The following is a 288,358-nucleotide window of genomic DNA, read 5'->3' on the forward strand; positions in this document are numbered from 1 at the left end:
AAGTGCTAAGCCTTGGTGCTTCCATTCTAAGGTCATGAAGGAGCTTGCAACTGAGGTTGTGGACCTTCTAACAAAACATGTAACTCAGTGTTTCTCAACCTTGGCAACTTTAGGATATGTGGACTTCAACTCCCAGAATTCTGGGAGTTGAAGTCCACATATCCTAAAGTTGCCAAGGTTGAGAAACACTGAGTTATGTAACCTCTCTCTACAATCAGCTTCTGCAGCTGAGGACTGGCCAAATAACTCCTATTTTTAAGAAGGGCTCCTGGGGAAATTCAGGAAATTAAAGATTCGTGGATGTCCTGGGAATCGATGGCTCTTTGCTTCAATGGCTTTGGTGGGACTGCCTCTGAAGGCCATCTGCTGGGAGACTGGTGGGCTTCCTTGGGCAGATGGTTGCCACTGTAAGAACAGACTTCTGGACTAGATGGACCAGGGGTCCGATCCAGCAGGGTGTGGCTTATGTTAAATCTCTCCTGTTGATGCCACTCAATCCCTTGCAGCATTTGTCTTACCCTGTCCTCTTCTATAATGGGCTGTGAGAATCATCTTGAGGAACAGGAGGAAGAGCCGCAGCCAAAGCAATGGTCAGATAAGAGAAATCAGAGTCCAAAGCAGGAACGTAATATGAGAAAGCGTCTCAGACGTGACCTTCCCTCATTCTCTTTACTCATAAAGGCAGGAAGGGGAGAGGCACATTCAGAGTACAAGATTCTGTTACTGTAACCCTGTAATAAAAGTAGTTTTAGTATTCATAATGTTGGCGTTCAAGTCTGTTCTACCTTGAAGGGCTGACATCTTCCATGGATTATGAAGGAGGAAGATGGCCACTTCTTCAACGGTGGAGAGAGAAAGGAAATCCAAGTGCCAATAAAAAGGGTGCAAAACCAAATGGGTGCAAAAAATAATTTACAGCCCTGACTAGGTTTCCTATCCATTATAGCTGACCAGGATTGCTGGGTTAGCTTGTTTGTTTTAGGGACATTTTATTTTAAGGAGCTTCTCTCAGTATCATGAAGGAGTGTTTAAGCTTCTCCAAGTTCAGTAACACTAGCAATTACGGAATCAAGAGCTGTTGTACCAGGATGGGAAAAATCAACCTTTGAGTCCCAGATGTGGACAGGTGGCAAAAGCTGCTAGATAATTGCCATTCTGTATATTCTCAGAGGCACTCAAATTCCTGCACAGCTTTGAAAATTGCATCATGCAGATGGGAAAGAAAGTTGAATTGCACGGCTTGAGAAGAAGATCTAGTACCGAGGTGGTTCCACAACAGCATTTACTCCCAGGAGAAACGCCCTTGGAAAAGGAACATGTTTCCCAAAACATGTTGGACTAAACAAACTTTTTTTTTTTTTTTTTTACTATTACCTGGGATTCTTCCATCTCCCCTTTGTTCTCTTCCATGGACTGGAAGGATGGAGGCCTTCTTATGTCCCCAATCTCCAGAGCTTCCTTCCTAGATCTTTACTTCCACGGTGACATCTATGCACCTGATTTATGTGATATAATTTATAGACTTTGAAGAAGCAGGATAGAAAGTGTATGAATGCTGTTGAACGTTGGTGCCAGAGAAGAGTTTTAAGGATACGGAGGACAGCCAGGAAAACAAACAAATGGATCATGGAACAAATCAAGCCAGAATTCTCACTCAAAGCGCTAATGACTAGGTTCAAGCTATCATATTTTGGACTCTTTAGGTGAAGACCCAACTACAAGATGTCCACAATACTGGGAAGAGTGGAAAGAAAGAGAAGAAGAGGACAACCAGCAGCAAGATGGATGGTCTCAATTACAGTGGTGTTGGGGCACCCATTGGAAGATCAGAAAGACCAGGTTGGGGACGGATCATCATGGAGAAAATCTATCTATGTCAGGGTTCCTCAACCTCAGCAACTTTAAGATGGGTGGACTTCAGCTCCCAGAATTCCCCAGCCAGCCATGGTGGCTGGGGAATTCTGGGAGTCGAAGTCCACCCATCTTAAAGTTGCTAAGGTTGAGGAACCCTGATCTATGTGGTAGATAAGAGCTGACACCAACTTGATGGCAGGAAGGAATAACTAATAACAGTGGATTTGATGAGTCTTGGATGTTCCTGGACCTTTCTGTAGATAGACAGTAAGTACATTTCCTAAGATGATGGGTCCAGTTGGCACACAGTTGCTTTGATTCCCTACAGTAGTGAGACACCAACTTCTCTGAATCTTCTCTTTGTCTTCTTGCAAGATGCAACTGTATCCCTTCTTCTTTTCATCCATTATCCTGTTTCATGTTTTGCCCAGGGCCATCTATAGATTGGGTCAAAAAATCAAGAGAGGGGCTGAGACTCCTAGCTGGACTTCAATTGTGCAGTCTCACCCCCCCAACTTGACTTTTTGGACCCAGCTTGCAGATGCCCCTGGTTCTGCCGGGTCTTTCTCTCTTCCCCTGAAAGCATCTCAGATCCTGTTTCTTCTGCAAAGGTCCAAAAACAGTTTCTGAATTGAGCAAAAGGCTCTCTCAGACAGAGTTCCACATCTGCTTCTTCAGAGGGTGCAGCACAGCTGTGGAATTTGAAAGCTTCTGGACAAACAGTAACCCTCTTTTGATAGCTTTGCATTATATATGAGCCCTCCCAAATGTAGTGTATGAAATGAACTATGGTTTAATAAAGCATGGCTTACCAAATGCAAAGTAGGTCGTATATTGTTGATTCCTATGCTGAACATGAGAGATATTTAGCCTCTCCCCACCGAATCTCCGTCGAATGTTTATTCAAGGAAGTCTTTTCCCTACAAGAACCATCTTGTTAGATTCAAGTCTTTAAATCTATGTAATCCCAAGGCATGGTTCACACATACTTTTTTTTCTGAAGAGGGCAGCAAAGTGCCTTTTTTCTCGTTTGAATCAGTCAAAAGCGCTTGTTTCTCCTGAGAAAAGGAAGCAGAGGCTGAGTTTACATAAATCTGAAGTTCTGGGCAGTTTCAGAATGAATGCTTTCGGTGGAAGATTTACATGACAGGATTTTAAAATATGGCAATCTCTCATTCCCACTCTAAATTTCATTTCTGCTCTCTTTTATTATTAGAATATCTACTTTATATTGATAAATGGCTTTTAATCCCACGCTACTGGGATGGGAGGGGGCCAAAGCCAGGTGGAAGTGTTCCTCTTTCCAAATTATGGAACAGTTTCCCCCCTGCAGGAAATTAGATTTGTCTCAATTCTATTAGCACTCTGGAAGCTTTTCCAAGCTGTTAGATAACACCACTGGAATGTTGTCTATAACTCTCCATTTTAGTTTAAATTGGTTGAATTGTTTTTAGTAAAAGGCGAACGATTTAGACGATCTGAAGAGAATCCATTGTTTTCGGATCATTTTATGCAATGTATTTTACCTAGCAGAATGGTGTGTACAGTCTGCCTTCCTTTAAGATTACAGATCATCCTCGTTTAGTGACTGCCTCTTTTAGCGACCGTTCGCAGTTACGACAGTGATGAAAAAGTAACTTTGCAACCCATCTTTGCATTTACAGCCTCTGCAGGTCTGTAAAGCAAAGGGAAGCTGAAGTCAGACCATAAGCACAGTTGCAGGTTCACTTAGCAACCACTTTGCTTAGTGCCTGAGTTGCCGTTCCTAATTGTGGTCACTAAATGAGGACTGCCTGTATACCATTCTTAAACGCTATATATCCCTTGCAGGAACACCACTGAGCGCCATGCTTAAGTAGCTTCTAAAGCTGTTGGATTGAATATAGTTATCTAAAATGCAATGACTGGTTATGTGCTATCAAGTCAGCGTCAACTCATAGCCACCACATAGATTTTCTCCAGGAAAAAATGCAGTGGTCCATGAATTGAATTCCCGGTAGAAGGTCTGAACCCTATAGAACAGTGTTTCTTAACCTTGGCAACTTTAAAGTTTGTGGACTTCAACTCCCAGAATTCCCCAGCCAGCATGCTGGCTAGGGAATTCTGGGAGTTGAAGTCCACAAACCTTAAAGTTGCTGAGGTTGAGAAACACTGCTATAGAATAAGATCTGGTTGTGTATGTCTGATTAACCCCAGCAAGGAAGAAATCAGTCCCATGCTACTATACCTCCTAGTGATTTGTGTTTGTGATTTGTGATTGTGTATGTTACCATGGATGTTTTGTGCTCACCTCCAGGAGTCATATGTTTGCAACAATATCCACATCTAATCCATCTGTCAATCCAACTCGTGGGATAAAGCTTCAGAAAGTTAGACAGTATTACACTGGAGGCTGCTTTAGAGCAAGTCAACCAAAGGCCATGCGGGTTGGGTGTTGAAGGCAGATTGGGGAGACTGATTTAAGCCATATGAATTAGCGGGCCTGATTAGCTTATTGGCCTGATGTCCTTGAGAAGATTTTGCAGGGCAAACATTTAGGATGAGGGCTCTATTTTGCTCTGCCTTGGTTAGGTTGGCTTGGACTAGAAGAGAACTAGGCTGCGAGGATTCGTGGTCTGCTATGGCATGTTTCACAATTCAGGAGATAAAATAATTCATTTGTTTCAGCACAGCATGTGAACACGGCCATTTTGTTGACCCAGGTTTAAGATTCAGCCTTTGAGATGAGCACCGTAATACTATTGTTTCTTTAATTTTTTTAAAAAATTAGAGTGCTGTTTTTACACTCTCCCTTCACTAACATTCCCAACACACAGTTTCACATTGCACACCTGCCACTTTGGATGTCTTCTCCAGGCCCCCGCGTTTCACCTTTTCACTCCCAAAGTACCTAGAGATACTTTCTTTTCTATTTCTGAAGCATCCACCCACTTTGTTTCATTTCTTTTTAATGAATGTTAGTCACTTAAAAGCTCTCACTCAGTGCCCTTTACCTCCAACCCACATCTTCAACACTACACATTTAGGACAATTTGATCTATCCTGGTTCCACCCCCTCGGTCTCCATAACAAGTGAATTTGAAAAATGTGCTGTGCCTCTCTTGTGGATATACTTATTGTATCTGAGATACCTTTTGCGTTCATTTATGGGGGAGAGGAAAGAGGGGTACAGTTAGTAAATGGCATCTGATGAAGGGTCCAGCAGACAGCTGGTTCAGGATTATGACTAAGAGACTGATCTATTAATCATGAAGGCCTAGATTGAATGTCACGTCCCCCATGAACTTGCTAAATGGCTTTAGCTGAGCTACTCTCTCAGCCTCGTTCTATTGACGATACTGTAGGTGGTGGGTCCCTTATTTGCAATGACAGCTCAATCACGAAAGCAAATATAAACCTAATCAAATGCTATACTTAAAATTAAGCATAGAAGTAACCCATCCAACATATCTCCATCCTTTGCCCTTCAAAATAAACAATTCAATATAATAAAATAGTTGTCTTAGTGCAACTATTGCACTAACATATGCAAAAATAACATATGATAACCTCATATTACAGTTAAAGCTAGAGTTCTGAAGAATGATACTTAACCGTTAGCTATGAGCTACCCTAAATTGTGCCCCACACATGTCTAGGAGATTGTCTTTGATGGCTTGGGAATGGATCCCTTCTGATGTAAAGTTTGATGTACGCACACGTGACAGTACTGCTAATCGTGGCACTTGTTTGAAATTGCTAGAAATGGTTTAATAATTAGGCCTCTGGACCCAAAATACCTTTGGGGCACCTTCAAATTATGGACCTCGTTGATTAGTGCAAGACTTTTGAGTGAGTAGATCCTGCCAGAAAGTGAAATACATCAAGGCTAATGGGTGTGCCAGAATATCTTCTTCTTCTTCTGAAGATTCATTACAAAGAACAAGAAGCAAGTGTAAGGACTGCGAGAAACCAAGTGGTTTGGTATAGAGGAGGGAGTGAGACAAGAATGCAGATTGTCCCATATCTGTTTAACTGACACAGCAAACATATTAGAAAGATGGCAAGACTGGAGGAGATGGAATCAAAATTGGAGGTTGAAATGGTAACTGTTTGAAAATTGCAGACCAGATCATTATCACTCAAAAGAAGGCTTCAAGAAGCTGATTCGCAAAGTCAAAATGAAAAAGGATAAAGTGGGATAATGTTAAATACTAAGGAGGCAAAGACAATGTTTAAGCTAGGTGCTTAGAAAGCAAAGAACAGAAGATGCAATATTTTGTTATCCTGGTCTCCAGAAGGCATTCAAGATGGATGATAAAAATTAATTCTAGGGAGGAGGCAATGAAATACTTAGATGAGATCATGAAGGCTAAAGTCTCTTCAGTAACAAAGATCAGCATAGTTCAAGCAACAGTCTGTTTGATAACGTTCAGTTGAGAAAGGTGGACCCAGAAATGGTGAGAGAAGGAAGACAGACACCTCTGAATTACAGCTTTGGAAACCTTGGGGAATCTACTAGTGTGGATTGCAGAAGAAAGAAACCAATTGTCCAAGACCAAATCAAGTCCAGTTGCTCCCTAGATTGATTAACAAGCAAAAACTCACCTATTTGGGGCATAAGATGCAAAAGGAGATGAACTAAAACAATGTTTCTCAACCTTGGCAACGTGAAGATGGGTGGACCAACTCATGGCTGGCTGGGGAATTCTGGGAGTTGAAGTCCACCCATCTTCACATTGCCAAGGTTGAGAAACACTGGACTAGAGAAAAGGATTGTGCTTGTGAGGTTGGTGGAACTAGAAGAAGGAGAAGACAATGCATTGGGTGGGTGCACAGGATCAAAGAGATCACAGGGTGGTCCCTGGAAGGGTTGTGTGTTATTACTAAGGACAGATCAAGATGGCATGTGTTTGTCCTTACAGTGACTAGAGGTCAAGCTTCAGTCAACAGCACTCAACTAAAAGACCAGTGAACCATGCACCTTCATATGCAGTTTGATGACTGTGATGTGAAGGGACTGTATTTGTGTGTGTGGGGGGTGTGTGTGTCAATATTTTTTTAATACAGCTCTATAATTCCTAGTAGAGAGTTTAGCATCCCACCTTTTGTATAGGAATTCAAAGTGAGATACATACTGCTCCTTTCTCCTATTTTTCCTCACAACAGCAATCCTGTGATGTAGGTTGGGTTGAGAAGGAGAGGCTGGCCCAGAAGGGAGCTTCCATGACTGAGGGGGATTAGAACCTGTGTCTCCCCAGCATCTTTACCATTGGACCACCCTGGCTCTTGGGTTGAGAGGAAGGGACTGGGCCAACGTCCCCTAAGGGATGAGAACCTGGGTTTAGAATGTTGCATAATCCCTACCAAATGAGTTGTTAAGAGAAGGCTCTGCTTGAGGTGGGTCTGGAACAGCCCTGGGCCAGAAGTGGGGGGATGTGGTTCACAAACTGAAAGAGATAGTCTAGGTATTATCTCTAGGAGAATGAGCTCTCATGAGCTCTTGCACATGAACACAAGATCAGAATGAGAAGCTCCCCATTACATGAAGTACTCTTGAAGTTTCCTGAATCAATATATGGTTGGGTGGCTATCAGTGATGATATTGAAAAGGTTGGTTGCAAGAAAATGCATCAAGGGAGGTTATAAAGGTGATAGGAAAGGGGGTAAGGATTTCTCCTTGCCCTTTACTTACAAATCCAGTAATCTCCAAAGGCTGCTTTGCAGGAATGAAGGAGCATCTTCAATAAGTTGTGTGGGTAACAGGCTCTTGAGGGCATCTTGAAAGCCAGCTGGGGGGCATTCTGTCCCTTGTTTTCCTAGATTATTCCTCCTCCTCTTCCCCCCCTCCTCTTCCCTCCCCAACCTGTTGCCCGTTCTGGATTGTTTCCACCTTCTCTTCATGATCCAAACTACCCATTACACATCCACTCCACCTGTATTTCTTTGAAGCCTTTCTCATTCAGTTAAACTATTTTTAAAATAGTTCCCTAAATCTTTTATGTTGGGGTGTGGGTAGATTTGAAAATGATACATCTCTGTGGGAAATGCATCTGAAAACTCAAGGAATTTGTAGGTAGGCAGGGTAAATTCAGAGGGAACGTATCAATAATATGGTGAAGCCCAAGGCACAAGGCATCTGAATAGCAATGGCTTTGCACCACAGTGCTCTTGGCCCAGAATAATGAACAAGACTACGGAGCTCTGAGAACTAATGCAAAAATAAATTTCTACAAAGTCGTCAAACTCCTTGCTTCCCTTGATCAGCAAGATCTTCCTGTCAAGAAATAGCTTGTAATTGTCCAGGGCATTCACTCCCCCGAATTTCAGCAATCAGAATTAAGTATGTGTCATCGCTCCTGTCTTTGGGATCAAAATATAAGGGGGGAAATTGATTTCTCCCTCTCTTCTCCTGCTTGCTCTGATCCTCCACTTAATAAAACATTATATTTTCACATGCCAGGAGTAAACACAATGCTTGGGGCTACCTGTCAGACAGGCCAAGATAGCTGAGATTCATCTTCATAGGAAATCAATTGCTTAGGGCCGCAAGAATGAGCAAGCCCCAATTAAAAGTCTTTTGCAATCTCTGACCTCATCATTCATGTCAACTCAAGTTAGAGGACAGCCCTGCAGGGTGCTAGATAAGCCCCAGAGAGAAGGTCATAGGTGGACTTACCCTCAAAGCATCCATAGCTTTTTTGCTTGTTTTGGGGAGAGGAACAATATAATGTGGTTGGGAGGGTGTCTTCTTCTCCGGAGCCCTGGCCACAGAACACTGAGGAAGCCAAGAAAGTGAAAATAGGACACTGCAGTCTTTTTGATGGATGAGGGGGAAGCTGGAGAAGGTTCTCTACAGATATGTAGGTTCGCCTCCTATCACAGGTTGTCCTTGAACCTCTATGGCCCTCCAAGCTGATGCTTTTGGATGGACCCAGCACCTTGGAAGACCAACAGGTGTGAATATGTAAGCTCATTGTGAGTCATGAACTTAAATATTGTCTAGTGATGTTTGCACACCTGCTGCTCCTTTGCTACAACTTGCCCTCAAGATGTTGTTTCTTGAAACTGCTTTCTTCAGGCCAAATAGAGCTGGACCAGCCCAGGATCCTCCTCCCATGACTTATCCTTCAAAACAGAAGGGCAGAGTTGAACAAGCTTCTTATGAAATGTGGTTAATAGGTGGACATTGGGTAAGATGGGGGGGGGGTGCTGTGCCCGGCTGAGTCCTCTAATCCACTTTTGCAGGCTCTGGAGCCTCTCCATTAAATGCTAAACTTCAGGTGCTGCTATTTTAAGACGAAGAGCACATGGAAATACAGAAGTGGTACACTTAGAGTGCATTTTCCATGGCTGAGTGGAAATTCTCTCCACCCATCCTTGAGTTCACAGAAAACTAGACCGGCATGAATTGTGCATCCCGGCTGCTGATCTCTCTCCCTGGGGAGGACAACCAGATTTGATCTACCTGGAGGCTGCCCTTGGCCGTGTCAATTCCAGGGGAAAAGGCTACCTTCGCGCAGGTACAGCCAAGAACATCTTAAGCCTGTCCCGCTCAAGGGCTGAGGATACGATGAAGGCAATGTAATGGGGACACAGCCAAAGAAAGATGTTGCCAGGACAAGTTTGTGGCATAGTTAGGGGCCAATGGGGGAAGACTCTTAATGCAGCTGAGAAAAATGGAGCGCCTCCCTCCCAACCCCCTCCCCCCGGGGAAAAATGAAAACCCAGAAAATAGGAAGCCTACCTATGTGCCCAACAGGGTTTATCTACTTTGCATCACCATCCTGACTTTCCTTCCCTCCCTCCTCAAACTAGCAGTTTGTCCTGGAGCACTTTTGATGTAATGTGTAGTTTGGCTTACTTCTAGGGGCAGTGGAAATGGATGAAATGTGACACAGGTTGGCATGAAGGAAAAACTGAAGGAGTGTTGGTGAGTACCTGTCCTTTAAAAGGCCGGCATTTTATAAAATGTGCAACCACTTTAATATATAATGCACTACAGCTCCTCCCAGTTCAGGCTCCACAATTCTTCCCTCCTTCTCCTTCTCCTTCTCCTTCCAAGCATTTATTAACAACTTGAAATGCTCATTTGTATAAACCCCAGAATATTCTGCTTTGGTAAGAGTAGGCAATATGGCAAACTTTAAAGTTGAATAAAACTGAGATCTATGATTCTCTCTTTCTTATTCAATTCCCTCTCTGACTAGCTTTAACTTAGAATTAAGTATAGATGAAATATTCTGGACTTTAAGGATCCAAAATTTAATATTTAGTGGTTTTTTGATCTTCTCATGGAGAGCCTACTTTTTTTCTTTTCGCTGTGCTATTTTTGCTGAGCGTAAATTTTCTTTGATTAACTTCATTTTTTAAAAGTCTGCTAAGATGGTAATGGAGAGAAAGACACTTATTTAGTTGATTTAAGACAGAATCCATACAATATTATGTAAACAGCAATATCTTATGCCATGTTTCAAAACAGGATTAAACAATGGAACTAAGACTTTACATAAAAATGGATTAAACCATCTTCTCAGCAGCCTTGAGAGAACTTAAGGTGTCCAGATGTATTGATTATGTGCCAACAAGTTGGTGTCGACTCTTAGGAACCTTATAGATAGATTTTCTCCAAGACAGATTCTCCAAGACAATCTGTCTTCCTTTAGGTCTTCCAATGGTGCCACTGGAACTGAGTCCATCCCCCTTGCTGCTGGTCTTCCTCTTCTTCTCTTTCCTTCCCCCTTTCCCAGCATCAGAGCCTTCTCCAGAGAGCTGGGCTTTCATATCCAAGCAGGATAATTCATTTGTGCCTGGAGTGAGAACTCTGGGTTGATTTGTTTGATGATCCATTGGTTTGTTTTCCTGGCTGTCCACGGTGTTCTCAGGAGTCTTCTCCAACCTCAAAATTCAAAGGTGTCAACACTCTTCAAAGTCCAACTTTGGTTTCCATAGAGCGTCAAAGGGAATACCATGGTTCGCACGATTCTGATCTTTGTAGGTGCAGACACATCACAGCATCTGTAGTCCAAAATGATTTACACAGATTACAAAGAGGTGTACCCAAGTTTATAACACTGCAAATGACATTCTAGTTAGGACTCCAAAACAGGCTTCTTCAAGAGGATGTTCAGATAGAATGGCCTTGAACATTCATACTCCTTCTGGTTCACCATGTAGGAAAGCCAGTGAGGTGGGAATGGTGAATTAGGAGAGAGATTGGGCAACATTGTGATAGCAAGAGCACTGGTTAATTTTTTTTGAGAAGCTGTGGGCCCTAATGGATGGATTGATGATTGAAATGAGACAGAGACTTCAGTGTATTTTAATGATTTGAGGCATTTCCTTTGTTTTTTAATAAGTAGTTTAAGCAATGTTTTAGGATTTAAATTGCAGTCTTAACATGTCAAGAAGCCATGGCACAGATTTTGGAAACTCTGGTGGTGGGGAGGAGGGCTGGAGAACTGATGAAAAAGTGGCTCAGGCTGGGGTGACTGCAGGAGGGTCAAAAAAGTCAAAATGGCAGCCACATTGATGCAGTAGAAGTCACAGTGATACAGTATAAACAAGGGTGGGGCTTTGATCACAAGGTGGTAGCCACCATCTTGACTTCTTGACCCCTCCCTGCAGACTTCCCTGGTCAGGCAGGGGCTTCTGCAGAGAGGGTCAGAAAAGTCAAGACAGTGGCCACTGCCATGTGATTGAAACCTTGCCCCTTTTTACCCACGCTGCGCATTAAAAGAGGCAGGGCTTCCGTTACCCCATCATGGCCCCATCTTGAGCCCCCCTGCTGACACTCCTGGGTTTAGGGCCCACATCTGGGGCCCTGAATGCCCACCCTATTCTAGCGGAAAGCAGTTCCACGGGGCTGCTTCTGAGCGTGGAAGGGGCATCCAGGCGGGGTGGGCCGTTATGCCCAGTACCCCTTTCTGGGTCTGTGCACAAGAAGGGTACGAAGGCTATTTCCCCCCCGCTTTCTTAAGCCCAAAGTCCCGAGCAGCATTAGATGTTCCTGAAGCAAATGAACCTCTCCAGATCAATATCTGAAGTTCGAGGCTGGAGAAAAAGGCTTTTGCTTCTCGCCGGGGAATCAGGTTTTAATGGTCTCATTTGCTGTGGGCTGGAGAACCCTCCGTTGCAGAGGCTTCATTCTCGGCCCGTGAGAGAGGCGAAAGCCTTGAATCCCGGACTTTGAAAAGAGCTCGGCGAAGGAGCGTCTTTCTCCAGCATCTTCACCTTTAGCAACCCGAGACAGGCTCAGCTGGGCTCTTGGGTTGGCCCAACTGGATGCCCTTTCAGCCAAGCCACGGCCCCTCCCATCTCCGTCTCTGACCAGGGCGGGTGTAAAACAGGGATAGACCTAGAAAAGTCACCGAAGTCTTTATAGCTTACTGTCGGTTTGTGAAAACATGGTTCAGGTCATAGCCAGCTCCCCTAGGCTATGCTAGGGGACAAAACTCAGCAACTTCAGGTGTTTTTTTCCCAGACACAGGGAATGGAAAGGATGGAATTCTTTGCTGATAAATATGAATCTATCTTTTCTTTTTCCTTTTTTTTTTTTTAGAGAAGGAACAGGATTAAGGGAGGACAAGATGATCAACAGCTATGGCAACTAAATGGAGCTTCTGTGTGCCAGCGCAGCCTATCTTAAAGAACAGTCTCCAGGGGGCAAGACTAAAAAATAATTAATAGATTAAAAATGATGATGATGATGATGATAAACTTTAAAAAACTTTAAAAAACACACAGGGCAACGAGAAAACAGCAGATGTTACTAACTATGGAGCCACCTCAGTGGTCACCTCTTCCCAGCATTAATATCTAAAGAAGGTCAAGATTTGACCTTGCCAAAAAATGACCACCCGATATCATTACTGAGTAATGATTATAAGTTATTTACGCTGATTTTCGCTGAGAGAACGAAGATGGTTTTACAGGACTTTATTCATGAAGATCAGTGTGGGTTTTTACCTAAAAGACAGCCGAGGGACAATATTAGAAACATACAGGATATTTTGGAATATTGGGACAACATCATGAAAAACAAGCAGTGTTGATTTTTCTTGATGCGCAAAAGGCCTTTGACAATTTGGACTTTTTTGTTTAAAATTCTGGAGGATGTGGACTTGGGTGAGAATTTTATCAAATGGATAAAATCAATTTACACTTCACAGAAGGCACAATTCCCCATTGTGAACGGGGAACTCACAAAACAGAAAGATCCAGAAAGGGACCAGACTACAGAAAGGGGGATTCTGGGAGTCGAAGTCCACACCTCTTCAAGCTGCCAAGGTTGAGAAACACGGCTCTGGAGTGGCTGAACTTTGCATCAGACTGGTTTGTAGCAAAATGGAGGCAATGTCCAGTCTGGTTCCTAATATACGGTCCATCTCAGGTGGGGCTTGCTTGCCCTGGGTGGATGTTTTCTCAGCACGTTAAGAGTTTGGGTTATTGGTGCTGGCTTGTTGTATTGTCTGCATCTTGATTATGGAGGCTCAGCGTATGTCCGTCAGAGTTGGATACCGCTTATCCATCCGAATAATACATAGAAGGATTCTTGAAAGCAAAAGGTTGAGCAGCCACACCACATGAAGAACTTACTCTACTTCCTAGCACACCACTGGGGACCGCATGTTCCTGAAAGCAAAGCAGCAGCCACAGTGTGTAACAAGGGGCAGGGCGGGCTAGTGGGAAGATGCTGGACGTGGAGCAAGGGGACTTGAGTTCTAGCCTGTCCTGAGTGACTTTGGGCCAGCCGTTCTCTCTCAGCCCAGCCCACCACGTTGAGTCATTATATTCCCTTCAAGGCCGTCTCCATGGCTTTGGGCAAGGCTCTTGAGTGTGGGGGCCGAGGGGGGTTCCCGGGTATTATGTTAATGGAAGGTTGGCATGAGGTGGCTGCGAGTGAGGAAGGGGAAGGCTTGCAGAGATGCGTCCAAGGTGGAAAGTTTGTGCTCACGGGCTTAAGCAGCACGCAGGCAACTGTCATGGTCTGTGGGGATGACCTTGGGAGACAGGAGGAAGAGCTGCAGACGGGACCACTGGCATGTAAAGGATGTCTCAGCCCACAGAAGGAAAAGGGGTGTGGGAAGCATTTCAGAAGGAGCGCTCCCTGGTTTTCCAGAGAGTAACAGGGAGGAGGGGAGAAATGCTTTCAGACTTGCAAGGCTCTGTCGGTGTAACTCAGGGGGGTGCTCCTTGTCCAGACTGCCCCTGGAGGGATAGCAGCAGTTTGGGAACCCTCTTGCCTGCAATGCTGCAGAGTCCTCCTGTGCTCCCTTGGGATTGTGGGCGGCGCCATCTGACCTCTCAGAAGGGCACCAGGGTCAGGAAAGCTGCAGGGCACCAATCTCAGGTTTAAAAGATTTCAGCAGCGCTGGGAGGGATGCTCTGCCCAAGCTAGGAGAGGTGAGATGGTAGACAAGGACTCTCAGGAGCAGTGGTAGAAAATGTCACCTCCTCTTTTCTCCTTCTCCTTCTCCCCCCCATCCTCTTCCTCCTCCTCCTCCTTCTCCCCCTCCTTGGTTTGGACCATGCTTTTCTGGAAAACATCACAGGAGCTGTTTTCAAACCCCGAAACTGCGCAGATACCCCTTGCTTTGCTTGCAGATTGCAGTTCATTTTATTTATTATTTATTTATCTATTGGATTTCTCCCCGCCCATCTCCCCCACAATAGGGGACTCTGGGTGGCTTAATTGCATGCTCACCAGGTTTAATTGCACGCTCACCAGGAGGAGCACAAGACTTGATTCATACCCAGGTTAGACTGCAAATTCTGACTGGGGAATTCTGGGAGTTGAAGTCCAAACATCTTAAAGTTGCCAAGTTTGAAAAACACTGACTTATTGGATATTATATCCTGCCTTTCATTAGGAGCTCAGGGAGGTGTGCATATGACTTCCTCCTCCCATTAACGACAGCCTTGGGAGGTAGGCTGGGCTAAGAGGAAAAAGTGGCTGGGGGGGACTAGAACCCAGGTCTTCCCACTCCTCACCCAGCAGTGTCCCCACAAGACCACCCTTCCTTTCCCTGGAACTTAGTCTTCCATACAGAGATTTATATTTAGGGTGGTTCTTGCAACACTCTTTCCTTAGACTTTCCTTACAACTCAGTGAAGTCAGTTGCCGAAAACAGCTGATAAAAGAAATGGTGAAGTAAATGAATCAATAAATGATCAACCTTAAATAAATATTTGATGATTTATTTTGTCCAGTTTGTGGGTTGCCATAATCTGACAGTGAAGTCCTGCATAGTTATTTATTAGATTTAGATCCCACCTTTTCAGCGAGGAGTTTAAGGCAATGTACATCGTGCTCCCTCCTTCCATTTTATCCCCACAACAACCCTGTGAGGTAGGCTGGGCTGAAAGAGAGTGACTGGCCCAAGGCCATCCCATGACCTTCGAAGACTCCTGATTGAACACCTCCAATGCTACTCCACCCTGGTTCTTATTGCTGGATTACAATTTCCATCACAGAATCATAGAATGGGAAGGGACCTCAGAGGTCATCAAGTCCAACCTCCTCCACGCTGCAGGATTCACTACACCATCCCCAATAGAGGACTGTCCAGCCACTGGAAACCTCCCGTGAAAGGGAAGAAACCACTCCGTGGGGTAACTTATTCCACTGATTGACAGCTCCATCATCCCCATCTTTATCGTTTGCTTATTTCTCTCTCTCCTCTCTCTCTCTGTGTCTTGTTCTGATTTGGGGGTGGGGGGGAGAAGAGCGTCCATTTTTCAATCACAGGCTGTAGCTGCAATTTTGACAAGAGCTTGGTCAGCACCCCTGGCCTGCACTGGGTACTGATCAAGCCATTGTTCAAAGAAATGCAACGAATACGTTGAAAGTTGGGCGCAAACCATCGAAACATGGGTGTTTCCCGATTGCAGAATGTGAGTCACCAGATGAAAGCGAAGGGATTATAAAATTGCTTATTTTAAGAGGTACACCCTGAGCGGCAGCCTGTGGATGACAGGAGGGCACATTTAACACGTAGGGCAGGTAAAGGCTGCAGCGATGGAAGGCATTTCCACAGATAGGCAAGGCCAGAATCATTTGGTTGGAATTGCTGGGGGAGACATCAGCAACCTGAGATATACTGATGGGACCATTTTGATGGCTGGAAGCAAGGAAGACAACTTAAGGAGCCTCTTAAGAAGAGAGCACGAGTTATTCTGCTGGTCAATATTAAAACATAGTTTATAGTCATAGTTCATGTCAGAAAGGCAACGGTAACCCAATGCGAGAGACAGAGAAGAAGCTAAAGTGATAATACACTTCCTAAGATGGTGATGATGATGATAACGATGATGACTTGTTACATTTATACGCCACCTGACTGCCAGTGATTCTGGGCATTTTACAAATGATTTAAAATGTGAAAAAGACGACAATAGAAACAACAACAACAAAGTTCACGCTGGCAACAGATGTGCACATTGCCACGGGTATCATTTTCCCAGTTGTCACGTTTGGCTGTGAAAACTGCACTATCAGAAAGCCTGAACAACGACAACAAGAAAGGGAACCTTTGAACTGTGGTGCTGGAGAAGGTGGTGGACAACCCGTTGGACCAGGAGGATCGTTCAGTATCGATGAAGTCAAACCAGATGACTCACTAGCAGCATTAATAATGAAACTAAGACATAAGCATTTTGGACAGATGTGGGAAGAGAAGAGTCATTGCAGAAGATGCTGATGTTGGGAAAATTGAAGGTAATCAGAAAAGGGGCTGGTATAAGTATTGAAAGAAGCAAAGCAGATGTTTGCATGAAGTGGAGCTTGGAAGAGACACTATGAGAAGCTCCAGTTCATGTCTGTAAGTGGGAGGCATGTGACATCGCATGGGTGTCATTGCACTGATTATGCAAGTACAAAATTTACATGGTTTGTGCAGCGACATAACGCAAGTGAGAGCACTGTAGTATCTACCAAATGCCTAGACTCAAAATCCCTGCTGTTGTCCATCAGGTGGACCAGCAAGGTGTGTGAACCAGGCCATCATGTTAAACCATAATCCCCCAACCCAGCATGTGTTGCCTGTCAACTGGCTTTATGCTGTTGTAATACAAGCTCTGCCCCTTTTTGTGTGTGTCCGTTGTCCCACCATCCATACAAAAGGGATGGGTCTTGCACCGTGACAGTGTGACCCTGCTTCTGTCATTTGCCTTTCCTAGACTTGTGCTGAGATTGTAGGGGTTGAAAATCCAAAACATCTGAAGAACATACTGGGAAAGTCTAGTCTGGACTCAAGGCTTTGATGATCCCAACTGGAGAACCAGAGCAGTTGAACTTGTAAAAACAGCCCTATTCCCAAATGCTCTGTCCTCGTTTTGGTGGAGTGGGATGGAGGAAACATGCATAAAGCCAGATAGCAGCTAGAGGGCCTTTTGAGATGGCTTGCAGAATAATTGTGGTTAATGATCTATAAGGTATTTAGAGAAACTGAGATTCACATTCAAGCAGGTGGCTACAAAACAACGAAGGTGATGGTGTGAATGATAATTTTCATTCAAGTCTTCCAACTCTGGAAAGAGAAATTGACTTGATTTCTAGAGATAAACTAGAAAAATGCAAAGCTGTCGACATTGCCAAAGTGAAGGAACAGGATATAGCATTTCAGAAACCTTTTCTGCCAGGGCTGACACCATCTGAAGAGTCTTTCTGTCTTAAGACTCTGCTGACCTGGTATTTCTTCCTTGGCTCCATCTTGAGTTTTAAGATTAACGTCTGCTTTTTCTTTAGTACCTCCTTGTTTGATGCATCTGGATTTGGTGAAGATATGGAAGGCTACAGTGCCATATTGCTGTGGCAAACATCTCTGAGAATTGCTAGTTGCTTTGAACCAGCTCATAATGGGTTTGGTTTGGAAACTGCACTAAGCGAAAAAGTTGGATGAACGAGGATATGAGAATGCTGCCATTTTTCCTCTTCACAAATTGGCTCTTCAACCATAATTTAGGCTTAATTTTTGCATGCTTTAGAGTGACCACTCTTGGGGGCTTAGGGGACCCAAAATTTAATCCCGACATCCCTTATGGTTATAGATCCCTGGGGCTTCGTAAACCCTACTTGGTGACTGCTCCAGGGTCTGGATGCAGGATAACCCCATGACTGTTAAAGAAGAGTGTGCAAAAACAGTAGCACGTGCTTGTGAACTAGACTTTTTGGCTTAGATGGTGGGATCAACAGTATCGCAGTCCAGCTTGAACTGACAAAAGCTTAACTGATGGCCGAGTCCTGAACCTGTCACTTGTCCACATCCAGAAAAAGCTGATGTCAGCTTGACTTTTCAGCTCACCACCGGCTGAACACAACGGCCAGACATTCCCACAGCCTCCAAAGGCTGAGGAAGGTTCTAGGATGGTGTGTGGACTTCAGTTCCCAAAATCCCTTGGCCAGCTTTGCAGTTGCAGAAGATCCTGGCCTTTGAAAACCACCCATCTGGGGGGCATCAAGTATGAGGGAGGCTGATCAATCTTTTGTTGTTGTTGTTGTTTAGTCGTTAAGTCATGTCCGACTCTTCGTGACCCCATGAACCATATTGTGCCAGGCCTTCCTGTCCTTCACTGCCTCCCTGAGTTTGCTCAGTTTCATGCTCATTGCTTCAGTGATGCTATCTAACCATCTCATCCTCTGCCGTCCTCTTCTCCTTTTGCCTTCAATCTTTCCCAGCATCAGGGTCTTCTCCAAAGAGATCTCTCTTCGCATTTGGTGGCCAAAGTATCTGAGCTCAAGCTTCATTATCAATCCTTCCAATGAGCAATCAGGGTTGATTTCCTTTAAGATTGACTGGTTTGACCTCCTAGCAGTCCAGGGGACTCTCAAGAGACTTCTCCAGCACCACAGTTCAAAGGCATCAATTCTTCGGCACTCAGCCTTCTTTATGGTCCAGCTCTCACAGCCATACATTTTCACAGCCATACATTACTACTGGAGATCAATCTTTAGGGGAAGGAGAAAGTGAAGTCCCACCATGCTTTCTTGGAAAACTCTCTCACTGGGCTATACAAACCTCATTCAAGGCCAGTCAGATGGAAGGGATCCATTTTAGAGTATTGTCAGAGGACATTATGAGGCACAATACGAGTGCGCTCTGTTTCCAAGAGCTGGAGGCTGTTTTGCTTTGCCCTTTGTGTGGCCTGACTCTCTTGCTTGTGCATTGGGTACCGATGAATGCCAGAGGGCCTGGCTGCAAAGCCTGATCAAAACAAATCAAGGGTTCAGCTTTGACAGATTACATAACTCGGTGGCGTTATGCAATTGCTGGCGAGAGCATTACGGTCCCCCCTTAGAGGCATTGTGCTTCTTGACCAAAATAGCAGGGTACAGGCTGTTTAGCTGGACATCTGCAAATCCGACAATCCTGATTAACTAGGACTTTTTGCAAATCCCTGAAAAGCAATCTCAGGATGGCCGCTGCAGCAGGCATGAGCAAGCTGTCTAAGCGCATTTGGGATACTGACACATCATCTAATCAAAATGTGCAAAACCTGTGACAGATTCTGGCAGGAAGCAGTGCGGCCAACTTGATTATGAACTATGTCCTGGTTCAGCTCACTTTCCCCTGGTTTTTCAGGATCTTCTGTGCCTAATCTGGAGCCAGGCGTTTCTGTGGCCTATGACATTTCACTAGAGAGATGGGCATCTGGACTGCCTGCAGACTGATACCTAGAAACATGGCCCCATTTCTTTACGTAGCGCCATCCCAAAATCCAGAAAGATGGCCCGTCTGCTTTGTCAATAATGAAATACATTTGTTGCTCAGCACAGAAAAACATTCTGCATTTTGTTCCTGCAGAAATACCTCTGGATTTCTTCTGAGCAGCCTTTACCATTCCCTGGGTGTGCCCCTTCTTGTCTGGTGAATATACCCTCTGGCGGGCGCTCCCTGGCTATGTCCTTACAATTCATGTAGACTTATGGAAAACCTAGCAAATACATTTCAAATGTTGTGAAACACATTTGCAAAAGTTAATCTTGGTTAGTTTTGTAGCTCAGCATATGCAAACCCTGCAGGATAAGCTTACCAAAGTGCAAAACCAGGAAGCAGATTAATTCAGTAACCAAGTTTAGCTTAATGTGTGAACGCAGCCATTGTGTCCTGTTAAAGGCAGCTAATGGCCAGCATTCTGCTGAACTAGGAATCATATTGCTAAAAGCAGCACCAGAAAGCAAGGTGATATCTTATTAGCTACTTCACACATGCTAGACTAGGTAAAAATGGGACTGGATAGTTTGGTGGTTCAGTATGTTGTGTGAACCAGGCCATCATGTTAAACCATAAACCCTCAGCCCAGCATAAAACAAGGGAGCAATGAGGAAGATGCCCCTTAACTGGCTGAAATTGATGGGAGATTTTCTGTTGCTTTTTAAAGACAGAGCCAGAAATAAGTTGACAAAAGTTAAGACTTGCCCACCCACAAGCTTGGGAAGGGTTGGGAGGTGATTCTAGCTGCAATCCAGGATGGCATCACAGCTGGTACCTTCAGTAAAGAGACAAGCAAAACTGCACGGACAAGGACAATCAAAAGCAGCTAGGAAGACGCCAGTCTTGCTCCTCTGGCTTAAAAGGGGCAGGTCCTCTGTGGGACAACCATGAACATTCAACTGCAGACTGGGGCTAATTCATTCTTCCTGCAGAAGAAAGCCTCATTGAGGGCCAAGGTCTCTATTTTTAAGCCCCAACTTAAAATAAACAAAAATTAGCGAAGCTTCCTTTCTGCAAGAACACTGTAAATAGGACTTTGGTGGCAGGGAGAAGATGAAGAAAGGTTTATATGAGTCCTGTTACTTTAATTCTATGGCATTTAAAGCCTTATTAAACGCTCACTGTAATTCCATTTTTAAAAATGTGCAGCACTTGTTTGAGATGTCCCCTCCAACTTTTACTCTGACACTTGCTCCGTATCTTGGGGAACCATTGTATTCGGGCCTGAGCTTTTGGGAGTCCTAAGAAGTCTTTTTATTACTGGAAATTCGTCATCACACCCAAGACCCACTCCTCAATGTCTGACCATCAAGGAAAAAAGGACAGACAATACTCCAGCTCGTCACTGCATTCCCTCCCCAAAACACAGTCCGAAAAGGAGGTATAAACACAGAGGCAAAGACATTTCATTTCAAAACTGGGAATGGCTTTTCAATCCCACCCACTAGCTTTATTCACACAAACGTTTAATTTACAAAGCTGCTGTCATTCATACACAATCAGGATTTCCACAGTGTTCCAAGAATTTAAATACAATGTCGCACACCAACCCAAGTAAACCAAAAAGTTAAAACAATAAAATAGATTTATTCACACACAGGTCCTAGATTTACCAGCTTCTGTGCAAAGAAAGGGGAACAGACTTCTCTAAGACCAGCACTGGAAACTGCACCTTGAAGTCTGGGATTTAAGATGTTCCCTCTGGACACTCCAATTTTTTTCCCGGGATTTTACGTCCATATCTGCAGTGGGCCCTGTTTGCACCTGGACCCTGTGGAAAAGACAGGTGGGCTTTGCCGCCCCCCAGGGGCATCTGTGGGAGAAGGGATTAAAAAAAAAAAACCAAGATGGCAGCCATAACCACATGGTTGCCATATGGACTATTTTGACCTTCCATAATTGCCCTTCAATGCCTGCTCTTCCGGACCAAGCTTCACCCAGATTCCTCAACCGAATGGACCTCCAGGTGTGCTGGAACTATAATTTCCAGATATTCCTACCAGCTTGGAGGAATCCAGAAATTACAGTCCCATCCTTTCTGGAGGCCTCTCAGGTCAGGGAAGGCTGTGGTCCATGGAAAAGCAGCAGAAGAAATGAAAGAGGATGACTGTTGGGCAGAGATCTTGAAGCTGATTTTTCCCATGTGGAAGAAATTCTGTAAGAGGAAGACCCACAGTCTTCAACTCAACATAAGCCGAATGTGGCAGAAAGGACTGATCTTTGATGCCTCCTGTACAGTGTCCCTTCAACATGGGGGCCACACAATCCTGGAAGCAAACACACCGAGACAGGCACACAGCATCTATTCAACCGCAAGGGGTGAGGTAGCTTTTCCATCATGCTTATCAAAGACAGGTGTTCCAGGAATTAATGTCTGATTAGAAAAAAAAAAGAATCCAGACATCAACTTCAGACAGCTCTTTGCAACAGTCATTTAATTCCATGCAGGTTGAGAGCTGCTGCTTGCATCAGGACGCCCCAAAGATTTCACCCTGAGGGATTGAGCAACGCTCCTGGGAGAAACGGTGCCACACCCTCAAAAGGCTGGCTCTCAGAGGTCTGTCCGAGTCATCCTCTCTCATTTAGGGACCTTGGGTTCACGGTGCTAAAACGTATAGTGACAGATGCCACAAGGGAGAGGATCTAGCAGCTGTTCACCAACCAGCCCCAAGAAAAACAGGGGCTGGTTAGAAGTCTACCTTTGAAGGAGAAATCCCAGCCCACAACGCTACAAATGGCCGCCCTTCAGCCGCTTGGTCGGAGGAAAAACAGATCCGCCCCCTTTCTGACAGCAGATTTGATTCCACCACTTCCTTGGCTTAGTAAGCGCCACCAGGCAATTTAGCAGACTTAAATCCAGACTACAGCACTGCATACGGCCAGATGGTGTAATATGTTGAAAGAGGACAGTGACACGAGGTTCAAATTGTGATCTCTCTCTCACACACAACAAAGGTTATTGCTCTATAAAAGGACTCTGGCAGTGTTTTGAGACATCTCAGAGGCACAGGGTGGGACCCTGAGGGAGCAAAAGCATTAGGGGAAGAAAGGAAGACAGTGAGGCTCTTCAGCACAACAGGAGGAGGAGGGAGGGGGAATCCCAAGGACTGAATCCCAACCCCTTCTGTATGGCTCAGGGATACTGAAGGTGCCGCCTAGGAAGAGACCATCTTGCAGAGAGATGGGGTGGGGTGCCTGGACACCCCAGGCAATTTCTTCTGCCCTCCTGCTGGTGATCTCCAGGTCCTGGCTATGCTTCCAGTTCCTAATGGCAATTCAACCATTGTGATTCTTTTCTAGTTGACTTGGACACACTTGATCTTGGCCAACCGCAACGATGGTTGATGGCCAGTCTCCCCTCCACTACAGGTCTAAGGCTACTGTCACCCCTCTGGAATGACATCCATTGGTACCAAGCTATCCAGCTGCCCCTATGCTGGTGGGAAGGAATGGACCTACAGCCAGAAATTTCATGCGTTGGGTCTGTCGAGAATATTATCCTGATACTGATACACAACCGTACCAAGAAGTTAAGCCTGGAGCTCTTTTGCCTTCTGGCCTAGAGTCTGCCTCAAAGCCAAATGTAAGTTCAAACTTGGTTTCTCAATGATACAGAACTACACATGTGTAGACTCCTCCTTTTTCTTCTTTTGCCAAATTCAGAATCAAATGAACTGTTTGCAACATGTAGAAGGAAATAGGAAGATATTGCTGGATGTACAAAGAGGGGGAAAAGGTTGATGGAACGTGGGGTATGCTTAGAGAAGCTAGCAAGCTGCCAGCTTTGTTGCTAGGTTCTCCCATCCTTGCGATGAAAACTAGGGATCAAGTCGTGGGGAAAGGAGATGGGGAGAAAAGGCTCTGAATGGGCTGGAGCCAAGCACAAATCTCACTTAGTCCTTTCACTCATAAAGACCCACACCACCAACTGTAAACAGCAAACTTAGATGTAAACAGCTTAATATAAAGGCATAGCCAATACTCAAGAAAAACACCAATCAACCCCAAAATAACTTATTTTATGTCAGTGAGATTTGATATTTCTCAATAATAAATTAGCAATGTCCATTCAAAATGCATTTAACTAGTGACTGGGGAGACTTCTGCGGGAAGACATTCCCATATGAACTCCAGCCATCGTATCTGAAATCCAGCAGGCACCAGAAGCCTCAGACCGAACACGTTCCTATTGCTTGTAGCACGATACATTCACATCCATAACTTAAAGAAAGACAACACCCAAACATAGGGACTGCTGGTCAGGCAGAGAATCTCCTCCTTAGGCATGAGTGTAAAGGTTCCCTGAAGGACACACTACACTGCTTTCCTGCTCAGATGCAGCTACCCTCTAAAAATGTGTTGGCAACTGATACAGCCAACTCAAAAAGTATTTATAACGTTTCTAAAGAGCTTCTGTGGGCAACCAAGAAAACTAATGCAGACAAGAGTCTGCAAAGTGGAAACTACCCTTGGAACTACACTGAAGCACAACTCCCTCAAAGAGCTCTTTCCTTAGCTTAATGTACTTCTCGCAAGAGTCCTTCAAATCCTTCAGTAAGGCACTATGGTCTAAGCCAGTGTTTCTCAACCTTGGCAACTTTAAGACATGTGGACTTCAACTCCCAGAATTCTCCAGCCAGCACGCTGGCTGGAGAATTCTGGGAGTTGAAGTCCATATGTCTTAAAGTTGCCAAGGTTGAGAAACACTGGTCTAAGCTATCACCACAAAAGCATTAACTTCAGCCCCAACAACTGGAAAAGAAATCACACAATAACCGGGATGAGTTCAGCTGCAAAGGGCTGTTTACTTGAACAGTCTTCCAGAGGGATAAAGCCTTGGCATTTCATGAGGCTTCCTCCACACACACAAACATCCCTCAAAGTGCAGAAGTGAAATGCAAGGGCTCCTTTGTTTGAGCAATGTTTTACACAAATGCTCATACTCTTTGACACGTAATATAACATGGCTTGTGCCCTAGGACCTGCATGGCTGAATTTACCAACTGGTCTGAGGATAATCTATATATGCGAATTTAGTCCCCAAATCTTAAGGGCAACAGTTCAAAAAATGGCTGGTGCCTCAAAAACCCAAATTTGGATCAAACTCTTTTCCTCCAGACTGGATAGTTCAGATGGCTAAAGTCAAGTTTAGGATGAAACTTCTCTGGGAAAATAGTTCTAGCTTATCTTGGATTCCAAACTCAAAAGGGACTCTTCTGAGCTTCTTGAAAGAATGTCTTTCTCATCAGTCATAAATATGGCTGCGTAGAAGAGCTTACGGAAGGACTTGCAAATGAAAAGCTTTGTAAGCTTTTCACATATCATCCACCATGAGACTGATATTCATGGTCTAATTCTGGCTGCATATAACTAAGGAATGCCCATGTTTTATGGAGCAAATGCATTCCAATAGCTATAGCAAAGCACTCCTTCAGAATCTTATGGATAACCTCTGTAGCAATTTAAATTACAGAGTTCATCTTACCAGGGGAGGAGGACAAAGCGTTGATTCAGTTTTAATGCGCTGATCCAACCGTGTCTTCACTGCTGCTGAACGAACAGTGGTAATTGCAAAGACCAACCTAAGACCGATTTAAGGAAGCGCTAGGACAGAATATTCAGAATATTCCCCTGTTGGGAAGCTTAGTGTCACGACTTCCACTCAGAGACATGACACCAAGCTTGCCAACAGCTTTGAATGAATATAACTGCTTTGAATAAAGCTAAATCTTTAAGAACAATGGAATGATAAGGAGCGTTTTAGGGGAGAGCTACTTAGGACATTGTTTCAAATCAGGACTAATCTTGGTGTATGCATAAATATACACAAGTGATGGCTATAGTGGTGGGAAAGATACTGCTCACACTGAAAAACCCGTAGATGCAAGAAAGGGACTGTGCCTTTGTAGGCCTCTACAGCAAGGGAAGAACCTTCAAATAGACTGAATGCTTAAATGATCTAAACTAGGAAAAGATTGAGCCGGATGTTAAGATATCCACTTGATCTCAGGCTGGCTGAATCTTGGCCAGCCAAAGACCAACCAAGCAAGCTACTAACCCCAGCAGATACAGGCTTTTGATAGCATTTTCTACATAAAGATAATTTCTGTGGACGCCTGCCATCATTTCTAAACACCACACCCCCTTTCTTGACCTGTGAAATTTGGCACACAGAAACACAGGGTCCTATGATGGTCAGAACTGAGTTTCTAACTCAGGGGCCACCTTCAACGTGGGGGGTCTGCCTTAATGTCCCTATCAGATATCACACATTTAGGTCCCCTGATGCAGGACATTTTTAAAAAGGGGAGCAGGAGAAAGATTTATTCAGTCATGTTTCTAGCTTTAAGGGCTAAGCAGCAGCAACCAGAGACCAAAAAAACAAAAAAAGTACTTTGCCACAGCCCTCAATACTCTCAACTCAATATCACCCTGCTCAACAACATGAAGAGAAAACACATTTTGGCCCAGAGTTCTGGTACTTAGCAGTAGCAGCAACAGAAAATTATTTGCAGATTTTTTTTTCTTCTTCAGTATTTTGTTTAGGTTAAAGAGGAATTCCAAATGTACTGCACAGATCAAGTGAACAGGCGAAGCTGAACTGGCAGGAGAGAAAGAAAGGGGGAAATGTAAAAAAGGATGAACTTTAATAGTCTCATAATGAAATAGGTTACAGTAGCTCCTGTCTTCCTTGTATCTCATGGGGCTTCAAGACGAGTCTCAAAGCTTCACGGTACCAGAGTCCAGGACAGACCCTTCTCAGCTTGCTCTATGCATGTACGTCATGGAGACTGTAGGTCCCTGTAAGAAATCCTGTAAGAAAAGAAAAGAAAAGCATTCACGAAACATGTATTATTGGGTCCTTGTACTCATATTTATTAATTTAAAATAATTATGCTAAAGATCAGCAAAAACCGATTATGGAGAAGCTGTATGGCGAAGGGTCTAAACTTTGCTGATTCCTAAATGCCACCGAAGAAACAAACTTAGTTTTCTGAAATTCCTTAATAAATTTGGGCTCCCTGAGAACAACTCCTCCTCCCCTTTCATGGAATCAGAGTTCTCCTTTCATGTTTTCCTTGACAGAGAAGAGACATTCAGTATGACCCAATTCTGACCATTACCCTTCTCAAAGGAGGAAGGTCATCCAGTTATCTGCCAGTAGAAATTGTGGGTTATTGGAAGCAAGCCAAAGATATACTCATCCGTGTCTAATGAGAAAATAGGCCCTTGGTTTCTGCTACCAGACCTTTACTCAGAAATAGCACCCTTCTTTTTAAAAGGTGAAACTTGCTGTGCAACTGTAACACTTACCTTTATAGATTTTGGCCAAGCTTCCTTTCCTGTTCTCTACATAGCAAAGCCTACTTGTTATACCAGAGAGAAAGGGATATTTGAGAAGGGAACCAGCTGAATGGGGGGAAAACACTTTTACACCTAAATGGTGGGATACAACTGGACAGTTACATGTGGTCACCCACACATCCAGTACTGCATTCTCTATAAACCTCCATAGTACACTCCAGGCCCAGCCAAGCTTACTCTCACTCTATAAATTATAGCCAATATTCAGAGAAATGAAAAAATAAGTGGGAACGTATGTCCTAAAGAAAGCGTTCAGCCATCACAATTCACATACTAGCCCCGCGTGAAGAGCTGCTGCAGAGCTGCTGCAAGTCTTAGGGCAGGAGTGACTGGACATGAGGTGGTGCCTTGCCTTGAAAAAAAACACAGACGCTGAAGCCGGCCTCATGGCTGGAAGCGCCTTCTGCAGTTGGGTGGAAGGCTGCCAAAAACTCCTTGCAGCAATCACTCTGATGCAGCTCGTGCTGAAGGGGTGCTCAATCAAAGTGGTGCCCCTGTTAGCCTCATGTAATCCAAGGCCACAGAGCTGTCCACACAGCATCTGTACAACACCTAACATCTTGTTGAGATCCAAGACGTGCTAGGTGCCGGTCAAGCATCCTTACCCCCAAAATTGAACTATTTATCTCACATATGTGACTCTGGGTGGCTATACAACGAACCCACAAACATGGGGGTCATCCCAAGCCTCCCATGAAAGCATGACATGCTGCCCTAATCCTCTGTTTAGGTGGAAGATATCGATCTTCACTGTGAAAACCTGATGTGCTTAGAAAAGAAGTGTACACTGTACAATATTATTTGGGCCACCCCAGAATATACATTCAAGCCTTCTCTGAGTGCTAGACCAATATGTCTGGCCCAGCTCTTTGTTTGGCCACAGGACAACATCATATATAAGGGTTCAGACCCACTGAATGTGACATTTATTGCTGGAAGAGGCACAATTGTCAGCTTGAAATCTCTAGAACTGACAGCATATTTATGACAACAGCAGAGACCCCCGTGCAGATCGTGTTAAATTGGGCTTAGGACAAAAAAGGCCAAATTCAGTGCCAAGCCAAGCTGAAGAAAAGCTCTATGAACAGATAGACTTTAAATGTATGCAAGTGCTATCATTTCAGTTTTAATTTCATGGCTTTGACAACGTGAGGGAATCTTCTCAGGAAGAATTTAATTTGAATTAAATTCTTGAATTTCTCCTTTTCCTGAAAGAGCAAGGGCAATGAACAACAAACAATCTTTTTCAAAAACTGCCTTTTGCATTGCTTAGCAATGTGTCATAAGGAACCTCTTGCAGAGTTCGTAAGAGATGTACCAAGATTTCATATCACACTGTGAACATGTAACATAATTTGCGTTCTTGGTACATGTTCCTTCAATATAAATTTGTCACCTAATGGTTTGAGACCACTTCATTAAAAAGTATATTAATATATGAGAAAAAAGAACAAATGGGAAATGACTCCAGCTTTATTCACAAGATGTGTTCAGTTTGGTGTGTCTTGCTTTGCAGATTACGTTGGAACACGATCACTGTAGCACCAGTTTGTATCTTCTAATTATATTGTTTCAGCACTGTCGCATCGCAGAGAAAGCAGCCACCATCTCTCGAGAGGCTCACTTCGCTGACAAGGGCCAAAGCAATTATTTAATCATCTTGCAGCCAAACACTCACTTTTCAATACTGCAGATGTTGTTCATGGGGAAAAAGCAGCCAACACCCAGATAAACAGAAAACAGCATCAGATAAACAATCAGGGAAGAAACCATACCCTAATCAAGGACTTTGAAGAAGCAGGATAGGAACAGCATTGACACTTTTGAACTTTGGTGCTGGAGAAGACTCCTGAAAATACCGTGGATAGCTAAGAAAACAAACAAATGGGTCACTGAACAAATCCAACCCAGCGTTCTCACTCAAGGTACAAATGACCAGGCCCAAGTTATCTTACTTTGGGCACATTGTGCAAAGACCCAGCTCTCTGGAGAAGCTCTAATGCTGGGGAAGGTGGAAGGAAAGAGAAGAGGAGGACGACCAGCAGCGAGGTGGATGGACTCAGTTACAGTGGCAATGCAGGCACCCCTGGAAGAGCTGAAGGACCAAGTAAGGGACAGATCATCATGGAGAAACTCTTTCCGTGTGGTCATTAAGAGTTGACACTGACTTGATGGCACATAATCAAGGAATATCAAGAAAGATTGTAACCGCACCCCAACCAAGACTGGCAGGGCAAACTACTCTATATAAACCACCAGCAAATTCCACCCTGTGCTGCACTAATGTTGTTACCTAGCCTGGTCATGAAATGTCTTCAGGAAAACAACCAAGCTCAGAGAGAACCAAGAAGCCAACAGGGGGGAAAAATGACTAAATGATGCAGCATATTCAGCTTGGTCCAAAGGATAGTCTGCAGGAGCAAAACTGTTTATTGAATGCAGAACAAGTTGCACAGGAGTCCACACAGGTCTCTCACATGAGGCTGGCATCCTCATTTTTAAATTTCCCAACCCAGCATTGTTACTGACAACAAAGTCACCCAACTACTGTAAAGCACCTTACACATACAAGTAAAAAAGAAGATCCACCCAGCTGTTAATCTGGATCTCTTTCAACCCATAGCACGCTTCTGTCTGTGCTTCATCGGTTCAAGAACCTTCCATTCTTGCTGGGCTTTGATCTTTTCTTTCCTATGAATTTTATTTATTTTTTGTTTCCTTTTTAAAGATATAACATCATTTGGGAGGATTGTAATTTATTTTTGTACAGTCATTGGGAATAAATGAATGAAAAGAAGGTGGTGCAAATGAAGCGAGGAGTACAGGGAGGTGTCTCAGGTGTCTAAAATCAACAAAGCACAAAGTTTAAAATCAGGAAAACCGTATGACAAATTCAGTACTAAATGGGTGGTGTTAAATATGTGAAGAATAGCAGCATTAAGTTTCCATTGCACTTTTAATAGCTTTAGAAATGTACAATGCTTCCAAGTTAATACATGCAAAAAGCTCTTTACTAAACTGACAAAATAAAACCAGCTGCACCAGGACTGCTGACATCTCACTACCTTGATAGCCAGGCCAGGAACATAAACAGGCATCCAAGCCAATTGCATAATTGGTAAGTCACACATTTTGCCTCCCAAGTCACTTGAGTCACGAGGGAAACCAAGGTTGGACTGGCACTTGCTTCTGCATCCAAACTCAGTAGCCAAGTTTCTTGGGACAATCCTCCCCCACCACCCCCAGTGGAAAGCCCAATTAGTCGCAGGAAGTCTTATGAAGAAAACAATGGTTAAAAGTATGCAATAATTAGAAATGGGTTTTCTCATGCTTTAATTTTCTTGCTGGATTTGGCAAGAGTGTTTCTGAAACTGGAGCCAGAGTGTCAAAATTGGTCCCTTAGGAGAGGAGAATTCAGCTGAGGCTGCTGTAATTAGCATAACATCAAGCAAAGCAGGACCAGCTATTTTACAGGATCAGCTAAAGCAGAAAAGCAGATAAACTTCTGATAAAAATGCTGGAAGGCAAAGAATGTGCTGCTGGACAGTTCTGGAAGGTCTGATTTGGCAAAATCCTTCCAATGCGCAGGACCATAAATACAAGATAACTCCAATTTTTACCAATCAAGTCAAATATTTAAAGGCTTATAGATGCGAGGCAGCATTCAGGTTTTCTCAACAATGTTCCTATCTTCTGTCATGACAGCTCTTGTCCAGATATTCTAAAACCTTGCAAAACTCCCAAAACCGAAATAAGATTTATGCAAAATTGATTACCTATTATACTAAGTTGGGAGAACCGGGTTCTTTATTGAGAGGCAACTCTATATAACCATACTTGGTCAAGATCACAAAGACCAGTCAATGTGAGTTTCAAGTAATTAACTGAGGAAGAGTGTGTGGGTACCCAGTTCTGTCACGGCAATACATATTACACCAGCTTTTGCAAGAGTTAAGGATGCTGGTTGTGCCAATGGAAGCAAAGATTTATTCCCAGCCCTGCCAGGTAAAACAAAAGGCTGGTACATCAGAATTAACTGACCAGGCTAAGAGTAGGAAACACGTGCTCCTGAATCTCGGGTGCAGAGCAACAGACTGCATGCACAGACTTGTCAGAGTAGGCAGTCAACCCTGCTGGGTTCAACTGAAACATCCATCAAAGGAGAAGGGGCCAGAGTAGCCCTGAGCCAGGGAAGAGAATTCCTTTTGCAAGGACTGGCACAGACATCTCTGAACCCAGCTTCCTCCTGCCAGCAACAAGGGGATAGAATACTTATTCAGTCTTTTTCTTGTCTTGAGTTCCAAAGTTATGTCTAGTGATGTGTGAAAAATGGAGCTTATTTCAGCAACTTATTTTCCTGTTCTTTTTTTTTTTTTGATCTACTAGGTTAACAAGAAACATAGAGCACGTCTCTCCTTTTCCCCTTCTCCTACCTAAGGTCGTCCACAGTTCATTGTGGATCTCTAGGGAGCCAAACACCCATGTAGTTGTTTACATGATTGCTTATCCTAGAAGAGGTCTATGCCAAGCCAAGAATCCTCAAGTGTGCTGAGACAACTTTCAGCTCACATCAACTCCTGAATGCAGACAAATCTTGTGGAGCCCACAGCTCCAAGACCTGGCATGAGGAATTGAAAGACACTCAGCAAGTAGAAGGTAATGAGGACGGTCACCCGAGCCTTGCAAGGCTTTGTAGTGGGTTCAAGCCTTAGTAATGTGGCTCAATATAACAAAATTTAGACTTACAAGCCAGCTGTAATAAATAACTGAACCAGAGTGCAAACGTGACCGCTCACACAAGTCTGGCTGCAAGACAGTCCTTAAAGGCAGGGTTCCTCAACCCTGGCAACTTTAAGACAGGTGGACTTCAACTCCCAGAATTCCCCAGCCAGCAAGGAATTCTGGAAGTTGAAGTCCACCCGTCTTAAAATTGCCAGAGTTGAGGAACCCTGCTTAAAGGGATTCTGTCATGGTAAGAAATCACCTTCCCAGGAGACCAAAAGACAGACTGCTCCATCTGACAGAACAGCAACCAAGTCTGTGTACACAAGGCAGTCCTTTCACTTGGAAGCACGCAAAGGGTCAGCCAGGGTGTCTCCTCCTTTTCTGTTATGTAAGGGGCAGCTCTCTTTCACTGCGGTTGTGCTTCAGCGAAGACTCATTCCTGGCTCAGCTCACGGCAAGGAGGCTAGACCAGACAGCAAGGCCTCTGAACAAACAGCCAAGGGGCAGATCTGTCCCTTTTTGTGTTTATTGGACTTACATTTCCCATTCTGAAGAGAAATACAGGAAGGATTTCCCCTGAGGGTACAGCCTGGTTATGCAACCCTGCATCATGATGTTATTGGCACATGAATGATCACAAATGGCATATGCAGACTATTCAAAAAGGGGGCTGGTGGACCAGCCAAATAGGGAAAAGGAAACAGAGATACTGAAGGCAACATCATCGCTCCTAAAGTGCCCAAGAGGAAGAAAAGCATTCCTTCGTGACTTTGATGTTCTAATAAACAGTCTGGAGATACAGCAATCATTACGTAATCCAGAGAATCATCTGTGTTCCTCAGCGGAGAAGCAGACAGGTGCAAAAAGGAAGAAAAGCTTTGGGCCAGGATAGATACTCTTAAAAGGTATAGCCACGTCCTGGGGATGAAAACTTCACTCTTTTTACTGGTATTAGTCTCAAAGCATGTGGCATTTCTAGAAGAGATACGGAATGAGAATGGAAACACTAGTTGCATTTGGATTGCAGCAGGGCCAAAGAATGGCAAACAGGTTTAAAGGTTCCCCCTCTGCTCCCTGCAAAAGTTGAAGGTCTAAATGAGACAGTTCAGCTGACAAAAAGTAGCACTCCTTGGATACTCGCTATTTTGATACCGAGCTTGGTCAATATTATCCTTATTTATTATTTTAAACAATACCGTGCCCATAGATTGAAATAGCAGTGGGTATCCATGTTAAATTATAAACAACTAAAAACAACAAAAATCAATTCCTGCAAAATACCACATCCAAGCTTCATTTCAGAACAGCTATTCAGTAAAGGGCTTCAGATGCTCAGGTTTTAATCCAAATTGCATTCTCAACTGATGTACGACCAATGCATCCCTTTTTAACATGCTTTCTGGAACGCATGCTTGAGGGCAAAGTGGTCGCAACAGCAGGAGCTGGGAGGCAAGACAGGGAGGATCTTTTTCACGCAGTCTTTCTAGGGAGGACTGGATGGGGCTTTCCTTCTGCCACCGAGTGGGACGGGTCATGCAACATGTGACCCACCAGCACAAATGCTGCCCAGGAACCTTGTGCGTTGGCCAGGTTCCAGTCAGGCAATGGAAGTGCTCTACTGAGCCTGTGGCAGACGCCCCACTGTGCTTTCAGTTCAAGGAAGTTATGAAGGTTTCCTCTCAGTGGGCATCTCTTCCTAGCCTTCTTCATCTTAAAAATGCCCACATTCGCATTACATAGCATCAGCTATCACATTCCTGCTAAGAATCAAACTGACTTGCTTTCTGGATTCTGCCACTTCATCCCGGCACAGGGGTGGATTGCCTAGGGGTGACACCCCCCCTCCTTGAGTGAATAAAATCCTCCAGACCGCTCTGTAGAAAGACAGCCACTTTCATACTCTTTTCTTCACATTTGGGGGCAAAAACTGCAAGGCACTTTTTAAAGGCACCCAACCGTTCCCTCAAAATTGAGACAAATTCAGCTGTCTGTTAATCTCCCCAACAAAGGGTTGTTCTGAAAATTTCAGCCCTCCCTAATCCAAAGACATTTACAATACCATTGACTATATCCCATGTGGTCCTCACATGCCTCCCACCCCCAAGGTTGAAAAGTGGCTCGCTTCTATTCCAGCAGAACAAAGAACCAAAGTCCTGATTACACAAGAATTAGCATTTTCCTTGCCATAGCTTTCACACACTGAAGCAGCATTTGGAAACATCTTGTTAAAAATAACAACTTTTTCCAATAACCCAGGCTGAGTTTTTTGGCTCTACATAAAGTTGGCAACCATTTAAGTGTCCTCCCATGATCAGCACGCAGTGCCTGGAATGGAAACGAGTCTAATTCAGATTTAGAGAAGCCAGCTTCCTCACTAAGCCATGATGATCTGTCACAGGGACAAAGTTTCTATCAAATTAACCCCTTCGGTCTTGGAGGATTCTCCCTCCTTGCCAAGGTAGTGCAGAGAGGCACAGATGGCCACTGTAGGCAGACATGGGAGGAAAGGAGAGAGAGTGTAGAACGGGACCTCTTTAGCCATGGGAATGGGAAACAAACAAGACCAACTATACTGAGGACCAACCACTTAGGAAGCCAAGTTACAGTGAAGAAACATCAGGTGAGGAATACCCCAGAAAGAAACCCCTTCAACAATCTGTTGCACAGCTTGCACTATGGGTAAGCTGCCCCAAGAGAGGAGTGGGAATAGATGCACCAAGAGAACGGAAGACTCACCCCTCAATTTGGCATTCAAGGTGCCCAATCAGTGTCTACATTTGAAATATAAATAAATAAATATATAAACAAGTGCAACAGTCCAAGTGCTGCTAATGGACTGTTGCCTTAATGAAGAAAATGTGTACTGTAACTCTTTGTGTAACACACCTAGGTTTTTATTTCTTTCAGAAATTACTATCTCCTCTGGAATCAGACAAGGACAGTGCAACTCAGTTTATGGGGCAAGCACAAGGATCATCCTTTCTGGGAAGAGCTGAATGCCTTAAGAATCCTACAGCATTAGTTCAATGGCCTGTTGGCTTTCATGTTCCATTTCTCCACAATGAATGAGACGCTTTTGGAAAAACTGAAAGCAGCAGGCAGAAGACAGGAAGATTTCTCAAACTGTTGTTTCATAAGTCAGTTTGCAGCAGTACACGCCCCTCAAACAGAAGAATTCCCCTTAGCCATCATGGCTCAATCCAGTTAGCAGAACACAGAGGTTGCATGGCCGCAGCCGGGCAATTATTTAAAATTGCAGACCATCATTAGGCTCCCCCGCTGCCTTCTGCGGTGATCCACAAATACAGCTGCCAGGCCAAGAAACATGCCAACAGCAAGCTGACGAGTGCAGCGTGAGGGAGTATCTGCTGTGCTACTTCAGAGCCTGCAAAAGCAGGGGAATGTTCCTGACACAGTGATGTTTGGAAAGCATTTTGCTATGTCTGGAATGTCTCTAGAGGCAGGCATCAGCATGTCTCCCTGTTGTTCACTGGCCTTGCTTGGAGCCAACAGAAAAAGCAGACCTCTCCTGCTTAGGTTCTTTGACTTGTGAGCAACGGGCGATGTCAACCACAGCCAGCCTCACTCCCCTGCTGGCCAGCCTTGGTCTGCAGAATATAGTGTGTCTCTTTTCCGCATACAGCTTAAGAGCAAGCCCACCTTTCACTTAAAAAGAGAAGAAAAGTTCCATCAATTTCTTCAGCCAGACCCAGACCCTAAATTCACAGCAGTGGTAGGAAAGACCGAATCTGCCTTCTAAACAGTAGGTCACTCTTCTGTGGCAATGTGTTCCTTTAGGGCCACAGTATTAAAGGCAATTTAATCACACAATTTAAAACCTTCTTAATCAACTAAGATATCCCAAGTCACTGTGATTTTGAAAACTTTTTTTACTACCAGTTCCTACAAAATTGCAATTGGAAAACATCTTAGAAAGAACTGCCTACAGGTAAGTACTATATATACTTGTGTAGAAGCTCATCCATGGATAAGCTGACCCTCAAATTTTTAACCAAAATACCACGAAAAATTACCCTTCCATGGATAAGCCAATTGTAAAAATTAAGACATGAAAATTTTGAGGGTTGGCTTATCCACCAGTGGTGCATTTTTTTACAGCATTTTGGTTAAAAATTCAAGGGTCAGCTTATCTGTGGATGGGCTTATACGCAAGTATATACAGTAAACAGATGGTTTGCTTCATTCATACCTTATCTGCCAATGTCATCAATTAAAATATATTAAAATTGGGGCATAGCTCTAGTTGCCTCTATATACAGTTCACCGTATCCCCAGAACAAAGATCTACTTCACAGCAATTCAGCCTGCTGCTACCACCAAGAGCAGAAATAGCCTCAAGCACTTGAATTAATGGGAACATCATTTTAACATGCAGTGTAACCAAGGCACAAAAGTGGAAGCACCCTTACCCTGTTTTCAGAGCCCACCAACACTTTGACCTGAGTTTAAGCAGCACAAGTAACCTGGTCCATCCGGGATTCAAGCTCAAAGGCATCGGGTCGGTCTTGCGGGTTAGCAGCCAACATGTCTTTCAAGAGCTGCTTGATTCCCTCAGACATGGAAGTCCTGCGTTTCTGGGGAATGTGCAACTCCATCTTTGGGTTTTCTAGCAGAGCTTCCCCGACAGGTACAATCTCTGTCCCCTGCTTGATGTAAGTCCCCAAGAGTTCCTTCTTGGTCTCGGCATCGATGAACGTTATCCTTTCAATCATTGCCCAAATAATGATGCCCAGGGCAAAGATGTCTGCTTTGGCAGTGTAGTGTCCCTCCCACACCTCAGGAGCCATGTAGAAGTCTGAACCGCAAGCAGAGGACAACCAGTACTTGTTCACATTCACATTTTTGTTATCGTTCCCCCCCTCCTTGCCTCGAGCGGTCAAGCCAGCACACACTTTGCTGAGCCCAAAGTCTGCTACTTTGAGAACAGGAGCCCCTGACTGCTCCGTGATCAGGATATTGTCAGGCTTCAGGTCCCTGTGCACAATGTGGTTCTTGTGAAGGAAGGCGATGGCACTGGTCAGCTGGAGCATAAAACTCTTGTTGGTGGCGGGATCTGGTCTGCGAGAAAGAATGTACTGATTCAGGTCTCCCCCTTCACAGTACTCCATGACGAACCACAGGTAACAAGGCTCTTCGGCATAGCCCAGGATTCTCTCGCCTTGGGGAGGGAGAAAAGAGCAGGAGAAATAGTTACTGCGTTAGGCAAAATGGAGTGACTCGGAATCAGTTAGAACGGCTTGTAAGAATTCATTTGAGCAGTTCTGTTGCACAAAAGACTAAGACCATAGAACCTTAACTAAAAGTGTGATGGCCAGAACTGGATACGGGATTCAAGGTGGCATCTGACCAAAGCAGAATAAAGCAAAACAATTACTTCCTGGAAGTCGAAAACTATCCTAAAACCTAATTTGTCTTTTTTTGTAGCCACATCATGCTGCTGGGTGTATGCAAAATAACAGTAAGGTTTTAGAAACCATCCCTATTACTGGCATTGAGAAATCATCATACCGGTTAAGGCAGTGTTGGCTGGGGAATTCTGGGAGTTGAAGTCCATTCATCTTAAAGTGGCCAAGTTTGGACAACACTGGGTTAAGGAATGAGTTTACTTTTTCTTCTTAAAGCCTTCATGTAACTGAAACTGAAACACACTGCCATTCTACCTTATATGAGTTAAAGAGTTTTAGAGTCAAACCCTGGGAAGCTTACGAGATAATATAACTAATCTTCCAACAGAATAAGCCACGGATAACTAAATGTTGCTGACACAAAGAACTATCCAGGTTTTTGATAACAGCTTCTGCAATTAAGGATAGTGAAAAATGCTAGTTATTTGCATAAACATGTCTGTCACCATGACTATTACTATGGTAATTGAAGGTCCTATCAAAATTTGGCTGTGCTTCCTTGTCAACAATGAGGAAAGAAAGCTTGTTGAAAAGAAAAACATAATCATAATGGGTGTGAACTATAACCCCCAAGAATCAAAGGACTTGATTTCACAAAAAGAGAAGGCAGTGCTTCTTCACATCACTACTTTCGGATTTCATCCCTAATCTCTGCCGGTAAACAAAAATAGAGAGGAAAGGCAGTAGCAAAGCTATGAAGAGTCTATTGCTGCATTCAAAACTGAAAGGTCTTTGGCAGTCAGAATTTACAAGTCACAGTGACTGTCATTCATTAAATCCTCCAGATTAGATAATTAAGAAATAAGGTTGTTCTACTGTAGTAACCCTGCTTCTTCATTCACCATGAGGATGCTGGAGTGAAGAGGGCTTTGAGATTTAGACTTTCAGACCATGAGGTAAATACTCAGAAAATATTCCCATAAGGAACTGTCTCTCCAAAAGACCTAGTCCACCCCACCCTGACTTCAGAAAGAAATCAGTAGCTAAGCCAGTGTTTTCCCAGCTGCAGCAAGGCCCTGGCAAGGACAGATTCACAGCAGATGGCACTTTGGCATATGGAACTCAGGCTGCAGGTAACTATAAGAGATGACGTTAGAGGGCAGATGTTTCACTGCTGTTAGCCACTTACTCTTTCTTCTTTCTTTAATTCTATATCAACTGTGGTTAAACAGGTTTTGCTGGTTTGAACCTTCATGAAGTAAGAGTTTGGGCAAATTTGCCAGATGTTTAACTGGCACTACCATATGAGGCTTGCCATGTGCAAATAGCCTGAAGAGAACAATGACAGCTTCTAACCATACTAAACCTTACTCAGATGGCCTTTTACAGTAGATGAAACTGACGTGACTTGGCTGAGTACATGGACTATAAATACAATTAATAAATAAATCCAGCTTTTTTCATGCAACAAGAACTGATTGGGCATTATTTTCTTCTTGATAAATCCTGTGATAATTTAATCATTTTATCTATGTATCTTGGTTACTTAGCAAGCTTTCCAAGTACAATTTGTATGAGTAAGCCTGGAGTAGCTGGGTTCCATCTCTTTCTGCCCAATTGCCCTGTAAAGCTAAAATAAAGAAAACTGACTAGCTCTTATTATACATCTCACTATTTATTTCCAGGGAGTTTTATCAGATTCCCATCCAAATGCCATTTTGCTGACTTACAATTAAAATTTAAAATGCCCAGCTTTAGATTAAGAGTAGTTTTCTGAATAATTTTTTCATCCTATTTGGATGCCACATCTCAAACACAGCTACAGGTAAGCAAAATTATAGCCAGAAGCATGACATAATAATAATAAAAAAGTTTAAGCAGTTTTTTTTTCAACCTGGGGCCTTTGAAATGTGCTGTGGTACAACTCCCAGAATCTATAGCCAGTAGGGAAAATGGTGTGTGCTGTGAAAATTCTGGCAATTGTAGCTCAACATACCTAGATGGAGGGCCCCTCATTGGAGGGGGCTAGTTTATACACTGGAATACCTATCCTATATAAACAGGATACCATATACACTTTGGAATCTTATTACACAAAAGTAACCTTTCTGGAATACAATGGGAATACTTCCAAGTAAATGTGCCTAGAACTATGGATTTCACTTATGCCATAGGCTTTAACCCACAGCTTATCATCACCTTAGAAATGTTTGACAATCCATCAATTAGTTTAATAACAGATGGATCAGTACCCCCTTTTCTAGATCACCTGGAATATGTAGTATTATTACATTCAGTGACCACCTCATTTCATTCTGTGTTGACTTGCCATATTATGCCCAAGAGATAACGGCGAGCAATTAGCCACATGACTGATGATATAACTAGAAGCACAAAGACTGCTGATGCCCAACAAATGAATGTTGCACAATGTTCAGTGCCCATCTGGCCACTCTGTGTGTTCTTTCATGTCCCCTAGCTGAATTACCTCTGCAGCAGGCTGGCTGACACGTGAAAGAGTCTGGCTTATCTATAATAAGCCACTTCTGTTCAGAGAGACAGTGCATGCCCAATGACGTGCATGAAGGCAAGCCCAAGCATGGTTATGCAGTGACCGTGCACACCGCTCTGCCATGTGGCTCCCTCCCCACTCTTTCCTCCACTGTTCTGTCCTCAATTAAACGCTAAGGTTCACTTGAGTCTACAGGATGCCCTTTCAAAACCGGATTTATACTAAATATAGAGAAATAAAACACTGGTAGCCACAATCTGAAGAACTGCCCGTAGGAAGCCCAAGTTAGCATTTGGCTTTCCTTGTTATTTGGCAAATTCATATTTAAAGAGGACCATCCAAGTTTCAGATAAAACTGCAGAGCCTTGAAACAATGAAAAGAATGACCTTGATCTAAAGCCCTTCCATTGTCTTTCCAAGAAAAGAAAAGAAGGATCTTCTTTTCTATTTGGTGCCACCAATGACTCTTTAAAACAGTTTGCCCCCCACTTTGTATAAATACTAAAGATTTAGTATTTATACAAGGTATAAATGTAGATGAAGACTACAGGCTGAAAAACAACAAATCCACATTGCCTTCCAGATAATTTTGTATAATAGCTCCCATAGGGAAGTTAATATACAGTATTACTGTAGAATGTCCTATTTTAATTCAGTTTTCCTGAAATTGTGTTAAACTACTCATATTCCAATACTGCACATGGTAGAAGTATAGAAAACTACCTCTGGTGGGAGAGCTGTAGAGGCCAATATCTCCATACAACCCTAATCTCATTCCAATACTGCCAGAAGACCTGGATACAACAGTTTGGTCAATCAGATTCCTACATGGGCCTGCATGACTGATTTGCCCCCTCCGCACAAGCAATCCTACACAGTGCGTGTAAAAGGTTCTTCTGACTTGAAAAAGCTCTAACTCAAGAGTAGAGGATTCACATGGATTGTATTGCAACTTCAATGTTCGTGGTAAACTCCCAGCATTTTTACAGTGGTCTAGGAAAGGTTCTTGGGTCAACATCTGCTCTCATATTCTAGAATACACAACACAAAATAATGGATTTAAGTTACAGGAAGGCAGTTCCAACTGAATGTTAAAATTAGTGTGCACAATGCCTTTCAGGTACACAATTACCTAACATGCCCCAGTTTGAGTCTACTGGTTTGAGTGTGAGATGGACTTTCTTGAGAATTATGGTAGTATTTCAAACATTCAAAATGGCCTATTTTGCACTAGGAACAGCAGTGCTGCAGTCAAGGATGAGATGCTTTGGAGAAATTTCACACCACCTTTTGTATACCTCTAGGGAAAAAAAAATATTATTGGCAACTTGAGAATGGAATGAATTAACAGAGGGGTGGCCAGCCCCCCTTCACTGAATGCCCTCAGGGAGAGGCTAGGTTTCCATTTGTCAATGATGCTCTAGATTCTGGGACAGAGCAGAGGATGGCCCTTCCTAACTCTAAAGTTCTAGCTCCAAACCTTAGAAAGTTGCTATCACCATCATAGACCACTCTTCCCCAACAGAGAACCTTCAGCCAGTGTCCTAAAACTGCCATCAGCTTCAGGTGATATAGATAGTGGTCAGGATTTATTGAATGTCTAAGCTACCCAACTCCAAAGTCACTCTGGACAGCTTATTATTGTATCTAAAATGCAGAGCATCTCATTACGAAAAGGGCTGGGGTACATTCTAAGGCTCTAATGCTGGGAAAGGTGGAAGGAAAGAGGACCAGCAGCAAGGTGGATGGTCTTGGTTACAGTGGTGATGGGCACCTTCAGAAGACCTGAAAGGCCAGGTTAGGGACAGATCATCATAGAAAAAATCTATCTATGTGGTCGCTAGGAGTCGAAAACAACTTGATAACACATAATCAATCAATCAATAAACATTATACTGAGCCAACCAATGGTGGGATTTGATAGCTTTCCTTTCTTCATCTAGAAGAGCCATTATCCATGGGGGGCATGACTAACAGTGATGGGTAGCAGGCTGCTTAAGGTGCCTTTTGGCTTAGCCTGCAGGACTAGCTCAACATCCAAAGACTTATTCTTCAGGTATTACTTATGGGTGTGTTTAGCTTCCCAGTAAGCTCTGAGCCATTACACTTTGAGGGCCACTAAATTCTGGGCCAACAAGAACCAGGGCATGCGTGTACCCCATGCACAAAAGATACTATTGCGAAGAGGCCCTCTGTTCTTGAAGATGCTCCCCAAACAGAGAGCCAGTTTGGTGTAGCGGTTCAGGGGGCAGCCTAGAAACCGGGAGGCTGTGAGTTCTAGTCCTATTCCGCACAAAGCCAGCTGGGTGACCTTGGGCCAGTCCCTCTCCCTCAGCCCACCCCACCCCATGGGGTTGTTGTAGGGAAAATAGGAGGCAGGTGCATTAGGCATGCTGGCTGCAGGATGATGATAGTAGTACTACGGCTCTCTCCCCAGTGAGCCCTGGCTAAGGACCTACCCGCTTCTTCCAAGCCCCTCTGCATCATGCCCCTTGCACGCACCCCACCTTTCTGCAGGGCAGGGCAGGGCAGGGCAGGGCAGGGCAGGGCAGGGCAGGGGCCCTTCTCCACGTGTCAGCTGCCCCCCCACCCCGCCACGGGCTTACCCCTTCACCTTGGCCAGGCTTCCGGGGCCCTGGCCGTCCCCTTTACCGCCGGCCCCAGGACTACAAAACCGAGCGCGCAGACCCCCCACCCCGCTCGCGGCGGCGCGGGGCGAGGGCCCGGCTCACCTTTGAGGGAGGTCTCGACCAGGCGGAGGTAGAGCGCGCTCTGCTTGTTCCCGTGGCTCATGCGCTGCCCCAGGCCGTCGCGCTGCAGGACGCACTCCTCGAAGCGCACCACGTTGGGGTGGTGGCGGCGCAGGCTGGTCAGGGCCCAGAACTCGGCCAGCGCCAGCTCCACGTTCTCGGGCGCGTCGCAGCGCAGGCGCTTCACGGCCAGGCGGGCGCCGCTGCGGCCCGAGACCGCCTCGTAGACCACGCCGTAGGCGCCGCGCCCGATCTCCGCCACTAAGCGGTAGCGCGGGGGGGAAGCCGCCGCCGCCACCGCCGCGGCCTGGCTCGGCCGGCCGCCGCCGCTCCTGCCGTCCATGGCGGCAGCGGCGCCCCTCAGAAGCAGCGGCGGCGGGACCCGTTCGCGCTCGGCGCGCCTCAGGCGCCGCTCCGGCACCCTTTCTGTCCCTCTGCGGCCGCCGTCGCCGCTCGTTTCCATGGCAGCGCCGCGGCGGGGCCTAGCCGCGGCTGCCCCCGCCGCCACCTTCGCCGTCGTTGTCGCCGCGGGCGGGGAGTCCCCCTCTTCATCCCGCCCGCCCCGCCGACCCGGGGCTCGACGAATGCTCACGTTCGCCGCCTTTCCGGCTCCCGTAGCTGCGGGCGGCCGAGGACTGCAACCCCCCGAACAGCAGCTGCTGAGGCGGAAAGGGAGCGAGGGGAAGGGAAGGTCGGAGGGAAGAAAAAGCGCGCCTTGCCTTCCCCTTTAAAATGCGCCCAGCCAATCGGCGCTCCCGCCCACGAGGTTGGAATGGGTTGAACTATTTTCCAAATGGAAAGGGGGGGAAGGAACAGAAAGAAATATGAAATCCTCTCCCCTCTAGTCGAAGGGGCCTCGCTGCTTCCGACGCGCGGCCCGCACCTCTTCCTTTTCTTTTTTTAAAAAGAACAACGACCCTGAGTATCTCCGTACGATGAGCCATAAATTTGCAGCTGTTGTGAAAAACGACCCCCCCCTTTAGAATAGCTTGCTCCCTTCCTTTCGCGGTAAATATTTCATTCATAGCTTCTGGAAGGCGGAATAGTCCATTCCGTCTAAGGGAGGGGGGACTTGAGAGCAAGCCGAAGAGAATTCGGGGGGCCCTTGCCTTTTTTCTCTACCCCACTCCTTGGTCTCCATCCACAGAGGTCAGTCTCCCTCCAGAAGATCCAGATGTGGGGCAACCGTCGGATTAATGGAAGTCCCCCCCATCTGGAGTCTGTAGTGACCCCCTCCCCCTGCGTGCTTTGGAGATGCCGGTGCCCGGTCTCATGAATGGGGAATGGGAAGATGCTTCGCGTCTTTGAAAAGATACAGGCGCGAAGCTGCTGCTGACCTCGGGGCGAGAGCGGGGGCGGGGGGGGGGTTGCATAAGGGCCTTATGTAAGAGTTCCTGTCTGTCTCCGGAGGAGAGAAGGGGGGGGGCGGGCAGGCACCTGCTAAGGGGGGAGGAGATCCGCCTGGCGGCCCAAGAGGGGCATACGCCTGGCCCCCAGATTTTGGAAATCCACTTTGCAAGCGTGGCTGCGGGGACGTGGGCGGGCTGGTTACCCCCCTCTAAATCTTTTCCATTTTTGGTTGGAGTGGGACGCGGTTCCTCTAAGTCACGGTTTGTCCAACTGGGCAACTTGGTGGTCTTCAACTCCCAGGATTCCCCAGCCAGCACGGTGAGTGTCTTAGAGGTGGAGCAGCAAAGGCTGGACAGTCTTCTGTCCAGCGTCCTCTAGTTCGGATTCGGGGGTGGGAGGTGGACTTACCCCTATGGGCCCTTCCAACTGAAGGGTTCTCTGTTGGAGAGCATTGCCTCTTCTAAAGCACCGTTATCCTCTGCGTTCCACCACCGAACTGCTTTTGACGTTTATTCACTATTTATTTTCCCAATATGCATGGCCCACCCCAATCCTGATGGATTTTGGGAGGGGTGCAACATCCAAAAGGATGGATATATATATCAATAACAGAAATCAATAAAAATCTAGAGCAGTGTTTCTCACCCTCAGCAACTCTAAGATGTGTGGGCTTCAACTCCCAGAATTCCCCATGCTGGCATTGCAAAAGGTTAACCCAGTCATAAATAAACCCAGCACATAATTAAAATAGTAGAGAAAGAGTAAAGCACAGGTAATGAGAATATTTGCCGAACAAGAATTTTTACCAGCTGGAGATGCTGGGAAATACAGCTAGAGATTCTGGGAACTGCAGCTGAGGATTCTGGGAAAGGTAGTTCCAATGTTTCTGGAGGAGGGCTAGGTTGGAGCAGGTGGGCAATGCAGTTTCCGAACAAGATATGGAACCAGCGTCTCTCAGTTTCACCAACTTTAAGATATGTGGACTTCAACTTCCAGAATTCCCCAGCCAGCCATGCTGGCTGGGGAATTCTGGGAGTTGAAGTCCACACATCTTAAAGTTGCTGAGGTTGAGAAACACTGCTGTAGAGCATCAAAGACACCACTCACTTAAACTAGGAGCCAGATGCCCATTGCAAAAGTACTACTTTGGCCTTTGTAGAATAGAGGCCTTCACCAATGGGGGGCCAACACCAAGAAGGCCTGTAGTCTGGCCCAAGAGGTGGGACCTATGTCTGGACTGGATGGGCAGATTTGATGTGATTGCCTCATATATCCTGGTGCTGTGTGGAAAAGGCTTTAAATGCGATAACCAATACTTTGAACTGGGCATGGAAGCCTACTGGTGGCCAGTGCAATGACTCAGACTCACTTGATGGAGTTGCTGTTAAGGTTGTGTCCCTTGATGTTTTCTCAGAATTTGCTTTCATGCCATTTCCATCTTAATGTTAGAACTTCACTGGGGATGAAGTGATTCAAAGTATATTGCGATTTATCAGTAGAAATCTGGGTGAGGAATCTATTGGGTCAACGGCTCTACACATCAAAGGAGACAGGGATCAAGTCAGTGCTGCAAGCATCAGTCCTTGCTTTTCCATTCTTCGGTATATTTGTTAATTTATTAATTTATTTATTACTCAAATTTATATGGCCGCCCATCTCACCAGAAGTGACTCTGGGTGGTGTACGATAATTAAATAAAACAACACATATATAAAAACAATCCTATAAAAATCAGGATTAAAAATTAAAATATACAGTCGTGTGAAAAAGAAAGTACACCCTTTTTGAGTTCTATGGTTTTCTGTATCAGGACATAATAAAAGTCATCTGGTCCTTAGCAGTTCTCAAAAGTAGGTAAATACAACCTCAGATGAACAACAACACATGACATATTACACTGTGTCATCGTTTATTTTACAAAAAGAAAGCCAAAATGGAGAAGCCATGTGTGAAAAAGTAAGTACACCCGTATTGCTTCCATAGGTCTGAAGAGGCTAAGTGGCAGCCAGGCGCTGCTGATCAAATGCCCTTGATCAATTGATCATCAGCAAGCATACCTATAAAAGCCAAAGTTTTAGGAGTTTGCTGGTCTTGAGTGTTGAGGTGTGTGTTAACACAATGCCAAAGAGTCAAGACATCAGCAGTGATCTTAGAGAAGCGATTGTTACTGCCCATCAATCTGGGAAGGGTTATAAGGCCATTTCCAAACCATTTAAAGTCCATCATTCTACAGTGAGGAAGATGATTCACAAGTGGAAAACATTCAAGTTGCTTTCTTTTTCACACAACGGTATAAATCCCAGGCTTAATGATCTGGAAGTACAGGCAGAGGAGTGGTTAACAGATTTTTAAATGGTACAAAATTGTGTGGGATAACTAACACTTTGGAAGGCAGAAATAAAATTCAAAATGATCTAGACTGGATAGAGAAATGGGCTGAACCGAAAAGTAACAAAATTAATCTTAACAAGAGACAAGTACTGTACAAAGTCCTTCACTTTAACAAATGTGAAATCTATAGGTGCAGGATGGGGGAGATCTGGTTTGGTAAAAGTACTTGTGAAAAAAATCTTGGAGTAGTAGCCGGAAAAATGTTTCCTTCTCTTCAGGCCTTTTTCTTCAGTGCCCCATCTTTTACTGTGTTTTTTAAAATTGGTTTTCTGCAGTTCTGGGATTCCTTTTCGCTGAATGTAAATGTTAATATAGTAAGTTTCCCTCTGCGGGAGCTAAGATAGGTCAAGAAGGTATGTGATAATTGGAAGAAGTAATTCCTCTGGACTGCTACCTGTGGGGACAGCTAATGTGAGTACAGGAGATGAACAGCAGCGTAAAGTGAGAGAATGTGCATTTTTTACGCAAACATCCTTGACATCTCCAAATAGGAAAGACTGAATCTCTGGAGACTTTGCTAACAGAGTTAAATTGACCAAGGATTTAACAGATCTGGCCGTTTCTCAATGTCCTCAGCGACGGTCTGTGGAAAGAGGCATGGACTGAATTTAGCGGAGTCCAAAAATGCAAGAGATGCAAACTTTTATTCTGAACAGCAGTGCCGAACATCTGTGGTGGGCCACAGCAGGATTTGCAGGTTGTACTGAGGGACACATGGCAAAACCCTGGATTCTTTCAACGTGGTTTGGGAGTGGGTGGGAGGCTCTTAAGGGTGCAGTGTGTTCCTTCAACTTGTACAAGGCTTAAGGTTCTAATTTGGGACATTAAAACCCTCCCCAGACTTTCAGAAAACAGAAGAAAGGAGTCAAATTTGGAGGGCTGGCCCCTCTTGGGCCCCAGAAGGAGTGTGGATGGGCTGAGAAAAGATAATGGGTATATGTTGGCAAAGTTCTCTCTCTCTTTTTTTTCCTGAGTACCGGACATGGAATAATAGTCTTAAGTAACAAGACGACAAATTCCAGTTGAAGGTTATGTATAAGATCAATTTGACAGTGGGACCCTTTGAATGAGGGAGATGGTGGCCTCTCCTTTGTTGGGCAACCGTTGTTCAGGGATGCTATAATTTGGATTTCCATACCGAGGAGGGGATGGGACTCTATGTTGTTGTTGTTTAGTCGTTAAGTCGTGTCCGACTCTTCGTGACCCCATGAACCATATTGCGCCAGGCCTTCCTGTCCTTCACATCCTCCCTGAGTTTGCTCAGTTTCATGCTCATTGCTTCAGGGATGCTATCTAACCATCTCATCCTCTGCCGTCCTCTTCTCCTTTTGCCTTCAATCTTTCCCAGCATCAGGGTCTTCTCCAAAGAGATCTCTCTTTGCATTAGGTGACCAAAGTATCTGAGCTTGAGCTTCATTATCGATCCTTCCAATGAGCAATCAGGGTTGATTTCCTTTAAGATTGACTGGTTTGACCTCCTAGCAGTCCAGGGGACTCTCAAGAGTCTTCTCCAGCACCACAGTTCAAAGGCATCAATTCTTCGGCACTCGGCCTTTTTTATGGTCCAGCTCTCACAGCCATGCATTACTACTGGAAAAACCATATCTTTGTCGGCAAGGTGATGTCTGTGCTTTTTAATATGCTATCTAGGCTTGCCATAGCTTTCCTCCCAAGGAGCAAGCGTCTTTTAATTTCATGGCTGCAGTCTCCGTCTGCGGTGATCTTGGAGCCCAGATAAATGAAGTCTGTTACTGCTTCCATTTCTACCCCTTCTATTTGCCAGGATGGGACTCTATGGTGTTTGCCAACTCAAGGACTCTTCCCCCACCTTCTTCAGCTCCCACTGCTCATTTCTGTTTGCTTCTGAGCCTAGTTTGAGGTATTGGATTTTATCTTTAAGACCCTCTGTGGACTTTGGGGGTTGACATTTCCCACGGCTGGGCAGATCCCCGCTCCATTCACACCATGCTGTGTAATGCCAGAAGAGACGCCCATTCCTTAATAAGGTCTAGTATTTGGAAAAGTACAGCAAGACGTGGTATCTGTAGGGAATGTGCAGATACTGTTTTGGAAGGCAAAAGAAATGGGTTTAACTTGCAAAGGAACAGATTTCTGCTGGACATCAGGAAGGATTTCCTCAGAATAAGAGTTCAAGAACGGAACCATATGGCTCGAGAGGGGGTGGACGGTTGTTCTAGAGACGCTTTCTGAAGGTTGGGTGGGCACCTGCTTCAAATGCTGTCATAGCGGACTCCTGAATTGGGCAGGGGGTGAACTGGATGATCTTTAAGGTCCCCTTCACACCTTACATTCTATGCTATGTCAGGGAAGCTAATGAGAGCAATACAACGAAGACAAGACACGTATCGTTGCTCTCACGAGGAATTTGCAATTATATATCTGGAGTGCTCGCTATTCCTTGTAAGTCCGGTTGTCGGGGAGCCAACCTCACAGCGTTCGTTTGTGATATTTCACTGCATGCTTTCATACATTTTCTGCCAAGCAATTTGGTAATTCTGCCACTGCTGGATATTTTAACATTTTAATTAAAACACTGCTGAAACATTTGGAAGTGTGTTACACCGTTTTAGATCCAGGGGAAAAAAACGGAATTTCAAGAAACTCAAATATTTCTTTAATCATAGGCTTGGATTTGTGAATCTGCAACTTGATAGGGCAATATTTTGAATCTTTTGTGGAGTTTTGACACCAGCATCAATTCTTCAAGCTTTTGTTTCTTAGTGTCATCAAGGGGCACAGACTTTATATGGGTAGCAAACAAAAACGAGATTCCTACCCCGAGATTTTCTGGTGGTCTCCCATCCAAACATTAGCCAAAGCAAAACAGCTGAGTTTTTCCCTGGCTGGGGTCAAATCCAAGCTTCATTCTGTTGCAAAGTATGGTGGAAGGATGAGAACAGAAGCCAGGAAAGTAGGAAGTCAGTTATGCAAGAGCTAAACCAGATTATTGTCAAGCCAGACTCCCCAGATATATATATGGCTTGAATTTTTAGACGAGTAGATGAGATCAGGAACAGCCAATGGATCTTCACTCTCAGCATCGCTCGATTGGTCCAGCTGTTTCAAAGTATGGTGAGATCTGTCAAGTTCATGAGACAATATTTGATCCCCCAGGTCTAACGGGCACCAGGCATTCCTTATTTGATTTATCTCTCACCTCCCTCCACCACCCGTCCAGAGCGGCTTACCATAATTAAAGTAGAAAACAGCCAACTCAATAAAACATTACAGGACATAAATCCAGAATAAGGCTAGGATCCAATTAACACCCGGCTGTTCAGAGAGATCCATCTTGGCTGTTGAGTCTCAGCTGATGACTCTCGGTCGACTGGTTCTCCTGATGTGACCAAACCCAGCTCTTGCAGGAATATTTCTTTATGAAACATACTCCTGGACCACCGCAATCAAAGCGACACAGAAAAGCAAATCCCGGTGTAAAAGAAGTCCCGTGCAAAAATAACACAACAACGGTACAGGAATACAAAGAAAAGAAAAAGAGGGCAGTGTCAAATCCAGTCCTATCAGGGGTGAGCTTTCTGAAACATCTCGGTCTTTTAAGAACTTTTGAGAGATTAGCAAAGAGGGGACCCACCTGATCTCTAAAAGGAGATGCTTCCGCAACGTTGGCAGTGCCCCAAAGAAGCAGTGCCTACTTGGTTCAGGTGCTAGAAATGCCCAGAACTTTGGGCTTTGCAGTAGTTTTCCCATGGTAGATCTAATTCAGTGTTTTTCAAACTTGGCAACTCTAAGAGGACTGGACTTCAACTCCCAGAATTCCCCAGCCAGCATGGCTGGCTGGGGAATTCTGGGAGTTGAAGTCCAGACCTCTTAGAGTTGCTAAGTTGATAAACACTGCTTTAGATGACTCTATAAAGAGCATTAGCTGTAGGAGTTTGAAAAACGCTAATCTCTGTTGGGCTAAAGCTGCTGGAGAAGGTGATGCTGGAGGTATATGGGTGCCAAGCCACAAAGGGCATTATAGATCAAAACCAGTATCTTAAGCTGGGCCTGAAAACTAACTGGCAATCAATGCAGGGTCTGCCAAACCAGGATTATGTGATTCCAGCATGGGCAGGCTGCTGCATTTTGATCCAAGTGCAGTTTCCAAATATTCTTAACTACAACCCCAAGGAGAGCTCATTACAGTAGTCTAGCCCAGTGTTTCTCAACCTTGGTGACTTTACGATGTGTGGACTTCAACTCCCAGAATTCCCCAGCCAGCATGGGGAATTCTGGGAGTTGAAGTCCACACATCTTGAATATGTTTATGAAGATTCTCAGTCATCCAGGTGGAATTGTCTGGAGGTTGAGTCATGGCAACTGGACTTCTTTTCTTTTTGGTTAGAAACATCAGACACAACTTGTCTCCCATTTTCCAGGCTGCCCTTTCAACAGTCCCCAGGAAGATTAAGAACATTTCAAAAGTTCACTAGGAAGGCAACACTTAACATCCCCCTGGGATGAGTGAGGGATTAGGATCATCTACATCATCTACATCTCAAAGACTCTACTAATCACATCTCCCATTGTCCCTTCAAGGAGCCTATCATGCTAGTAAGAAACACGGCCATCCTGGATGACTTTTATGGGGTCCTTCTAACCAACTTTTTCAGACTGAAGAAGCTGCTTGGACAAGTAGCGAAAGGTCTCTAACCAAAAAGAAAAGAAGTCCAGTTGCCATGACTCAACCTCCAGACACACATCTTGAAGTTGCCAAGGTTGAGAAACTCTGGGCTAGACTATTTGCTCCAGCCTAGGGACAAACCAGATGTCTCACTGCTGCCTAGAGGGGCATCTTCTGAAGTTCTTGCTTGCAGATCACTTTCCTGGGGATTTGGGCACTATCCCGCTTTCCTCCTGTCCATCTGTTCCCTGTTAATGGATCTGAGTGAGAGAAGGACAAGGCTTTTCCCCTCTTGAGGAACAGATAGGATGGTCTTTCTTCCCTGCAGGGATGGGAAGCTTCTGATCTGGTTATTTAGAGAGGACCTATTGCAGGTCCCCACTTGGCCAGTGGACAGCCTTCTCTGTGATGGCCCCCATCTTACAGAACACAATGGCTGTGTTCATCTAGCAGGCAGTGCCCAAACCAAGACACCACATCATGGCTTAATGTGATGGCCCAGTTCATAGAGACAAGAGCTGGCTTCCCACAACACATGGTGTTATGGAGTTTTGCCAGAGCAAGGAGTGCAACACTGAAGAGAAGAACCACCTTGATGACAAGGGTGGTTGGGGGCCTGCTTTCCAAGAAAGAGGGGCCCCGAACCATGGGAAATCAGAGATTCTTACAGAAGTTGAGGGCTGCCAGGCAGGAAATCCTAGGGATGTGATTGGCTGGCCAGTTTGGGGAAATTGTCAGGTCCTTATCAGTGTACCTGGGGTGAGTTCTATGTTAGGCAAAGCGGGCCTTTCAGAAGTTCATTGTTAAGGAGGTGGAATGTTGAGCTCATCTGTTGATCAGAGGAGAAAAGGTTGGGGTTTCTCTAGGTTGCAACTGCCTTGTTAGGGCTGCCCTCGGGCTGTGCTGTCGGCTGGGGGGTGAGGAGGCTTCTACTCTTTGGTCTAGATGGGATTGCAGGAGGGCTTGGCCTGGGGGCAGGAAGGGTCAGTGTGGCTCTGATAGGATTAGGCAAAGAGAGGAGCTGGGTTCAATCGTGGTCATGTCCAAAAGACGGGGGAGGGGGAGGGAGAAGGGGTGCAGCCTGCATTTGCTTCGTTAGGCTTATTTTTTCCTGAGCTTCAGACTCCCCAACCCCACTTTAACTTAGTTTAACCCAGTGTTTCTCAACCTTGGCAGCTTGAAGTTGGGTGGACTTCAACTCCCAGAATTCCCCAGCCAGCCATGCTGGCTGGGGAATTCTGAGAGTTGACGTCCACCCATCTTCAAGCTGCCAAGGTTGAGAAACACTGGTTTAGTATATTGTGTGAAGGTTGCCAGTATATTCCATATCTTTTCCCTCTCCTTATTTGTCCCTTCCCCTCCTCCCGGCCCACATTTAGGAACAACGTGCTGATTAATGCTCTTTTGTGCCAGGGATAAGAACATCCTCCACTCTGGACCTCAGTAATTGTGCTATTCATACAGTTGTGGAAGAGGCTAAATGAGGTGTTTCAAGGACAATAACAGCCAGGGCAGATTTCCAGCAAGAATCTGAAACAAGAACATAATTACAATGCAAGATGAGCCTTGATGCCACCCCTGATTGTAGCACATTCCACATTTGCTATCTGAGATGCGTCAAGAAATTCTTTTATTGGTCTCAGATCTCCCCACATTGCATCTTGGTGGGAGATCTTGATTCCCAACACGGGGGAAGAAGGAGAAGATCTCTGTCCACGTTTTTCACACCATGCCTGATTTTATATGTCTCTTTCATGTTTTCCCATTAACTATCTAGACTCTAGAAGCAAATAAACGTAGCTCAGGGTGGAACTGTGGAGTCCCTGGGGTTCTCTGAGCTTGGCTGTTTTCTTGCAAACGTTTCGTTACCTGACTAGGTAACACCTTCGGTGCTAGAAGGGAATGGGGTTTGCTCTCTGCTTATATACAGTGGCATGTCCTGTCATGTTGGTGGGGGTGGGGGTTCATATTCAGCAGTAAACAATACCCTAATCAAGGAACTACCAGAGGGAAAAAATAAAACAAAACAAAACCCCCACCCCACCAACACTGGCAAGGCATGCCACTGTGTATAAACAGAGAGCAAACCCCATCCCATTCTAGCACTGAAGATGTTACCTAGCCAGGTAACAAAACGTTTGCAAGAAAACAGCCCAGCTGAGAGTATTTAGACTCTAAGGCAGTGTTTCTCAACCTTGGAAATGTTAAGAGGTGTGGACTTCAGTTCCCAGAATTCCCCAGCCAGCATGACAAAGAACAGCACACAGCCATCTGTTTCAGAAAGAACCCCCAGCCTGCATATTTTATAGCTGTTTTCCCCCCTGGGGAAAATCCTCATCCTGGTGAATTCACAGCAGGAGTGAGATTTCAACTTGAGACATTCTGATTTGTAATTTGCTTTTTGAGGCACAACACCAGAGTGGTTTTCAGAGGCTTTCTGGCCTTGAGAACTAACATATCGCTGTTTTGATTCCTTGTCATCTCTCTACCCCCCAGATTTCTTGCTCTGTCCTATTGGCTTGGAGATGTTGGAAGGGGAAACTTTTGCAGCCTCTTCAGAAGGTGGTTTCTTCTGAAGGCCAGTAGATGGAGTCCGAGAGACCCCTTTCTCCTTGTTTACAAGCGTTTGTAACTGGTTTTATAACTTGCTCCTTGTAAATGCATGCAAATGGCCGAAAAGTGAAAGTCTTTTGGATGATTTTGTGGGAAATTAGATCATTGCATGGCTCCTGGGTTAAAAGCAATTGTCAGTTCAATGTCATGGATACAAATTTTGCAGAAAAGATGAAGAGAGCACACACCAGTGGTTTACCAGATGCACAAACTTTCCTCTTCTCTGTTATTTGTAATGGTCTGCAAATAATTCTGGGGACTTTTGTTTGGTATTCCTTTTGAATGTTGTTTTTCTTTTCTACTACAGCACACCTGTGTGTATACATAGACCCAAATAATTATTGCAATAGAAGAATATAATATCGTAGCAAGTAAATATTCCTTTGAGTCAAAGAGTTAATTGCTAGTGCAATTCTCTTGGCAACAGTATAGAAATGGATTGGCATTCCCTTTTTCTGGAGTCACCTTTGCTGCTTAGCCTAGAACAGTGTTTCTCAACCTCGGCAACTTTAACATTGCTGGCTGGGGAATTCTGGGAGTTGAAGTCCACGTGTCTTAAAGTTGCCGAGGTTGAGAAACATGGACCTAGAATCTTGGGATTTTATGATGGTGGATGGCTTCTGCCTTTTAGGATCAACCATCAACAATCAAGGAACAAGGAGTCAAGAAATACGCCACAGACAAGCACTTGATAGAGCAGCCATGAAGGCCTTAGAAAAGATATTCAAATGCCAGGATGGGTCTATACCTACCAAAATCAGAATTGTGCCAGCCATGGTCTTCCCTGTGACACTCCATGGAAGCAAAAGTTGGACTTTGAAGAAGCAACACAGGAAGAGTATTGAAATCTTTGAACTTTGGTGTTGGAGAAGATTCCTGAGAAGACCATGGACTGCCCAGATAACAAACAAATGGATCATCAAAAAAGTCAACCCAGAGTTCTCACTCGAGGCACAAATGACCAGGTTCAAGTTATCCTACTTCAGTTACATTATGCGAAGACCCAGCTCTCTGGAGAAGGTTCTAGTGCTGGGAAAGGTGGAAGGAAAGAGAAGAAGAGGACGACCAGAGCAAGGTGGATGGACTCAGTTACAGGGGTGATGAGTGCACCCTTGTGTGTGTGTGTGTGTGTGTGTGTGTGTGTGCCTTTGATTCAGGGTTTTTTGTTTGCTTGCTTGCTTTTTACTCCCGGAGACTGCCTGGACTATTCCCTGCAGTTTTCTTGGCAAGGTTTTTTGGAAGTGGTTTGCCCTGGCCTTCTTCTTCCTAGGGCTGAGAGAAAATCTGGCCCAAGGTCACCCAACTGTCTTTGCGCCCAAGGCAGAACAAGAACTCAGTCTCCCGATTTCTAGTGTGGTGCCTTTAGCCACTACACCAAACTGGCTCTTGAGGGCACCCTTGGGAGTCCTGAAAGAACAGGTTAGGGATAGATCGTCATGGAGAAAATCTATTTATGGGGTCGCTAGGAGTTGAAAATGACTGGATGGCATATCATCAATAAAAAAAAAAAATCCTGTAAAAGTACTAAGAACAACCATGTTTAACTTTTCAAGATCAGCCAAGGTGGGCTAGGCGCTTCCACTTACTTTGACCATATAATTACATAGACCTATACGCTGTAATATACTTAGACAATACAATTACATACGTAATTACATGCATATGTATGTAACCATCTAGCTAACCCCGTTCGGGGTAAGTGACGAAGGGTGCCCGCCCTTTGGAACCTCACCTGACCCTACCTGCCTTTCAGGAGGCTCTGAAGACGTGGCTTGTCATCACACCTGGGGATCCGGTGATGAGACGGAGCCTGCTTGACAGTTGTATTGACTGACTCGTGAGTTGCGCTTTCCCACTGATGATGTTTTATGGTTTTAATTTTATGGTTTTAATAATGGCTTATTGTTTTACTGTCATCCGTGTTTTGTTTATGGCTCTTTGTGGTTGTTTTAATTATGCGAGCCACCCAGAGTCACGAATATGAGATGGGTGGCTAGATCAATTGAATAGATAGATGTAGATATATGGATAGACAGGTAAGTAACATTATGCGAAGCATAGAAAAGAGTATGAAAGAGTAAGCCAGAGGAATTACAGATTAAGTTAAGCAGAAGAAAAGGAAATATACGTAGCTAAAGCTGGTTTACACCAATGCCTTCACAGTACTTCTCCAGATCTTTCTAGTTATTCAACCTGTCTGTGTTTCCCCCACGTCCATATTCCACCCTTCCTTTCCAGGGAATATAGTCTTCCATGTAGAAAGATGTCAGGTAAGATTTTGTAGGATTTCTGGCAAGAAAAACTACATCTCATAAAGTTTCAGGGGAAAATTATGGGATCGCTTCTAAACGTGTTTTTCAAACTTGGCATCTTTTAGGATGTATGGACTTCAACTCTGGCTGGGGAATTCTGGGAACTGAAGTGCACCCATCTTAGAGTTGCCAAGGTTGAAAAACACTGGCTTAAACAAACCACAGAGGGGGACGCGGTGGCGCAACGGCTTAATGACACTGAAAGTTGCCGGCCAGAAATGGTCAACACTTCAGCGGTTCGAGCCCAGCTCCACGCAGCAGAGCGAGCTCTTGCTTCCTCTCCAGCTCCTGTCAGCCCAGCAGCTCAATAACCTATGTGAGTAGATAAATGGGTACTCTCACTCCGGTGGGAGGAAAAATGCTGGCGGCGCTTGCGCGGGAGACGGGAGCAGTTGCCGGTAACGCAGAAGCCGTGCACGCCCGAAAAAGGTGCGAAGCAACAGAAACCCTGCCTCCTGCGCTCGCCAGCTGGGCTCTGCTCTAGGAAGGAGCCCCTGGCAAGTCACTTCTGAAAAACCTTGCCAAGAAAACTACAGGGACCAGTCCAGGTAGTCGCCAGGAGTCAAAAAGTGCACACACACACACACAAACACATACCCCTGATCTATGCTGCCAATTGCCAATGAAGCTTGGGGTGGCTGTGACCTCATTATCTTTGCTAGTACCAATTCCCAAGAATGGTGAAATCATTTCAATTAGGGTCTAGAGCAGTGTTTCTCAACCTTGGTGACTCTAAGATGGGTGGACTTCAACTCCCAGAATTCCCCAGCCAGCATGGCTGGCTGGGGAATTCTGGGAGTTGAAATCCACCCATCTTAGAGTTGCCAAGGTTGAGAAACACTGGTATAGAGGAATGTAGCGCTGGCCTTGAGAAGAGGGTGGAAGAGATGAAAGGGATGCTCAGCCCTGAGAAGGTAGGACGTGGGGGGAAAGAGACTCAGAACAGCCCACCTTAACCTTGTTGTCCTTGTGGCATTGAAGGTTTTGGATGGGATGTCAAGATTCTGTTAATATACTCTGCAGCAGTAAACCAGCATTCCTGGAATCCTTGCAATGTTTGTTTCTTGATCTGGCCTACCTTAAAGGTCTAACAAAGCGATACTTACATCTTCATTTTTAATAGTCCTCAAATCAAGCAGCCGAGTGAATTGACAATGAAGGTCCATCAAAGTACTTTGTTAATTTTCCAATCCGTTTGAAAGATTGGTAAGCAAATTACAATATCCAGCTTCACGGCTCATTTAGAAACTCTTTCTCTAATGAACTTCCGAGAAGATTTATTTCCAAATTTAATGATGCCCCTCTCCAGCCCACTCTGAAATTGAATTTCTGTTGAGATGGAAACTTGAGACGTCTTCACTCCAAGACTCTAAACCACATTACAAAAACAGTGCATGGCTTACGCGAGGGGTCACAGAGGCAAGCCATTTTTCACCTCCCAGGAGGTGACACGATTCACCGACATCCTTTTCTGAAAAAAACTAAACATTAAGGAAGGTACATAAACAAACGTTAACAGAAAACAAGGAGGAGGAATAAAAAGCAAAATACAAAGGAATAAATACAGGAATTTTGAAATGCCCTGGAGGTTATAATTTTCCTATATAGACACCCATAGCTTTAAAAGCAAGGAATCAGAGAAATTGCTTCCGTGTTCCAGCCAAAACACCTTTCTTGTTTTGCAGTAAATAAATCTGTACTTTTGTAGAACTGGTTATCTAATGCATGGCTGTTTGATCATTGCAACTGGGACAAATTATAGCCAGGGCTTATTAACCATTTTTCATTTCCCCCTCCCCCACCTTTGGGACTGCTTTTCAGAAGGCAGTTAGCACAGTGGTCATTAGGGGTCCTCCAGGCCAATTCCAAGCCTCTTGCACACAGGTTGTCTGAAGCCTCTCTCCTGAGCCTAACAGTGCCCAAGGAGAAAGTGGTGTCAGCTTGTCCAGGGTCCAAGCCCGCCCCCTCCGCTGGCACCAACCAGCTTATGTTAGAATTCTGCCTTTGCACCATGGAGGGTACCTCAATGGTGATCTGGTCAAAGATTAGGCAGGACATCCACAAACTGGCACAGAAGTGCTCATCTTCCCAAAAGGTCCTGCATTGCATCCATGGAAGGCACCGATGGCAGGATCTTGCATCGAGGTGGGCAGGTCAGTGGCCTCCAAAACCTGCAGACACATGAATGGCAGAAGGTGAAGAACCAAGGAGGGAGGATCTATGACAAGGGGGCCCAGAGGCATTCCTGCTCCCCGGGACTCCAAAGTCATGTCCCAGGTCAGCCTTCATGGAGAAGGTTGTGGAGATGGCCCTGCAACACATCAGCTGAGCCAACTTCTCATTGCATGTTTTTAATTATTCATTTGTATATCAAATTAGTCACCGCCCATCTCATTGAAATGACTTTCAGGGAAGTAGTTTTCCAAATCACCCTTAGGATTTCCAGGATCCTTTTGCATGCCATCATCTTCTGGCGTGAGAAAGACAGAGAAGAGAGCATAGAAAAGAGACAGAGAGAGGTGGCTGCAAGACCAAACGCTTTGGGAACCCAAGGGGTGTGGCTGTGTTCCCATGACACATTTACCCCTTTTCGCCTTGAATCTGTTAACTATGTGGTGGGAACAAGGCCTCATTCAGGTAATAAGGCTGTCCTAAGAAAAGAGGATTCAACACTTCTTACGAGAATTTGATAACTGCTCTGCTAGATCCCCCAAATTTTGCATTCCCTTTCCAAGAACGATCAGGTAGATATTTCTGAGAAGCTCACAAGCTGAGTGAACAAGGAATGACCTGCTGGTCATTGATCCACCTGGGAAGCTTTCAACTGCCAGGGATGGTGGAAATTGCAGTCTGACGGGATGGCTGTCTCATTTTAATTCTCAAAAATTAATTGCCTCTTATCCTGATCAAGAAGCTTGGAATGCAATCTTTCCAATCCTGGTTCTCTTGAAACAGGTTGGGTCACATTCTCAGAACTTCCAGCCAGTCTGCTGTTGAACTTCTTGACTGCAACCCATCTTGCTTGGGGTTACTCTTTTTGAGATGAAGGGACTGGGTGTATGCACAGTCCTCTCCATGTGGCTTTGCTGATGCTGGAAACCTCTTTACTGTAAAACAATAGTATGGTAGTAACAAATAGTAGTAACAAAAGTAACTGTGTTACTTTCTATTCCTTAAAGTCTTTCAGTGAGTCCTTTGCCCTGACCCACTCCTACAGCCCGGAGTTCTTTTTCCAGACAAAAATGGAGAAATCCCCTTTGCTTGGCAGAGATGTTGGGTCTACTGATCGGTTCCCCGCTGAGATAAGAGTGATTTTTTTTATCTTCTGAAGATAGGGAGTAGTAATCACTGCCTGGAAAGGGAGGCTTCCACTGTCTCAGCAGCTCTTTGACTGGTTAATTTTACAAGAAGAAGTAGTTCACTGCTGAGAGATTGCTTGGCGGCTTGGCAGCCTCATAAATATGGCTTTGATTAAAGAGGTGGTGACACTGTCTTGGTAAAAGTGGGCAGAGCTAGCTTCTCGGTTTCTTTTTATTGGTAGATTAAGCCAGCCTGTCTGTCATTTGGGTTGTGAGCTTGGAGAAAGAGCAAAAGAAACGGGCAAGATGGTGCGAGATGGAGAGCTGGATGAACCGTTTAAGACCCAGCTAGGAATGTTTAGAGGTCCTCACAATCTGGTGACCTCCAAAAGGGCTGGATCAGAACCCCCATAGTTCCCAACCACATGACCCAGTTTGGGGGGAGTCTGTGTACAGCAAAAATGCATGAGTGTTATTAGACTAAAGGTCATACTTGACTTGGGGTGTTGCAAGAGTGGGGGAGTGGGCAGGACAAGCCAAGCAGATGGGCCCAAGAGAAACTCAGCAATCCTTACAACTGTGATGGAATGGAATTATGAAGGTCAGACTCAGGGAGGAAAACATTTTCTTTCGTCTCCTGAGGCGAGAGGGAGAGAGAGGAGGATGAGGCTGGCACCCCCCTGAGGAATTCACAGTGTTGTGGCTGGCATTACTTGGGAGCTGGGGTTTGAGCCTGGGAAGATTCTTGCTAGAGGTGGTAGCTAATAAACATTGCTGGACTGAATTTACATGGTCTCTTGGAGTTCCTTGGGCTAGGCCTGACACAACTGCCCGATTCAAACCAGGGGGGTCTGCAGGGTATGGTCAAAAAAGTCAAGATGGTGCTCATGGTGGTGCGATTGAAACTCTGCCTGTTTTTATGTGCGTTCCACGTGTGACGTACATAATACAAGTGGAACATCGTGACTTTCTTGACCGCACTTTGTGGACACCCCTGATTCAAGCAAAATCCCATTGAAATTGTTGATTTGGTTTGGAAATCAACCCATTTCAATTCAGTGATTGAAAACAGTCCAGAAAACCAACCTGACCTGGAGAAGACCCCTTTTATCTTAATAACAACAAATGCTTGTTTTTGTTCGCTCTTCATAAGTTTCAGATGCTCAACAACAATCTTTTTGTGTTCACTGAAAACCTGAGATGCATTTCTCTTGTTGCTTCCTTCATCGGATACAAATAAATCTGCTTTCTTTTGGTGCCATTAGCAAAAACATTTCCACCCTGGATGTGTGGTTAAGTTACTTTTTCTGTATGGCATTAATTAATAAAAGCCTCCATCTTTTGTCCTTGAAACCAAAGCCTGAAATTTCTCAAGAGAATTGGAGTCGAGATAATGCTATAATTATTCTCGGTGCATCAGACAGTGTTTTTAAATATGTTTATTATGATCAATTTGATATATGTTGCTTGCTTGCACACGCTTCCTCTTGTTTTAGATGTAACTGAAGGGTTTGAGATAAAATCTTCATCTGATTTTGATATAACTGGCAGTTCCTTCCAGTATGCTGAACCCATGTTAATTAAGCTGTCAGAACCAATGAATTTTCAGACTTAAAACAAACTCCCTATAAAATATATCTGAGCTGGCCAGGGAGACCCACCATTTGAATTTTCTCTTCTCTCACCCATCAAGATGTGGAAAACAAAGAGGATGAACCTTAAAAATGAACATCTCTTCAAGACTGATATACGTACAGAGAGGTGTCCCCATGTTACTACCTGTGGAATATTTTAAACAGATTAAAAAGATCATGAGAAAATGTTTATGAGAAGGATAAATACCCCCAAGTTCTTTTTATCTGTACTGTAATTTTCATATGAGGATGTTCAGTGTTCCTGATTTTCACCTTTATCACTGGAGTCTACATGACTTGCCTCAAAAGCTCAAGATTTCTGTGAAGGATCTGAGAGTCTAAAGTTCCAAATCCAGTCAGAACTATCTGATAAATTGGGTATAAGTAGCAATCACAATCATGTCATCATCAGGAAGTGTTCTAGATGGTTCTAAACGTATAGTTCTTTTTCTAAAGAGTATTACTAAGATAGATACTGGTCATGTGCAAGAACTCTGGAGCAATTGGAACAGCCTATATTGCAGTGTTTCTCAACCTTGGCAGCTTGAAGCATGGCTGGCTGGGGAATTCTGGGAGTTGAAGTCCATCCATCTTCAAGTTGCCAAGGTTGAGAAACACTGCTATATTGACACTCAATAGAATAGAACTTTAAAAAAGCATAAACTATATTTCCTATGATCTCAGCATGAGATTTAACAGAAGATTCTTTTATATAGTTATTTAACTCTTCCGAAGAGGTACAGAAAGAACTGGTTGTCTGTTACTGTGCTGGGAGCATGATAGAGACTTTGACTCATATGATTTGGGCATGTCCTACTACCCAAGTTTTCATTTACCCTTTCTAAGCTTGTTAATACATCAAGTAATGTTTAAAGTGATATTGAACTGTGTCCTCGCACTTTGGGATGTGTTGATTCATGAAGAATTAGAGTTGCCTTTGTGACTGAGGTGGCCAACAAGCCAATTCCATATGCACATAGAGAAATACTTTGAATTATCTTGCTTGAGTTGCAGCCAAAAAGATTGTTTTGCAATGTTGGAAAGATCTTGCCAGACTGGGTTTAAAAATTTGGATTGAGAATATGCGCTCACTATCCAGCAGCATTTGCGAGGGGAATGATGACAACGGTGTGACAACCTCCTCCTCTTTTCTATGTGTGATGTGACGCTGCTTCGTTGTCTCTCCTTCAGGTGGTGTGCAATAAGCATGTATCTTCAGTCCAAAATTCTGATGAAAGTAGCAAGTTTCCACAGATATCCAAATAATTATCTGTTTGTGAACTGAGCAAAATGGTTCAGTGTGGTCAAAGTCTAATCCAGTACAGTGGTACCTCGGGTTACGAACGCCTCTGTTAACGAACTTTTCGGGTTACGACCAGCTCCGGCCGCAAAAATGTACCTTGGTTTGCAAACTCCGCCTCGGGGTACGAACAGGATACGCGACCATTTTCCCTCCTGTGATACAGTCCGCGGCCATTTTCCGCCCCTGACACATGGTCCACGGCCATTTTCCGCCCCTGACACGTGGTCCGCGGCCATTTTTCCTCCCCTGACACATGGCCCATGACCATTTTCTGCCCCTGACATGTGGTCCACAGCCATTTTCCGCCCCTGACACGTGGTCCGTGGCCATTTTCCGCCCCTGACATGTGGTCGCAGGGAGGGGGACTCTCCCTCCAAGCAATAGGCGCCTCCCTGTCCTCCACGCCAGAACGGATTAACAGTAATTACATTGAACCTTATGGGGAAATTTGCTTCGGGTTGTGACCAATTCGGGGTGCGACCAGAGTCATGGAACGAATTAAGTTCATAAACCGAGGTTCCACTGCATTTCTCCCCCTTGGCAACTTTAAGATGTGTGGACTTCAGCTCCCAGAATTCCTCAGCCAGCATTGCTGGCTGAGGAATTCTAGGAGCTGAAGTCCACACAACTTAAAGTTGCCAAGGTTGAGAAACATTGGTCTAATCTGTCATTGAAAAACAGACTTTTTTCTTTATATGAGCTGCATGGCATAATTAAAAGCATCCATTTTTAAAAACAATCCTTTTTTGTAGCTTGTGAAAGCTCCTCTTTCATTTCTGGCTAAAATAATAAGAATGATATTTTAAAAAGACAAACAGAGTCAATCAAAGTCAGAGGAAGGGGGACGAATAAAGTCTTCCAGGGAAATAAATTTGTTCTAATGTTAATGTAATTTTTCTAAAAAAATGTTCTGTTTCTTTATATCAGGTACAGCACAAAGAGTCATCTGGAGCCGGCCATTTTTAAAGCTATGTAAATAAATAAATAAAATGATTAAATTTTCAGTTTGGTCAAAGGCAGTTTAGTGTGATAGCTCCCTGTGTATTAAAGCATTTTTCTTTTCTATTATATTAACAACTACAATTTGACATTAATGTTTAGAGTGGCCTTAGGGCCACATGCAAAGTTTTAGGGGTCTATAGACACCGGTCTTAAACATAAAAGCCCATCAGGATTCTGGGTCAGGAAAACCCAAATCTTCTGTCAGAACGAGGCAAGGGATTCTGCAGGGAGTGGGTCAAGAAAGTCAAGATGGTGGGCACGACCATGCAATTGAAGCCCTGTGATGTACGTAGAAGAGGGCGGGGCTTCGGTCTCATGGTTGTGTCCACCATCTTGACTTTTTTGAACCTCCCGCCCTTGCAGACACCCCTGGAAAGAGGTGAACTTTGTGGGCTGTATACAAACTTAGGAATTACACATGCATTCCTAACTTTGCATTCATAATTCTGTAGTTATATTTTATGGAAGGCCAAGAGATTGGTTGAAGCACTAAACCAACAGATATAGTAACCAACTCATTACCAGCTTCAGAACCAGAATTATAATTATACAGAGATTCCTGGAAACCGTGCTTGTTCCCTGGTCTTTCAGTGTACATGACATCTTAAATACCTCCCAAAACAGATTTTTTAATTTTCTGAGCTTATATGCCGTTCCAATCCTAACCAACTCTGAGTGTGTTAAATATCTTATTTCCATAAATAAGATTTCAAAACTCCATCAGCAACAATACCTTCACTACATAAACAACACCCTTCCCATATCATGCCTGGGGTCAACACAATGACTGTATTTTAGAGAAACCCCATATGACAAGAGGGGACAATTTACAAGGTATCTGTCGCCGAGGCCTGCTGAAAAAGCCAGATTTTAATGCCTTTTCTAAAGCCGAACCAGGATGCTGTGATGTCCACCAAACCCAAAAGTTGATCTGGGAGGGAGGCTCAACGTTTGGGAGCAAATACTGAGAATTCCTCATGGCTTTCTGCCTGTTTCTGAGAGCACGTTGGCTTGGAGAAGATGAACAACTCAGTTTGTGGGAGAGTTTCCTGGCACACACGCCTGCAAATTCATTTTGCCTCTTATCATACATAATTCGTCTTTGTGGAATCCCTCTGTGATTCACTTCTCTTTGGAGCTGAGCGGCAGAATGTCTTTTCTCTCGACCTGGTGAAAGGGGTCGTGACGCCACTGGCACGTTGGCGGGGAGAAATGTTACCCTTGTTAAGGAAGGCAGTCGGATGGCCAATCCTCAGTTACGGCCGTTGCACAGAGTACCCGAGTTTAAGCAGAACAAAGAAGAATTCAAAGCAAAGCTGTCACAGTTATACGTAGGATACCCCCATCGTTAAGTCCCGTTAATTTACTTGCTGGCAAAATCCTCCTTTTTCTCTCAGGTGCACTTATCAGGGCGAGGTGGGATTAGATGCTGAATTAAATGCGGAGATCAGCAAGATCTACCCACTGCAGGCCCCGAAAGCTAGACAAATCCGTTACAGCATGGCTCGATCTATGAACCTCATTAGCAAAGAAGTTGAGTTCTTATGCCGCTGGAAGTCCCGGTTTGTTTTAACCCGAGTTTCTTTTAAAGAAATTGCAGCTGCTTGGTTCAGATAGCTCTCGCAGTTACTCATGCCCTTGTCATCTCCCGGATGGACTACTGTAACGTGCTGTACATGGGGCTGCCCTTGAAGAGTATCCAGCAGCTTCGGTGGATGCAAAATGCAGCTGCGTGGGCAGTTATGGGTGTTCCTAGAAAATGCACGTTATGCCTCTGCTCTGGGGGCTGCGTTGGTTGCCGGTTTGCTTCCGGGTGCAATTCAAGGTGCTGGTTTTGGTCTTTAAAGCCCTACGTAACATGGGCCAGGTTATCTGAGGGACCGCCTCTCCCCAGTTCCTTCTACCTAACCCATCAGGTCCAGCAGGAGAGGCATGTTGCAGGTCCCGTCTGATGGGACCCTCGAGACAAGCTTTTCTGCTGTGGTGCCCGTCCTCTGAAACCTCGCCCCCCCCCAGGTGAGATTAGCCCCAACCCTTATGAACTTTGAGAAAGCCCTCAAACTGTGGTTTTCTTCACCAGGCCTGGGGATCCTCTGGCAACAGAGAACCCACACATCGGTTGCACCACGTATGACATCTTAATTAACCCTCTCGCAATCCTGGTTTTACTGGATTATTTCATGGTTTTAACTGGTTTTTATATTTGATTTGTGGTTGGCTTTGTTGTAGGCCACCCAGAATCACCTTGTGTGAGGTGGGCAGCCATATAAGTCTGATAAACCAAACAAATAAATAAATATCCCAAATATCCTCTAATTCCGAACAGGTACCCTGTTCCTTTGCAAGGAATGCCGGAAGGAAAGAATTGCATTTGAGCATGCAGACCATGCGGACAGACTTTTTTTCTTCCATGGCTGAGTTCAGACAATAACTTATCTCCTGAACTGATCCATGTTCTGCATGTTCAGAATTCACTGGTCTTGCCAACATTCTAACAAAAGGAGGATAACTTTGCTTTCTCCACATTTTCCACATGATGCATTATTTTTTATAACCCTCTTCTGTTACTTCCTTTCACACTACGCTGAAAGGCCGCTTTAAGGGTGTTGCTCTAAACATCCGATCCTTTTAATTGCTCTTTTCTGCATCCGCTCTACCTCTCCAATTGCCTTTTTTGAGGTGTAGGGACCAGAATGGTGCACAGTCATTCCGGTGTGTTTACACTGTAAATTCATTTGAGGGCATAATTCTATCGGCAGCTCTATTGTCAGTTCCTTTCAAAGGATTCCAAGCTCGACATTTGCTTTTATTAAATACCAGCTTATTTTCATAACGCTCCCTGCCACGACACGGAAAATCAGTTCGGATTAGCTCAGCCTCCGTTAATACTTATGTAAAATGTGAGTGCGTTTGCCCAGCTTCACCATTTCTTGATAAAAAACAGTCCCCCCCCTTCTCCTTTTTTTGAAAGAGCTCCTGATGCTCTCTCACAAAAGGAATGGCTACCATAATGTAAAATGCTTAATATATTTGTATTTTTATGATGCTTTAACTCTGTACATTGCCTTGCATCAGTGGCCTTATAAATCCATTAGTATCAGTATCAGTATTACGGTGTATTCATACCATACACAGTGTGAAATTTCAGCTGACCAATGAGCTGGGTTGATACAGCACATTAAAGTACACGTGCACATTAACCAGGTTAATGCTAACCAGGATTAGCCTGGTGTGCAAAAGCAACTGTTTGGTCTTTCAGTGACTTGGTTAAGGATGTTGTGTGAACCCAACCAGGATGTTTTTTGTGAGATTGACAAAGTGTTTGCATGCAACTTGATGGAAAGTGTTCTTAAATGTTGTCAGCAGACTGAGATTAACAGAGCTCACTAAAGGGTATAGAACTTGATGGAAAATATTTTTCCCCTCCTGGATAAGCAAAACCAAGAGAGTATAAATAAATAAATGAGCAAGGTAAGATGGAGTGATTGTATAATAAATATCGTTACAATGCAGCCAGCAAGGTTTTGAATCACTGGACCCCTTTTAACAAGATTCTGAAACAAAAACCCATAACCCAAATTCAAATTGACATTAAAGACATTTATGGCTCATGGACTAAAGGACTGGAACACCTGATAATGAGACTGCAGTGGTCACCGGTCTTAATGCTAAATTGGTTTTAGTGGATTTAAGATTAAAATTGATTTATCAGAAGATTTTATTTCAAGTCTGCTGCATTCCTCAAAGAATGTATTTGGAAGGATCGATGTCAGAATGTATTTGTTTTTTAAAAAATGGAGGGGCCATTGACCCTATTTTTGTGATACATGCACCTCTTTCTAAGCAAAGAAACACTCAGTGGCTGCATTCACACAAGGCTGTTAAACTGGTTATTAAACAAATCAATTTTCTGGTTTTCCACAACACCTTGAACCAGAGACTAACTCAGTGGGCTTTCTTTGCACTGCACACTAAGCCAAACTAAACCTAACCATGGTTAATACTAACCAGACTTACCATGTTGCATGAACACATCTCCTAAGTCTTCATCTTTCCTGTTGCACCTTAGAATATAGTTGTGCTCTGCTTGTTCCGTGCAATGAAATATTGTGCAGGGCTTATCTAAGGGGTGTTTCTGTCCTCACGGGCACTTGGGTCATGGCAGAAGTGTGCACAGAGTGAGTCAAGATGGTGGCCACGGTGGTGCAATTGAAGCTCTGCCTATTTTTTAACCACACGTGACACCCATAAAAATGGGCAGAGCTTCAACTGCACCAGCATGGCCACCATCTTGACTTTTTAACCAAACCCTGAAGACAGCCCTGGATTATGGCACTCTTAGGAGGAAGGAAGAAGGAAGGGGAAGGATAACTCTCTTTTCAGATAGGTCCTAGGCTGGCTATCTAATCTATTCATGCTCCCTTTGCCTAGCTGGTTGGAGGCTACCTGAATTGTCCTCCCAACACACGGAATCACTCAAGAAGCCATCTGTTAACAGCCACCAGGAAACCTCCAAAGAAAATGAACTCATTTCCTCCTGGATGCTTTAACTCTTTCCTGACTAACTGCTCTTCTTAAATCAGGTAAGAATAAATACAGGTGGGTGGATTGTGTAAGAATTCAATCTGGAGAGGATACAGGTGATTCAGTCAAACCTCCTAACCAAAGCAACTTTCCAAATCAGACTGCTGGTTTAATTGATTCATTGAATCAAAGCAGAGTCCTGATGATAAACTTGATGGAATTTTGCCCTTGCTGTTCCTCGGGTGAATGAACTTTTTCAGTCAGATCAACTGGATGTGGCAATCTGAAGAGCTCAGGTCAGATTCTCCATTCAGGTCAGGTCTCTTTGAAAAGATTAGGACTGAATCTGACCTGATCTTACATGCTTAATAGGTGGGACCTCTATTGTTAGAGAATCAGGAAACCCACAAAAAGGACAATATTCTTCTACTACTCTCCAGCAAGTGGTATGAAGACATCTGAAGGCATCTCTGAAGGTATCTAGTGGACTATTGTAGGATGCCTTGGGCCCTGGCATCCAGTACCAGCCACAATGACATCATGTGTATCATTGCACCCTGCATAAAATGATATGCATTATGTATGTTGCATAATGACATCATGATGCACGTGATATCACTTGCTCTTCAGTTGATTCTCCCGTGGACACACATGGCCTTTGAACTCAGATAACGTGGCCTCTTCTTGCAAATCCAGGCTCCGCTGTTAAAATGGGACAGCTCAAAATTCCCTCTCCTTCCCCAGAAAGGGTCGGGGGGCTTTCCAGTCTTTTGCAAAGAACAGGAAGGAGAAAGCAGCACTAAAATTTGGTGCCTTCAGTTGACTATGTCGGTCTCTCATTGGGAGAGAAACTACTCCTGGAATTTCTAAGCAATGGCTGTAAATCTTTCTGCTAATAAATAACACTCATCAGCGCTCTCCGGTTGGTGTTTATTGCTTTAACTCATTTTAGGGTGGGAGTATAACATTTCTCCAGCCAGTGGTGGGTTTTTATTTAAGTGACTATGGCACGGCCTTTATTTTTTAAAAAGCGTACGCTTCCCTGAGATTCTATAGAGTGTCTTTAAAGAGTCATAAAAAGGAAACAGAAAAACAATCCCCACGCCCCACCTCTTATTCAGTTAAATCCCCAAAGGGGTGGTAGTAGTATGCAAGGATTTCTCAGCACCTGGTATTAACCTGTTTGCAAGCCCTCTACAATTATTGGATTAGCCAATTTCGGGGGAAAATTGGCATCTCCAAGGCTCCTTTTGTATCAAGAGATGAGGATCCTTGTGTATGCAATTTAGAAACAATGGCACATTTTGACTGGCACTGAGCAGAGGCTTCAATTCCCATGCCAGAGGTGCGGATATCACTTCAGAGTCTAAGCATCTTTCCCGGTTTAGCTACCCACAATTTTACAGAGGTTTCCTATTGCAGAAGTAATAGAATTCTTATCAGTTAGCTGGCTCCCCCTGCTGTTTTCGTTTCTACTCTACAATGGATCATCTCCCCCTCATTTTTTTCCCCCAACAAGCTGTTCCATCTACAGTGATTAGGTGATTAAAACCCTAAATGCATAATTGCTGTATGGAAGTTTAACATGCACAACCTTTGAGGCACAGAACAGAGAAACCCTAGAGCAGCATTCACGCTTTGCAATTTGCGCGCTCCCTGGAGAGGAAATCCGAAAAGCAGTCATAAAGGCCCTATAGTTTCTTGGCTTACGAATCATTGGATTTGAACCTTAGTCATTCTTCCCTCTTAGAAATGCACCCCTGGCAAATTCTCAGCCCTCCCATCATGGTCCATTTCATATCTGTTTGTACCTGTGTCCTTGAATAAGCAGCAATTGTCCCTGAGTTCTTACTATGATTTCATAAACTACTCCAGGAAGGGGTGGGATCTCCAGCAGACAGCCGTTGCTCAAGAATACGGTAGCTCCATCCTGCACTGCAATTCTGGTAGTAATCCTTATTTAAGTTTAGAACTTCCATATCTGAGATACCCTGTATGTTTTTTTGAAGTTTTCTTCTATTTCTTTCTTAATAACTTTGCTTACTAGTTATTTTTATTTGTTTTTTTTTAAAAATACAATTAATAAAAAGAAATAAAGGGGGGGGGCTGCAAAAATTTGAATGCCCACTAGATGGCTGCTAAGATACAGAAAATTCTAATCTTTGCTGCCATCTAGTGTTTGTTCAGGCGTTTGCATCCCAGATCTGGTAGCTATAGTTAAACAAGACAGATTCTCCCGTTCCCTTCCAAGCCTCTAATTCTGTTTCTCTCACAATGAGCAGGTACAGACTGAAATAGACTAATTTTATATTCAGTTAATGTCATCAAGCCCCCCTACTTCTCACTGGCTGCATTACCCAAGATGTTTAACCTAGAGTGGGTGAATTAACCTTGGTCTGCTACAATATGCTCAGTCATAAATTAACAAAGTGAGCTGGGTTCACGCAAGATGCGAAGGCTAAAAAAAATGAATCAAGAGTAAAAGTTTGCCAAGCTTAATATATCATGCTAATAAAGTTATTAGATCTTTAAATGATCTGGTTAAATGCTTTGTGTGATACAGTCATCTAAAGCTATGGTTTTATTAATGGGCATTATATGGGCAAATCTCTGTAAGCCATTTCTCCTCTGAAGCTTCCTACATATTTTTTTCCCTTACGCTTTGACCCAGCTGTTGTCGTGGCTATTAGCCATTTGCCTGTCGGATCTTTCCAAGTATTTTCTTTTTGATCCTGTAGCATGCAGATGTTATTATGTCATGCTGTTAGTTCTGGAGGGCCATGTTAGCAAGCAAACCTCAAAAGAAAAGCTCTCCAACCCCATCACAAAATCAAGCTTCCTTTCCTCATAATTATACAAATGATATAATGGTAGAGAAATAACAGCTTTCACCCTTAATTTTGATCTTTCTCCTTTGGCCCGAGTTTACTCTGCAGATGGAGCTCCGCTGCAAATTCTTGGAAGGTTTATTACATCTTTGGGACAACTGGTTTCCACTGATTCAAAAGAGCTTGACTCCATAACAGCCTTTGTTTTTCATGGCAGGCCAATTCGTCTTTTTTAAAAAAGCCTTGGAACTCCAAAGTGTTAAACACAGTGATTGGGTTCACACGCTGTGGCTAAGCTATGCTTTATTCAATAAACCACAGTTGATTGGGTTTCCACAATACGCTCAGGCATAAACTATAATTGACAAAGCACACTGGCTGGGTTCACGGAGAGCATGATGGCGGAATCAAGCAAACCATGTCCATATTTCTCTGAAACAGACCCTAGGACCACACCGCTATCCATGGTGCTGAAATGGGAACGCATGCGTTCTTGTTCTTCATCTTGCGAGACCAGTGAAATTGGGAATGTGTGAGATAATAAAAAAAAACCCATACAAAATTACATGAATGTTAAGATTCTAAGATAACCTCCCCTGACTTGGTGATCCTCAGATGATGGGAGTTGTATTCCAACACATTTAGAAAGGATCAGGTTATGGGAAGGTGGTCCGAAAAGAACCCATAGGGACCTTAACCGAGTATGTCTAGCTAGTGCAACATAGCTGTGTTCACACAACATGGTTCTTTATCAGTAGTTTATACAATGATAAAAGTTTATTTCCCTTACTGCGTTTTTAAAATTATCTATTGCATTTGTTTTTGCACTGGAGGCTGCCCAGAATCCAGTCTGAAGTTGGGTGCTGCCAAAATAGAATTAAACAAACAAATAAAAAGTTTAATAGGTTAATTCCTTTTCCCATGTGTAAATATATGCTGATAATTAACCTTTAAAGGGTTAATTAATGGGTGGGCATAGGGTTGTACATCTCCTTCTGCACAGGCCTTCAGCGTATGTGGATATCTTCATGGCGCAGGACTAGGTTAACTGAGGAGTGGTCTCACCCCCATTATGTCAGCCTGCCCCAGTCGGTCTGGGAGAGGGGGCACGTTGTGGACCCCACCAGTCAAGGAGGTTTGAGTGGTGGGGTCTAGGAGGAGGGCCTTTTCTGCCGTGGCCCCTGCCCCGTGGAACAGCTTGCCACCTGAGGTGCGGTTTGCCCCCACTCTCCTGGCCCTCCAGAAAAGTGTGAAGACATGGCTATGCCAGATGGCCTGGGGGCCTGAGGGGGGCCCACATTGTTGGAATTGGCTGGTGCAATGATCGATATTGCTCCCCCCATCCTCTTGAATTGTATAGTCTTTTTATATAGAATTATTTTTAGCTCATTTTAATATGGATATTTATAGTTTTTACTGTTTTGGATTTTAATTATGAGCCACCCAGAGTTGCCCTCTGGGGGAGATGATGGGCAGCATATTAAATAAATAAATAAATAAATAAATAAATAAATAAATATCTCAAATCTCCCAAATATACAACGGATTCACACCACACACTCACCTCTTAACCTAAGTAGCTATATAATATATGTCACTAAGCAAATTAAATAGTGTCCAAGTTAAGCTCAAGTCCTGGTGTCGTCATGAAGATTTCTTACCTACGATAGTGGTTTTTCATCCAAGTAGGATGAAAAAGGCCCAGTTCTGCTTATTTTTCTTGAAATCAGCCAAGGTGATTTCTGGTGATCACATGGATAGATCTGTGTAGTTTTCTTGATGACTCTGTGGAGTCATTAGCTCATACCTGCTCCTCCCAGAGCATTTCGTTTTAAACTCCGAGGTCTAGCCTGTGACCCTGTGATTCTCTGGTGATACCCTGCCCGTATATTAAGCAGCCACAATACTGCTAAGATTTTCAGCCCAGGTAAAGTCAGCCAAGTGATGCCGCCAGCTGAGAAATGCCCAAGTAAACCATATCATGGCTTAACATGATGGCCCAGTTCATACAACATGCTGAGAGAAGGGTTGGAAGTTTGGAATTCAGATTTAACAGTCATCACCAGACACATAGAGATAAACGCATCTATACACCATTTAAAAGATAGAAGCAAAAGTCAAGGAAGGGAAGAAACAGACCAGAGTGGGTCCTTCCCAGCAGCTGGCACCCAGATAAGCAGGAATCTGCACCAGATAAACCATCAGGGAAGGAACCATACCCTTATCAAGGAATATCAAGAAACCACACCCCAACCAAGATTGGTAGGACAAGCTACTCTATATAAACAACCAGCAAACTCCACCCTGTGCTGCACTGATGATGTTACCTAGCCTGGTCATGAAATGTCTTCAGGAAAACAAGCAATCAAAGAACACCAAGAACCCAGCAATGCTTGAAGTTACATAACACCCTGAGCTGCAAACCGCCCCACTTTAGTCTGTTTTATGAACCCAGCCATAAAGGTGGATCTTGTGGATCTTAAGAGTTGTCTTGATAAACACAACTACTCTGGATTCAGACTTTTCCCTAAAGCATGATTGACTTTATCCATGGTTGCTGTGTAAGCTTCAGTGGCTGGATTCACACAGCCCAGTAAAGCATATGCTGTAGTTTTCGCACACCTCAATGGCAGGGCAGACATCTAAAGCACAGGACCACCATATGACTTAGCCTGCTGTATCAAAAACCATTCTAAGTATGAAAACTTACTGGCCAAGCAAGTCCTTTCTCCTTCTTCTGGTTCCTATGTTCTTTTATATACAGGAATGATATTTCAACAGTGTTTTTATGTGGAAGCTCCCATCTTGAAGCCCTCAGCTTAAACACTGGCTTAGTCCTGCCCAAACTTACTTCACTTGATTCTTTCCATTTAACCCAAATATTTTTGTTATGGGTAAATTGGCAAGATTTGGCCTCTCCTCCACTTATTTAGTGTCCTTGGTGTTTAGCAAAGCCAAGGAGTCGATAAAACTACTTACTCTGGATGAAGACAGACAAGATGCTATGGAGCCAACCAGAGTCCCGGTCTCAGAAACCTGGTGTGATGGAATGTATCTACGCAGAGGAGGGTGATGTGGTGGGTAGCAACAAAGATCAAGGCTATCAGGAAGGAGGGGGTGCATTCCAGGAAGGGCAAGGAGACAAAAGACAACACAGTCCGGAGCAGGAGCGTGGGAAGCATAAGCGGTTCAGGATAGCCACTCCCTAGAATCTCCCAGGGTACGTCCACTAGTTGCAGTAGTATAGATTTAGTCTGGCAAGATTCTGGCTTATGGCATAAGCAAATAAAGGAACTTAACTCAACTGGACTGTTTCACCGTTGGGCTGGGCCTGACATCAATCTGTCTTTTGTCTCCTTTCCCTTCCTGGAATGCACCCCCTCCTTCTTGATAGCCTTGCTCTCTGTTGCTATCCACCACACCTGGACTTTACAGGGTTCCACATTCTTGTATTTACTCGATGGAGTCCCAGAAGCAAAAAACAGTTCAGGGTTCTCATTGCCAGGTCGCATTGAGTTGCCACCAGCAATGATGGAAGGACATCTTTGGAAAATACCAATGAAAGATTGAAGCTATTCTTAGGAGTCTGAGCAGGTAGCATCTTTCTCTACTGCTGTAGTTTGACTCAAATATACCTGTTTCCCAAACTCCCAGGCATAGTGATGGCTTTTAGGTGTTTTTTCCATCAGCAGGTAAAAATGAGTCAATGCGTTTTGCACTCCCGTTCGTTACCTTCAAAGGCTGATGAGTATTCAATGTCGGATGCAGTCCGTGGGTGTCAGTGAGGAAGGAGGCAAAGGGGACAATGACACCGCCTGTGCCATGACGTCATCATGCAAATGATGCCATTTGCATCATTGGCTCAGTGACGTGATGGGTGTGACGTCCTTGTGGCGGCCTCTGAATGCCGATGATAGAGTCACTTCCTGTTCCTCTACTTTTGAATCAATTTTTCAAAGTTATTCCTGCTTTCTTTCTTTCCTTTTAAGAACTGGTTGTGACTCCTTTGGTCTCGTGTCCATCATAATAAAAGGAATAAAAGAACGGATGTACTAAAACAATAAGCAATCTAGAAAGTATGAAAACTTCCTGGGAGCTCTGAAAACTTCCAGAAACATACCGTCTTTTGCCATTTGACGCTGGCAAAATGGAGCAGGATTAAAAAGAAAAAAGACGAGAGTTACAATGTGACATAAAGCTAAATTAACGCCCACCTTCCTTCTTACTAGCCCAGGATGTATGCTAATGTTTCAACCATCCTTGCCCCTCCCCAAGCTATTAACGACTGTATGATCAAGTTCGAAACTTAACTTTGCCATTACAAATATTCCTCTTTTTTTCCCTCGGTGCTTAATTGTCTTTGTCCCAGCAAAATGTCAGAGTGAATCACAGACCGTCTTCCATTAGGATGAATATTAATTAAACACACAATTGAGTGTGTGTAAGATTTTCCCTTCTCCCACTTCACTTTTCTGCTTGAATTTTTACCATTGCCTGTTGCGGGAACTCTGAACCGCAGATACCTTCATCTCCCTTCCCTTCAACATCCTCTGGCTTTAACATAGTACAAGTTGGTAGCTCTCATGAGGCTTTTTTTAAAAAAGTGGACGGGGATTGGGGTATCGAAGGCTAAGGGGAAGTTTTGAGTCTCCCACAGGGCATTCTTCCCTTATATTGCCACAGGAATTGTGATGCTGAGAAAAATGCGATGGAGTCCGAGGGAGGGAGGAAGGTGAACATGTGATATTTGTTCTAAATACTTCTGTTGCCTTCACTCATTATTATTGTGAGATTCAATCACCCCTGCTGTTCGTATTCTTTTGAAGCTTATTCCTGTCGCATGGGAATTGACATCTGAACAAAGAAAGTGGAATTTCTATATCTTACTTAGGCTAAAAGGCTATTGTTCAGCGCTGGAAAGACAAATACGTAGCTCCAATTGTTCAGTGGTCTGCAGAATGGATGTTACCTACCAGCAATTTATGGATCAATTACTTATCAATATAGATTGGCTCGGGGTGGTAACAACCTGTGGTTTCCATTCGTTGAAATGTTTTCTGTACAACTTTATATACGTAAGTATGTCTGTGAATATATGCCCTGCATATCTTTCTTTCTTTCTTTTCTTTAGCTTCCCCCACACTTCCTTTATAATTGTGTGTGGTCTTTTTCTTTGTTTTTTTTTTTGTATTTCATTCATAAAGGAATGGGAATGAAGTGTGTATACACACACCCACACACCCACACACCCACACCACACAGACACACACACAGAGAGTGGCAACTGGATGGGGGAATCAGACTGACAAAAGCCACGTTGTGATGCAGGCCCCGCCCTTTTCTATAGGCGTTGTGATGTTGCGTGCATCCTTGCACAACCCCCTCACAACGCTGCTTTCATTGTCTTGAGAAAAGTGGCGAGATCCTGTAGATGCTGCTGAACATGCATCTTTTACGGGGGGGGGTTCATTGCCAAATCAAATTCAGTTGGGTAGGACATTATCTGCCTATCAAGATGGTGGCTGCAACCCTATGATTGGGGCTTCCATGATTTCTTTGCGTTCACTTCCCTGGGCTCTAAACGAAGTCCAAGAAGTATACAAAAAGAAAAAAACAGACAGCCTCTGAGCTTACGTGGAGTGCATTTTTATAGCAGCTTCCTTCAGTCCTGTGTCCAAGAAAACAGCATGGATGCCACCCACAAATCTCAACTTGAGGAAGGTGCGGGTTCTCCTGGTAATGTATTTATTTATGTATTAATCGAATTTGTGTAGTCACCCATCTCACAGAAAAGCGACCGTGGGCGGCTTACAACAGTCCAATAAAAGCAACACGTGCATAAACAGTCAGTATAAAAAACTATAAAAAACAATATTAAAGATACATATGATAAAAAAAAGCCCAATATACAAACCCAAGGCAAGAGAGAATAAGGATAGCCAACTCAGCAATGGAGCCATCGAAGCATGTCTCCTGTTCCCTGGGAGCCCCAGGCCTGGTGACATAACCAAGTCTTGAGGGACTTCCAGAAGGTCAAATTTGGATCTTTGGGGACTTATTTGAGAAATTTAAGGACGGGGGCCTTCTCCTCCTTAGCAAAGACTGGGGGATTGGTGGCTAGGGGAGGCAGTTAACATCTGCAGAAGTGCACGAGTCTCTTCTTACTCCCTCCCTCTCCATCATGGAGGGAGTCAGTTGCATCTTCTGTAGAGAAGGTGGAATTCTGTTTTCTCCCAAGGTTAATCATTACTGGCAAGGAAGAAATTTACTTGAGTGAAAGGAAATGATTGAACTGGAAGATGGCATGCAAGAAGTGGTGGGGGGAGGGGAGGGAATGACCCACCTTGGAAACATGCCCATTTTCTGAGATTAAGGCAATCTAATTTAAATAACTGGAGGGCTTGGGCAGAAGGATGGAAGGACTGTCCTACGTGCTTCTTTAAAAAGTCAAGTGAAGGAGACATCAACCCCTCTCCACACAGAAGAAGTTGTTAAGCAGCAAGAGACATAGCAAAGGAGGTGACACCTTCCTTCCTTCCTTTGTGCCTTTATAACTTCTGCAAAACAGAGGCAAATCAAGCAGCAACATTTCTCTGCCCATCCAGTAAGATCTGATAGGATTGGCTCTCTGGGTTATTTTTTAGGCCAGTGTTTCTCAACCTTGGCAACTTTACGCTGTGTGGACTTCAACTCCCAGAAGTCCCCAGCCAGCATCAGAAACACTGTTTTAGGCCATGGAGATGAGCTTTCTCAATTGCAACTCCTCTTTAGAACGAGATGCTCCCCCCAATTAGACTGTCCCCCATCCTGTTGGCTTTTAGGAAGACCATTAAAATGTGGCTTTTCCAGAGAGTCTTGGGGCAAAAAGGCTACAAGTGACCCCTCTTGTATGGTGTTACACAGGAATCCAAGGAGACAGCATTTTCTCTTACTATCAGGTTGAAGGCCTGTACCTCACCTATGTAGGAAGGTAGCTGACAGTCTCCAGAGAGCACCACAAGATACTGAGATTGAGCATCCATGAAGATTTATCGATTTCAAACTTTGGGGAAAAAATTCAGACACTCATTCACTCCCTCCTGCCAACTTACTTCCCATGGAACTCATAGCTTGAGTTGGCCAGGCTCAGCTGGGTTGTTAGGAAAGAGAGTTATGTAGAACAGATGTACGGTCTGGACCATGAGGACTTCAACAGGAACCTTTACAGCTTGTTATTTTATCGTTTGCAACCAGTGTTGATCACACATTCCTCCCCATGTCATCTCAGCCTTTTGTTCATCTGTTAGGGTTGCTGTGCATGACAGCCAACTGTTCATGTTTATATTTCCTCTGATCTCTGATCTTGCATCCGATGCTGATGAACTGCTTCCCAGTTCCATGTATCAGGGCACAACCTTGGCATGTACCCAGATGCAGACCTCATTATTCTATTCCAGGTAGCAGGGGGTTCCACTGAGTATAGTCCAAAAAGTTAACATGGCAGCCATGCCTGGGCAATCTGACTACTGAATTAAATCACACTGTCACAACCACCATCTTGATTTTTGGACCACAGCCTGCAGACAACCCTGCCAGGGAGTGATAAAGTTGTTTTTTCTCTTCACCTTCCACTTACCTGTTGAACTAACACTGGTGTCAGGTTGCTGGCTGTCACCCCAAATTCCAGAAAAGGTAAAATGAAGTTGCTTCAGTCAGATTCACAACAAAGGCCTTTTCTTTTCCGCTTGTAGTTCTGAGTGTTCCTTGAGTACCAGGCTTATTGTATTTGTGATTTAGTTATATGATGCTGTTTTATTTGTTTTTAATCTTCTTACTGTAAGAGGTTCTATAACCCATCTCAGGACCCTTTGGAATCGAAGCAATATGCATTTTTTACTTGGTCACTAACATTTATAGCATGTGTTGCAATTCCATCCTTGGATACATCGCTATCGCTCCCAAGCAGATATTCCTCGTAGCATTCCCTCACTTGACTTCACGGATAATTTTGTTTTTAATTCCATTTACTTATTTGGGAACTCCTTGTAGCCCATTTCACCCGCTTCTAAGACAATTTATTTCCCTCACACCCTGCATTTCCTCTGCCGCTTTTAATCTTAACCTTTCTTTGCTTTCTTTGATTGCAGCTCTCTTCTGTATAAATACATTATAATATCTTTCTCTCCTTATTTTTGCAGAAATCATTATCTTTTTTCCTCTCATCCACAGCCTCTTTCGCTTCATCATTCCACCAAGCATCTTTTTTCATATTTCCCCTCAGTGAAACTCCTTATACTTCTGTGGCATTTTAACACATAATTCTTTTTAATCTGCCCCAAAGCACTTCTGTATCCTTTTCCCATTCATTCTGTTAGGAAAACCATCTATCTTCGGATTCCTTTTCATACAGGACCCTTTCTTTTCATTCTTGCCTTCATTCTACTTTCACTTCTTCCTTTTTCTTCCATCTCTACTTTCTCCCCAAGATCCACTCTTGGTACTACTTACAAAAAAATGGTCTTTCCCACATTCAGAACTTCTCATCACTCTGGCATTCCTCACTAATGATCTTAACCTTTCATCATGAACCGTCAAATCCATCAGGTTTTTTAGACACGTCTATGCTCTATGCTTAAACATTATATTTGAAACAAACAGGCCTTTTTCTAAGAGTCACCATTCTCATTTCCTTTTGATCTTTGAATGGCCCAGTTATTTTGTCTGTACTTTCCTAACAGCTTCCCATGTCAACTAACAATACTTTTCCACTTGGATTCCATTCATTCATTCAGAATGTTGCGCAATTCCCCCCAAACTCATCCATGGTTCTTCCAATACCACCGTTCACCAGGACGTAACACATAACTACCTCTAACTTATGGATTTGTACTTGGGAATACACCCACAATGATCTAGATGACACCGATCCTTACTTTCTGACATTCATTGTAGGTTTTTTTAAATTCATAATTCAACCTACACCTTCATTTCACTCCACATATCCATCAACTCTGTTGTACAGTTAATTGCAGATTGTTTAAAAAACCATGATCCGGCACAGTTTTTGAACCACATCACTGTGTGCAACTTCGGGCTCTTCTCACACATCTGTCCAGTGCTTGATGCAACAGGTGGATTTAAAAATGGACCTACTTTTGCCTCTTTGAATAGAAGTTATGCATATTTGAAAAATGAAGGACTGGGTTTTTGCTGCATGCGATCTAGTTATCTCTTTATTTTATAGGCATTTCCTGCATTTTCATTGTTAAGAACAATCCCAAAGCGCATGGCCTTACTTTTATTGCCTATAAATTAGTAAATAAAGTGTGAAAAACACTTTTTACTCATGTTTCCTAAACATCTTCCAAAACTGGAATTTGGTTGGTCAGATCTGCTGAATTGGATACAGGTCCCCCGCCTTCCAGACAGGAAGGCTGTAACCTGTGAAGCTTGCTGAGAAATCAAATCAGGCACCGAAAAAACCTTCCGAAACACTTGGGTCTGGCTAGTGCTTGGTGCTGCAAACATGTGAAATAGAGATGTACATCTTTGCACACCCAAAGAAGAGTGCACATGCTTTGCATACCAGCAGTCCCTGGATTCAGTTTTTATGCAACTCGTGCAAAAAAGGGGCAGGTCTTCAACTGCATGGTCACAGCCACCATCTTGACTTTTTGACCCCTTTCACCCCACCCCACCCAATCCCAGGGATGGCTCTGGAATGCAATAGGGGTCTATGTAGAGCAATGCTCCAATTCAAAATAAGGTAGGGATTTTTTGATCACCGATCTACTCCTTGGTGCATAGCCCAGTGGGGCTCCCTGGTTCTGGGATAACACATTTCTGCTTCACCTCCAGGAACATTTCCCTATTCCGAAGCAACAAAACCGGGCTTGCGTAGCATGAACGTGTAACAGGCAGCCAAAAGACATGGGTGCCACGATTATAGGTGGTGCAAAGGTGTTGCTGTTGCAGTTTTGTCTCCAGGGGCTACTTAAATGCCTTTGCAGTAGTTGTTCAATTTTAAGAAACTGAACGTGGGAAGGCATTCTGGTTTTAACAGATACTAGAAGAGATGTGTTCCCTCTGAGATTTATAGATCTGGGCAAGCAAACATCTTTCTTTCTTTCTTTCTTTCTTTCTTTCTTTCTTTCTTTCTTTCTTTCTTCCTTCCTTCCTTCCTTCCTTCCTTCCTTCCTTCCTTCCTTCCTTCCTTCCTTCCTTCCTTCCTTCCTTCCTTCCTTCCTTCCTTTCTTTCTTTCTTTCTTTCTTTCTTTCTTTCTTTCTTTCTTTCTTTCTTTCTTTCTTTCTTTCTTTCTTTCTTTCCCTGCTGTTATATGCCTTGCACGCTCTGTTTTCCTCTCCTGGGTTAGAAAGTCCTTCTTCCCAAGATCTGCCCAATGCTGGTGTCAGTTTCCCCCTCTCCCCTTCTCTGGCACGGAGAGCGATGCTTCTCAGGATTCGGCGCTTCCCTCTTTCCCTATTGGCTCAGCGTAGGCTGAGCTGGGGCTTAATGACGGGAGGAAGCTGAGTGTCGATAAAAAGAGGGGGAGCCAGAAATCCGTTCCAAAGGGTGAAAAAATCTGAACTGCCCAGCACGAGGGGGACAACCTTACCAGCCCCTCTCTCAGAAATGGAGTGCTGAAGGAGGCGCAGTCCGAATACAGGGGCAGCCTGCAACTTCTGGGGACGGTCTGCAGGAACCACGCCGGCCAACACCTGGACTTTCCATCTGCCTCGGCAAGTTCTCTGCCCGGTAACTTCTGCAGTCTTTTTTAGGGGCAATTGTCTCTTTGGTGGTTAAGTAGTTACCCTGTGCTCTTTCTCCTGTGGTGTATGATTTCCCCCCCTCTATTCATTCTATCCAAGTGTGTTTGTTTCAACTTCCATCCCAAATCTGTCACTAGCAACCAATTCTGTTCGTTCAGTTGCACTTGGGTATTTCGCTCTGAGAAGCAGGTTGAAAATAGAATTCGAGAAAGGGGAAATGGAAATAGTTGCACCATTACATTGCTATGCTGTGCTGTGCTATGCTATGCTATGCTATTTGCTCACACATATATCTGTTTATCCTTTCTCCCCTTTCTTGCAACAGATGTCCCTTTTTATTTAAAGTTACATGTATGTGCGAGTGCATGTATCTGTCTATTATCTATGTACTGGAGTACAGAGTAAGCATCAGTTCTGGGAGAACTGATGAGCTAAGAGAGTCCTGCCAAAACAGGAAAAAAAAAAAGATTCTTACTGTGGTGCCTTTCTAACTTTTAGATCATAAAGGAGGTTGTGTAATCCATGTTTAGAAAAAGTTCTTGTCCTTTTAAAAATATTTTTTTTTCCTGATCCTCAAGTGCTCTCGACCTCTTTTGTTCATTTCCCCCCCTTCTAAACGGTGGATATACGACTGTACAGTATACTGAACATTTCCTTCTGCTCTGAGAAACTGTGTGAAGGCAGTAAAAATCGTCTCTTGCGTTTGTAATCACTTATTTTCTGCATTCAGTAGGAGAAATAAGGGAGTTGATCCATTTCAAATCAAATCCTTTGGAATGCTGTGGATTTCCAATACATGCTTATTGAAATCAATGGGACTTCACGGTTATAACCTTCCTTGCTAGGGAGTTGGTGGGTCTTGCTTCTGCGTAGACTTGGATAGGAAGATATGGGAACTGTGGTTGTACTGTGGTGACTTTCTAGTTCTGCTGGAAAATTGCTCTCAGGTCAGCTGAACCCATTTGCAAAGACTGAGTTCACAAGAAGCGTTTAAAAGAATAGGACCAAAAAGGGATTCCCTTAAATGCAATCTTTCTAAAGTCCAGTAAAATGAATGATTCTAGCTCATTTCAACAGGTCTTGAGCAGGAGAACTTCCCAATAGGTTATGCTCTTTAGGGTGGCCTCATGTGAAAGGAATAAGGGAAGATGAAAATAAAAGACAGAGAAAAAAAGGGTGTTTTCTATCAGAAATGGTATGCACCTTCTGAATAATTGGAGGCATCTTTCACCTGGCCCCAAACAAAAGAGATTAGACACACTATGTGGTATTAAAACAATAGCTGGCTTGCATGTTTATTTAAAAAAATACAGTTAGGTGAATTGCAGGGGACAAGGAGGGGCGTGAGCTGAAACTCAGATTTTCCCAATATTTCCACAGCTCCTCATTGACACTCATAAAACCTTTGGGGCAAAATCCACGAGTAACTTCTCCTTCGCAAAATATACATTGGAAAAGCAGCCGATGGTCCACTATTTCCTGCTGGAGAACTGAATATCTCCTTGAAAGGTTAAAGAAGAAAACCCTCCCTGTCTTCTCGTGCGCACATTCATTTCTGAACGGATCCTTTCCTCATCACACTTCAATTCTTGCCCTCCACTTTGCTGACTAACCATGTTAGTGGTGGGGATCAGCACCTGAATCTATTGCCCGGTGTTAGATTTGTTACACCACAGCAAATATAGAAATTAAAAACATAACAAAACTTCGACGACATAGCCCTGTACGTTTTGCTGCTACAACCCCAGGCTTACAACAAGTGTAGAAAACTCATAAGCTAGTGAGCTTTCTGCTCATCCTGTACATCCGGTCCTTTGTATCTTCTCAACTGCTCCAATTACAATTTAATCCCAAGAAATACGACTCATAACAAGGAAGGGGTGATGTGTATTCCTTACAATACACAGACGCTAACGCTTTCATCCTAGACTGGATCTTGGCAAATAGAATTTTTCAGCCCAAAAAATTCACAGTAGTGTTATTCACCATCTGCGCAGTCACAAATTCATACTATCCCTAAGCATTGGGCAAAGCTGGCTAACAGAACCTCCGGGTTCAAAAGCAGGCTATCTGCATGGGTTTCCAACAATGGGAAGGCCAACACTGGGTGAGGTAGAATGCTGTCTTCTCGGTCTGGTCTGATCCAGTAGGACTCCTCTCTTCTGGAAAATGCAGGGTGGTCCCACCAGAGAAGAAACGTAGAAATCAAGGCACTCCTATTGCACAACTTTTTGATCGTGGTAACAATATATTTCCTGCACTTTAACTTTACCAAATCTATCAATCCGTAAAAAGTCTATTGTCTGGTCACAAGTCACGATAGCAACCAGAAATCACATCCAGATGGCTGGACAAGGATATTTCCATCAAATGCAGACATTTCTCTCCCCCACCTTACGCCACTGTAACAACGCGAAGGCAAAGAACTGGAGCATTTTTTTCACCTCATTTGCTTGCAAAGCTTAATTGCAAAGCTACGTTTGACCCATCAGAGTTTACTGTTCTACCATCATCCACCCATATAATATTATTTGTATTAAAAATGGTTCACAACCTGGGTAGGATGCGGGATTTCATGTTTTCCTGCCCGCAGCTAGAGGCTACGGGTTTCCAGGAAGCCATAGCATTTAAATTTTAAAAAATTAAAAAATTCAAACCGAGCAGTAACAGTATACCTTATCGTATCATTGGTAAGTGTTTTTACTAATACACGAAAGAGAGGAAAAAAATCAGACCATAAAATGTTGTGTCTCCTATCATAAGTGCTCTCCAGTATATTAGATACTTTTCGGTATAGTTTTTTTTTTTTTTTAAAGAAAAAGGTGTGTATTTAAGGTTTGTAGTTTATTTATTTAATTTCTTTAAAACATTTGTATAGCCCCCATCTGAAAGCCAAACTCTGGTGGGATCTTTTAGCTACATTCCCTGGTCATTGTTGCTCTTATCCATTCTTATTAATTTGATCTACCTCTCAGAAGGATGATCAAGGTAGTTATCAACACAATAATGCACGAACAGAAAATGATGAACAGTGCAGTTAAGACGCATTTGAAAATCCCGTTGTCTTTATAAATTCTTCCTAATGCTTTACAACATTCCAAAGGCTTGGTTGAAAAGTTTGCTTCAACTGTTATCCTAAAGGGTCCGAGAGAGTGATCTCAGTGCTATTCTGCAGAAAGAGTTTCTATAAGTTGGACCCTTTCTTAAGTACAAAACAAACAGGTCTTCCTGGACATAGTCTCATTTCCATATTTTAATGACCTGACAGATTCATCATGAGAGAGGCAAGGTCTTAGAAGTTCATTTGGGGTGTTAAAGGTTGGAACCAATATTTAAATCAGTGTTTCTCAACCTGGGCAACTTGAAGATGTGTGGACTTCAACTCCCAGAATTCCCGAGTCAGCATGCTGGGAGTTGAAGTCCACACATCTTCAAGTTGCCAAGGCTGAGAAACACTGATTTAAACTATGCCCAGCGATCACATGGGAACTAATGCAAGTTTTCAACCTAGACATTGTATCAGTGTTTCTCAACCTTGGCAACTTGAAGATGTGTGGACTTCAACTCCCAGAATACCCCAGCCAGCTATGCTGGCTGGGGTATTCTGGGAGTTGAAGTCCACACATCTTCAAGTTGTCAAGGTTGGAAACATTGCATTATAGGAACCCAGTTAGAGGTTCCAATAACTGTTATCCTAAAGGTTAGAGTTAGGGGAAGCATCTACTGAACTTCCAAGCACTCCCCAAGGGGAACCCCACAATCAGCACTTTATAGTTACTTCTTAGGCAACCCAAAATGGAATGGTTATCACTCTAGCTGGTCCCTTAGATGTAATTCTGCCAACATGCTCCATCTTTCTGCTCTCATTTGGAGGTCGTGGGACAACCAAGGTTCAAGGAACACCTCCTGGCTGAGGACGTGATCTTTCTGTGAAGCATCATCTCATCTGTGACCATCTGAACCCTGATCCTGGTTTCCTGCAATCTCTATCAGTCCTTCCAGATTCTGTTATTACACCCCTTAGCGATAGAGTTCCAACGGTTCTTGTGGAGTTTGCCTCCTGACCTGCTAACCCTGAAGGCTAACCTCCTGCTCTTCAAAATTACTTGGTGGAATTCGTATCCTCTGGTTGGAAAGGACTGGACCCAAGTAGAATCAAGTCAGAGTTTTCTTTGTTACCTGTCAGCCTTTTGGCATCTGTTGGATGATGTCCCCTAGTTTGGTAATGAAACATCTGCAGGAAGAGAAGCCATATCAGGGAACTCAACAATCCAACTCTGGGCTACAGATGTTCTCCACTATAGAGTAGCTGATATATCAGCATCCTGTTTTGCTTCTCCTCCTTTTATATTGCATGTCTATGGAGAAGGTCTTCCTGTTCCTTTCCCTTTTTGCTAACCTCAGCTCCTTCTCAGTGTTCACTTTTGTGACCCCATCTCTGCTGATCAGAAAAACATCTGTGCAGTTGTCCTTGAGGATTTGTCTCACATTCTGTCACCAATACCTATCACTTCTGATTTCCAGGAAGAGTTTTTGCAGCCATTTTGATATCTTCTCTCATTCATTGCTGGGATGATATCCTAAGTGGATCAACCAAGAAGCACCTTTATCACACTCACACACACACACACACACACACACACACACACACACAAAACATGATGGTCATTGGGCACTTCTTCAGAGGAAAAAGGCACTTGGGTAAAAACGAGACCAGAATATATAAGTTTTCAGTATACATATTCATGTAACTAATATTCCTATACTTAATTCTGAATAGCAAGGCAGATTCCATTATGCACGTTGCTCTTCTAGAAGATTCACAATCCCTGCATTCTGCATACACAGACTATTTGTAGCTAAGGACCAGCTCTCATCAACTTACAGACTAAGACGGTCATGCCAACTCATAAGTAAACTAAGATTTTCTTCAGGGTATTTCTTTAAGGCTATCTTGTTCCTGCTTCTGTCTGCAGAATCGTCTTTTTCCTTATATTTCCCTTTATTAACCAAGCTCCCTCCATGCAATTCCCCTGACCCTGAGATTTTTTGCCACTAACATTGGATAGCTTATTTTTATAGAACACCAAGCTGCATTTCCCCTCATTTAGCTTCTGTGGCCATAGAATCCCACTTATAATTATCGTGAGTCTATTAAAATCAGTTTTCTTGATTTTACACCTATCCCAGAATACAAATTTTAGGCTTATGCATAAATGCCTGGGAATTAATATAATTTGCAGGCAGTGGGGTGGGTTTCTAAATGAGCATCCACAGGATTGAACTTTCAGGTTTCTTAAAAAGTAAAATAAAATAAAGCCTCTAAAATTTTAACCTTAAGGTGGGGAGAAGGTATCTAAGCATTGTTAACTCCATCCTCATGACTTTTAATGTTCTATTGTTTGTACAGTCTAATGTCAGAAAATTAAAATTATCATTATGCATTAATGAATTTAGAGGTCCTATGAACCTGCTCGACAACGAAAGAAAGAAAGAAAGAAAGAAAGAAAGAAAGAAAGAAAGAAAGAAAGAAAGAAAGAGAAAGGAAGAAAGAAAGAAAGAAAGAAAGAAAGAAAGAAAGAAAGAAAGAAAGAAAGGAAGGAAGGAAGGAAGGAAGGAAGGAAGGAAGGAAGGAAGGAAGGAAGGAAAAATAGCCCTATAGTTGCAATAATAGTATATTTTAAAAATAAAATCTGTGGACATTTGCATCACCATAAACACTCATTCTGTACATCTACAAGCCAATCTACAAGTCATTTTAATTGCCCTTGTTTTCTTCTCATCAAAAGTGGCTAGGTTGTGTGTGTCTGTGTGTTACATTTCCTTAGGCTAAAACACCTTCTGCCTATGCGGGCTCATCTCCTCTGACTCCTCATATGGGCCTACAAGGCCATACATGACAGAGTTCTTTCAATCTGTGACATATTATTATCATATATTTAGAATATGAAACTTTTCCTGGAGTTTAGAACATTTGCACAATAAGACTCTATTTATATCATTGTTTCTGTACATGAAGTGACCCTTGGAAAATTCTTAGCAACGCCTCTGTTCTCTGCAGCTTGACAGCAGGAAAGTTAATGCACTACCCTCTGCTTTTATAAGAAGATTTAAATCACTCAGATTGAAATCAATAAATCGGCTCATTCCAGCAACCGACATGGGTGATATAGGGAGCTATCAGTTCCCATCCCTCACTGCTGGAAATTTACAGTATTAGTGGGCTAGGGAATCTGAGAAATGTTCTGGACCATTAGGGAGAAATAATGTTTTGGCCAGGGAATTAGGGATATTAAAAGTGGCACGTTTGGACAATCTGGCGTTACTTGCTGTCTTTTGATCTCCGCAGGAGAAACGTTCTTTAAATCAGAGCATTTCAGGGTGTGACCAGAATCCCAAACCCAACTTTTTTTTCTTTTTTTTCTGAGGGATATGGAGAACGCAAGGCTTCTTAGGCTGAATTTTGGTTGTTCTGCAAAGTGGGATAAAGGTGTTGGAAAAGCAAGCCACGTGTAATTCATTTCAGACTTCTGGTCTTTAATAAGGGATTAGTGAGCTCTAGTTTGCCCCAGAGGTGGGTATGAATCACTACCAGCTAATCTCCCCGGATATTTGATTACGGATCACAAGGTGGCTGTTTTGGAACAATGAAACTACGCCAGCGCTATAGAGCGAGAGCCCGTGGAATGGCATTACATCAGAAGGTTTCAGGCTATCTCAGAAGGTCTCAACTAACACAATGGGTTTTTAACACAATGCAATGTCTAATGAATGAGGTACTTGTAATCTATCTCACATGTAACCTGCATTTGCATTACCACCCTTTCTCTCTCCCCCTCTCTCTGCCTTCCTTCCTCCCAATTTAAACTCCACATCCAAGCATCTGAGGACATGTATCACAGTTCATGGAAGCTTATGCCTTGTAGTAAAATGTGTGAGTCTGAAAAGGTGCCACAGCCTCCTGATATTTGGCTACCAGCTAATAGATCTGTGGCATTATGGTTTGGTATGGCTGATCATTTATTTACTTATTTTTATTATTATATTGTGCTCTGCACTGTGTTTGACACTGAAAAACACTGCTCTAGGTGGTATACAGTCTTGGCAACTTCAACTCCCATGCTGGCTGGGGAATTCTGGGAGTTGAAGTTCACACATCTTCAAGTTGCCAAGTTTGAAAAACATTGACCTAGAGCCCCTGGAATGTATTCATTTATTTATAAGAATGATAAGTTATAAATAAACTTAGAATAATAGATACATTTTAAAAATCCATGTTCTGGTGACGGACTAGAATCTGACATTAGTTTGCACCTTGTTTAGTTGAGTTTAATCATGGCTGTCTACTGTTTCTTTTAAGATGGGTGTAGGCTCTCAAATCTGCTGCTTGTCCATTATGCCCCAACCCATCTTTTTCCCTTTCCCCACTTTTAATTTATGCCCCCCCGCATGGACTGGTAGAGCCATTTTTAATATCTGCATATTAGTGGAATAAGACAGGTAGAGTCCTTAGGTGTTCCAGCAAATGCTTCAAGGACCACCCAGGTGAAGAAGCATGGTGTGAGACAACCAAATTGGGGGGGGAGGGCAAAACTGATCAGAACTATGCAGAAGAGTTGTCAGTAGGCAAGGCCAGAAAACAGGAGTTGCTAGTGACCTAGGGATGTACTTAAATGCGGGCAGGGTGTTGGAACAGAATCTTGAAAGCCAGTCAAAACCCCTCTCTACTTCGACTTATACCTAACACAATCAAGGTAGAGTTGTTCTGAGTTTCTTTCTCATACTTTCTGCTTTCCCAGGACCTGGATATCTTTTCTGTATTGGTTCAGCATTCTCCTTCCCCTTCTCTGAGTCAAACCCACACATTTCTTCACAGTAGGAAAGGTACGAGCCAAGGAGTTGAGTTATATTTCAGGACCATGGAGAGCAACCCGGTGCCTAGAATAGAGTACGAGCAAGTACTGTATTCCCAGCACTGACCTGAAACACGCAACAGGGTTTTATAACCACAATAGGGAAATCTTTCTAGAAGTGTCATCTTCTCAACTTCAGTATAGCTACTGTCTTGTGGAGCAGGCTAAAGGATGCTTTGCAGAGTCTTTCTGCTTGCTAGCAGAGTCCAGGGGCCAAAGAATAACGTAATTCATGTAAATTGGAGTTGAGATTCCAAGAGAAAGAGTCTCAGGGCAGAAGGACAAAGAGTTGGTCCAGATTCTTCTCCAGAGGCACTATCATCAGAGGCTTGGTTTCCAAGGGCTGTTGATCCTGGGCTATTGCAATCTAACCTTTGTCAACCCCACTGTGCAATTTGTAAATTCTGAATAATATTACAATGTGGAAGTGGCTACTTTCAGGTGGCACTGATCAGCTTGGACAATCCTGCCCCATCTGGAGTTTTCAGAAGATACTGCTCTCTTCACCCATAGTTGTTTTGGTTTAAATTGTATTTTAATAGGATTTGGGGGGGGGGGCGACTAGAATAATTAAAGACATAAGTGTATGTTAAATTATATTCCTAAAATATGGAGTCTGCCATTTTATGAAGGTCTTTGGCTCTATCAAGCCTGGGACTTAGCCAAAGAAGAATCTTACATAAATGGAAAGAAACTTATCCTCCTGATATTAAGGAATGGATTTGGGATAGGAGGCTCTCATGTATTTGAAGAAGTCTCTACATTCTAAAAATAAGAAGATGAAATAGTGTGTTTCTATATGGCCTAGATTTAATAATAATCTTAAGGATTGCACTTATTAATTAATTAATTTATATTTCACATTTGTCATTGCCCATCTCCCTAAAAGTGACTCTGGGAGATTTACAGTAAAAGAATAAATATTAATTAAAATACAATAAAACAATAGTCCTACAATAATAAATAATAAATATCTCCCAAGATTGATGGTGAAACTATTACGCTCGGGGAGTGTCCTCAATTAATTGATACAAATCGATACAATATGGATCTTTTTTATTAATTCTTTTTTCCTTTCTATTGAGTTTTATTTATTGTAATCACTATGACATATGCAATTTTGGGGGGTATAATCGTAATGTATTTTGTTGGTGGTAGCACTGAAATTGTATTTCATTATATAATGAAATCATTGATTTTATTTTTTAAAAAAGAAGAGACTGCCCCTTCTCCCCACGTATCCACCTTTTTTCTCACCTTAGAAAATACTTCTTAAGGCAGCTGCTAGGGACCCAGCTGAGTCTTGAGATTCAGAGGCTGAGTCTCAACCTGAACCCCAGGAACGTGCTGAAGGGAGACCCCCGGTGCGGTGGGGAGCATTTGAGGGGACCCAGCTGCGGAGTGTGTCAGCTGCCACAGAGTCACACAGCCCAGCAACATGCTCAAAACTGTGGAAGGAAGAGCAAAAAAAGTCCATTTGTCTTCTGCGATAATGAAGTGGACACAGGCAATTAGTCAAGCTGATAGTTAGGGCCAGTGTTCCTCAACCTTGGCCACTTTAAGATGTGTGGACTTCAACTCCCAGAATTCCCCAGCCAGCCATGCTGGCTGGGGAATTCTGGGAGTTGAAGTCCACACATCTTAAAGTGGCCAAGGTTGAGGAACACTGGTTAGGGCTATATAAAGAGATGCTGTTGTGACTGTCTGTGGTGAACAACACTCAGATTTCCTACCACTGATTCTGTCCGTGCGCTGTTGCTGGACCCTTGCCCTGCAGGGGTGGGCACAGGCAGGGGGCCCACCCAGGCAAGATGGCCTCCACAACCATGCCATTGAAACCCTGCCCTTTTTCCACACGTCTTTTTGATCTCACGGTTGTGACTGCCACCTTGACCGTTTTGACCCCGCTGCTGGTTTGGGATCAGCCTATCCCTGGCGCTTCCTGAATTTGAGCTGTGTCTCTCCAGAGCCTTTTTCCAAAACCAGCCCTCTGTTTTCTCCGCAGAAAGCTCTGAGTTTGCGGCTCGTTTTGTGTGAGTTTGACAAAGGGTTTACAACGGTAATACATCCGTCTGAGTTGGTTATCAGAAGCTGGCGGGGTGTGTGTAACTGGCAGTTCCCAATGGCAGCGCTCAGATCTTTCAATCATGTTGTGAGGCTCCATTAATTGATGCTCTTAAGGCAATTTGGAATCAGCAGATGAAAAATGCCAAATGATTGCTATCAGATAGTGAATCATGCCACTTTGCTGAAGCCAGCAGCTCAGGGTAATTTATGTTCTGCTAACACTGATAATTTGACATATGATAATGCATATCATTCAAATTACAGCTTAATTTAGCACAAATGAATATCAGAGTGTTAGTATATTTCTCCATCAGCCCCAATTAAGGGACATTACTGAGAAAGTCAATGATGTCGCACGGGAAGGAGAACAAGGCTTAAGTGTTCTCCGGGGATTCATGACACGCGTTCCTCTTGGGCCTGATTGTGAGTCTGAGGCCATGAGAGCTGTCCACAGTTGAGGAGATCAAGTGATCAAAGGTAAGTGCTCGTGGGCACTTCTCAGAAGGTCTCAGTCTTGGTGGGTTCCCTTTCCATTGGAAAGAATATTGCAATGACTGTAGATGAGCCCATTTCGCGAGGGGGGAAATCACAGCAGAAAATTCTTAATGGACTTTTTACATCCATAGTTTTAAAAAGAAAGACCCAATGGGGTCAGTGACATGTTCTCCTGAAGGTTTTGGAGGTATTCATACAGCCCAAAGTCTGAATCAACTGTGCTCACTTGGTTAGTTTATGATTGAATGTACTGGACAAAACCAAAACACAAGTGATTTCTGTAGCCAGGTGAACCATAAATGAAGCAAGGACAAGTTGTCCAGAAGTTCATCCAGAAGTCAACCCCCAAATAAGTCCCAGGTGAGGTTATGGACAAGAGCAAAGGTCAGACCTTGAGTTGGGAAACATCCGTGTACCGGGGGTCAGTTCAGGTAGGTAGGCTCACATGTAAGCAACATTACTTCCAACTCATGAGCTTCTCTCAAACAGAGAGCTTTATACTACAAGTGGTAATTACCTTACTTTAATTCAGCTTCTACTCATTAAGCCTGATCTGGCTGCAAGGCCATCTAGGTGGACTGCGTAATATGTGTAGATCAGCTGTTGCTTATCAAACTTGCTCTGGTTGCAAGATAATCCTGGCATTCTGGGATGCTCTTGAGTAGACCTTCATGCCCAAGGCAATTTTCCCTGCAGCTAAGTACTTCAATGTCCCTTCTGATGTTGGACTGAGCATCAATGCTGTTCATGTGCTGCTATCCTGGTGAACCTAGAGCAGCTTTCCACACCTGGGATCTCAGCATGGTGATCAAAGGAGGAAGGGGGCAAACGATGACATGGTCCTGGAGAAGTTGGGTCTAGCCAGCCATCTGGAAACCTGCTTCTCTATAACGGCTTTGTGCTACCTGGACATTTGTCTTCGTCTAGGATCTCCTTTCTAATCCTACCAGGCACTGTGTAGCTTCCAGGAATACATGAAGATGCTGTGCTGGTTCTGTGTTGCTCTTTGTGTCAAGTTTGTGGCAAAACTGGTCCTAAGCTCTTACATCATCCCAATAAACAGTTGGATCAGTGTAAGCCAAAGCTGAAGTTACACAGGCGTGGTAAGATTAGATTTGACTCAGGATCTAGAGGCACCTGTAAAACTGCCCTGCCTTGCATCAAGAGCATTGATCCAGATCCTACTCCATCCTTCCTGAATATATTTTCCAGATAGGCTGCACTACAACACCCATCATTCAGATCCAGCATCAGAGATGGCCTCAAGCTGGGTGGGGACAATGAGAGAAGTTCCACACATCTTTAAAAGCACCAGATTGGAGAAGGCAAGTTTATCCTGCAGGCAACCGGTATCCAGGTTCTCAACGCAAGAGAAGAGTGACTGTGGAACTGAAACAAGGACTTCTGAAATTCAGTGGAGATGGCTGTTCCACTAAGCTATGGCCTCCTCCCCAGGAAGGGCTGGAAGGCAGCTCATCCTAGTACTGCTAATGTCTCTTTGCTTTCTCCCATACATTATTGATGAGTAATTGCTCTTATTTCTTGACTTTTCTTTCCGTCCCTTCAGATACCTACTGGGAAGAATGGACTGGCAACTTTGGGGACTCGCTCTTTATCTCCATGTGGCGTTCTCGGCTTCTTGGGACTGTGTCTCTCAGTGTTCCATGTGTGTTCTTCATGGCCAGGATGCAGAGAATCCCATCAACCCCTTAGTAAGTTACAGCATAGGTCACAGGCTGACCATAAGGTCTCCCTGAATGTATTGAACCTTGTAGATGAAGAATGCTGCTAAACAGAGTTGGCAGTGTGGAGTACCAAACCACCTCCACTGTATTTCTAAATGTAAGGATAGGTTTGTTGGATCAGGTCAAGGCCCATCTTAGTCCATCATTATATTTCTGACCATGGCTTACCAGATGTTTCTGGGAAGCCCACAAATGGCTCTCCCACACAACTGGGATTTGGAGACACATGGCCCCCAACCTGAAGATAACACTGAGTCTTCAGGACTGACAGAAGACAGCCCTCGGTAAGATCTGTCTTCCATGAATTTATCCAATCCCCTTTTAGAAACTTAAATAATCCTCATGGCTTCTAATCACCCCTAATTTAGCCTTCTGTGAGCTGTGCTGTCCAGCTATGTTGGAAACATAATTTCCAGTTGCTTCTCCAACACATGTAGAGAAAGCCATCTGGAGGCCCCCAAGTTGGGGAAGGCTGATCTAATGGCTAGATTCAGCTATTCATATTCCTATTTTTTTCCTTATTGCACCCTATACTTTTTCTGTCAGAGTTTGGGTTCTTTTTGTCCTCTGCATGTCAAGAGGAAAAGCTTCTGAGCTAATGCAGTTTCCTGGAGACTACTAGAAACCCCAGTTGACTGATTCCTAGCCTTGGATGACCCTTGTGGAATACATTCCAGATCAGCCTCATTTGTTGTGGTTTCAAATAACCTCCAAACACTATGAAGAGAATTAGCTCTCTTGACTTTTCCTTCCAGTCTCTTTCATTAGCCCTCTCATTTTTTAGAAGTTTCCCCTGAGGATCAGGAAAAATCAGAGAGAAAGAAACAAATGTTAATTCTCAGCTCTTTAAGAAGCCAGCTGGGAGTCTTCTGTGCATATCAGAAGCGTCATTCTTGGATGAAAAGGATCCAGTTCTGTAAATCTGTTTGAATGAAAACTTGGGTGGCTGTGATCTCTCCCAACGTAGTCTGTAATTCTCCTTGGAAGTCAGGTCACATTAGAGCAGGGTTTCTCAACCTCAGCAACTTTAAGATGTGTGGACTTCAACTCCCAGAATGGAATTCTGGGAGTTGAAGTCCACACATCTTAAAGTTGCTGAGGTTGAGAAACCCTGCCTTAGAGACAGGAGGGACATCTTCAGTGTGTGTGTCAACAAGAACCCCAATTGCATGATCAAAGCCGCACCCCTTTTTACCTGCCCTGTAGATACCCCTGATTAGAAGACTAACCAGGTGCCACCGGTTGCTGCCAAGGTTCTCAGAACTGCAGACTTGCCTCACCCTGGCTTATTCATCTTTTCGCTGAAAGAAATTGTATAAACTGCATTGTGCAACCCTTGGTTTGTTCTAACTGTGGTTAGATCTTGCTGTTGCTGCCGTTTAGAGTTTGTGTGTGGTGTGAACCCAGCCAGCATGATAAGTTTATAGTTCAATGAGTCACACCATTCCAGAAAATGGAGATAGTTGCACCAACCAAGGTTATGTTAACCATGGGAAAGTTCCTGGTTCAACCATATCCTTCCAATCTTCCCTTGGCCACTGATTACCGGTGTCTGCCCACCTTTTACCCAAGTACACCATTGTTGTAAGGCTTACATGATTGATTGACTGATTATGTGCCATCAAGTCATTTTTGACTCCTAGCAACCATATAGATAGATTACGTGGCTTACGTGGCTGATGATCAACAGGGGTAGTGAAAATTAGTGGGATAGATCTTTTGACAAGAACACTCAAAAACTTTGTCATACATGAGCTGGAACGTGTAACGTGATGAAACTTTAGGTTCAGATTCCACCCCTCCTCGGGGTTTTTCATCCCTTTGTTATTTATTTATTTACAGGACTTCTATGGCCGCCCATCTCATACGACTCTAGGCAGTTCACAACAATCCATAAAACATAGTTAAAAACAAAAGGACCCTTCCCCAGGTGCCAGACCAAACATCCTTGCAGCTCAACCCCCATCTTAGCCCAGTGTTTAGGGGAAGAGCCGGGTCTTCGCAGCCTTCCAGAAGGCTAAAAGGGTAGGGGTCCCTCTGGTCTCTGGTGGGAGGCTCTTCCAAAGGACTGGGGCGGCCACTGAGAAGGCACGCCTCCGAGGTCCCATCAGATGGCAACATTTAAGGGAGGGGACCTGGAGTGCACCCACCCACTCTGGGTTGGCCAGAGTGCTTCTTCCTAGCTCTGAAGGTTGTTCCATGAACTCCTGGGCCACCTCTGACTCTGGGACCAGAGAAGGCAGGTTGAAGTCCCCCAGAACCATAAGCCTGGGGAACTCCACTGCCAACTCCACCATGGAGTCCAGGAGCTCGGGCAGGGCCGCTGCCACCCTGCAGGGAGGACAGTAGGCAAGCAGCAAGCCCGTCTGATCCCTGCGACCCAACTTCGCAACAACAGCCTCACACCTGGCTACGTCTGGGGCAGCGCCCCCCCAAGGCCACTAGAGACTCCCAAACAACCATAGCCACCCCGCCACCCCTCTCCCCAACAGACGCCACCCAGATGCTCCAAGGCGGGTCTCCCTGGCAGAGCGGTTGCCTTCTTGATTGGAAAACGATAACTGTGCACCGAGTCATCACTTCTTTCCCTCTCCTCGGCCAAAACGGGAACATCTTCTGCTCCCGATAGGAAACAGTCTTGCACCAGTTGGTTTTTGCACTTAAGCACTGTAGTTGAGCACTTGGTGAGGTGCGGGTGCTGATTCTCTAGGGCAGGCCCAGCTGTTACTCAGCATTAACCACCCTTGGTTTATCACAAGGCAAGACCACTGTTGGAACATGGCGAGGAGGGTGAGCATTTTAGACAGAGAGAGGGCTGGGAAAAAAGAGGAAAACAGACAGATGATATAAGGAAGCACAACTTCCTCCCAAAAAATACATTACTCTTTCCCAAAAAACTGCCAGCCACTTCAGCTCGAAATGGTCAACTTTGGCCTCCCAAACAAAGCCTTTCCCCCCCTGTCTTTTTCCAAGAAGGAAATGACCTATTTGGTAGCATGAGTTTAACCCTTACTGCCAATGGTAGTACAGAACAGCCTCTATCCCCTCCCTCCCATAAGATTTAATGAACTTAAATGTGGGAGAAAGTGAAATAAGGAGATCCACCTGTCCAGACAAGTGACTTGGAGATCTACGTGGCTTTGATTCCTGATGAAGTCATCTAGTTGAAGGCAGAAACATTCCCCCATTCAACCTCCCCCAACACTTACTATTATTCAGTGTAACTAAAGAGAATTTGCTCTAGAACAGTGTTTTTCAATGTGGACAACTTTAAGGCATGTGGACTTCAACAGGCATCCTGACTGGGGAATTCTGGGAGTTGAAGTTCACACGCCTTAAAGTTGCCAACATTGGAAAACACTGCTTTAGAGATTTAGAAGAGAATTCTGGTGAACCTTGGAAAGAACAGAAAATTCAAGCAATTGGTAGGGATGTCCACAAGTAAGGTCAAAAGAGCCAACCCAGGAGCTACAGCTATGCAGTGGAAGCTACGACACATATAAAAAAAGGAGCAAGGCTTCAACTGCCCGGTTGCAGCCACCGTCTTGACTTTTTTGACCCTCCCTGCCTGCAGAAGCTTCAGAAGGAGGGAAAGAAGTATTGCAGGAAACCCCATCCTCAGCAAATAGCATCCTTTGCTACCGCCAACAGTGAAGGAAGTTCAACACCGCCGAGAGAAATTGGAAAGAAGTTCTCCAGCGTCCTGAGAATAAAGTAGAAAACCAGAAGCCTGTTGTGAAGGGAAGGAAGCGGTCAGGCAGAGTTTGGCTCCATGTGTGGGCTAGAAGGTCCCTGGGGTCCTACGGGGAATGGGGTCCCAAGCGAAGAGCATTCTCTTTGTGGTGTTTTGCAGCGCTGTGCTCTGGAGTGCCAAGAGTCCCTGCTGTCCAGTGTCGAGTGGCTGAAATGCAAGAGAGTCCTCTTGGTTTTAACCTCCTTTTCGATGGAGGAGGAGCCCGGCAGATCCTTCCAGGTGGGTGAAGAGGCCAGGATGGGCATGCCAGCCTCTGGGAACACTGTGAAATGGCACAGCGGCTTGGTGAAGCACCTGGCTGAACCCAAGTTCTCTTCTCTTCTCCAACAGAATGTCCTCGCCAAGGGGGACGTCAGCAAGATGCACGGGGGCTTCCTCCAAAAGGTTGGGGAGAGGGCGGACTCGGAGCCGGAGGCCGAAGGGGACGACTCCGAGGCGCTGGATCTCGGGGGTCTGGTCTCCCACGGAGAGGAGCCGGATCTGGGCTCCGTCAAGGCGGAGTGGAAGCGCTACGGGGGCTTCCTTCGCAAGTACCCCAAGCGAGGCTCTGCTGCGGGGGGTGCTGAGGAGGACGGGGGCGCCCTGGAGGACCTGCACAAACGCTACGGCGGCTTCATGCGCAGGATCCGTCCCAAGCTCAAATGGGACAAGCAGAAGCGCTACGGGGGCTTCCTGCGCCGCCAGTTCAAGGTGACCACGCGGTCCAAGGAAGAGCCCAAGGCCGCCTCAGGGGAGGTCGCTGACCTATAGAGGCCCATGCGGGGGGAGATGAGGCAATCCCGGCTCCGGCCTTCCCCCGACATTGGGGATTGTGGGGATGGCCTCGCCCCCAGCCCCCTAGCTTCCCCCTTCCCCGTGCCACCCAAGCAATGCAGAGAGCGCCTGCCAATCTGACCAGGAAGGAAAGGGGGGGACGGCTGGGGGTGGGAAAGCCAGCACGGGCGGCTTAAGATTCAGAGGCGCTTCGTGTGTTTGGAGCGCTGCATTACCCCGCAGCACCTGTTGGACTGCGGGCTGCGTTTGTACAATAGGCTAAGCTTGATTCGTTTTAATCTTTGCTAGGAATATTTTTGGAGGCGGGAGGCTTAATTTATCGGCATTCCAAAGACATTGTCTGTAAAGATTCCTCTCTCTCTTCTTTCGGCCGAATGAGGCCAAAAGATTAACAATAACCTCTACTAATATTAATAGTCATCGGGGGTGTGTGTGTCAAAGAAGTCAAGATGGCCCCCCAGTGGCCTAGGAAAGCCCCTCCCCTTGTTATGCGTGCCACACATCTGAGAAAGGAGTGGAACTTTGCTCGCACAGCGCCAGAAGCCATTGTGATTTTTTTGACCCTCCTGGGGAGGCCCTGCCGTAAAGTCTCTGCTCTGCTGCAAACCCAGGTTTGTTGTACAGAATCTCTGGTGCTGTCCTTATTCACAGACGGTGGCCAAGGTCTGTTGGCTTGACCAAATGACCAGCCGGGGCGGGGGGGAGACAAAAAAGAGCTTGTGTGAAAGCCCATGAAATGAAGTTTTGTATCCTGAAGCATAAAGCTCTTTTACGCGCTCTTCCTGCCATCAGAGCTAAAACAGCGGACAAGTTATTGGTTCGTAGTTTGCACCAACCAACGGTTCTTGCACACCTTAAAAAGTACTAAACCAATCATGGCTTGCAGTTTTGTGCACCACAAACCATGATCTGCTGCATGAAGGAATACTCTCATTTTTGCTCTGTGGCTCTGACCCTAGTCCTCTGAGCCACACGCCCACCCTTGATTGACAAACCATCATAGTTAAGTCCAAAGCAAACAAACCCCATTATTTCATGGTGGTTGGGTGAACGGGGGTATCTTATCAGGGCCTGGTGTGACTCGTGCCTTTGGCTTCTCACGGTATATGGACACAGCCATTGCGGTTTCGTTAATCTGGTGTCTGGTAGGGGGAATAGGAGCTTTATCCACAGACCAGCATGCAGTCAGATAAATAGGTGGATAGACAGATGCAGTTACATCCAAGCAAACGCATGCGTGTTGGTGTAGCTACACGCATGCACAGACATAGATAATGCACACAAGGGCGCGTGTAAATTGATTTGTTGGTCTGAGATAGCGAGGAATAAAGTGGGAAGGAAGTGAAATGTACAGATTATGCAAAACCTTCAGCGTGTATGAAAATACAGAGCAGTTGTTAGAGTTATCTCTAACCTCAGCATTGATCGTAATATGGGTTAATAAGAGTACCAGTCGAAGGGGGTTTGTGTTACGCAAACCACTTAACAATGGCCAGCTTTTCTGATTTTCATATTTTATTTCCCTTTGATCTCACTGTCCCTGAATTCCCCTCCACCCCACCTCACCCCAAAGCAATCAAGATTTGGGGAAAATCTACCTCCCAACTTCCTGAACCCCAGACCTCTCCAGAGGCATCGGGAAGATGAGTTTGATACCTACCTTCCTGAATGATCAATAATCGAGGGCATTCTTGGGATAGGGGGTCAAAAAAGTCAAGATGGTGCCTGTGGTGGTGGTGCGATTGAAGCCCCACCCCCTTTTTATCCCCTCCCAGCTGATAAAATCATGGCAGCCACAGCAGGAAGATTAGCATTAGAACAACTAAGCTTTTCCAAATCTACCACCTTTTGGTTGAATTGGTAAGAGATGCAGACAGAGGGGTGGTCAGGAAAGTCAAGATGGTGGCCGGGATGGTGTGATAGAAACTCTGCCCATTTTTTATCTGCATTGCACCGTCATGGCCACCATCTTGACTTTAATGGCCACACCCTTTGGACACCCCGGATGTTGAAAAAGAGAGGTGTGTTCCCATAATGGACATTGACATGGAAGTGAGTCCCCTCTGTCTTCCTAGATCTTGCGGTCTGCAAATCCTTGCTTATAGTTTAGTGTGTGTGTGTGTGTGTTTAATCCAACCAGGAACATCTGCAAAGAGGGAGGAGGTGGGGGGTCCTAAAATTCAAGATGATGGCCTAGCTGCCAACCTTTTAAACCCCCCTCCCATGGATCCAGACAATTTGATTTACATATGCATGAAACCATGATTAAATAAAACATACCTTAGTGCAATATGTGAACAATATTAAAGTTTATTTCCTTGCGCATCCCTCTCTTGTTGGATTAGGGCAATGTTTCTCCACCTTGGCATCTTAAAGATGTGTGGACTTCAACTCCCAGAATTCCCCAGCCAGCCATGTCTGGCTGGGGAATTCTGGGAGTTGAAGTCCACTCATCTTCAAGTTGCCAAGGTTGAGAAACACTGGATTAGGGCCTTATTTAAGCAACTCCCTCCCCATACCTCCTTTTCTTCTGGTTTAGCCCAACATACCCCTTGCACCCCATCCTCCTCCATTTATGGATCAGCTTGTCCTTTACGGCCAGCCAACCATGGCTCGGTCAACAAATCACACTAACCAAGCCACGGCTTTGTGTGGCACGTTCCCCCAGCTGTTGAGCTCTTCCCGCATAGCTCTGAATTTTAAAAACACCCTTCTAATTGTTGCCAGCACAGACACACACATTCTGGCAGCGTTTAGCACAGGAGAAACTCTTTGTGCCCAGCGCATGAGCCTCAACGTGCCGTTTTTGCCAGGCACGTCTAACAAAGGGAAGCGTAATTCTCCCTGTTTTGTTAGGAGATGGTCATCCTGCCATTGTTCATCTCCAACCATCCATCGAGTGCTTCTGAGGTCATGTTTCCCCCCCCCCCGACCCTATAAGGAGGTCTCTCACCTGAAAAGCCTCGTGCCCAGCTCGCGTTCATCTAGGCTGACCTGTGGCTCTGGCAAGGCGGAAAACAAACCATGGGGGAGCCCCTTTCTCCCCCTCCCTCCCGCCAACTGGCAGTCACGTAGCTCCCCAGCCCCAGGGCGTTCCCATTCCAGCGAGACACAGAGGAAGGGGGCTTCACCCCAAATGGGGCTTTACCCCTCCTTTCTGCAGGGCCATCGCTGCTGGGCTTGAAAAATCCAGCCGTCCACTAGAGGGCGAGAGAGGGTGTGTTTTCGGTATCTCTCTGCTGCCATCTAGAGGTTTGTGGTGGGACAGGCTCTTTTTTTCTTCTTCGGAGACTCTTCCAGAGGGAAGGAAAGGTGCCGACTGAGCCACTCTGTATCCTGCTAATAATAAAGTGAAGTTGCAAGCAGCCCGGTGAAGAATCCTGTGTGACTCAGACATTTGTACTCATGCAGCCATTCAAATGATCTCCCCAAGGGCTTTGTTCTATGGGTGCAATTGATGACCCCAAAATGAGTCACCTTCTCCAACTCTTTTGAAAGCTTCAGTTCATTGCTTTTTGCATTCAGGGGCTCCCCCCCACCCCAGGTCCACAAAACCTGCCTGAAAATGGTATTTGTTCTTCAAGGATATACATCTGTGTTTCTCAACTTGACTACTTTAAGATGGGTGGACTTCAATTCCCAGAATTCCCCAGCCAGCCTTGGTTTTGCACCTCCATAACAGAAGAAAACTGGCTAGCTTCACACAACCCACTGAACTGCCTCAGTTCAAGGCCTACCAGCTGCACTGAACCCCACCGGTTAAACTAGGTTAGGGTTAACCTGGGTTAGGTTTTATAGCCTAAAAGTGAAGCCAGCCTGTTAGGTTAGCGGAAGGTTCAGCATCTTGTGTCCAAATTAGTGTGTTCTGTGAATGCAACCACTCCCTTGGTTTTCTTGCAGAAATGTCAGAACTGGGCTGCAAACATTCAAGTGACCATAGATGGCAGAGAAGAGTTAAGGATCTCTGTGTCACTTTGCTGTCTCTATTAGTTGTCTGTATTTTACCAGATATTTGGTAGCCCTAGGTCAGTGTTTTTCAAACTTGGCGACTTTAAGATGTGTGGACTTCAACTCCCAGGATTCCCCAGCCAGCAAAGGGTTAGGGTTAGGCTGGCTGGGGAATCCTGGGAGTTGAAGTCCACACATCTTAAAGTCGTCAAGTTTGAAAAACACTAACCTAGGCCATAACAGAAATCTAGAAAGAAAGAGATTGTATTGTGAGAGAAAGTCATTTTTTCTTTCAGAGAATGCAAGAATCTTCCTGTATAACATGGTTTAGAAAAAAAAGATGGACTTGCTGAATGCAGGGATTGTGCTGTGACTCACTTTTCATGTTTTTCTCTCTTTGCCACTTTGCTTGGATACAGTTGGGCAAGATTAATGGTTGTGCATTCAGTATTCTAAGCCAAAGTAAAATCTTGCAGAAGATTAAGGGCCCAGTTCATGCATGCATTTCCTCTGGATTTCACCATAGCATCACGTGGTATCTTGCTCATATGAAAGAGCATTCTGGTTAATTTCCATCCACTTTTACATTTCTTGTTAAAACCATAACTGAGCTGGGCTTCAGCAAAGTGGATGAACACAACCTGTTTGGTTTGGACATGATGATCCAGGGCTAAGTGTGATGTGTCAACTATGCTCCTAATGCTTGTAGAACAAACCATGATTTAAACAAGTCATCATTAGCAAGATGGGCTGCCTTAGCATGGCATGCTAAGAGAGCTTGCCCCAACCTTGAACCTTCACAAGTTTTGGGATCTGCAATGATAGGTAGAAAGTTTTGGGATCTATAATTCTAGGTAGAAAGGTTCTTATGCCAAACCATCACGTCTTTTATTTTGGCTTATCAAGTTGGGTGGATCCAGTGTAAAACTGTGCTTGCATTCTGGTTGCTGGTGTGTGAAGGCATGTCATGTTGGCTCATTAAAAAAAAACACATTGTTACTAATCTAGAGCTTAGCATGGGCTAAGAAGACCCCATCATGATGTTCCTGGGATATGGACCTACTCGTTGTGAAGTTGAGCAGATCTGAGGCCTTGCTAACAAGCCATCTCAAGTTATTTACCTCCATCCATTCACAATTTTCAACATTTGGTAGTACTTAAATCTGAAGACAGCCTAAACTGGAAGCTTCATCTTGAAATGTGATCAGTTGTCTTTTAAAAAATAACTCTAAATAAGAATGCCCTCATCTCAAATGCTTTCCCTAAAGAAGGATCAAATTTAGACCTTGATTGATTGATTGACTGATTGATTAGATTCACTAACCACCTTAATCCCGAAGGACTTTTGTATTATATGCTCTGATACAAGTCACAATGATGTCATGTGTGGGGTAACACTGTCATGGAAATAGTGTGATTTGCATTGGCTGAACATAAGTTAACATCGTTTGCGAGATGTTATCCCTCAAATGACATCACTTGTCCTCCTATTGATGCCCATGACTTACACTTAAAAAAAATTAAGAAAGTTAGTTAAATTATGTCTCACTTGGCTTCTTATCTGTTGCAATTTTAACATTTTGATTATAATTCAGGACCTCCCCCACTGGACATGGCCAGGATTCTTTTGAACTTTGAGAGGATCAGGTTGACTTCATTCCTAGTTGAGATCAGAGGAAGCAAAAACAAGATGAGTCGAAAATCTAACTTCTTGCAGATATTTTCAAATATAAGCAAGACTCGGCTTTGAGGTCAATACCAAAGATTGACTAGTCACCTAACTACAGCTTGGGAGACTGACCTTGGAACCAGGTTACCTGGTACTCCAGGTCAAGATACTCTGTTGTCCACCATCATCAGCTGCTGGTTAGAGGGTGGTCCACCATCACTTCCATGGCTGTATCTATTTTGCATGGCCCCATCTTCCAGTCCGTTGACCACTGCCTAAGAAACCCATGTATCTGAGCAGTGAAAAAGAATGACTTCCATACCCAACAGCCACCTGGCATCACCCCTTCAGAACCTTTGGCCTCCTTTGGTAGTTCATGTGCATCTTTGAGCTGATTGGTTGGGTCTTCCTTCAACCTCGGCAGCTGCAAAGCTTTTAGGCTTCAGAAACCACCAGCAGGTTTGCCTTGAAGCAGGACCGACTGGCAGCACTCCCTGGTATGGGTGTGTGTCAAAAGAGTCAAGATGGCATCCATGACCATATAATTGAAGCTCTGTTTCCCCCCTCCTTTTTTAAAAAAGTCTTCCGAGGCTCACTTAACTCATCACACAAAGCCATGACTTCTTTACTGAATAAACGGCGATGGCTCCCCCAATATCCTAAGCCTGCCCCCCTTCAGTTTTTTGAAATCCGCCCAGGTTCACTAGAGCAGTCACCCTGCGGTAACAGTTCTGTAATTAGCTCTTAAATCATCCCTCCCCACCGACTGTCTCTAACGGGGCATCTTCAAGAGTCTCTTCACTCCCCATTCAACATTCTGCAGCTGGCATTTGAAGACTGACATTTTGTAGGGCAATTCTCTCTCTCTTTTTTTCTTTTTCGAAAGGCCAAATTTGAAATCCAGTGTTACGGTTTGATAAAAGGCCTAGTTTGGGTGACTTAGAACAGGGTTCCCAATCAACTTGTTAATTAGCGGATTAGTAATTAGTAGAGCTGAAGTCTAGTTTAGCCTCGGCACGTATTTCAATATGTGTTTGCAAGGAAAATCTGGGGTGAGAATCATGGATGGTTAACCAAAACGCCTCTCCTACGATTGCATTTGAACTCTGCCCTGCTTGGTTCAGCACTCTCCCCACCACAGTCTCCTTCTGTCCTCAGTGGTGTTTTTATGTGTCCTGGTTCTTGGGGACGACAAGCCATTTTTCCTCTCTAGTTTCCAAGAAGAAAAGCGAAGCGAAACAAAACAGCGACAGTATGGCACGCCAGAAACCTGGGCGATCTCTCCCCTCGTTCTTTGCTCTGCGATAAATAAAATGAATGTGTTATTGTCAGTCTTTTGATCTTTCCTTTATTTCATCCTGAAATAACGTAGGCGTGGATTTGGGTGCATTTCACTCCTTTGAACGGCAAAACCTCCCCACCCACCCCAAGAAACAGATGCCAATATGGGTACAGGACATTCTGGAGAGGCTGCAAAAGATTTCTTGGCTAAGGGGGGGGAATCATTCTACCCCCCACTGAACTTGAAGGTTCAGCCAACCAATTTCAGAAGCAAAGGCAGAAGCAACATCTGGCTGAGTCAGAGGAGACTCGCGCCATCCAAAAAGACCAATATCACACCAAGAACGATTGCTCCTCCAATACAACACACCCATAAAGAGATGTGCATTTCCTACTTTTCAGTTACGTTGACCAACAGGAGATACTACAGGGCTGGTTTTATCCTAGGGGACTCATCAGATGTTGGGCAGCCAGATGTGATTTTATGGGCTGCAAAACTCCACCAGGAATTGAACTCACAATCCTCTGCCCTTTAGACCAGTGTTTCTCAACCGTGGCAACTTTAAGATGTCTGGACTTCAATTCCCAGAATTCCCCAGCCAGCTGCTGCTGGCTGGGGAATTCTGGGAGTTGAAGTCCAGACATCTTAAAGTTGCTAAGGTTGAGGGACACTGCTTTAGATGACTCTATCCAATGCATGACACCTGGTGATCAGTGTAACTAAAAAATATACCACAGGGTATCCACTATGTAAAAATAGAGAAATTCTCCCCCTCTAAGCCGGCGGATGGAGGTCATGTAAAACCCCATACATGGGGGCACAACCTAACATCTGTCACTCTCTGCTCTGACAGCTGAAGGGAAAGTGGGTTGTAGGTACACTCCCTTTCTATTTGTAGGTGTGCAAACTCTGGATGTGCAAACATCCAAAAGGGGGTGGAAAGGGGATGGACTTTGATTCCCTTTGCACAACCGAATTGCACCCGTTTGCAAAACGGTGACTCGCCACCGGAGGTCAAATGCATGGATTTCCAAGGAAAAGAGAAAGCAAGTGGATTCCAAGAAGAGCATTTGCCTTCTGGATTGACGAGGCTTAAATCCAATCCTACTAAATCCTGCGTGTTGGCGTTGGTGCAATGAGGATGACATTCTAGCCTTAGGAAGGCAGGTCGGAGTGAAAGCCGTAAATGGACCAGGAAGGTCACAGAGGGATCTGGGGCGCTGGTAGATGTGGTAGTTTATGGGGGAATTGCTCAGCCTCGTTTGCAGAATTTTTAGGGGGGGCTCAAAGAAGTTCCCTCCCTTTTGCAACCCTCTTGTGTTTTGCTCCCGCTTCTTCCATCATTTTTCTTCTTCATTTTTTCACTTAAGCCAGTGTGTCTCAACCCCCTCAACTTTAAGATGTGTGGACTTCAACTCCCAGAATTCCCCAGCCAGCATGGCTGGCTGGGGAATTCTGGGAGTTGAAGTCCACACGTCTTAAAGTTGCAAGGTTGAGAAACACTGGCTTAAGCAGTGAAAGGTGATGTAGCTGGGTTTGGCAGCACCAAGTAGGACCTGTCCTTTGGAAAGCATTGAGCATACCAGACATGGCTGCATGAATCTAGATGACCGCTCAATGGCAGCCAAAACCTGGAGAAAAACCACCTTTTTGCTGACACCGAGCGGCCACCGAGCCTCACGCAGCCCCATCCGGCCGGCCTCCAGCACGTCAAAAGCTGCTTCCGATTCACAGCGCCCGTGGTTAAAAATGAATGCTGGAAATTACTGCGCGACTCTCGGCCAACGCAGCAACTTTTACGAAAAGCATCTGGCGTCATCTTAGAAGAGCTGTCTTTACCACATTGCTGAGCGGGCGTTTGCTCGGGTTAGGGTTGGTGCCTCTAGGTCGGGTTCGGCGTGCGGCGTGTTTCCAGCACGTGGGGTTAGCGGCCAGTTCGTCGTATGGGCTGAATCCGGAACGTGAGTGAGTTTAGGATCGGCGTTAAGCGCACCACGTACCCACCGCAAACGTGGTGGGTTGGTTGGGGTTCGCGTCTTCCCATATTTATTTATTTATTTACTTATTCATTCATTCATTCATCATTGTTATTTATTATTTATTTATTATTTATTTATTTATTAATTTATTTATAAATCAAATTTGTATCACCGCCCAACTCCCCCACAAGGAGGGACTCTGGGCGGTTCACAACCAAAGAGTTAAAACCACTGAAAGCATAAAGAGTACAGCATAAATACGATTTTTAAATATGATAAAATCCAAGCGATGGGGGTCTTGTTGCAGCCTGGGACCAGATAATATTGGTCAGGCAGGAGTAGGGAACCAGCCATCCCCAAAACTGACCGTTCCCATCCCCACCGTATGCATAATAAATATGCCGCGTGAATGCAGCAGGGGAAATGCTTTCGCACCCCCTCCCTCCAATGTAGGATCCCTCCCCTGCAGAGACCCTGGGCCAGATCCAGCCAAACATCCTCAGCGGGGCTAGACCGGGATGCCAGCAATTCCGTTTTCCAGTAAAAGCGCATGTTAACATTGCACAGCGAGGAATGTAAAATACATGGGGAGGGGGAAGTATCTTTCCCCCTACTCCTTCTGGGGGAGGCCCCCTTTCCTCCACCCCCAGGAAGACGGACCAATCCGGCAATTGCAGAAGCGCTCGTAGTTATGGTTACTACTCGGAGAACTTTGCAAAGGGAGTTAATTTTAATCCGGCGATGGCATAGAGAGTTCAGTGCAGCCTCAGCCTCAAGGTCGTTCCCCGAATGGGGAAGGCTCACGCTGCGCCCCCACTTAGCTTCCACCTTGGAAACAGCTCCTGCGAGCAACAAACCGTTTCTATGGAGACTGCCGAAGATTTGTTCCTAGCAGGTGGAAAACCCGCAAGGTGGAGGACGAGCAGATGCAAAGATTGGATGGAGATGGGGCCAAGGAAGTGCATTCTTAGCGCATGGCGGGCTGGGGAGGGGGGAACAATACCACTGCCGGCACGACATCGTTGCGCAAATGATGTAGCTTGGGTCAGAGGCCTGCTGGCATTCTCCAAGCTGCCCAGTTTTGCTTCTTGCGGGATGTCCGGCTTTGAACCCCAAGCGACAGACGTACCGCCTAGGTTGGATTCCTACAAGACGCTCGGCAAAACAAGGTTCTTTCCCCCAGACCAGTCTGAGCAACGGTTTGCCGCTTGCCAATGGGATGAAAGGTGCGGGAGTCCGTGGAACTCCCTGCCCCATGGAGGCTCCCTTGTAGGGCTTGTTAGCAAAGAGATGGCCAACAAGCTGCACCGTGGCTGATCGGTGAAAAAAGAATGGTTATTTCAGTGTTGTCCAAACTTGGCCACTTTAAGATGAGTGGACTTCAACTCCCAGAATCCCCCAGCCAGCGCAGCTGGCTGGGGAATTCTGGGAGTTGAAGTCCACTCATCTTAAAGTGGCCAAGTTTGGACAACACTGGGTTATTTAGTTTGCTTCCACATTTAAAGGATTAACTCTCTGGACAGCAAATGGGGCACTGGGGGTCAAAAAAGTCAGGATGGCAGGCACACCCCCACCCTTGAAGCCCTCCCCCTTTTTACATGAGTTGTGCAACACATGTTAAGCAGAGGACAGATCTTTGATCTCAAAGTTGTGGCCACCATCTTGAATTTTTCTGCTCCGCCCCCACAGCCCTGCAGGGTGGGCCCATTGCGAAGAAACATGGCTCAGCCGTACTTTTAAGATGCAGCCAGGTTGACGGGGTCAAGGCTGTTTCGCTTTTGTGAAGCACGTCTCCGACGATTGTGGCTTCTGTGGCGGGGATCCGCATAGACGCCTGGACCAGACTCTATCCGCCTCACCAAGCGGAGGGTGTAATGATGTGGGATCAGAGTTTGGGGGAAAGCAAAGATGCGATTGGCCCAAGGTTCGGGAGGCCTGGTGCCCGCGCAATCCAGGATCACATCCATCCAGGTGAGCCTGGCTCAGGTGCCATCATAGCTGGTGCAACAGCCCCCTCTGGTGGCAGGAATGCCGATTGCAAGGGCAGAGGAAATAAATAAGTAAAAACGGAAACTGCATCTCAACATTTCAGGTCTCCGAATCATCTGTGGATCTATAGCCTCTCCAGCCACGATGCCATCCATGAGCTAAAAGGAGTCAGAAGCCCTCGAGGTTATCTGTGATTTTTTTCCCCACTGAATCAAATCTCTAGAGCAGTGTTTCTCAACCTTAAGATGGGTGGACTTCAACTCCCAGAATTCCCCAGCCAGCGTTTTGTGATAAAATAAGATAAGTCTCCTTGAACCGTTGGAGGGAAGACAGGATATAAATCTAACCCAGTGTTTTTCAAAGTTGCTCACTTGAAGATGTATAGACTTCAACTCCCAGAATTCCCCAGCCAGCCTGGCAAAACACATCAAGTCAAGGTGACTTACGAAGAACCCTCCTTTATTTTATCACAAAACAACAGCGCTGTAGGGTAGGCTGGGCTGGGAGGGAGGGACTGGCCTCAAGGTGCTTCCGTTGGTCGGGGGGACTTGAACGCAGGCCTCCCTGCTCCTTGCCCAGCACCTTCCCCACTAGATCACCCTGCCTCTGTCTATCCCCACCTCTGCCCCAGTTGACTTGGTGTATTTTGCCAGGCTGGCTGGGGAATTCTGGGGGTTGAAGTCACCCAACTGGAATTTGCTCAGGTTGGGAATTACTATTCTGTGAACACTGATTAAGGGCAGAAAGCAACATGCCCATATCCTTTAGAGCAGTGTTTCTCGACCTTGGCAACTTGAAGATGGGTGGACTTCAACTCCCAGAATTCTGGATGTTGGAGCCCACACATCTTCACGTGGGCAACTTTGAAAAACACTCATTTATAGTCTCTCTTTCCTCTGTGAAAACTGTGTTCCTCTACGTTTCCTCTGCGGAACGTGAAGTCAACCGTTGCATCATGAGGTCATCCCCACGTATGAGGTCATCCCGTACACCATGAAGTCCTTGCATGTCAACCAGCTCAAAATACAATCACATGGTCAAGAGAAAGGTTATATCAATGCCTTTATTATTACATTTATAGCAGTGTTTCTCACCCTTGGCAACTTGAAGATGGGTGGACTTCAACTCCCAGAATTCACCTGGCTGGGGAATTCTGGAAGTTGAAGTCCACCCATCTTCAAGTTGCCATGGTTGAGAAACACTGATTTATAGTCTCTCTTTCCTCCGGTGGCCTCGACAGGGAGAATCTCTCCTGTTTTATTCTCTCAAAACCCCCGTGAAGTAGTTGGATTGAGAGACGGTTGGGTTCACACAAGCTGGTGACGGAGTCCTGGGTCTGTGGCTGCATTCAAAGCAAGACATATAACCTGGTTACAGAATGAAGCCACTTTCTTAAGTTGCAAATGAAGTAAGCAGCATTCAGACTAAATCATCTTGGTATGTGGTGGTCGTCCCCTCGCAAGATCTAGGTCCTCCTTGTCCCAGCTAAGCAGCCACGTTTTCTGGGATGCCGTGGCCCCTCACATGGATCTGTGCAATTCTCACACCCTCATGAATAAAAATAATGTCACTGGAGCTAGCCAAGATTTATTCTTGGATACTTGTTGGGCACCAAGGGCTACTGTAGTGCCTCAATAGTGCCTTGAATAGACTGCATTATTGAATGTGACAGGTCCTGCTCAGAGTCCTTGGGTGGCTGGGGAATTCTGGGAGTTGAAGTCCACCCATCTTCAAGTGGCCAACGTTGAGAAACACTGATCTAACCAAACAAAGAGTTAGTAGTTACTGTGATGTCCATGACTATCATGCTCTCCTGACAGCATTTACAGCATTTATTTTTTGATGTACCTCCTGCCCACAGCTCCAGAGGGCTTACAAGCATCCATATATAATAAATTAGGGCTACCAGATCAGGACTGGCGACAGGGCTAAAGGACGCAGCAGAGGGCTACGAGTTTTCTCTGTCTCAGCCCCCATCTGCTGGTTGTCTGGCCTCTCGCAAGCCACGTTTGGAAGCCCTGCAAGAAAACCCCAAATAATGAGCAACTGAAAGCAGCGAAGTCAAAGTGGGTTGCAAAAGAAACTTCCAGTGGCAAGTTCGTTCGTAGTCTAGGACTCACCCTGGAGAAAGCCACTGGCTGTTGATGAGAGGCATTTCCGTGCGGGTTCCGGACTCAACGTGTCCTGTTGAAGGCCCCACGAGGAGCATCTGAGGTGGGCCTAACCATGTCATTCAGGTTTTCCACGTGATTATCCAGGCTGGGTGGAGGGAACTTGGGTGAACAAACAGAACAGAACAAAACGAAGCAAAAACAACACTTTTCACAGCCACCTTTCTCAGTTTCTGACACGTTCCCAATTCTGAGCCTCCCACCCACCCAGCTGTCACTTTTCTGTGAGAAAAATGAGTAGGCAACTAATTCCTCCACCCATCCAGCTTCCTTCAAATAGCCAGAGTGAGGATTCAGCTCCCCAAAGTTATATTTAGCGCGCATCACTTTTGGGCAATATTGGGTTGGGTTCGTTGCTAGCAGAGGTTCCAAGGCCAAGGTGTTGATTCCCAAAAGGGGCTTCAGGGAGTCTGGGGCGGGGTGGTTTTCCGTAGACTGGGGCGGCTGCAGGACTGAAGGCATGGCAAGTCCAGCCTTGCATTGTCAGCTCCACCGCTCCTGTACAGCGACATTGTGTCGCATGGAAAAAGTGGCAGCTTGTATTATAGTGATGCCATGATGCTTTGGGTGTTTGCTTCCTCTTGTTAGCCCTTCGAGGTAGTCCAGGCAGGAAGCATGACCAGATGGACCAATTCTACTTTATCATAAGGTGACATTAACATAATCTTGCAAATCTGAACATGCATCTCTCCCCCCTCGCCTTTACAGCCCAAGAAACTTGGGAGGGTCCCCAAACGAGACGTTTGCCAGGTCCCATTCCTGCTGTGGGCTCAGCTGCCTCTTATCTGACCATGGCCTAGTCTGCAGCTCTTCCTCCTGTCCCCCAAGGTCATCCCCACAGACCGTCACACTCCTGGACGCCCCTTGCCCCAACCTGAAATCAGATCCCAAGTGCTGGGCATCCCTAGTTCATTCCCCATGCCGTTTCTTTAAGCGTGGTTGACTGAATAAACCACAATGACTGGGTTCACACAACCCAATAAGCTATTATGATTGCCACAACCGAACGAAGCCTGTGACAAACTGTGCTTCTATGACCCAGACCTTTTGCCTTGTTACACAGGGCACTGTAGGAATTCCATCAGCCTTACTCATTGAGGAGAGTGCCAATGGATCGGTGTTAAGAGCGGAAGGATAGTTTAGACCAGTGTTTCTCAACCTCAGCAACTTTAAGATGAGTGGACTTCAACTCCCAGAATTCCCCAGCCAGCATGGCTGGCTGGGGGATTCTGGGAGTTGAAGTCCACGCATCTTAAAATTGCTGAGGTTGAGAAACACTGGTCTAGAAGATTTTTTTAAGCTGTATTTTGCTTCTCCCTCTTATGAAATTCTAAGCTCTTTGCTTGTAGGAGGAAAGGAAAACCGACAACTCCTTCCAAGCCATGCTTCATGCACCAAATGAACCCAGGTGGAAAAAAATTCCATGTGGAATCGGACGGGGCAGATGGGTCTTTGGTGTCTGTTCTCCCTGACATCAAGGTTAATGGAATTCAAGGTCTTAAAGAGATTTCAGCAGCAAGCCCCCGAAAATGATTTCCAAATGGCCCCGCTGACATCCCGCCACTGCCACGGCTCCGAGTTCTTTCTTACAACGGGTCACCTTTCCTGACATCTACGCGCTCCCCAACCACACTTTCCGGAGAATTAATCAAATTTTTGCTCTGGGAAAGTCGCAGATGGAGGCCTGCCAAGGAAGGGCAAAGCTATGCCACAGAACAGAAGGGCACGTTGGTGTTATTTCCCTGCTGGGCCCAATTATAGGGGAAGAAAGGGCTGGTGACATCTGTGGCTTGCAAGATCTGTCCCTCTTGCTACAGCGTTGGGGGGTCTGTCAGCTCATCACCTCCAGCCCCCTATTACAGGCTTCTCGATGGCATCCCCCCCGATTCGGCTTTCGTAAACATCCCAAAAATAGAGATAAGGCATCAGCTTGACGAAGGGCTTCACAAGTTTATTTCCTTTCAAAGGAACCCCCAAAGCCTTCCAAATGGGGGGAAAAATATTTGAAATATCGGTTGTATCCCACCCTAATGGCCCCAGATTGTACTGATATCGGAAGCAGCAGTGCGGTCTCCAACTGAAAACGCTTGCACGGTCTTCTCCTTAAGAGCTTAGACTTGCAAACATCACCAGGTAAAGAGTTTTTATTCAGAGGGAGGAAGAATAAAGGTTCCTTAACTGTTTTTGCGGCGCTGGTGTGGGTTGAGGGGCGTCAGATGGGAGTTTGAATTTGCTTGGGTCAGTTGAAGAGACTATATACCTGTGAATATAATAATCCTACTCATACCTTCTGGCTAGATCTGTGTTTCTCAACCTTGGCAACTTGAAGATGGGTGGACTTCAACTCCCAGAATTCCCCAGCCAGCATGGCTGGCTGGGGAATTCTGGGAGTTGAAGTCCACCCATCTTCAAGTTGCCAAGGTTGAGAAACACTGCTCTGGAGTGATCACTCTTGCTCTCTTGACCGTACCATCCATCATCCACCATAATCGCCTTTTTCTTGGACATTCCATCGTGTTCCAGAACGTTCTCAGCTTCCAATCCCCCCCTTTTCCTTTAATCGCCCCCCCGCCCTTTGCTACCCATCAAACGAAGACGATTCCTACATTTGCCCGGCTAGCCGGTTATGACGACCTGCGTTCTGGAAGCGGGCAATGCCACGGAGCGAGCTGAGTTTGCACAACATGCTAAACGGTTCAAAAAGAAAGAAAAAAGAAAAGAAACTCATGTTTCTTTAAAAAAAAAGAAAACACCTCTAAGATTAGCAGTCATCCAGCTTCCAATGTTGGGGGGAGTGGAGCGGCACGCTCGTGGCCTGGCCCGTTCGTTGGGCACGCCGGGCGATCGGTCACAAAGTTTCCCGAGGCGCGAGAGCTGTTTTGCTCACACACCAAAGCTGGCATTGCCACTGCTGGCATTGTATACGTTGCGTGATATGGAAAGAACCTGTAATGCAAAATCAATTCATAAGCCGATGATTATGTGAACAGATGCGATCCAAAATTACATAAAGCTGTTGCTTACGTGCATTTTTGGAAGACGCAACTCGAAAATTAATTTTTTTTTTTTTTTTAAATATGGCTGGGAGAAAGAAAGAGCTCCAGACCTATTTCCCATGTGTCCCATGGCTGGCAGTCAAGTGATAAACAGCTGTAGCTGAAGTCCACACAATAATAATTAGAATTATTGTTCTCCTTCAGAATGGGGAATAGGCTGGGATTGGACTTTCCATTCAGCCGAGCAGTTCTGCGTAATTGTAGACTGCCTCTTTTGATAATTATTGGTTTGTGCAAGCACAGATTTTTTTTTTTTTGCAGCGCAAGCTATTTTCATATTTCAAATTGCTGCGCTCAAATATTTGGGTGGACCACCAAGACAAGACCCTCTTCAAGCCCTAGCTCTCTGCTCTTCCTGCAGTGAAGGAGACGACGTTCGCTGTGCTGCCCAGAAGTGCTGATTTCTTTAAGGCCAGCTCGGTCACGATCACTCACGCAAAAACAAGGGATGATGCAGAACCTTTTATTACAAAAATATCTTGCAAGCGAAAAAACAAAACCAGGAAAAAAAAATTAAGGTGCAATTCGTACAAACACTTACTTTTCTGATCCACAACAAATATATCCCAACAACTTCATTAACCCCTCCCACCCCCCTCCCCCGGCCTTGGTCCCATTGTCCTTTCTGCAAACTGAGGCCAAGCACTGAGGCTATTTCACAGTCTTCCTTAGCGTGATGCTCCCCGTTGTTTTGACTTCAGCTCCCACAGTTCCTTGAGCTGTGCTGGCTGGAATCCTGGGAATTGAAGTCCGAGGCATCTGCGCAACACCAGGTTGACGAAGGTGGCTATACATGGTCGCTGTCCCATTCTCTGCTCTGCAGAAGGTCTGGCCTGCTAAAGTTTTTGCAATTCTCTTCCAAACAACAGGACCTTAAGTTGCTTTGCACTCTCATTGTCACTGTTGGGGCACGTGGAACTAAAGCAGGCAAACAGCTGGTGTGAAATGTGCGTGGTGCTGGTGTGTCAGCCCAAAATGGCAGCCGTGAGTCAACTATTCCCCCAAAGGGGCACCTCCTTCTCCATTGTGTTAACGAGCCTACAAGCATCACCATTGGCTTTTCCCCACTATTGATGGCACAGCACGGGGATGAGAATTTACTGAACCTTCACAGCTAGGCTGGACGAGATGCATCAGGAGGGGAGGTGGAACTACAGACTCAAGCTGCCATTTTCAATAGCCGCTGCTTGTCAGAAGGAACATTTGGCTCCGAGGGCTGTGCGAACACCATCTTCCCTCCCCAAACAGGGATGGGGAATTCGAGTCCTTCGGATGTTGCCGAACGACAACTCTGCACAGCCGAGAGTGGGGCATCCTGGGAGCTGTAGTGCAACAGGTTCTGGAGGGCCGTAAGTTCTCACCTAAGTTTCAGAAGCTTGGGGTATGGAAGTAGCCCAGATTATGGGGCAAAAGGGGCTGGTCTGTGCAACCTAGGAGGGCAAGGTGGGTGGTGATCCCCAGATTTCTTAATCCCATCCTCACATCTTCCCCTTTATATACTTAAAACAGGGATGACCACTTCCATGATACTCTACAAAAAGCAGCTCAGAGAACATAGCAGCATGTGGACTCCAGATTTCCCCCCTTGCTCTATCAGGTAGACACCCAAGGGAGGGTCACTCCAAGGTCCTGAGCTGCTACCTTGCATGAGCTATTGTGAAAAGGGGTTGTTCACTAACCCAAGATGAAGATGGTCTGGATCAGTTCTTCAGAAGTCTGATGGAGAGTCAGCTGCAAGCAGCAGAGGACAGGGGAAAGGTGAGTGAAAGGGATCTTCTGCCTTTGTAAGGAATGCCAAATCCATCAAAGTGGTTCATTTACCTTCCTGGGCCCTTTTGAGGTCTTCTTGGGACCTCAAGATGGACATAGGTTGCAAATGGGAGATGGGCACTTGAGCGTTTGGAAGACATCCCTTCTGCTTCCCTCCATCCTTCCATGTCCACTTAAATTGCCAATTAGTTCCTAAACATTATAGTAAAGAGGAACACAGTACCACAAGGAGAAGAACCATTGAACGACCATCAAGAGGAGTTTGGGTTACTGGCAGCAGGAGCCACAGAGGGTTGGTTATGAAGGTCTCAAGTTCAGAGCACCCTTCCCCAGCTTGGCAACTTCTCAAGAACTTGGACTACAGCTCCATCACCCAACCTATCTGGAGGGTGCCAGGCCTAGGAAGCCTGCCTTAGAATTTACTTCTTCCCCAGCACTCAATCTCTTCCCTTGGTTTTCTGATTTTTCACACTAGTGCTAAGTACACAGTACTACACTCACTTACAAAGAACATACACAAATATTGGTATTTTTAGTTGTAAAAGGAGTAAACAGTTATAATGTTGAACAGTCAACACAGGCAGTACAGCAGCATCTCTCAAGGTGTCCCTACCCCCCAGTGTTGGCAAAGGGATCCCTATTTTTAGGGATCGTCTTCTCCTTCCCCCACCCCTATTCAACTGCACTTCCAGAATGAAAAATGAGCAAGACTTAAGGAAGGGAAAAAAATCAGCTCCACAGATCTGGCTGTAGCTTGTGGGTAGGAAAAGGAGGAATCACAAGATGGTGGGACAGATTAACCTCTCAAAACACTGGGGCCCCTGTTTCTCCAACCTCATCTGGAGATGTTTCCCTTTCGTGGAAAGCTCCCACCCTTTGTAGGAGATGCAGAGGACATCCATCCTAGAGCCCCAGTCTCCCAAAGCTCCCAGACTCATCTCATAGTCGTGGTTTACTGTTGTCCTTCCCAACACCCACAAGAACAACCCATGACTGAAAATGTTACGGTGGAGCTACAGAGAAGGGTCGGTGTGTAATGCTGTAGACCTATCTCTCTTGGAGACATGATCTTTTCTAACCATGCTTTCTTTTCCATGATGATGGTGGGAAGAGAAGGGAGATCCACCTTTCAGAAACACACACACACACACACTCACACACACATCTTTACTGTTAGAGTTACTGTAGGCTTAATAAGGGAGAAGGCCAGAAAAGAAGAAAACAGATTGGTCAGGAACCCGAGCAATTAATCCATTTGGTTCCAAATTTTCTAAGGCCCAAGTAGATCACAGAGGCTGTTTCAGGTGTCCGTGGCCTCCCAAGACGAGAAATACTAAGGGAAGGAATGATTTAAACATTGATTTTAAAAAAAGAGGAGGGGGATTGACACATTAGAAGGATTTCTATAGATTTGGCCTTGCCAGCAAAAGCCCTGGGGCTCAGTGAAAGCTAAAACTGGCTGAGTTGCGCTATCCTAAAGAGGCACATATTGTCAAGGGAGAACCGAGGAAGTATCTGCAGGTTATAGTAAAGCAAAGTGAAAGAGACACAACCGTGGCCAAGGAGGAGGCTTCTCCTGCCCAAGAGCACTTGAGAAAGTAGGCCTTCTTCCTCCCCACTTCTCACGACGTCTAGTCAAGAGCCTTGAGGTGGACGGTGCCCGCTCCAGAAGTTTTACTTCTCTTTTCTGGGGTGGCTGGGGCCGCCAAGGGCGCCTGGCTCCATGAAGGAGGAATCTCAAGATGGCATCTCAGAAGGCTTGATGGTCTCCGAGGACAAGGAGAAGAGTTTCGTCAGGAAAAGCCAGACGCTGCTGTCCACCTGCCTGAACTCACACACCTCTTGGGGCCTGCTTGTTCCTGGTGGCGTGTTGGTGAATTAAGAAAAGAGAGTTATGGTGTCCAGCGGGAAAAGCAGTGTTAGATCCTTAATTGATCTAGACATCTCCCATCCACTTGGCAAGCAGGGAAGGAAGAAGCGTCATGGACTAGCTCAAAAACAGGATGCAACTGTGAGTAGCACCAATCAGTTTCCAAGGAATTGCACAGCAGAAGGCCGATCCCACAGCACCTCCGCTGAGACCTAGCGTGAGCACAAGGTCCAGAGTTCAAGCCCTGCCAGGAGACTCCCAACAAACTGGTCAGAAGGCCATCAAGCCCCAAGCAGCTGCTGCCTCTCCCCGAAGATCACTTCTTCTGTACTTGGACGCTGGCGTACTCCGAGCTCGCTTCCTCCGCCTTCGGGGCAGGCCGCTTGGGCGCTTTGCTCAATTGCACCATGTCCAGATCTGCATAGGTGACGTTGTCATCGTTGGCCACCGACTGCACAGCCTGGAGGGTGGCGTATTCCGACCGCGGGGGGCTTTCGGCCCCTTGGCGGGGTCTCTTCTGGGCCTCCTTGTCAAAGTTTAAATCTGCATAGGCGACATTGTTGGGATCGGGGTCCTGAGCGGGAAGCAGAAAAAGGGAGGAAAAAAAGCGGGGGGGGGGAGCAAAGAAACATTTTAAAAAATGGGACCGGATCATTCAGCATCTCATTCCTGACCGCAAATTGGAGGAGGGTGGCTGTGTTTGCCCACTGTGGGTTGCCTTACAGTGGCTCCCTGCCCGCGCACGAAAACCCGTGCATGAAAACGGCCCCGATATTTTGTTTCTGTGCAAGAGAAGCAGGCCTGGAATCTCTGGAGCAAAGAAGGGACATCAAGCCGACTGCCCAAAATTGAGGATGGAGAAAGCGGTGACAGAGGACGAAGGCTTCCACCTCCTGGGCTAGAACGGCTGGTCTTTGGGTCAAGGAGCGAAAGCCAGAGGTGTCTACAGGGGAAGGGGGTCAAGAAAGTCAAGAGGGCAGCTGTGACTGCACAACTGAAGCCCCATGGCGTGTGCCAAAACGGGCGGGGGTTTGGTCACACCGTCAGATCTGCCCTCTTGACTTTTATGACCCCTGGCCCCAAGGATGCCCCTGGTTAAGGCCTGTTCTGGGTTGCACCTCCCCACAGTCTGCAACCTCCCCACAGCTAAACTCAGAAGCTTTGGGCTGTCCTGGTTCCCTAGATATTTGGGGCTCCACCATCCACCAGGCCAACTCTTGACAAAACAATCTAGACAAGCCAATAGGAAAAGAAGCACCATACAGTCAACTGGGGTTGGTCTCTATTAAACATCCCCCCCCAAAAAAATTACTCTACACAAACCAAACAATTCCTTGGGCTCCCTGTCCCTCCCTTGGATTTGCTGTCTCCCCGTGGGAATTTCATCTTGTCGCTTTTGGCCTTGAAAACAACGGCCAGGATGGTTGGTCCTGTTTAGTTCCTGGATGGGAGACCACCAGGAAGCAGATCTTACAGGCTAAATGGGGAAGCTGAAGAAGTCCATGTGAAACCACTTCCCTACTGTTGTGCCCAGAAAACTGGAAGGACGAAGACACTGTAATATTTTAAGTTCTTTGCGGCAGAGATTCTGTCCAGTTTTATCGTCTAAATCAGTGTTTCTCAACCTCAGCAACTTTAAGAGGTGTAGGACTTCAATTCCCAGGATTCCCCAGCCAGCCATGCTGGCTGGGGAATCCTGGGAATTGAAGTCCACACCTCTTAAAGTTGCTGAGGTTGAGAAACACTGGTCTAAATCCTAAAATGTAATGTGATTCCTAAAGAATATTTCTCTCCTCCCTCCTTTTAAATGCTATGATTTAAGATTGCACACTTCAAGGTTCTATGTATCTTCCAACGGTAGAATATACATTTTCTTAGCAAGCAAACGACCTATGGGTGACAAAGAGGTAGAAATGTGCAGGGACTGACTCTAATTCTGCTTCCTCCCTGCCCAGCGAGCTTTCGAACGGGACCCCCGAGGGTTAGCCCCAACGTGCACGATGTTCAATGCCTTGCAGCTGGACATGGGGTTTACTGTCAGGCCCAGCCCAAGAACATCGATGGAACAGTCCAGTCTAGTACAGTTCCTTTATCTGCTTACGCCCTATAGGCAGAATCTTGCCAGATTAAATCTATACTACTGCAACGAGTGGATCTAGCCTGGGAGATTCTAGGGAGTGGCTATCCTGAATCTCTTGTGTTTCCCACGCTCCTGCTCCGGACTGTGTTGTCTTTTGTCTCCTTTCCCCTCCTGAAATACACCCCCTCCTTCCTGATCGCCTTGATCTCCCACATCCCTCTCCTCCTCGTAGATACAGTCCATCACATCTACAATTTGCAAAAAAACCACAGAAGGAAACACGCAGGCTAGTGATCCCGGGGTACGTGGGCTTGTGTGTGTGTGTGGGGAGGGCAGCTGGTCTGCATTCGACATTGTTCCAGCAGCGAGTTCATCCTGCTGGCTCTTCGCAGACAAAGCTCTGATCATTCCTCTATTGTCGTGGCGAAGTGTCAACGCTCTGTTTCTTAGGACAGCTGCAGACACACAGGACCATCTACCAGGACGGCAAGAAACAGCGATGCCCGGGGAGGGAGCTTGGTTGGCTCAGCGAAATCACACAATTGTGCCACTCAAAAGCTCCCCTCTAAAAATAAACCCACGCTCGGCTTCTGCGCAGCTGGGCCTTTTCATAAGCCGTTTGGGAAGACGGGGGGAAAAGCGTATAGCCAGCAATCTTGTCAAAAGGGACAAATCTTCTCCCATCCGTCTTTCCGCGCAGGTTACCATCCCCAGTTGGGCGTTTGGGGATGGGGTGGGGGTGGAAGGAAGGCTCGCTTAGGGGAGAAAAAACACACAAAAAAATAAAATCTTGCTGTTAAAAAAGCAAGTTTCTAGTCCTCATTATGAAAAGCAGAGAAAACGCCAGGGATGACTCAGAAGCTTGGGGTGTGGATAGAAAGTTACTTCGAAATTCTAAATACAGCACAATTTTCGGAGGCTTCCTCCGAGGCCTGATCCTTCTTTGCCACGAATGATCATCTGATCTATTCACACTTACGGCAGCCAGCCACAAACCACAAATGTACGAAACTGCCGTGAAAAAGAAGTGAGACAGCAGACCACCACACACTCCTTTTCTCTGCACCCCAATTAAACCCTCCTTGCCTTTTCTAACTCCTGTTGCAAACTTCACCCATGAGCCCCCCAAAAGTCATGCCGGGTGAGTTTTACCAACTCTCTCTGCTCCCGTTGATTTCCCTGCTTGGGCAGGAAAGAAACAGGGTTCGTCCAAATGTGGAGCTTTTAAGCCCGTTTCCCATTTCCATGGAAGCTCTGCTGAGCTGCGAGGAGGAGGACTTTGATGCTGTTTAAGCTGTAAGGATGAAACTTGTATTTGGGGCATAAAAAAAGCAGCTGCGGAGGATTTAGGATTATTCGTAGCTGGTGATGAAGATTATGCAGTATTGTGGATTATTTCCTCCTCTAAAAGGAGTCTTGCGGGCACCCCGAGCTCTTTTATCTTGCTGTGTCTGCTGTCATAATCATTCCAAATCGCTCTGAGGATCCTTCTTTAATTCCACTGGCTAGCTGGACTGTCCTCCACACAAAACCCTAGAATGAAAGACTGGGAAGGGATCTTAGAGATCACCTAGTCCAGCCCCCTGCCCAGGATAAGAACCCACCCTTACAGCCTCCCCAGCGGATGGGATCCATCTATGTTGCCATTACGGGGGCTTCCCTGCCCTTCTGCCATGTTTCCCCCAACTTTGGCTTCTTAAAACCTTCCTGCTCTTCTGAATTTCTGGGCTGCTCCTGACAAAACCACCCTCAGAATGAAAATGGACTTCCCCAATACTCGTTCTTAAGAAATATATGCCTCGTAAGTTCTTTTTAATGAAGAAAGGATCAGTTGAGGCTGTGTCCTCACCTCACAGTTAATTCGCAGCACATGCAAAGATCGGCTTAACTTTTAACTTTGGTTTTGATGTGGGTGTATGTGGGGGGTGTGGTGCATTGGGTGAATTTTAGCCTGTTGGGTTTGGTTAGGGTCCCCCGCAGGGTACAAACACCATGGTTTGAGGAACTCGGTTTAAGGTGAGGGGCGGATTTAGCTAACAAGATTCAGCGAAAGGCAGCCCTGGTTGCATTTACCCCCACGGTGACACCAAAACACAAACATGTGTTGTGTTGTCACAACACAAAATCCGTCTCTCTTCACCTGCATGGCGTTACAAGTCCAAAGAGGCAGAATTTGTTGTGTGATGTTGTGCGTTGTATGACCTGCCAATACCGGCGCTTCCTCTGGATCCAGGGGTGTCCTCAGAGAGGGGAGTCAAAAAAGTCAAGATGGCTGCCACAACCCAGAGATGGGGCTCCAAGCGGCCTCATTTATCAAGACGTCTTAATTGCATTTTAATCGTTTGCCTTTTTTATACTGTTCTATTTTTAAAGAAGATCAGTTTCAGTTGTATTTCTGTACATACTTAAAAAAAAATGGCACTGCATTGCATAGTTTTGTTTTTATTTCTGTAAGCTGCCTGAACTATTAATGGAGTGGGTGGCATCTCATAAAAAATGAACAAATACATCAACCAAAGGACCAGCCATTTTTCCCAGATTATTTTTTAAAATTAGCCTCCTCCAATCTGTGTAACGCTTTGCTGTCTCCACTTAGACTTAAGCCCCAGGATTTCACCAAGAATATTTCTATATGACTGTGGGTTTTAATATGGCCTGACGTGGCCCGTCCTTCACATAATGGCATTTTAGGTCTCCTTCCCGACCACTTTGTAAAGTTCAGCAGGTTACAAAATTTGCTTTGGTTTGCATTTTCAGAATGGGTTGCCTTTTCTGGCATTTGGGTCGATCCAAACTGCCAAAAAGCCCGTAAAAGGTCTGAATTATGGTCTCAAAAAGTGAGCCATGACACTTTAAGCCAATTTAGTCCTTCTCCCATTATGTTGGGGCTGCTGCTTCCTGGGTTGTGAAGTCTACCTGGCCCTTGAAATTGAGTTTTTTAGTGTGAATATGGCCATTATGTTTTTATAGTGGAAGGTAGAGTGCAAAAACAGCTTTCAAAACGTTGCAGGTTCAGTGCTGAAGGAAGTCAACTCTTAAGGGTACAGACAGAAGGCCTAAGAAACAACTTTGTACCACCTCTTAGAGGTCTGCAGCGCTAAAAAGGTTTATTTTCTTGGAATAATGAGGGTTATTTTTCCTATTTTAATACAGTGATCCTTCAAAAAATAACACCAGTAACCACAGGATGGTGACCCACTTATCTAGGCTGATTCTCTGTCCCAGTCCAAAAAACTGCATCAACTCAGGATGAAAGTAAATGATCAAAGTTAGGCATTTGAGGCTGAAGAGATGACCTCTGAAATTATTATTTCTGCCCAGCAGAATAGAATAGTCAAGAAATGTAGCTCAACATACCTGATTCGTCAGTCCAGGAGACTTCTCAGATTCATGAAGCCTAAAAATGGGACCAAAAACTCAGATCACCAAAGAGTAAACAGCAAATCTCACACACTCACTTTTTCATTTTTCAAAGCTACACGTTCCTTACTCTTGATTTATGATGAGGGAGACGGTTTAGGTTTAAGTTTGCCTTCAGCCATTTCTCAACAAAAATCTTTGGACCAGCAATAGGGGCACTTCTGGGCTCTTTTTCTGAGCAAGCTACCTTAAGAGATTGCTACACGGTCAACGTGAAACACGGGGAAGGAAGAAATCACATATGGTTTTACTTTAAACTTCCTATTTTAATCTGGGTTTGTTTTTAAGCTGACTGCAGCTATTGGGTTTTTTTTAATCTGCAAGTATTTTTATTTATGCTTTTATTCTTTACTATGCATTTTACTATTTATATGAAAAGGCAGGGCATATATTTAATATTAACAAATAGTAAATTCATGTTTACTACAAGGCCTCTACTGACATCAATTCATATACACAGCTAAACCCCTGGAAGATATATTCAGCCCTTAATAAAGGACTTCACATAAATTAAGTAATTAAAGTTCATGGTGTGGATCAATGGGTTCGGATGCAATTATTTCTTTTTAAAAATGTATCCCAGCTCTGCTCTCATTCAAGGTGTCTGGCATTGCAAAAGGTTAACCCAATCATAAATAAACCTGGCACGTAATTAAAATAGTAGACAAAGAGTAAAGCACAGTTAATGAGAATACTTGCTGAACAGGAATTTTTACCAGCTGGGGATGCTGGGAAATACAGCTAGAGATTCTGGGAACTGCAGCTGAGGATTCTGGGAAAGGTCGTTCCAATGTTTCTGGAGAAGGGCTAGGTTGGAGCAGGTGGGCAATGCAGTTTCCGAACAAGATTTGGAGAACAGTCCAGATCAGTGTTTCTCAGTTTCACCAACTTTAAGATATGTGGACTTCAACTCCCAGAATTCTGGGAGTTCCCATGGCTGGCTGGGAATTCTGGAAGTTGAAGTCCACACATCTTCAAGTTGCCAAGGTGGAGAAACACTGGTCTAGAAGTTTTAAAGAAAGGTAGAAGTTTAGCCATTGCTGTTACAACTTCCTGGTTGTTACCTACTATTTTCATTACATGCTGGGTTTATTTAATTATGGTTGTGCCATGATCGTATCACAGTTCTGCCAGTTTTAATGAACACTGTTTATGTTTCACAGGTTTAAGAGCATGACCAAGGAGGAATTTCTAACTGCCTTCTCTGCTATTTTGTTACGGCTGTTTCAATTATTCCTTTTGCTCCAAATTAAACCCAAATGGTTGAGGAGGGCAGAAAGGGTCTCTCTCTCTACCTGCTTCTTTCTCGGGTACAGAGTCAACTGGATCCGAGTTCTGCCTCTTCCAGGAAACTTAAATCTTACCCAAATGTCTTTAGGATTGATACCTGAAGGTTTGCTAAGTCAAAACAATACTCACCCCAGATTTAACTCCCCACCAGAAATAATCTATACTATTCTGCATCATTGGCCATATTCCCTCTAAGCTGCACACGGGGGTGGCCGCGTAGTGGCTCTCGCACACCTGCGCATGGACTCATTCTCCCAACAAAGGCGACCCCAGAAAGTCTGCAAACACGGACAGACAGTGGAGGAAAGGGGCCAGTCAATGTGGACAGGGACCCTGAATGATCCGTGGGCTATCAAAGGGCACCGAAATGCATCTCCACTTCTGGTTGGAACTGGAATCTGAAAGCACACCGCCAAGTGTGCAACGGGGCTTCCGAAGTCCTTGTCTTTGATTTGTGCAGGACCAACTCCCAGTTTTGAGAGGCCCCAGCTAGAGGAAGAATCCAGTAATCTTCCTTGGGCTATGAGTCCAGGAGTTTGGAATCACGAGGGTAAAGCTACCCCAGGCGATGTTCCTTCTACGATGCCCCCCAGCCCAGGGTTGTCCAGGCCAACCCAACTGCAGCTCAGAAGACATCTTCCTCTGCTTCCTTGGCTTAGAGCAGTGTTGTCCAAACTTGGCCACTTTAAGATGAGTGGACTTCAACTTCCAGAATTCCCCAGCCAGCCATGCTGGCTGGGGAATTCTGGGAGTTGAAGTCCACTCATCTTAAAGTGGCCAAGTTTGGACAACACTGGCTTAGAGGTAACATTGGTTCTTGGGTTCTCGGAGCTGGCCAATGTCGACGTTTCGATATCAGGCTAGGGAACAACATCCACGAATGGGGGTAAAGTTGATTGACGCACCCCCATGCAAGGATGATGTTTCCTAGCCGGTAATGAAACATCTGCCAGAAAACCACCAAATTTACACAATACCAAGAACCCAACGATTCAACCCTACACATATTGCCCACTCTTGCAAGTCTCCTGCATACTGAAGGATCAGCAAATGAAAGAGAAAGACAGAGAGACTTACTCTTTTTATCTGATTCAAAATACATTGCCAAGTTATACAATTACAGAAAAACGGAGCACATTAAATAAGCTCCTTGAGCACCTAAATGCATAAAAAGATGAGGGATCCTTTGTCCTTTCTCTTAAGAGGGTTGATCAGATAGCTGAATTATTAATCTAATGTTTGCCTTTGGCATTAAATGGAATTTCCTATCATTCTACGCATTTGGTTATTATCTGTTAAGTCCAAAAGTAATCAGCAGACGCTCGGAGTTCTTTTCACCAGATAAAGGGAAATTAGAGTAACAGTTTTGCTGCTTCATCCTCGACAAGCAGGAGAAGAGACGCCTAGAATCTTAGGCTCTTAAATACATTTCCTGTGGTTTTTGTCTCTTGGTTCGCATTATTTTTTGCTTCTTTAATCTCAGGTGGTTGAAACACTCTCCTAGTTGTAAGATGGTTTCATCCCATCAGCCTGGAGACTGATCAACACAAGCTGAAACTGGGGGCCTTGGAAGCCTTGTCTTCTAATCCCCTTTCCTATTGCAGGTTTTTCATCTATTAACAGTAGTTTTTACATTCGCACTATACGCTAGATAAGCTTCTGCTTAGTTTGGGGTTCATTCTTTATCATAGCAGGACGTCTGTCCCAAGCTGTTACGTTAAGCCATAATGAGCTTTTCTTCTTCCTCCTGCTCCCCTCCCCTTTTCCTCCTCCTCTTCTTCCCCTCCTCCTCCTCCTCCTCCTCCTCCTTTTTGTAGCATGTGTTGTGAATGCAACAAGGATGCTTGTTAACCCGACTTTACAGCTAACATGTTGTGTGAATGCTGATAATGTTTGGTTCCCTCCTGTCTGCTCAACCTTCCTTGCAAAGAATCCAGAGTGATTTGCAGATTGTGAAAAGGCCAGATTTTGCTTTTATAAAACAACATTAGCCAATGTTAACAAACAAGCTTTACAATCCAAACATTAGCCGAACATTAGCCCAGTTTGGTACCATCCAGGGAACTAGCTGTGGGTCCCGGGGGCTGAGACTGACGGAAACTGTTGCCCAGTGAACCTGGAGTACACCAGGTTGTGATGGCCTCGACTTTATTCATACTTCTGTTATCAACCAGCTTTCTGATTAAAAGAGAAAAGTACACTTACCTTACAGACGTGGAGTCTTTACCTACAAGAAAGTAGGAGAAAACACATTAGCTGGAAGGTCATTTTTTGAGGGCTCCCAGAAAATCCTGCAAAACTCAGATTGTTACAATAACTGAGCAGTGGGGATCGCAACGAAAGCTGATTATGGTTCTCACGGGAGGCATTTCTGGGTGCTACAACCTTGTCCCAAAGCTCCTCTGTCTTGTGACAAGTTATGGGCCCCAGCCGAGACAGGACAAACTCAGAGGCTAAATAAATGACAGTGAAGGGTGCCAGGCAGCTCAGCAGCTCGATGCCATGCCACGGGAGGAACGCTGACATAAGACAAAATTATCCACTTAGTCCATCCATCAGCTTTCTGCTCAAGGTGCTGCAGATTTATCACCACAATGGGGACTGTAAGAGACAGCAGGCTCCTAAGGATCTTCTCCTGGGGCCAAAAAGGAGAAATATTCATCCTGGGGACTTTCCTGAAGCATCTAGGACAGCTATTTGACCCTTTAAAAGCCCAGGTTGGTGAAGGCTGTAAAACAGTCTATGGAGAGAAAAAAATAAAACACTAGCCTGCCCACCCGCCCTGCATCCCAAATGAAGCCACCAGCCACCAAGTGCTCCTGGCTCTTCTGGGACGTGGCATGGAATCTCTTGCAAGCATCTCCTCCTGTTCTCAGAAGCCGTTGCAGAAGAACTAACCATCTGCCTCTCATCTACGACCCTCTGGCAGTCACTTCTCCTTGCTAATGGTAGAGCCGGCCCTGGGATTGCTGGAACACACTAGAAAAACATTTCTGGCTCCTGTTTTTTGGGGTGGACAATGAGAATTTTCTCCCTATCTCACTCTGCAGTATCTCCAGAAATGGGGAAAAAGGGGGGGGGCGTGAAAATTTCCACCTCACCCACCCCACCCAAATTGCTAAAGGGGTGCCGGGTGCCTGAGATAACCACTGCTGGGTTAAGCTGAATCTTGGCTCTGTAATAAAGCAAATGCAGTTCTGCACATTCCCATCCATTCAGGCCTGCTGTACCCAGGTCTGCTATAGACAGCTACAATGGCTGGGGATGATGGGGGCTGAAATACCACCCACAGAAAGACAACTGAGTTAAGAAGGCTTCCTTAACTGTATCCTCTGCATGCCCCCCCCCCATCATTTCTTGAACCGCAGCTACTATGGGTTGGCCAAGTGGTGGTACCCCAACCATCTTTGGAGGACATCAAGATAGCAGAGAAGAATTGATCTTGCTTTGCCCAGGCCACTCAGAAAAAACAAATTATCCGTCCCTAAATCCCTACCACGTTTCCAGGATCCCGCTGGGTTCTCAAAGCAGATTGGGCTCCGGACGGGCCAGATTTCAGTTCTGCTTCAGGACTGATTCATCTGCCTGCCGAGGCTTTCAGGCACATGAGCGCTGCATGTTGCCGGCAATTTGCCACCGAGAGAGCGGATGGACACAAAAGCCCAAATTAGGCATTTAGAGGGTGCATGGGATTTGATCACCGAAAGAAGCACAAGAAGAGGCTGATGAGCGCAGGAGCCAGGAAGGGAGGGGTAGAACCCAGGACAGATTTCTCTTCTTTTTTTCATTTCAGGAAAGCATCTGGTTTGGCAGTTAACTGTTCAGTTCAGTGCTGCTGGTGGAATGGGGCCTTCTGCTGCACCCACCGCCTTTTCCTACAGTCCTGTGTGGGGGCCTCATCCCTTTCTGCTGCCGGAAGCAGCTGCTTTACTCTCACTTACTACAGAATCAGTCCTGCCAGGAAGCACCTTGTTGAGATATTGGCATTACGGGTACCTGATAACTAGCTTGTCTACGTACCTGCCTGCCTGCCTTACCTAAAGCAGGCGGCTGATCTCAAAAAAGCTAATCAGAGTAGACTTTGATGGAAGTCCACCAGAAAGTATGGGATCCGTAAGGTAGACTGGAAAGCAGCCGACCTTGAGAAAGGCTAAGACAAGTCTCTTCTATACTGTGCCAAGGAAAGGACAAGGATATCTCCATGAAGTGACCAGGAGGCACCTCATGACCTTGGCTGATCTCAGGAAAAGCAACAGGGTTGGACTTGGTTAGGACATGGATGGAACCACCTCCAGTTCCCCCAGGAAATCACATGGATGGAGGAGAAACTGGGAAGTCAAAAAATACCTTGGAAGAAGGCAGTGGCAAGCCACTTCCATACTTTCGCCAAGAAAAGTACATGAACGTATCCATGAAGCCATCAGGAATTCAGGACGTGAGGAGACGTCATCTAGCCACCCACCCACCCATGCACTACATGCATGACAATGGGAAACTTCCTAACCATATAAATTATGTCAGCCAGTTTAGAGGCACCACATGAAGACCCCAGTGCATGAAGATGCCTTCAGTGCATCCATCCATCCCATGGGTGGTCATCATGGGATGGCCACATTTCTTAGCTGAACCTGAAACAACGAAGATCGGCAAATACAGATATTTACCTTTGCGGTGTCTTGCTTGGATGAGGTAGATAACCGCAATCACCAACACAACCAGGAGTGCACAAACCACCACAGCAACTATTAAAACAGTTTGTTTACCATCTGCAGAAAGATCATATGGGTTCAGGTTAGGGTAGAGTTGAGCTGTCCTCTAAGTCGGCCAGTGTTTATTTGTGAAATGCATTTGGTGAAATATATAGACCACCCCCGTCCATCACGACTCTGGGCAGGTCACAGAATAAAGCAAGAGAAATATCCAAAGCCGCTTGGTGGAATAAAACCCAAATGAAAGCTGTCCTCAGGGGCTTCTCCAAGGAGGCTCAAGAAAGTCTAGATGGCAGCCACAAATGTCCAACTGCGAAACGTCCCCCTTCAAGGGCCACCACCTTGACTTCTTTTGACATCGCCTCTGACTATCTTGATTTTAAGAGTACTGTACACAATAGATTAACAGGACACCAGAAGAAGAACCACAGAAATAGAAGATCAGTGAAACCCAGCTGAACCTGTTCTGATTTGGCCCTCGGACCACCCCGTGGTCTGTTTTCCCACATTTTCAAGGACTTGCGTGTCATGTCACCTGCAGCACAAACGTGAGTTTTATAAAGAAGAATGAATCAGGGAAAGACCTCCAAATATCTCTCTGAACGGAAGAAAGTGGGAAAAATAAAACACAATCTCAGGATAGAGTTTGACGGAAATGACCTTGGGGAAGGAATTTGACAGTTAGCAAAACATGATTTAAACCCAAGGAAGAGAAGAGAACATTAGAAAGAAACTCGGGTTAGCTCCATCTTAACTCTCTGGAGCTTAAGAGGGAGGGAGAGATGGAAAATGCTCTCAAGCTCTCAAGGGTCTGTTACTCTAGCTCAGTGTTTTTCAATCTGGGCGACTTAACTCCACACCTCTTAAAGTTGCCCATGTTGAGAAACACCGCTCTAGCCTATCTCAGTAAAGCAGAGTTCCAGTACTACTTGTAGAGTCTGTTTTCTGACTCGGCTGACCTTGAAATGTTTGAGAGCATTCTCCTTCCCTCCCTCTTATTTTCCAGAATGTTTAAGGGGAGCTAGTCTGTATTTCTTTCTACAGTTTTCTTCCTGTTTTGCTAATTGTTATGACATAGTTTCTCCAAAGTCATCTCTCACACTCACCTGTGCCAAGGCAGGACCTCTTGCCCTGGTCCTAGATCTTCTGCACACAGCATCTAGGCTGAATCCTGGAGCAACAGACCCTTCACTAAAATATTTTAGAGCAATCTAAGAGATGCATGTTGTCATCAAATCAAGAAAAGACCAAAAGATCAACATGGAATGAAGCAGAAAAAGCGGGGTGGGGGCAACAAAACCTCTCAAGAATTATTCTAAAAGTCCACACTTACTTGTTGGATTCCGTTCCGAACTTTTGTTGTCTTCAGGTTGCATTGCAATGAACAGTGTTGTTGTTGCATTGACCAGAGGCTGAGAGTCATGCTGAACCACGCAAGTGAACGATGAGGAGTTCCTGTCTTCGGTGGCCAGCACCTCCAGGGAACTCTTCATGGAATACGTCCCATCATAATTCAGGGTGCTCGAGCCAACCTTTCCTTTTTTGCTTGGGGTATCCTTGCTAAACAACTCCATGTTGGCATCATCAGGATAAAAATTTTCCATGCTGCAAGTGACCGTCACAGTGGTGTTCAGCCGGACAGGGGAAGGTGGGTCAGCAACAAGGTGTAAATTGGGGGGAACTGAGCAAAGAGAGACAAAGAGATCAGTCAGAGGCGCTTCCGACTCATGGCTCCTGCGTGCGGAAGGGGCTGGAAGACCAACTGGGCCTGGCCTGGGACTGCGGCCTTGGGGAAAGAAGTGAGTCAGTTCTCTGAACAGAACCCTTGTTGGTGAAATTCAGGGCTTCCTTTTCCACTGTCTGGGGGCAGGAGGCCCAAGACCTGAACTTAACACTATGAAAAAGGAAAGAACCCCATCCAGTTTTCAGCAAATCTCAGCTCTGTCCTCATGTGTTTATTTCAGGTGTGTTGCTTAGATTTCTCTCCTGCCACTCCGTGGCCTTGTCCTTCTCTGTGACCCATAGCTCACCTACCTCTTAGGATATCACCAAGTTGGAAGTCCTGCTGGAGTGGAGCCTCCAAGGAGCTGTGTTGGATCTGGCAGGTCAGCTGCGACCTCACGTCTCCATTCCCGAGCAGCACTTCCACCGTGCTCTCCACTCGGTACGAGATGCTCTGCTGTGCACCAGAATCCAGAATCTTGGTCTGGGCCCCCTCTATTTTCTTCCCATCCTTCAACCAGGTGACTGTGATCTCTCGGGGGGAGAATCCCTCTGAGGAGCAGTTGAAAGAGGCCCGAGACCCTGCCCCGATTCTGCCTGGAGGGCCACGGAGCAAAGGCTGGGATGGCCTGGCTGAGAGAGGAAGGAGGGAGACATCAACTGACGGTCCCTCATAGACCATAGCAGAGTCTCCAAAACTGCTTTTGGTCAAAGAGACTCAGCTTCGTGCAGGGAATTTGCCCCAAACATCCCTGGAAATCAAGTTGGGGTGCCACCTACCAATCACAGAGACCACGGTGCCTTTCCCCGAAGCCAGCTGTCTCTCTGGGTTGCCTGCCCTGAACTTCACGCAGTAGTAGGTCCCAGCATCTTCAGGGAGGATGTTTCGGATGTAGATACTGAAGTCTGTGTTTGATTCTGGGACGACCCTCACCCCCCGACTTGAAGCTCCTTCTTTATCACTGTAAATGGGCGGTTGGCTTCTGTCCAGGCCTTTGTACCACCGCACGCCTCCTGGCAGATTCTCCCCAGTCAGGGTACACGTCAGATTGAGGGTCTCTCCGGCTGTCACTGACAGGGATTCCGGACGTTGCGTTATCTCCACGTTCTGTCCTCCAACAACTGAAACAAAAAGAGACACTTTTATATTAGGTTTTCTCTAGAAAGCGGTAATTGCTCTTCCCGAGACAGAAGAATGGGTGATGCCCCTTTGGAGAGCAGAATTACTTGCATTTCATGAATGCAAACCTGGGATGTTTCAGAATTCCCAGCCAATAAGAACGCCATTCTTGAGTTAGATAGTCTGGTTTCAGTCCTTTTTAGGACTTTACAGTTAAACTAGGAATTGTGCTCAGAAACCAAAACAATAATCAGCGGTAATAATATGTAGTTCAGCCTAATAAGATTTAACTCAACACTCTCCAAGGCCAGCCCCAAATAAATCACTGTGTAGTACTCCATTTGGAGGTGACAAGTCTGCCTGGGAATTATGGGAATTGAAGTCCAACAGATTTGGAGAGTTGCAAGATCAGAAGAATTGGCGTAAATCTGCCTTCACTGGCTGTTAAGGTAAGCTGTTAAAACCATTTCCAGATTTTTGTTCCTTGTTCCCTGTGGGTAAGTGAAGAGTGCCATTAAACTGTCTACTTCAAGTGCTTTGTGAAGATAGAAAAACTGGATCATAAAATTAATTTTATGACATTTAAAGTAAAATGAAAATACAGTATTTTACAGATGACTGTAATTGCATCAGAGCAGAGAAGATGCTGGTTGGCCAATTGAAGAGAAGATTTTCCTTCCTTGAAATAATATAACACAATTTAAGGTTTGTTTCACTGCAACATTAATTTCTCATTAGAGCCTAAATTTGTTGCAACCTGATATTTCTTGAAAGCTGTCACGGATGTTTCTGAATTTTTGTTCCCTCCTGTTCATTATGAATAGGTTTTGCTTATTTTTAAAAATGTAATAGAAAGGCAACAGGCATCACCATTTCTTGCAATGAGACATTTTTGAGTGCAAAAGGCTTCGTGCATTTTATGTTACATATGATCATGAATTTCCTTATCACCTAGGATTTCTAGACACACAATCACACAAATGGAAGAGAAGCTCAGATGCCCTGTTGTCAGCTGATACAAATGGTTTCGGGCATATTATTTGGTTACAAAAAGCAAACCAGCCCCCCAAATTCTCTAACATGTAATTGCAGGTGAGTGTACAATTTTGCTGTCTAACGCTTTAAGCATTCTGTTTTCACACTGTGTAATGGATGTTCATATTCCATAATTAGGCTTTTTAAAAAATGCACTTTTATGTAACAAAAAGAGCCACACGCATTTTGGCTAATGTACCACGTATCACTGAATTCGAGAGCTGGAGGTAGGGATGAGAAAAAGTATCAATAAATAAATCCCAGGAGCTCAGAAACTCCAGGTATTTGCCTCCTCTTTTCATTGACTCCTATAGGATTCATTGACGCCTATAGGATTCATTGACCCCTATAGGATGCAAACGGGGAATTTTATGCACATTACAAGCATAATTGGTTTAACAGTCCTTCGTCGAAAGAAAGTTGAAGCTGGCGCTTTTGAATGCAGGGAATGGTAAATGAAGGTCTCCCTGTATCTTCTGTGCAACAGATCCTCCAAACTAATTATCTTAACCATGACTGGACCTGCAGAAGATCCAATAACCCAAGGTTTGTTCATTGCCCAAGCACGCCCACTTGGACCTGTTTACCGGTCTGCCTTTCTTGCATCTGGCTGCAATATGCAACTGGGATCTACAAAATCCAGCTCTCACATCTGCCTGGTTTTTATGTGCATTGCATGCAATGTGTGTAAAAAGGCTCAGAGGATGTGCTTGCAGAAAGCAATCATGATGGGACACATGAGTCATGCCTGAATGCAGAAGGTCTAAAGTAGTGTTTTTCAACCTTGGGAAGTTTAAGATGTGTGGACCTCAACTCCCAGAATTCCCCAGCCAGCAAGGCTGGCTGGGGAATTCTGGGAGTTGAAGTCCACACATCTTAAACTTCCCAAGGTTGAGAAACACTGGTCTAAAGATTGATGAAGTGCAATGATGAAGTCTGGTGTATTTCACATGAGCAGATGGTACTGCCATGGCACCATAGAGGTCTTCCTAGACCGCTCTTCGTAAAAGCCACTCTAGCTTGCTGTCTCTGTGCTCTGGCAGACCTCTTTACAGCTGGAGTGAGCAAAGCACAGACCACATCTCACTCCCCTGATCTGTGCAGGTTCTCCCACAAATCGTTGCTCTTTGTCACCCATCGCAAAGCACAGGTCCCTTCTCCGCTTGGAAAAAAACCCAATGATTTCATCAGCTGGAGGGATGCGTTCCCACAGCGCTCCGGACCATTGATAAACAAGCGACATGACAGTTTAGCGTGTCGTGCAAACATACCCACTGTTTGGGTCACACTAGACAAGCAAGATGCAAACGGAGAATTTTATGCACATTAAAAGCATAATTGGTTTAACAGTCCTTCAGCTATGTGCATGTACGCAAGTGAAAAACCTATAAAAATAGTTTCACAGCTGTTTCTCTAATATTATCACAAGCTCCGAAAAGGGCCAGTTCCACGGAGAAGATGCATCATTGAAAGAAGCTGTTTTCCAGCAATTTTCTGCCAAGAAATTGAAAACTAACTCTCTTGGGCCAACTGTGCCAGATTAAAATGGAATGGAAATATTTGGAGCTATGGCGTTTTCTCACCCATTCCCAAATCAAGTCTACATGGAGTGTGTGAGAGGGTCCCAGGCATTTTTGGGTCAGTGGGCAAGTTCGGAGAAATTCTTATGGGTGCACTCACAAAATGGCTACCTCTGAGGGAGTGGCCAGGCATAGCATGCCCGTTTAGCTGGCAGGCACCCTTCCACACAAAACTCTATTATTTTTATTTTCTCAGAAAGGCTCCAAAATTTACTCAGGGCCCAGAAACATCTTTACAAATAAGAATGATTCTTCAGCACTCTTTCGGATCACTTGCTATTTCTTCATTTTAACAATTAAGAATGTCAAAAAGGCCAAATAAAGGCATGAAACTCTGCAGGAATCAAGGGAAGCTCCCCACGCCCATTGATGGGGGCCATTTTGGAGACCCAAGATATAATGCTTGTGTGTGTGCGTGTCCTGCTTTGAATCTCAAGGAAGTCCAACAAATAAGAGAATTGGGGGAAAACACCCCTTTGGTATCAGCGAGTCCGTGGGAGGGTGTCTAAAAAATTAAAGATGGCATCTGCCGCTGTGTGATTGAAGCCCCGGCCTTTAATATGCATGGAACGCATGATATGCGTGAAAAAGGGGTGGAGCTTTGATTGGGCAGCCATCTTGACTTCTTCTGACCCTGCCTGGGGAACCCCTGGCTATAGTGGTGGCGGAAGAGATTTTAGCTCCCTGGCTGCAGGCTTCTGAAGAACTTTGAAGAAGTGGCAGAGTTTAAAATCAGTGTTTTTCAAACTTGGCAACTTTAAGAGGGTTGGACTTCAACTCCCAGCATGCTGGCTGGGGAATTCTGGGAGTTGAAGTCCACCCATGTTGGCTGGGGAATTCTGGGAGTTGAAGTCCACCCCTCTTCAAGTTGCCAAGTTTCTTTTCTCCAAAGGGTTGCCCAAGAGGGCTCCTGCTGGGGAAGCAGAGTGAGTAAAAAGGGCCCATTTATTGTCATTAAGAAACAAAGCATGGCGTCTTTGTTCAGAAGGGTACACCCAGGCTGACACCTTTCGCTCCGTGAAAGCAGCAGAGCTCGCAAAGTGCTTAATTTTAGAACTGTTCTCCCACGAGGCGCCATTGATGGCACCTCGGCTGAAAGCCGAGCTCGGCTGCCAAGAGCAAGGGATGTGAAAGCAAGTTGAAGCCATTATTTTTAGGGCAAGAGATTGGCGCGCATTATCCCTTGACTATCAGGAACTGACTGTGCGGAGATCACCATTAATTAGGACATGGCACCGCTTCTGTCTTGCCCAAGTCCATAAATTGTCTTCGAGAGGGTTCACACGTCGCTGTCCCCTGCAGGGAGGACAGCAGAATCGCTGCCTGCCTCTGGAGCTCTTGGACTCCAGCGGCGTAGTGGCTGGGAACAATGGGAGTCGTAATCCAGCCTTTCTGGGGGATTTCAGGGTGGGGAAGGGCCTCCAGAGTGAAGAGGAAGGGGAGTCTGCAAGTCCGTAGATGGGAAATTAATTTAGGATGATGGTTTTTGGTGGCCCGGCCCGGGTCAGCTCCAGTGCTGCTGGTGTGAGGCAGCAAGTGGAGAGAGAAATGGGGAGGAGAACCTCAGTTCTGGCAGTCCGCAGGGCAGGTGGACTGTCACATGGGCTGGGGAGAGGCAGAGAGAGAGCAGTTGCATTGGTCCAGGCTGGTATACAGGTGTGGGGGACCTAGATCGTGTTGAGGCAGTTGGATGAGGCAGTCCTCGTTTAGTGACCACAACTGGGACCAGCAACTCAGTCGTTAAGTGAATTGGTCACTAAGTGAAACCGCAACTATGCCTACCTTCTCAGTTGCTGGGGACATGGCCAAAATTGGAGAGAAAAATGGGGTGACTGGAGAGGAAAGTTGGAGAGAGAAGTCACGTGAGGTCGGTTCCTGGTTGGAGAGGGAGAAGAACGGTCCAGGGTTGGCTTCCCTGGAGGAAGAGAAGTGAAGTCCCAGAGAGACAGCATCTTCACCCAAGACTCCAGATGGAGGGGAAGGAGAGGATTGGCTGTCGGTCTCTGAAGAAGGCCTGGGCAGAAGACCCCAAGAGAGATTCCTCCCCCAACAAAGGAGACGCAGATGGTTTGGCTGAGCGGATCCAGGAAAAGGAGACAAGCAATGCTGAGCATGCAAGCAGTAACTCCAGCACATCCCTTTCTTTCACTCTCTCTGGATAAGCCCAGAAACGGGGAAGGAGATGGAGTGAAGGGGGAAGAAGGAAAGCAATTAGCAGGAGAACTAGAGGGGAACAGTCTCTGGGAGTGAGACTTAGGAGTAAACTGATGCTGGGTAAAAGCCCAGATCATGTTGAGGCAGTCAGATGAGGCCGTCCTCATTTAGTGACAACTGGGACCAGCAACTCAGTCATTAAGCGAAGCGGTCACAAGGTGAAACCGCAACTATGCTTATGATCTGTGCTTATGATCTGACTTCAGCTTTCCTTTGCTTTATGGACCTGCAAAGGCCATCAATGCAAGGATGGGTCACAAAGTTACTTCTTCATCACCGTCATAACTGTGAATGGTTGCTAAAGGAGGGAGTCACTAAACGAGGACGACCTGTATACCTGTTGTATACAGTTTCACTGTATATAGTAAAAAAGCATAAAAGTCTCCACTATCTTGGTTTCTCTGGATCAACTGCCATCCTTGCAAACCAAAATACACCTCGCATTCTAAAAGAACGCAGTCACACTGTGACGGGTGTGGGTGGGAAGAGAGAGGGGAGACGTCCAGGAAACCCCAGGCTAGTTTGGGAAGTCAAGTAATTATCCTGTAAAGCCCTTCCATGCTGTTGCAGGGAAAAATGCATGGAGAGAGCTAGTGGGGGGCAGAGAAGGAGGTGCTGGACTAGGCTCTGGTCCCTGATCAGCTACTGAAGCGCCCCATGGGCCCTCCCTCTCAGCCCCAGGGCCAGGGTGCTGTAGGGGTGAAGGTGCTGGATGGGGAGTGGGAAGACCCAGGTTCAGGTTCCCCTTCAGCCACAGAAGCACAGAGCATGCAGGACTTCCTATGCCACCTTGAGCTCTGGTTCAAAGGGTGGAATATAAATCTGATGAACGTATAGATACATATATGGAGGTGTCCATCAAATCTCTAGGAGTGGCATTCAACTCAAGGACATCTTTACCTTTTCTTATGTGCACAGACCCATCCTCCTACATTTCTTATTCTTCCCTTTGTTTGGACCACCGAACCTTTGTTCCTTAAAAAAACAAGAAGAACTGGACTACTGTATTTACGGTAAAATCTTTAGATATAGATTCCCCTGGGTGGTAAGGAAATGGATCACTACCTTTACAGGATCTAAGTGCTTGAATTTGGGGAGAAACAGAGGGGCAGGCGGGTGCACGCTGGAGGAAAACTCGTTCCCATTTCCTCTTTACCAGAACTTTGAGCCAAGACGTCTCCTGCTGCTGAGCGGCTCCCTTCTCAATGCAGCCCCTGAAAACGTGCCTTCCCTGTTTCCTTCTGTTCTCGGCCTTGTTTAGAAAATCAATTTCGGGGAATGTCTATACTCCAAGCAAGAATCACGGCCCAGATTACTCTCAATTATTCAGGGCAGAAAAAAAGGAGAGCCAAAGAGAAATTGGGTTCATTGACATTGCTCGTTTGGCGTAATGCCCAGTCCCTGCCCAGTTCTGATCCAAGCCAGCTTGGAGAAGCACCAAGCAGGGCTCCTATTTCACTTCTAAAAGTGTGTGTGTGTGCGTTTGTGTGTGTGCATGTGAAAAGCAAATCGTGCATGTGGTCAGCAGCATGGAGTGGGGAGGTCAAGGGGCAGAGTGCCAGAAGCAGGGTTGCACCATCAGCCCTGTCTCTGGTGCATGTGGCTTGTGACCTCACGCGGATGCTCCAGAAGGGCAGAGCTTAGGGTACCACAGGGCAAAACGCAGCTTTTGTTATTTTGACCAAAGCAGGAAGCTTCTCAACTGCCCTGTGCACGCAGCATTTGGTAAGGGTTTAAAAGGCCCCAGAGTCTCCAAGGCCAACAATTACATCTGACAGATTGATTGATTGATATGGCCACCCACCTCGCAAGGGTGACTTTGGGCAGCGTGCAAAGATGAAGATGCCAACACCAGGCACACGACCCCTGGCAGCCAAGGATAAATGTCCACCCATTCATAGAGAAACAGATCAACAGCAGCAGACCTCCCCTAACCTCCTGTCCAAAATGCCTGCGGAAGCAGCCTTGAGGAACGCCAACTGGGCCTGGCAGGGGATGCCCCCAACTTGCGGGTCCTTAAACTTGGAGGGCAGTCGTTTTAAACCTGTTTGGTGTAGTTGCTTTTTCACACTGGCTGGTTTCACACAAGGGACCACGATGTATGGCTGATGTGGGTCTTCCGGGCTGTGTGGCCGTGTTCTGGAAGTTTTGGTTCCTAACGTTTCGCCAGCATCTGTGACCGGCATCTTCAGAGGGCAGGAGCACAGACAGGAGCGGTTCTCTCTATGCCCAGGATGATGTGACCCTGTTGTGGGTATTTATAGAGATCAGCGAGGGTGCCTGAAGGGTGTGGGGGGGGGGGGCAGGGGGGTTAACGAGTGGCTGCTTGTTTTGGTGTCAGAATATGTGTGTATCTTCCTGGGGGTTAGGCAGGGTTTTTTCCTGTCTGTCTGTTCTTGGGAGGTCACCAGCACTCAGACTGGGAAGTTCTAGAGAGTTCCTGAAGAAAAGTGATGGCAAGTCAGTTCCATCTTCTTGTGAAGAAGACTACAGGGACGTTGCAATTTGTTGAGCTCAGCTTGCTCAAGACCTTCTCTTGACTCAGAAAGCGTCTATGGAATGCTGGGTAGGTGGGAGAAGACGGCTGAAAAGATGGGAGAATGGGGTGGGAGGCATTTAGCTACTCATTTATGTGCCCATTTAATCACCAGGAGCTGAGCTTGGGTTCATGCCAGGTGACGTCTAGTTAACCTTGACTGACCTTGAAAAGTTGGAACTGCCTAGCACCTGGATGGGAGGCTACCAGAAAATCCCTGTTCAGCAGGAGAGTTAAAAAAAATTAAATCGCAGAAGATGACCATGACAAGCCACCTCCGTGCTGTTGCCAAGAAAACGACATGAATGCCTCCATGAATTCCTCAAGAGTCAAGCTCAACTCCAAGGAGACGTTGCCTTGACTTGAGTTGGGCAGGTCAGCCTGAAGAGCGCGGACGTGGGATGGTGGCTGTGGTCGTAGGTCTCTGACCACAACGATGAGATACAGCTGACTGATTCTTGGCCTTGATGAATCTTTCAGACGGGGAGGAGGAAGATCTTTCAGACCTGCAATTATCGTGAATGCATCTCCTGCTCCATTTGTTACACCTGCTCGGGAACCGAGAATCATCAAGAAGCTATAGTAGGAAAGAGTGGGAGCTATTTTTAAAGTGACAGAATCAGTGTATTTAGAAGTGAATTTTAATTAAGCCTGCATGGCAGGTTGCATTCCAATAATGTGTTGGGGTTTTTTTTCCCCCAAAGGCTCCTTCTGAGTGCAACAGAGCAGAGCTAACAGAGAAATCTTCATGTGACATATGCCTCTCTCCCCAAGATGCTGTGTGTGTGTGGGGGGGGACTATATTTTTCAGCCAGGCTGCCTTGACCTTTTGCTACCTGATTCCAATGAGGAGATGCCAGCGTCCCATTTTGTCTGGAGTATTGGCCCAGGCTGGCATTTCAGTGCTGATAATGGAATATCTTCCAATCCTTTGAAGCCAACAGCCCATCACCAGTAAACGTTAGGCCAGGCCTTCTTAAACCACCCTTTACTCACAACCAGTTCAGCATTCCAAATCCAGGTGTCTGGACTTCAGCTCCCAGAATTCCCAGCTCAGCCATACTTGGCTACGGAATTCTGGGAGTTGAAGTCTCACATTTGGAGAGTACAAAGATTGGGAAAGGCTGGGCTAGAAACTAAAATACCAAGTTCAGTCAACATTAAAATATTCTACCCAATCACTTCCTATCTCTACAACAAGACCCTCAATATAACAGGACAAGAGTCTTGTGATTGTGGCAGATATAAATATGACAGATAGATAGATTTCACACAAGATTTCCCAAGATGATAGATAGATAGATAAATAGATAGATGATAGATAGATAAACAGATACTCTCACTTCAAATGTTCAACCTCTTCCTCCTTTACCCATTAGTTGCTGTCAGTTGATCCAACAACCAAAGGTAATTCTCAGAGTCTTTTTTAACCAAGACTTACTGTTAAGCAAGATTTGTCATTAAACATGATTTATTGTTAACAAGATGTATTGAGATGGAAGGAATAGGGTTAGAAGAATTTCACCAGCTGAACTATTTCCAGTTTAGAGCCAACCCATCAGGGTACAGACTTTCTCCACTTCTTTCTGATGGCTTTTTGGCCCGCTGGTGACATGAAGGCATTTGCAGGTCAGGGTTTGCCAAACTCCTTCCCAGATCCTTGCCAGTCTGTGAACCAACCGTTTCAGTGGGATTCGTCCAGGGCTCTTAACCATTCCACAGCTCTCTTGGTTTGTGATTGGTGAATTGTGCAAAGCAAGCCAGTTTGTGGCCTAGCGTGTTGCGCAAACTCAGGGCACTGTGGTTATTTAGTTGCAAAGCACAGTTAAGCAAATCAGAGCTTAGCAACATGTGTGAACTAAGCCATTGTTTCCTCAGGGGCCTGGCTTATAATTGGCAGCCTTTTCTACTTCCTTGACTCCAGCTAGGCTCCAGTGGTGTTTATTTGGGATGTGCTTACATCTAACCTCCATACTTGACCTATTTTTCCTCAAATTCTTCTTCTTGAACCTCTCCCTGCATGGCTTTATAACCTTCTAAGCCCCTCCGCCCCAGGAGGATATTTTTCCCTAACTAAATTTACCTTTCTGTTCTTTCTAGATCATAGCCATGTTTGCGAACATCTTTCTCTGCCATTTCAGGCATGGCAGCAGGAATCAAAGCACCCCACCTTTCTGAAACAGCGCGCACAGAGAATGAAAAGTATCAGCTGCCACTTTGAGATCAGTTTCCTGTTACATCACGCAATGAAAGTCTGCAACGGCAGATATTGCTCACGAAACGCGCTCGCATGTTAAAATGTTTGGGAACATTCCATAGCATTCCAAAAGAAAGGACAAGGAGCTTTAAGACGAGCCTGGCGCGCAGCCTTTCTTTTATTCTTTACAACCCGGCAGAATGTAGGAGAGGAATGACGTAAAGAGCTTGCGATCCTGCCTGTCTGCCCATCAGCAGGATAACGCTCTGAAAATTGGACAGAACAGGATCAAATTTGCTGGGTGTGGAGAGAAACCAGCCCCCAAAGGATAGATTTGGGCTTGAAAACGGATCAGATCCAGCCGGGTGCTTTAGAGAAAAAAATCTCCAATGTACCCCTCTGAGAATGGAGGCAGTTGGGCAGCGACTCAGAATGTTGCCAACTGCTCCCCTGTAAGCCCCCTCCTGTGACCCACAGCACAGCATACGTTGCCCACCCATACTTCCCAGTGCACACATGTGCACAAGCACACTCAGATGCAATATGAAGGGAGAGCAAGGTACCCACAGAGGCGCAACCCATTACTTCATTATGCAGAAGAAAACACTGGTGTCTCCAACGGGCACGGCTGATAAATGGGTGCACAGAAAAGCTGGTTTGCCAGCTTACCTGACAGCGTTTGGTCCACAGAGGAGCGCTGATGAAGAGCAGAGCAACACCAAGTCCACCAAAGCAACATTTGCTAGCTGCATCCAGAGCGCCAGCTCCTAGAATCAATTCCTACATTCACACCCTTCAAGGCGACTGAATTAACCCACTTTCAGAATTGGCACAGTACCCTGAACGTAAACTAATCAAGCGGACTGAGCTTGCAGAACACATCAAGCCACAGAAATTGACCCAAGGTTAGAAGAAACGAAGCTTAGCGGCTGTGCGCACCCAAGATGCTGAAGATTCACCTATCTGATTAAGTGTGTTGCGGGAACACAGATCTACATAAATCATCTCGCTCAACCAGCGGATGTAAAGAACCACTCCCTACATCCATAGGCAATCGGAGCCGCAAATTATCATCATTAGAATCATCATCGTCATTGTCAGGGGCCAAGGCTAGCCCAGCTGGGGCAACTTTTGGGAATGCAGCCTCTGAGTTTGGAGCTGAGCTGGTTAAGTGTGTTTTGAGAATGGAGCCTGAAGACTTGAAGCAGCCACTAAGACGGGGTTCCCCAAACGGTGAGGTGTATCTGCCTCGGGGAGGTGCAGAGAGACAGTCCAGGGGAGGTGTGAAGAAGGAAGGAAGGAAGGAAGGAAGGAAGGAAGGAAGGAAGGAAGGAAGGAAGGAAGGAAGGAAGGAAGGAAGGAAGGAAGGAAGATTTTGGTGAGGGAGGGAGGGAGGGAGGGAGGGAGGGAGGAAAGGAAGGAAGGAAGGAAGGAAGGAAGGAAGGAAGGAAGGAAGGAAGGAAGGAAGGAAGGAAGGAAGGAAGATTGATTTTGGGAAGGAAGGAAGGAAGGAGGGAGGGAGGGAGAAGGAAGGAAGGAAGGAAGGAAGGAAGGAAGGAAGGAAGGAAGGAAGGAAGGAAGGAAGGAAGGAAGATTTTGGTGAGGGAGGGAGGGAGGGAGGAAGGAAGGAAAGGGAGGAAGGAAGATTGACTTTGGGAAGGAAGGAAGGAAGGAAGGAAGGAAGGAAGGAAGGAAGGAAGGAAGGAAGGAAGGAAGGAGGGAGGGAGGGAGGGAGGGAGGGAAGGAAGGAGGGAAGGAAGGAAGGAAGGAAGGAAGGAAGGAAGGAAGGAAGGAAGGAAGGAAGGAAGGAAGGAAGGAAGGAAGGAAGGTTGACAGATATAGATGTGATAGATTGATAGATGATAGATAGATATAGATGATATAGAGGTAGACAGATGATAGATAGAAATAGATGACAGAGATAGTTAGATGATAGACAGATGATAGATAGATAGATGAAAGATAGATAGATATTTGGTACCTTCAAGTCAGTTGACTCCTAGCGATTGCCCGGACAAGTCCCTGCAGTTTCCTTGACAAGATTTCAGAAGTGGCTTGCCCTTGCCTCCTTCCTAGGGCCGAGAGAGAGGAACTGGCCCAAGGTCACCCAGCCGGCTTTGTGCCCAAGGCAGGACTAGAACTCACCGTCTCCCGGTTTCTAGCCTGATGCCTTAACCATGACACCCAACTGGGTCTCTTTTATTTTCCATGTCTTTATCAAAAATAAAGTTTCATTGCATTCTTTTCACTCTTCATGTGCGTTCATTTTCACGTTTGGATTTTTAGGGGAGGTGTGTACATTAAGATCACACTAAAGCAGCGTTTCTCAACCTTGGCCACTTGAAGACGTGTGGACTTCGACTCCCAGAATTCCCCAGCCAGCATGAATTCTGGGAGTCGAAGTCCACACGTCTTCAAGTGGCCAAGGTTGAGAAACACTGCACTAAAGGGAGCTGTGATGGCAGAAAGTTTAGGAACCCCTGCACTCAGGTCATTCCCCCAGATCAGGACAGGAATCTAAACCAAATCAGCGGAGACCGAGGCCGTCCAGCCAACAGATCCAAGGAAGCGTAAGCCACGGGTTCCACTCTGAGCTGCTGAACTTTTCCCTAACTTTCAACCAGAACCAGCCTTCCTCTAACCGACATCCACACGTCAGACTTCCCTTTACGCAGCCTAACGTTGCATTTTCCCCTTTCAGCTGACCCGCGTTCTGTTTTTCTCTTTCTGCAATTCCAAGATCTTTCTCATTTGGGTTATTTCCAAGCCTGGCATTCCCCAACGACGCCTTTGCCTTTGATTTTTGGGGGGTTTCCCCCCAAAGCCCTTTGCATTTGTCTCCATTAAATTCCCTTCTATTATTTTCAACCCACCGCTGCATCGTTCTGAATTGCATTTCTCTCCGGGATATTTGCAATCCTGTTGGTTCAGCCTGATCTGCAGATTGCCCAAGCCTTCCTTCCCCTTTTTTCATCTAAGTCATTAAAAAGGTACCTGTTGTTTTTGGGACTGATTTATCATCTGTACTTTGGCATCTGTTTTCCTTTCAAATGTTGCCAAGCACTTCCCTTCGACCGGGAGGTTCTCCCCACGAACACTAATTGGCAATTAAGTACGGCAGGCGCTGAGAAGCTCGTTCGAACCAAAAGCCGGGTAGGAAATCAAGGTATTTCATTTAGGTAAACAAGATACAGTTTGCCGGAAGAGCCGCACTTAAAACAAAAAAGAATTCAGAGAACAATGCTGTCCTTAAAAAAAACATAAAACAATAGGAAGCGGATTAACATTTCTAGCTTTAATACCCATTGAAAAGTACAAAAAGCTGGCGATCATTCAGGTTTTCTTACTAAACTGCAGAAGGAACTTTGGGCTTGTACCCGAGCCTTCATTTTTAATGTCCCCAGTTCACCAAAACAGTGCAAGAGTTTCAAAGCAGGCATACTTTCTAAGTGTAGGAAAAAATGTATCTACCCACTCCTTTTGTCTGCAGAGGATGGCAGCAGCTAGCCAGCCTTGGTGGAACTCAAAAAGCTTAACCTGGTTAGGAGCTGGATGGGAGACCACATGGAAATCCCACTGCCATGGGCTAGATTGGGAAATCAGAAAATAACCCGGGAAAGAGCAGGAGCACGCCCCATCTGAGAAAGGTATCTATGAAACAGCAGGAGCCAAGGTCAGTTTGGGGAAGACATTACTTTGTACGCATTTATCTATTTCGCCATCATATTTATAACTTGCCTGTTCCCAGCAAGCCCGACTAGGGCAGGTCTCTGCAAATCTTTTTCCCTGATAGAATACATCCCCGTTGCATGTTTTTTGAGCTGTGAATCGCCAGAGATGGGCAGATATAGGCAGACAACTGTCTTTGAGTTCACCGGACTGTCTGCGAAGTGCAAATTGGAAAACTCACATTGAAATGCCTGGTGTAACTCAGAGTGTAATTGGCCCTTCGCACGGCTCCTCCTTTGTTTTTCCTTCTGTGCAGTGCAGTTTGCATTTACGTTCACTGTAACTGTAACAGCTGTGTACAGATAGCAATTATAAAACAATAATTAATTTTACTTTGTGGTGAGTGAAAGATGATTTGTGCGTTCAGGCCTGTACAAGGTCAAATTTCTAAGGAACCTGGATGGGAAAAGATGTTTCTTCAAAGTCGAAAGTGCCTCCTGCATAACAGCCCATCCTGTTTTCATAGCCGTGGGCCCCTTCCCTTCCCTTCCCTTCCCTTCCCTTCCCTTCCCTTCCCTTCCCTTCCCTTCCCTTCCCTTCCCTTCCCTTCCCTCTTCCTTCCTTCCTTCCTTCCTTCCTTCCTTCCTTCCTTCCTTCCTTCCTTCCTTCCTTCCTTCCTCCCTCCCCTCCCCTTTTTTCCCAACAGCTGCTGTTCTTCCAAGCTAATAAATTCCAATCCGAATTGATTATCCACCTCTTTGGTTCACATACACTTTGAGGTGGTATAAACCCCCCAAATGGGTTAGCATAGCATCCAGGCTGAGCTGGCTGTGTGAGTCCCTCTTAAGCAAGTGTAAAAATCAAGTGTGTCGGGCAGCACCTTTTCCAACTAGCAAATTTTATTAAAAGGGATAAGCTTTTGTGAGCTTCCACTCAGTTCAGCAGATGGAAGCGTGTGCACTAAATCACTAGGCGAGTGTGTGCCCTAAATCATGAAATCAAGTAAAAGTAATAACATCTGTGCTTAATGGAGATTTGTTTCCTCCATCCACCTCTTCCAGCTTTTCATGCAGTCCCTTCCTTTGCATATGGTCTGCCCTACACTGTGCCATTCCAAGGATGGCATGGCCCTTGGTGTGGGGGAGAAAATAAATGTAGCCAATACAGGTAGTCCTCACTTAGCAACCGCAATTGGGACCGACAACTCTGTTCCTAAGTGCCGCAGTCGCTAAGTGGAAAATCATGTGTGACTGTGATGGACTTACGACATCACTTCCCATTTGGTCGCTAAGTAAAACATCATGTGACTATGACTTATGATTTTACTGGTGGCTCCTCCATTAACTCTGCTTGTCACAAGCCAGTTGCAAAGCATGTGAATGGCGATCATATGACTGTGGGAGGCTGCGATGGTTGTAAACGCGAGGATTGGTCAAAAAGCTATTTTTTTTTTACACTGTTGTAATTCTGAACGGTTGCTAAACAAGGACTACATGTAAAATGGAGGCGGCCCCCTTTCCCTCCCTGTCTTTTGGTGGTGAGGAGGGTGCAGCCCAGCTCCTCTCTTTCCTAGTCCTATCAGCGCCCCACTGGCCCTCCCTGCCCCAGACAGAGCCCCCCTGCAATCCCACCGGGACCCAGAACGGAAGCCTCCTCACCCCCCCGCTCCCAGCACCACCGGAGGGCACCCCTAAGGGGGGAGCTGTGGTGTCAGGTCCGGGGGAGAATCCCCAACGTCCCGCCCTCTCTTGGGACACGCTCCCTTGTCTCGATGTTCTGCAGGGGCCTCCCCAGCTCTGCTGCCCTCCCGACAGGGCCCTCTGCCCTGCATCAGAAAGACCCCGGGGCGCCGCAAGGACCTGCCACACTCCCCCAAACGGGCCAGCCGATCAGATCCCTTGGATCTCCTGCCCGGCAGCCCTCAGCTTCCATAAGAATCTCTCCTTTCCCATGGTTTGGGGCCCCTCTTTCTTGTGAGGCAGCCCCCCACGACCCCTGCCGTCCAGGTGGTCCTTCTCCGCAGTGTTGTGCTCCGGATGTCTGAATTCTCCATGGTGCTTGGCTCGAGTAAAAATGTCTCTCCCCCCAAGGAGACGGAGGCACAGGGGATGGAGGAGAAAGGGGGATGCTAAGGGCTCGGTTACTTGGAGGAAATTGCTCTCTATTTTAACAGAAAAAGAGGTACGGAAGGGGCTTTGGTTATCTTTTGTTCCGAACAACATGATGTGATCCATCAGGAGAGAGAGGGGAGGGAATCGGATTTTGGCTCAATGTTGGGAAACATTTGTTCATGGAAAGAGGTGCTGGGCAGTGCCACCCGCAACTGAGCGGTGATGGGCCGCTCTTTGCAGAAAGGGCTTAAACAGAGGCTGGATCACCATCGGACCAGGAGGCTGAAACTGTATCCCGCAACGCCACTTCCGGTTGTGCAAGCTGGGTGACCTGACCGTCCCTTGCAAGTGTATAATTCAAGTGGTTAATTCCAGGCCAGACACACAGGAGAGCCGCCTTTCCCGTCACAGTGGATTTAATTTCCCCTTCAAAATTTCACTCTCTCCGTCTTTAGCAAGGGAGGCAGACCTTTTGAGTTTGATTTATTCTGATTTTAGTTGCTGTTTTAATGGGGCCTTAATGCTTCGCCTTGCTGGATACGGACACACATGTTCTTGCTTCAGGAAGAGTGGCTACTGAGAGGCAAACAGAATCACCTCCAGTAAAACGTCTCTCTTGTCACTTGGGGTCTTAAAAAGACCTTGAGCAGCCTTCCAGCACCAGGTATTCTCCAGGCGTGTTGGATCACTACTTCCATCATCCCTCAAATTGGCAGGAAATGGGCACTGCAGTCCAAGCACTAGCTTGGGGGAAAATTGGCCTCGCTTTTGTAGGAAGCAAATTTTATGGGGCAGCATCTGGCCAAACTTGTTTGGGCTTGAAAATCAAGTAGGGTTAGAGTGGGTTAAGGATGGGAGACCACCCAAATGTCCCAGAGCTGCTGGCTTGATTGGAAAAAAGGAAGAGGAGGAGGAGGAAAGGGCAAGGGAGGAGGAGGAGGAGGGAGGAGGAGGGAGGAGGAGGAAGGAGAGAAAGAGGAAGAGGAGGAAAGGGCAAGGAAGAAGGAGAAGGAGAAGGAGGAGGAGGAGGACAAGAGGTAGGGAAGGAGGAGGAGGAGGAGGGGAAGGAGAAAAGGAGGATAAGATGGAGGAGGAGGAGGAGGAGGAAAAGGAGAGGAGGAAGGAGAGAAAGAGGAGGGAAGAGCAAGGGAGAAGGAGAAGGAGGAGGAGGAGGACAGGAGGAAGGAGAGGAGGAGGAGGAGGAGGGGAAGGAGAAGGAAGGAGAGAAGGAGGATGAGATGGAGGAGAAGGAGAAGGAGGAGGAGGGAGGAGGAGGAAAAGGAGGAGGAGGAGAAGAAAAAGAAGCAGGAGGAGAGGGAGAAGGAGAAGGACAAGAACATGATCCTCAAAACCTGGAAAAAGGTGACGGAGAACTGCATCTATAGTTTTGCCAAAAATGGGCCTGGACTGGGCTCAGCTGAACGGAGACTGAACCTGGATCCGTTTGATGAGAACAGGGAGCTCTTCCGAGCCTGGAGCCCCCAGGTGAGCTTAACACCCCCCCCCCCCGAGAGTCTATCCATTTGGAAGACCACAGAGCAGAACAGAAAAGACTGGGATGTGGCGTAGACGTCCCTTCTTTCTCTTTGAATGACCATTTTTAATATAATGGGCATCTTGCGTTGAACTAGATTTGAATTTGGAGGAAAAGGATGCAACCGGCCCCCTTCCCTGACCGCTACTGGATGGAGATGGGGAGGTCGTATTAGCAAGTGTCAGAGAGAGGAGCCAGAGACAAATTAACGCAGGGATGTGCCATCCACCTTCCCAGCACACCGCAGCGCCAAGTAACCGTCTCTTTTTCATCACACAAAAGAAAACCGGGGGGGGGAGGAGGGGGCCCAACCTCCTGACACAAAGATCTGCAGGGAGAGGCTGGAACAGATCTGAAGCATTTACATTTCCAGCTACTGTTCAAAGCAGCAAATTGGGTTGGAGAAAAGGAAACATGAAAAGCTTTTATGCACTCCTTTGTATGGTATTTGAAAGCAAAGTAAAAACAAAGAACCTTTTGAAACGTCGCAACCAAGACAGGTCTGACTTAGGGCACAGTTTGCAGAAACCCAGGTGTGTAATGTGTGAAAACGCCCTTTAAATTACAAGCACCGTGGTGGTTTTAACATTTTTTGGACGCACCACCAAGCCCAAGGAAAACTCAGTCCGTTTATATCTTCCAAGGAGCCGGGCAGCACTTGGTGAAATATTGCTTCTGGACAGATCTCAGTTGCAATGTTGATTCATTATTAATAGATCAGTTAGACCTGGCTGAAGTTGTCATGATTATTCATGGGAAGAAATTCCTTAACACACACAACCAACTACAGGTAGTCCTTGCTTAATGACCATTCATTTAGTGACCATTCAAAGTTATGACGGCACTTAAAAAAGTGACTCACATCTGGTGCCCAAAGTTATAACTGTTGCAGCGCCCCTGCGCTCATGTGATTGTGATCCGGGCGCTTGGCAACCAGCTCGCGCTTACAATGGTTGCAGTGTCCTGGGGTCACGCGATTGCCATTTGCGACCTTCCCAGCCGGCTTCTGACAAGCAAAATCAATGGGGAATTGTGTGATTCACTTAACAACCGCATGATTTGCTTAACAACCGCCACAAAAAAGGTTGTAAAATCGGGTCTGGTCATGTGCTGATTCGCTTAATGACCGCATTGCTTAGCTACCTAAATTCCGGTCCCAACTGTGGTCGTTAAGCCAGGACTACCTGTATAGTACTACAGTCTTTCTCAACCTCATCAACTTTTTAGATGTGTGGACTTCAACTCCCAGAATTCTTTAGCCGGCAGGCGTGGGCTTCGACTTCCAGAATTCTGGGAGTTGAGGTCCACACGTCTTAAAAGTTGATGAGATTGAGAAAGACTGAACTACTACTATCCACTCAAACTGCGTTGAATGAAAGCCCCCGCCACTATTGAAATTCCATTTTAACCCTCCTCTGAAACTGGGGCCTGTCGATATTTACACGGGCAGAACAAGGAGCTATCAATCAGACGCCGCTGAAAAGCAACAGCTGAGAACAAGACCCCAGGAGGCCGAGCGCACAATTCAGAGAAGTGGATGAACGGAGAGAGGTGTCGGAAAACAGCTGGAAAACCAAAAACCCGCACAAGCTTGTCAACAGGGTCAATGCCAATGTTCAGGAGCCCCTCGCTCGGCGCATTGCTTCTGGCAGAACTTCGTCAACTTTGTCACCTCAACGAGTTATCGATCTTGCACTGAATTAAATTCATCTCAATGTTCTTGCTCAAGGTTATGTCTTGAAATGCCGCAACGGCTAGAAGGCGGCTTGCTCCCCCTTCTTAATTAAAAAAAACACAATTTTATTTTATTTTATTTTATTCTGTTTAGTTTAGTTTTTTATTTTACTTGTCATTTCTAGCGTGAAACAGCAGGAATCACAGCACGTGGCAGCGGCGGGCTGATGTTGGCTGATTTTGGGAAAAGCTAAGTGGTATTAGATCTGGTTAGTGCTTGGATGGGAGACCACCAGGAGATCCAGGCCTATAGCTTAGCCTGGGAAGAGGAAACACAGTGCCAAACCACATCTGTCCTGTGGCTAAGAAAACTGCCATTAATTTGTCCAGGAAATCCCCAGATGTTGAGCTTGGGCTCCTGGAGGTTTGAGCAGGGCGGTGGGAGAACAGGGTGAAAACATGAGAAAAGCTGGACATGCATATTTTGCTACTATGGAGTCCCTGGGGTTCTCTGAGCTTGGTTGTTTTCTTGCAGACGTTTTGTTACCCGGCTAGGTAACATCTTCAGGGCTAGAAGGGAGTGGGGTTTGCTCTCTGTTCCGAATTTAGCTAATTTAAATTTAGCTAGTTTGGGTAATCATCAGGAGCTGAGTTGGATTTGAGGCAGCCCTCCATTCACAGGAAGTGAGTTGTGAAAAAGCTAAGACAGGCTACAGCTGGTTAGTGTGTGGATGGGAGACCACTAGGAAATCTGAAGGCTGTAAGTTGAGGCTGTGAAGCCAAAAATCACCCCCCAAAAGAAGGCATAGGGACGCGTGCCCTTTATTTCAATGGGATGGATCTGGGAGCGGATAGAAGCATCGTCACGATTAAAACGGCTGGATCAGCTGTTATGCAAAATAGCACAGCAGGCGCCCTCCAATGACTCTTTGTGTGCAGTTGTCCTAAAGACGGATGCAAGACTCTTCCAGGCACTCCAACAGAGAGATGCCGGTCGATTCCGTGCAGGACCCAGCCCTGGTAAAGGACAAGCTGTCTCTGGGTACGTCGGTTTTTGAGAACACAGAATCTCAGAAGGGACGTTGGGGGTCACCTAGTCCAACCCCGTCAGGGCAGAATCCGCCAGCCAAGGAGAACCCAAACGGGCACATCTGTTCAGTAACTGCAGGCAGGCTCTGAAACGCGATCCCAAAAGGAGCTGGTTTCAGACTGATTTTGACCATTTTGAACGACCATCTGCAGCCCTGCAGGGCACCTCTACGTGGGGCAGAGAGACACGGCAGCATGCTTTCGGTATCACATAAAAACAGCATTTAAAAAAAAAAAAATTAGTCCAATATCCTATTGCCAGGGCCAGAATGGGGAAGGCCGGCTTTTGGGATTTTCGCGTTGTATGCCGAAGTCACTGGGCTGGCCTTGGGGGATCGGCACCTTGCCTCGGATGGGCAAGAGGTACGATTAGGCAGCCCTACTAAATAATTTCCTTTTTAGGGTGGCTTTTGGCTCTGCTTTCTTAAAATGGGGGGGGGAACCCGTTCTTGTTTCATTAGGGGCATCGCTGTTTCTGTTCGAGCTGCTTTTAAGTTTCTTGGCAGTTTTTATAGCATGCATATGGTTTGCAACTGACTTCAAGCCCTTGAAGACTTTTTAAGGAACAGCAGGATAAATATATACTTGTTTTAAATGAAGTCAAATAAAATTGGAATGTGAAAGAGCACCAGGCACGTAGGGAGAGTTATAAACCAGGGCTGGAAATCTGAGCCAAACCTCAACGTGAAGCCTTGCTTGTTTATGCAGGTAGTCCTCGTTTAGTGACCACAACTGGGACCGGCAACTCGGTTGTTAAGTGAAGCAGTCGCCAAGTGAAACCACAACTGTGCTTACGATCTTCCTTCAGCTTTCTTTTGCTTTACAGACCTGAGAAGGCCGTAAATGTGAGGATTGGTTGTAAAGTTACTTTTTCATCACCATCATAACTGCAAATGGTCACTAAACAAGGCAGTCGCTAAGCGAGGACTACCCATACACATAAGTTAAAGCCTTCCTTGAATGGTACTCCTGGTGATTTCATGGAAGCATCTGTGTGACTTTGTCAAAAACAGGGAAATGACTTCTTGCTGCCTCCTTTTACGATGTTTTTCTTGACCTTCCAGTCTAGACCACAGCTGAAGGATTTCCTAGAGGTCTCCCATCTGAGTACTAACAAGCTCCAAGCCTACTTTAAGTCTTTTTGTGCTCGGCTAAAAATTGGCTGATGCTATCCTATAGCTGGATAAAACAGCCTTCACAATTAAGGAAGGTTCTCCGTCTCTGCCATAATGCAGCTTTTTCACAATGAGCCAAATTGGGCCAGCTCTGTGTTGCTAACTACTGTAGGGAAGGCAATGTCTGTCCAGTTGAGTTGGATTCCTGGTTATTTCCCTGTACATGTCCACACTGTTTTCTGGACTGCAATACTGAAGTGGTTTGGCATCGCCTTCTGTTTTTCTGACCTTCCAGGCTAGCTTGCAGATTGGTATTTCCTAGTGGTCTCCCATCCATCAATTAATCAGGACGGTTGGCTAGGGGCTGCCACCTGGTGGGAGGGTTGTGCAGTACACTGAAATGGATTCCTTGAAGAGATATCTAGGAAAGCTGGAAGAAAAAGAAAAAAGTAGGAAAAAAAGCATGTCTTGGAGGTGCAGCCTGAAGACTATATTTAAAACTGTTAAATGTTATGTTACAAATGGGAGAAGTTAACTTTGCATTCCTTTTACAGAATTTTATTTTTAGATTTACAAGCAAGCAAGGTTTTAATGCACCAAGTGTTCCTTAAGCTTTTCAAGATTACAGCTATACAGGAAAACTGAGATAAAATTGTCAAGAAATAGGCAAGAACCATTTGTGGATAAAAGAGGCAGTGCGTGACATCTTGGCCTTGGGAGAGGAGGGAGTGCGAGAAAGAGGCTCAAGATTGCCCGGCCTAGATTCTGTTTGGTGGAAGAGGGGACAGAGTTTCACGTTTCTGTTGTTATACCCCACAACAGTTAAGTCACACGCCTGGAATCCTGGTGGCGTCGGTCTCCTGGTCTACCTCAATGGGCTGACAACATCACACCCAACAACAATACCTCTGAGTGTGTCTGTTCAAAAGTGGAGGGGAGGGGACCAGGTGAAAAACAAATATCAAACTAAAACATCTTCTAATATTTTTTTCTTTATATTCCGTACCTATCTGAATAGGATGAATGAACTTGCATATGATTTCATCCAACTCCAGAATGCAACTGGTTTAAGAAAGTTTTAGTGACTGCGTAACAGTGAGCCTATATGAACATTGGGTCTTGGTTGTGCTGAATGTGAACATCCATTTCCACAGAATAAGGTGGAAAAGGTATCTGGTGCCTTTCCATTTAAAAGTTTGATTTTCAACCAAATAAATCCATAGGATCCCTTCCCCTCCAATTCTCCCCTTCCTTCCTTCCTTCCTTCCTTCCTTCCTTCCTTCCTTCCTTCCTTCCTTCCTTCCTTCCTTCCTTCCTTCCTTCCTTCCTTCCTTCCTTCCTTCCTTCCTTCCTTCCCCTTCCATGATAAGGGATTCCTTTGGTTAGGGTTAGGGAACATGCCTTTGACGTGTTCTGTTCCTGGAGAAACGCTCAGAATTTTTGCAGAGCTAAGCAAAAATTGCCAATGTGAAACAGCCAAAGCTGGATCTGTCAAAAGGCTCCGCAGGTCTGACATTCCCACGGGAGAACTCGGTGCCCCCAAGAGCCGAACCAGCATCAGTGGGAGCAGGTGTTCCTCAGCTGCTGGTCCTGAGGAGCACACTCGGGTTGCATTCACACAACATCCTTTGCCTGCCTCGTGCATTACCCCATTTGCACAAGTTACTGAATCGTAAACCAAATGGACTGGATTCACACAACAGCTTAAATCCTTCCCCCCCAAACCGACAAGTGTAACACTAAGCAGATGTGGCATGTTGTGTGAGTGCAATTACTATGTCTTTAACTGACCCTGAATAAGCGTGTTGAGTGAACCCCCAGCTTTCTTTGATACAGGCATCGCAACTACTGGATTGCGATATTCTTCATAATTCATGAATGTGTCTGCTCTCCTTGCAACTGTTTCAACCTTATTCTCCACCTCCCGGTTTCTGTACTCCCCGATGCTTCCACGGAGAACTTTTTCAGGCATCCACCTCTGCTTAATAATTTATCCAACCCATAATGCGAAGTCCATAATCGTCGGATGCAAACATCGCATTCCAACTTCAATATCCGTCTAATCCGTGAGGGGCGAGAAGAGACATAACCAACCCTGGGGGTGGCTGGCGCCTTCAGGATGCTCTCCAAGCCTAATCCTTTCACCATCAGTCTTGGAAGATATTTATTATTTATTATTTGTGGGACTCTGGTTTTAATGTATGTTAATTAATATTTATTCTTTTACTGTAAATCGCCCAGAGTTGCTTCTAGGGAGATGGGCGATGACAAATGAGAAGTATAACTAACTAACTAACTAACTAAATAATCAATCAATCAATCCAGGGGTCTAGACCAGTGTTTCTCAACCTTGCCAACTTTAAGATGGGTGGACTTCAACTCCCAGAATTCCCCAGCCAGCATGGCTGGCTGGGGAATTCTGGGAGTTAAAGTCTATCCATCTTAAAGTTGGCAAGGTTGAGAAACACTGGTCTAGACTGACTTGGACTACAACTCCTACAATCCCCAGCCAGCCTCTTGCAGTCAAAGACGTTTAGGGGACATCCACTTTGTAGAGGTGCTTGACGGATCAAGTATCACACTGATAGTATTGCTAAAAATTGTTCGCAATAAGGCCCAATGGCTGGATTCCTACAATGTGTGAAACCCAGTGTCTGTGTTCACACCACATGCCTGTTTTACACAAATTATGGCTTCACATGATGGTCAGGTTCCCTCAACCCCTTGATTCAGAACCCCCCCACCCCCATTTTAACTTAGTCTAGTGTATTTCCCAGAAAAACTAGGCAATGTGAGAACCTCAAATTCATATTCCCAGATCCTGATGGGAACTTCGAATCTAGAGATCCTATTCCCACATTTCAAGAACTCCACATTCTTAAACAGTTCCAACAGAATTGTGGAGAATAACATTCAATACCAATCCACCGTGAACTATTTCTTGAAGACGAAGAGTTCCTCTAACAATATGTTGGTGTCATAGAATAATAGGGAGGTCATCAAGTCCAACCCTCTGCATACTGGGCTTCCAAGGGAAGATGGTAGACTGAAGACATTTCCAGCATTTTACAAGATTGGCTCCCTTTGATCCTCTCTGGATTAAAGAGAGAAAGCAAGATTAACCATTTCTCCTTACGGTTGTGCTCACAAAGATCTCAGTGAGGGGGGAAACCAGGAGATGGGGGAATTCGCCATATTTGCTCCAGCTGCAAATGGAGCCCTTCGAAGGACTCGAAGTTCATGCACTTCCCTTGCTAACTGTTTTCGGAAATTGCCTATTAACGAAGAACGGAGAGCGAAATTAATGGACTTGGCAGAGATGGCAGAACTGACTGCTTTGATGACAGTAAAGACTTTGACTGGCTTTGTTCCTACTTGGAAACTTCTTTTGGGCGTTTTGCTTGAAACTGAAAGAAATGAAATTTTAATTTGGGGGTTTGATGACTGCTATTTTTTATAACGACGTAAGCAATACTTCATATTAGTTTTTTTTAGTAGTCTTTTTCGTATAGACATATTTTGCACTATTTTAAACATTAGAGTAAAAAGTGAATGTATTATATACTTGTGCCTGTACCAAAGAAAGTCAGAAGTTATCCTTTATTTCCCTCTTCTCGTTTTTTCTTTTTTCTGATCTCTTTCTTTTCTCTATCCTCTTCTTCTTCTCTATTTTCCTACATTTTACTCTTTGTTGAAATTTAATCAAGTTCTTTTTTTTAAGAAAGGAAATTGCCTATTAATGGATTTAAAGAAGTTCAGACACCTTCGGAATGACAAGGCTGGAAACACTGAGTGAGCGAGTGCTTTCAATCTTCCTTGTAAGAATATGAAGATCTACCTTTACAATCTTTAAGAACTTAAACAGCAAAAAGTAAGACAAGGTTTTGGCTACAGGACATTTTATGGGCTGAGAAAACGTTGGAGTTTTGGACTTTGAATATTAAGATTTTGAGATTATTTTTTTCCCTAAAAAATAAAAGTATGCTTGTGGAAAAGAGAAATTGTTTTATGAGATTGGAGGTATAAGACAAGCAATTTATAATGGCATTTAGAGACATCTTTGAAGAACTGTGTAGAGACCTGCGTCATGAAATGTCAGCTATGTTGTGTTTTCTTGAGGAGAGTTTGCTCCCAAATGAGGAACGAGATATGCAGCAAAATTTACTTGAGGAAAATACAGAGACTTTGAATAAGAATCTGTCACCAGATACAGAGAGAAAAAATAGATGAGGTTCTAAAAATCAAGAAGAATATCAAAATGATAATCCTAGAGAACAATTGGAATAATTTCCTTTTGTTGGATTTACAAAAGAGACTGTTTAAAGTGCTAAAGAAATTTGTAACAAGGATCAACAATCATCTGAATGGATTACAGAGAAAGACCGCCCTGTATAGAAGAAAAAAAAAGACTACAGAGTTGGTTTATTTGATCAGGGATAAAAAGGGACATGTTATTCTGGGTGGTTCTTTCTGGATTTATTGATATATTGATTAGAAAATATGGTGTACTGGATTTGCCTACACTGAATATGATGTAAAAGCTTTTTACTCTATAGTTATTCTATGTAATCCTAATTTTATAGTACTTAAATTGGCTTTACATTTAACTGTTTCTCTTTATTCAAAGTAAGGAAGTTTGGAGAATTTGGTTTTTTTTAAAGGAGAAATTATTTCTCTTTGTTATGTTAAATTTTAGGTTTTTTGTCTATACTAGAATACTGGGCTTACTTTATATTTCTGAAACGTAGTTGTGCCTACAATTTAGAGTGAAGATATGGACTGTGTATTTGAATGGGATAAATTTGTTTGTTTGTTTATTTATCTTTTATTTATATATCAAAGTTGTTATTTGGAATGTTGTATACTGGAGCTTGTCTTTTGTAAAGGAGAAATGGCCTCTTTTTGTCATGTTAAATCTGGCTTTTGTTGTTGTTTTCCCCAAATCGCTGGCCAATTTTATCATCCCTTGGGATTTATTTCTTATTTATTTAAGATGGTTTTATATTGTATTTTAATTGATTTTATCTCTTCTGTAAACCGCCCAGAGTCTCTTTTTAACCAGATGGGTGGTGACAAATTTAATATATAAATAAAAATAAATAAATAAATAAATATGTTAGGATATTGGAACCATTTTGTGGCTTTTAAATGGGGTTTTGTTTTGGTGAAGAGGTGAGATGTGGAATATTGAGCTTTGTATGTTAAGTAATGTGAACATCTAAGAGTTTTGTTTTGCTGGCAACTGGATGGAAGAAGATGTTACTTATTTGATTTGTGTATTGTTAAGAAATGGGTTATGGGATGAAGAGTTTTATATTTGTTAACTAAGAAGTGGTAAAGAGATTAGCCTATTGTAGCAAAATGTGAGTTCAATACACAGTGATTCAAGTTAAACACACAATGGTTCAAGTTCATTACACAATATGACTTATACCAGTGTTTCTCAACCTTGGCAACTTTAAGATGTGTGGACTTCAACTCCCAGGATTCCCCAGCCAGCTTTGCTGGCTGGAGAATCCTGGCAGTTGAAGTCCACACATCTTAAAATTGCCAAGGTTAAGAAACACTGACTTATACAGTATTATACTGTTCCAGCTTACGTACAAATTCGACTTACAGACAGACTTTGGGAACGGACCTTGTTCTTAAACCGGGGACTACCTGTATAGTTAACTATATCACTATTTAAGATGTTGGATTAGGACACTCAAAATTCAGTTCTGGTTCACTTTCAGCCATGGAAACTTTGGGTTACTTTGGGTTAACCATTTTCTCTCAAGCCAGTCTACCTTGCAGGGTTGCTGTTCTGGGGACAGAGTGAAAGAAGAACCCCACATAAGGTGTCTTGAGTGAACCAAGCTAAATAAGAATATCAACCACATCAAAGAATAATATCAATAATATCAACAGTGGATTTGCAAAAAACCCACCTTGCTGGACACATGTTATATTTAAGGTTCCTTGAGTAATTCCTAGGTTTCTGGTTGGGATTTGAATTTCCAAAGATCACCCAACAAAGATGGGATTCTTTTTCTTTGTATTGTGTTAGTTCTAGATGAAGAAAAACATCATAATAATGTAATCTCCTAATGAGATCACTAATCTTGGGTATATTTAAAGATGACTCTAGAGGTGAAAGTGATGGTTAATTTGTATTTTAACCTCTCCAAACTTGTAATCTACCACTGTAATTTCATTACTGTCAAGTTTAACAGCCGACTGCAACAGAGGAAGATCATTCAGTGAACACTTAATGGAATAATCTCCTTTAGTACAGCTAAGATGCATTCTTAATGATGTATGCGCAGCTCACCCCGTTTCCTTCTGTTTTTCTGCAACTTCCCAGATTCAACCTTTTTCGCTTTTCTAGTTTAGATGAATTTTTCAGGAACTTTGTCTCACGTATGTGAAATAGAAAGGAGAAAATAATCTTGAACAAAGAAACATCATTAATAGAGCTATTAAATAAATATATGGCCACATCTCTTTCTAATGTAGCTGGAGTTCCAAATCTGTATTTCTCCTGCATTGCCAAATCTTTAATTAAGGTAAATAATTGATTCAAAGCTTAAACACACTCGCCAATGCGAATGTTGTATCACAGGTTCACAACAAGAGGAGAAAGCTAAAGATCCTCTAGGCCAGCCTTTCTTTCTTTCTTTCTTTCTTTCTTTCTTTCTTTCTTTCTTTCTTTCTTTCATTCATTCATTCATTCATTCATTCATTCATTTATCAATCATATTTATATAGCCAATAAAAGATCTCCAATGTGCAGGATGGAATTATATGCATGTGGGTTGCTGCTTTAATTTATTAGATTTATTCCCCATCTTCCATTAGGAGTTCAGGACAGTGTATACAGCATTCTCTCCTCCCCTTTCCCCTACTACAACACCCCTGTGAGGTAGGCTGGGTCAAGGCGGAATGACTGGTCCAAAGTCACCTTCCCGTGGCTGAAGGTGGGTGTGAACCTGGTTCTTCCTGGTGCCGAGCCAATATGCTACGTCCTGAGACAGTCCATTTTGCTGTGGAACAGCACTTATTGGAGGAAAATTTCAAGAAAAAACAGATGAACTGCCCATTAGAAGGTGGGAAAGACCTGGCTTGGAATGACGTGAGCATCACAGAATCATAACGTTACAGAGTTGGAAGGGACCCCCAAGGAACATCTAGTCCAACTCTCTGCAGAAAAGCCAATTAAACCATCCAGGAGAGGCCCAGCCTGTTCTCCAAATCTCCAGAGATGGAGAACCCACCACCTCTGTAGGGAGACTCTTCCACTTTTGCACCGGTCAGCGAGTTTTTCCTTTTGTTTAAATGAAATCTGGAAAGGTGCAGCTTATATCCACTAGTTCTTCAATAAATTCAGATGTGAATGTATAACTGAAGCGGTCAAGTCAATTTATCGCAATTTTGAAACACGCTCATACTTTTTCCTAGGAGACGTTCAACCCGGAGTTTCTCAGAATGCGGTTTAATCCTGGGATTGCTTTTATGGATGGGAAAATGAGAGGGACACAAAATAAGAAATAAAAATCAGCGAACAAGTAGGAGTTCTGATGGATTCTCCCCACCCCATTACGTATCCACTTTCCTACGTAAAATTCTGTTCTTAGGAAATCTCCCAAAATCAGCACAAGGTTTCTGCCCCAATCCTATTTCTTTAAGATTTAAAGCACCCCCCCCAATTCCACCCTAGCGAATTCTTTCTCCGCATCAAGGAATCCCAAATATAATGTATAAAGATCTTTGACTTCTCAGTCCAGATGCTGATGAAATCCCTTTTCGCTGGACAAAGCACATCAGACATTTAAATGCCATCAAAACCCAGCTACTCCAAAAGCCACATTTAAAGAACTAAAACTATGCCCAGCTGCCCGAAAGCTCCAGCTGCCTTGGAGTCTGGGTAAAACAAACCGAGGCATTAGTCATGACTAACTGAAGTTTGATGTCAGTGGGCTCCAAGTTCCAAAAGGGCAACTAATTTGCTTGGGAACCAACCTCGTAATAATCAGAAAGATGCCAGACCTGAGGTCAAATGGGATAAATTTGCAAGTGGTGCTTTAAAAGGAAATAAGAGGCAATCAGCCTGCCTGCATCGCAGTGTGGGTGAATACACAGGATAGAAAATTTAATCAGCATTTGATTAGTTGATAAGGAGGGTTCGTGTGAGGAAGGAACAGAATCCTAGCTTCCTTGGCCTCTCTTTCCATTATTTTTCCCCACAGCTTCATTTTCAATCCTCCAGATTGTTCTTTACCCAATTACTAAACAAAACTATTGATGCTGCTCGCAACAGCTGAATCGTAAAGCAAGCAAGGGTGCCTCCAAATCTTGCAGGACGAAGGTGTGGTTGAAAATCTTTGCCCTCTTGAAATATCAAATCAGCATCTGTTTCTGATAAACCAGAGTCACTCATAATGCAAAGTAGTGGACCAGCTGAGACTCAAGGGCAGCCACCAAGGGGTGCGGGGTGGGAGGAGCAGTCAAAAAAGTCAAGATGGCAGCTGCACTGTTCCTAATCAAAATGGTTAAAAAAGGGTGGGGCTCTGAGTGTGACTGCCACCTTGACTTTTTTGCACCTCCTGGATGTTATCCTCCTCCTAGGCTCTTCTTACAGGCAAGGTCACAAATAATTTTCAAAACTTTCTCCACTTGAATCAGGCTAATGGATACATTTCTCTTCTGATTATATTTGTGGAGAGAGGGGGGTCTTAAAAAAGGCCACGCCTGGCACCCTCCTAATGCTGGCTGGGAATTAGGGGAGCGGACATCCAACACATCTGCAAGGGCCAGTTAGAAAAAAGAAAGCAGCTATAATATCCACGTACTGATTCATCAATATGGATAAAACAACTCAGGCCAACCGCTCACTCTGTTTGTACTCTGGAAATCCTCCAGACAGAAAACAGCCACTGTAAGCCGCAGCTCAACATGTTTATTTTAATGAAAACTTCGATTTATTATCCTATTTCCCAGAAGGCAGGCAACCCTACATTTACCAGAACATCTTCCACAAAGGGAAGAGAAAATCAATCACTCAATCAATCTACCTTCCTATCTATCTACCTAACAGCAGACAAAAATCTCACATTCATGCTAATTTTTCCCATCTGGACAATTCCAGCAAAAAGCAGCTGTGGAGATACCATATGACCCCCAAAATGTATGTGTGTGACTCACTTGCATAGGTGTGCTCATGTCAGGTTCAGCCCAAGAAACTCCACGAGACGGTTCTGGAATTGCTGTTCTTTATTAGCTTGCACCTGCTAGACAGAATCTCGCCAGACTAACTCTAACTCCCAAAGTCTGCAACTAAACACTACGAATTCCTTAGGGTGGTGCCAGTCTCATCCTCTTTGCTTTCTCACGCTCAGCCTGTGGGCTGAGGAGATGCTTCTCCCCATGACCTTGAACCTCCTCATCCAAGTCCTCCATCACAGTTCATATATATAAGGGTGTATCTAGATCTGGCCAAAGTCACCCTGGAAGTGAGATGTAATGGTATGTGGGAAAGACCTTGGGAGAGGGGCGAAGAGATGCTGCCTAGGGAATGGTCAGAGAAGAGAGGGCATAGCCTGCAGCTGGACAGCAGGCGAGGCAAGAGGCTCAGAAGGGACCCTCCCTAGTTTCTCAGGTTGTAAAGGAGACAGTGGGAGAATTGTGCTTTCAGACTTGCAAGATTGATGTCAGTGTTACCAGGTAGAACAGACAGGAAACACGACCAGATGAGCTAATTCTACTTTATTGTAAAGCTCCATTAGCAGAATCTTGAAAGTCTGAAAATACAACTCCCCTCCCCCCCATCTCCTTTACAGCCCAAGAAACTAGGGAGGGTCCCTTCTGAGACTCTTGCCCCGTCCGCTATCCAGCTGCGGGCTATGCCGTCTCTTATCTGATCATTCCCTAGGCATCATCTCTTCGCCCCATCTCCCAAGGTCTTTCCCACATACTGTTACAGGAGGGAGGGACGGAAGATGAAAACCTACAGCTATTAAGTAAAATTAATTACCTGTATAATAACATACCTGATTTACAAAATTAAGTGATCCTCAGATGCAAATAACAACCACTTTCTGGCTCAAAGACATGCCAGACTCACAGAGAAAAACACTGGACATGCACCAACATGCTCCAGGCCATTCCTGGGATGATCTTTGGTGAGGTTAAGATTGTACTGTATTGTCTCCTCTGAACAGTCAAGTCAAGGTGAGAAACTTTTTCTGAAGTGAGAAGTTGGATGGCTCTGACCCTGATGCCTCCTGGAGACTCTGAGGGAGAACCCTTCATAGGACAGGAAACAACTTAAGTAATTCAGATGAACCAAGCAAGATGGCAGAGGGTCAACAAGCCCAAGAAGGGCAAGATGAAGAAAGTGGAAAGAGAGCCTTGGATGATGGTACCCTCTGAAGGTTGGTTTCTACCAGCTTCAACAATTTGGTCACTGATATGCTGCTCAGAAGACAAATGCAGGAGAAGCCTTCCAGCCCTGGATATGGACTTCATGAAGGTGGCCATTGCTGGAAACTAGCCAATGGAGGTGAAAACAGCTGGGTCCATGAGTTATGGCAGTGGCTTCCACTCTTTCACATTGCGACGGGCAGCATCTCTTCAAGACCTGAGATGCAGAAGTTGCCACAGACTTTATATGGTACCTTCTTTATCCATCCTGGATCCTGTATCTTCAAGGTATGTCTTCCCCATAAATAAAAATAAAACACACACCAAGATGTGTTTTCCACTTGGATGGTTGGAAAAAAAATAAAATAAAACCTGTGGGAGTGTGCCTCTTGAGGGCCTAAGAGGTGGAGACAACTGAATGTGGGCTTTTCAATTTCTGCAGTGTATTTAGGAGCTATGGCAACAGGCGCACAGTGATTACATAAAAATTAAATATTAAATTTGGGCCTTGGCATACGGAGTATCATCGGCTGCAAAAACAAGTCTAATTTGCTAGCACAGCTGTTCCCTTCCAGGACATTCAGGGATAACAGGAAAGAAACGACTGTTTTAGCAAACATAAGAGTTTTGCTTCATTCGTTTCTGCAGATCTGGGGGGAAAATGTTCGGAGCTGCTAGCTGGGAGGTGGCGTGGCTGGACTTGCCAGTCCAGACTCGGAAAGGACAGGGAAATCATCATTCAGCTTTGTAGCCAGCATGGCACAGACTAGAAGCCATGAATGCTTTTCTGAACTGAAACGCAACTGCTGGTTTCACATGACAGGCTGAACCGGGCTCCTGAATTAAACCCTTTCCTGCATTCACACAAGAGGCTGAATTGTAAACTTGCTAAATGCACTTGGTCCTTCCAATTTACTAAACAACACACACACACACACACACACACACACACACACCGGCACCGAGCTCAGATTAATATTGAGCTCAGATTAATATTAACCGAGGTCATCCTGTTCTGCAAATGCAACAATCAGGTCTGCCCCTGATCTTGTTCAACGTGTTGTGTGAATGTGATCATCAGGTCTTAGGAGGCTCCAAATTCATTATTTGCATATTCGCAGTTGTTGTCTCAGTTTTCTCTTTTCTGGTGCCTGCCATTTCTCCATTCAGACAAACAAACTCTTGTTAGCTCTCCCCGAAAGTTGGAAAGGCAGAAGATAAAATGAATAAATAACCAAGAGCACCCCCCCTTCCTCAACCTGGTTCTTCTCTCAGGTGTAGCAACCTGATTTGGAAGGAAGGAAGGAAATAGGCAGGGAAGGTGGGTTTGTGCATAAAACACCAAGTGCTTTACATTTCTCTCCCATCTGCACAATTCTGGTCTTCTAGAGGTACTGGGAATTTGCACGTTCGCAAGTGCAATTCAGCAATAATTGGAGCAGCACAGGTTGCCTCTTCTTATGTGCATGCATGCATACACACTGCGTTGGGGGAGTTTTCTGCAATCATGGTCTGAAATTTACTGGAGCTGCGACTGATCTTCTAGTCATTCAGATGCTAATGGGACAGATTCAGAGAATCCCACCCCCCCTCCTTAGCCAAGCTTGTTCCCTCCAAAAACCTGGCAAAGTTCAAGTTGGAGGGACCAAAAATTAAATTTTTAGCAGCAGCAGGAGTGGAAAAAAGATTTTCTTCACCGGCAGCAAACGTCACTGTTACTGTCTGCGGCAAACCACAAGGCCACTCGAAGGAGGATGCACGCACGCCAGGGTTATCCAAAGGCCGCAATAGTTGTGCAATGATGTTGTGCACCTTTTCTCAACCGTCCCCCCTCCCGCCCTGTGGACACCCATGTCTGAGCAGGTTCTGCTTTCTGTTGAGAAGGACACGGGACCTGCAACTGCCCTGATTTCTGACTAAAGACGAACCAACCACACCTCCCATCATCTCTAACCAGTGGCCATTTTGCCTGGAGATGACGACATTCTACCTTTGATTCAGGCACTCAAGATGACATCTGGAACCTCCTCTAGCCAAAAGCCATTCCACCAACGCTGATGCCCAGACTTGGGGCTTGCAGACAGGAAGGGTGACAAACCCACAGGCTGGGTTCCTTGAAAACCAAACAAGCGACGGCTCAGCATAAGGGGCGATCCCAATTTTGGCTTACCCTGTAGAAGTGAGCTCCGAGCCGCAAAAACATTTTCAGCCACAAAGGTATGTTGGTGGGCAGAGATGATGTACCCAACCAAACTGGAGGTGGGTGTGCTATGCAGGCCACCTTGAGCACCTGAATGAAAGGTAGAAGGTCAATCAATAACCCAACAAACCACCAATGTCGGTCTCATCCTACCCGACAGTACTGGTGCGGTTCTATGCCATTCTTTTGAGACTCGCCTTAAATCGGAAAAAAAAAAAAGAGAGAGAGAGAGAGAGAGAGAGACAACTAATTAGCATCGCTCACTGCTGCTGATCAACTCAGCTTGGTCACCCCTGCCAACCTTTGCTCACGTGATCCACGCCTTCCTTCTCTACTTTTCTAAGTATTTACATCGTGACTGTAGAAATCATACGGCACCATCCAAACGGAACAGATCAAAATACCCGGCGAAAACAATAGCAACTTTATAAACAAATCCAGCAACGAAAACAAACAACCGACAGAAAGCCCTGCAAGACTGGATGATTACATGCTTTTGGGAAGGGCTCCTCTTTTCGTATTTCTTGCTCGTGGAATTTCAGAAAGAAGGGATGAGAAGGGAAGGGCAGGGCAGGAAAAGCGCCCTCTGTCCCTTGTCAAAGATGGAAGGGAGGGAGGGAGGAAGGAAGGAAAATACGTCAGGTAAGGAAAATATAAATAACAGAATAGAGAAAAGCATGATGTATCTTGCTCATCATGTATCACGCATATGTTGAACTGTGGAGTGGAATTCGTTACTGAAAGATGGATTGAAGGCCACTCCGTTGGATGGTGATTCTGTGCCATCAAGTCGGTGTTGACTCTTAGTGACCACATAGATAGATTTTCCCCAGGAGGATCTGTCCCAACCCTGGTCCTTCAGGTCTTCCAACGGTGCGCCCATCACCAATATAACAAAGTCAATCCACCCAGCTGCTGGTCATCCTTTTCTTCTCTTTCCTTCCATCTTTCCCCCCATTAGAGTCTTTTCCAGAGAGTTGGGCCTTTGCATAAGTGTCCAAAACATGATAATTTGAATCTAGTCATTTGTTCCTCAAGAAAGAACTCTGGGTTGATTTGTTTGATGGTCTTTTGGTTTGTCTCCTTGGCTGTCCGTGGTATTCTCAGGAGTCTTCTCCAACACCAAAGTTCAAAAGTGTCAATCCTCTTCCTCTCCTACTTCCTCAAAGTCCAACTTTTGCTTCCATGGAGTGTCACAGAGAATACCACGGCTTGTACAATTCTGATCTTTGTAGGTACAGATACATCATACACGATCAATTCTAAGGCAGCTTGTTCTGCATGTTCTCGTTACTTTGGTCTTCTTTCTATTTCAGGTTAGTCCCATTTTTTCACTGTGCTCCTTGACTTTTATTACTAGACCTTGCAGATCCTTTGCATTTTCGGCTATCAAAGTAGCAGCCTCAGCATAGTGAAGAAGGACACGCTTTTCCAGGGCTCCTTGGTTAGCCTTTTATTTCTTAGGATGCAAAAATCCAGATGACGCTGTACATCTTTGCTGCCATCTAGTAGTCATTTGGAGTTTTACACCTCTGGAAAAGACAGGCCTGCTATTAGTGTTGAGGATTTAATGCCATCTCTAGGTTGGGCCTCGAAATACCAATTGCATCAGAAGAACCACAGGAGGAGGACAGCTACTCCGGGTGGAGTTCAACTCTCCTTGAACTCCATCTGGCCTCGTGAAACTCCAAGAAGCCTTTCAAAACTAGAAGAATCACCCTTTTCGACTGCAGTACCAAATAACCGCTGAAATTACAGTAGCGCTGGGAGTTATATTGATCGTTATATAGATCGTTGTAGTTTTATTGGGGTTATGTATCTGGACATACCAAGTAAAACGCTAAATACTCCTTGCTAGAGACGACTAGGAGAAGCAAAAGGATGGAATAGGACAGTCCTTGTTTTGACCAAGCAGGGACATTCTTCTCTTCTGATGTTTGTAGACAAACAGAAGTTCAAGGCAAGCAATGGAGGAGAAACAGCATGGAAAATTAACGGACAACTTGAAAGAAGGAGTTGGGTCTCTGGAAGGTCTTTGATGTGGATCTAGATCATCAACGCCTTTTAAGCAGAGACTGACCCAGCATAATTTGCTTCTTTTATTTACAGCGCTTATAAACCACTCAGGTGACATCAATTCTGACCTACGCACAATTCCCCAAATCAGCATCTTGGATTAAAAGCAGGCAAGATAAATAAACAAGATAAATATGACCTCATCAGGAACCTAATCAAAATCGAAACATAAATCAATCACAACATGTCTATACATAAGCCAGGAATCTAAATCACAATATCACAAATCAAAGTACAGTACCATAAATCACAGTATAACCTCACATAAATGGGGAACCTAAATATTCAAAACACAACACAACAACCAAAAAACTCAGCTCATTGTGCAGAGAAACACTCGTAGCAATTCCGTCCCCCGGATTTGAGGGAACGTCCAATTACAGAATACGAAGCAGCTGACTTGAAGCAAAGGGAGGAGCAGATGACTTGAACGCAACGCTCAACAGTACATGAATTAGAAGCAAGAGTGGCAAGTAATCAAATCCAACCTGAAGCATCTTCAGTTGATGGCTGTCTATCCCCTGATCGGACCCATCCAGTGAAGGGAATCCATCCATACCCCTAAACTCAAAGCAATGTTTTGTAAATTAGAACCTTCTTGGAAAGGCCATTTTTCTATACTCTGCACTTGAGGACCACAGAGAAGAGGCAGTGTGTTGCTTTTCTGTGGCACTGGAAGAGTGTTGTGATATCCTCTCTTGGCCTCCTCTTGTAAGGGGAAGAAGGGATGACCTTGAGGAACAGGAGGAAGAGTCGCAACCAAGACAACAGTCAGATAAGAGAAATCTGAGTCCAGGACAGAACTGTAACCTGAGAAAGCGACTCAGATGAGACCCTCCCTAGTTCTCACAAAGATAAAGGGAGGGAGGGGGAAGCACATTCAGACTTGCCAGATTCTGTGACTATGTCTTTATCATAAAAGTAGTATTGGCCTCCATGACTTTGGTTTCATAGTCTAGTCTACCTTGAAGGGCTGACACCTCTTCTCACACCTAACCATGCCTATGTCCTTCCATCTCCTCAAAGATTTCACTTCTCTTCCTTGGAGTATCTCTATTTTTTTCTGAACCCGTCTCAATTTGCCTGAATTCTTCTGAAAATGCCATGCCAAAGGAATTGAAGGTGGAGTTTAAGCAGAAGAAGACAGTTACTTTCTCTGAGATGGAAACAAGGCTTCTATGGATGCAGATTTCACCTCTGAATCTGTCCTATGATGGTCCTTGGGGTGCCTTTGAAAAACGATGGGTAAGAGAGGTCCAGTGCGCACTCCCCTTAATCTGAGCACTCCCTGGGCACATATCGTGCCAAACCGATGGCAGATATTACAGGCTTCATCTTGCCTAGTCATAATAGTCTTGTGAAATATTGCCATTCTCATTTTGAAGAAAGGAGGACGTGATCCCCGGAACCCACATTTCAAACTGCCAGTGGAGCACAGGGATCTTGTAGGATTACAGACTGGATGAGTTGAAGGGAACGCTGAGATTATCCTGCCCTGGGCAGGAATCCACTACTATGGCATCTTAGCAGATAGTCATACTCCTCCAGCCAAGGAGATTCCACACATCTGTAGCAACTGAAACCATTTTTCCTGCTAGCTGAAAGCCATCCCTGGCGGAGAGAGGACTTCTACAGGGCCAGTGTGACACCTTCACCACCAAACCACCCATTCCGAACTGGGGAAGTTTTCAACGCTTGTCCTACACACCTCTGCCCAGAGGTACAACACAACTTCAAGGAGAGGTCACTAAAGCCTGTGTTACTTTGATTGGATGGATCTGGTCTCTCCCAAAATAGATGAAATGGATACATTTGCCTTCTCCTTGCAAGCAAACTCCAGGCCGCCGTTAACATCTGACTTTCCTGAATCAAGGGAAATGTCCATGCTGACAACTTTGGGCTGTTGAGAAAAATTGATTGCCTCTTTCTCCCGACCTGCTTTTTAATCAGTCGACCCAGATGAGCTATGCCTTGCCTAGACTAAACTTCAGTTTATTAGCTTACCTCTTGTCTATCACTGACCCTAATTTAGGGCCTGAAGAGTTTATCTGGCGTTGGAGAAAAAGCAGCAGCAGGATTGGGTAGCAGGAAAATACTGGTGGAACTACAGTCTCAAACTGGTCATGGTATGCAGGAATGACCAAGCTTGAATGACCAAGACTGATGTTAGCCCTTTAAGGTAGTCCAGACAAGAAGCACAACTGTGAGTACTAACTCTATCTTTATTGTAAGATTACATTAACAGAATCTTACAAGACTGAAAGTATTTTTCCCCTCCTTTCCTTTTATTCTTCAGAAAATTAGGGAGGGTCCCTTCTGAAATGCTTCCCACATCTTCTTTCCTGCTGTGGGCTGAGCCACCTTTTGCATGACAGTTGTCCAGGCTGCGGGTCTTCCTCCTGTCTCCCAAGGTCATTCCCACAGACCACTACACAAATTCTCTGCCAACCGTTGTGTTTGTGTTAACAAGAATAATGGGCAAAGATCAGATTAAGGCCCCCATGACATTTTGCAACTATCCTGCTGTCCAGGTGCCTGGAACCCCCCTCAAAAGATGTCTCCCAGCCAGGGCAGTTGAGCAAAACTTTGATCTAGACCTTCTGATTTGAGAAACGAACCCTCAATCTCCAATTTTAGAAGGAGACTTTAGAGTATTCTGAATGGAATTTGCCAGCCTGGGGAGGAGAGTCACTCGTGACTCCAAGTCCCCACCAGGGGTGGGGGGTGGGAATCAGGGTGCCCCAAAGATGCCATGATTGCCCCCAAATCCAAAGATCAGAGGCTGAAAAATGTTGCATATCCAGAACCTTCCAAACACAGCAGCTCTTGTAAATGTGAGAACTCAATTTTGCTCCTGCATCTGCCCGTTGCAAAGCTGCAGACATGCCAAGTGATTTAATTCTGCTAAGTCAGAATTCATGAATTCCAAATTTATGGCTTGGGCTTAATTTACCCCCATAATTTATGGAACTGATGCCTTTTCTTCCTTTTTTGTACTGCAGGATACGTCATTTGATTAGCCGACTCCTGACTTGTGCAATTACTCCCAAATCCAGGTAATTTGGCTCCTGCGCATTCCAATTTCTGATTTGCCTTGCACAAATGCTAACTAAATAACTAGATACATAAATAAAATTCCACGCTCCTTGGAATTCATCGGCCAATGCCAGCTTGAAGCTGTGCATATTTATCCAAGGAAAAACAGGTGTGGAAGTCGGCGGATTTGGGAGGAGGGGGTGGTGGAACCAAAAGCGTTTGTTTTTTTCCCTCCGAAGACTCGAGTACACCAGGTTTAGCACTAACAGACGCGCTGCCCACATTTTTCATGTTGCACCTACAGAAGCTCCCTGAGAGAGGAGACCGCCCTCCAACGCACCGCTCGATCCTGTCTCATCTGTGCCCAAATGAATAAAGACGCTCCACCGAGCCAAAATGGGGACCGTCTGATTGCCCACTATGACATCGCTCCCTTTCAGCAGAGACAGTGTGTAGACTTGGCACAGGGTACGGTGCGCAATGGGTTTCGGAGCATGATAACCTTTTCCAAGATCCTCTTTTCCATCTGTCAACCACCTAGGGAGCTGTGTGGCGCTGGGCGGGGGGCGCAGGCAGCCTGGGAGACAGCAGAAGGGCAGGACTATGCCGGGGACGCAGACCAGCAACAGCAGCTGTCAATCTCCTTCAACGGCATTTTGATTGGGGAGAGTAACTCGGTTGGGAAATAGGGGGAGTGGAAGATGCTGGGGGGCAGGCTTCACGTGGTCAATCGCCTCTTATTTATTTATTTGATGGCTTTATACCCTGGCTTTCCTCCAGGAGCTCAGGGTGCTGGACACAGCATTTCCTCCTCCAGTTTTCCCCTGCAATAACAACCCTGTGAGGTGGGCCAGACTAAGAGAAGGTCAAAGGGAGGCAGGGAGTTTCAGTGGTTAAGGGTGGACTCGAACCTGGATCTCCCCACTCCTAGGCCAGCACCTTCTCCTAATTCTCCTAACATTCTTCTAAACATTCTTCTTTCCCCTAGGGAGAAAGGGATAAGATTTTGCTTAATTTGTCGGAATTAAGCTATAGGACAGGAGTTCCATTTTGTGGGGCGCTTAGAATGTCACGCCACGAGCCACAACCCCCCAAAAGGAGGCAAAACCCAATAAAAAGAGCATCTGATTTGATTTAATCCACACTTAAATTAAAGACAGCTGATCTGATTTCTCCCATGCAGTTTTCCCTTTCTGTCCCATTGAAAATTCTACTCAGGGAACATCTCCTGGCCAGGTTCTGGGGTCTCTGAGGCACCACACCCTAGCAAGCTGGTGAATGCAGTTGGAAAAGCTTGCTGAAGTTGGTTTCCAGATAGAAGAGGCAAATGACTGCTGAGATAGAACAACACAATGCTGGAAAGGTGGAAGGAAAGAGAAGAGGACGATCATCAGGAAAGTGGAGGGACTCCGTTACGGTGGCGATGGGGGCACCACTGGAAGACCTGAAGGACCAGACTGTGGACAGATCATCATGGAGAAAGTCTATCTATATGATTGCTACAGGTCAACACTGGCTTGATGGCACATCAATCAGTCAATGCAAAGACCCAGCTCTCTGGAGAAGGCTCTGATGCTGGGAAAGGTAGAAGGGAAGAGAAGAAGAGGACAACCAGCAGCAAGATGGACAGGCTCAGTTACAGGGGTGATGGGGGCACTGATGGAAGAGCTGAAGGACCAGGTTGGGGACAGATCGTCATGGAGAAAATCTAGCTGGGTAGTCACTAAGAGTTGACATTGACTTGATGGCACATCAATCAGTCAATCAATGCAAAGACCCAACTTTCTGGAGAAAGCTCTGATGCTGGGAAAGGTGGGAGGAAAGAGAGAAAGAGGACAACCAGCAGCGAGACGGATGGACTCAATCACAATCTGATGGGTTTACTGTTGGGAGACCTGGCCAGGTTGAGGATTGGAGAAGGTCTTTGTCAGCCCTATAAGGTAGACCAGACTAAGAAAAATGCTATGCTATGCAGACCTCAGCTACTTTGATTAGAACAGCTACAGAAATAGCATCTTGCAACGTACTTCCTTTCTTCCCTCTTTTATAAACTTTGTTTATCTGATCATTGCCTTGGTAGCTGATTTTCCCTCTGTCCTTCAAGGCCATCCTCTTTATTCACTACTGTCTACCTAAGTCAGTGTTGTCCAAACTTGGCCACTTTAAGATGAGTGGACTTCAACTCCCAGAATTCCCCAGCCAGCATGGGTGGCTGGGGAATTCTGGGAGTTGAAGTCCACTCATCTTAAAGTGGCCAAGTTTGGACAACACTGACCTAGGTGGTCGTTAAGAGTCAACAGTGACTCCATGGCACATAATCAACCAAGAAAACATAAGGGGCATCATGGTGCACCTGCTAAGAAAATTTAGCCCAGGTAAGTGGCAACACCTGGCCAAACTTAACTGATCTCATTAAAAAAAACAAAACCTAAATAGTAGTACTGGGATGGGAGACCACCAGGAAATCACAGGGTTGTAGGCATGATTGGGAAATCAAAAGAACATCTGGGAGAAGGCAATGGTTACCCGTTTCCACGCTGCTGCCAAGCAACCCAGCATGATCTTGTATATTACCTAGTCACTTTTTAAAATCGATCATGGAGATAATTTTCTTTCTTCCTCAACCCTTTTGGCGAAGCTCAGCAAAAAGTGCGAGAACACAAGCAGAACATTAGCTTCATGCGCTGAAGCTAAAACAGCCATTTGCATCTGAGGCCTCTTTCTCAACAAGGCCACGAAAAGCCCTTTCCGACTCGCAGAATTTTTCCTGCTTCTAATTCCTCCCCCTCTGGTAGATTTTTTTCCCCAGCATCTTTTCTATTTCCATGCAAATTACCGTTTTAGTGCACCATATTTCAGGTCAGTCCCAAGTAAACATTTTAAGAGGCTTGGAAATGCTAGTATTATTTCACAGGAAAGGAAAACCATAAGGGGGCCCATAATTCTTCTCCTCCTCCCAGAGATCTGCGTCCATCCCTTTGACTGGTGGGGGCCTTTTCACGAGACCCATTCCCCCCGCCCCATTCGAGGACCAAGGGCTCCACTTTTTGCACCCGCTCCTGACTGCGTCTCTGGAGAGGGGATAAAAGTGTCACGTCAGGATGCAAACGCGAATTTTAACGGAGAGGCTCCATTGCTCAGAGGCCACGTTAGCGCGATTCCAGAACACGCTGCCAGAAATCGGTATCGTCTGCGAAAGTGGCCGGAAAGGAAGCCGCAAGACATGGGGCAGAAGCGAGAGACGCTTTGCTTTCTGCCTTGCCGGTAATGCAAGGAGGAATAAAGCGGAAGACGGGAGACGGAGAGACGAACACACAAAGGGCCGCTTTTGTTTCCCAAAACGGTAAATCCAAGATGAAGATGGTCTCGGACGCAGTGCCAGTCCGTGCGAGGCAAGAATCGGACGGAGCTTGCTCCCACCTTGGCTGACTAACGATTTTCACTAAAAGGCATCAGCTTCCGTAAACGTATTCCTCACACATTATAATTGTTAATGGACGAGGTACCTGCCATCTGCCTCGTGGGTACCTGCGTCTGCATAACCATCCCGACTCCCCCACTTCCCTGCCCTCTGTCCTCATCGCAGTTTAAATCCTACATCAGTCTAGCTCAGCGTTTCTCAGCCTTGGGAACTTTAAGATGAGTGGACTTCAACTCCCAGAATTCCCCAGCCAGCATCCTGGCTGGGGAATTCTGGGAGTTCAAGCCCACACATACTGGCTGGGGAATTCTGGGAGTTCAAGCCTACACATACTGGCTGGGGGATTCTGGGAGTTCAAGCCTACACATACTGGCTGGGGAATTCTGGGAGATGAAGTCCACGCATGCTGGCTGGAGAATTCTGGGAACTGAAGCCCGCACATCTCAAAGTCACCAAGCTTGAGAAACACTGCCACAGGCCATTGCTTCATAGATCACAGCAGCCCCCACCTGAAAACTTTGGAATTCTGCCCCCGGCTGCTCCCTGCCTGCCTCACTCACCTCTGCACCCTGGGCATGTGATTTCCTGTGTCGGGGTGTGCTTGCGTGCCCCCCTCCTTTTCCACGCCAGGGCTGCGGGTTCCCCTGCCTGGCAGGCATCGGCCGGCAGCCCCTCCCAAGCGCAGAGCCTCTTGCCCCAACGCCGAGGCCGCTACACCAGACGCAGCTGCTGCTTCAGAAGGCTGCTTGTGCACAATTGCGGCGTGACTGAACGACGGGCCTTGCGCTCTTTTTACTTCTTGCTGGGGAGGGCGGGGGGGGCGAGCTGTTAATATTTGTGTCTGGCAGCAGCCATGGCTTCTCAGCATTTCTTTTTTTATTGCTTCATATCTTTGCAAGGGGGAAAAACAGCATAGCTGGAACATCAATGCCGCGTTGTTTTTAAGCGCGGCACACGTTTTTGCTCCTTTTAATTTCATTTTTTTCTTTCTTTAGAAATATATGGATTGCTTCTCTTTCTCTTTTTTTTAATTCAATTGACAAGAGCAAAAATAAATAAATGAATGGTGGTGGGCCTTTACAGGAAATTTCCTGGTGGTGTGCCATCCAGGGAAATTGCATGTACTACAGCCTAGAGGCCTCTTCCACATCAGTGCTGGCAGAGACATCCGAGAACTCAGCTTTCTCCAGATCTTTATGTATTTATTCAGATTTGTTTCAGCCACCCCACTCCAATGGACTCTGTGCCAGATGTTGACTTCCAGCAAGCAAAGATGATAGTATTTCCAGCGCAGGGGATCTGGAGCAGAACCAAGTGGGAAGAGCAACAACGGGGATTCACCTGAAATGCAAACCATGACTTGGAAAAGGAATGGCTGAAGGCTAGCCCAGTTGAATGCCAAAGAACCCCAGTGTGGAGGATATCACAGAGGTCACCTAGTCCAACCCACAGCTCAGTGCGGGGTCCACCTCAGCATCTCGGTCAGATGACCATTCGGACTCTAGGGAAGACCTCCAGCAGACCATTCAGGTCCTGAAGTTATGGTAGAACCCAGACTCTGACAAGGCTTCCACCCACCACGTCTCTAAACCTCCATGTCTAATGACCGGTGGGGCAGGAACTGGAAACCAAGCCATGGAAGAGAAGATAGAGGGGAGATAGGACAACAGTGTTCAGACAGCTAAGTGTTGATCTTTACAGGTAGTCCTCGACTTACAACCATTCATTTAATGACCATTCAAAGTTAAGATGGCACTGAAAAAAGTGACTTATGACCGTTTCTTGCATTTATGACTGTTGCAGCATCCCTATGGTCACGTGATCAAAATTTGGGCACTTGGAAACCGGCATGTATTTATGACAGTGCAGTGTCCCAGGGCCACATGATTGCCATTTGGAACCTTCCCAGGGGGCTTCCAAGAAGTCAATGGGGGAAGCTGGATTCGCTTAACAACCGCAGCAAAAAAAGTCGTAAAATCGGGCATGACTCACTTAACGACCACATCACTTAGCGATGGAAGTTCCAGTCCCAATTGTGGTCGTAAGTTGAGGACTACCTTGTAGATGAAAGCAGACTCGATCTCTGTTGCCCTGGAGGACCCAACCCAGAAGCAGTGTATTAAATTACTTGGAAGTAGATTTGGACTGGATATCAGGAAGAACGTCCTGATGCTATGAGCAGGAGACTGGTAAAATAGGTTGTGCAGCCCTGGAGAAATGAATTCTGAACCAGTGTTAAAACCTTAAGATTCTAGTCCTCAAGAGACTTGGGGGCAGAGAGACCCGGCCTCTCCTGTAGGGTTTGTTCCGACCTCTGTTTGAAGAACCTCTAATGACAGGCAACTTAGCCCTTCACGAGGCTGCCTTGAAAGAGAGGCTGAAGGGCCATCGGTCCAAAATGCTTCAGCAGACCCTTCACAAGCAGCGGGCTGGACTAGAGGACCTCTGAGAACGCCTCCAGGGATACGATTCTAACTTTGCCTGCCTGCCATCCCAGGTGCTTGAGCGTGGCAAAAGAAAGAAGAAAGAAAGAAGCTAGGCCCGCACTGTATTTGATTCAATTCAATTTATACCGAATTAAAATAAAATCAATTAAACCCAGCGTGATTACTCCCTAAGTATTTAATAATTTCCTCCTGCTGTCACATTAAAAATTACAATTTGATGGCACTTTGAGGGGAGTTCCAGGGGCCGTGCGCACTGCCGGGGCATCGGGCGATGCCTTCGAGAGGAAGAGCCAGCGTGCAAAGCGTGTTCTTCCTCCGGCTCCGTCCCCAGATTATTGCCAGGTGAAGATGGAGCAGAATTACTTCCCAGTGTGGTGAGGGTTGCTAATCAGCTAATCAAAAGGTGGAAAATTAGCTTTCTTCCCCCCTCCCTTCGCCTTCTTCCCCGTCTCTCTCGCACGGTCCTGCCTCAGTGCTCTACGTGGGGGAGATTTTTCATAAAATTCGGTGGCTTTGGAGGTTTCGCACCCGCCTCCTCAAATCTCGGAAGAGCTGCCTTGGGGTACCGTCCCCGAGATGCCCCCATTCACAACGCGGGGGATCCCCGGCAGGAGGGTCTACATGGAAGTGTGATCAAAGCCCGTCAGAAACAGGCAGAGCTTCGGTTGCACTGTCGCAGCCGCCATCTTGACTGTTTTGACCACATCCTGCAGACACCCCCAACCCCATAGCTAATTGGTGAATGGGAGCTGTTTGGGCCGGTATGGATCTTCAATGCCAGTGTTTCTCAACCGTGGCAACTTTAAGAGGGGCGGACTTCAACTCCCAGAATTCCCCAGCCAGCAAAGCTGGCTGGGGAATTCTGGGAGTTGAAGTCCGCCCCTCTTAAAGTTGCCACGGTTGAGAAACACTGTTCTATGCTATTCTTAGGACCCATTACAACCAATGGCCCCATTTGAGACAGAGCCTAGTTTAACCTACTTCCAGCCTTCTGCTCACAATTCCCCAATATCTGCTTCTCCTAATTTCTCCCTCCGATCCTCCACAACCCAGGCCCCAAAGGTCCATTCATTCCCGGGAGCAGGTCCTTCTGTTCTGGCTGGGTGATGATCTCCAGGCACCGGACCTTTGGGCCTGGGTCCTACAACTCCGGAGTCAGCTCCACCCTTCCCTTCATCTCTGGGCAACTCTGATGGCCTTCCAAAGGGGGTGGAGATCTCTCTTTGGCTAGGAATAGGTTGCTTCTCAAGGTTCTAGTCCTCAAGACGTTCAGGGGCAGGGAGAGTCAGCCTCTCCCGAGTTAGTGCAGGGTCCGGCTGTCTCAAACCCACCCCCAACAGTTTGTAGGTTAATACTTAGTTTAATTTCATTATGGATGTGTGCGTGCTTGGTGATATCGCCAGGCGCTGTTTTAAACATGCACGGCTGTGAGGCTGGGTTTGTTTAAGGTTACTATTTCTTGGGTTAGCTGTTAAGTTGTCGACTCATCTTACTGGGCTAAATTTAATTGTTTTTGTGTTTTTCTGATTGGTACCACACTATGGCAATAATAATAATAATAATAATAATAATAATAATAATAATAATAGAATTCAAACAGACCAGCACCTGCCACACAACGCCCCAGACTGAACCATTGTTGATAAGGAAGACAAAAACATCTGGATAGTGGGCACTGCAATCCCTGGAGACAGCAGAAGAGAAGAGGAAGAACTGGAGAAAACCACAAGATACAAAGCCCTGCAAATGGAAGGAGGACGACTGTGGCAAACGAAAGCAAAGATAGTCCCAATAGTTATAGGTGCCTTGGGTGCAATCCCCAACATCTGGAGCACCCCTTGAAGACCGTCAGCATTGACAAAACCACCATCCGCCCATTGCAAAAGGCAGCTTTACTTGGAACCGCTTCCATCCTGCGATGATGCCTTTAACCCCATCAAACAGCAACATCTGCCCATCGCAGGTCCTTGGGAAGGACTCGAGAGGTGGACAAAAATGCCAAATCCAGTCTAAACATCTGGCGGACTCTGTGACCAACCATAATAATAATACAACTGGAACACATGAAAGCAGCAAAATTTCAAGAGCCTGTCCTTGTCTCCAGCCTGGCACCCTTCAGCTAGGTTGGGCACTAACCCCTCCTAAACTTCACCACCGTCTTGGTTAAGGGCCATCCTGGCTGGGAATTCTGGAGTTGCAGCCCAACGTATTTGGACGGTGCCCCATTAAGGAGGGTGGACCAAGGAGCAGCCAGTCCAACACAGATGCCTTAGAATGCTGGTCTGGCGCTGTAGTGAAGGTGCTGGACTAGAAATCAGGAGACTCTGAGTTCTAGTCCTGCCTGAGGCATGGAAGCCAGCTGGGTGACTCTGGTACCCAACCCACCTCACAGGGTTGTTGTCACGGGGAAGAGAGGAGGAGGGGCATTATGTACACCTTGAATTGCATAAAAGAAAAGGAGGATAGATATCTAATCTGATTTTCTCTGAACATTCAGAAACATTGCTCCCTAAATTCTGTATCTATTAAATGGAAGGGAACAAACTGCCAAGAAGTGGCTGAGGGTTTGGCTCGAACACAGAGCCAACAACGCTCTCTTACGATGAGAAAGGGAAAAAGGATGAACTTGCCCCTGATGCCAAGGCCCTGCCTTGAACAAAAATGAAAAGAAACTCCAGTAACACCTCCAGGGTGCTGGAAATATTTTAATAAGCACCACCATTTCTGTAATCGAGATTTTGTTTGATTTTTTTGCAGCCCATCAGAGCTGGGAAATGCTTCAAGAATGGCCTCTCTGCAAACAATTGACACCGTATCTAACTTGGAGAGGTTGAGCCGGTCACACAGCCCCCCTGGTTATTTCGCAGCGAAAAAGCCAGCTGCATTTTAAAACTCTTTTTCCTTTTCTGACCTCGCGAGCCTATCGAGCGGAAATTTCTCTTATTTTCATCTGCCAAGGCCGCGCCAGCCAGCCAACTCCGAGGGGCGTACCGCTCCCCAAATCCATAATTTGGGATTAAGACAGGCACATAAGTAATCAAATTCTAAAATTAAAACCATACAGGAGAAGTAAGCGCAGCAAAAGCGAGAATCAACACTTGGAGTACAATAAAACGAATTCATTATCTGGAGGGGTAGTGATAAAGAGCCCATCCCTGAAGTCTACACCAACTTTCTGCAAAAGAGGAATCTGGAATCTCGCTATTCCGACGGATGAACTCCGATCGTTCTGGTGCATTCCTATAGTGCCCGCTGAGTTTATTGCCTCCTCTACTGGAACCCTCCCAATAGACTAAAAGTGGGGTTTCTTACAACCCGAACTGCCTCTGCAATACAACCCAGTTATAATGGCTCCCCTGCAACCCGGTTCTTTTTCGTTCTCGGCCCAGGGGCAGAAAAATGGGACACTGATGAATTTCAAAAGCAGCATTTCGATCGGAGGCACATCAAACAGGAGAGGAGTTCGTTGGCCTAAAGAGAGGTGGGCTGGAGAGTTGCGCTTCTACCCACACAGAGTCAGGAATACTTTCCAGGCACCCGTTCAAAGGATTTCATCAAAAGGCAGCATGTGGGCTTAAAAGAGAGAATTCAGTTTACGCTGGCAAAGAAACGCCTTTATGAGCATTGGTGGAAGGAAAGATGCCTTTAGGAAAATGACTCAGACGGCACAGCCTTTGATGGCACCATTGATGTTGAAGTCGGAAGGGACCTCAGAGATCACCTAGTCCAACCCGCCGCCCAGGGCAGGAATTTGCTCCCAAGCAACCCGGCCATTCTGCCTTTCCAGTGCCACTGAGAAGGAAGAAGGACCTACAGCGGTCCGGACTAACGGAAGGGCAAAATTGCTTCTCTCCACCGGCTGTTATTGATGAGATGAATGTCTCTGCCTTGGGCTCCTGCATGAAAGCAGGATCCCCGTCGAATCAATAAAATCAAAAGGATGGAGATGAGTCGCCCAGAGCCAACAGCGCACGCAGTTTCATTGCTTGTACAACCGTCCTGGAATTATCCATACAATCCCCCAGATAGGAAAGTCATAATAAGTTTCAGAAGAGGCTTAAGAAGAGCTGGTTATATTGGCTGATCTACAGCTGAAGATTTTCTGTCATTCATAACACAGTGCCTTTCAAACTTGGCAACTTTAAGATGTGTGGACTTCAACTCCCAGAATTCCCCAGCCAGCTTTGCTGGCTGGGGAATTCTGGGAGTTGAAGTCCACACATCTTAAAGTTGCCAAGTTTGAAAAACACTGGGTAGGTGATCCTTGCTTAGCTACAAGTGGGCCTGGGCGAAGCTCCAGTGAAGTGTAAGAACAGGCACAGCTTTAGCAAACTGGGCAATGCCAAATGATAATACTTATTTTGGAAAAAAAAAAATCAGGAGGTGTTTGGTAGCCCCTTTTCTGACGAACAATTTTTATTCAAAGGCATCTGCTTCGTCAGGGGCAGCTCCCTTCATCCAATGCTCTCTTTATTAAAGAGCTTCCACCTTGGAATAAAATTTTAGTCGGAAAAGGACGTCTTCTGATTGCCGGCTGCCCTCCGGCAGCGTCTACCAGAAGAAGCACCCCGTTGAGGAAACTCTGCTCCATTTCGAAACAAATGAGAGCTGGACCAAACAGAAAAGTCCTAACTGCAGAATCACAGAATTGTAATGCTGGAAGGAATCCCAAGGGTCATCTAGTCCAACCCCCTGCCGTATGCAAGAAAACCAGTTCAACCATCCAGGAGAGATGGTTGTCCAATCTCTTCTTCAAAGCCTCCAGAGATGGAGAGCCCACAATAGGTACATCGTTTCATTTTTGGGCAGATTATTCCATCAAGAAAGTTTTCTTTATGTTTAAATGAAATCTAAGAAGCTTCTCTTTGCGCACCTAAACATGTCTATCCTGTCTCCTTTAGGTCTTCTCTCCAGACTGAACATCTGAGGTTCCTTCAGCCTGTTCTCATAGGACATGTACTCCAACCCCTGAATCATCTTCTTCACCCTCCTCTGAACGCTTTCTCCCAACAACCTTCTGGAAATGTGGTGCCCAGAATCGTCCATGATATTCCAGCGCCAAGTAGATAGGAATAATGACTTCATACATTTTCCATGCAGTGCTTGTACTAATGCAGTCCAGAACGGCATTCGCTTTTTTAGCAGCTGCCTCACACGGCTGGCTCATGTTCAGTTTGCGATTGAGGACCACACCCATGCCTGTCCTCAATATAGTGTTTCCAAGCCACGGACCCGCCCAGCTTACATCTGTGTCTATATAGACTTATTGCACAAGTCTCTTATTCCATACATCCAATGAACCGAATGGGGTATAAGAAAGCCAACGTGCTAATAACATTCGTTTGTTTGTAAGGTGCAAGAAGATTGGCCTTTAAAAAGAAATTATTTTGCTGCAGAGGGCAGAATGGACTGCAATTCCATTCCGAAGCTATCCCAACACAACAAGGGGCCTTTTGGGTGGGCAATCAGCAACTAGTTGCATGACATAGCTGAGCCGAGGACTCACTGGCTGTGGACATACAACATGCTTCACCAGATTGCCTAAAGACCTAGCAGACTCACATACGTGTTAAACTTGATTAGTGCATTCATCTTGATTTGCGTGTGTGTGTGTTTGCCCACAGACGATGCAAATCCACCCCATTTACTTATTTCACAGCTCAAACTCAGAACCTGGTTTAATTTAGAAACACAATTAAGCGCATAGTGCGAATGCAACCAACATTTTTCAAAATTTCTTAATCCCAGCGGTTAGGAAAACCTTTAATATCATCCAGAGCTGGGAACAACCCCCTCCTTGGCTGTTTTGGGGTCTCGAAGCAGTCTGGGAAATATATAACAGGCTGACGCTTTGTTTTCCTCCGCGCAATTTAGCCATTCGTCTTCTTCTTCTTCTTTTTTTTAATTAAAAGAACTTTTAGTGTCTGCTAGTCTCTCCATGCTGGGGACTCTCCGATTCCAGAAATTCATCTGCAGGGAGAACTCTACAAGCCAGATATAAACTCTCCTTGGTGAATTACTTTCTGAGCCTTGAAAATGTGTAGCAGAGACGTAGCCTTCCCATATATTCATTGTGACAGATTTAAAAAAAAAAAAATCTTGGGGGGAAGCCAAGCAGATTGCGGGAAAAGGGAGTGGGGAAATCAGAGAAGGAACTAAAGCTCGTGCAGGCAGGATTCAGCTGATCAGCCACAGGTTCCTGTTCATCCGTCCATCCGTCCACCCACTAATGCTCTTTGTGTCTCAAGCTTGGGAACCTTAAGCTGTGTGGACTTCAACTCCCAGAATTCCCCAGCCAGCAGTGCTGGCTGGGGAATTCTGGGAGTTGAAGTCCACACAGCTTAAAGTTTCCAAGCTTGAGAAACACTGCCATATAGAAATATCAAGGGAGAAAGGGAGCAATTTCAGAACCAAACACCCAAGAAAGATGGGGGGGGGTGTCCCCAAATGAGTTGACCTGTGATGAATGAATTCACTGACCCTCTTCCTATATCCTCCACCAGTTTCTACACACCTATGCCCTCCACCCGTCCCCCCCCCCCAGCCTATTTCATATTGACATGAATGGGACGGATCTCTCTTTTCTGCAACGTCGGGGGTGGAGTATTTCCAACAGATTGCATGTGGGTACTCCCCACCTTTTTTTTCCTCTCTTTTTTTACCGCAGGGAAGTCAAGGGAAAAAGAAAAGAAGATCTCTATTTTGATGCAAGTGATCAGATTCATGACTGCAGCCTGTTCACTCAGCTCTCGTGTGCCTTCCAGGCATTCGAGGCCTCCCCATAATGTTTCTTTTCAGGCCAATGATGCCATTCATCCAACTTCCTTTGGTCAACCCTTCACCAAAGTCTCCCAGCCCCCTCCTCTTCTCCGATGTTAGGAAAGGAAGGGGTTAAAATTGAGAATGGGTTTCTTGGACACAGGGCTGTCCAGATGTGTTGGACTACAACTCCCCCGCCTCTCTGCCCCAAATGATGGGGACCAAGACCAGCACATCCAGAAGGTACCAATCAGGAGACTCTGTGACAAGCCAGAGGTTCTGCCCGTCCTACTGTGAGCAATGAAGACCCCGATCCCTCTGCTTGGTGGGAGCCGGCCAGCTCCTGGGATTCCAGCTGCAGCGAAGTTGACAATCAATTATCTCTTCAAACCATATAAAATCCAACCCATCCTTTCCTAGGATCTCAAGAACCTCAAAGCTACCAGAGATCTGATCAAGACTCCAGCTAAGAGCAGGTCATATTCCAAGCGACCCAAGCCTACAGCTTCCTAACCCAACCGAATGAAATCAAACCCTGGATCCAAGCAAACCTTGAAGGAAACCACCCTCCACCTCCCTCCGTCGCTCCCTGAAAGTGACATTCAGGGATCTGCAGGAGGAGGATCCCCACAGCCCCCCTCCCTTCTCCGCTCGCTTTTCAGGTCCTATGACTCCTTCCATTTTTCCTCTTTAAAATCACGGCAAGGAAATTATTTGGGGAGGGGGGCACCCGGGCGTCCACGGTCCTGCTTTCACCGCAGCAAATTCATGAGATCGCAGCACGACGCATTCGGCAAGCCTGACACGCCGCTGCCAGGCAAACGGAGCCGCTGAGACACGCACATCCCCGTTGTGCTGGTCAGCAGAGGGAAGAAACGAGAGCCAGGTGTGGGTGTTAAAAGGACCAGGTTTCATTTACAAAAGCAATTTGTCTGTGTTAATTTATGCAAATACTAACGAAGCACTTGCAGTATGTTTTCCCCCGGCGCGAAGACATACAATCTTGACTGATTATGGCACAAGCCTCACATCGGGGGCTCAGCGCATCATCTTTAAAACACCCACCACCAGTTGCCTGCAGGAAGTCAGACAAAAGACGCTTCTAGATTTCTCCTCCCACCTCTCGCTGGGGCTCTGGCATATTTTCCTGGGGCTGCTGTTCGGCTGGATTCGGTTCCCCTCTTGTGAATTTTAAGGAGGCCCTGGGTTTGACACCACCGACTTTCTTTCGGCCCTAAGTAAGTGTGTGGTTTGCACGACGTGCTTTGGAACGCTCGCCAGCGTGAATGGAGCATCGCCCAGTGTCTCTTTAAAGCAGCTGCTTCTTTTTCTAGGCTCATGGGATTCAGCAGCGGCTTGAATGCGTTGCAAGGAGGAGCCTGTATTTGCGTACTGCCAGCCCTGCAAGGTAGACCAGATCAGAAAACAAACTCCCAGGATGACCACAACTATGCTTTATGGAGACAGGCTATAAAAACAGAGCCTGATTGTGCTTCCCTCCCTCTGTCAACCCAAGTCACTTCTTAATTTTCGTCTCCTTTCCCGGGACTTCAGGAACGCTCCTGTCTTCTCAACATTTGCTTCAAGGCTGCCTCCCTGGCTCTCTACACATACGTTTCCGAGCACCTCTTCCAAATCGAACCCGAAGCGCTAGGCAAACCAACTTTATCAAAAGCAAAATTGAACATGTTTCAAACAATAGTAAATGCCAACTCTGGAAGATCAAAGATGTTCCTGTACCGTAAATCGCTTTATGAACGGCTGTAGCAAAATTGCCCAAACTGTCTATGAGCGACACCATGATAGGAGTGTGAAAATAGTGCTGTGGGATTTATGGATTTTATTTTAGTTTATTTATCCAATTTTGAGGCCGCCCAGTTCCGCAACCACTTTGATAGCTGACAGATAGAAAAAGAAGAAGACATGGAGTCAAAGTGGTGAGATGGGCGGCCACAGAAATTACCTAAATAAATAAATGTGTAAAATAGATCTTCGTCAGTTGGAAAATCCATACACCCAGCCATAAGGCAAGCATAACTAAAAGGAGTCCCACAATCCCCCTGTCCCAAGGCCTGGGAAAACAACCAGGTTTTTAGCAGTTTCCCGCATATCACAGAGGTGGGAGCTGTCTGGATTTTATGCCAGAAGGCAGATAATAAAATAGGTAATATGTGCTTCCTGGGTCCCAAAAGCATGCTGGCTGGGGAATTCTGGGAGTTGAAGTCCATACCTCTTCAAATGGCCCAGGATGAGAAACACTGTTCTAATGCAAGTGTGGGAACAAATTTTTGACAAAGAGGGGGAACAAATTTGTGATAAGAAGGGGCAAAAATAATAAAGAGGGAAAATACTTCTCAGTTCCCCAAAGGTGTGATTTTCGGGGTGTGTGTGTGTGCCTGCAATGGAGCCAACAAAGGAGCAGAAACAGGCAAAGTGAAAACAAAGAAGATTGAGAAATCACCATATTCAACTATCTAGGACTTGGATTTCTAGTCCATTAGAGCCAACCCTGGAATGGATCTCTTAGAAATATCTCTAGCTAAAACATCATTGTGTCTGGAAAATCTGACTCTTTCATTTCAAAGATATTGAGAAGAATGAAGATTATTTAGAGCAGTGTTTTTCAAACGTGGCAGCTTTAAGATGTGTGGACTTCAACTCCCAGAATTCCCTAGCCAGCCAGCTCACTGAGGAATTCTGGGAGTTGAAGTCCACTCATCTTAAAGTTAAAGACCTTAAAGTCCACTTTAAGTTAAAGAAAAGTTTAAAATCTTACAGTCCAGTCCTCTTAAAGTTGTCAACTTTGAAAAAAACACTGATTTACAGGAAAGCTTAAGGGAATCCACCACATTTTGGGGAGACGCTTATTTCTCAGGAAACGCGATGCCTTTGCGAGCAAAAGAAAGGTGAAGAAGAAGAAAAGAGACTTTACAGAAATGAAAAATAACAGCAAAGGAGAAAAGGGGAGGGGGAAGGAATAACATTCAGCAAAGGCAAAGTAAATTTTAAAAAGAACAGTTGGAAATCACGGGCAGATTCAGATTAGATGCAAGAAAAAGAATGCTAATTTTAAGGGAACACCTTCAGCCCAGGCAAGTCTGAGTAATGAAACCTGGGAACTTGGCATCTCGCCAAGGTAAAATTCCAAGGATCCTTTGCTTCCGCAATTAAATTAGGTTAAAATCAGGAAAGTGGTATAAAGTATGTCCCACAAAGAAAGCAGCCACGGGAGCTACTGCAGAACGGTCCACCTTGATGAAATAAAATAGCTAAAAATATTGGATCTCAGTGACACCTAAATTTCTACCCAGTCTCTAAAGACCATGGATACACCTTTCTAGACTAAGCCAGTGCTTCTCAACCTCGGCAACTTTAAGATGTGTGGACTTCAACTCCCAGAATTCCCCAGCCAGCCTTGGGGAATTCTGGGAGTTGAAGTCCACACATCTTAAAGTTGCCGAGGCTGAGAAGCACTGAGCTAAGCCTATAAATATTTCCAAGAAGCTGAACCCAACTGATGGTGGTCAGTATCAATGGATCTCCAACCTCCAGCAATAGTTTGTCCCACAGCCAAGAGATACCAGCCCTTTTAGTCTGCAGAAATGATTTTTCTCCTTTTGATCACTGTCAAAAACGCCAGTCTGCTTTAATCCAAGCAAACAACAAAAACATTATCAACGTTTGTGATGCAACGCTGGATTTTAACGGGCACGTTTAAACACCTAGTGAAATAAATAGAGAATAAATCAAAAAGTTCATTTCAAGGTAACGTTCCGTAACAGAAACGCAATCCTTTGAAGAAGACAAGATTGGCTGCGGTTTGTAAGAAAAGGATGTCGCTGGAAACTAATCATACGCAAAAGTCTGAGCTTCATTACCGTGCCTGGGGCAAAATGTTTAAAAATCCTGCAGTCCCCCTCTTGAACGGTATGTCATGACCCACAGCTTGAAACCTCTTGCCCTAACCACTATGCTACACAGCTGTTCTCATGCGCTACCTTCTACCCAATATCACATATTTCATTTTAAGTTCTTGTCTACATCTGCAGGGGTTCCTGCCTGGAACGACCGTACCCATTGCTGATTCTTCCATCGTATGAATCTGTTTGAGGTTGGAAGGGCTAAGCATTCGGGGTGGATTAAAATTAAAAATCAGTGGCCTATTTATCAAATGCCCACCCAAGGACCCTGAGCAGGACCCGTCACATTCAATAATGCAGTCTATTCAAGGCACTATTGAGGCACTACAGTAGCCCTTGGTGCCCAACAAGTATCCAAGAATAAATCTTGGCTAGCTCCAGTGACATTATTATTTTTATTCATGAGGGTGTGAGAATTGCACAGATCCATGTGAGGGGCCACGGCATCCCAGAAAACGTGGCTGCTTAGCTGGGACGAGGAGGACCTAGATCTTGCGAGGGGACGACCACCACATACCAAGATGATTTAGTCTGAACGCTGCTTACGTCATCTGCAACTTAAGAAAGTGGCTTCATTCTGTAACCAGGTTATATGTCTTGCTTTGAATGCAGCCACAGACCCAGGACTCCGTCACCAGCTTGTGTGAACCCAACCGTCTCTCAATCCAACTACTTCACGGGGTTTTTGAGAGAATAAAACAGGAGAGATTCTCCCTGTCGAGGCCACCGGAGGAAAGAGAGACTATAAATCAGTGTTTCTCAACCATGGCAACTTGAAGATGGGTGGACTTCAACTTCCAGAATTCCCCAGCCAGCACAGCTGGCTGGGGAATTCTGGGAGTTGAAGTCCACCCATCTTCAAGTAGCCAAGGTTGAGAAACACTGCTATAAATGTAATAATAAAGGCATTGATATAACCTTTTTCTTTAACATCTGAATGTATTTTGAGCTGGTTGACATGCAAGGACATCATGGTGTACGGGATGATCTCATATGTGGGGATGACCTCACGATGCAACAGTTGACTTCACGTTCCACAGAACTACACAACGCACGACCTCACGATGCGACGCTATGCGGCATTTCCTCCAGCCCTCCCTTTCACAGCACCCACGTCAACCACCCGGCCTACAGTGATGCGCAGCGAAGGACGTTCCGAGGGTGAATTTCCTGAAATGCACGGCACCGAAAGAAATTCAGAAGCGGAGAAGTCGGTCTGATGAGGATCCTGAGGCTCCCAATTACGAGAGCACAGAGCGGCAACTAAATCAGCCTCTGCCAAATTAGAAAAACAAGATTTGTTGACTCTAATCACGAAAGGGCAACCTTCACTTAAATTATCCACAGAGCTACACACCCAGGAAGAATTTATCAAGCCGCGCTGCGGGCCGGATGAAGCAGCCACGTTCACACAACAGGCTTCACGAGATCGGTTCAGATCCACACCCGAAGCTTGGTTATGGCCCGTGATGGCGAACCTACAACACGCGTGTCGAGGGTGACACGCCAGACGTTTTGGGTGACATGCCGGCATTCGCCGACAACTGTTCTCCCTGTTGGCGTTACCAAAGAAACTGAGTTTGTCTTACTCGCATTTCCTTTTTGTAATGATTTGATGTTTGTTTGTTTGTTTGTTTGTTTGTTTGTTTATATCTATCTATCTATCTATCTATCTATCTATCTATCTATCTATCTATTTATTTTTATCTATTTATCTATTTATTTCTATTTATTTATTTGCCGAATTTGTCACCGCCCATCCCGTTAAACAACTCGGGGCGGCTCACAGAGCAATTAAAATCAATTAATTAAAATGACCACATTGCAATCGTCAATAAAAAATGAGAAGGTCCCAAATCATTGCTAATGATACCCGTTACCAAATACCGCTCCTATCATACATAGCACCGCACAGGATTGGACTGTATCTCTTTTTTTTAAAATAAATGAATTTGTAAATAATTGTTTCTCTCCTGTTCGGGGCGGGGGACATGCCGGCGTAGTCAAGTTTGGCGTTTTCTGAATTTTTGACACGCCGAGCCCAAAAGGTTCGCCATCACGGGTTACGGCGAACCTGGGCTTGTTTGTTTGGGGACGGGTTATGGGGATGTGGAAACCCAGCCTGTTTGGTTAATTTATGGGCAGTATCTCGTGCGAATCCAGAAAACTCGGTAACCAGGTTCAGTGTGTTGTGTGAGCCCCACCCCACCAGTGAGTGTGCAGAGCAGTGTTTCTCAACCTTGTCAACTTGAAGACGGGTGGACTTCAACTCCCAGAATTCCCCAGCCAGCTGTGCTGGCTGGGGAATTCTGGGAATTGAAGTCCACCCGTCTTCAAGTTGACAAGGTTGAGAAACACTGATGTAGAGAGAAGGAAGCGGATGCCAGTAAAATCCCTGCAAATCTTTGACACCAACTTTCTCTCGTGTGTCTGAAGCCAGAGAGAAGTCTGAAATACAGCAGGTGGATCCCATGGAAGTCTTTGGTTCTGGTTCTGATTCATTCTCGGCAGTAACGGACCTGTCACCACCCTCTTTTGCAAGCCAAATCTTTGGGGTTCAGTCCTTCTGGGAGAGGCTCTGCCCGCCAGTCCCTGGAAAGTTACCCCGTGAGACCCGGTTGCAGAATTACGCAATTTCCTGGGTTTGCACAAGAGATTGAGTCAACAGCTAACCACTGAGGGTCTGGGCCCAGCTGACAACGATAAAAGATACTTATCTTCACACGGGTTACAAATCCAGCAGTTGGGTTTTCATCCAACCTGGTTAAGCAACCGTGTGAGGTTAGTAACGCTGGATCGGATGGGCTACCCCATCTCTCAGCGTCTGGGGCTCCTTCGCACTGTAATTTTTTTTTAAAAAAAACTGCCACTTTTTGTATGCAGCCAGTCAAACTGGCTAGCATCCCAAGACGAATTCATTTATTCAATAAAATTTAGATAGATGCAAAAATAATCAAGAAAACGATGCGTGACTGTGCGCACGTGTGGGCATCCCTGGGGAGGAATCCTGTCACGTGGGTCATACCATTATGGCTCAAATGACACGCGTGACCTAATGGGTGTCATTTCGGTAATGTCACGATGCCCGTGACGTCATCACAACTTTACGTGGATACCTCGGCATCTATGCATCCTAGTTTCCTGAGCACGGCGACTCATCTTCCACGGGTTGGGAAAAACAAAGCGCCTCTTCGAAAACACTGTTTGTTATCTGCATCTTGAATCAATATGAGAATATTTTTTTTTAAAAAGTTGCTTTTGTTTTTATTAAGAGGAATTAAAAATGATTCAGTGCTGCAGCCCTAGTTCACATATATAATTGGTCATTAACATTCAGACCTAGAACGTTCCCGCAGAGGAAAACAGCAGGTGGGCCTGCAAAACAGCCTCAGCTGAAAAATAAAAAATAAAAACGTCCCCTAACCATGGTTAATGCTCAGCCACCTTGGCATATCATGGAAACAGAAGCGTGCTAGGACTGTCCCGTGCTCCTACCGAGCTTTCTAAACTGGATCAAGTCCCATTAGGTTCAGCGTCCCATCTCTCGGGGCCGCCTCTCCAATCCGGCGTGCACCAGAACTGTTCAACTTCAACTCCCATCATCCCCAAGCAGCATGAAGAATCCAGCTAGCTTCATGGACATGGGCGATGGGAACTGTAGTCGAACAAGGCAGGCAGCTGGTTGGCAAAAATAGCTTAAAGAACGGGAACCATGGGCTTGTGGCTCTCTTTGCAGGGTGGACGTTTACAGACATGCTCCGAATAGTTGACCAGGTGTCCTATTTATAAGCCTATTCCAAAAGGCAGTGTGTGTTTGTCCAACGAGTGCAAAGATGCTTACCCGACTGCGTGGCGTGACTTATTAGCGAAGAAGAGCCAGCAGTGTGAGCTGGCCGCAAAAAAGGCAAAGGAAAATGCAGTTTTAGGATGCCTGAACAGGAGTATATGATGATCCGGGGGTGGGGGGGTGGGGGGTGGGCTAGAAACTAAGCACTAGAAAATGAGTTTAAAAGAATTGGACATGTTTAGTTCTGATAATACACAGCTGAAAAGAAACAGGATAACTCTTTTCAAGAGCTGAAAGGATGTAGCATAGTCTTTCTCAACCGTGGCAACTTTAAGAGGTATGGAGTTCAACTCCCAGAATTCCCCAGTCAGCATGCTGGCTGGGGAATTCTGGGAGTTGAAGTCCACACCTCTTAAAGTTGCCAAGATTGAGAAACCTTGGTTTAAATTATTACAGAAAACAATTTGTGCCTCATTTCTCCAAAAGGTTGCCCTGAGAGCGCTCTTGCTCGGGAAGAAGAGCGAACAAAAAGGGGCCGTTTATTGCCATTAAGAGACAAACAACACCATATGTTTTTCAGAAGGGGAATTCTGGGATTCGAAGTCTTACAAGGTTGGGAAACATGTCATAGAAAATGATCAAGATTTATTCTCTCTCCTTCCAGAGTTCAGGGTGCAAAACACAGAAAGACAGATTTTGATTGAATTAAGGAAAAATAAAGTCTTAGTGTTGGGGCTATGACCATGAAGGGCCAGCCACCTTCAGCAGAGGATCTGGGGGAGGACATAAGCGGGACCAGGCAGACCTTATGGGAGGCTGTCATTCCCATCTTCGCTGGGTGTTTAGGCCTACGGACGATGGGAACTGGAGTCCAAGGACATCACTAGCGGGTTGCAGGTTATGCAGCCCAACCTTTGCAGAATCGCGTAAGGTGTTTCCGTCTCAAGTCAGAAGCCGCCGGGACAGAAAACCGGGTTTCTACTGGCTGGTTTAATCAGAAGCAGAATGCTAAAATCATTCCCCTTGTTGGGTGAGTCTGTGTACACGTAACACGTTGAGTGGATGGATGCCATCCTCTTTATTTACATTATTTTACACTATTTTGTACTTTTATTCTGTTTGATACTATGAGGCACTCAGAGCTGTTTTGGAATCGGGCAGCACCTAAATCGGAATGAATAAAAGCAAGTGCTTAATAGGAGCAACAATGAAGGAAAAGGTGGTCCCAGCCCTAATGCCATGTACCAAAATTATATTTTGTAAGGAGATGAATCCATTTTGGTCTTGTTTTAGGGCTGTTCTGAAGTACTATGTGGATCAGGATTTAAGCTGACATGCAGAACTCTCCTTTGATGTATTATTTTATTTATAAAAGGTCTGTGGGTTGCCCAAACAGTAGAAAACCCTCCCAGGAAAGCATTTAAAAAATAGAAAATGCAAACAGCCCAACCTTTTGGTGCACTGTGATCCCAAGTCATGACCAAGAACTGGGAAGAGGACATGAATACCCTCCAAAATCCAATAAAAAATTATACAAACCCTATCACGTACCTGTTCAGTGGATCAACTAAATCAGTGTTTCTCAACCTTGGCCACTTTAAGATGTGTGGACTTCAACTCCCAGAATTCCCCAGCCAGCAGGGCTGGCTGGGGAATTCTGGGAGTTGAAGTCCACACATCTTAAAGTGGCCAAAGTTGAGAAACATTGAGCTAAATCTTTTTAATAAAAAGCCTTTACAAATTGATTTACCAACAGGGACCCAGTTGGGTGAGGTATCTGACGTGTGTGCTATAATTGGTCAGGTGGCGGGCACAGCATCTTGCCAATTCGGACCCCCTACGGATGCTTTACAGTCAACACATCTGTTCTGCAGACAAACTCCCCAATTCATTTCTACTCTTTTCAACCCACCCAAAGGCTGGGAAAAAACGTTACAGAAAGAGATTTAGGACTCCCTCAGCACAAGACTAACAGACCTGAAGGCTGAAAAACGGCCAGATTCTCCCCAGTCTTCCCCAGGGCATCCCTACAGGAAGGCCAGTTGGGCATTGGCTGAGCACGCTGCCAACTCCCCCATTCTAAGCCCGTTTTGCCCATTGTGAAGGCCGTGATCAGGTGCCCGGGCAACTGGTTCTTTTAGTTCTTTTAGATCCAGAGACAATGAACACGCCAGCAGGCGAGGAGATCTTAAGCTTTATTCTTAACTCTAGCAAACAGTTTAAACAGGAATATAAGAATTAGCAGATAGCATTAAACAGAAATACATAAGCATAGTATAAAAACAACATACCAAGCAAGATGATAAAACCCTTCTCCTCCTGTCAGGAGCTACCCTAAGGTGATAGCAGAGAGACCCCAAGATGGTTCCTCAACCCTGGCCACTTTAAGACGGGTGGACTTCAACTCCCAGAATTCCCCAAGGCTGGCTGGGGAATTCTGGGAGTTGAAGTCTTAAAGCGGCCAAGGTTGAGGAACCTGGTTTAGATAACACAGCATCTAGTCCCAAGGCCTGTGCCCACGCTCCAACTCCAGGGGCAATGCCAGGGCTTTTTATCAAAGTCTGGCCCTGCCATCCCATGGCTCTGTTTTGGAGTCGGGCTGTGGGAGTGATCTTGACCAGATGTGATACCTGCTCATCGTGTGAATCAGAGCCTGTCTAGAGAAGCTAGTGCTTCGCCTAAACAACCCTCAGGGTCTCCCCCCCACTTCTAAGTAAAAGTGAAAAACAAGCCTGTGAGATGTTGTTATGACTCAGAGTGAGCTCTCTTAATGTATGCAGGAGAAATCAAACTATGTCACCTAAACTCTTCGAAATAACAACGGTCTTCCGCATCGCCACTACAGCCCCCTCCTTCCTGGTTGCGTGACCCAGCGGAGCAGATGCCCAACCACCCGCAGACGCAGAGGGCACAAACCCAGACATGCAACGTGCGATTCTTAAGCAGAAGAAAATACAGGCGCTTCCTCTGACCCGCGCTAGCCAAAAGGATGGACAGGGTGCCAAACACGGCCACTACAGGCTTCTCCTGTTAGGTTTAAAGCTTCTTCCCCTTCAAAGAAGGGGAAAACAATTTGATTTATGTTTCATTGTCCAGAGCATCCAGGCTGTTTTTTTTATGTGCAATCGCCACAATTACTCCGAAGGAAAGCGGCGTGCATCCTTCACTGAGTGGGCTCAGGGTTATCTTCTGCTTCTTGGAAGCTGGCATGGGTGCTAATTAAGAAACACCTTCCATTTTAATTGCGTCTCAGCCATTATAGACCAAGGGCATCACATGAGCACAGCGGGATGCTCCTCTAAGTAGCTGAAATCCGGCTCCCACCCCCTCCTTATTCCACTCTTATGAGATGATTTTATATACAAATGGATAATAAAGCCTGTGCCTTTTTTTTTTCCTGCAGGGCTCAGTACAAACGTGTAAGTCATGTCAATGACAATCCTGGCTGGAAAATGCATGTTCTGTGTGTGGCGACCTGTACTTTGTGAAAGGTTGGGTCCCGGTTTCCTCCACACCTGTTCTCACTACCACCCCAGGTATTTGCAGCCACCTGGAATTGGAGGAAGGTAGCTTTATACCACGCTGAATCTGTTCGTCTGGAAATGCTTTCACAAGTCACTGTTTTCCCCTTCTCAGAGGGACCCCCCTGCCCACAATGGAGCTTTCCTATCGCTCTGCAATCCGGATGCAGGTTTATTGGGGGGGGGGGCAGGTTTTTTCATTTAATATAATACCCAGCCAGAAAAGTCTCATCTAGCTGAATTTAACTGATTTCAGAAGGGGCTCAGATTTGGAGTTTGTCTTTGCACAGGAGACCACCAGGAATCTCAGAGCCACATGTCAAGACAGTGTTTCTCAACCTTGGCTGCTTTAAGGTCTGTGGACTTCAACTCCCAGAATTCTGGGAGTTGAAGTCCACAGACCTTAAAGCGGCCAAGGTTGAGAAACACTGAATCAGGAAGTCAAAAAGTACTTCTTTATGGCTGCCAGGAAAACTCCATGGATTTGTCCATGAGAGGATGAGGAGTTGAGCTTGACTCAAGGGAAACTTTACATTACTCAGAGTGAGATCATGGAGGGTTGGGCAGGTGGGTGGGAGAACGTGGCTGAAGACTCAAGAAGGGCTGATAATAGACTTTTAGCTACTAATTTTTGTGTCCATGTCATCTCCAGGACTTGAGAGAGTCTTTGGTTCCCAGCAGGTGATGATGATCCAGCCAACTCTGACTGATCTCGAAAAGCTAAGCAGGGACAGAGCTGAGTGGCGCTCGGATGGGAGATCTTAGAAAAAGGAAATGGCAACCGCTTCTGTATTATTGCCAAGAAAACTGTATCAGATGAATATGAGTCATCCGTTACTCAACTTCTTAACCTGTCTCAATATCCTTTTCACAAAACTATGTTTGTCTGCATTTTGCCCTGAAAAACAACACGTACCCTAAGATAAAAGGGAAGGCCCAGAATCGCAGTAGAAATGCTGTTAGAAGAACCAAGGGGGTGCTTCAGCTCTTTGTCTCCTTCATGTTAACCAGCAGGAAATGAAAACCACTTAAAAAAAACCCTTTTCCAGATTTAAGCTCTTTCCTTGGCTTTGTGATCGATCTGGACCAAGCTGATCCTGGTCCTGGATTGGTGGGTTCCTTGTTACTTTACCCCCCTTGGACCAGTAAAAAAAAAAAAAAAGTGGGAGGAAGAGAAGGAAGGACCCCTCCCCTTTGTCCTGTTCCTTAAGGCTAGAAGGGGAAAACGGCAGAACCCTTGTCAATTTCACCTGGTTCAAAAACAAAGACCATTGATCCTCACACTGCTCTGTCAATGAACTTGCCCCCCAAAAGGCAATGGGAGGTAATGACTGGAGGGGAGGAGTTGTTCAGTAGCCGGCTGGGGTCAGCATACCATATGGCATCTATTTCCTGACTTGGCCTACCTCAAAGGGTTGAAGTGAAGCTGGCTGGCAAGCTGCACAGCACGGCATGAGCTTGTGATGGAAAGTCCTACTTTTGACACCTGGTCCTAAGGTTGTAAGATGCTGGCTGGACAATCCTGTGCAGACTTCCCCTCCAGAAATGGAAGCGGGGGGGGGGGGTTGGGCTGGGTTGAGCTGGAAGAAATGGATCTGTAGAGGGCAGAGGGAATGGCCTTGAGGGACAGGAGGAAGAGTCGCAACCAAGACAATGGTCAGATAAAAGAGGACTGAGTCCAGGGCAGAACTGTAACCTGAGAAAGAGTCTCAGACAAGCCCCTCCCTAGTTCTCAAGAAGATAAAGGGAGGGAGGGGGAAACACATTCAGACTTGCAAGATACTCTAGCTGTTACAATAAAAGTCATCCTGACCTATATAGCACTGGATTCCTAGTCTGATCCACCTTGAAGGGCCGACAGGATCTGCCCAATGCATGATTGCTGTGGTTATTTCACTTTTTAAAAAAGGCTTCCTCCATCCAGTGTCCTCCAGAATGCCTGGACTGCATCTCTCAGAACTTCCCAGTCCTTGGGCCTGACTTTTCCCCCCACCCTCCGAAAGGCATCTGTCAACCAAGAGGGAACTTCTGCATTGCTAAGAAATCGCCCTTCCTCCTAAGATGCCCTGCTTGATCCACTGAGAGTGAAAAATGCAAGCGAGAGTCGCCCTCCAGCCCATCCAATTTTTCTGACTTACGTATGCATCACAAAGGAGGGGGAAAAAAGATCCCTAAAAACAGGGAACTTTAAAACAAGCCAGCTTTTGTTTCAGGGTCCACCTTGGAAGCCTTCTCCAAAGACTTCCCCCTCACTTCCAGAGAAGGAATATCCTCCACCACCTCAGTCTCCCTTGACCACGGTTAGGAGAGGAGCTTAAACAACCATCCTCCCAGCCCAGAGACAGCTTGCTAAACCAGGTGACTGTTTAATCTGCTCACGCAAAATTAAGAAGCAACAATGTCAGAGCGGCGGGCGGATGGAGTGAGAGGATTTACTGCACACCAGAAACGTAAAGGTACATGGCAAGACAAAGGGGTTCCTGAAAAGAGCAGAGGAACTAGAACAGAGTGCAAGAAGGATGGGGGAAGGAAGCAGAAACCAGAAGTCGGTCTTCATTCACATTGCTAAATCTTTCCAGCACAAATGTTTTACCACCACCTCTTCCCCTCCCTTCCCCACCCCCATCGCATCCCAATTTAAATCCTCTGTCAGTCTAGTCACTCTACGCATCTGATGAATGAACTGCAGCTTGCAAACGTTGATGCCTTTGCAAAAATGCGGTAGTTGGACAAGGGGCAACCAGACTCCTCCTGATTTTTGGCTACCCTTCTCTAAGAGGGTTTGGGAATTGAAGTATCAAGTCCACGCTGGCCTTCGGATCTCCACCGTCAATGCAAAATCAGACCCACCCCAGCCAGCAGCAGAGCTACTCTTCCGGAAGGTATTGTCTCCATGGGCTAAGAATTAGAGGAACTTCAACTCCCTGCAGAGCAACATTACAGTGCAGTTGGCTTTCCCCCATCAGTGCAAAATGCAAATGGAAGGAAAGTGTGGTTGAGTCATGAGAACAGGGAGCCCAAAGACAAACCTCCCTTGTTTGTCTTTCCCAATGTCTAGCATTTGGGAAATAGAATGCGTCTGAACTTGGAAGCTCTGCTTTCCAGGCAACACTACCATGCCAGCCCAGCTGTCAATCTTCTTATCTTCCTTCTGCCTCAGGGGAGGGGGGCTACTCAGAGAGATCTTCAAGTGCAGGATTGGACCTTAAACAGGTTCTTCAAATCCATCAGCTAGACCTCCAGGATCCACCCAGATTCTCACAGTCTCCCCAGTCACTAGGTTAGGCCAGTGCTTCTCAACCTTGGCAACTTTCAGACGGGTGGGAGTTGAAGTCTGCCCATCTGAAAGTTGCCAAGGTTGAGAAACACTGGGTTAGTCTTTCCAAGCCCAGTGCTCTCTAGAGGTGTTTGGACTACAACTCCCAGCATCCCTAGAGGCTGGGAGGTACAGCTCTAGCACCTCAGGGTGCAACAGAGCTGCACTATTGTCAATGGTGGTGGGAAGGGCTGCTCTTCTAGACAGATCTCTTGTTGAGCTCTTCCTTCCCTCCACAATCTGACGTTTTCTGGGGGTGCAACTGCTGGCTGCCTTCACAGAACCCGTAGAAGCCCCTCACTGAATGAACCCCAATTCTGGGTTTGCACAATACACCAAACCACACCTCATCAAAGTAGCTGGGCTTGCAGACCAGACCCAGGGGGCTCATTTACACAGGAGAAACATATGGAGGAACGTATGCCAAGAGCAAACAATCTAACATTTACTAAGTCTGGGCGAGAAAACTAGTTGCGTTGCAGTCCGCACCCAGTTCAATGAGCAACAGACTCAGAACAGCTGGTTACCCTGTGGATGGTGGAGAGGACCATCAGTGAGAAGAGGATAGGGAGGCATCAGTGGATTTGCTGGGTCCCCTACTTCCCAAACCCACTGGGGAAAGCAATCAGTAAGTGTGGTTCTGCTTTCTGCTGACCAAGGGGAATGCTGACCTTGTGCAGTGTTCCTCAACCGTGGCAGCGTGAAGATGTGTGGACTTCAATTCCCAGAATTCCCCAGCCAGGCTGGCTGGGGAATTCTGGGAGTTGAAGTCCACCCTTCTTAAAGTGGCCAAGGTTGAGAAACACTGGCTTAGACACTAGGAAGAACTTCTTGCCAGTAAGAACCGTCCATCAGTTCAAGGTTGAGAAACACTGACCTTGTGAAAGACATTCATTCTTCCACAAGGTCAATATTCCCCTGACTAAGCCCCAGAGATCTTCACAAGAGAAGTGTCTGGCCATGGAGCTGTAGAACCCAGGGGCCAAGTGTCCCAGAACTCAGCCACCATGTGTGGCCTCCCTCGCATGGTTGCCGCGATGCAAACAAGAAGGAGATCATGTCTGAAGCCTACAGAGCTTCTGAGAGGCCCCTGTAGCTTTCCAGTCATTGCTGTCACACCTGATGACTCTGCAGGAGGCCCATCCAAGCCCAGCAGATGACCAATCTCTGAAAGTTCCCTTCCATGCACACTGGGCTGTCCACAAAGGAAGTCTTCTGCTGAAAGAGCAAGGAACACATGGTTTTCGAGCCAGAAATCGTGACATCCAGCCTGCCTTAACATGGACGCTCTGCTGGGAGGACAAACCCTCAGCAAATGATCAGTGGGGCATCTTCACACTGCAGCAACAAGGACAGATGGATGAGCCAAGTTTGGTTTCAACCCTAACCAAACTTCTGAAATTTGTGGGTTGCAGGAACAGGCAGGGGATCCTACGCTAAGATGTCTGCCGACTTGAAATTTTCCTTTGCTCTGGAAGGCTGCAACCTTACACATGTTTAGGTAAAGACCCCTTAGGGTCATCCCAACTCCTGATGACTGCATCTTTGGCAGCATTACAGATGTGGTTTGCCCAGAGTTCCTTCTGGACGTCTTTTAGTCTAGCCCCAAATCCTATGATTTCCAGATGACCTCCCCATCTGCAGTGGTCTTGGGAGACAGGAGGAAGAGATGCAGCTTAGGCAACTGTTATGCAAAAGATATCTCAGCCCACAGAAAGAAAGGAGACGTGGGAAGTGTTTCAGAAGGGACCTTCCCTGGTTTTCCGGAGAGTAAAAGAAGAGGAGGGGAGAAAGACTTTCAGTCTTGCAAGATTCGGTTACTGTAACCTTACAAGAAAGGCAGTGTTCGTACTCACGGCTGGTGCTTCTGGTCTGGACTACCTCGAAGGGCTGACACTATCCAACTACTACCCACGGCTGAACCCTGTTAAGCCCCAGAGATCCTCCATGCTTGGATAGTTCTAATACCATTGAGATTTATTCCCAACGCAAGGAGCTTAGGGTTGTATCTTTCTGTTTAGTCCTCAAAAAAACTTGCCATTTTCTATCACAAGGGAGCCAGTGCACCGAGTCACAGGATGAGCTATGCAAATCTTCAAGATCATTCTATTATGCATATTTTTACAGTTGTGCCGAGTGCGTGCAGCGCTGTGGCTAGCCACCTGCCTGTGGTTTGCTTATGGAGTTTCGTTTCCAGATGCTAATGTCCCCTTCTGTCCACTCAGCTGGCTGGGTGAACTGTGTGTTTTCTTGCTTGCTACATGACTCACTGCATTTTTTTATTCGGCTGCTCCAGAACTGCATTTGAGAGGGGAAGGGAAGGGAAGGGAAGGGAAGGGAAGGGAAGGGAAGGGAAGGGAAGGGAAGGGAAGGGAAGGGACAAAGGGATCCTTCTAGCAGCCATGAAAGTCCAAGTAAACCTTAGTCGATCTAAGGGAAGCAACTCAGGAACATGACTTGGTCTCAATTGCATCACTACGTGTGACCTAGCAGGACACGTTGGGGTTGAAACCCACAAAGGAAACAGCACAACACTTCTGCCAAGTCTGAGTTACTGAGAGTCTAGGGCAGAGTTTCTCGACCTTGGCCACTTTAAGACGGGTGGACTTTGAAGTTGAAGTCCACCCGTCTTAAAGTGGCCAAGGTCGAGAAACATTGGTCTAGGGCCAACTTTCCCAACCTGGGTCCAAATGCATTCAACTCCAACCCCCATCATCCACTGAGAAGGGTGGATAAAGAGGCATCTGGACCAGCACACAGAAGGAACCGCGATACAAATAAATGCTGTCTCTTTATGGGTGCTTACATATTGCCGTCCTATGGCTGTTAGAAAAACCAAGCTCAGCACAGAGATCTCCCATGGCTGTTAGAAAAGCCAAAGTAAAACACACACAAACGAATCCCTGCATGCAGATAACTAGCAGCTAAAGGCACGGATTCTACTCTCCAGCCTTCTTTTGGGGGGGGGGGCTTTGTTTCCTACCACAGGGATGTTCTCTCTGCAGAGAAAAAGCATTCCCTTGTATAGGCCTGAACTTTCAAGGGCATCACCTGGGATAACTAGATCTAAACCTTAGCCAACCTCCCACCAACCCGGTTTATAACAAGCAAACCATTTATTATACAAAGGCATGTTTTAAGACCTGGACAATTATTTTGTGTGTCAGAAACCAAGTAGGGAGGAGGCAACGTAACAATGGAGAAAGTTGAGAAGAAAGGAAGAGTTATGAAAGAAAGGAGGGAGGGAGGGAGGGAGGGAGGAAGGAAGGAAAGAAAGAGAGCGCAACCAGTGTATGCTACAGTTCCCCCCTCCTCAATCAACACAGCACAAAAGCAACTGGGATGAATGCAGGGGGCTGGCCGGCTCCATTGCCCCACACTTCATTCTTGTGCGTCAGTTCCCACATTCAGCCAAGAGTCACGCGCAGGTGATGTGTGAGTGAATCAGCCCCACAGAAGAGCAGAAGCAAGGAGAAAGAAACAAATCAAACGCAGGGGATGTGTTTAGCTTACAGAAGGACTAGACTGCAGACATTTTGTTGACAGCCCGTCCTAGTATGGAGGAAGGCACTGGAAAGGCGTGTATGTGTGCGAGTGTGCGCACACACATGTGTGAGTGTGTGCGTGCGGGTGTGCAGGAGTGGGGCAAGGCAAGAAAGCAAAGTGTGATGAAGGAATTTACCGAGCTCCACATCGCTAGCTGTACGTTCAGGACTGGAGCCACAGTTGCTCAGCGCGAGCATCTCCCTGCAGCCCACAGCTGCAATACGGCCTCCCTTGTACTCTTGCTCCAAGGCAAACAACAGATAACGTCTCAAGCACACTAAGCGTTTCAAAGCCCCCCTGGAGGCTCTCCAGGCGTCACTATCACACATTGTGACTGGCACCGAAACCTCGTGAAATCAGGTGACCCGGTGCGCATGTAGGATGGCTGTGTTCACTAATAGGTTTAACCAGGTCAGGTCATGTCCATGAGACTGTGTGGCTACCACTTGTTAAGCTTGGCTAATATTCCCCTTGGCTTGCTTTTTTTTGGGGGGGGGCTCTGCCTGTGGTGTGAACCCTGCCCATTAGGCTAGGGTTAACTCAGAAACAGGTTAACCATGTTGTGGAAGACAGCTTTAAAGTCTGTTCCCTGCATTGTGTAGGTGTTTCGACCCAGCCCGAAGGTCTCTTTTCACACCCCTTTGCATTTGTTTCAGAATACTGGCCCTAAAAGGTTGGCAGGAAAGGTGTGCAAAGCATCCATGTCCATTTTTCACAAGTCTTTTCTGCAGGAAAAGTCACACACAGCTATCTTTAACACTGTTAAGAACTCTCCTCTTCCCACCTCATACAGCCTTAATCAAAACGTAAGGATCTTTAAGAGGAACTTTGGAGATAATAAACCACAATCATTATCTGGGGCTCAGATGGTCACCTTGCCGGAACCTCCGGTGGCCGCGGTGGCCGCAGTTTCCTTTCGAAGGCTGCTCAAGAAATCCAGCTTCAGACAGCAACATCTCCTTGCTTGGAGGGATGGGTGGGGAACCCAGCCAGCTGCATTTCAGTTTTCCCATTAATCTGTCATAACAATAGCCCACTAAAGCAGCAACATGCTTCTAACCTCCGGCTGGGAAATGAAGCTTCTTTGAAAAAAACTTCCCTGCATTCAACTGCACACACAACCAATGCCATTCTTTCATTCTCGCGGAGGAGAGCTTGGGAAAGAAAAGAATCTCCGAAGGATCAAACCCTGAGATCTCCCTTTAGGCATCTCTTTCTGCTACTTGACTGACAAGGCAGCTACTGTATGGGACTTCCCACAGCCACAGGTCCAACTTCAGACATGCTCCAGCCCAAACCTCATTCTGAAGCCATAGCCAGGGCACAGTGGTTCATTTTGAGAGCCAGCCATCTGAAAAATGACTCCAAGGCAGGGGTGAGAACAAATGAGACACGGCTGAAGTCAGGAAGCAACACAGCTTATAACCCCCTCGGTTCCTTAAACCATCATAGCCGATGCAGTATCTGTCCAATCGTATACAATAATAACACCACGCATCTGGGGTCTTTACAATCGCTAGATGGTTTGGAGGAGAATTCCCAGGATTTCCAGCCCGCAGAGACACTAAACATCCCCTGGAAGAGGGGAAAAAGGTTGCTCACCCTCTCCTAGAAAGACATTTTCAAGGTCAGGCTTCAGTGGATCTCTACAGAAAAGCTGTCCGACAAAGAGGAATGCCATGAAAACGGTGCTCCAAAACCATCTCCCTGGGCTAGGCATTCACTCTCAATAACAATGGACAGAATACGGGCGGGAGGGGGGGTGAAAAAGGGGCAGAGGAGTGTTATTTATTTCCGTCTGCCTTGACTATGTTGCAATACTGTACCACCATATTTCACAAGGCCTTCAAAACGCACACACAGCTCCTCTTTGCCCACAATGACCACTCTGTTGGGAGAATAACCGTGGTGAGTGACTTCTGCCTCCACCTGACAGGACTGCTGTAAACATCTTCCCCAACTGACATGTAAATGCCTTCTGCTTTTCACAAAGACACATACCTAATACAATACTAGTACTATTCCTCTGTGAGTCATCACTAGTACAACCACCTTGACCCAGCAGACCAGGGAAGCTACCGAAAAGCCACAGGAGGAGCCTGGAGCCCCTTTCCCAAAGGCACACACTTTATTATTTCGTGATGAAAGCTTATGCCTTTTAATAAAACATGTTCCTGGGAAAAGGGACTTTCAGACGCCTGCATTTTCCTGGCATAGCCTATAAGCAAGTCACAAGATCTGCACCTTCCTTCCCCTTCTTTTCACACAAATGCTGCCAGACAGACCCCCATATGCCTTCCCCCCAGACCCAATACATCTTTTCACTCAGAAGCCTCCCCTCCCCGCTTTTTTTGCACTCCAAAAACATCTCTTCAACTTGCTTCTCCTTGCCCGGCAAAGCCTACCGCAGGCAGCTGCTGAAGGAGGGCAATCTTGAAAGCTGCCTTGAAAGGGAGGGGGGGGGTGAAGGGCCTCCATCCCCGCACAGGGTAGATGCACCCTATGCCACCCCTTGGAGCCCCCCCTTCCTCCTCCTTGCCCCCAGCCGAAGGGTTGCCCGAGCCCAGCAAAACTTCGCGAGCCAGCAGCAAGCTCGGCGATGCAAACCGAAGCCTCGCTCTGTAGCGATCGGTCTCGGGCCTTTCGATCGAGTCCTTAAGGTGAAGGAAGAGGAGGAGCAAGAGGGCAGGAGACCCCAGGCAAACGCCAGGCCGGGCCTCGGCCGGAGAAGGAGCCGCGTGGATCGAAACGCCGAGAAAACTAGCGCAACTTACCTGCGCAGCTGGAAAACAGCAAGGGCGCCAGCAGGCAGATCCACAGACCCCGGGAAGGAACGCCGAGCGCTTCCATGATCCTTTGACGCTGCTGGGGGGGGGGGGGAGAAGAGGGGGAAACCCGTTTTATCAGTGGGCCCGGGAGGAGGGCGAAGAAAAAAGGGGGAGGGCGCTCTTGTGCTACACCAAGGGCAGATGAAGGGGGGCGAAGCTATCCCGCGTCGCTCCATTTCCAAAACGCCGCCCCCCCCCCAGTTCCTTGGCTACCAGCATCCCAGGGAAGGGGCGGGGGGAGGAGACAGGACCAGCTCAAGTTATCCAGACGCGCAATGAATGAGAAGTTGCCCCCCGCCGGGCTTTCTCCTCCGGACACGTCCGAAGGTCGCAAGGCTGGACAATTTACATACGAGGAAAGCATATCAAAGGGGAGGGATGCCCTGATGGAGGGGGCGGGGGAGTCTCCCTCAAAGTCTGCAGCTCCCCGCCAAGGAGAGGCAGGCGGGCACATCCGCGCCACCCCCGCCAGCCGGGCCCGACCGGCCACCCACTCACCGGGCGGCGGCGGCGGCGGCGACCCCCTCGCGCCTCTTCCTGCCGGGCGCCCGGGCGCGCCACAAAACCGCCCCCGGGGCCCCGATCCCGGGCCGCGGCGGCCGGCTTGGCTCGGGTGGCCCCCCCGCTGGGTCCCGGGGGCCGCGGCCGCGGCGGCCCCCCCGCGCCAGAAGCCTGGGAAGAGCCCCGGAGCGAGCGCCCGGCCGCCCGCGGCCCGAGTCAGCCGGGGAGCGGCGGCGGCATCCGCGGAATCGCCGGCGCCGGCCGCCCCCCCGGCCCGCTCTGCCAGCAGCCGGCCGGCCGGGAAGGGAGGGGGCGCGCGCAGCTTTCACCTCCGCAGCCCCGCTCGCCCGGCCGCGCCGGACCGCTCCGCAGCTCCAGCGCGCTCGCCGTCTGCGCGGCTACTGGCTCAGGCAGCGAGCGCCCCCGTTGCCTAGCATTGGCGGGGCTCCGCCGCGAGTGGCGACGGAGTGGGAGGGGAGAGGCAGCCGTGCCCTCCCCGCCCGCTCCCCCCTCCCGCCTCCTCCCCTCCCCGTCCCTCGAGGAAGAGCGCCCGCGCTCAGAAGCGGCTCGGAGCGCCCGCTCTCCCCGGGTCGCGCCGAGCCCGAGCTGCGGGCGAGAGGGCTGGGCGGGCGGGCGGCCGGGGGTCGGACCTGCGCGCTTTTCCCTGCCCGGCTCCGCGCTCGGTGGCCTCGGGGGCGGGGCGGCGGGTCCAGCTAAGGTCACCCCTGCTTCGGAGGCGGAGCGCCGCGGTCGCCTTAAGGTGGGCTGGCGAATGCACGCGCTCCGGGCAGGGGTGGCAGCGCCTGCCCTACCCTGCCCTGCCCTGCCCTGCCCGCTCGCCGCGGCTGCCCAAGCCGCCCGCCCGCACGCCCGCCCGCGGCCGACGAGGGTCAGCCCCGCGCCCCTCCCGGGTGCAGCGAAGCGCCTGCCGAAAACGGCCTCCTCCCGGCCCCGCGCGCGGCTCCGGCCTGCCCCGGAAAACGGCGGCCCAAGCGCGGGCGCGCAGAGACGTACCCCGATCCCGGGCGAGCCGCTCTGAGCGTCTGCGAGAGGCCTGGCAGCGTCCCGGGGACTGGGTTGGCCCTGGCGGGAGGAGGGGAGAAGCGGGTGGCAGGAAATGGGCAGGAGACGGAGAAGCGGTCAGGGCTCCGCGAAAGAGGAACGGACGAAGGAACGAGCGGCGGGCAGGCACGGTCTCTGGCGCAGGGGGGGGAGGAGGGGGGAAGGAAGGAAGGAAGGAAAGGGAAGGAAGGACGAGGGAGGGAGGGAGGGAGGAAGGAAGGAGAGGAGGAGAAGGAAGGAAGGAAGGAGGGAGGGAAGGAGGGAAGGAAGGAAAGAGAGGGAGGGAGGGAGGGAGGTAGAAAGAAAACGCAAAGGGCCCAGGCTCTGTTTGGACCCCATCTGGACAACCGGTTCCATAAGTGTGACTGGATTGCTTTTTCCAGCTCTGTTTTATGTAGAAGGAAAATGAAGCAGGACTTTGTGGATGTCAAATAGGTGCAGAGATGTTGAGCACTGGGACCCAGGCCCCCAACGCAGGTGCAGACCCTGATGCAAACTCTGCCTCTACCCTGCCCTCCCCCCCCCCCCGCCCTAATAAGGGCAGGGGAGCCCACGCACTCACCCACTCCTCCAGTGGGTACAGATTGATGGGTCAATTATGTGCCATCGAATCATTTTCAACCCCTAGCGACCACATAACCAGACAGACAGTACATACAGAGCTTTGCATAACGTGGTACGCTTCAATAGTATGACTCTGCGTAGGATTTAGATGAGTGGGGTGGCTTCACCAGCAGCCGCTCAGACAATTGGTTCATTCACTTCCCCGGGGGAAGTGTGTGCTGCAAACACAGCCAAAGGCATTTCAGGGGGCAAAACTGCCCGGCTCAGGGAGGCAGACCCCATCTGAGCCCTGCAGCTTTCTGAAATCAATCTCTGCTTTAGCCTTCAGGCCTGGAGTCTTTGCAAAATGGGATGACAGGACGGCCGTCCAGGTGCTTGTTCTGCTCTGCTCCGCTCTGGAAGGTGAGGAACTGCCTCTGTAGCCCACCTGGCTTGGTTCTGCCCCACGTAGGGAAGGGGCAGCGCTGATCCGCCTCGGAAGCCCTGTTTCTAAACTTTGGGCTTGTAGCCTCCTGCTTGGGTCGGCTGCCCATTGAATCCCATCATTTGGCCTCCCCCTGGAACTTGGGAAGGAAAAAAAAAAGGAAGAAAACTCTTAAGCTGTCTTTGTAACATGTGTACAAAGGTTATTTTTACACGCTAGACTGGTGTTTCTCAACCTTGGCAGCTTGAAGATGTGTGGACTTCAACTCCCAGAATTCCCCAGCCAGCAACGCTGGCTGGGGAATTCTGGGAGTTGAAGTCCGCACATCTTCAAGCTGCCAAGGTTGAGAAACATTGTGCTAGACACTCAGAGACTCCAGCCAGAGTAGGTTTGCACAGGAGCTGGTTATTTTCACACACGCAGCAGAAGAGAGGCAGGGTCAAAAGCAGCAGGCTTAGCAGCAGAGCCCCAAACTGGCCAGCTTCATTTTAGCCTATGGCAAACCCAGCCAAGGAGTTCAGTCTATGATTCAGAACTTTGTGTGAATCCAGGAAATTGGCTTCATCCCATAAAGTCTATTGAACAAGTGAATCCTTTTAACAACCTAGGAGTGGTTTTTACTAGTACGGGGTTGTGGTTAAATCGCTTCAAAAGAAGCTCGGCAAGGGACTAAAAGATTATATAAATTATTTCACTACAATTGTCCAAGTACCCGGACCCCTATCTTGAAGGTGTTGAGGGCAAAAACAGTTTCAGTGCTGACCTATGGTGCAGAATTGTGGGGTTTAAATAAAGCTACCCCACTTGAACGAATTCAGACCTGCTTTTTAAAATGTAGATTGGGAATGGATAAGAATACGTCTGCCCTCGCGGTCAGAGCGGAATTAGGTATCCGTTCCTTCCATAGTCCTCTAATAATCCAAGTTTTCACATACTGGCTGAGGATCCAGTCAATGGACTTCGATAGACTTCCCAAAATATGCTGAACTGAACAGATCAATATGGCACAGCCCAATTCCTGGTTCAGCCAAGTCTCTGAAGTTATTTCACGATACGGGTTTTCCATTCAGCGTCTGCTTTCAACAGCCTCTCAGGCAAGGGAAATTTTTAAGCCGAGAGTCCTAGACATTAGTGCACAAACTGACACGGGATTATGGTCTAAAAATAGATCGTTAAGATAGTTGGCTAAAAATAAAGTAACTTTTCAACCTGGAAAATATCTATCAATGGGTCTGCCACAATTTTGAAGAAGGGCCTACTCCAGTGCTAGATTTGAGTTGATGGGTTCCATAGTCAAATAGGGCCTTCCACACTTGCCATATCATGAGAGAACCTGCATATGGGGTTCACCAGCCATGGAAAATATTCTCTATATTTTGTTCAGTTGCCAGTTATATGCACCTATTAGGTTTAAATATCTATCATCCTGATTGGAAAGAACAGCACACTGGGATCTAAACCACAGATTCTCTTATTTCCTCCTAGGTTCTCATGTGCATGTTGTACCCAGAACTGCTAAGTTTATAACTAAGGCAGCGGTCTTACGAGCCCCATACATTGAACAAATTGGGGCATCCTGTAAAGGTGATTCACTTATCTGATTACTGACTCCTTGTATTATCACATATCTATTTTATCACTGTATTTTCACCTGTCTGTTTTCCTTTTTGGAATTGGACTATGTATTGTATGTTGCATGATTTTAATTTTCTTTTGTTTTATTGGTAAGGTCGTGGGACTAATCAATTAATAATAAACTAAACTAAACGAAGCTTAATCCCATAAACTATGGTTAAATGAATCCCTGTGAGTGCAAACACAGCTTCGGTGTGCCTATATGCATTGTGTTTTAATTGAAAAGAGTTGCCAGACTGGATGGGAGGGGGAATGATCCTTTCCCTTAGCTGCTTAGCTCTTTCCCCACCAAAAAGAGGGGGGGGATGCAGAAACCTCCAGGTGAGAAAACATTTTGGGGAGGGATCCGTGGATAAAAGGCAAGGAGGAGGAGGAGGGGTTTGGTGCTCCCAACCACAGATTTACTTTCAGCAGAGCAAAAGCTTAGATATCAAGGCAGGAGGCAGACAGGATATTTTTGGTCCTTCCTTCCAAGCCCCCAGTACATCGGAGATGTTCTTCAAAGCCAACCCAAGCATTTTTGCCAGTGCAGCCATTGCGGATGAAATCGGGCCCTGCTCAGCTGTGTGGTGGGGAACCAACTCCATGAAAACCCACCACAAGAACAGGAGAAGGAGAAATGGGTACCTCCAGAAGGCAGCTGCCTGATCCTGCCAGCTTCAAGGTATAGTGTTGTGGCATTTCTTTGGTATGAAAAAAGGACAAGACCAGCAGGTAAACTGCTGGGCCTCCAGGTACCCTGGGCATCAGCCAGGAGGAAGGTCACAAATCTCAGGATGCTCTTGGGCAAATGATGATCAATTGGGATGGTGTCAGGACACGTGATGTCATCCTGGTGGGTCCCGGATGCCGTGGGAAGCAGTCAGATGAGGCTGAACAAACAGAGACCAGGGTTACACAACTTCCTACCCCAATCGAAACTGATTCTGCTTCAGCTTAGGAGGGTTATGCAAATCTAGACATTTGTGGATAACGTGCTGGGCTCTGTAGTGTGCAGAGTGTCTTTTCTCACTCTAGATATGCACATGATGTTTGCAGCATGATTCAAGAGTCAGACTTTGTTCTTCTGGCCCTCCAGTTACAATAAATCAGTGTTTCTCAACCTCAGCAACTTTAAGAGGCATGGACTTCAGCTCCCATAATTCCCCAGCCAGCCATGGCTGGCTGGGGAATTCTAGGAGTTGAAGTCCACGCCTCTAAAAGTTGTAACGGTTGAGAAACGTTGTGATAAATGGTTGCTTCGTGCGTGTAGAAGCTGGAACTGAAAAATATTGTCGAGGCTACATCTTACTGCCCTTCTCCTGCCCCACATTTTAGAAAAAGTTTTTTTTTTCTGAATGGAGACTCAGGAGACTTCAATGTGGCCGTATTTCTGGCTGTACTGCTTTACCCCACCATTTCCATTCTCAGCTCTAAAATCTTGCTCTGTGGGGCAGAAATGGGTGACATGCTGCATTCACACTTAACCAGGCCACGTAAAGACCTAGCAGCTAGCTGCATTCACTCAACAAGTTTTTTGTTCAAACCCAGCCTGCTGGGTCCATTTCAGTTTACTCTATTGCGTGAACCCAGAAAAATGGCTACATTCAAGAACCAGGTTAAGTGTGTGGTGTGAACACAAATCCAAGATGCAGCTTTTATATTTATTGGTTTGTTTATATTTCAAATTTAGTCACCACCTGTCTCAAAGAGCGACTCTGGGCGGGTTTTTTTGTAGTCACATTGCACTGATCGCCCATATTTAACTATTTCAAAATAGCACCTTAGCTCTCTCCCTCTGTTTTGCAACGGTCGTGAACCTGATAAGGACTTCCTCAACGTCTTCATCCAAGTCACTAAGGAAGATGTTGAAAAAGCCCAACCCTTCAAAACCCCTGGCTAGGAACGTCCTGCCAGCACAGAACGTGCCTCCCGCCATCTGCTTCTGCCCAGCCCTTGAGAAACTAGGACTGGAGCACTCTTCTCCCTGGGTTTTAAGGGGGTCAGTTTTCCAGTTGTACTTAGGGAAAGGGAAGAACAGAGACGAGGTCAGTGCGTGATCCACCAGAGCACCGTGATCAACCTGCTCTGGAAGATGGGTGGACTTCAACAGCATGCTGGCTGGGGAATTACAAAGTTTCCTAACGATGAGCAGAAAAATGGCTAGTATTGTGCTTCCCTATGGTTTGTCTACTAAGCCACAACTGGCTGGGTTCCCATAACACCATAAGCCACAATCCATAGTTTAAAGGCCGCAATGTCTGGTTTGACACCATTCCAGAACCTGGCCCAGAAAAGCCTGCCTATAATTCCCCCGTTGTGATAAAACAGTGACAATGCGCGGGGTGAATCTCAAGCCAGGATCCTTGCTTTCTGATCAGTGGGTGCAGACAGACATGCTAGATCCTGGTTTGGACAGGCAGCCACAGGCCAGTCCTCCATTGCCTGGTGGAACAGCATCTCGTGAAGGTTAGAGGAAAAGGCAGAGCTGAACGCAACCCTTTCCAGCTTTTCTGCCAACGGCCCTCTCTCTCCAGCTCTGCACGTTTGTTCAAGAATAAAGCCCATTTATTCTTCCAGCTCCTGAACCAATCCGTGATACATACCCTTAAATAGGGGCTTGTCTGTTGGGTGGCACCAACTCCCTCCTTGGTTCTGTGGGGATGAGTGGGTGGCTTTGTCTGCTGGAGCAGCCGTGAAGAGGGTGCTGTCGCCAAGCTAGTCAGCGGTATTTCTGCCTGTGTAGAGATCCCAAGGGGGTGAGGGTGGGAGGGAGACCACGGGGAAGCCCAGCCAAGGGAAAGGAGGGGGCTGCTCACCTCTCCTCTGGAATTCCTCCCGTTCGATTACCCATTCAGAGATCACCCGCCTGTGTGTTCAAAGGGGGAAATGTCCTTGCGACATCTCGCCCACCTTCCCCAGACAGGGGCCCTGCTGAAGCCTGCAGCCTCCAGCACCATCACCTGCACCCAGGGAGGCCTTTCACCGTGCGGGTCTGGGAAAGCTGCTTGACATCTGGCTGGGTTCTTGAGAGAGGCTCAAAAGATAATTTGCCTAATATAAAAGCCGGAGCAACTGGCAGGAGAGGAAGAGGTTCATTCCTTGAGATGTTGAGGCCGCAGAAGAAAATGGACCCTCCAGGAGAAGAGGCATCGTCAAGGAAGGATCCAGGTGTTTGCATAAAAGGGGAGGCTGGGGAGAATCTCCGTTGCTCATTGCTCCTTGTTCTCCCACCTGCAGCGTCAGGCAAAGCGCAGCCTGTGCGCGGCAGTCGAAGATGCCACAGCCTCTGACTAGCATACTGATGTACCTCCATCCAGACACAACAGGTCCCTCTTGGAGGAAAAAGTCAAAAGCCATCGTTCCCGGCTCCGTGCCTGGCCTTGTGCGATAAAAGAACCTGCCAATGAGAATTCAGTGGCTGGGGATCCCAGTCTGGAAAAGACACAGCTGGCAAAGCCATTCATCAATCAAATCGCGGCAGGCGGTTTCTTTAAGATGGATCAATGGGCTTCTCTGGAAGACTCCGGGGCCCTGCCTTGAGCAGGAGGTCACATACCCACCAGCCAGGGGTACGATAGGGCCAGATGCAGCAGCCTCTGGGCCAGGAGGAACGTGAAAGGTGAGCGGTTATCGATTGCAAGCAGAAATGAGGAATTTCTACAAGGGAGAGGAAAGCAAACCTGATGTGGCTGGGTATTATAATGCACGCGTTGGTCAAGGAACACTAGGCGGTCGACTTTGTGCAAAGAATACTGTAATTTCTTCTTCCACCAGGACTCAAAAACGATGTCCACCCCCCTGCGATTAGGGGCAAGACCTCCAACTTGGGCCTTCTGGGCTCTGGAATTTCTGAAGCTCAAATTCATCCTTGTTCCGACATTTGTAATAGGAAGCCAACTGGAAAACAGCGGGTTGGGAGATCAAGATGACTTTTTAGCTAAAAGTCTTTGGAGAAAAAGCTCAGAGCCTCTTCCCGCGCTCCAGTTCAATTCGCCTACTTAGGAAGTCATTAAAAGAACCTGCTTCCTCATTTGACAACTCAGGCAGTTATTGGCTTTCTACAAAATCTAGATTTATTTATTTTTTTTAACTTTACTTAGCCCATTATTGCTCCTGCCGCAGTCCAACCCCTTCGGGGATTCTCAAAGGCTAATTTCAACTTGCCACCAGGAACAATACCGCTTTTATTGTTTAAAAATGACCAATAACGTTCTCAGTAATTTATCTGAATAGACTGCAGGGTGTTTCCCCACCCTACTTTTGTTCCTCCACACACACCCCCCACCCGGCACAATGACATACATTTGGGGTAAGAAAAATTGATCCTCTACAGCTGCAGCTTGTTCAACCGTTCAGTGGCGCATTTAAGCTTCGGAGTTCCTTGATGTCATCCTATTTATAAATTATAAAGGCTGTTGGGGAAATAGCAGGAGCAAACGTAGGAGGCATGATCCCCCAGGTCAAATAAATAGAGATGCTAAAAAGAATCAAAACGCTCAAGCAAACGTTGCCAGTTTGCAAAGCGAGTTCTTTTTTTCACCAGATCACATGGCCAACACCAAGCAGGTTTCCAGCAGGTCTGTAGCGTTGGCCTGCTTAAGAGACTTCTCAGCGGGGTCTGCAGGAAGAGAGGGTCAAGAGAGTCAAGATGGTAGCCACAACCCTGTGAACGAAGCCCCACCCATTTTTATGGGTGTTGCGACCAGGGGAGGGAGGCTTTGATCACAGGGTGGTGACCGCCATGGTGACTCTTTTGACTCCCCTGCTTCTCCTCCTCTTGAGGGCAAAAGAAGATGAACAGAAAGACACGACTCACCTTCTGTGGCACTGGAAAAATTAAGAGGGCCCTCGGTAATGTACTGTCTAGAGCAGGGTTTTCAGCCTTGGCTTGTCATGGGTCCTAAGAATAGCATAGAACAGTGTTTTACAACCTTGGCAACTTCAAGTTGTGTGGACTTCATGGCTGGCTGGGGAATTCTGGGAGTTGAAGTCCACATATCTTAAGGTTGTCAAGGTTGAGAAACACTGGTCTAGGGGCCACAGATCAGCAATATTCCACCCCACCAAAAAACCCTGGTTGCTCTTTCTAAATAAAGCAAGATTTCTTCTTTCACCTGAACCAGTTTAGAAAGGAATGAATGGGTCTCCTTTCCTTGTAGGCTCCCCATTCATACTCTGTATTATATATTTATTGTGACATCATTTTTTTTTAATCAGAAGAGTCCTGTACCTGGATCAGGTCAGTTCCTATGAAGGAATCCTGCATCAACAGCCACCAACCAAGAGCTTTGCTCTCTTCTGAGTTATGCTGTCTCCAGTTCCAGATGTCACACAGCTGTCAAAACTAAAAGCTGTTGCTAGCCAGATCCTACAGCAATGTGGATGTCCTAAGACTCAACCTCAGTCGCCATTACAACATCTGGATGGGCTTCCTTTAACAACCTTGACTTTCTCTGCATTTCATGTCAGTCAAACTGCTCTAATGTTTTGAGAGAGGAGGGCCCTTGCACACCCATAGCTCCCCCTCCCTAGCCCTCAAGAATAATTTGGAAGTCATTTATCATCCACTTCAAGCTTGCCAAAATGAAGTACCAAGGAGCAGAAATTCACTGCCCACCCTGAGCTACCATAGATGTTGGAGTATGGAAAATCTACTCACTCCACTCCATTCAAACAGGAAAAATAATAATAATAATAATAATAATAATAATAATAATAGGAATAATAATAGGAATAATAATAGGAATAATAAAAATAACACACACACACACAAATGAAGCTCAAATTGCAACCTATAAGCAGAATCTTCAATTTCAGTCAAATGAGAAATGTTTCTACTAATCCATCAATGGAGAGACTGCAATGAACCAGTCAACACCTGACAAAGAAGAAACTGCACTTCTGGACACAGCTGTGGGACAACCCAAAGAAATACAGCAAGAATGCAGCTTGGATAAAGGAGGTGGATAAGAATGAAAAAGGAGCTGAAATGAAAGAACTTGTAATAAGAGCAGAAATGGTGGAGAAAAGGGCAAGGAAGATCAAGAATTGGTCAGCACCAGGTGAAGATGAACTGCATGGTTTTTGGGTGAAGCATCTGACTGGTCTGCACCCACTCATTGCCAAGCAGTTTAACAACATGCTGCAAGGAGGTAAAACTGAAGATTGGCTAATGTCTGGCAAAACCTACTTGATAATGAAAGATCCAGCAAAAGGGGCAGCGCCAGGCAACGAGAGGCCACAACTTTCAAATTGCTAACTGGTGTGGTATCTTATGCAGTACAACAGCACCTAGCTGAAAACAAGCTCTTTCTGTCTGGGCAAGACCGCCCAAACAGCAGAGGGACAAAAAATCAGCTCCTAACTGACACAATGATTTTGGAAAACTGCAAAAGAAGGAAGACCAACTTGAATGCAGCTTGGACTGATTACAAGAAGACATTCGACTCCCTCTGGATTATTCGACTGGGTAATCAAGTGCCTAGAAATAACAGGAGTCAGCAGAAACATCAGAAGCTTTGTGCAAAGATCAATGGCACAGTGGAAGACAGTCACTGGTCAATGGTGATAGACTGGGAGAAGTTAACATCAAAAGAGGACTCTTTCAAGGTGACTCACTATCACCACTGTCATTGCATTGATTCCTCTGTCAGCAGTACTGAACAAGTCAGGCCATCAAAACATCAAAAACATCTGCCAGGTTATCCCACCTCCTTTACATGGGCGATCTGAAGCTGTATGGAAAAACACCATCTGAAATGGAATCGCTGCTCAACACTGTCTGAATATACAGCCAAGATATCGCAATGGAGTTTGGACTGGACAAATGTGCCACCAGCCTAGAAATCAGGGATCTGTGAGTTCTAGTCCTACCTTAGGCATGAAAGCCAGCTGGGTGACTTTGGATCGCTCCCTCCCTCTCAGCCCAACAAACCTCACAGGGTTGTTGTTGTGGGGAAAGTAGGAGGAGGAAGGAGTATTAGATATGTTTGATGCCTTGAGTTATTTATAAAAATAATAAAGGTGGGATAAAAAATCTAAAAAAAAAAAGTAAAAACTGAAGGAATTAAGATGCCCAATGGAAATAACATCAAAAGTCTGGATGAAGAAGATCACTACAAATACCTGGGCATCCTTCAGGCTGACAACATCAAGCACACTGAAGTCAAGAAGAAGGTTACTAGTGAATACATCATGAGAGTGAAGAAGATCTTAAAGTCCAAACTCAGTGGTGGAAATACCATCAAGGCAATTAAAACCTGGGCAATTCCAGTCATTAGATATACAGCTGGAATAGTGGACTGGTCTCAAGCTGAACTAGAAGCCCTGGATAGGAAGACCAGAAAAACAACGTCAGTGAATCATGCCCTTCATCCACACAGTGACGTTGGCAGACTCTACTTGCCAAGGAACATAGGCGGGCATGGAATGTTGCAAGTACACTAGACAGCTGAAGAAGAAGAAAAGGGCGTTGGAAAAATATCTGAAGGGCAGTGAAGAAGATGCACTGAAGCTGGTACACCATGAAGGCTTACTGAATGCCAAAGAGATCAAACTGGCCTACCAGAAAGACCAAATGAAGAATAGAAAAGAGATATGGCAAGACAAAGTATTACATGGCCAATACAAAAAAACTAGCAGGCAAAGCAGATAACAAGACCTGGCAATGGCTAAAAGCAGGAAAGTTGAAGAAAGAGAGAAGGGACTAATTCTGGCTGCACAAGACCAAGCTTTAAGAAAAAATGCATACAAAGCCAGAATTGAGAAGACAGAAAATGCCGCCTCTGCAAAGAAGCTGAAGATCAGTGGACCACCTAGTCAGCTGCTGCAAGAAGGTCGCACAGACTGACTACAGGCATGACAAAGTAGCAACGGTGGTGCATTGGAAGATCTGCAAGAAATACCATTTGACTGCAAGCAAGAACTGGTGGGGCCACAAAGCAGACAAAGTCATAGAAAATGAAGAAGCTCAAGGGCTCTGGGACTTTGGAATTCAAACAGACCGGCACCTGCCACACAACATCCCAACATTGTTGATAAGAAAGTCAAAAAAGTCTGGATTGTGGACATTGCAATCCCTGGAGACAGCAGAAGAGAAGAGAAAGAAATCACCAGATACAAAGACCTGCAAATAGAAGTAGGACGACTGTGGCAAAAGAAAGCAAAGATAGTCCCAACAGTAATAGGTGCCTTGGGTGCAATCCCAAAACATCTGGAGCACTACCTGAACACCATCGGCATTGACAAAACCGCCATCCGTCCATTGCAAAAGGCAGCTTTACTTGGAACAGCTTCCATCCTGCAACGATGCCTTTAATGCCATCAAACAGCAACATCTGCCTATGCCAGGTCCTTGGGAAGGACTCGAGAGGTGGACAAAAATGCCAAATCCAGTCTAAACATCAGGCTGACTCTTCCAAACAACAGCAGAGGGAGAGGGGCATCTGAATCTTGGGGGGAACTTCGTTCCAGAGGGCAGGTGCTGTGTCAGAGAAGATGTGCTTCCGGGGTCCCAAAAGATGGCATTGTTTAATCGAAGGGGCCCAGAGCGCGCCAACCCTGCCAGATCGAACCAACCGCCCAAATGCTAGGCTTGCCACACTTCTTTCACATTCTTTCACATTCTTCTTTCACCTTCTCCTTTCACCTTCATCTGGACCTAAGCAAGATAAATCAAGCAGTTTTTCCTATGAGGAAAAATGGAAAAAGTGCTGGGACACTTTTCTACTTGAAAGATCTAAAGACATGCAGGTCTGGCAGGCACAAGAAGGCCAGTGTTCCCACAACAGAGACACCAAACAACCACAGCTTTACAGAACTCAAAGAAAAGACGGATTTTATTGCTCTTTCAAATATACTGCAGCCGAATGAGAAATGAACCGGCCTGGCTTTCAAATGCAGCCAACATCATGAGATGATGGAACTGCGTTCAAATTAATGAAGAATCGTTGTATGGAAGCACCCTCTGTCAGCATCTTCTACGCGTATTTTTTAATCCTGGGATCAAGTCTCCTTTTAATGGCCATTGCTCCAAGCTAAAAATAAAAATAAAAAAATAGCCACATGGTGCAGCCTGTCGTTGAAGGGTGCTCTGTCTCCCTGGTCATTATGATATAGCATGGCAGCATGTGGAGACATAAAGATAACCGCATCTTCTGGGGTCCTACTACCGTATGTCCTCACACACACATTCTGCAAAAACTCTAAGAAAGAAAACCAGCTTTAATTCTTTGAAGGCTTGGGCTAGCTGGGACTGTAAATCTGAGGCTGCTGGTTCAGCATTGGCTGTTAGGCCAGTTTGGTTTAGTGGTGAAGGCACCAGGTTAGAAACTGGGAGACCGTGAGTTCAGGTCCCACCTTAGGCATGAAGCCAGCTGGGTGACCTTGGGCCAGTCCCCCTCCCTCAGCCCTGGAAGAAGGAGGCCAGGGCAAACCACTTCTGAAATCTTCCCTGGAAAACTACAAATACTTGTCCAGGTAGTTACCGGGAGTCAAGATTGACCTGAAGGTATATACACACGCACACACACAACCAGGATTACATTAGGTCTATGTAAGGTACAACCCTTGATCTGCATCTTTTGGTCTGCCATTTCCATGACACGTCCTTGTCCTTCCTCAGGACTGAAAAGGCAGGCAGGTGTCTGGTTTCTTCTCCCAGATAGTCACCCTCTGAAGCTTCTGCAAGAGCAGTAAATCTCATCAGTAACGCAAATGAGGTCGGTTGGGTGCAGGATAAACCCAGGCTCAAGATGCATTTTGTACATGTTGAGCAATTTGGACCAGGGATATTTTTTCAGAGCTTTACTTGATAGAAAAGGACTGTATTAAAGTATCACTGGAAATATGCTAAGACCGCCATTTTCAAACTGCCCAACATATGTTGAGTATTGCTGTGTTTCCCTTGAAAATTTAAAATGTCCCACGGCGCCCTTGTGAATTCACTGTGGTACCCCGGGGCACCATGGTGTACAGTTTGGGAACCTCAGGGCACCATGAAAAAATTACTGAGACACTAAGGACAGTGTAAAACAACATTTGGGAACTTTTGTGCTAAGAGATAGTATGAACAATAGTCCTTGATACCCTGTGTCTGTATTTTCCGGCAATTCTTAACTTATTTTTTTGGCTGTTGTATTTTTACAATGGGTTATCAGATAGATAGATGATGATAGATAGATAGATAGATAGATAGATAGATAGATAGATAGATAGATAGATAGACAGACAGACAGACAGACAGACAGACAGACAGACGGTGGGTGGGTGGGTGGGTAGATAGACAGATAGACAGACAGACAGACAGACAGACAGACAGATAGATGGTGGGTGGGTGGATGGATAGATAGATAGATAGATAGATAGATAGATAGATAGATAGATAGATTCAAATGTATACTGCCTATTATGTTGCTATTCTCCTGGAATTCAAAGCATTTATAATCCAGTGTAGTAAATGCAACTAAACCCAGAAGTTTGTAGGGATTGGCTGGAGAGCAAACGTCAAGCTGTAGAACTGGGCTTAAGTTTTCTTCCTGCACTGCAGTTTGACTAGGATTGCCATTTTTCATTCTTGCGTTTTCCAAACAACGTTCCTGCCTCCTTCTTACTATGTTCTTGTGATTTGTATATTTCCCTCCTGTCTTTTCTAAACTTTTTTGTAGCTTCCTTAAAAAATAACAATATATACTTAGGAGTCCCAGAATGATCTAATGAACCATGATTTTTGCTTTTCAGGGAAACTGTTTTTACTTGGAAATTCTTTCTTGTGTTCTGCATCTGTAACTGTGTCTGTTCAGCAGGTGCTTGATTATATTTTATTGCTTATTCTTTGGAGGGACCTTTAATTACTATGTTCCTTTTTCCCTTTTATCTTTAAAAATAGAGAAATAGCTCTCTCTTTTGGAAATAAAAAAGGAAAGAGTAAAGCAGTAATGAAAGATACCCCTGCATTCCCCCAGAACAGGAACTGACTAATTAATGGGCAGTGCTGTAATGTTCCAGTCCCACTGAACAGGAAACAATTACAGGGACAAAAGCCATTAGGAAAAAAAAATATTCTAATTAAGGTAGCAGGGGACCTTTGCTGAATAAACTCACATCTGGTAAACATTACTGGAGCATTTTATCTGTAGGCAGGTATTGTTGAATAATAAGCAGCTATATACAGTGCCATGTAGAACCATCATTTTAATTTAGTTCCACTCCATTTGATTATAGAAAAGCAATGCTAACAGCCCGGCTATGGAAGAAGCACAGCAGTCCAGTTATTGGATTATTGGAATTACAGTAGACCAGTCCAACTTTGTAGGATGTAATTCAAGTAGGGAATTTACTCTTTTTAATACAGGATTTTCCAGATTTAAAGCAGAACTCAAGATATGAATTATCTGAAGGTGCTTGTGAGTGTCTTTGGCTCAGTCAGGGAGAAAAAGCGATCAATAATTCAGGAGACACACCACTGTGCCAATATTGCCTGATTTAGATAACCCACCTGCGTTACCCTAGAAAACGAACTTGATAAGTTAATTCAGTTATTGACTCACCACAATGCATCTGGCTGAGTTGTAGTGTTGAAGACGATGGAGGGGGCGGGACAACAACAGTAACAACAACAGGAGACAGGGTCAAGATGGGCCACGTCCTGAAAGAATGTTGACTGAATACAAAATAAGTACTCTGAGGTGGTTTGGTCACAGGGAGAAAATGAATGAGGATTCAATTGCAAAATCAATGTATTTATGGATTAAATTTCTCAACACTCACACAGTCATAAGACTCTTGGCAGTACAAAAAAATAGACCATGCAGGGAAGCATGACACATGAAGGAAATGGGAATGAGTGGAGAGGAAGGGGAGGACCAAGGAAGTTGTGGTTGGAGAGACTGGTTTGAGGGTGGTGGCTGACGAGAACCCTGAGGTTTGAGGTTGATGGAAACCTCAAAACAGAAAGGCGAGAACGTTACAGAAGATAAGCAACAGTCAGTTGTGATGAAAGCAAGGAAGATTGGCTTGGACAGAAAAGGACAGAGAAGAACAGTGTTTGGTAATGTTATAAACTAAATTAGGTATATTTCCTTATCTCAGGCCTACATTCTTTGTCCTACTATTCCTTACTGTTTTTCCAAACTCTACATAAGGAGCTCCATTCAGAAATGGAAGAATGCGATGGAAGGATTGAAACAAAATATTAAATGGTGGGTTCCAACTTTTCACCAGGTTCTTGTATCCAGCATGTTGGCCCAACTCTAAAGCAGAGATGGACAAGAATTGGGCTGGGCCCTTTTCAGGAAGCAGATGTCATCAATAGCCATCTGCCTACACAAACAACCAGTTCAGAGCACTGGAAACACTTTGAAATCAGTTTCTGCTAGCTAACTCAACCCATCTTCATCTCTGTTTTCTGGAAAAATGCAGTCAAGGCAGAGCTGCAGAAATTTGATGTCTACTGTGATGGTGGGGATGGTTAAAACATTCAAGCTGGTGGCCGCTGACTTGACGTTTAGTCTTTCAGGTGAGATGGCTTCACCCCAGAGGGCTATAAGCCTTCACATTCCCCAAATGGGGAGATCTAAAGAGGTGAGTTCAATGCATATTTTGAGATCTTTGAGATCCCCACCATGGTGCCAAAGGCTGGAACTCAAGCACTGTGTAAGGGAGGATGTAAAGAGAACAATTCTCATGTGTTGGCTTGACAATGAGACTTCTTGCTTATCAGTGAAACGTGGGCAGAGGATGAGAAGGTTCCTGCTGAGGATGTAGGTAGACATTTGGAGTACAGAACAACATTTGCCTCAAATCTCTGCGTGGAGAACGGGACTGACATATCCCCGCCCAACAATTGCCTTCATAAAATTAAACAGATTAGCCATATTCGCCTTGTCTTCAAGGAATGGTTTGTTTATTGGGGACTGGGGGAGGAAAAGTAGGAAGAAAAGATAAATGCTAGAAATCTCTTTGGAGTTTTCCCCATATTATGAATCTTTGCAAGTGGGGTGTGTTCCATCATTTAAATTCTTTCTGAAATAGCAAAGCAGTTGGTGAATGGACAGGGCAGAATGAGACAAGCTCCATTTGTCATATGGTAAGCACCAGACACATTCTTTGGGAATGTGTTAGTGCCGGGGGACAACTCATCAAAAAGACAGAAAAGGAGAAGATGGATGAAACCCACCAATCGAGATTGCTGAAATGGCCAGCTAAGCCACTGTTGTCCCCTTTGGGACTTTCCACCCAACCAAGAGTCAGCACAAAACGATAATGTCATGAAATGCGCTCCTCCTTTGCCAATATCTTTCCTGCCTCTGTTCCCAGGTACTGCAGTCATTCTACTTCCATCAAAGGTAATGGGGGAATAGGGCTAACAGATCTTACCTACCATGAAGCTGTCCTAGGACAGTGTTGGAAGAAAGGGAAAACCACTGTCTTTAATAATGGTACAGCTCAGATCAGTGTTTTTCAAACTTGGCAACTTGAAGATGTGTGGACTTCAACTCCCAGAATTCCCCAGCCAGCTATGCTATGCTGGCTGGGGAATTCTGGGAGTTGAAGTCCACACATCTTCAAGTTGCTGAGGTTGAGAAACATTGGCATAAAGAAAAGCAGACTTCTCTTCTGCTTCATACAGCCCAGTTCAGCCATCTTTGGAAAACATTTCACCCCACTGCAGAACTCCAGCTACTGTACCTCCTCCAGTTAGTTCCCGGGGGGCCCTTTTTGGCTCCTCACATCTGGGATGCTCCCTGAATCCACACTGAATGTTTTAGACAACCTGCAACCAGTTTCCCCCAGGGATTGGAGGGTTGTAGGATAACTTAGGAAAGCATCTTAAGAAAGACAAATGAGTGTCTCTTCCTCGTTGCATTTGGCCTAGAGTTCTCACTCGAGGCACAAATGCCCAGGCTCAAATTATCCTATTTTGAACACACTATGTGAACCCCCAGCTCTCTGGAGAAGACTCTGATGCTGGGAGAGGTAGAAGGAAAGAGAAGAAGAGGACCAGCAACAAGGGGGATGGACTCAGTTATGGCAGCTATGGGGGCACCATTGGAAGACCTGAAGGACCAGGTTGGGGACAGATCATCATGGAGAAAATCTATGTTGTCACTAAGAGTTGACAACAACTTGATGGCACAGAATCAATCAACATGAAGACCCAGCTCTGGAGAAGGTTCTAATGCTGGGAAAGGTGGAAGGAAAGAGCAAGAAGAGGATGACCAGCAGCAAGGGGGATGAACTCAATTACAGTGGTGATGGGGAAGAGATGTTGGGAGACTCGAAAGAACAAGTTAGGGGCAGATCATCATGGAGAGAATCTATCTATGTCATTGCCAAGAGCTGACACCAACTTAGTGTCAGATAATCAATCCATTGGATTTGGAAAAACAGTAGAGGTAGGGTTTGTTCAAAACCCATTTGAGGAAAAGACTTGAACAGCACATGATCTACATGGATGTATGCTGACTGCCTCATTCTTGGAACTTACGGCAAATGATTCAACACATTCTGATGCTATTTTCTTTGAAAACGTTTTTTCCCCCTCCAACTACGTTTATTCCGGCTCTTCTAGGCAATTCTGTGCTGCCAAACACAAGCTGTTTCAGTTGCTGGGTGCTCAGACTCACAGGAGGAACACTGGGTGAGAAAGTGGGCACTAGCAAGCTAGGATGTTTTCTACAAAATGAGAAAGTATTGAGTTGGTATCAACTCCTGCTGACTTCATGGATACATCCATGTAGCTTTTTGACTTCAGATACTGACTAGAAAGGAACCCAAGTTGAGTACAAAGGGCTATGGTCACATTCATTAATAAGATTAGCTAGTGATTTTTGTGTCTGTGCCTTCAAGTCATTGTGGACGTCTGGTGACTGCCGGGATGAGTCCCTGCAGTTTTCTTGGCAAGGTTTTTCAGAGGTGGTTTGCCATGGCCTCCTTCCTAGGGCGCAGAGAGAGGGACTGGCCCAAGGAAACCCAGCTGGCTCTGTGCCTAGGCCGGACTAGAACTCATGGTCTCCCGGTCTCTAGCCTGGTGCCTTAACCATGACACCAAACTGGCTCACCTAGTGAAATAGAGCTTGGCAAATCAACAAGAGAGTACCCAGCCCCTTGAGAAGCAGAGGAGGAGGATGGAATGGAATGGACTTATGAAGGCCAGGCTCAGGGAGATAAGCTGTTCTTAGCCTCCAGCAGGAGCGTGGGAAGTTCAAGAAGATGAGGCTGGCATCTCCCTAAGAAATTCATGGTGTTGTGGCTGGCTGACTTGGGAACTAGGGTTCAGTCTGGGGAGATTTTCTGTCTGGAAGTTGAAGCTAATAAACGCAACAGAACTGTATTTGCATTGTCTCTTGGAGTTCTTTAGGCTGAACCTGACAGAGGAGGAGAAGAGAACACCTTGATCTCTGTTTCTCCAAGGGAACTGGCAACCACAAACAGCAAACTTCTTTTTAAGAACCTCAGCCGTGCAAGGGGCAATTCAAACCTGTGGGTCCATTGGCCGATGTCTGACTTGAAAGACGGACCCCATGGAGCTTGTGCACCACACCCAGTCCCCCTTGCAGCTTCTGCTTCTCCAGCAGTCGCGACATGTGCACCTTCTCCTGATGGTACAAACACTGCTGACATTTCACTGAACTTTTCCTCCTGTGCTGCTCGGGGGAAAATGATGGCGCTGCCAGGCTTCATCCACAACAGGTTCTGTTCCATCTTGCCCCAATCCAGACGGTCGTGTCTCTTAAGGTAGGAAAAAGAGGATACAGATAAGAAAAACTCGAAGGAGATTAGAGACAGGGACGAATTTAGCAGCACTGAAGGAGATGCAGAAATATTTCGAGCACAGTTTCTTCCAGATAGACAGCTGCTAATGCTCTCTCTGAAGGCGCCATACAGTGATTCTGCTGTTCTAACAGACTTTTGCTGGTAAGAAAGAAAAAAGAAGAGGAGGAGGAGGAGGAAAATATGGGAGATCTGAAAAGGGAAGACACAGCCACCTGAATCTCTGCTAACATTTTTTTGAGGCAGAATAGATTGCATTGAAAGAGCCAGGCAGGAGCCAAAATTCAGGGGGCCGGAGCAGAACGCACTCCAGGACATGTTCCAGTCTTCAAACCGCAGCTATACATCTCCACTTGAAGCTCCTGAATATTTTATTGCTGGCCCTGATAAAGCCACAGTGCAAAATCAAACATGGAAAACAAAGCACTTTCCCTCTCCCATACGCATGCGTGCACCGCGTAAAAATGCTCAAAGCTCGCTAGCAAGTAAACACTCTGTATTTTGCATTGTCGGTTGCACACTTTTATTTTCTGAGCCAATTCCAAAAACGGTTGGGATGAGACCAGATCAACGGCTATTTTATCTGGCCAACTGGATGCCCCTTGGAAGCTCCTAAACACGGTGGCCTTCTCTCACCCTTGCAGGCAAGGGGAGGAAAGGGTGAAAATGCCTCTTCGTTACTTTGTCCAACCCAGATAACCACCCAGGTAATAAAACCATCGCCTGCACAATCCTGATATTTGCACTTTTAGAAACATTCACAGCAACTAAGTATCTTTTCCAAGGCCTTCATTGCTACCCTAGTAAGTGCTAGTTTATGGTTTATTTCTTGAATTCCTTCTTTATCTTACTAAAAGAGAACCTTGATTGATCAAGGCCATGATGGGCTCTGAAGGTCAATATCTAGGGGCCCATCTGATGACACATGTGGCACCTGGGAGATTATGTCTCGGAATGTATGATGAATAAATAGTAAAGAATTAATAAATGGAACAAAAGAAGAAGATAGATATGTTGAGTGCTGTGAAACTAAGAGGAAGGGGAAGGCTGTAGTAGATCTGAGTGAAGATGATTTGTTCTTGTGGAATTGAGTTGACGAACAGGGAAGTGAAGGGGCTGCTTTAATTATGAATGAAAGGGCTGGAATGTGTGTTGGAAAGTATTCATTAGTGTTGCTAGATTGTTGTGGTGAGTGTAAAAGTAGGAATTAATCAGTTGGTGATACCTTCCTGTGTAGAGGTGACCTTGGAGAAGTTATGCAAAGACTGTTAGCAAAACATGAATTAAGCCTAGGACAGCAAGAAAACATTAGAGAGAGAATTAAGGTGACTCTACCTTGACTTTCTTTGGCATAAGAAGGAAGGAGGGAAAATGGTGTTGGGCTTTCAAGAGTCTGTTACTACAGCTTGCATCATTAAAGCAGAGGTCCAGTATTTCTGATGGAGTCAGTTTCCTGACGTGAATGGTAATAATGGAAGAAATAGAGAGGGTTCTCGATAAAATGGTTCAAGATTCCAAATAAATCCATCTGAGAGAAAATATTCTGTTAATTGATAAAAATGGGTGGAAATAAGATGAGAGAGTATAGAAAAAATAGAACATGCTGGGACTCAGGGATAAATGGGAAGGGTGCCTGGAAAGTGGGTGAGTAGAAGAAGATCTGATTGTTTCAAATATGTGGTTTAAGCATGTCTACTCAGTTATTTTGTACATTGGAATGGAACAAATGTATAACATCATGACTGATTTATTGAGGATGAAAGGTTGAGAAAACTAGTGAAGAATTTCAAGGTGATGAGAGACTCAGAATGTGGGACTGACTTTTTTTTGGTAGGGTCAAGAGGGGATCATAGTTAAAATGGTCATGAAGAAAAGGAAAGGAATGAAAGAAAGTAGCGGGACAGTGACATTAGAGGTATGTTAGTTGGCAACATGAATATATCTGTATTTTTGTATATAGACATGTTGTGGGCTGAAAATCTGAACGTTTTGCAGTGAATATTAGATGGATTGTGTGATGCAACAAAGAGTATTGACCAGCAAATGAATGTGACAAAGACCAAGGTAACTATGTTTGATGGGGAAAATGGAGAAAAATACTGCACGTTATATGCAAATGCAAAAAACATCAGCAAGTAGATTTTGGGTACTTTGGCAGAATATATACTGTAGATGGGAAAAAATGGAGAAATGTAAAGATGTACAAATGCTGGTAGGAAGACAGTGAGTAGTATGTGGCTTCTTGTGAGAAAAGAATGTTTGTCAAAAGAAGGAAAAATAGCTGTGTGTAAGAGTGTGCTTCTGCTCATTTTGTTATATGGAAATGAGAGTTGGCCATGCCAGGAAAAAGCTTAAGAGCAACTTGACTCCATTAGAAATGGGGTGCTTAAGAAGTGTGTGTGCGGTTAAATGAAAAGAAAGTGGGTTAAGACAGAATGAATATGGATTGAATACACTAGTGGGTAACCAGCATAAAAAGGCACATTAAGAGGGTTTGGTCATAGAGAGAGAATGAACGATGGTTGAATTGCAAGAGAAAAATACGAAGGAAGAGTGAATGGGTCAAGAGGAAGGGGAATGTGGTAGGATGGAGTTGATGAGAGCCTCCAAAAGAGAGAGAGGCTTCAAGAACAAAAGGGAATGCATGAAGAAGTATACAGATGTGATGGAAGCAAACATATGACCCAGGGCCACGTTACCTGTAGGACCACCAGTCTCCCATTGTTTCTGTTCATCCCATCAGATCCAGCAGGGAACGTATGGGAAACAAGAGCATCTTCTGGGACTTAGGAGGTGGCCCCTGTCCTCTGGAAGACCATTCCTGCCCCCCGAGATTCAGATGGCCCCCATTCTCTTTGCCTTGTAGGGCCCTGAAGATGTGGGCTTTCCCCCCAGGCATCAGGCCAGGATGTCTATCCAGTTCTGCCCCGGGGTGCAAGATTAAATCTTTTCAGACAGTCTACTAGAAGCCTCGGTCATACTGTATTGCTTATATGCATTTCATTATTATACGGGTTTGGGGGAGGAGGGTTGATACGTACATTGTATTTCTGCATTTATTTTTATATGGTGTTTTGTTCCATTTCTGTGCATTGTGAGCCACCCAGAGCCACTACCCAGAGATGGGCAGATCTAGAAATGGTTGAAATAAGCAAATAAGGATGGTTTAGCGAAAAACAGCATGGAGAGACCTATCCAAGGGTACGGGCATAAAAATAGTTCCAGCTATATTTCCATTTCTTTTCCTCCTTTAATTTCTTTTCCTTACTAACCCTTACTCCTGGGCTCTGCGTGATTGTGGCACGGAAACAGGGCGAGGGTATCTGTGCGTCTCCTCTGCAGCCCTTTCACTCAGCCTTCAGAAAGCTGGTGGGGGCGGCGGGGGTCAGGGAAAGTGAGCTTTCCCTTTTTAAACGACTTCATGGGGATTATTTCATTTCACTGTGGATTCGGTGGTGCTGTAGTTAGCATGGAACCCTTGCAACCTGACCTGCTCTGCAACAAGTCCCGGGGAGTGCCAGGGAAGAGAATGGCACGCACTGTTACTAGGGGAAGGGAGAGAGGTGGCTAGAAGCTGGCATTTACTCTCTCGCTTACCCGTGTCTCTCTTGGAAAAGCAGGAGAGTTCGATGATGTGCTTTGGCAGAAATGGTCTAGTGCAGGAAGAGAAATCCTGCTGAGTTTTAGAGCACACTGTGTTACTGTGGTTTAGAGTGTTCCCCCCCCACCCCCCGCACCATTGTGAGCAGCAGCGTCTGCCCTGGGAACCGAAAATGCCCAGCACGGCCTTGTAGTGTGCATTTCGTTAAACACCGAAAACAAAAGCCTCGCATCCCGCCTTGTGGGACCTTTAAAAATTGCCGTCGTTTGCAAACTTTAATATAATAGAAGGGGGAAATTATTAAATATGTGGCTGGAGAGTAATCCTATTGCTGATCTTTAATTAAATGCATATGAAATCAAATCAAATTTTACTTTTGTCCTGATCCCCACCATTGGGGGCTGGAGGCCAGCTCCTAGCAAGCCACTCCTAAGAGAACAGTGACGTTTCTGGGCTCCTCAGCCAGATTTAAACATTGGGCCTCCCAGCCCCGCAACTGACGGTGAACGCCTTCACTTCAGAAGCTCTTACCAAAAGGATGCAAGAATGGATCCTTCTGAAAATGAAATCTGAGAGTTCCTTTCAGTTGTATGCAAGTTTAGCATTTTGATAGAGGTAGCCTCCTCCTCCTCCTCCTCCTCCTCATGGCTGGCTGGGGAATTCTGGGTGTTGAAGTCCACCCATCTTACAGTTGCCAAGGTTGAGAAACACTGGTGCAGAGAGCCAGGATGGGGTGATGATGAACGTAGGTGCAATGGTATGTGGGAATGACCTTGGGAGACGGGGAAGAGCCATAGCCAGGGAAACGGTCGGATAACAGACAGCTGAGCCCACAGAAGGAATGTGGACATGGCAAACATCTCAGAAGGGACCCTCCCTAGTTTCTTGGGCTGTAAAGGCGAGGGGGAGAGATGCATGTTCAGACTTGCAAGGTTCTGTTAATGTCACCTTACCATAAAGCAGAATTAGTCCATCTGGTTGTGCTTCCCATCTGGACTACCTCGCAAGGCTGACAGTAGAGGACTAGAAGTGGGGAGATTCAGGTTTGAGCCCAGCCACAGCAGCACTGGAGCCAGTCACTGTCTCTCAGCCCAACCGACCTCACAGGATCGTTGTTCCAGAAGAAAGAAATAGGAGGATGGAGTGCAATATACACTGCCTTCTGCAGGAAGGAGAGAATGTAAATCAAATAAATCCCCCATGTTTCTAAAAAAGGAACAAAAATGCACAGTGAGCCTAGCACACAATTATCTTTCTGTGTTTTCCTTGTTGTTTCCACCCTTTTGCACAACGGTGACAGCAATCCAGAAGTATCCTGCTGCAAACATCTAAATATTCTGCTTCTTTGCCGTACAGGTACTCCTCGTTTAGTGACTGCCTCATTTAGCAACTGTTCGCAGTTACGATGGGGGTGAAAAAAATCACTTTGGGACCGGTCCTTGCACTGACAACCTTCGCAGGTCTGTAAAGCAAAGGAAAGCTGAAGGAAGATCGTAAACACAGTGGCGGTTTCACTTAGTGACCTCTTTGCTTAATGACCGAATTGCTGGTCCTCATTGTGGTCACTAAACGAGGACTCCCTGTACCTTGAAAACTAAGACTTTTTCTCCTCCGGCATTTTGTGGTGGATGAGCTCCTGTTTCAATGAGGTCATCTTACATTTGGGGTGGGGTGCGGGGTGGATTGCCCTTCTCACTGGACAGTCTGGAGCCACAGCTTTGCTGGCCAGTGACACTGTCTTGATTTACTAGGACAACCCGTTTCGCAAGTGCCACGGTGAATCAAGTCTTCTTTTGTGCTTCCTTTCTTTTGATGGAGTCCTGGAAGTTCTCCTTCTGAAAGGGGGTGAGTTCAGCCACAGAGCAGGCCTGCTGCCAAGAGCGTGTGGGCTGGGGAGCCCAGCAGGCGAAATGTCTCCTCTCAGGTCAACATGGTCCTAAAAACCCGTTTGGGATCTGCAAATGGGCTTCCAAGGGTGTGGGGATTATTTGCAGGGGGAGGGAAGAGCAGCCAGGCAGACCACAACGTCCACGGGGAGGAAAGAGGATCAGTCGGTGGGCAGGAATTTGGAGGGGGTGAGAAGAGCGCCCAGCCTTCTCTCTTGGCGAATGAGAGGGGCTGCAGAAATCCATCCTGCCCCAACTTTAAATTTTCTGTGATCTGCCTTTCCTTCGGCTGTGCACTGTCGGGTGGGGGGAGACCCAGGCATTTGTTTATGGGGGGTTCACTCATCTGGGGAAGCTTCTGTGTCCTCTTTCTAATGAGCAAAATAAAGGAGAGTTTTCTGCAGCTCCTCAGCTCTGTACCAGAAAGCGCGTGGCGTCTTTCAGGAAATATAATGCCATAATTAGTAGTTTCCCCTCAGGAATCAAACACCCACAGCTAGAAGGCAATGCGTCCTCCTATTTTTGTGGCAAAGGTGGAGGCACAGCGCCAGATGTTATTCTGGGTCTGCGCAAAGCAAGCTTCTTAATCTGCTGGGTGGAAAGCATGGGCCCGGTTTTTTTTTTTTTTTTGGAAAAATAAAACAAAAAGAACTTGAACCTTCTGGGTCCTTGTAGGCTCCCCTTTTCCAAGAAGAAAGAAGCCAGGAAGTTGGTGGCTGGATTCACACAACATGCTAGACTAGGCCCCTATAGAGTTGGACAGTTTGGCACCAGGAATCCTGCTAAGCCATAAAGTGGTTTTCTTGCTTGGGCATAGCATTTCTTGTGAACCACAGGAAATGTGTTTTGCTAACAACACATTTACGCCCCAGAGAATCTACCCACATAAGAACAAACTTTGAGGATGTCACATTTCCCTCCCTGAAATCTAGAGATGCAATATTTGGGCACATAATGGTCTGGCTGTTGAGCTAGTCAGCTGCTCCTAGAGTTCTACTTTTGTCACAAGTTTGTTGTGAATCATTCATAGACAGGAGATCAAGTAGATATAGACCCCACCCTTCAAGGTTTCTGTATATTTCTCTTCTTCATGCAGCATTGTCCTACTTGGCATGGACCAGCACATTCTGCACTGAACCATCCCACTTCGATTTGGTTTACAGGTAGTCCTCGACTTATGACCATTCATTTAATGAGTGTTCAAAGTTATGATGGTGCTGAAAAAAGTGACTTATGACAGTCTTCACACTTACAATCATTGCACCGTCCCCATGGTCATGTGATTAAAATTTGGGTGCTTGGCAACTGGCATGTATTTACAACAGCTGCAGCATCACAGAGTCACTTTATCACCATTTGTGACCTTCCCAGGGGGCTTCCAACAAGCAAAGTCAATGGGGGAAGGCAGATTCACTTAATGACCAGGGCAAAAAAGGTGGTAAAATCGAGCGTGACTCATTTAATGACAGCATCGCTTAATGAAGGAAGCACCAGTCCCAATTGTGGTCATAAGTCGAGGACTACCTGTACTTAGTTAGTTTTGGATAGTTCAGACCAGCCAAGATAGTCGTGTAGGTACAGAATTTGTTCTCAGTGGTAGTATTTATTTCTCCATGCACTCCACACTGCTTGGCAGTGTACCATCCCACCATGCCATCCCATTGATGAATGAAATGGCCAGAGCATTATGCGCACACAGTTCTGTACCTGCAAATTATCCTCAGGTGGAGGGAGGCTGTTCCCCAGCTCTTGTTTCCCGGTGCTAATTCAACCATCAATGGAAAAGGGAGAGTCAAGGAATCCTGGAGTATTGTGATCCAATGGACGTTGGATACCAGATCCCCTTCTGCAAGCAAACGAGCGAATCTGCCCCACAACCTTTAGCAGCGTGCCAAAACATTTCCCAGATTTTCTCAGGTTCTCAACCAGGTCGAGGGCAAGAGGCCTTCTGAATTTTTTCTGCCAAATTTGTAGGCAGAGAAACAGGGTGGATGATTTCTCCCTGCTTCTCCTCCAGGGAAGAAGAAACTCGCCAACATTTACTAGGTATAATTCCAGAACCTGTCAATAAAAGAATATGAACCATTTATTAAGATACACACTTACAGCTGTGAGGACAAAGTTTGCACAATATGGGGAAAAAAGACAGAACAGACAGTATCCAACTGGGAACTTAAAGTTGGAGAATATGCAGCAATGGCAAAACTAATGGTATATATACATAACAGAAGGTTAAGTTTAAGCAAGAATGGCTTCCATATATATTATATATTACACTGCCAGGTAAATACAAACAGAGCAGTGTTTTTCAACCTTGGCAACTTTAAGGTGTGTGGACTTCAACTCCCAGAATTCCCCAGCCAGCATGTATGGTTTCTAAAAATTATGCCAGTAGATACTGCAAGTCATTTGGGGTACAAAGAAGGGGGAAGCCAGAAATTAAATATTTCTCTGTATTATTTTTTGGGGGGGGTCTTTTTTCTCTCTCTTTTTAAAAAACATTTATAAATAACAATATAATGGAGACTTTGGCATGAAGCTTAAAAATGTATCCTTTTTTATATCATGAAAACAGTTCAGTGTACTTTGCTAGGCATGGTTTACCTTTTACTAATGTTCTACTGAGCCTCCACTGTACAATTTCCATCATTATCTGTCCATTTATAGAGATTTCCTTTTTTTTAAAAAAAAAAATACCTTTGTTTCAGATAAAAAGGAAAGGAAACAATTCTCAGCGGCAGGACTCCAGCTTAGCAGTGCCAGCTACTGAAAAAATGAGAATCTTTTTTTATTAAGGTGGAAGCTGTGGATAGCTGGAGACAAGATTGCCCCGCGAATAGCAAAACGGTCACACGATCCATGCATCTTGGTAAGCTGGTCCTGCCATTCAGAAGTGCAAAATCACCATTTTCTGCCACGAGATTTTTCTCAGGCTCTCTTTTCTTGAAAGAAACTGAAACAGCAAAAATTCTTCAAGCGGAGTGGGAACCGTAGGGAAAGAGAGCGAGATTTTTTTGTCTTGTTTTCAGCTCAGACCTGGTGGACAGCCACACGGAGCAAGCAAGTTACTCGTATATATCTTTCTTTTGGATAGGATAAGAAACAGAAGTCTACATTTATCAGCCCAGCAGAGGGAGAGACTAAATGTGGGGAGAGTGCAAAAGGAATAAGGAGCTGTGTTGGACCCAAAACGGGGTTCTTAGCCCGGAGACGACTGCCAATAACTTTGCCGGACATGAGAAACTCTTTAGATCAAAATTCCTTTATTGGTGCGAAGCAGTAAAGGGGATACCTCTACCTAAAGAGGCTCCCCGAACACAAAGAGATCAGAGTTTTTATACATTTCGCTTCAAGGAGATATAACATTTAGAGATTACTGATGGTTCAAGAAATTCTTCATCACCTTAACTGGGATTTCCCTTTGATCTCTTCTGTGCAGTGGACCCATCCCCATATCCTTTGTTTCCTCAAGAGATTTCAACTGCAGGTGAATACGGTTAATAGGTTACCACGGTTAGATGTAGGCTAAACTAGAGGGGTCAGCTATGGGTGAATACATCCTGAATACATTTAATAGGTTACCTAGGTTAGATATAGGCTAACATAGAAGGGTCAGCTATGGCTGAACACATCCTTGCTGTCCTGCAAGAATCACAGGCACAATCCTTTTCCATTCCATGCTCCTCACCTGGGGGAGAACACACTTCAAGAAAGGCCTGTGGCAGAACACGTGGCTTGCACATAAATGCTCCCCAATTCAATCTAGAACAGCCGACAGCCTGCCCTCCTTTTCAGCTAAAACTGCTCAAGAAGTTCATTTGGACGTGGCAATTTCTTAAGTCATGGCTGCCAACCCACACAACAAATAAATACAGTTGTTTTTAACGTTCAGAAGCTTTTACCTAGTTGCGATAAACCCTGTTCAGGGAATAAACACCTTGTGTGAAAGGGAGAGATGTATGAAGCAGGCAAGCTAAGTACAGCGGAACAGGAAAATTGCCACATTTCAACCGGAGGTCTTTACTTCTTCATAAGAATTAAGGAAAATGCAATGTACGGGAAAGGCAGCGAAGGGGGGATTGGGGCTCTCCTGCTAGGAAAATGGGAAGAGAGACAAATTAAACACCCCTTTTCCAATGCAGGGGAGATATTGCAAATTTCATGTATTCCAAGCTGCTATTAACATAGCAAAGACAATCATTGCATGTTCAGCAGGATATGTAGGAGAGGGGGAAAAGAGAAGACGGGATTTTTTTACAGAAATCCAGCCCCGGATTCGTACATTCAGGATGGACTGCTGTAATGTGCTTTATCCGGGGCTGCCTTTGAAGACAAAGAAACCAGGGGTGCTCAAAAAATCCTTCCCAATTGTAAGAAAAAACTGGTAAGCAGAGCTAGATTGGATTTTAGCCTCATATTTTTTGCAGGAGAATGACGAAAATACATTTATCCTGCTTCAAAATGTTTTCTGGCACGAGTGAAGGTGTAAACAGAACTGCTTCCTATTTTATTTTAACGCAGATTTTTCGAAGATGCAGAGAAATCTGCATCTTCAGAAAAGTCTGCATGTTTTCCCCCAAATATGTACAGAACTGAATTTACTAAGACATATTTGTTTCTGTGCAGCTTTGCCAAACAGCCACATACGTGGCAAGAGGGTTTTTTTTAAAACACAGTATGAATTTGTTGACTTTCTTTACTATTGCACACAGGTCTAGATGTTACGATTCTAGCCACCCTCCCCTTTCCTCACAGGCAGCATTGTCTGGCCCCGCTCAGGATCCTTGTGTGTTTTGGTCCTCCTCTTCCCCAATTTTATGGCTAATTCTACTTTATTGTAAGGTGAAAAACAGAATCTTGCAAGTCTGAACATGCATCTCTCCCCTGCCTTAAACTAGGGAGAGTCCCTTCTGAGCCTCTTGCCCCACCCGCTGTCCAGCTGAGGGCTCAGCTGTCTCTTATCTGACCATTGTCTAGTCTGCAGCTCCTTCTCCTGTCTCCCAAGGTCATTCCCACACACCATTACAGAACCACCAAGAAATCCCAGGATCGTGGGCTAAAAAAATATAAATCCCAGAAGAAAATAATGGCATAACACTTTTATGTTATTTCCAAAAAAGCTACAAAGTTGTTTTCTTGAAGTTACCAAGAGCTGAGCTCAATTTAATGGAGTGTTTATTTTTATATAAATAACCAGTCTTGTTAGGTGTGTTATTCGTGCAACCAGCACCCCCACAAAGCCTCAGCTTTCTGTGTTGAATGTTAATATGTAACCCGCCAATATTTAACTTGACAAAATTGTGAACTGCATGAGAAATAATTAAAGGCATGGCGGTAATCGTGTTGAATGTATCTCATTAATTTGATTTTCAGTTGAATCGAGTTTAAATTTAAATTTAGTTTAGTCCCGTCTCTGTCTAGTTCTTGGCCTGTGGTCCTGGGACTGCTAAGACTGAGTGTGGCTCCATGTGCCCCCCCCCCCCAAATTCCGAGGCAAGTAAAATCCAACCTTTGCACATTCAGTGCAAGCTTGGTTATTCACACAAGAACAAATGTGTTAATTAATCCTGAAGGTGCTACAAGACTCCCGGGATTTTTTCCATTGCGCACGGGTGTCTGTGGCCCCTCCAATTCCCATTGCAAGAGTTGTTTAGATTGGTTGCCAATCGGCAGAATATTTCTTCCAAATTGGAAAAGTAGGGTTGCTATTTTGGTTTGCAAAACACCTGAGATTCCTCTGAATGCATGTGAAATATTTGGGTTTTCCTTCTGAGCAATACAAAATGGTGACACCCACAGCTGTCAGGATGCTCTGCTTCTAATTCTCAGTTTTCCTTTGTGATAGAAACACCTTTTAAAGGTTAAAGACCCAGGTGGGAACCCAGTGGCTGAGTTCACACTACATCTTTAACCTGGGCACTGAATTAATCTATTTCCTGGATTTGCACTAGAACCTTAAACTAACCCAACAGGAGTGGTTTTGCAGAAGAAGTCACAGGATAAGTCACAAAAACGGACAAAACTCTAACCCAGGTTAACACTACCCAGTTTAGCACATTGTGGAAATGCAACTAGGTTTGTTTGTTTGTTTTTAACCTGGCTTGGGTAAATGTGTTCTGTGAACATGGACCTTGCCTTCAAAGCAGCAGCGAAATGCTTCCTGGCCAAAACAAGACTCTCTGATCTATGGGGCCAAGAGAAGGTTTAATTCTTTAATTTGGGGAGGGGGACAATAGCATTTTCTTCCCCAACTGCATCTGCCCTGGAAATCACTCTCCCCTGTGAAAATAAAAGTTAGGAAGAAAACGCTTTCAATTAGTATTAACAGGGTCAATTTTTCCGCCTAAATGTACTTTCTTGGGGTGGGGGGAGTCTTTTTAGAGGCTGTATATTTTAGGGAGGGAGAATTAACCCCTTCCTTCCTTCCCTTCCTTCCAGACGTGGCAATTAAGTTTAGGAACACAAGTCATAGTAATTATTATTCCTAATGCATTGAATAACTGGAGCTCTTCAGGAGTTCCTTCCCAGCCCTCCCAACAGCGAACTGGAAAATACAGGATAAAAAGCTCCTGAAATATTAATTGAAGGAAGTACCTTTTTGGAGTCTTGTAATGAAAGGTTGAGTGCTATTTTCTTGTGCTTAATTGCCACGCTGGGGGGTTGGGAGGGTAGCCCATGGACAAGAGAGGATTAATTTTCCCAGCTTTTTTCTTTTTTTAATTTTTTTCGGGGGGGTTCTTTTGTTTTATTGCATGATAAGATGCGAATAATACATTATGAGATTCAGGGGCTGGCTGGTATTTGTGTGCTATAAACTAAAAATGGTTCACGCTATGATGGTTTAGATAGGTTACACCTTGAAAACTAAGGAGATAAAAGTTGAAATCAATGTTGAATATAATTTCAAAAATGTTAATTGACATCCATCGACATTAAGGCCGCTTGAATTGTACAGTTAAAGCTAAAGATGGTATTGATAGATAGATGGGTTGATCGACAATGGCAAGTTACATTAAATTATTTTATAATATTAAAAAGTTAAGCTTCCCAGCTTTAATTCCCCTACAAGCAGCACACAAGCCTTAAGGAAAGGCATTTCATTGGCAACCGGCGATACGACGGGTCTTGGGAAATATAATCTCAAGGCTTTTTCTATGAATCCATTTCTAGTACCTGGACCATGTTGCTATTTTTTAAAAAAATTATTTTATTCCTGATCAAGCTGCTGTTAGGGATATGCAGAAAACCCCATAACTAGAGGACCCGAACTTTGAGCTGACACGCGCTTATATCTGACAAGCCAAAAAAACACGTTGATGATTGATCCAATAAATAGGTTCTGGAGTGATTCCGGATGTCAAAACAACTCAATGTTTTTGTGCCTTCCTTAATAAGATTCCCCAAAGGCACTTCCTTCAATGAATATTTCAAAAGCTTTTTAGCTTGTATTTTCTGGCTAACTGCGGGGAGGGAGGAGGGGGAAACCCTGATGACAATAGAAGAACTTCAATTATGGAATGCCGTAGGAATAATGATGATGGCGATGATGATCTGGCTCAGTCGGTCTGCAGTTGAAGGCATCTTTATCCCACAAATGGAAGCTGGTTAAAAGGATCGTTACTTCTCCTGAAGAAACCCTGCGTCAAACCATTCTTAACACCCAATTCCTATACGGCAGGGTTGCTCAACCTTAGCAACTTTAAGATCTGTGGACTTCAACTCCCAGAATTCCCCAGCCGGCCTAACTAGAAGAGTGTTTCTCAACCTTGGCAACTTTAAGATCTGTGGACTTCAACTCCCAGAATTCCCCAGCCGGCCTAACTAGAAGAGTGTTTCTCAACCTTAGCAACTTTAAGATCTGTGGACTTCAACTCCCAGAATTCCCCAGCCGGCCTAACTAGAAGAGTGTTTCTCAACCTTGGCAACTTTAAGATGCGTGGACTTCAACTCCCAGAATTCCCCAGCCAGCACAGCTGGCTGGGGAATGCTAGGAGTTGAAGTCCACGCATCTTAAAGTTGCCAAGGTTGAGAAACACTGAAGTAGAGAATATAAAACCGCGCCAACTCTTGGCTTCAAGAGAATGAACAGATTTGGTTTTGTATTCATAAAGAGCGGTGGGTGCTGCCACAAATCCACAGAGGGTGATGGAAATAGCCAGGTTTAAGTTTTGTTCTAAATTTGAAACAGGATGCTAAATTCTCACATTGCACTGAGCTGTTTTGCACTAGGTTGGGTGTGCTTTAGTGCAGGGTTCCTCAACCTTGGCAACTTTAAGATGGGTGGACTTTAACTTCCAGAATTCCTTGCTGGCTGGGGAATTCTGGGAGTTGAAGTCCACCCACCTTCAAGTTGCCAAGGTTGAGGAACCCTGGTTTAGTGCACAAGGCGGGTCCAACCATTGTGATGTGTAAATGGAGATTTCTAGCTTAGGGTTAGATGTGAACCAAGCCGTTGTGTCTTGTTTGGCAATGCGTTTTTAAAACAAACCATGACTTAGGGTCATGGCTACCCTGGTAGGGGTCTCACCAAACAATGCCAGGGAGGAAGGTCTGCAGGGGGGTCAAAACAGTCCACTTGTCGGCCACAACCACGTGATTGAAACCTCACCCATTTTTACATGGCACACATGCAAGGCATATAAAAAAGAGTAGGCTTTGACCTCATGGTGGCTACCATCTTGACTTTTTTGACAACCACCCAACACTCCTGATCCAGGGGATTATAGTGTGTCAGGATCTCTGGCTCAGATCATTAAACCATGGTGTCACTGGTTTGATGGTCAGTTTAACTGTCATGTGAAACACCGTAGTCTAAAAAAGACCATTTGTAAACCAGGGTTTATGTATTGGCATGCTGTGGACTCAGCCACAGTTGAGCTTGGTTAAGCAAGCTGGGTTACCATATAGCAGGGTTGCTCAACCTTAGCAACTTTAAGATCTGTGGCCTTCAACTCCCAGAATTCCCCAGCCAGCCATGCTGGCTGGGGAATTCTGGGAGTTGAAGTCCACGCATCTTAAAGTTGCCAAGGTTGAGAAACACTGTTCTATTTATTTACAGTGGTTTGCAATTATTTTGTTTCTTATGGATGTCTGCTAAGTCTTCAACGACGTAAGCAAGAAGGGCCATGTAGAAGGGCTCCTCTTATTGAAGCCAAGTGACCAACACTCCTGCTTGGGCCCCACCCACAGGGGAAGTTTTTCCCCAAGTTTTTCCCTCATTAGGGATGGTGCCAAACCCTGCAAAAACACTTTGAATGTCCCAAAGGTACAGTGCTGAAATTAGTTGCTGTGACGGCAGGACCTCGTCCCCAGCAGAATGTCAAGTGATGGGTGAGCAAAATTGTCCTCCTGCCAGATTTAGAAAGGAGGGCAAGGGGCCAGTTTTGACCAGCCTCTGGCTGGGGAGAGCTTCATTTACATTTGGGACCAGATGGAAAAAAACACCTTTTCTGGTACCAGCCTATTGAACATGACTGTATGTTCTTTCATCCTGAGCAATTTCCCCTCTGACGGTTCCACATTCCCAGGCACGCTCAAAATTTGTACAGTTCCAACGTTTCAAAGCAGCGTGTACACACCGGTTCCAAAATCTTTGCCCTGAGCTGCAAAAAGACACTGTATTTTTCTCCTTGCTGCGGAGAGGCTGAGAGAGGCTATATCTGTTCTAGCAAGGAGAGGGAAGTTGGGATCTTTGCAATCGCAAAATAAATGCCAAGCCAGAGACTCTGCAGGCCTTGGGACCCAGATGGAGAAATTCTGGCACCATCCAGGGTCGATCTTTTAAATTCAAGGAGAAACTCTACAACCCAGGGAAGAAACGTAAAAGGCTCCCGTTCCAAATTCCAGCCAGCTAAACCTTCCTCGATATTCCGTTCTGTTTTTCTTCTGATCCAGTTTGCTGTTTGCCTCCGCCACAGTGTTTCTCAACCTTGGCAGCTTTAAGATGGGTGGACTTCAACTCCCAGAATCCCCCAGCCAGCATGGCTGGCTGGGGGATTCTGGGAGTTGAAGTCCACCCATCTTAAAGCTGCCAAGGTTGAGAAACACTGCAGCAGATGAAGCTAAAAGGGGGCTGGCTAGTTTCTTGTCTCAGCATCTAATGCCATCCAGGCTGCAATTCATACCAAATATGGATTAATTGGGCACAAAGCATGTTTTGCACAGCAATAAGGCTTGGCGATCTCAGGTCAGGTTTTGTATGTTTCCTTATTTATTTATATATCATATTTACATAGCCGCCCATCTCACACAAGGCGACTCCGGGCGGCTTACCACCATTCAAAAGAATAAATACATACAAACCCTTGCAGACAAAAATGTCGTGCGAACCCCACTGCCTTTCCTCTCGCTTTGAGTCGGTACGGCCAGACCCTCCCCAGACATTCGGGGTTAGGCGGCCTGCCGCGGCTCCGAGAGCATCTTTCTCGTCCAGCACCTTCCACTTCGTACGTCTAGCAACTCCTCCGATCTCTAATAAAAGACACGCCCGCAGCGCCGGGTATGAAAAGAGCTCCCAACGTTTTGCTGAAAAAAAACTTTCCTAGCAGTTTTTGGCCCCAAAATAGTGTCTTGAGATCACACTTGCCTGGCTTCCCGCAACAACTCTGGCACCCAGCTGTTGTCTGGCCTTTGCACGAGGATCCCACAAAGGAGGGCGAGGCAGATGCGCCGGGCGTGACTCATGGCTGCCCGTTCACCGTCGTAGAGGCGTAGCGCACTGCTGGGACTGGTGGACAGGTGTCTGCCCAACAGGTCCAGAGCCTCACCTGTTGAATTACAGGGGAACGGAGTCTCCTGCACGTCATTTCATTATGCCTTTTTCCAAAAATAGCTTTCTTCTTTCTGGCTGGGGAATACGATCACCGGCATCGTCTGTTCCGGTATGATAAATTGCAAAATTTCATTTTCAGCGGATTACCCGTTTGGAAAACGAAAGACAATATCTTATTAGCCCAATAGGTTTCTATGTGGTCTAGACTTAATAAGAAGTGTAAGGATTGAATTAATCCCATCTTGATACTAAATTGATACTATACGGATCCTTTTTTTTTTTTTTAATATAATTGGTTCCCCCCCCCCTTCTTTCACATTTAGTTTCTTTTAATCACTGTAATTAATGGAGGGGTTGATATAACGGCCAACCTCTAGAGTGTTTCGGTGTTCTTGTAGTTTGTTATACCTCATCAATGAAAAATATTAAAAAAGAAGAAAATGCCTTATGTTTGTAAGGGAGTGGATTTTTATATATTAGAACAGTGTTTGGCAACCTTAGCAACTTTAAGATGTGTGGACTTCAACTCCCAGAATTCCCCAGCCAGCACGGCTGGCTGGGGAATTCTGGGAGTTGAAGTCCACGCATCTTAAAGTTGCAACGGTTGCCAAACACTGCCTTAGAAGTAGTGAGCTCTTACAAGTTAAGGGGTGGTAGCTGCTCAGATTGCCAACTCCATTGTTTTGGTTAGCCATTTGGCTCCTCTGCTTTATACAGCAGTCTGACCAGTGTAAATATAATGCAGTTTTTCCTCATCCTGCTCTTCCCATCTGTTCTGGCTACCACAAGGCCTATGGACTATCCTTAACAATCTGGTGCCCTTCAGGTGTCTAGGGACTACAACTCCCAGCATTCCTAGCATTCTACATTTGGGAGGTCCCAAGGAGACGGCTGGTCTAGAAGCCAGGATCCTGTTTTTTCAGAAGAAGCAGTCAAACCTTTCACTAATAATTCTACTGCCCCTGAACATGGAGGTTTTGTCTAACCATCATCATTCCAGGCCGTTCATCTCTTCCAGAAAACTACCAAATCACGTTTTAAGCTGGGTCTGGACTTATATTACTCCTTGGCTGGTGGGGCTGGGTAGGCTTTGTTGTGGGGGCTTACTTTTGTAAAAAAAGTAAATTAGACGGGTTAAGCCTATTGGAGGTATCACCTATTTTACGACTTGATTTTGCCCAGAAAATTGGGTATCCATTCTATGGCAGTTTCTTGTTAACTCTGATGGTCTGAACTTGGGGGTGGGAGTCTGAAGACTGTGGAAAAGGGGTGGGGATGCACAGCCAAGCTGGGGCCCCTGGAAAATCACCCCCACTTTAACTACCACCCTCCAAGCCTTGCCCACGTGTTTGTGTGTGTGTGGGGTAGGGGGTAGGTGCACAAGGTTTCACTCTCTCGTGCATGACTTGTCATGACTTGGATCCGAATGAGGTCCCCTTCTTAGGGTGCCTCTGCATTTTTTGGAATGGAAATAATCATTCCTTTGCTAATGGTCCAATCTGGTTTTTTAGATGTACAAGATCCGAGAATCAGGGTGGCTCAATTATGTTTTATGTTATGTTATGTATTAAATTTTTCAACCGCCCATCTCCCCCCAATGGGGGAACTCTGGGCGATTCACAACAAACATTAAAAACATAAAATATATAAATACATAAAACCTTAATTAAAAACATTACTAAAAAGGAAAAGGAGAGACCAAGAGGATGAAAAATCTGAGGCTGAAGGCAGAAGGCCTCTATGGGGCTAGCCATCCCCATGCTGTTTAATGTTATGTTATGTTTATGTTATGTTTAATGTTACGTTACGTGTTGTGTTATGTTTTTCAATTCACTTCAGTGCTACCTGACTCTGGGTGGCACACAAGCAAAATAAAAACAATATAATAAGAAGCAACATACAACAAAAAACAAACTAGAAAAAAAAGAAAAAAGATCAAGATGGGAGACCCCCAAAACATCCCACCGACGTGCAACTTCTTTCCTCCCCCAACACCGGCTAGAATAGACAGTGAGGGGAGGAAGAGAACCACAGTAAGACGGTGCTCCTAATTCCGAGCCCATGGAGATGGTCCAGAAGGGTACCATGGTTGATGGTATCGAAAGTTGCTGAGAGATCAAGGAGCACCAGCTCCACCTTGGCTCTGCCACAGGTCACCTACAAGCACAACCAAGGCTGTCTCCGTGCCAAAGCTGGACCAAAATGGATCTAGATAATCTGCTTCCTCCAGGGTCCCCTGTAACTGCACTCCAACCATCTTCTCAACATCCTTCCTTTCCTGGAGAAAGGATGGTAGTTGTCTCAAAATATTAGACGGTCTCTTGAGGAGGTTGTGCACCACCACCTCCTTCAGGGCTGGAGGCATCACCCCCTCTTCAAAGAGGCCCACACCGCAGCACGGACCCAACTACCGGTCACCTCCCTGGCCCCCTTAACAACTCTGGAGGAGCCCGGATCCAGCGCACAGGTGATCACGCTGAGGACGCAGAGAGCCCTGTCCACGTCCTCAGGAGTCTCCGCTTCAAGAGGCAGTGCCTCCGCCACAGGCACCTCGGCTGGACCTGCCCGTTGGAGTCCAGTTTGGAGCGGATGGTGAAAGTCCTGGACTGAGAATGGCGTGAGCCTTCTTCCAGATCCATCTGGCCTGGAAACTTCTGTCCTCGATCTCGGAGACGGGAAGGAGGAGGGCGAGGTGGTGACTGCAGCATTCTGTCTTCTCTCTTACGCATTCCATTAGTACCACATTGCATTTAGTCCTCGCATTAACAGCCTCAGGGGCAGAGCCACCGTGAACTTTTTGTCACAAATTAAGTCCTCTTAGCAACCAGCGTTCCCCAGGCTGAATCATGCAGCCCGTGTGTGTGTGTGTGTGTGTGTTCTCTGTTTTTCTTCTGGCTTTGTTTCCACTTCCATTTGCAACCGGCTGCAATTTGCCATGCCAAGGTCCCCAACTTCTCTGGGAAGAGACGGGACGGAGGGCTGAGGGAGGGTGGAACCCGTTTATGATGGATGCTGGTCTCTTCCAGAGGAAATGAGGCCAAGGCGATGTGAGGAAACAGAGACGGCAAAGTGACTCCGTCAGCAATTTGGGCTGGGTTTCTCATTATGTGCAGTTTCCCTCCTATAATTTTCTATTTATGCGTTTGGTTCTTCATGATATTATTTTATTATTATTATTTTTTTTGGTCGCTTCGCCTTGATTAATGTGCTCGGATGGAAAGATGGGGTAGGAATCTGGAAGCTAAATGAAAATAAATCACTCTGCTCGTATTGGAGGTGGAGGAGAAATGGGTCGAAGCAGAGTTAATCTATGTAGGCTCCAAACCAGGAACGAAGCGAACAACGCCCCCCCCCAATCCACCCGCCCCTTCCTGAAAGTCTACACGAGGGCTAAAGCAGTGGCTTTTATTGAAGCAGTTCAGCTCCAGCAGGTAAAAAAGGTACAATGTTCTACCTTCTCTGAGACTTGGGTTGCCAACCGCCCAGAAAAAAATAAAACTGTCCTGTTCTTGTGCTTCTAAACTAGGAGGAAGCAAACCACAGGCCTAGGGCCTCTGTAGGGTGGCAAGGTCAAACAAGTCAAGATGGCAGCTGAGATCACACGATGGAACCCTTGCCCTCTTTTAAGGCACCCTGTGACAGAGGTATAAAAGGGTTGGGGCTTTGATCGTGTGGTCTCAGCCGCCATCTTGACCTTTTTGCCCGCAGATGCCTCTTTCCAGGTTGCGTGCCCCTAGTCCTTTTCTGCCCGCTGTACCACTGAAATTCAACAGCGAGTCACTCTCCCTCTGCTGTCACCCCACCCAAAATGAGCAGGCCACATATTTGGCCCTGGCTGTCAGAATGGGGTCACCCCACCTCAGCTGGGCCCCCTGCACTTGCTGGAGCCAAGAACAGTCCGTTTAAGCAATGCTTGTTGCCTGGAAAAAAATCTCAAAGCCTTTGGGATGCTATTGCTTGGAGAAACCGTGACTGAAGTGTGCGAAATGATGCAGGGCTGAGAAAACGAAGAGAGAGGCGTTTCTCTCTCCGAGGGCTACCCGGCGAACCGACTGGAAGAGGATGGAAGAGGGGGCGTCTTCCCACGGGGCAGAATTGTGGGGAATTCTTGCCATCAGATGTGGCGACGGCCTCTGACTTGGAGGGATTCGAAAGGGGATTGTGCGAGGGCTCTTTGCTTTCCAGGGACTGGACGCAGCACGGCGTAGCACAGCTGTGCACGAGGCTTTCGTGCAGCACACGCCTTCCCCAACCACAGGCCGTTGCTCTCCACCCATCCGGGACTTGCAGGTGATGCTGCCCTGTGAATACATCTTTAACACTCAGCCCTTTCACACTCAGTTCAAGCAAACGTCCACAAAGGGTATAAAGTCTATATAACTATAAAAGGTCTATAAAGTCTGTAACGTGGCAGACAACCTTTGCCTCGTTCCAAACATTCTTACTCTGGTTGAGAGAAGGGGCTGCTTCAGTGCGGTTGATCCTCTTCTAGTTGCTCCCCAGCACCCGGCAAAGCTCCAGGCAGGGCTCCCCCCAGGATATGCTGCTCCCCATAACTTGGAAACGTCGGGGGGGGGGCTCCGTCATCACAGGCCGCTGGAACGCCGGGTTGGATGTTTGTGAGTACAGTTGTGAGTGAACGTGTGAATGCATGAGGGAGCTGAGGTGAGAAGCGTTTCTGCCTGGCTGCAGCGACTTCCCCCCCCCCCCCGACAGCAACCCCAGTTTCACTCCCTCGCAGATTGGAGAAATCCATGGAGGACAGTCTTCATAAGGGTCTCTAAGCCTCAGAGATACCCCTGGCTCAGGAGCAGCACCAGTTCCAGTCCTGCTGAATCAGAGAGTTGCAAGGGCCCAACTCCTCGCTCACTGTAGCATCCACTAGATCCATGTTCCTCAGCCTCAGCATCTGTAAGAGGTCTGGACTTCAACCCCCAGAATTCCCCAGCCAGCATGTGTGGACTTCAACTCCCAGAATTCCCCAGCCAGCATAAGTGAACTTCAATTCCCAGATTCCCCAGCCAGCATAACTTAACTTCAATTCCCAGATTCCCCAGCCAGCAAGTGTGGACTTCTACTCCCAGAATTCCCTAGCCAACATGGGAAGTTGAAATCCACACATTTTAAAATTGCAAGATGGAGAAACACTGCACTACAGTAGATCAGCTCTGACTTATGACATCTAGGGAGTCTTCCTACTCTATAATTGGGCAAAACCTTGGCTTAGTGCATGGCCTGAACCAAGCGGGTACGTCGTCCTCCTGGGATCCCTTGGTCCCTGGTCTTCTCATGCTTGATAGCAACACTCTTCCAGCCTCAGGCAAGAAGGCAGATCGAGGAGCCACCGTGAAGCTTCCTGCTCCACAGGTTCTCTCCCCCATGCACACGCATGGCGGGCTCAGCAATGTTTCCTTCCTTTCCTGCACATCCTCTCAAGCGGATTCCATTCTGCTCACAGAGCAGTAGGAAAGGGGGTCTTTCCGAATAGGCCTTCTGGCCGGGTGTCCAGCCCCCATCTCATCACCCCAAGAAAAGAGACACAGCACAGGTCTGCAGTAAAGGACCCTTAAATGCAAAAGGGGAAATCCTAGTCACGATTTGGGTTGAGGGATTGCGCCAGGAGGGTCAAGGAGAGGAAGAACAAAGACGGAAGGGGACAGAGTTTTATATTTGGCACCTGTGGCTCTAGCAAATTCCTCAGAAGTTGCAATGGGAAGTTGCTTCTGAACTTTCTCAGCAGACTGGGACTTTCCACAAGATCAGAAGCTATTTGTTCTCGTCGGCTGTTTCATCAGAAATGGGTGGTTCCTGCAACATTTTATAGCAGGTCTCTGATAAACCGGGGGCTGTTTCAAGAACATGCTAACTTTGTACAGTGTTAATCTTAGATGTTTGAGGGCTTAGTGCAAACTCAGGTGGCTGGGTGAGTTCATGGCTCAGTGTTTTGGGCAGATGACAGTTGAAGGGCTTCTTACCTGAATTCAGGTTAAGTGTCTTAGAATCATAAAGTAGAAGGTTGGAAAGGACCTTTGAGGTCCTCTACACCACCTTCTGCCAAAACAGCCAGCCCGTATCCGTTCATTAGTTTTACTAACTTTTCTGCCAACCCCTTTAGCAGATATATTGCAATGTTATCCTTTATACACGGATAGGCTTAGAGCCAGAGCAAAACAGTGGGGGAAAAAGTGGGTGTCGGCCTGCTTAGAGTTCCCCCAAATTTGCAGGGGGAAAAGCCTTCAAAGAAAATGAAAAGATTGGGGTGGAGAGGAGGAGTAACATACAAAGGGACCGAACAGGACCCAAGCATGCTTGCAGGTCAAATAAAGTTGAATGGTGGGTAGAGAAGCAAAAATGCAGACAGACCCCAAATGTCCAGGTGTACCATGGGGAAGGGGGTATCTGGCTTTCAGCAGGCTGTAATATTCTGTTGGACCAGTGTTTCTCAAACTTGGCAACGTTAAGATAACTCCCAGCATTCCCCAGCCAGCAAGGAGTTGGTCCAGTAGAGTTGGGGTGCTCCAGATCCCTTCAATTAAACAATGCCATCTAGTGGGACTCCAAGAGTGGGCCTTCTCTGGCATGGCATCCCCCCCCCCCCCCCGGCGAGATCCACACGGCGCCCACCCTGATGATGTTCAGAAAGCCCTTGAAAACGTGGTGGTTTTCTCAGGCCTTGGGGTTGGGTGGCTGGGGACCCCTTGAAGATCTCGTGCTGTTTTTCTTTTAAAGTGGATTTTCTTCTTCTGGACACACCTCTTGTTTTTCTTTTATCTTATTGTTCTGGGTTTTTATGCGGTGAAGGGCCCAGAGTTGTTGGGAGTTGGGGGTCCTTTCAATCAATCAATCCATCACTGTCTTATGCTTAGATTTTGCTTTGTCAAGATGCCTTGTTAAGATTTTGTCGGTACGATTTGGTTAATTATGTTAGCATAATCTTTCCGCCTGGGACCTTCTCCTTAAAACCTCCTACACGCCGTCGCTCTGAGCTGGGCCAGAGTGTGCATTTTGACTCCAGTGCGCACAGGTATAAGCGCCGATGGAAGTTTGCGTCTTTCCAATGGCAGAAAGGCCTTTCCCCTCAATTCCCAGCGACTGGTTGCATGGCAGTTACTGTTCCCTAGTAGATCTTTGGCTAGCCGAACCATCGCCCCGCCAGCATTCACAAAACCGGTCACGGCAAAGTGAAAGAATGGGGGAACCTCAGAGGGAGGCTTGTAAAATGATTCAGCCCCAAAAAGAAAAGTGAGAGAGAGAGAGAGAGAGAGAGAGAGAGAGAAAGGGAGGGAGGGAGGGAGAATTCTGTAAGCATCTTTCCGGCTGAGCTGTGGCAGCTGCTCCTTTAAGAGAAATTTATGGCCTGGCAGTTGGCCCGGGTTCAAATCTGGATGCTTGGAGAACACCCCTTCAGCTCCTCGACTTGCTGGATGGAAACGCCCTTGTGAAAGGGACAGGAACAAGCAGCTCCATTTTTCTAGCTGGTTCATGACCCTATAGGGCAATCCATCCACCGGAGCCGTTGGTCTGGTTCAGCAAAAATGTTCCATCTGGATGGGGGCAAAGAAATTGTGAACGACGTGGCTGCCGGTGGGAACAGTGGAGCGCAGATGCCCATGAAACAGAACAGTCTAAAAAAGCTCTCTGCAGAAGATGCAAAATGCCTTTGGCTTGCAGATCGACAGGGTTGACATGTCCTTAGGCAGGACTAGTTGCAGGCTTGACAGCTCCATGCTTGGTTAGCTCGTTAACCTTGGTTCAGTTTCCCATTTCTCAACCTCCGCCACTTTAAGGTGTATGGACTTCAACTCCCAGAATTCCCCAGCCAGCTATGCTGGCTGGGGAATTCTGGGAGTTGAAGTCCACACACCTTAAAATGGCGGAGGTTGAGAAACACTGGCATGATGTGTCTTGCAAAGCCAGCCAGTGGATTACTTTAAGGTTCCCTACATTGCATGGGTGTGACTTCATGGGTTGAGTTAGCAAATGGGCACCACCCTTCAACAGTGAACTCTACTTTTCTGGGTCTTGCTGGGTGTCTCTTCCCCTTGTGAGGTCCATAGGACCTGGACTAGGTGGCCTTCTCTGTGGTGGTGTAGGGGGAATAGGGGATGGCCTTGAAGGACAGGAGGAACAGCCACCAGCAAGGCAGTGGTCAGATAAGAGGGTCCTGAGGCTAGGGCAAGAATGTACTATGAGTAAACATCTCAGATAAGCCCTCCCTAGTTCTCATGAAGATAGTGAGAGGGAGAAGCACACTCAGACTTGCAAGTTTCTGTTAGTATAGCTCAGCATTTCTCAACCTTGGCAACTTTATGATAGGTGGACTTCAACTCCCAGAATTCCTCAGCCAGCACAGCCTTTCTTGGTTTCTTGGCCAGATCACAAAAGAAGAACAGTGGTAGATGAAAAGCAGTGGACCCATCCTCCCACGTTTCTATGGACGACCAAAAACACACAAGCCTGACATACTGCTCCAACCAATTGTATCTTTACCAGGGACTCCAACGTACCACCTCACAGAGAGGAGCTAATATTCTATCAACTCCTCACTACAGCGCCTCCAGAAAATCAAAGGCGTACACATAGATGAAGACGAAATTATGGTCTCATTTGATGTCACAGCACTCTTTACGTCCATAAACCCGGAACTAGCGAAAGAATCCATATCAGCAGTACTACACAACACACCCGACCTAACCAAATACACCCAGATCGAAATATTCAGAATCATGGACCTCATCAACCTCTGCCTCGCTACCTATTTTCAGTCTGATGGACAAATATACCAACAAATCAGAGGCACACCCCTGGGATCCCCACTGTCAGGACTCATAGCAGAGACTGTAATGCAACGCCTAGAAACTGTAGCACTTCCACGCATACAACCCAAAGTATGGATCCGGTATGTGGATGACACCTTTGTTATAATAAAAAAGGAACAACTAGAGAAGACACATGAAACCATCAACGACCTCTTCAAAGAAATAAAATTCACCAGAGAGGGAGAAAACAGCGACACGCTACCCTTCCTGGATATCCTCATCAGCAGAGGAAGCAACAGCAAATTAGAAACCCAAGTTTATTGGAAGACAGCCCACACTAACCAAGTACTCCATGACCAAAGTAACAACCCAACCTCCCACAAGAGGAGCTGCATAAAAATGTTATTCAGATGAGCACAAACACACTTCAGCAACCCAGAACAGCAGAAGAAGGAAACAGACCGCCTATACAACATCTTCCAACAAAATGGATACCCACGCAACTTTATCAAAAAGTGCCTGGCCACTCAACCTACTACAACACAACCAACACAAGCTATGAAAAGGTCACACTGCCATACATCAGAAACATCTCAGAAACCACCAACAGACTACATGGCATCACTGTAACACACAAACCAACTAAAGCCCTCCAAAACATCTTAAGCAAACCAAAAGACCAGTAGCCCAAGAAGAAAAAACAGGAGTCATCTACAACATACAGTGTAAGGACTGTTACAGCCACTACGTAGGACAGACAGGCAGAAGGCTTGCAGAGCGCATCCACGAGCACCAGCTAGCAGTCAGAAGACATGATGAAAACTCCTTAATCTCACAACATGGACAGACTCAACCACAGTTTCAACTGGGAGACTGTCAGCATCTTAGACCAAGCTAAATCCAAAAATGCGAGGGAATTCCCGGAAGCTTGGCACTCAGACAAGGCAGCCATCGACAGACACATAGAGGTAAACAACATCTACACACTATTCAGAAGAGACGAAAGAAAGGAAAACAAAAGACCAGAACATCTCACCAGCAATCATCACCCCGATAAGCAGAGATTAACTCCAAGGTTACTACCAGACATACAAGCAGTAAACAATACCTTAATCAAGGAACTACCAGAAGAAAAAAATAGAACAAAACCAAACCCCCACCCCCAGCAACACTGGCAGGGCAGGCCATAATATATAAGCAGAGAGCAAACCCCACTCCCTTCTAGCACCGAAGGTGTTACCTAGCCAGGCAATGAAACGTTTGCAAGAAAACAGCCAAGCTCAGAGAACCCCAGGGACTCCACAGTTCAACCCTGAGCTACACATATTCGCTTCTATTGGTATCTTAAAGTTGTCAAGGTTGAGAAACCCTGCTCTAGCTGTTACAGTAAAAGTAGTCTTGACCTATAGCATTGGATTCTTAGACTGGTTTACCTTGTAGGGCTGGCCAGTAGCCCCCGTGTTATGAAATACATTGCCCCTAGAGTCTCAGAAGATGCCCTCCATTCTTGTACTCAAGGAAAACGTTGAAAACCTTCCTTTCCCGATCAGCTTTTAACACATGAGCATCTTTACAGAGGTACATTCTTGGTTGTGTTTCTAACTGAGTCTTTCATTTTTGTTTTTTTTGGGGGGGGGTGTTGTTTCTCCTTGTTGAACACCCTACAGAGAGGTAAGAGTAGGGTGTTTGACAAAGAGAGTACAGAGAGGAATAGTAAAGAAAGAATTGGGTTCAGTAAGCCTTCTCCAGGCAGAACCCTTTCATCTTGGGCAGGTCCTTTGAGGTGGTTTCCCCAGGGCTGGCTCTAGGCTAAGCCTGGGCGCCATAACTTTGGGGGGTGCTGCAATGTGATTTTAAACACACTTGTCTGCACACGTGTCACCTTCCAATCCAGTCGGCCCCTGTTCCTCCTGTTCCAGGATGTAATCAGAGGTGTAGGGAAGCGGATGGCTTTCACGTCTGTCTCCAGATATTTCAATTTGTAAAAAAAAAATATGGATTCTCCTCTCTGGCAATCGCCAGAACTGTTGTGTGCTACACTTGTTCCCTGATTTTTTAAAAGGTGGTATGTATGTACGCAATTTTGGTAATATCATACATAAACGTGCCAATGATAGGCAGATTTTTCAGAAGGGATGCCATTAGTCAATGGGGTCGAGGGGTGCCATATACCCTTGAGCTGTTCCTGGGCTTCCCAGACCTTTTGTCTGCTGTCCTTGATCCAAAAAACATCTTAAGCAATAGAAGATTTGATTGGAACTGGCTAACATGAGCCATGGAGATGTTGGCCTCATGGGGAAAGCCAGATAGGAATCACAACCAGATAAGCTAATTCTACTTTATTGGAAAGCTACATTGACAGAATCTTGCAAGTCTGAAAGACAACTCCCCTCACCCCATCTTCTTTACAGCCCAAGAAACTAGGGAGGGTCCCTTCTGAGCCTCTTACCCTACCCAATATCCAGCTGCAGGCTAAGCTGCCTCTTATCTGACCACTGCCTAGTCTGCGACTCTTCCTCCTGTCTCCCAAGCTCTTTCCCACATATCATTACAGGAATGTAGTTGAGATGTAGTTAATTTTGAGGATTTATAATGCTTTGCATTACAGGAGTAGAGATGCCTGCAACTGAATTTGTATATGATGATGTTAAAGATTTTTATGCATCATCTATTGATTCTGAATATTGCTGCCGTGAACTGTTTAGAGTCATAATGATTGAAAGAGCATTGATTTGTTTGATTTGATTTATAGCCCCCTTTTCCTCAAGGGGGCATATCTAGGGCTACTCCCTTCTCCCATTCTGCCACAAACAACAACCCTGTGAGGTAGGTTGGGCTGGGAAAGAGCCCAAAGTCACCCAGGAAGCTGCTGCGGCTGAAGATGGTCTTTCCCTTGGATTTTGGCTCTGCCTGTTTTGTGTGAATCCAAAGTCATGAAACCTGACTGAGAAAGTGGGACCTAGCATGATGTGTAAACCAGGTGAAAAGGAAGGACAGTAAACCAAGCTGGGTTTAAGATTAAATCCCACTTCCCCCATGTCTACGATATGTAAAAGTCTCAGTGGGAGGCAGCACCTGGCTCAGAAGATACATGGGGTCGGACCTGGTTAATATCTGGATGGGAGACCACCAGGACATCACAGAGTTGTAGGCTAAATTGAGAAGTCACAACACATCACTGGAGAAGGCAATGGCAAACCGCAAACCTCTACATGGACAATCATATAATCATCAAGAGCTGAACTCAATTCAGACTCTTACTTTTGACAAAGAGAATAGCCAGATGCAAAATAGTTCTGCGTTCTTGAACATAAACTCAAAACAAGCTATGCTGGAGAACTGTATCCACTCTTTCTATCACACATTAGAGCCAGTTTGGTGTAGTGGTTGAAGGCCCCAGGCTAGAAAGCAGGAGACGGTGAGTTCTAGTTCCGCCTTAGGCACGAAAGCCAGCTGGGTGACCTTGCGCCAGTCCCTCTCTCTCAGCCCAGCCCACCTCACAGGGTTGTTGTTGTGGGGAAAATAGGAGGAGGAAGGACTATTGGGGATGTTCGCCGCCTTGAGTTATTTATAAAATAATACAGGTGGGCTTAAAAAAAAAATCTTATATTTGGTCCTCTCACTCCAGAGCTGGAGCCCGAGAGGTCGAGACATTTCACCCCATGAGATCTGATGTAATCTGTTTAGATTGCAATCTCCCTCCACCCCCCAAAAATTAAGGCAATAGAAGCATCTGCTCTCCCCAGCTCCGTCTTCCCAATAACGCTCAGCTTGCAATCGGAGGTATGCGAAGGTGTTGCAGAGCCATTGTGGAGATGGGTCTCCGTGTGGGGCAGGAGAAGGGGGAGCAAATGATGAAACGTGCATGATGTGCTGTAAATGCCTCCCCTTAAGTACTCTGTTGGATGTCAGGACATAAGGACATAACAGCGGTATCCATGAGTGCATCGTTGTTCTGGCGTGGTTACAGTTGCTATGGATGGCCCTGGAGGTGGGTGCCTCTTGCTAGGCCTGTCAGCTTGCTCCTTTAAAGACCTAGCTGCTTTAAAGAGCAGCTGACAGGTACGGAAACATACCTGGGCCCCTTGGATCCAAATGCCGCCCACCACAACGCTGTGACTCAGGGACAATGTTTGGCCCAGCGTCACCCCTGACTGGAGTTACACCATGTGCTAAACTCTAAACCCTGGTTGGCAGAACGGAAACATGCTATGCTTGCGTAACACACGATGTGGAAAGGAACAAACCAGATTTAAGGGTCTGTTTGGTTAGGCCCCCAGGCTCAGTCAGTTGCTGGGTTCTCACAACACCCAAACCCAGAAACGATGCAACCCCCACAGCCTCTAATGCAGTGTTGTCCAAACTTGGCCACTTTAAGATGAGTGGACTTCAACTCCCAGAATTCCCCAGCCAGCTGGCTGGGGAATTCTGGGAGTTGAAGTCCACTCATCTTAAAGTGGCCAAGTTTGGACAACACTGCTCTAATGTATTCTGAGAACTCAGCTTTATGGCTGAAGGAACCGGTCAGTTTCGATGGCTGTTTTCCACCTCTGAATCCAAGGCAGGCCTTCTGGTTCAGGGGCTGCACGGGGGGGGGAGGGGTGCCAAAAAAGTCAAGGGGGTGGCCGCAAGCATGCAATCGAAGCTCACCCTTTTTGGCCGGTGTCACACTTATGTAAAAGGAAAGGCCTTTGATTGCATGGCTGCCATCTTGACTTTTTTGACCCTGATACCCCTGTTCTGGTTCCTGGGGAGGGCCCATGGAAGTGGGCTTTCCACCCATGAGGGCAGATTTTTGCATTTCCAAAGGCTTCCACTTGGCCACTGGACGATGACCCCAACATTTTGGAGTAGATGGATTAGGGGCCCAGTCCATCCTCAGAGCTCTAACTTCTGTCTCCTCGGAAGGAAGCCCATTTAAGATCAACAGCATTTATTCCCAGGTAAGTCTGGAGGAATCGAATTACAGATTTACCTAAGGCATAGCTAGGGTTGTAATTTGAATTAAAGGAAAATCTACCAGGTGTAAAACAAAATTCAGTTTGCACCTAAGATTACAAGAGGACCCCCCTCCCCAATTTTGTATCTTTTAAATCATAATATAAATGCTGATCGTGGATCTTTCGTTTCCTTCAGCCTGACTAACGTGAGCGCTATTAACAGGAACCGAGAAAGCTAGATTAATTTGGTTACCAGACTACGGAAGAGCCTCAGTGCTCTGACATGAAGTGGAATTTGGTTCATATGATAATTTAATTGGACGTGTGGTTATCTGCGGCAAATATTTTTCATTACATATAAAGAGCAGGTTTATTCTTTATCTATCAAATTCCTAGGCTGTCCAACACCAGGATGACTCTAGGTGGCTTCACAAAGTTAAAATCAACAGTATGTTATTTAAAAAAGCATGCACATTAATGATTAATTGGCATTTATCGAGCTGTTTTTCTCAGGCCTTCGCACACCTCTTTCCACACTAGACCCAGCTGACTTCTGCAACCTGGTGCCCTCTAGATGGGTTGGACTTCAACTCCCAGAATTCTCAGGGCAGCAAGTTGGATATTACAGAAATGAAAATGGAACCGTCCCCATGAGAAACGATGACCAGCTGGAATTGCTCTAAAAGCCTGAGTTTGGAACGGGATACCAGCCAACAGATTTAGGCTGGACAACAGGAGCAAAAGTTTCCATCAGGAGTATGTTGAAACTGGATTGTTAATCAGGTAACTGTTGTCAAGTCAAGCCCAGCCTTGGGGTGATTGCAGGAATAGATGCTCAGAAACTCATCTAGTCCTTAGTAATAACACACAACTTTTCCAGGGACCACCCTGTGATCTCTTTGATCCTGTGCACCCACCCAATGCATTGTCTTCTCCTTCTTCTAGTTCCACCAACCTCACAAGCACAATCCTTTTCTCTAGTCCAGTGTTCTCAACCTTGGCAACGTGAAGATGGGTGGACTTCAACTCCCAGAATTCCCCATGCTGGCTGGGGAATTCTGGGAGTTGAAGTCTACCCATCTTCACATTGCCAAGGTTGAGAAACATTGTTCTAGTTCATCTCCTTTTGGATCTTATGCCCAAAATAGGCATAAGAGTTTTTGCTTGTTAATCAATCCAGGGAGCAACTGGACTTGATTTGGTCTTGGACAGTTGGTTTTTTTCTTCTGCAATCCACACTAGTAGATTCCCCAAGGTTTCCAAAGCTGTACTTCAGAGGTGTCTGTCTTCTTTCTCTCACCTTTTCTGGGTCCACCTTTCTCAGTTGAATGTTATCAAACAAAGACTTGAACTATGCCGATCTTTGTCATCACTGAAGAGCTGTTAGCCTTCAGGATCTCTTCTAAGTATTTCATTGCCTTCCTCCCTAGAATTAATTTTTACTATCCATCTTGATGCCTTCTGCAGACCAAAATAACAAAATCTCGCATCTTCTCTTCTTTGCTTTCTAAGCACTCAACATGTGCTTTGCCTCCTTTATCCTGGTTTATCCCTTTCCATTTGGACTTTCAGAATCAGCTTCTTGAAGCCTTCTTTTCTTTTGAGTGATAATGGTGTGGTCTGCAAATATCAAACTGTTACTACCGATTCAATCTTACAGGGTTGGTGCGCTTTGGACTTCTTCGATTAAACACTGCCATCTCTCAGGAACCCGGAAGTTCACCTTCTCTATAGCAGCACCTGCCCTTGGGAATGAGGTTCCCCCCAAGATCTGTTCCCCAAGGTCAGTTCCTCTGCTGGTATTCAGAAGAGCAGTGGAGATCTGGCTCTTCACCCAGGACTTTGGCGAGGGACAGTGAGTCTCTTTGCTTCATTCCCATCCGGTCTGTCATTCCTGCCACCTTTTATCTTTTCCCCCCTTCTTTTAAAATTGGTTTTATTGTAATTGCCTTGCTTTGGCCATCGTGAGCCACCCAGAGTCTTGCTAGTTGGGTGGCATACATGTTTAATAACAAAACAAACAAAATTCTATGATTCCATCTCTTCTAGTCTTGCCATCCTTCTAAAATGTTTGCTGTATCAGTTAAACAGATATGGGACAATCTGATCCTCCTCCTTCCCTTCCCTTCCCTTCCCTTCCCTTCCCTTCCCTTCCCTTCCCTTCCCTTCCCTTCCCTTCCCTTCCCTTCCCTTCCCTTCCCTTCCCTTCCCTTCCTTCCTTCCTTCCTTCCTTCCTTCCTTCCTTCCTTCCTTCCTTCCTTCCTTCCTTCCTTCCTTCCTTCCTTTTTTATTTGAGTATTTGAGTCCACCACATAGTGCCCCAATTCCTAGCGACTCCAGACAGCTAACAGCATTAAAAAGAAATGCAAGTATCAAAATCCAGGGGGAAAAACTCCAAATAAAAAAGCACGCGTGCGCACACACACACACACACACAAACACACCTTCTTGACTCTTCCCCCCTCCTCCCATTGCGAACCACTCTGTTACTCCAAAGTCAGCTTCTTCTTCATCGCAATGAATCTTCAGAAGAAAAATAAGACATTCTGGTACACCCATTAGCCTTAATGTATTCCACACTGTGGCAGGATTTGCAGATTCAAAGGCCTTGATGTAGTCCACGAAGCAAAAGTAAACCCCCTCCTTGTGTTCTTCTGCTCTTGTTATCTCTCCCCATTATGAATCCTGTGTTAGCTACTTGATTTCATGTCCCTCTGCCTTTTCTGAAATATGCCCATTCATTCAGCACGTCTCATTTGGGTCACGGGCCTATTTTTCTTTGTGAAACTGCAAGCAAAATGTTGCTTGCATGAGTAGTCAATGAAGAGTCATGTGGACTTCCTCCAGCACTTCCTTTCTTAGCTCTAGGTATCTGCACCAATCAGTCTCTTTGCTCCAGGGTTGTGTTCCATATTTGTTGGAACACTTTAACTGCCTCTTCTTCTGTAGCTCTAAACCAGTGTTTCTCAACCTCCTCAACTTTAAGATGGGTGGACTTCAATTCCCAGAATTCCTCAGCCAGCATGCTGATCTGTCCCTAACCTGGTTTTTCAGGTCTTCCAACGGTGTCCCCATCACTCCTGTAATTGAGTCCATCCCCCTTGCTGCCCACTCTTCTTCTCTTTCCTTCCACCTTTCCCAGCATCAGAGGCTTCTCCAGAGAGCTCAGTCTTCACACTGATTGACTGATTACGTGCCATCAAGTCAATGCCAACTCTTAGTGACTACCCAGCTAGATTTTCTTCATGACGATCTATCCCCAACCTGGTCCTTCAGGTCTTCCAACGGTGTCCCCATCACCACTGTAACTGAGTCCATCCTCCTTGCTGCTGGTCATCCTCTTTCTCTTTCCTTCCACCTTTCCCAGCATTAGAGCTTCTCCAAAGAGATGGATCTTTGCATAACGTGTCCAAAGTAGGATAATCTGTGCTTGGTCATTTGTACCTTAAGTGAGAACTCTGGGTTAGTTTGTTCTATGACCCATTTGTTGGTTTTCTTGACTGTCCGCGGCATTCCCAGGAGTCTTCTCCAACACCAAAGTTCAAAGGCATAAATATTCTTCCTAACCTGCTTCTTAGATTCCAAGAAGATTCTAAGATTCCTATCTGAGCTGCATACTTTCCTCTAACCTTCCTGAAAAAATGTCTCATTTTGCTTCTCTTGTTACGTTGTTCTATTTTGCTGACATTCTTGATAAAGATAGTTTCCCTTTCTTTCCTTTCCTTTCCTCCCATCATGATAGCTTGTTCTTGGATCTTTTCCTCTTTGAAATATTGTGAATTATTTTGTCCACTCTGTTTCCATAGTGCCTCTCATCTCTTCCCACAGATTCTTCAATTTTGCTTTTGGGTTTTATGTACTAAATTTGCCTCTTATATTGATCTTCCCCAAGTATATCTTGCTGTTCCACCTACACACTTAAATTTTCTAGATTGAACTGCGCACCAATAATTCATAGGCTGTTGTACAATCTGCCCCTGGAAGGATTCTGGCTGACTGGACGATACCTTTGTCTTCTGTTTTCTGTAGCAGGGTTTCTCAACCTTGGCAACTTGAAGATGGGTGGACTTCAATTCCCAGAATTCCCCAGCCAGCATGGCTGGCTGGGGAATTCTGGGAATTGAAGTCCACCCATCTTCAAGTTGCCAAGGTTGAGAAACACTGTTCTATAGCTTCAGAGAACTGTAAAGTTGGAAGGAATTATAGGAATTGTGTAGTCCAACCCTCTTCAGTGGGCAAAAAAGTCAATTAAACCATCCAGGACTGGTGGATGTTCCACCTCTTCATGCAAACCTTCAAACCTCCAGAGATGGAGAACCTACAACCCCCATAGGGAGCTTGCTCCACTGTTTCTCAGATCAGGAAGTTTTTCATTCTGATTAAATGAAATCTGAGAAGCTGCAACTGATATTCAGTATTGCTGGTTCTAATTCCTGTGGCCATGGAAATCGTTCTTGACCATCTTCCCTGTCACCTTAATGTACTTGAACACAGTTATCATGTCCCCGTTCAGTCTTCTCTCCTTTTGACTGAGAATCCCAGGTTCCTTCAGCCTGTCCTTATAAAGCAAATCAATATGCCATTGATTTAACTCCAGGGTTGTGAGTCTGGCAACGTCCATATTTATTCAACCCAAATATTCCTTAATTTCAGGTACTCTTACTTCTCTAACTTTTGCATTTCAGGTGCATTTACAATCCTGTGTTCCTTTCCGGACGTTGTGATCCGTACTTCTTGCAAATTGTCCTGGAATTCCTTACTCTCTTTCTCCCCTGGATCTGTACCAGATTCATATGCTGATATCATATTGATATTTACTCATTCTTAGTACACTGTGGAGTCCTTGGGGTTCTCTGAGCTTGGCTGTTTTCTTGCAAACATTTCGTTAGCTGGCTAGGTAACATCTTCAGTTCACTGAAGATGTCACCTAGCCAGGTAATGAAATGTTTGCAAGAAAACAGCCAAGCTCAGAGAACCCCAAGGACTCCACAGTTCAACCCTGAGCTACACATATTCGCTTCTCTTGGTACTGAGTACATTGCTAACAATTTTTTTTAAAAAAAATATCATCGATATTTCACTCCTTCATACATTGTCATGTCTTGGGTGCAATTATCTGTGTTGGTACCCACTCTGAACCGCCAAAGCTCACTGCCTTATAAAGCGTCTGGTTTAATTTGCTTTATTTCCACTTTGACAACTGCAGGTTTTCCTCTGCTCATATTCCCACTTTCTCACATTCTGACCGTATGGATCTTAAGGAATTTCTCTTTCAGTAATGACAGCATCACTGTTTAGGCTTCATTGTGACTTTGATCTGGCTGTGGCATTAAATCCAGATCTATCCATGGGGGCTTACAGCTCTTCATAGCATTGGAAAGTTGGATGGGACCTCAGAAGTCATCTACTCCAGCCCCCGCCTTCATCAGGTGGCTCTCCAGTCTTTATCTGAAGTTCTCCAGAGGAATGTCTTCCAACCACAGAAGTCTCACCTGCCTTCCTCCCCAGTGTAGATTAACTTTCACCCTCCCTACCACGAGCTCCAACCCTCCCACCGAGGACAGAAACACTTCAGCAATATTTATTTCTGAATCGCTTCAAAGTCTTGAAATACAATGCATAAACGAGTAATTTGCTGTCTTGCAAATTTAACTGATTGATCTATTTATCTGCAAGTTACTTTAGAAACCAAATGTGTACATTAAAGAAATTACCACTTATTATCTTATCAAATTATACGTTTAATGTAAGACCCAGCCTGACAGATTTTTTTCAGTGTCATTTTCTATGGCTTGTTTGTACGATGAATTAGACAAAGGTTTTTCGAACTGTGTTCTGCAGAGAACTTGATGGGGTTCCGCAAGAGACTAAGGCGGGGGGGAGTTCACTTGAATGCACCCCATTTTTCTATCACTTGAGCTTTGCCCCTTGATCAAGGCTTCTGTGATTATTTTCCTTTTAACTAACACACTCTGCAAGCCTGAAGAAGTTTGAAATCCCCTGAATTAAACAATCAGTAGAGGAGTGATTAACCAGGAGAGCTGGTTGAACTTCCATATTTAGAAGCAGTATACCCTTAATGCCAATTATCGTCATAGATTATTAATGTTTGATGAGCCAGTTTGGTGTAGTGGTTAAAGTGCTGGCTTAGGAACCAGGAGATGGTGAATTCTAGGCCCGCCTTAGGCACAAAACCCGGCTGGGTGACTTTGGGCCAGTCCCCCTCTCTCAGACCAGCCCACCTCACAGGGTTGTTGTTGTGGAGAAAATAGGAAGTGGGAGTATTAGGTAAGTTCACCACCTTGAGTTCTATCTAAAAAGGTGGGATAAAAATCTAATAATACCTGCAATAACAATGTTGTGATTATGAGTTTAACCCTCCTTGTGCATGGCTCCCTTTGAAAAGTTGCAGCTGGTGCAAAACGCAGCAGGATCACACAGTCTGACCTGCAAGAATTTGGTGGCAGTTTAAGAGGCTGGTACTGACTTCCAGGGCCCCAGCTGCCACCGACACAGGCTGACCATTTAAGGGACTATTTCTCCCATTTTGAACCTGCCCAGCCGTTAAGATCAGCAGGTGAGGCTCTTTTGACAAATGCCCCCCCACCCCCTTGGAGGCTGTGGGGCACGCAGCCCGTTTATAACACATGCACACCCACAAACCAACACCCAGAGGCATTTTGCATTTATATGATTGTAAATTAGTTTATGCCTTGCTTCCGCCACTCCGAGGCCGTGTAGAATTTCAACAAGATGTGCGTGTGAGGAAAGGTCCCTGCCTCTTCCAGCTCCTCCTCGACAAGACAAGCCATATGCTACAATCTAGATCAACAGCTTCAGAAGCAGTCAAAGCTATCCAATTTCACCCCCCTGCTGCAAGCAGCCGTCCCCTGACAGCCTCCTTACAAATTGAGCTGAGCAATTCACCGTGGAGTGTTTTTCCCCAGCCCGGAGCTGGCGTGCAACGGAGCAAATGTCTCAGGATAACGCGAGTGGAAAAAATGAAGACGGGCGTGTGGGGTTGGGTGGGTGGGTTGCTAAGCTCATCGGTTATTTATTGGCTGGTTTTGTTTTAAATCCACCTCCTCCTCCTCCCGGAGTTTGCAGCGATTGCGTCTCCTTTTTTCCCCCCACAACAACCTTTTGAGGTAGACCAGCCCGGGAGAGCGCTGAGGGGAGATTTCAGCTTGGATCTCTCCTCTTTCAATCCAGGATCTGAACCATCGCATGGTGCCATAAACTCTGCTCATGGAATTTGCGACAGTGGGAGTGCGATTCATGGCAGAAGAAGTTGTAGTACGTTGTGAGAAGTCGCTGATCAAGGTGCCTGCATCTCTCCAGGACAGGGTTTAAAATGACATTGCTACACCCGCTCAGAGCTGCAAAAACATAAAAAAAGTTACTTGCTTCCAGTCCGAATGATTCCTTGCTACCATCTCGCAGTTCTTCTGCTTGGGTTGACTAATTCTAGGAAATGAAGCCACCTTCTCCCGTGGGCTGTCCAGATGCCCGTGGTCGGCCACTGCAAGAAGCAGAGGGTTGTACAAGGTCAGCCTTGCTCAACCTGGTGCCTTCCAACTTGGTTGGATTTTGGCTCCCATAATCCACAGTCATCATGGCTGTTTTCCATGAACATTGCAGGCCAGCCTATCAGCTGTATTCGCAGGACAAAGCAAATCAGGGGAATTGAAGACCCAACAGGCCTTAGTCATGCATTGTGCTAAACCAGTGTTGTCCAAACTTGGCCACTTTAAGATGAGTGGACTTCAACTCCCAGAATTCCCCAGCCAGCATGGCTGGCTGGGGAATTCTGGGAGTTGAAGTCCACTCATCTTAAGTGGCCAAGTTTGGACAACACTGTGCTAAACTAATTAAATTCTTTTGTGTCCTATCCCAAGGTGCAGACTCAAGCAATTGGTTATCTTTCGATTTAAAGTGTGGCGCAAACCCAGAAGACGAGTTAATTCAGTGTCAAGTGTGTTGTGTGAATGCAACTGTTTAGAAGATGCCAGCTTGGCTGGACCGGATAGATCCACGTGAGCTTCAGCAGAACTTATATTTACTGACTGCATTCTCAGAGCACTCTTAACCTGCTTCTCGAATGACCCCACATTCTGGGTTCCCACGATATTCAGCTGACCGCCGATGGACTGGGTTTGTGCCACAATCTAAGATATTACCAAACCAAACCAGTTGAAAAGAACCATGTGACCAAAGCTAGTCACTAGGTTCAAATCCGCCCTGATAAAACAAAGCCGTATGTAGCAATTTGGAGGACAAATTCAGGGGCTGGATTCACACATCACCCTAAGCTTTAAATGTGTTTTTCTGGTTTGGGCTTAGCTTGATGTCACAGCCAATTGATCGGGTGCTGCTCTACAAACCTTGATTAAGAAAATGGACCACGCTGGCTTTGCGTGAGGTCTGAACCTGGCCTATATGTGTATATTACTTCTCCTTCGTTCTCCCTATTGATAAGAGACAATCGCCTGCTGTCTGGCAATTTCCAGATGGGTTCAACAATTACCAGAGTTCTCAGCCAGGCCAGTTCAGGGCCCATGGGAGTGGTAGTCCAGCACATCTGGATGGGGGGAATCTGGTGGAGTACACCGAGGGACTTGAGAGCCTTGGGAAAAGCAGCGCTTTCTTAAGGAGACCCAGCCAAGAATTCAACACATCTCTTCCTTGCTTCCTTGTAGGACAGTGTTGTCCAAACTTGGCCACTTTAAGATGAGTGGACTTCAACCATGCTGGCTGGGGAATTCTGGGAGTTGAAGTCCACTCATCTTAAAGTGGCCAAGTTTGGACAACACTGTTGTACAAGGAGAGATGTGTGGCCCAAAATCAGGAGTCTGCTAGCCAGTTTTCCAACGAACATCAGTTTATTCAAAGGCAGACGCTTATGGGAGCTGCGGCTCCCTCCATGAGATGCTTCTGCCTTTGAACAGCGTTTGTTCGTCAGAAAAGGTGCTGCCAGGTCCCCGAGTTTCTTCCTTGCGTTGAGGCATGTTTTTTCTTGTTTAAAAATAAATTGACCTCAGCCACGGAGGCAGCTCCAGACTCGCGGCCCGTCCAGGAAGAGAGTTCCTGGGTTAGAGGGGATCCTAAGATAAGACCCACGGAAAGCCGTTTCGCTTTCGCTCTGCTTCCTCCCACACTGGGAAGGAGGCTGGCGTGCCCTTGGCAGATGGCAGACCGCAGAACGAGGAGCGCCGTCAGCGAGACACTCCCGAGACGAACAAGCACAGACAAATGAGTTTGCCACCGGATCCAAGCTGCGCCCTCTCCTTGCAAGCATCTTATTTCCTTAATTGTTCCCGATGCCGTGTTGGGCTCAGTGTGCCATCACAGGAATGCGTTGCTTCCTTGCTGTTGCCGCAGCTGTTTGCTCCCCCACACAACAGGAGGAGGAGGGGGAGGAGGAGGAAGAGGAGGAGGAGGAAGGCAGCAAGGAATTGCCCTTGCCGAATTCTGACAAGGGCCCCACAGGGAAGAGCAGCCTTAGGCACAAACTTGATAGCCAGGTTTGCTGGGAATTGATCGAGCAGCAATTCAGCCTTGTCCCCGAGAGCAAGTCTGCTGATAAAGCAAGTTGGAAGATGCACATCCAGTTTCAAGAGCTGGAGACCAAATTTACAAGCCAGCCTTGACTCCTTTTAACTTCATGGACATGCCCACATAGTTTTCTGGGCAACAATATGGAAATAGGAGTAGGCCAATGCTTTCCTCCAGGATATTTTTACACTTCCCAGTTCTATTCTCCCGCCCTGAGATTTCCTGGTGGTCTCCCATCCAAGGGCTCCCTGCAGATGACTGCTTTGTTTTTGGATGGATCAGCCAAAGCTGGCAAGATGCTGCCCCCTGCTGGGACAAAGCTGGAGCAGGTAGAGGGATAAAGAAGGAGGAATAAAGACTACCTGTTTTAGCTTTGATGTCTTAAATCACCTTGTATTTAAAAAGTAAAGCAGACACGGAATTGCATTTTAATCGGCAGCCATTCTTGGACTACAGTTTTATACATGGAATCGTGCTGCATCCAAAACTTGGGTGTGAGAGCCCTGAGCTTAACTTGATGGACAATTTACAATACTGATTTAATGCATAATTTCCTCTGTATAGTTTTCTTGTAACGATTTGAATTGTGTTAACCAAACATCTTGAGCTTCACTCAACAGAGACACGGGGATGTTGATGAGAAAACGGATATGAAATAGCTTAACCGTACTGAAAGCTTCTGATGTTGTCCTAGAACATATTAAGTTCACGACATTTCAGATTCGTTGCTTATCTACCCGTATTTCTCTACTGGCACCTGATTTTCTAATCTGTATCGTCTATTTCTTATAGTTTTTCGAAGTGTACAATAAAATGGGGAAAAGCTTGTTTATACGGAGAGGCCCAAAACTAACCATCAGGGTGTAATTATTCCCAGCCTGCAATAACTAGAGTTAAATCCATCTCCAGTAATAATAACCAGCTTAAGGGTGCCAGAGAAACTCATATATAGGTCTTTCTGAAGAAAGATGAATCAAGCCTGCAGCAATACGTCTTGTTGTCTGCAATGTCTGTAACCTACTTACAGGAACAGCTGGGTTTCATGGCTTCATTCAAGGGGTGCTGGTGGCTTTCAAAAGCTTGCTTCAATGGGCGTTGATGGCTGATGGCAACTAGATATGACTTGCACCCCATCTTATTTCAGTTACTTCCAGAGAAACGTCGCTGTGAAACCAGGGTTGATAGGAGGATGGAATGATGGCTTGGCAGCCTAGGGTACAACCATCGAGGTACAGACGGCCTCTTTCATACGGTCTTGGCAGCATTTCTTTGGGCCAGAAGAGTTTTCATATGTCCTTCTCTGAAGGCAGAGGAAGAACCTTACACTGGAAACCTCTTTGAAATATTTATGCATTTGCCATCTTTATATAGACTAACTCCCTATGGGCTCTCAGCAGTTTGCAAGAGTAAATACACATGAAATCTATTACCTGACACCCCCAGAATGTGCAAACATTGATATTTCAAGTTGTCAATAAACTCTACAGAACTACCCAAAAATAAGATATGTGGACGTGCTCTGTTTTACCTGTCTTCCCAAATATTGCTAGGAAAGGACCACCTGTGTCTCCAGGGCCTGGATATTTCCTAGGGATGGAGCACCTGTTGAAAAATAATCTATTCTTGCCCCTCTCCCCATCAAGAGGTAGGCGGGTGCATTCTGCAATGACTGCATTTCTGAGTAGGCTTCAAAGGTAGCCCCGTTTAAACCTGTCTTGCAGGAGTCAAAATGAGAGGTGATGAAGGGGTGAGTCACTATGGTCAGGGCACTGTGCTTTAGGAAGGGCCAAGGAGCAGAACTGGTGCACTAGCCATAGGCTCCGCCTATCAATTTAGCAGTTGCTATGAGTTTAGGGGTCTCTTAGGTCTCCAGAGAGAGCCACCATGTCCCAAGGTACAAACAGCACCTCCCTCTTGGAAGGGTTCAGCTTCAGCGTTTTTCTTCCCATCCAAAACCTTGCAGATTCCAGCTGCCAGGTCAAGACTTATATTGCACCCAGGTTTAGTCCAGGGTGATGATGCATAATTGAGCATTGTTCACATACTAGTGATACCTCATCCCAGTCCAACAGATGATGTCTCTGAGAGGCTTCATGTCCATGTTAAATAACATGGGAGAGAGGGCAGTCATTGGAGCAGCCCCTGGTTCCTCCATGGACACCAACAAATTGTCCGCTGAGGAAGGAATGGTACCACTGCAAGAGAGGGCCACCAATCTTCTTCTTTCATAGGTGGTCCAGAAGACACCTTGGCCAATGAGCCTGAAGGCAGCCAGAAGGTCAAAAAGGACTAGGAGGGTTGCTCTATGTCCATCTACATCCTGACAAGGGTGACCAGGTTGGTTTCCATCTCATACCTGGGCCTGAATCCTGATTGAAAGGGATCTAGATCAATGTTTCTCAGCTTTGGCCACTTGAAGATGGGTGGACTTCAACTCCCAGAATTCCCCAGCCAGCCATTGGAATTCTGGGAGTTGAAGTCCACCCATCTTCAAGTGGCCAGGATTGAGAAACACTGATCTAGATAATCCATTCCATCTAGGACTCTCACTCTGACCTCAGAAAGAGAGAAATGGAGATATGGCCAAGTTTATAAGGCTCCAGGCTTTCTATTATATCTCCAACCGGGCAATTAGAATCATAGAATCAGTCTTGGATGGGACCTCAGAGGTCATCAAGTCCAACCCCCTGCACACTGCAGGATTCATTATCCCATCTCCAATAGAGGACAATCCAGCCTCTGTTTGAAAACCTCCAGTGAAGGGGAAGAAACCCCTCCATGCAATCACCCATTGCACTGATGGATGGTTCTTAACATCAAGAAGTTCTTCCTAATATCTAAGACAGTGTTTCTCAACCTTGGCCACTTCAAGATGGGTGGACCAACTCCCAGAATGAGTCTCTCCCATGCTATTTAACATGGACATGAAGTCTCTCAGAGACATCATCTGTTGGACTGGGATGAGGTATCGCTAGTATGTGAATCCCTTGCTGGCTGGGGAATTCTGGGAGTTGAAGTCCATACACCTTAAAGTGGCCAAGGTTGAGAAACACCGGTCTAAGCTGTATCTACATTCTTGAAGTTTCATCCCATTAGTTCCACTTCATTTATGCCAGCCTTGGAACTGGGTTCCATGTCTGCTCTCTGTTCTTTTTAAAAACTGCTGGGGGGGGGGGGGAGAACTTGGGAAGCTGTGGGGGGGGGGGGGAGAATCCCAAATCCCAGTGTGGCTTTCCCAGAAGTGCTGCCCCAAAGCTCTCCATCGATGGCCTTGTTATTTGATTTTAAACCAAACCTGTAAAATTATTATTCTCTGGGGGCAGTGAGGAGCTGGGGGGAGAATCCACCTACTCTGTTCTTCACTCAGTCCTCCAGTCCCTGTCTCTGGATAACCTCTCTGGGTTCTTGTTGCTTAGCCAGGCCTGATTTTGATTCAACAGAGCCCAGATGTAGGTTCCCTTCTCTTTCCCAAGGCTCAGTCCCATTACGTTGCTGGACAACAAGACATTGATCAGAAACTCTCTGGGACTGTGGCCACTGAAGGCAGGGGGGTAGACTTATGGCTAAGTGACCATATGCCCTTTACTATAAAGGACAGTTCTTTATTTCGGAAAGCTGTCCTTTCGATGTATTTATTTTTCAAAACCTCACTATGTCCCTTATTTTGGTGATTGAACGCGTACCGTCCAAATGATACGGTGCCACTTAACGTGCAGTCCGATTGCAGGAATCCTTTCTAATCCTTGCTTCTTACAACATCATCGCCTTTGAGATATTTTTATTAGCATAGGTGTTTTGGTAAAGCTTTTCTTGGTTTTGCTCTTGAATTTTCCTGTGTAAAGCAAAGTGATAAACATAAGCAATTTTTTTTTTTTTAATCCTTAGGAACCTCTTTCAGATTTGCTCCTTTTTCAGGCTTGTCCTATATTTTTTCCAGGGAAATATGGCCGCCCTATTTCTGGCGGGCCCTTGCTCCTGCCACCGGTGACACTGGAGATGTGTGGACAGCCAAGATGGAAACTCTGGGCTGTTTGGCGCTTCTGTTCCCTCTCGGATAGCATGGTTGGGGCTGATATTTCATTGAACAGCTGCAGCTTTTTGGATTTTATCCCACACCCTGCTACGAGCCCCCTGATATTTAAACTCAGATTCCTTGCTGTTGGCAAAACTGGAGATGAAGCAAGTGGGTCAAGCTAAGAAACCGCAAACATCAGAGGAAACATCAAACAGCCATGGTGGCCTAGCAATCAAATCCCAGGGTGTTGAACCCTTTTTCCTAGCTTCTCCTAGGCCCAAATGTACTCTGGACCAGCGTGTGGTTGAAGGCACACTCCAGACTGGCACTCTGGCGGGGAGTTCATCTGGCCAGCTGCCCCCATTCGCTGCTCCTGTTGGACAACCCTCAAGGACTGTCAAACATCAAAACCAGCTCTATGTCAGCTGTCAGGTCTTTGCAGATCCCGGGGTGCTTTGGAAACATTATGGGATGTTTAATGCCAAAGCCCCGGTTGGAAACTAATTCAAGATCAAAGTACGGGCTTGGCAGGAGATACGTTAGAACATTCTTCCCCTACTGTTAGGCCAGTGTTTCTCAACCTTGGCCACTTTAAGATGTGTGGACTTCAACGCCCAGAATTCCCCAGCCAGCAACCCTAACCCTAACCCTAACCCTAACCCTAACCCTAACCCTAACCCTAACCCTAACCCTAACCCTAACCCTAACCCTAACCCTAACCCTAACCCTAACCCTAACCCTAACCCTAACCCTAACCCTAACTCTGTTAGATGATTCTATCCAAACAGATGGACCACCAGTTTGGAAAGGAAACCCAGTTCATTATAGCATCTTCAGGCAAGACTGATTGCTTTTAATTTGTTTCTTTGATTTATCTTCCACCTGAAACTGGAAGGACTCTAGATGAAGATGAGGCATCTGGAGCAAGATATGGACCCCCGTCTGAAGCTTCCAGGTGCCTGCGGTAAACCTCTGATTTACGTTCATTTTTAACGTTCAGTGGCAGATGCTCTTCTTATCAACAATGGAGAAATTCAGCAAGGCTTTAAAAAACAAAACCAAATTCAATTCTCAGCCAGTTTGTTTTAACTGAAATCAGCGGTGTCCAAAAAGTCAAGGCGGTAGCACCAAGCGCAGGATGGAAGCCACGCAGGTAAGAAGGGACCGGGTTTCAACTGTGCTCTAGTGTCTGCCATCTTGATTTTTTTATGGCACCACCCCAGATGTCCTCGTCTGACCAGGACTTTTCCATAATTGCATCAGGTCCAATTTGTGTGGTGTTCCCTACGAGTCTGTTTCCACCTGGGAAAAGAGAAAGCGGCTTCCTTTCTTCTTTCTGGATGCTGAAATGTGTCAGTTGCGATAAGCTTGGAGTCAGCTGAAAATATCTTGCTATTTGAACAGCTGGGCCAAAGGTTGCCAGTTTGTACACCAGCTCTAAAATGTTCACTTTGGGCTGGATAATTGCCTTTTTTTTTTTTTTTCCCAGTTGTCCAGTTCGAGGCTCAAAACGAACAGAGCCGCAAGAGAGCATCCTCTTTCCCAAAGAGCAGGCTGCTGCCAGCAACGGAGAGACTCCAGAAATCGAAAGCAAGGCGTCTCCCATTGTGTCACTCAATAACCGCCTGCAGCCGTTCTCAGGGACTGGGGTACCGGTCGCCAGTGTTGCCACAACCCTATTAGCAAATCAGGCAGGATGTAGTCAAAATGGGCCGGGAAGAGAGAGAATTAGAAAAGAGCGTTATCTGCAAAGGTGATAATGGAGGGGCTTTTGAGCCAGCGCTTTGCAAATCAGTGCCGATTCAGAGAAAAGAACAAGGCGTTATTTGCAGCAAAGTGGTTGACGCAGGATTGGTTCAGTTTATGACACAGCACCCATTTTGGGGGGCTTCTGAGCTTTGATGTCCCCCAGATGATTACGGTTGGCCACACAGTTAGCCAGATGTTTCGACTGGATTTGGCATTTTTATCCCCTTATCAAGTCCTTCCCAAGGACCTGGGATGGGCAGATGTTCTGGTCTGATGGTGTGAAAGGCATCGTTGCAGGATGGAAGCTGTTCCAAGCTGCCTCTTGCAATGGATGGATGGAGATTTTGTCAATGTGGAGGGTCTCCAGGTGGTGCTCCAGATGTTTGGGGACTGCACCCAAGACGCCTGTTACTATCTTTGGTATTATCTTTGCTTTCTTTTGCCACAGTCCTACTTCCATTTGCAGGTCTTGGTGATTTTCTCCAGTTCTTTCTCTTCTATTCTGCTGTCTATTATTATGGTTGGTCACACAAACAGCCAGATGTTTGGACTGGGTTTGGCATTTTTGTCCACCTCTTGAGTCCTTCCCAAGGACCAGAGATAGGCAGATGTTGCTGTTTGATGGGGTTAAAGGCATCATCGCAGGATGGAAGCGGTTCCAAGTAAAGCTGCCTTTTGCAATGGACGGATGGAGATTTTGTCAATGTGGAGGGTCTCCAGGTGGTGCTCCAGATGTTTTGGGATTGCACCCAAGGTGCCTAATCTCTTGGTACTATCTTTGATTTCTTTTGCCACAGTCGTCCTACTTCTATTTGCAGGTCTTTGTATCTTGTGGTTTTCTCCAGTTCTTTCTCTTCTATTCTACTGTCTCCAGGTATTATTATTATTATTATTATTATTATTATTATTATTGATGGAAAACCATTCAGGCACCTGGAGGGACTAACAACCAAATGGGTGGCTTGAAGAACTAGGAGACAGTGTGCTGGTTTTATGCAGCCACATTCAAGGGTTGCTGCTCAAAAATAACGTCTGGATGGTCAGGGAGCAGATGCTAGATTAAGACTTGCCTGCCCTCTTATCGCTTGTCTCTGACAATGCTGTGGGACCACAGTGAGGGACAGAAGAGTTAAAAATACTCCATGCTGCAGTTCCCCAATGGATGGGGAACAACAGGCTTCAGCTGAACCCTGGTAAGACGGAGTGGCTGTGGGTTAATGGCTCCTCTGTATCCAGGACTTTGTCATCTTTGGTGCTGGATGGGGTGGCGCTGCCCCAGACAGACCCAGTGCGTAATCTGGGGGCCCTCCTGGACTCACGGCTCCTGCTTGAAGAGCAGGTGGCAGCCGTGGCAAGGAGGGCCTTTGCACAACTTCGGGCTGTGCATCAGTTACACCCTTTCCTGGATCGGGACGCCCTTTGAACAGTCACTCACGCCCTTGTTATCTCCCAGATAGACTACTGCAATGCGCTCTACGTGGGGCTACCCTTGAAGAGTGTCCAGAAGCTACAGCTGGTCCAGAATGCAGCCGCGCAGGCTATTGTTGGAGCCCCAAGGAGGGCCCATGTAACGCCTCTGCTCCGCAAGCTGCATTGGGTACCAGTTTGCTTCCGGGTCCAGTTCAAGGTGTTGGTTATCACCTTTAAAGCCCTACATGGCATGGGGCCAGGTTATCTAAGGGACTGCCTCTCCCTGTCCCACCCGTTTACACAGAGAGGGCATGCTCCGGACCCCCTCAGTAAAAGAACTCCGATTAGCGGGGTCCAGAGGGCGGGCCTTCTCCGCAATAGCCCCCGCTCTTTGGAACATCTTGCCCCAGAGGTGAGACAGGCCCCCTCACTCCTGGCCTTTCGAAGGGACTTGAAGACCTGGCTCTGCCATCTGGCTAATAATAATAATAATAATAATTTCTAGAAGTCTTGGCCAGTTAAGGTGATCTTTCCTTCTTGCAAGGAAAGAAAACCAACCTGAAAGAATAGGCAATAGGATGGCAGGATCTGGCCAGGAACATTCTCTGCCCTAAAATTACAGCGCTTGAATGTATCTATCTGATTCCCTGTTTTGAGCCCTTGGCCAAATCCAAAGCCAGATTTATTTATTTATTTATTTAATCAAATTTCTCTTCAAGCAGGGGGATGGCTAGCCCCATAGTGGCCAGCTGTCCTCAGCCCCATTTTCCATCTTCTTGGATTTTCCTTTTTTAGTACTGTTTTTAAATTTTAGATGTATTATGTATTTTATATATATTTATGGTTTTAATGTTTTTTGTAAGTTGCCCAGAGTCCCCCACTGGGGGGAGATGGGTGGGGGAGAAATTTGACTAAACAAATAAATAAATAAATCTGGCTTTGGATTTGGCCAAGGGCTCAAAACAGGGAATCAGATAGATACATTCAAGCGCTGTAATTTTAGGGCAGAGAATGTTCCTGGCCAGATCCTGCCATCCTATTGCCTATTCTTTCAGGTTGGTTTTCTTTCCTTGCAAGAAGGAAAGATCACCTTAACTGGCCAAGACTTCTAGAAATTATTATTATTATTATTATTATTATTATTATTAATAATAATAATAATAATAATAATAATAATACTAATACAGGTAGTCCTCGCTTAATGATGGTAATTGGGGCCAGAATTTCCATCATTAAACGACACAGTTGTAAAGCAGACTGTTTAGCAATGGCACTTCTGGCACTTCTGGTTGCCATTGTTAAGTAAATTCCACGCCTTAGTTAAACGTGATGTCACGTGGTCTCCATTTGTGATCTCCTGCCGACTTCCCCCTTGACTTTGCTTGTCAAAAGTGAAGAGTGGGGAGGACAGAATGGGAGGGGCTCTGAAGGCCATCTAGTTCAACCTCTGCACAGTGCATGATCATATGACTGTGGAACACTGTGATGGCTGAAACACCAAGGACTGGTTGTAAGTCCCCCTCGTTCAGTGCTGTCATAAGTTTGAATGGTCGCTGAACGAATGGCCATTAACCAAGGATCACCTGTAATAATACATTAAATTTACATGCTGCCCGACTCCCAGTGGCTCTGGGTGGGTCAACCATGCTGCCTGTCCTTAATTTTGTAGCGTCAGGGGCTACTGGTCAATCTATTTAGTGGGACCATCCCATTCAGAAGCATAGGTGGAGGGGGGTCAAACAAAGTTAAGATGCTGGCCACAGCCATGTGATCAAAGTCCTGCTCCTTAAAACGGGGCAGGGCTTCCCTTGCACAGCTCCCATGTGCCAGACTCTGCTGGGCCCTGGTATTCCACCCTTTGACCAGCTCCTTTGGCCTCAAAATGCAGGCTGCAGTCCAGACATCATTGAACTACAACTCTCAAAGGTCCCCTTTATCAGCCAGGCTTGATGGGAGCTGTAGTTCAGCAAGGACCAGAGGACTACAAGTTCCCTAACTCTCCCCAAGGAGCGTGATTGGTGGGGGATTCTGTTCCCTTTCTTGCTTGAGTGCTGGGCTTGCAGAACAGGCTGAATCGGAGGATGGAAAAGGGCATGCCAGGTGCAGTCACACAGGTTAAACATGGTCTGGGCTAACCTGGATCAGTTTGTTCAAGCATGTTGGGTCGATCCAGCCAATTTGGTTAATTTGGGGTATGTGTGCCCCAAAAATAGGATCACTCAGTAACTGCCCAGGGTCGTTGGGAGCCAGGCGGTATATAAATTTTAACCACCACCACCACCACCACCACAACTGGGTTAAGTGTGTTATAAGAGCCAATTTCTACAGCAACAGAGAATACAGTTCCACTTATTCATATCTACAGGACCTCTAACCCTAAGCAAATGTATGTGCAAAACCTGCTAAGCTTGGTTAGGTAACACTAACACTGACCAAGGTTTTCCCATTATTCAGATGCATTTGCCAACCGGTGTAGAACACTGGTTAATATTTTGGGGCAAACTCCCTCGTTTTCCCTTCATTGTATTGTGCAAACGCAGGGAATGGGTTCATCCGGTCCCCCGATGAAATGTGTTGTGTGAATACAGCTGCTGGAATAGCAGCACAGAGTGGGGAGGGTCTCTGAAGGCCAACTAGATCAATCCCCTGCACAGCGCAGGAATCCAGATTCAAGCCTCCCTGACCGATAGATAGGCCTCTGCTTGAATATATCCCCAATAGAGAGGAACCTGCCACTTCTCTAGGTCCCTGGTTCCCTTGTTGAATTACTCTTAGCTTCCAGGAGGTTCTTCCCAGCATTTAAGGAGATTCTGACAATTCAGGTTACCAATTTCTCAGGATCAGCAAGGATCAATGGTCGTTTTCCTGGTTTTTGGACAGAGTAGTTCTCCCCAGCTTTCCTAGCAGAGGGCCTTCTCCTGCGATTGAGTACCCACCTTCTGCCTGTGAGGCTTGTGTTCCACCTTGGGCTGAAGCCCACCTCCATATTATTCCCATCCTGAAGCTAGCAAAAAATCTTTGGAGACCAAATGGAGTGGGGAGGGCTGGGGCAGAGAAGGAACTGGGAGGAAAACAGGAAGGAGGGTACTTTGTCTGGAACAAGGTCCCCCAAAGTGGTCGGTAGTGATCTCCAAGGGTTGATGGGTCCGTCTATCTATCTATCTATCTATCTATCTATCTATCTATCTATCTATCTATCTATCTATCTATCTATCTTCTATCATCTATCTATCCATCCATCCATCCATCCATCCATCCATCCATCCATCCATCCGTAGTAGTTAAAATACTATTTATTAAATTATTTTCATATAATAAATGTTTGGAGGTTGATGAACAATTGGACACTTTGAGGAGCTGAAGAGTTTGGGGACCCCTGGTCTGGATTGATCTTCCACGGCAGAGACCAACGTCAGAAATCTAAACACATGGGGAAACCTCCCACACCTGTCCCCACAGGTTTCTCTTCCCGTTTTCCTTCCCATTGCCCTGCAACCCTCCCACTGTCTCGAGTGGGTCTAAGACTGGCACCGGGTCTTCGGAGCTGAATCAAATTGCACGCTTGGGGTAACATTAGCCAGGGAGAGCAACTCTATTACTAGAGAAGATAACAGGTAGAGGCGGTGTGTGTTCACTCGCCGTATCTAATACGTCGCTGTTAAGAATGCAATTATGCGTTAAGCAGGGCGTCTGTGGGAAAAACAGCCAAAGTGACAGCTGAGCTTGTGTGCAGCACCTGCGTGTCAGCGTGCCATCAGATCTCCCCTCTGATCTCGCTGAAGATTCAAATCTGGTGCGCTTCTCCCTGCACACGCTCAACACCCTCGTCAGTCAAGAAAAGGGAGGGTGGATCTTGGCGCACGATGTGCTGCCTCCGCAGGGATAGCCTTCGACCCTGCCAAGCAGCTCAGCTTTGCAGAAAGATGGTTTTGGGAGGAAATGAATTTGCAAGGCGCAAATGCTACAGAAACAAAGATGTTTGGCGGGGGGTGGGTGGGGGGGTTGTGGAAATCAGTGAGCGTGCAGTGCATTGAATTGTGGGTTTTGCAGATGTATTTCTCTGCATCTGACAGCCTAGGGAGCTCTCTGTCCTGCCCTTTGTGGACATCTTCTACAGTCTCCAGGAGGCCCAACTAACGCAGCCAACAGTGGGGGAGGCTGGGAGCTGTAGCGCTGCAACATCTGGAGATGTTCTGGTCTAGAAATTCAACCCAGGGACTGTGATCCTTCCAGAAATGTGATCCTGGAAGGAGCTTCCACTTTTGGAAGAAGCGTCTCCACTGGAGGCCTGGGGAAAATAGAACAGGTAGCAGGAAACCCGCTCTCCATTTCCGAAAAGGTCCTCTCTTTCCTGCTTTAGAGAGGAGGTGAGAAATGAGAAGGAGAGGCCAGCCCATCTCATCAGCTTCCATCAGCCCCACCAAACAGCCAATAGAGGAGGAGCTGCAGATATCGTGAGTTTTAATCCAGCACTTCTTGGAAAGCTTAAGGAAATAGGTTAGTGGAGCAAATGCACTCTTTTAAGCCTCCCTGCAGTGCTGCAATCTAAAACAGTGTTTCTCAACCGTGGGAACTTTAAGAGGTGTGGACTTCAACTCCCAGAATTCCCCAGCCAGCAAGGCTGGCTGGGGAATTCTGGGAGTTGAAGTCCACACCTCTTAAAGTTCCCACGGTTGAGAAACACCAGTCTAATGAAACACAGTGATGGGAAAAATCCAACCGTTGACTGACGGCTGACTATCTACATTCATTTCTGGACCCAGTTTAAGGGGTTGGTTTTAACTTTCAAAGCCCTACATGGTTTGGCACCCATTTATTTGCAGATCGGTCCCTCCCAGCTACAATCAGCAGCTGGGCCCCCCGTATAGGGTCACAAAAGTCAACATGACAGTTGCAGCAATACAGCCGAACCTCCACCTGCTTTTTATGTGTGTTGCACATAAAAACCAGCCACGATGCACATAAACACCCCGAACACCCATCAAGAACAGTCAGACAGTGCACCGTCGTGGCTGACATCTTGACTTTTTTGACCTGCGGACACCCTGCGTGAGAGGTGAAGGGAATGGGGGCCATTCTCAGCGTCAGCCCCCCATTATGAAACACTGCACCCTCAAGAGGGGGCCCCATCTTGCTTACACTTTGCAAAGTTGGGAAAACCACTCTTTTCTAATGGGCTTCTGGGAGAGGCAGCGAAGTGTAGCTTTTATATTCATTGAATTTTCATTTGTTGCAAACCACCCCGGGCCCTGAGAAATGCCCAGGCAATTCTGATTTATTCCGTGGGCAGCTGCTACTATCTGACCAGTATGTTTTGGTTTCTGTGAACGTGGTTTAATTTTGCTATAACTGTTTGTAAAAGCAGACACACTTTGATTGCATGGATGATCTTGCCATAAACGATATTGTTTTATTTTGTTTCAAGCTGTTAACTTGTTGAATTGTGGCCAGCAAGCATAATAAAGTTAATGCAATGTAGAGTGTACTCAATCCATCAATCAAACAGCACCGGTCAACATAAGATGAATGACATCCATGGACATTTTGAGACGGGGGTGAGAAGTTTGTGCAACCTTTGGAGGGCTGTTTGTGACTACTTTGCCCTCCCAAATCCTACGAAAATTATCGGACCAGATCAATTCAGCCGACCCCATTATCAACAGGGCTCGTTAAGAGTGGAGAGGGAACATCTGCATAATTAAAGGAGGAGCACTCTTAGTCTCTGACAGCAAAAAATCAAGAATCTGGTAGCACCTGTTTGAACTAACATATGCTCAGAAACGCTTATGCCTTTTAATAAAATGTGTTAGTCTGAAAACGTGATTCCAGATTCCTGTTTTCTTTTTAAAAAACATAACAAAACAATCTTGAATCTTAAAAAATAAAATAAAAGTACAGACTAACAATGCAGACTAAGAAGGAAAAGAAGAAAAAATATCTTATATTTTATATGTATCAATAGTCACTGGTTTACCAATGAATTCACTACTACAATATGAACTATATGAGATATTATCGTAAGATATCTCAGCATCTCTGCCACAGGAACACATATGCATCCTTTGATTAGTGGAAAATATTGCCTTTTCCAAAACAGATCGATCACACATTTCTGACAACCGTTCCTTATCTCTTTTCCAATTTCTTAATGTAATTCTTTTTGCCACCGCCCTGTGCTCGATGCAACCGCAATTCCGGATAAACAATCAAATTCCAAAGCTTTGGCATAGAATTCAACATTACATCCACACCTTTAACATGTCAAGATTTCCCCATAAATCTGCTAATATACATTAATACACTCCTGTGTCCCCAAAAGATGCTAAATGATCACATGACCATCGCATGAGTGTCACTGAGCCCTCAGGTTCCTTACACCTCCATTATAAAAAATCTGACGCCCATCCTTTCAAATACATTGTCTGGGGAGTCCAATACACCCTAAATACAAGTTTTGAATGATTCCTGATTTTTTTTTGCATAATTAAGGGATCTGCTTGTAAGTAATATCGCAGTTAACTTTTATAAATATGCTTTAAAAAAAAATCTGTGAAATCTGTGCTTTTGTGGAGTTCAAAATGTCCTTGAACCTAATCATCTGCCTACCCTTGTAAATTGCCCTTTGTGTTTTTCAAGGGTTGATTTCTGCCCCATCAGCATATCGATGACTACAGTTTTTTTTTTTAAAAGAAGCCGTAGCTTTGTTGGCTTGGCTGTATGATTCCAGCCACTTACAGATGGTTTATTTCTTTGTTAGATTTATATCCCATCTTTCTTCCCAAAAGGCAGCTTCCATGGGGATCTCTGTTCATTTTATCACTACCAGCACCACCACTTTCTGTGGAGGCCAAGCAGAGAGAGAGAGACTGGCCCAAAGTCACCTTGGAAGCTTCTGTATCTGAGGATGGACTTGTCTTTGGATCTCCCCAGTCCAGGTGCAGGGTAGAAATGGAAGCAGTAACAGACTTCATTTATTTGGGCTCCAAGATCACCGCAGACGGAGACTGCAGTCATGAAATTAAAAGATGCTTGCTCCTTGGGAGGAAAGCTATGGCAAACCTAGACAGCATATTAAAAAGCAGAGACGTCACCTTGCCGACAAAGATCCGCATAGTCAAAGCTATGGTTTTTCCAGTAGTAATGCATGGCTGTGAGAGCTGGAGCATAAAGAAGGCTGAGCGCCGAAGAATTGATGCCTTTGAACTGTGGTGCTGGAGAAGACTCTTGAGAGTCCCCTGGACTGCTAGGAGGTCAAACCAGTCAATCTTAAAGGAAATCAACCCTGACTGCTCATTGGAAGGATCGATAATGAAGCTCAAGCTCAGATATTTTGGTCACCTAATGCGAAGAGAGATCTCTTTGGAGAAGACCCTGATGCTGGGAAAGATGGAAGGCAAATGGAGAAGGGGACGGCAGAGGATGAGGTGGTTAGATAGCATCACTGAAGCAATGAGCATGAAACTGAGCAAACTCAGGGAGGCAGTGAAGAACAGGAAGGCCTGGCGCAATATGGTTCATGGGGTCACGAAGAGTCGGACACGACTTAACGACTTAACGACTGAACAACGACAACATCATCAAGTCAATTCCGAATTAAACCATGCTCCATGTCCTCACTCTAAATAAGCACTCACTACTATTTGTATTCACAGCTTTCCCTCCCCCTCAAACACTCATCCTCATGTGGAACAATCACCCTCATAAGCTGTGTTCACAAGTCAAAGTCATCTAAACCCAGCCATAACATCTTGCCTAATGTACTGTGTGACACCAGCTGATGTCAGTTTAGGGTTCCATGTGTTTTGCAAATTGAGATAACTGGATTAGTTGAATCTTCCATGGTTAGTTTAACCACGTACACCAACACAGACCCTCAGGGTATTTCAGTGAGCCTAATACCATAGAGCAAGACCCAAATATTATTATTTGATCCTCCAACAATGTTTCTCTCCAAGCTTCCTCTTCCATGATAATTCTATTGTTCAGAAAATTGACCTACCCCTCATTTCATATGAAAAAGAAGTGAAAAATGAAAACATGAAAAAAGTCAAGACTGGTCATGACTATGGCAATGACATCCATGCACATAAAGAGGCAGGGGGCTTTGGCTGAATGGTTGTGTCCACCATTTTGATTTTTTGAGAGATCCCCTCCTCCCCCAAATGCCCTTACCTTCTAGGATGTTCTTGATATTGTTCTGATGTTTTATTCACTTTGCAGGCTATGCTTTTCCTCTGTTTAATTAGCTGCACGCACACAATATATTTGACTGGTTAACTCCCTAGGGGTTAATTGACTGGGTCACCTGATTCCTTTTTTAGGTTTCCATGTCATCCTAAACCTCCACTGATCCAGTTAAGCATATTTTGGGAACAGAGTTGGCTTACTAGCCCAATGTCACCCCAGGACCTTCATGGTCAAATAAGAATTTGAGTTTAGGTCTTCCTAATCCCACTCTGACATCTTAATTACTCTACTACGTTGCTCTGTTTCAGTCATGGCGAGTCAGACAGCAGAATTTTCTGCTAACTGACTCTGTTCACACAATGCATTCAACCTGGTTACTGAATTTATCACTTTTCTGGGTTCTCCCAATTCATTGAACTATAAATGAACACATCAGATTGGGTTTGTACAATTCCATAAGGCAGTGTGGTGGAGTGGAAAGCTGGAGAGACCCAACTTCAATATAAACTCAACCATGGGAAATCACTAAGTGACTTTGAATCAGTTACTCTTTTGGCCCAGCTTCCCTCACAGGGTTGTTGTGCTGAGGTTAAAATGAGGAGATCCCCAAACAAGCTAGACAAAAAGCAGGATGGAAATCAAACAGATAAATGATCAATTAAATCTCTAACCAAAGTTTGCATGATGTAGGTGACAACACAATTTTTCCTCTTTTTTTAGTTGAAAATAAACAGTGAAGAGGGAGGGGCTGTTCATCCCCAGGATAAGAGGTCTTCCTTTTGTAATCAGTCCAGACAAATATTTCACCAACCTCTCTAACTGATCAAAGGACCTTTTCTTCTCTTTGACAAAGGACAATGTTGGACTCCCAGAGAGTTTGTTTGCATTCGCCTCTATGACTGTTCAAAGCCACTGCAGGAGTTGTCAAAGTGAAGAGTGGGACACAAATATTTTACATAATTAAAAAAAAATACCCAGAAACATGAACATGGTTATGACTTTCCCTTCTCCTGTACTGGAGAAGCCAAAAGCATTTTTCACACATTCAGACTGACCACCAGGCAATGCTGCAGGTTAGCGCTGAGCTCCTTACATTCTCCAGCTGACCTCACTTCCCAGTTCAATGTTTACCTATGATGAAGTAAGTCCAATTGTATTCAACTCTCCCAAGCGAGGGTCCAATAGCCTCCTCCTCCACCTGGTATGGTTCTAAGGTGTTGGACCGTCTCCCCTAATCTTCAATAGTGTATAGCCACATGGGGAATTCTGGGAGTTGAAGTCCACCCATCTTAAAGTTGCCAAGGTTAAGAAACACTGTTATACATTAACCAATTAGGCTTCCATGGAGCTTTCTCCAAATAACATCTCTGAGCCCTGAGAGCTCTCCGAGGTACTGATGATTCCATCTCTGGGCTATTTGAATTTGAGCTTTTCGTCTTGGAGTCTGTTCTTGGCCCTGTGCCCCACCCATCTCCCTCCTGCTGTTTGTCCTTGTGTAGGATGGTTCAGATCCAGATCCACACTTAGTTTCAACAGTTGTACTAGTTCAGCTATTTCAGAGCCATTCCCATATCAGATCTTGATATATATATATATATATATATATATATATATATATATATATATATATATATATATATATATATATATATATATATATGCAACAGGCTTAGCTTGGTTCTTGAATAAACCCATTTTCTGGGATTGCACATTGCATGGAATCAGAAATGGTATGTGGGAATGACCTTGGGAGACAGGGTAAAGAAATGCAACAAGGGAATGGTCAGATAAAATGCAGCTGAGCCCACAGCAGGAATATGGGCAGGGCAAGAGGCTCAGAAGGGATCTTCCCTAGTTTCTCGGGCTGTAAAGGAGTCGTCAGGAGAACTGTACTTTCAGACTTGCAAGATTCTGTTAATGGAGCTTTACAATAAAGTAGAATTAGCTCATATGGTTGTGCTTCCTGTCTGGTCTACTTGATAAGGCTGACACTAACCCTGAAGCCACAGAAAACCAAACTAAGGGTTAACCACAATCCAAGTTTAGCATTGTTTTGTTTCAGGCTGCAGGCATGCACACACACACACAGACACAGTTGCTAAGGAGTTGAGGTTTTTACTACAGCTAAGCAGATAACAGCAGACAAGACTGTAAATCAAGTCCAAGTAGCAAGAGAGTGGTTTAAATACGTTCCAGGAGCCACAGAGCACCGAGTTGGGTAGTCAGCTGGTCCAAAAGTCAGGAATTCAAGAGCAAGATACAGGAACACGAGTCACGAGTTGGAATTCCGAACGGTTGATTCCAACAAAGGCTGAAGGCAACGTTAATCTATCTGCAGCCAGTTGGCTGCAGTTCTGCAGGCCTCGCCCTTCGCCTAGCAAGGAGCCTCACTGAGCGGCGTCGCTCTGCTTGCTGCTGCATGCTTCGAGACCTGGGGCGGAGGTCATGCCTCGTCATCCAGCTGATCAGGAGATGCCTGTGGCTGATCATCCTCCGATGAATCACGGTTTGAGGATTCCTGAGGCTGATATTCTGGCGGCGGACGATCCACCGGCTCGGCTGAAGCAGCTTCATCAGAGTCGGCGTCCGATTCTGAATTGTGGCTCGGGACAAGCGTCTTGTGGAAAGGCATCACCTCGGCCTTTCGCCAACCTGTTTCCACCTGTTGTGTGAACACAGCCACTGAAACAATCGGCAGAGGGGGTCAGATAAAACCAATACATTTGGAGAGAATGAAGGGAGTAAACTGTACATCAGTAGCTAGTTATAAAGTCTTGACTTCACAGGCCATTAAGTAGAAGCAGTTAATTGGAAACCGGGAGGCCCTGAGGCTGCAAGAAGCGAACCAATGTGATTAAGTGCTCTTGTGCTTTAATGTGCCTTTCCCCAAACTGTGCCCTGCAGATATTTTGGTACTACACCTCCCATTATACAAGCGCTAGCCTGGAGTGATGGGACAAGTAGTTTAGCCTATCTGGAAGATCCCAGGAATGGGGAAGTCTAATTTCATGGGTACCCAGAGGAAAAAAACAGGGGAAGCAGAAGGTTAGGAGATACTCTGGAGCCCCACATATCTTTTTAAAAAAATAACATTAATTATGGAAGGACGTAACTTCTGCCTAGGAAATTCAGATCTAGGAAAGCCGCTGCTTGATCTTAAAACCAGTAATGAGGATCATTCCAGGCAGTTTCTAGATTTTAGTAGGCAAAAAGGAAACTGATTTGGCTGAATGAAAAAGCATTTGGATAGTGTCCCAGGTGGAATCGCCTAGGCCAGTATTTCTCAGCCTTGGGAACTAAGATGTGTGGACTGGAATTCTGGGAGTTGAAGTCCACACATCTTAAAGTTCCCAAGGTTGAGAAATACTGGCCTAGTGAAATGTGGGGCACACCAGCCCACCTCTTAACCCAGCTTTGCTTGTGACCCAGTGTTGGGACCAAAACATTCAGTTCAGACACGCTCAATATGGCTATTTCACAGGTGCCTCAGGGGCGGGGGGCAAAAAAGGTCAAAATGACCACCATGACTGTGATTGAGCCCCTAGGGCTTCAATCCCATTGTTGCGGCTGCCATTTTGACTTTTTTTCGACACACTCACACTCTCTCCACAGACACCCTTGCTCTTCCCCAATTTTATATTTTGACATTTGGATACTTAGAGAGTTCAATCGTCATTTTCATTTGGGAAGGCTCATCATCCGAAGCAACAGGGCCGAGAGAGGCTCATCTGGCGTACGGTTCCTTGCTTTGATGTTTCAACTGGGACCGAGGGTTTTCTGTACTTTGTCTCTCCATCTTGTAGATCTTTGGCACCCACAAAGGTACAGGGCCACCAGGATATTGTCTTCCAGGCCCATCGGTTGCCTGACATTCATATAGCATGTCCTGACTCATTCTATTTCTGTTTTCATGCTACTTCGATGATGTCCTTAAAGTTCGACTTGCGATGAATTTCTCTTTTCCACCCGCTGCCCAAACCTTCACTTAGTCACAACCCAAAGAATGATCAATCTGATAGAAACATACCAACTTTTTCTTAGATATAAATATAAATTTGACTTTTTCTGGTTTTTCGGTGAAAACTGCACCAAGCTGATTGGTCAAACCATTAAGGCTGGTTTGGGCCATGTTTTGATGGCCAAGAGCCAGGTTTAACATATGATGGCCAAGGCATGCTTGGACCAAGGAGATGGGGCATATCTCACGTGGAGAATGAATTGGGGAGGGGGATTTGGAAGGCAGCCTCTAAACTCCCTTTTTTAGGATTGATATGGAACTTTTCCACTATTCCCAACTCGAAATGGCAGGAATCTGTGTTGCTGGCTTTCTGTAATGGTGAGAGAGTTTTGAAGATTACCAAATGAACTTGTGGGTCACAAACAGCCCTGAGGCTATAGATTCCACCTGCCCCCCAAGAGTAATAAAGCTTGGTTTCCCCAGTTAGGATTGGTTTTTGCAGAAAATTGCTTGTGAGGTCAATGGGACTATTTATGTACAATTTCGCCAGCATTTCCCTTCCCCTTCCCATTCTGCTGAGGCAATCTGACATTTCTCCTTGCTGTGAGAAGGTTGTAAGAATTTTAGCAATGACTAATTAATGGAGTTAACCGCTTACGTTCTGCAAGACTGACTCACTTTAAGCCCACGGCAGTTTTATTTGCTAATCCTGCCGGCTGCATGGAGTTTGCACGTAGGTAATTGGGGGTATCATTCACCCACATGGCTGGGTTGTCTTCCAAGGATGCCACCGGTGAATGACAGCGGCAGCGTTAGAGACTCGTAGGCAGCATCATTTATTTATCTTCTACTTTACTAGCCCGCCCCACTCAACAGTCTCTGGGCAGATTAAAGTTATAAAAGCAACTAGAAGAATGAATCAGAATGATTTAAAAAAACCAACCCAACCCAACCCACAGTAATCACACATCAGCTCTCCTGCAAGATGAATGCCAATCAAACTTAGCGAGGGTTGACGGCCCAGTGAAATAAAAGCGTCTTTAAAGATCTTAAAAAATAATAATAAAAAAGATTAAGGGAGCATGTGGAACATCTGGGGGGTTAAGAGCTCCAAAATGTGGGGGCCACCACAGAAAAAGCTTGTTATCCCCGTCCCTCTTGGACAGATGGGGCACCGTTAATAGGCTTCCTGAGATGTTCTCCCCCAGATGGGCCCTTCACTTCTGGCCAGCTGATTCCTGGCATTAACTGGTGCAATGCCTTACGCAGCACTCTAAACTGAGCCCAGAAGCTTATTTATAACCAGGACAACGGCGTAGGAGAGGTGTTATCTGCCATGGTGGGATTATTCCAATAATAATCTCACCTCCAGCTTGAGGACCCTGGCACAACTTCTGGGTCATCTCCAAAGGCTGCCCCACATACAGCACATTACAGTAATCCAGCCAGGTGGCGATCAAGGCCTGGGCTGCTGAGGCCAGAGCATGATGGCTTTCTTCTGGTCGTTTCTTGGGAAAGGCTCCTTTCTTAACGAAAGTGGTAGCAACAGGTCATGTAATGGAAACTTGACAGTGCGTTAGCTTTACTAGGTAGACCAGACAGGAAACACAACCAGATGAGCTAATTCGACTTTATTGTAAAGCTACATTGACAGAATCTTGCAGGTCTGAAAGGACAAATCTCCCACCGCCTCCTTTACAGTCCGAGAAACTAGGGAGGGTCCCTTCTGAGCTTCTTGCTCCACCCACTGTGTAGCTGTGGGCTACGCCCTCTCTTATCTGACTGTTCCCTAGGCAGCTCCTCTTCCCTCCGTTTCTCAGGGTCTTTCCCACATACCATTACAAAGTGCTTCTGCTGAACTTTTCTCATCATGTGTGATGGAAGTTAGAAGCAGGCATGGAAAAGAAAGTTAATCCAAATTGCATGCAGATGAACAAATGGCACCACCAACTTTGTTGTTCTGTGTTGACTAGGAGCATGGGGGGTCAAAAAAGTCAAGATGGTGGTGGCAACTGTGCAATCAAAGGCCCGTTCCTTTTTTTTTAGATGTATTTAAAAAGAGGTGGAGTTCAATGCAGTTTCAGTGGCCATCTTGACTTTTTGTTACCTGCCCTTGATAGTGACATACAGGTAGTCCTCATTTACTGACCATTCACAGTTATGATGGTGATGAAAAAGTAACTTTGTGACCAATCCTTGCATTGACAACCTTCGCAGGTCCATAAAGCAAAGGAAAGCTGAAGGAAAATCATAAGAACAGTTGTGGTTTCAGTCAGTGACTGCTTCACTTAATGACCAAGTTGCCGGTCCCAGTTGTTGTCACTAAACTGCCTGATGGCTACAGTGAAGAAAAGAGTATATCTGATCAATCCTAGTCATTGACAAGGTCTCTGCAAGACATTCAGTATCTCTGATTTTTGCAGTTCATTCCTGATGGATTTCCTTGGTCCACACCCCAGATTTAACACTGGAATCTGCCAGGGTGGTTGCAGATTTTCCCCAGTACTGAATTTTGGACAATGGCTATCAAGGCCTTTTCCTCCACACTGATCAAATAAATTCTTTTGTATTTCACATTAAAAGAAGTGTGAAAATTTACTGGCAGACAGTAACCTACTTAAGATATGCAATTTCCCTCTAGCTGCTAAATGACTTATGCAACCAGGCAGGGATGTCCACAGGGAGGGGGATCAACAAAGTCAAGATGGGAGCTGCCTGTAAAAAGGGGAAAGGCTTTGGTCATGTGGCTGTGGGTGCCATCTTGACTTTTTTGACCTCTCCTTGCACACTCCCTGCACTGAATAAGCATTTGGGGAGGACTGATTGATTTATCCACATTTGTATGCTGCCTACTCCTAGAGCTTGGAAGTGACTTACAATATATAAAAACAATAATGTCATCAAACAACGTAAAAAGTGAACCAAACCATGAATATGGTTTGTAAGAACAATGGCCGTCTTTGGGAGATCTTCCAGCTGGAATGTCCTCTGAAGCAAACCTTTCTTAACTATTTTTCTGAAGGCTGTGGGGTAGGGGCTGTACAGAGGAAGGAAGATGGACCTTGCTAAATGTAGGCCAGATCGTTACCAAAGTGACAAAAGGGGAAAAACATGTTTAAATGCAATGGTTTGCGAAAGCAACACCTCCCTAATTCACATGAGTATAAGGAGCAGGGGGGTGGGTGGGAGTATAAAGCACTGTTAGATTGCAAGATTCTGTTACTGTAACCTTACAATAAAGGTAGTGTTAGTACTCATGGCTCTGGTTTCTTGCCTGGACTACCTGGAAGGGTTGATACCCACCCCCTCAATCTCTTTCACAGTGGGGACAAAAAGCTTTCTCTCTCTACTAGACCATGAAGGGCAGACAGGTTTTGCCTGGAGAAAATGCTCTGGAAGGTAAGCATATGTAGCCTGTCTTTCTTAATTAAAATATGAATTAAATCACTGGAAAAACACATTATTCGAAGAGGAACACTCAACTGTTATGGTGGTAGAACCAGAATAGCTGTAATAGTGGTGTGAGCAACATATCTGGATGGTGATGGACCTGATGTATCTGGTTGGTGATGGGACCAAAGTAGCTGTGGGACTGATGTCTTTCAGATATCTGACCCCAACTCACCTGGGGTCAAATTTTGACCACTCAGATTAGATGGTCTCACCAAGAGTGGAAAGGAAGAAACCAAGATTGAAGTTGGGATGATTAGAAAGAATGGAGACATCTTTTTCTGAACATCGTACCTAGAAAGTCTTTGTTCTTCCTTCTTTTTTTAACCCGTATCTTTTTAGTTGGAGGATATCAAGAGTTAACAACCCAATAAATAAAGTCCATCGCAAAGATAATCATGCTCTATCACATCCCCATTCTGTATTGCTCTTATCAGCCCATGTATATATTTCTTTGGCGATAATATTCCCACCTTGTTTTAAAAGTCAAGATGTTGTTTCTTCTTTACGTAAAGATAAGCAGGAAAAATATTCCTGCCTTACAATCTATGATCTGCAATTCAAAATGCGCTGCACCAGCCTGGGTTGTACACTATACAGCACTTTAATGGTAAATGAATTAGGAGCAAGATGCAAATTACCTGTCAAGGAGCAACCGAACTTCAAATCTCGCTCTCTCCCGGCTGTTGGACTACAACCCTCAACATATTTGTGGAAGTTGTTGGACTGCAACTCCCATCATGCCTGGTGAAAGCTGTTCTAGACAATATTTATCAATGTTTCTCAACCTTAGCAACTTTAAGATAGGTGGACTTCAACTCCCAGAATTCCCCAGCCAGCTATGCTGGCTGGGGAATTCTGGGAGTTGAAGTCCATCTATCTTAAAATTGCTGAGGTTGAGAAACATTGAGATATAGGAAATGGTTACAGCCCGTGGTCCCAAGAACAGCATTTCAGAAGTTGTCACTGAATTGTCATTTTGAATGGGGCAGAAATACATGACAAGTAAATCCTATTAACTGTACTGAATTCATTTTGTTTGCAAGGAAATGAAATCCCATTTAGCTTTTAACCTGGCTTCAGTGTCTTTCTGGCGTTCAGACGGAACAGGAAGAGCCATTTAACCTGGGACAGTTGGAGCAAATGCCAGGTGTTGTCCGTGCATCCCCAGTTTGTAATATTTGTGTGTCAGGGATCTGCATTCTCTACAGATCATCAGATTTAGGTCAAGGCATGCCAGGTCTTTAGCAACCTCCTTCTCTCCTGTTTTTGCAGCTTCTGATGGGCAACCAAAATTGGAGTTTTAGGGCCTAGCTTAGCTACGGAGCTCTAGTTTAGATGGTGGAATTTGCACCATCTTGACTGAGCCGAGAAATCCTGAATGAAGGCACTGAATCGAGGTGGACAGTCCGGGGGTAGCTTCTAAGGTGGATTGTAGCTCAGAGGTGGAGCTTGGCAGGGCAAAAACTTCATTTGATCCTGGATTATCCTGAGTTAAATATATCAGGTCTAGTTTTGAACTTTTAACTCAGATAATCCCAGCTTCAGCCTAGCCTGGGCATCATTAAGTTGCCAGGGATTGCAAAATTGAAGGGAACCTTCTCTAGAACGTATCCAGGTGGTTGGACCATGGGAAGTTGCACTGCTTGCTCCTACTTGCTTCCCAGGAACAACACATGAATAAAAGGGAGATAATGGACTGATGGACCCATCTGGGCTCCAGGGGGATCTTGGAGTTATTCCCAGCTGAAGCTGAAGCCTTTGCTGCTTCTTCAAATGGCTGGCTTTAGACTAGATTGGGCCTATGTGGCCTCTCCTACCCCATGGGTACTTGGGTCTCTCAGAGGAGCAGAAGGAGATGAAAAGCGTGAAGAAATGCCTAGCTTGGGTGCTGCTGGAGGGCTACCAGAGTTAGAACCCAACCAAGCACAAGTTACAACTGCTAAGGCGTATCTTGTGGCGTTAAGGCAACCAAAGTGTCAGTACTTTTCCACCTTAGTTGCATCTGTGGATAACTGCCTGGTGGCCTTGTTTAAGATGACCCTGTCCCTTCTGGGGATGGGGAGTGAGAAGCACATTTGCAGGACCACTATGAGGACTATGCTTGGCCTCTGTGGGACAAAGTCACTTGGATTTCCTCCAGATCGGAATTTGGCTTGATGCAGGTCCTTTGGAGTTGACTGTGTCAGGTTCGGTCAGCACGAGGCTTCAGGGAAGCACGGGGTTGCAGGGAAGCTCGCAACCAGACCACGCGGAATCCACCGGCGGTAGCTAGCGGGGAAAAGAGGAACCGAAAGCGCCGCTAATTAACGAGCCACCTGCGGCCAGCTAAACAGGAAAACCGCAGCGGAAGCTTTTAACTATGAACTGATAACGGCGCGAGCAGGC

The 288,358-nt window shown here is 45.6% G+C and overlaps 3 protein-coding genes and 2 long non-coding RNA genes across 12 annotated transcripts; 3 read left to right on the plus strand and 2 right to left on the minus strand.

Annotated features, from left to right (window-relative positions):
• Positions 1-26,179: 26,179 nt before the first annotated feature.
• LOC103053872 (serine/threonine-protein kinase 35) lies at positions 26,180-42,967 on the minus strand. The gene is made up of 3 exons (XM_088153535.1): positions 42,248-42,967; positions 36,068-36,816; positions 26,180-26,360 (listed from the first exon to the last, which is right to left on the minus strand). The coding sequence occupies exons 1-2, from the start codon at positions 42,726-42,728 to the stop codon at positions 36,104-36,106; spliced, it is 1,194 nt and encodes a 397-aa protein (XP_088009661.1). The 5' UTR covers positions 42,729-42,967; the 3' UTR covers positions 26,180-26,360; positions 36,068-36,103.
• A 50,006-nt stretch (positions 42,968-92,973) lies between these two features.
• PDYN (prodynorphin) lies at positions 92,974-97,639 on the plus strand. Its single transcript, XM_088154174.1, has 3 exons — positions 92,974-93,102; positions 96,989-97,108; positions 97,220-97,639. Exons 1-3 carry the CDS (start codon positions 92,974-92,976, stop codon positions 97,637-97,639), a joined length of 669 nt encoding a protein of 222 aa, XP_088010300.1.
• A 16,722-nt stretch (positions 97,640-114,361) lies between these two features.
• LOC103057305 (tyrosine-protein phosphatase non-receptor type substrate 1-like) lies at positions 114,362-205,422 on the minus strand. Of its 5 annotated transcripts, none has more exons than XM_088153177.1 (9): positions 205,266-205,422; positions 203,697-203,787; positions 131,399-131,740; positions 130,931-131,251; positions 130,230-130,577; positions 128,852-128,953; positions 126,393-126,414; positions 122,835-122,874; positions 114,362-117,971 (listed from the first exon to the last, which is right to left on the minus strand). In XM_088153177.1, the coding sequence occupies exons 2-9, from the start codon at positions 203,770-203,772 to the stop codon at positions 117,714-117,716; spliced, it is 1,509 nt and encodes a 502-aa protein (XP_088009303.1). In that variant the 5' UTR covers positions 203,773-203,787; positions 205,266-205,422; the 3' UTR covers positions 114,362-117,713. The 5 variants fall into 5 exon arrangements, with proteins under 5 accessions (XP_088009303.1, XP_088009305.1, XP_088009306.1 ...); XM_088153179.1 differs by lacking the exon at positions 205,266-205,422 and adding an exon at positions 204,902-204,949; XM_088153180.1 differs by lacking the exon at positions 205,266-205,422 and adding an exon at positions 204,581-204,745 and having other exon boundaries at positions 203,697-203,784.
• On the plus strand, positions 204,804-208,405 carry LOC148214289 (uncharacterized). Of its 3 annotated transcripts, none has more exons than XR_015798328.1 (3): positions 204,804-205,011; positions 206,199-206,279; positions 207,787-208,405. It is a non-coding gene; the product is annotated as an uncharacterized LOC148214289 (long non-coding RNA). The 3 variants fall into 3 exon arrangements; XR_015798329.1 differs by lacking the exon at positions 204,804-205,011 and adding an exon at positions 205,019-205,140; XR_015798327.1 differs by lacking the exon at positions 204,804-205,011 and adding an exon at positions 205,306-205,444.
• Positions 208,406-244,397: 35,992 nt separating this feature from the next.
• Positions 244,398-261,053, plus strand: LOC148214290 (uncharacterized). 2 transcript variants are annotated; one of them, XR_015798514.1, is made up of 3 exons: positions 244,398-244,566; positions 253,516-254,429; positions 260,859-261,053. It is a non-coding gene; the product is annotated as an uncharacterized LOC148214290 (long non-coding RNA). The 2 variants fall into 2 exon arrangements; XR_015798513.1 differs by lacking the exon at positions 244,398-244,566 and having other exon boundaries at positions 253,163-253,649; positions 254,187-254,429.
• The last annotated feature ends 27,305 nt before the right edge of the window (positions 261,054-288,358 follow it).

Source organism: Python bivittatus, unplaced genomic scaffold, assembly GCF_059951505.1.
Source record: "Python bivittatus isolate LINGU-HERP-01145 unplaced genomic scaffold, Pbiv_v1 ctg000700_np1212, whole genome shotgun sequence".
NCBI classification, from domain to species: domain Eukaryota; kingdom Metazoa; phylum Chordata; class Lepidosauria; order Squamata; family Pythonidae; genus Python; species Python bivittatus.

Coding starts and splice junctions, on each gene's coding strand:
- LOC103057305 (XM_088153177.1), bottom strand. CDS start 203,772: ATGGAAGCGCTCGGCGTTCCTTCCCGGGGTCTGTGGATCTGCCTGCTG. Junction 131,252..131,398: donor CACCGTGGTCTCTGTGATTG/GTAGGTGGCACC, acceptor TTCCTCTCTCAG/CCAGGCCATCCCAGCCTTTG. Junction 128,954..130,229: donor TTCGGAACGGAATCCAACAA/GTAAGTGTGGAC, acceptor ATCTTTCTGCAG/ATGGTAAACAAACTGTTTTA.
- PDYN (XM_088154174.1), top strand. CDS start 92,974: ATGGACTGGCAACTTTGGGGACTCGCTCTTTATCTCCATGTGGCGTTC. Junction 93,103..96,988: donor AGAATCCCATCAACCCCTTA/GTAAGTTACAGC, acceptor GGTGTTTTGCAG/CGCTGTGCTCTGGAGTGCCA. Junction 97,109..97,219: donor AGCCCGGCAGATCCTTCCAG/GTGGGTGAAGAG, acceptor CTTCTCCAACAG/AATGTCCTCGCCAAGGGGGA.
- LOC103053872 (XM_088153535.1), bottom strand. CDS start 42,728: ATGGAAACGAGCGGCGACGGCGGCCGCAGAGGGACAGAAAGGGTGCCG. Junction 36,817..42,247: donor GGTCGAGACCTCCCTCAAAG/GTGAGCCGGGCC, acceptor TCCCTCCCCAAG/GCGAGAGAATCCTGGGCTAT.